The sequence below is a fragment of the Saccopteryx leptura genome, chromosome 2 (genome assembly GCF_036850995.1).
Source record: "Saccopteryx leptura isolate mSacLep1 chromosome 2, mSacLep1_pri_phased_curated, whole genome shotgun sequence".
NCBI classification, from domain to species: Eukaryota; Metazoa; Chordata; class Mammalia; order Chiroptera; family Emballonuridae; genus Saccopteryx; species Saccopteryx leptura.
Window position 1 is genome coordinate 99,353,976 of NC_089504.1, and position 288,358 is coordinate 99,642,333.

At 48.2% G+C, this 288,358-nt stretch overlaps 1 protein-coding gene across 1 annotated transcript; it reads left to right on the forward strand.

Annotated features, from left to right (window-relative positions):
- The first annotated feature begins 16,160 nt into the window (after positions 1 to 16,160).
- On the forward strand, positions 16,161 to 239,417 carry ROR2 (receptor tyrosine kinase like orphan receptor 2). The gene is made up of 9 exons (XM_066368409.1): positions 16,161 to 16,703; positions 183,685 to 183,762; positions 206,953 to 207,240; positions 208,038 to 208,068; positions 225,876 to 226,003; positions 229,749 to 230,063; positions 231,190 to 231,435; positions 234,706 to 234,908; positions 236,888 to 239,417. Exons 1-9 carry the CDS (start codon positions 16,616 to 16,618, stop codon positions 238,331 to 238,333), a joined length of 2,823 nt encoding a protein of 940 aa, XP_066224506.1. The 5' UTR covers positions 16,161 to 16,615; the 3' UTR covers positions 238,334 to 239,417.
- Positions 239,418 to 288,358: the final 48,941 nt, after the last annotated feature.

Below are 288,358 nucleotides of genomic sequence, written 5' to 3' on the forward strand. Positions count from 1 at the left end.
GCCGGGTGCATCCCAGTCGGGTGCATGCGGGAGTCTGACTGCCTCCCCATTTCCAACTTCAGAAAAATACACACACACAAAAAAAATAGCTTGGTACTTGAGCATGGGCCCCAGATAGAGGTTGCCGAGTAGATCCCAGTCTGGGTGCATGTGGGAGTCTGTCTCTCTATTTCCCCTCCTCTCACCTAAAAAAAGAAAAAGAATTTAGACAGGTTATTTCCTCTGGTGTCATTTTATTGTTTTTCTGTCCCCATATTTCCCATAACTGGAGTTATGTCCAACTGTTTGATAAGATTTGTGTTGATGTTTTTTTGCAAGAATGCAATAGAAGCCTGACCAGGCAGTGGCGCAGTAGATAGAGCGTCGGACTGGGATGCGGAAGTATCCAGGTTCGAGACCCCAAGGTCGCCAGCTTGAGCGTGGGCTCATCTGGTTTGAGCAAAAGGCTCACCAGCTTGGACCCAAGGTCGCTGGCTCCAGCAAGGGGTTGCTCAGTCTGCTGAAGGCCCACGGTCAAGGCACATATGAGAAAGCAATCAATGAACAACTAAGAAGTCGCAACTCGCAACAAGAAACTAATGATTGATGTTTCTCATCTCTCTCCATCCCTGTCTGTCTGTCTGTCCCTGTCTATCTCTGCCTCTGTAAAAAAAAAAAAAGAAAAAAAGAATGCAATAGAAGATCCATGTGCTAGTTTTCATGATTTCTTTTTGTGACATGCAACTGGGTGCCACCACCCATATTCAGGCAAGCTTCTCAGCCATTGGTCTTGTGCCTTCTCTCCCTGCCAACACCTGGACACTGTCCCTGTGCCTGATCTGACATGTGTCCCACATTTCCATGCCTCTGTGTGCACTGTGCTCTAGGCATAGGTCATCTTTTTCCTATAGGCATGGTGTGTGTCTAAGACCTGCGTGGGGCAGGACTTGAGACTTGCTTCTGACCAGCAGAATGCAGCACAGGCAAAGAGATGTTACTCCCTTAATTATGATATATTACATACGATAGTAGCCCCATCTAGCTGGCGGATTCCATCTCTTGCTGACTTTGATGGTGCAAACTGCCATGCTGGAGAAGTTTACATGGTAAGGAGGTGAGTGCATCCCCCACCAACAGTCAGTAAGTAATAAGGTCCTCAGTCCAGCAAGCCTCAAGGACCTGAAACTTGCCAAGAACCATGCACCTGAGCCTGGAAGCGGCTCCTTCCTCATTTGAGCCTTCATATGAGATCCCACTCGTGGCTAATGCCTTGATTGTAGCCTCATGAGATTCTGAGCCAGACCACTTGACTAAGCTGTACCTGAACTTCCAACCTAAAGAAATTATGAGGTAATAAATGTGTGCTGTTTTAAGCTAATAAGTTTTGGAGTGATTTTTTACATAACAATAAATGATGAATCCATCCCACATACCTCACTTTTTTATCTCAAGCCTAATTAGTCTTTAAGGACCAACATAAATACCTTAGTATCCTTAAGATCCTATTACTTGGAGTCCCTGCTTATCCTTCAATATCTCACATTCACCAGGACCGTTTCTACTACCTCTCTAACTGGACCATATGTTCATTGTAAGCAGAAGCCATATTGGAAGGCTGTATCTCCTGCATTCTGAAGCATCATGTTGTGAGGTAGGAGGTACTCACCGAGCACTTGTTATTAACAGCAGAAGCAAATATTGTATTCAACAACCCATAGCAGTATACACTCACTATAATCCTGCTTTACCAAATGTTGAGAGCTGTATCAATAGCTGTAATCAAATACATCTATAATAAGGAGAGATATTTGGCCCTGCAAAAGAAAACATTGTTATTTGGGATTTTCTTTTATTTTTATTAAAACAATACAAATGGAGTGAGTTAGTGACAATGATGTGTTCCAGATGTTCTAGATAAGACAATAGAAAATATAAACAAGAGTATTTCCTTATTTTTTCCTGAGGAAAATTCTAATAATAAGTTGAGTCTTTAACCAATTGACCTTTCCCAAATTCACACTTTCTCCCTAACCTTGGCGTGCTGAGCACAGGGAGGACTTGAGAGATCTGTGTGGTGATAAAGGCACTTTCGAGTGCCAATTTCAAGATGGTTTGCAAAGGAAACAGGCAAGAAGCCTCCTGGCCACGTCTGTCATTAAAACACTTGAGACACGCATAGAAGAGAAGGAACAAGATGAGCAAACAACTACTTGGAAGGAAACAGAGACAGTAAAAGGAGCAGTATGTGCCTCCGACTGTTGTCAGCCAGGCACCAACACCTCCACCTGCGTTCACATTGTAAGAAAGCCAGGAACCATAAGTCCCAGAATCCTTTTCTGTGGGTGGTTCGGGCACTGATAGTGTCTGCCCAGGAGAGACACTTGCAAGAGATTAGGAAGACAGATTATTCAGAGATGGCAGTTTTAACAGAACACATGGCCAGGTGTTGAAATCAGAATACTGTCCGAGATGGCTCTACAGAACCAACCGCCACACTTCTACAGAGTGGAGGCTTGTGGGAGCATCCAAAGATTCATGAAAAAAGCAGCAGCTTCCCAGGAATCTTGTGAGAACCACCGAGTCAGGGGACACTTCACTTGCCTTTACTCCCTCCATTTTATTAAACTGTATCTCAATAGCCATGGGAGTCCCTTAGCAGGGGCTTCTCCTTGTGTGGACCTAAGTGTGTATCTTTGAAATGTCTCTGCTTGGCACTTGGTGGGTTCTCTGAACATCAAAACTCAAGTTTTTGTTCATCTCTAGGAATTTTCCTTACATTAGTTATTTCTTTTAATTTTCTCTGTCTGCCTATTGACTTGATTCTCTGCTTCAAAGAATCTATTAGATTTGTTTGACTTCTTTGTATATTTTTAGGTCTCTTAAGTTTTTCCCTCATTTCTAATTTCCCAGATTTTGCCTTATAGACCACAGATAATTCCACCTTCACCTTGTTAAATCAATAATTTGAAACTTCAAATGCAATATTGTCTTAATAGCCATTCATATACATACTTTTATATATGACATATATAATTTAAAAAATTTCTTGCAGCCCTGGCCAGGTAGGTCAGTTGGTTAGAACATCGTCCCAATATGCCAAGGTTGTGGGTTCGATCCCCAGTAAGGGGGCATACAAGAATCAACCAATAAAGGCATAAATAAGTGGAACAACAAATCATTTTCTCTCTTTTTTCTCTTCCTCTCTCTCTCTAAAATCAATCAATAAATATTTAAGAAAAAATTCATGCAATTTTTGCTCTGATTACTCCATTTTAATAGCAACCCATTCCCATTTCATTGGTGCACGTGAATCTATCGTACAATCATGAATGCAGTTCAGATTAGCCTGGGTTATTTCAGGGGGAAAAAAGCCACTTTCTGTTTTCCTGATATTAAGGGTTTCCATTTTATTTCTTTCATTGAGTAATTAGGTACAAATCTACTGTGTAGTTTTAGTGGTTACTTTGGGCCTTATAGTGTCCATTTTTAATTTACCACAATTTACTTATAAATGATATCACACCACTTTACAGATAGTATGAGAGCCTTATAATACTATAGTTCCATTTTTATTCTTTCTTCTATTGTTGTCCTTCTACATATATTATGAACCCAAAAAACTGTTCCAAGTCACATGGTCTTAGAGCCTAGGTGGTCTGATTCATTCTCTTAAACTACGTGCTGAACATGCCCACTAAATAGAACAAGAAAACAAAAGCCCTCTGCTCAGACTTGGGCTTTGATGATCCTCTGGTTAGAAAGGCTTCGCTGGTTCAATGTGAGGTAGGTCCCGGCTAAAGTGTAGCACAGTCAGGAAATTCACATGTTTGAGTGTGGGTTCTGCATGGTTCCAACAGTGTGTGTCCATGTAGACTTCAGAAAGTCCTAACATACCTGCAGGGATAAAATAGGTCGATTTACAGAGTTCCTCGAGACTATTTTTCATATGGAAAATAAAATGTGTGTGTGTGTGTGTGTATTAATTTATTAAACCTTACTTCATTGTAAAGTAGTCCATTTACAACAGGGCAGTGAAAATTGCTATATCTGGCAATTCAGTAAATGTTTGACTTGAGAGTGTATTCAACTTTGAGAAAGGTAGACCTCCTGTTCTATTACTTTGCTGCATTGGTTATATCAGGATTTACCAAAAAGAATTTAGTTTCCATCTCAGGTGAACACTAAATTTATTTCTCTGCTTAAAAAAAAAATTGTATTTTATTATTTCAACAAGTCCTCAATCTTATTGTTTCAACTAGCCCCAATAAATTTTAGTTGTTACTGTTCACTTCTTGTTCCTGTTCATTTAGTTTTTATGTCATGGCATCAGACCCTCAAATAAATACTGACAGGGGCAGGGCTGAAATTCACGGTGTGATACATTGTATAATCTATGCCCCCAAAGAGGTGAATAAATCATGCACTCCTGTGTAGCAGAATAGGAGCTGTTCCCATGTGCCCCAACAAAGGCTCCCTGAGCACATCTGTGGAATGCCACAGACCCGGCTCAGGAGGAGACCACTCGAGGCAGCAGTCCATGACTGGGGCACAGACTCGGAAGGAATGTAGTAGATGTCACTTCAAAAGGCCAGATGGGACCAGGGAGCTGACCAGTCCAGTCATCCTACTGGTGAGGCTGCTGGGCTCTCAGCATGGATCTGAGGACTCTTCTTTCTCCTCCTCACAGTCACAATGCATTAAGCTACATCCCTGCTCCCAGACAAGGTCTTAGAGAAGAGGTGAAGTCTAGAAATGAATGAACGAACAAACAAACAAAAAACCCTTTTGGATCAGCTTATAAGGGGAGTCGAATAAACACTCAATAATAAGTAAAATGTATAGTATTATAGTTAATGATACATGCTAAGAATAAAAATAAAGCAGCTAAGAGAGAGAGGAATGGTCAGCATTGGGAATTGGGTAGTCTGGGAAGGTGCCAGCAAGAAGGTGACACTTGAGTAGAACCTGGAGGAAGGTGAAGAAGTAAGTATGCCATGTGGCCTCTTAGGCACTAGCCCCACCTGATGAGAGAGACTAGGGAAGCCAGTGAGGGAGGAGTGAGGGAGAGGTGTACACGGACCATCATGGGAGCGGGGGGTAGAAGGGGAGCAGAGGGCCAGGTCACACAGCATCTGTGGGCCTCTGGAGAGATGTTCTCTTTCCTACAGATGGGGACAACTGTAGTGAAAGTTAGAGGGAGAGGAGGAAAAGACGTGAGTTGGGTTTTATATGCATTATCCATGCCATGTGAGATGTGAGAGCAGACGCAGCAGGGCAGAAGTAGAAGCAGAGAGAGCAGGTAAGGGCAAAGTATACCAGTTAAGCATTGAAACGACGGAGGCTTGGGCCATGGTAGATGTCATAAAAATTGGTTGTTTTGGGGATATATTCTGAAGATGGAGCCTGCGTGTTCGCTGATGGATTTGATGTGGATGCAGGAGAGAATGAGTCGAGGATAAGCTCAAAGTCTCCGGCCTGAGTAACGGTTACAGAGGTGGAAAGGACTGCGGGAAGGGTAGGCTGAGGGAAAAGTCGGCAGTTGTGTTCTGGGCATTTTTAAGTCGGATATTCCCCTCAAAAATGCAAATGGAAATATTGAGTCTGTCATTGAACAGTAGCGTTGAGGTGTGGGGAGCAGCTGGAGCTGCTCGTAGGAGTGTCATTCTGCAGCTGGCATTGATGGGCAGACTGCAGACCACCCCCAAACGAAGGAGGCATTTCAGCTCTTAGGAGGCAAGGAGATGTGAGGAGACAGAAGAGGGGATGGGAAAGAATAGCCACTACGACCAGAAGAAAACTGGGGGAATGAGATGTTCAGAAAGCCAACCCAAGAAACTGTTTCAAGAATATGAGGGTCAAATGCTAGTTGTAAGGTAATAAGACCAAAACTTATAACTGACCCTTGGGGTTAGAAGCATGGAAATTGTGGAAGATCTTGTTAAGAGCAGCTTTTGTGCAGAGGGAGAGGTAAAATCCCAGTAACAGCGAGTTCAGGTCAATGAAAATGGTGAGTATGGACTTCTGAAAATTTTCTGCTTCATAAAAGCTATGAGGAAACTGGTAAAAATTGTCAGAATGAACTTTCTAAGAACTTTGGAAATTAACCAAAGTCTTGTAGCAATCCAGGGAGCATTTATGCTAGAAAAGCAGCCAAGTCTCAAGAAGAACAGAAAGCTTTGTGGAGCTTTAACTTGCCCTGTTCCCACCTCTTTCTCTCTAGCTTTTCAGAAGACTCAAATCCAGCAGCCTGACAGCCACCATGGAAGGCAGGATGAAAGTGGAGCTTCTTCAGTGCCTTGTCTCAGAGAATTGTCATTATTTGATGTGCCTGCGGGTTCCCTGGAAGACCCCAGTAAAAGGACGTCTTTGTTTGACCTCATTCAGAGCTCACCCACTGAGAACCAAGCCCTTGCTAAGAGGTGTGTGTTAAAAACACTCAGAGGCCAATGTCTAATTTCACAACTGTACAAAGTTGGGGCAAACTATAGGCTAACAAAAAAGTTAAATGGAAAAACTGGACAATGAGATATCCACAAGGGTTTTGAAAAGTCCCAATATACTCTAAGGAATCCAGGAGACTAGGCAGCCACACACACAGGGCTATGCACACAACGCTCAAGAGTGACCCACCTCTCACTTCTGTCCAGTGTTAAGTTCTGTGTCAGCAGGAAGTGAAGGCTAAGGCAGAGTTGTCAACGGCCTAGCTGGGCATTGCAGGGACACCCCAATACGTATACACAGAGCCCTTGGCAAATATTGGGAGACTTCTCATTGATTCCAAGTGTTTAAGGAAGTCTCTGTTTAGTCATTAGCTGACCACCAAGGTAATCAAGCAGAGACTTAGGTAGTGATAAACAGCAAAGAATGTAGTCTGACCTGTGGTGGCACAGTGGATAAAGCGTCGACCTGGACTGCTGAGGTCGCTGGTTCGAAACCCTGGGCTTGTCTGGTCAAGGCACATACGGGAGTTGATGCTTCCTGCTCCTCCCCCCTTCTCTCTTTCTTTCTCTCTCTCCTATAAAATGAATAAATAAAGAAAAAAAACCCCAGCAAAGAATGTAGACAAAACTTGTTCAGAAAACTTGTTAAACACACAAATAACACAAACAAGCAACAATAAGAGCAAACCCTGGGAGAGAAAAATACTTGCTTTCCAGGGTTGCCATATTATATTCTTTAAAGCAAAAAAAATATAAAGCATGCAAAGAAACAAAGTGTGGGCCATACACCAGAAAAAAATAGCCAATACAAACTGTCCCTCGGGAAGCCTAGACATTCAAATCAGCTGCTTTAACTATGTCCAAACAACTAAAGGAAATCATGTCTAAAGAAATAAAGAAAGGGGTCCTGCCTGGGTTCAATTCCCGGCCAGGGTACATAGGAGAAGCGCCCATCTGCTTCTCCACCCCCACCCCCTCCTTCCTCTCTGTCTCTCTCTTCCCCTCCCGCAGCCAAGGCTCCGTTGGAGCAAGGATGGCCCGGGCGCTGGGGATGGCTCCTTGGCCTCTGCCCCAGGCGCTAGAGCGGCTCTGGTCGCGGCAGAGCGATGCCCCAGAGGGGCAGAGCATCGCCCCCTGGTGGGCGTGCCGGGTGGATCCCGGTCGGGCGCATGCGGGAGTCTGTCTGACTGTCTCTCCCCGTTTCCAGCTTCAGAAAAATACAAAAAAAAGAAAAGAAAAAGAAAGGGGTCCTGGCCGGTTGGCTCAGTGGTAGAGCGTTGGCCTGGCGTGCAGGAGTCCCGGGTTCAATTCCCGGCCGGGGCACACAGGAGAAGCGCCCATCTGCTTCTCCACCCCTCCCCCTCTCCTTCTTCTCTGTCTCTCTCTTCCCCTCCCACAGCCGAGGCTCCATTGGAGCAAAGTTGGCCTGGGCGCTGAAGATGGCTCCATGGCCTCTGCCTCAGGCGCTAGAATGGCTCTGGTTGAGACAGAGCGATGCCCCAGGTGGGCAGAGCATCGCCCCCTGGTGGGCGTGCCGGGTGGATTCCGGTTGGGCACATGTGGGAGTCTGTCTGACTGCTTCCCCGTTTCCAACTTCAGAAAAATACAGAAATAAAGAAAAGTATGAGAATGAGATGTTATCAAACAGAGAAGAGCAATGATGAGATATAAACTGCAAAGAAAGTAGGTTCAAAAGAGGACAACAGATAAATTGATGAGAAGGCTCACTGTAGTGCTGTTTACAGATCACTGGTATCTAGGTACTGAGGGCAGGGGAGTGTCTGATGATAAATCATAACACAAGGGAGTGTGGAGGGTAATGAGACTATTCTGTATCCTGATTGTGCTGGTGATTCCAGATATCTATGCATGTCTTCATATTCTTAGAACTGTCCCCCCAAATAATAAGTCACTTTTACTGTATGGTGACTTTCAAATAATATTCAAAAACAAGTGATGATTATGAAAATAATTTTAAAAAATTTGTTTCACAAGAGCTAGAAATAAAATACTAAACCACAGCATGTGAGATGAGAAAGGACTAGCTTGGAGGAAAGTGGAAGTTCCTAGTCTAGTTCAGAAGAACAGGCTACTTATTAACCTCATACATATGCTAACAGATTGATTTTATCTACAGCGTTGAAGACAATCGACTCAGTAAGATATTAAAAATATGCTGCATAAAAGGCACACATTAAATATGGGGGTGGTGAACCAAAAGGACAATTCAAGCAAAACAGAAAGATTGAAAATAAATGAATAGCCCTGAACGGATAGCTCGGTTGGTTGGGGTATTGTCCTGAAGCACAGAGGTTTCTGGTTCGATTCCCCATCAGGGCACATACAGGAACAGATCTATGTTCCTGTTTCTCTCTCTCCCTTCCTCTCTCTCTAAAAAAAAAAAAAAAAAAAAAAACGAATTAAAATATAAAGAAGATAAATGAGTAAAGAAGAATGTACAAGGCATATACTGTATTATAGAAACAAAGCCAGCATAACAATATTAATATCCTACCTATAAGATATAATTTATTTCATTTTATTTATTTATCTTATTTTATTTATGTATGTATTTTAAGTGAGAGGAAGGGAGATAGAGAGACATACTCCTGCATGTGCCCCGACCAGTACCTACCTGGCAATGCCCGTCTGGGGCCAATGCTAGAATCAAACAAGCCATCCTTAGCGCCTGAGGTCAGCACTTAGACCAACTGAGCCACTGGCTGTGACAGGGGAAGAGGGAGAGAAGGCGGAGAGAAGCAGATGGTCATTTCTATTGTATGCCCTGACCAAGTTTTGAACCTGGGCCGACACTATATCCACTTAGCCATCTGGCTAGGGCTTCAATTTCCCCTTTTCATCAAAGCACAGTAATACTGATTAGGGTCCACCCTGATGACCTCATCTTAACTTGATCATCTGAAAAGACTCTATTTCCAAATAAGGTCACATTCACAGGTACTGGGGTTAGGACTTCAAAATCTCTTGGGGGCCACAGTTCAACCCATAACATACATCAAAACCAGTGGGATAAATGTAAAGCAACTCACTGTGGGCCTCAGGCTGCTAGAACTTGACTTGGTGGAACCAGGACAATTTTCTGTGCATTTCCGAGACAGTGCCATGTAGGAGAGGCGCTAGGTGTAGAGCAACATCCTACAAGACTGGTGACTGAGGATCCACAGGGGGTGGGGAGTCTACATTTGCTTTAAGACTAAGAAATAAATTACTTTTAAAAGGAATTTGAAAGATACTATAGGGATGAAATATTAGTGAATAAAAATCTTAGCAACAATAGTATTTCCATCCAATAATCCTAGTGAAGTAACCATAGTGATATAAAGACATCTTGGTTTTATTGATTTCTTTTTTTCCCAGAAAAGAATTAACTATTATTTTTAACTGCCCTGTCAGGAAAAGTATTTTGACCACATGTGTGGTGTAATGGGAGACTTTTTTTGGTCTTTGTCCCTAGTTCCTGGCACAGAGCTCAACCCTTGGAGTGTCTTTGTTACTCCTAACAAGGTGCTCTCAACCATCGCTGTGTTTGTGCTGATGAGGAGACTCTTGGAGGGCCCCATGGTAGCTTAGGGGTGGGGGGTGGTCGCCCAAAGACCAAGCCATGATTAGAGTTGATACTTTTAGCTCCCATCTGCACTGCTGAGTTCAATCACCAATGGCCAATAATTCAATCACCCGTGCTTATGTAATAAAATCTCCATAAAATCCCCTAAGTGAACGGGTTTGGAGAGCTTCCAGGTTGGGGAACACATAGAGGTGCTGGGAGGGTGGTGCTCCCAGAGAAGCCATGATGATGCCACATCCCCTGCCCCCACCTCATACCTCGCCCTGTGCATCTCTTCTTTTTGGCTGTTCCTGAGTTGTATCTTTTATAATAAACTGCTACTAGCAATTAAAGTGTTTTCCTGAGTTCTTCAAGCCATTCTTGAAAACCACTGAACTTGAGGGGAAGACTGTGGGAATCCCTGACTGGCATCTGACGAGAGTGTTTTAGGGAGTGAGTGGGTGCTTAGCCTCTGGCATCTGATGCTAACTCCGGGTAGTTAGTGTCACAATAGAATTAAATCGTGGCATTCCAAGTTGCTGTTTGGAGAACTGGAGAGCTGGTACCGGGAACGGCACCACATATTTGCTGTCGGGGAGGAAAGTAAATCTCAGTGCCACCAAGGAGGTTAAGACTAGAGCTTCAACTAATCTGGGGCTCCTCAAGATGGCCACCTGCCAGGTGCGAGTTAGCTTTGTACAAAACAATGACCCACAAAAGAAAGGTATCATTATCTGTGTCTTTCTGTTGCTCTCATTTCTTGACATAAATATTCAAAATCTAAAATAAAGTGGGTTTTTTTAAAAGTTTTTTGTTTTAATGATTGTGCTCAAGCTTTATGAACATCTAAAGTTCATAGTTATTGGTGAAACTGGGATCTTTATTTTATCATATCTAAATCTAAATTTTTGGAAACAAGAAAGCCTATTTAAGCAGTCTGTAGCCATAAATGGTTTGAGATAAAATATACAAAACCACTGTAGTTTGGATGGATGTGTAATTTCAGGATAAGCCTATAATAAAGTTCATTCAGCCTGACTCGTGATGGCGCAGTGGATTTAACATTGACCTGGAATGCTGAAGTCACTGGTTCAAAACCCCGGGCTTGCCTGGTCAAGGCACATGTGGGAATTGATGCTTCCTGCTCCTCCCTTCCTTTCTCTCTCTCTCTAAAAACAATCAATAGATAAAATCTTCAAAAAAACCAAGTTCATTCAGCCATGTAAGCATGAATCGGAGAAACTGCTAGCACTATTTTTAAAAGATTTGGTACATGTTAGAAAGACTGGACTGATAAATGACAGAATTTACTGTTTGTTCTAAATCGAAGTTCAGTATGTCAGCATTTGTCTGCTTTGCTCCCCCTACACCCTGCCACCCTGCCTCTCCCCTCCTCCCCCTTTATTAGCAAATACTCCACCACCACATCTCAGGCGTTGGGTGGGATACATCAGCACCTTCTTATGGACCTTCAGATCAGTAGGGAAAATAGACTAAATCTAGTCAACCTGCCTATACAGGTAAGATTAGCACTGTGACCTGTGCCCCCAGGCAGGGCTCTAGGCACAGTGTCTACATGGAGCCCTGACCTGTGTGGGATAAAGACAATAGAGGTGTTCCTGCGAGGTGACACATGGAGGAATGAGTGAAGGTCACCCGAGTGAAGGAAATCCAAGGGAGCATGTTCCAAGCGGAAAGAACAGTCTGTGGAAAGCCTTACGTGGAAGGGAGCCTGGTGCTAAGTGCGTGTGGGAGATGGAAGACAAGGATGGCTGCAAAGTAAGAACAAGGACAACACAGTGCAGAACAAGGCTGGCCATTTAGGCCACAGGGATCTTTCTGCAGGGCTCCCTGAGCAGCTTCACAACATGACAGCTCCCATGTAATATTAAATCTCTAACTTAAGGGCACTAGAAAGCCATTGAGCAGCAATGTAGTCGGACCCAGGTTTGAAAGACATCTATATGGAGAGATTAGAGCTGGGTGATGGTGGAAATGGGGAGACACCTTATCAGGGTGTGGGATGATATCACCCTGGGCTAGGGCCATGGCAATGGAGAGAGAGGACATTAGGCAGAAGCATCCAGGAAGTTAAAGCAATAGGACACAGCGATGGAGCAGAAGGAGAAAGGGAGGGGTCACAGACGGGGTTTCTGACTTGTGGAGTTACATGGATGGCAGTGCCTTGAGAGAGGGAATTTAGGGAAAGACTGTGAGGCAGGGTTCATGGTAGATCATGAGTTCAAGTTTGGACAACTTGAGTTTGGGGTGCTACTTGCACATCCAAGTGGAAAGACCATGCAGATGGTTGAACACATAGGTCTGGAGGTCAGGAAACAGTTTGGGATGGAGATATAAATTTTGAAGTTGCCAGACTGATCGGTGGCAGCTAAAGCCGTGAGCTTGGAAGAGGTTTCTCAGTGGGAGGTTGTGACTGAGAGGAGAGGACAGTTGCCCAGGATCACGCCCAGCATAAGTGCCTCGCAGAGGGGCCCGCGGGAGAGAACAGGAGGAACACCTAGAGAAGCGGAGGTGGACCAGGAGCTCTTGGCGTCACAGAGCCAAGAGAAAACGTGTTTCCAGAAAGGAGCGGTCTACAATAAAGTGGTAGAGAGGCTGAGTGGGAGAACAGCAGAGATATCTGAGTCTGGGGGTCCCAGCTGACGGAGGCCAGGCTGCTTGTGTGGATTCAGGCCCAAGCCAGACTGGCAAAGAGTGGAGGGAAAGAATGGAACCATCTTGTTAGACAAATTGGCTTATTTATTTAATTTTACACTTGGGTTTTTTTTTTTTGCATTTTTCCGAAGCTGGAAACGGGGAGGCAGTCAGACTCCCGCATGAGCCCGACCAGGATCCACCCGGCACACCCACCGGGGGAGATGCTCTGCCCCTCTGGGGCGTCGCTCTGTTGCATCCAGAGCCATCCTAGCCCCTGAGGTAAAGGTCACAGAGCCATCCTCAGCGCCCGGACCATCTTTGCTCCAATGGAGCCTCGGCTGCAGGAGGGGAAGAGAGAGACAGAGAGGAAGGAGAGGGGGAGGGGTGGAGAAGCAGATGGGTGCTTCTCCTGTGTGCCCTGGCCAGGAATCGAACCAGGGACTCCTGCACGCCAGGCTGACGCTCTACCACTGAGCCAACTGGCCAGGGCACACTTGGGTTTTTGTACAGCTTGCTGTTAGCAGAGCAGAAGGGTTCCGTTCAGTTGAGGATTTTCCTAACTGAACAACCAAATGAGTGGAGATCCCACTGCACTGGTTCACGAGTGTTCCCCACAAAAGACTGGTGGGGAGAAGTCTGTGAACGGTGTCATCTGCTTTCCAGAGTTTGGTATGCTCAAATATTCCATTCCCACTGATGTTTCTTGGCCTGAGATATTATTTACTGAGACTCAAAAAGCACTACCCTTAAAAGAAAAAAAATTAAATAATTGGACATCATCAAAATGAGAAACTGCTGCATATGAAAGACATTGTTTAAAAAAAATTAAAAGACAAGCCAGACACTGGGGGAAAATATTCTCTGCATCTGTAAGTATATGTATATCTATTTATATATACTGAAATGAGCTTATATCCAGAACACATAAAAGACTCTTAACACTCAAAAATAAAAAGATATGCTACCCAGTTAAAAGATGAACAAAAAGACTGAAATAGACATTTCACAAAAGAAGGCATATGAATGAATGGTGGATAGGCTGCCCCTCAGGTGCCCCAGACCCCTCGGTCTCGAAGCCTTCACACTGGCCCATTACCACACCTGCATTGCTTTCCTAGGTATCTGCATGACTCCCTCCTCAGTCTTCAAAGGGTGCCTGGCTTCTTCCTGCCTCTCTTGCTCATTTTCTGTCCCTCTTGCCATCTGCCTGTCATGAGGATAGCATAGCTGTGTTCTATGTAGGTGGTACAGTAGTCAGCCTCCTGGTATGTATGCCCGTGTAGTTCCATCCCACAAGGAAGAGAGTTGGCCACTAAAACCAACAGGATACTGTGGAAATGACTGTGTCTGACTTCCCAAGCTAAGCTGTAAGACACTGCAGCTTCTGCATGGCTCTCACTCTGGGGGTAGCCAGCTGCCCCTGTTGTGAGGATGTCCAAGGAGCCCTGTAGAAAGGTTCATGTGGCCTCCTGCCCACACCCAACACTAACTTGCCAGGCATGTGAGTGAGCTCCTTGTGAAGATACCTCTGCTCCAGGCAGACCCTGAGCCAGAGAGCTGAAGAGCTAAGCCTCTCCTGACATTTGACCCACAAAAACTACCTACATGAAGTAATAAATGCTTGATGTTTTAGCTGTTTGGTTTGAAGTGATCTGTTATGCAGCAATAGTTAATTGATATAGATGAGAAGGAGTAAGTATCTCCCATCGGCTTAGACCTAAGCCATACTCTGCTAACTACTTAGAACATATTTTGTCCCACTCCCATTTATAAAGATACATGTATCGTGTTTATCCCTCAGCTCTGAACCTGTAGAAGGGGAGCAAGGAGGGGACGAAGGGGGAATAGAGAACAGAGTTATAGATGCCACAACTCTGGAGAAAGAGAAATGCTGAAAAGATAATTTTAAAAGAAATTTTAAAGAATCATGTGTGATATAACCCACATTTCTGACCCCACCCAAGAAACTGTCAGCAAAAATATATGTTGCTGTTTAAACTTTTGGTCAGCTTTGTGGGGAACCCAGTCATAGGAAAATTACACACAGATGAGGGGCAGAAGCGCGATTGCATCATTTCCCCAAGTTCACACCACGGAGAGCTAAGGAGCACAAGTCCGGAGGAAAGGACAAAGCTTTGGCTGATTGACCCGTTTATGAGAGCAAGGCTCCTCGGACCCTTCTCTGACGCCCCTGCCTGGTGACCACTAGATCCAAAATGGAGCAGTCTGGAACTAAGTGCTTCAAGACCAACTTTTAAAGCCTTGCTTCCCCTTAAAGCATCCTGCAGGGCACCTAAAGGAAGAAAAATCCCAGAGATAAACACCTGGTGGTCCTCAAACAACACTGGGAGAGCAGCCCCCATTGGGGGGGGGCAGCAGTGGCCAGGGAGCTGTATGCTGGGTTGCCCCCCCCCCTGCAGTTCCATAATGATTTTACCATCTTCTCCCATCCCCCCCCCCCCCATTCCCCGCTGTTCTGGCCAGTGACTGTCAGTCCCTCAAGGCTGCATTAGGAACAAGAACTGTGTGGGATGTTCCCCCAGATTCGGCAGACCAGCGAGAGGCCTAATTGACTTTAACGGGGGTAACAGAGGGGCTGGCGCAGCCTTGTCTTCAGCAGACCTTGGCGACAGAGCTTTTATTTCCTGCCATGTGTGAGGGAGGCGATGGAGGAGCAACTCCAGGGGCCAGACTCAGGGGCCTTGGGGTCTGGCCCCCAAGGCCTGTGCTCTCCCTCCTTCACCCCATCTAGCAGGAAATGGTGCTTGAGCAAAAACGCCAAGCAAACTGCTTTGTATAGTCAATCAGTGAAGAGATAAATCTCACAAAACAAACAACTGAGACACTGGAGGTTCCAAATCCTTTCTCCAAGAGAGCAAAAACAAAGAAAATTCCTAAGTTGCAAACGGGAGGGTCAGGCCTTCCAATTCCAGACCTTTGCATGTGTTAAGCAAAACCAAGAATAAGCAAGAAAATATGCTATTTGAATTGTGTTCAAAATGTCTTTTACAAGTGAAGCAAATTACTTCTGCATGTTCTGGGGCTCTGCAGAGAACAAATAGTGTTCTGCCTGTAATGGGTAAAATTACACAATTTACCAAAATCTGCGGTGACTTGAGAGAGAGAGAGAGAGAGAGAGAGAGAGAGAGAGGGAGAGAGAATCGCGCTCCCGAGGGCTTCCTCCACTCAGCCCACCCCAGCAGTTTCTGAGCTTTTCGGAGGGACGTGGTGGTCCCTACGGGGCGGCCGCAGCGTGGCCAGGAGGGTCAGGAGAGCGCCGGAGGGACGCGGCCCGTTCTTTTCCGTGAACGTTTCCCTTCTCCAAGCTCTCGCTTCTCTTGTGTCGGTTTCTGGGGCTGGGTGACTCTGATTTGCTCCGGCGGAGGCTGGCGGGGCGCGGTGTCTTCCTGAGTTACTGATTTGTGAGCAGGCCCCTGGGCCCCTCACCCTGAAGGTGGGCGCGGATGGACGCTCTCAAGGCGCCACCTTTGCGGCCTAAAGTCCCGAAGCGCAGGCCTGAGAGCGAGAGCGGGAGGCATATTCCAGGACCCAGAGACGCCCCCGGCCTCGGGCCCCGGCCCCCAGCTTCCCGCGCGCCACGCCCGCCGCAGGCGAGTCCCTCCGGCAGGGGGCGCCTGCCACGGTCTCGCTCTGCCCATCGGGGCGGGTGAGCCGGGGACCCTGCCTCCTGCGCGCCCACGGTCCGCCCCTCGCGTTCGTCCCGGCGGCCGGACGCCTAAGCCCGCGTCCCGGAGTCTCGCTGTCCTCCCGAGCCTGCGTCCGCGACCGCGCCGCGGAGGGAGCTGAGCGGCCCTTACCGGCCGGGAGAGGAGGCGGACCACGCGTTCCTCGAAAGGAACCAGCTTGCGAAGCGCCCGGGAGAAAAGGGCAGCGGACGCGCGGCCGACCCGGGTGGTGGCGCCCGGCCCCCCGCGCCGCGCCGGCCCCACGCCCGGCCCCCACGGCCCGCGGCATGGCCCGGGGCCCGGCGCTGCCGCTGCTGTGCGCCCCGGCCGTCTGGGCGGCCGCCGTGCTCCTGCTCTTCGGACCCCGAATCTCAGGTAGGACCCGTGCGCCGGGGGGCCTGCTGGCTCGAGGCCGTTCCTTTCTCCGCTCCCGGCCCGCGCCCCTCCGTTGGGGCTGCTTCCAATAAAGCGCGCTCGGGGGCTGGCTAAGTGTTTCCAGAGGCCGGCGGGCGCCGCCGCGGGGAGCCCCTGGCCGGGGGTTTCCGAGGTTCGTTAGTGCGAACGCGGTCCGTCGCCGGGTCCTCAGATGTGGTCTGTATTTCATAGGACCTTGACTTGGCCCTCTTACCCGAGGTTACCCCGGCGCCCCTGTCTGCATCGGAGCCCCCGGGGCCCCAAACCCCGCCGCTTGATTGAGCTGGGCTTGGGCTTCCCTTTTGTTGTCCCCTTCCCCTCCCCCATTGCCAGGAGGTGGCCGAAGCGGTGTATCCTGTGCTTGGGGTCCGCGGTCTCTGGGTGGTCTTGGGGCCGTAGAGAGCCTGGCCACCTTCGGGTCTCACCTCGGGATCTGGGATGAGGCGCACGACAAGAGGGACAGATCCGGCTCCCTGGTGGCACTTTTCCTCGAGGGACACCCACTGTCCCCGGGAAGCCCTGCGCGGACTTCTTGTCTTGGGCTCCGCGGCGCGTAGGACCTGCCTGGAGGTTCACAGGTGGCCTGGGGGTACCTGCCTGGGGTACCGGCGGGGGCGGCGCTCGCCCACCCGGTCCAGATGCGTGGGGCACCTGGGCCTGTGCGCCGCGCGACCGGATTCGGGGCATCCTGCCGGGTGGGGGAGGGCGCGGTGCCTCCAGGCCGGAGGTTTGCAGGCTGAGGTTAGACTCTCCTAAAATGTGAGCCTCTCTCTCTTACACATAAGTGGGTTTAAGTGTCGCCCACCCCACAGATTGTGCTCCCCCGCCCCCACATTCCTGCAGGCAGGTGAGAATGAGGGCATCCGCGCGGGAAGGGGCTCAAGCTCTTCCCGCGTCCTGCTGCCACCTGCGCGCTCCAGGGTCCCAACCTCCGACTCAGGAGTGCTGGGCCACCGTTCCTGGGAGCATCTGGGTTTAAGCAGATGCTGATTCCTTGACTTGGGAATGGGGTCTAACGTTGCTGCCCCTTAAAGCATCAACCGCCTAGGGCGGGCGGCTAAATGGTGAGTAAATTGGTACCTTTTAAGTCAGTCCGGGGGACTAGGACAACATCCCTGCGGATTTCTGCTTCCCTCCACCTGCAAGAACCTTTTTTCCTTTAGAGCCAAGGGGCTCATTTGCTGCAATGTTGGCCGGGTGGGTGGGGGGGACAAACTCCGGGCTCCACGTGCGGCTGCGTAGCGTGGGTATGGTGGCCACTTGGGGGTTAGTGTCGGAAGTGCGACAGGGGCGGTTTTAGTTGCATTTTCAGGATGAGGGTGCGGGCGCGGAGCTGGTGGTGGGCTAGGTGGGAAAGGGTAGTGATGCGTTTGTTGCCTACGTCAACATTGTAACGAGAACAGGCAACTGGCTCGCATTCCCGTCGGGGTAGTTAAGCATTGTCGTCGGCATTTCCAGTCGAGTTTAAGAAATCCCTGAGAAACAAAGCAATCCTGTGTCGTTTTCGTTAAATTTTGAACCCTGTGTGGAGGTGATTTTATTTTTCCAGTAAAATAACAGTAATCTTTTCAGGGGAAGGAGCAGGGAAGCTGTTTATAATTCTCTCCCTTCTGGAATTAGCTGAAAATTCAAAGAATATGATTACATTCAAAATATGAATCGGTTTTACAATTTCAGGACACTCGGTGTTTGGCATCTTTTCTGTGGTGACGAGGAATCTCTGTAATTTGAGCGTGTTTTATACACAATATGTAAATTACTGTGTAAAAGCACAAAGGTTATTTTAAAAGGATCTATAAGTTCCTCTCCCTTTCTATACGAGGCTGTTCCCTAAGGAGACAAGTGCCCTGCCTGCTTAGGTAGGACAGACTGGGAATGGGGGCCAGGGGGCCAGTCTCCCCTCATTTTGACAGTGCAGTGTTTACTTCTGGCCGGGATCCCTGGAGTGATGGTTGTAATAAATATAGCGATTCATTTGGAAGTAAACGAAAACATCTTGCATAAGAAGACTTTGTGGAAAAATAAAAGTTTTTATGTATGTAGGAAGGCAACATGTTTTTCTTATTATGAGTGTGTACTAAGCAAAGAAGCAGCACACATTGGAAATGTTTCAGTATTTAAGAGTGAGAGCGAGTTTAACCCTCGCGTCTACTTGATAAAGAATGCCATCCTGAGGCTCTGAACCCTATTGACCTTGTGTGATATCCGGTGTTAGGCTATATACCACTGAGCCCTGGTGACTACTGCGGGGGTTTACTAGTCCGTGAGGCTGAACGTCGTATTAGTACAGTGCATCACTGTTAAAACACTGCCACGAATTCTGCTTAATATTTTGCATGCGAAAAAGCAACATCAGTTCCAAAGTGTTGTTTACCAGGGATACTTTTTGGTGACAGTAATCTGTGGCTTTAGGAGGCAATGTGAAGTTGAACTTCTCTATTTTTATTGGTAAACCTTCTTCCTATTGTTTGGTCAAAGTACAGCTGTAACTGGTACTGGTATGTTATTGTTTGTTAGGGTGTGACTTGCCTTGGTTTTTACCCTCAGAGACATTTAAACCTGGCCGAGTCAGAATTTTACCATGCCCTTTGCCCCCCACCCCAAATCTTTTCCCTGAGATCAATGGGATGGAAATGCAGGAGTAGGGGAACAGCCTGTTTGACAAGTAGGGAAGATTAATCCTTTACAGGGGGATTTCTAAAGCCAGGTTTCAGCTGGAGAAGTGGCGCTCCTTTAAAATGCATTCCTTGGGAGGCCAGGATGTGGAAAATTATCATTATCATTGGAATGGAACTGGGTGTGAAAGGCTGGGCCTCCCCGATCTGCAGAGCCCCCACCAGCCTGATTAAGTACAGGAAATTTGTCTGCTCTAATGCTGTGCCCTGGGAGAGCTCTAATTATACTAATTCCCAGTTCTACTCAGGGAAAAGAAAGTGGGCTGCTAAGTGTTCCCCCTACCCAAGGTTTATAACCATCTTCTCATGCCAGAGGCCTTTTGGTTGGTTATCTGGTCCATTTACTGGGAACCTGGAGGGGGACCTGTGCCCCAGCCCCAATCCTGAGGTCACCACCTGGAGATGGGCTGGACTGCAAAGTTTGGGGATTACCCTGCTGTGCCCCATGGGGAGGTAGGGGGTGTCGTTGCAGGCTGTGAGTCTTACTGGTAAAGAAAGTTGTCATTAAGATACTTCCTTGTTGGGGACCCTGCGGTGACCTCCATGTGGACCCCATGAATATCATACATGAAAGATTTCAAAGTAGGGGTTGCAGTTTACGCTTTGCAGAGGACACATTCACTGCTGGTCAAGTCCCATTTTGTGTGGCCAGTAAAAATTTCATGAAAGGACCATTGGGCTGAAAGGACCAATTCTGGAAACATCACTTCTCAGTGACCCTTTGGGCTCTCTAGTTCTGTGCTGTTGGACTGTGGCACTGTAACAGAAGTGTTAGTTCAGGGGGCAGTGAGCGCTTCTTGAGTTTTGAAGTAAAGATCTAAGCAAAACAAGGAGCTCGGCCCATTAATTATGGCTGCACAGGTTGGGTTTGTACCGCCTCCTCCTCCTAGTGCAATGTATTTGGTTTGGTCGAGGAGTTTGCCAAATTGGAAATAAGGGTGGGATGGCTCTGCTGAATGTGCAGTTGTCATAAAATATGTCTGGATGTGATCTGCTTAAACTCATATTTTAGCAGAGTGGCCAAGGAATGGTTTAACAATGTTGGAAGTTTTCAGAAAGCTTTTCAAAAAGAGATTAATTGTATTGGTGTGTTAGCATCATTGTTGGGATTTCTGACCTTTTCTCCTTTTTTTCTTTCTTGCTTTCTTTTTTGTAAGTTTTATCTCTGAAAAAACCAAAAAATTTCAAAGCCAAAGGGAAGGAAATAATTACAGAAAAATTTAGCCTAATTAGAATAAGTGGCTTAAGTTCCAGTGGGAGGTGGTATGTGTATGTCTCTAATTGTCATTGGAATGAGCTTCAGTAAGCACCCTGTCACTTTTGAGATGTTATCTGTGGAGAATGTAGCTGCTTCTTCAAGTCCCCTGGGAGTGGGGGAGGGTTTTCCCTAACTCTCAAATGCCTCTACATAATGGTTTCCACACCCTGTCCTCCTGGAGGGTCAATTAACCAACAAAGAACATATAGCTGTTTAGAGTAAAGTTGATTTTTTTAAGAGAGAAAGAAAGGGGGTCAGGGGACACACACACACACACACACACACACACACACACACACACACACACACCAATCTGTTCCTGTATGTGCCCTGACCGGGAAACAGCCGGCAACCTCTGTGCATTGGGACAACGCCAACTGAACTATCCGGCCAGGGCCCAGAGCAGTTTAGAAAAGTGGAAAATTAAGCACTACAGTAATTCTATAGGAAGAGACGGTGATGAGGTGCGTTCTTGTCTTAAAGTAGTGTGAGAGGTGGACGGGGAAAAGGAGTGGAGGGACTGGCTGGTTGTGCATCGCCTTTTAATTAATTAATTATTTTTTTGCAAAGAGAAACTCAGAAAGGAGAAATCAAGGAGTAACATAGGTTACTCAGATCTTTATTATAATATATGCATAAAATAGACCCTTTTAACCATTTCTAATTGCACAACTCAGTGACATTAAATATATCCACAGTGTCTGCCACCATCACTACCCTCCACCTCCACAACTTTTTTCTTCTCCCCAAAGGGAAACTCTGTCCCCATTACACATGAATTCTCAGTGCCTCTCCCCCAGCCCCTAGCACCCTCCCCTCTTCTCCTTTCTGTTTGTGTGAGCTTGAGCACTCTGGGTACCTCATATAAGTGGAATCACACTGTATTTGTCCTTTTTAAAAAATTTTTTTTACTTATTTATGCATTTTAGAGAGGAGAGAGAGAGAGGAGAGAGAGAGAGAGAGAAAGAGAGAAATGGGGGAGGACTAGGAAGCTTCAACTCCCATATGTGCCTTGACCAGACAAGTACAGGGTTTTGAACCAGCGACCTCAGTGTTCCAGGTCGATGCCTTTATCCACTGCGCCAGCACAGGTCAGACCACACTGTATTTGTTCTTTCATGCCTGGCTTCTCTCACTTAGCATAGTGTTCTCAAGATTCATCCATGCCATAGCATGTCAGTACTTAATTTTTGTAAGGCCAAATAATATTCCATTGTGTACACACACACACACACACACACACACACACACACACGCTAGCACGCACACACGTACCATATATATAGCACATTTTGTTTTTCCACCTATTAGCAGACATTTGGGTTGTTTCCAAGGTGTCTGAGTCCTGCTTTCAATTCTTTTGGATGTATTCAATTCATAGAAGTGGAATTGCTGAGTTATATGGTAGTTCTATTTTTAATTTCTTAAGGAATCACCAGACTGCCAACACTTGTGATTTTCTATTTTAGTGGTAATAGTCATAATGAGTGTGAAGTAGTATCTTTTAGTGATTGATGTTGAGTATCTTTTCATGTCATCTGTATATACTATTTAATGGCCAATTGAGTGTGTGTATATATGAGACAGACTCCTGCATGTGCCCTGATCGGGATCCACCTGGCAAACCCCGTCTGGGGCTGATGCTGGAATCAGCGGAGCTATCCTCAGCGCCCAGGGTGTACACTTAAACCAATTGAGCCTCTGGTTGCGGAAGGGGAAGAGGAAGAGAAGGGAGAGAGGGAAGGGAAGAGAATCAAATGGTGGTTTCTATTGTGTGCCCTGATGGGATTGAATGCAGAATGTCCACATGCTGGCCGGCACTCTGTCCACTGAGCCTACCAGTCAGAGCCCTTTGCCCATTTTTAAATCAGATTTTTTTGAATGAGTTATAAGACATATATATTCTGGATATTAACTCTTTATCAGACATGATTTACACATATTTTCTCCCATCCTATGGGGTTGATAATGCCCTTTGATGCAAATGCAAAATTTTAAATTTTAATGAATCCAATTAATCTGTTTTCTTGTTTTATCTGTGCTTTTGGTGTCATCCAAGAAATAATTACTGAGTCCAAAGTCATGAAGTTTTCCCCAGGTCTTCTTCTAAAAGTTTTGTAGTTTTGGCTCTTGTGTTTAGTTCCTTAATGCATTTCGAGTTAATTTTGTACATGGTCTTAGGTAAGGGTTCAGCTTTATTCTTTTGCATGTGGGGATCCAGTTTACCCAGCACCCTTTGTTGAAAAGACTCTCCTTTCTTCATTGAATGGTTTCGGCACCTTTGTCATTTGCTGCGTATGTAGGTTTTATTCCATTGGTCTGTGTGTCCATCTTTATGCCACTCTTTTTTTTTTTTTTTTTTGGTATTTTTCTGAAGTGAGAAGAGGGGAGGCAGAGAGACAGACTCCTGCATGCGCCCGACCTGGATCCACCTAACATGCCCACCAGGGGGCGATGCTCTGCCCATCTGGGCCATGCTCTGTTGCAACTGGAGCCATTCTAGTGCCTGAGGCGGAGGCCATGGAGCCATCCTCAGAGCCTGGGCCAACTTTGCTCCAATGGAGCCTTGACTGCGGAAGGGGAAGAGAGAGATAGAGAGAAAGGAGATGGGGAAGGGTGGAGAAGTGGATGGGTGCTTCTCCTGTGTGTCCTGGCTGGGAATCAAACCTAGGACTTCCACACACCAGGCTGACGCTGTACCACTGAGCCAACTGGCCAGCCAGGGCCTATGCCACTCTTTTGATAACTGTAGCTTTGCTGTTTGTTTTGAAATCAGAAGTGTGAATCCTCCAACTTGTTCTTTATTTTTTAGGTTGTTTTGGCTATTTGGGAGCCCTTGAAATTCTATATGAATTTTAGAAGGATATTCTGAATCTGCTAAAAATGTCATTGGGATATTGCTAAGGCTTGCACTGAATCTTTAGATGGCTTAGGGTAGTATGGACATCTTAACACATCTGCTAGTCTGCAAACATGGGATAGCTGTCCATTATTTAGATCTTTAATTTATCTGAGCAATATTTTGTAGTTTTTAGTGTACAAGTCTCTCACCCACTTGATTTGATGTGTTCCTGAGTATACAGTATTTTTTCTTTTGATGCTATTGTGAGTTATAACATTTTCTCAATTTTCTTTTTGGATTGTTATTTGTTAATGTGTGGAAATGCAACTGATTTTCGCCAGTTGATTTCGTATAATGCAGGATTTGCTGACTTCATTTATTTAACTCAAAAGAGAATATTTGTGGGTTATATTTAAGATCACGTCCTCTGTTAACAGAGATAATTTCACATCTTTCTTCCCAATTTTGGATGTCTCTTATTTCTTGTTGTATTCTTTGCCTAATTGCTTTGTCTGGAACTTCCAGTGTTTAGTAGAAATGGTGAAAGCAGACATCCTTGTTTTGTTCCTGATCTTAGAGGTAAAGCCTTCTGTGTTTCTCCATTGAGTATCACGTTATCTGTGGGCTTGTCATCTACGGCCTTTATTATATGAGGGTCGTTTCTTTCTATTCTTAGTTTACTCTTATATATATACTTTTTTGTATAGTTTTGACTTTTGGAACATGCATATGTCCTACATATTTAAAAATAAAATGAAGTCGTTAAAGACTGTGGGAAACTAAAACTGAATGCAAACAAGTAAATAAATCCAAATATATTGCAAACGAATCATGTACCTACCCTGATGGGGGAAAAAATCCTACTTCCAGTAAACTGGACCCAGTACTTTGACTGAAGAGCCTCAGTTGGGACTAAAAACAACACACCTAATGACAAATCTTGCCCCGTTAGTAGGTTTGTTTCTTACTGGGGTATGGGTGTAACAATTCTGAAACTGTTCCTTGAATGTGGGATTGTGCAAATGAGAGACGTGATGATAGTGTTGGAGCCAGGGTTTCCCCGTGGAGGCGGGAGACGCAAATACGGAACGAGGGAAAGCGATAAAGAGCCCCGGGGGTCTGGATTGAAATTGGAAAGATTGGTATAACTCATGATTTCATATATTCATATTCACACACATATAAAATAGTATGTTGCCTGACCTGCGGTGGCGCAATGGGTAAAAGCGTTGACCTGGAACACTGAGGTTGCTGGTTCAAAACCCCGGGCTTGCCTGGTCAAGGCACGTATGGGAGTTGATGCTTCCTGCTCCTTCCCCCTTCTCTTTCTCGGCCTCTCTCTCTGTCCCCTCTCTCTAAAATGAATAAAATAGTATGTTAAGATTATAATTAAGAACTTGTGAAATACTTTTTGTACACATAAAAGTTATTTCCTAGCACCTCATTATGAACGAGCATTCTTTGTACCCAGAGCTTGGCTACTAAATACTGTACACAGTAAAGGAGCTAGCACGCCTTGGAGAAATGACCGATGATGGGCTCAGGACCCGAAAAAATACAAGATGAGCCAGGAGCATGCTCTTGTGATAGAATGTAAGTGGTCAAAAATAACGGGAGCATATTCAATATAGAAATGCCAACTTGGGGGAGTTCCAGTGTTTAAGCTTGGACAATTTTTATTATTATTTTTTTTATTATTATTATTATTATTTGTATTTTTCTGAAGCTGGAAACGGGGAGAGACAGTCAGACAGACTCCCGCATGCGCCCGACCAAGATCCACCCGGCACGCCCACCAGGGGCGATGCTCTGCCCACCAGGGGGCGATGCTCTGCCCCTCTGGGGCGTCGCTTTGTTGCGACCAGAGCCACTCTAGTGCCTGGGGCAGAGGCCAAGGAGCCATCCCCAGCGCCCGGGCTATCTTTGCTCCAATGGAGCCTCGGCTGCGGGAGGGGAAGAGAGAGACAGAGAAGAAGGAGAGGGTGAGGGGTGGAGAAGCAGATGGGCGCTTCTCCTGTGTGCCCTGGCTGGGAATCGAACCCGGGACTTCTGCACGCCAGTCCAACGCTCTACCACTGGACAAACCGGCCAGGGCGCAGCTTGGGACAATTTAAGTATCAGATAAATAAGAACAAGCCTGGATTATACGTGGAACAGAATAGAAATTTATGATTCAAAATTGGTAATAAGTAGATAAGTAATTAAATACATGTAATTCATTGTTCAGGGTTGGTGCAACAAAGTACTACTAAGTGGCTGACTTAAAACAATAGGAATTGGTTCTCTCCCAGTTCTGGAGGCTGGGAAGTCCAAAGTCAAGGTGTTAGCAGTGCATTCCCCTCCAGAGCCCTTGAGGGAGAGTCCCTCTTTTGCCTCTTCAGTTCCTGGTGGCTCCTGCCGACCCTGGGCTTGTGGCAGCGTCCCTCCCGTCTCCACTCCTTCCCATGGCTGTCCCCTCTGTGTGTCTCTGTGTGTTCCTTCCAGCTCTTACAAACACAGCAGCTGTTGGAGTGAGGCCCATTTTAAAGTCAGGATAATTTCATCTCCAGATCCCTAATTCATTACTTCTGCAACGACTATTTCCAGATAAGGTAATGTTTGAAGTTCTGGGTGGGTATAAATCTTGGGGGACCTCACCTAACCCATGGCATCACATCAGTAGATGGAAATGAGGGCTATGAAGCACTTTCTTCTTATAGCAAACTGCCAACTAATAAATGTAAAATGGATTGGAAAAATCACATTTGCAACAATAGTTGTACAGATTGATGCGGGCAAGAATCCTCAATGAGCCTGACCTGTGGTGGCGCAGTGGATGAAACATTGACCTTGAACGCTGAGGTCTCCGGTTCGAAACCCTGGGCTTGCCAGGTCAAGGCACATATGAGAGTTGATGCTTCCTGCTCCTCTCCTTCTTTCTCTCTCTCTCCTCTCTAAAATGAATAAATAATATCTTTAAAAAAATCATCAATGAATTCTGAATCTAATTATATGGGGTCATGTTGGATGGGGAGCAGGAAATGTTTATTGCTCACAGAATTTCCCCACAGAGACCTTATTTGCAAGGGCACACTCTGACTGTAGACCAGAGAAACCAGAAATCACCCTAACTGGTTGACCAAGGCTCATACCGCCAGTGTGACAGATGGACACGGTTTTTCTAAGAAGGACATCACTTAGGTTTCATTCCAGCATGGTGGTATGTGTGTGCAGAGCCAGAATCTGATGGTGACACAAACCAGCAAGCCAGGAGGAGGGGCATTTTATGGAACAGCTGGCCGTAGTGAAGGATAAACAGCCGAGGAATGGGCCACCGGACAGGACAGCCACATGCACAGTGAGATTCCAGGTGGACCTGTGTCGGAATGGGGACATGCTGAGGTGTCATCGGAACCTCTGATGAAACTGTGTGCGGACGTGTTACACAAAAGTGTTGTCAAAGTTGAGGCTTCTAAATTTGGATTGTATGGAGGTTCTGTTGGAGCACGTCTTGCTCTAAGGAAGTGTATGCTGGCTGTTCAGGGACAAAAGGCATAATGTCTGCCATCTCCTCTTTGCTGGTTCAGAATAAAAACCCAGTGTGGGCACGGAGAGAGAATGATAAAGTATATGGAGTGAAATGTGAAAAACTAGTGAATTTGGGTGAAGAGTGTGGGGGGAGGTTGTATGCATGAATCTTGCAGTTTTTATGTAAATTTGAAATTATTTAAAAATACAGAACTTGGCCCTGTCTGGTTGGCTCAGTGGTAGAGTGTTGGCCTGGTGTTTGGATGTCCCAGGTTCAATTCCTGGTCATGGCACACAGGAGAAGTGACCATTTGCTTCTTCCCCCTTTCCCTTCCCCCTTCTCTCTTTCACTCTCTCTCACTCTCTGTCACTCTCTCACTCTCTCTTTGTCTTTGCTTCCTGCAGCCATGGCTTGATTGGTTTGAGCAGATTGGCCTAGACGCTGAGGATGGCCAAAAAATAGCTCGGTTGTGAGCATGGCCCCAGGTGGTAAGAGCATTGACCCCACATGGAGGTTGCTGGGTGGATCCCGATCAGGGAACATGTGGGAATCTGTCTCTCCCTCTCCCTTCCTCTCACTTGGAAAAAAAGAAGAAAATAAACGAATAAATAAAGAACTGAAAATGTTCAGTGATACAAGTATATGACTGTAGCCAGTGGAATCAATAATAGAGCTTATCAAGTCCTCTTAGGAAATAAGATTCAAATGGTTACAATCTTATTGGAAGTTGTTTCAGACCTCACGCAGGCACGGGGAGGTGTCTTCGAGGCCGGAGAGTTTTATGGACAGGACTGAATGAAGATCGCCAAGTCTCAGTTTAGTGTCTGAACTAAACTGTCAGAACTTCTAACGTGTTTTCCCTTAGCTTTTCATGATAGGAAACTTCCAACAGGAGTAAAGTTAGATGAGGACTATGAACCCCTTCATGTGTTTTGCCTAGCTGTAACAGTCACCATGTCCTGTTAATTTTGTTTCATGCCCTCTGGCCCACACTTCATGAGTCCTACACAGCCTTATTATTCTTTTTTTTTAACCTGGAAAAACTTTAGCATGAGTGGTAAGAACTGTTTCCCCCATAATCGCAATGCTGTCATCGCAAGCATCACAGACAAACGTTATGTGATTCCAGGCCCTGCTGGGCTTGCCTAGCTCTCTGGGAAATGGCCTTTCATACTGGGTTTGTTCACAGCAGTGGGAACAGGCCAGGTGCACCCATCAACACTGGTTTTTCCATCAAATGGCCTTCAGCCAGACTGGGGGCACCCGCTGGGCCTGTGGCTCTGCATCCCAGCAGGTGGGGGTGCTGCTTCTCTGCCTTCCCAGGGCTGCGGGTGGGGCTGGTCCTCGGTGCAGAAGCCCAGAGACCTTCCCTACCTTGTAAGAGGCGGAGGTGGCAGGCACGGCACAGAGAGGGTCCCATCAGGTTTATGTAATCCAGCCCTTCCTGGTCTCTTCATCTGGACCCCTCTTTCTGGGTGTGCCCTGCAGCCTCTGCCACCCCCGGGAGCAGTGCCCTGCTGCGGCCTGTGTGAAGCGGGCCATTCTCCGCCATGCTCAGGGCCCTGAGCTTGTTAAAACCGAAGGACATAAGGTGGTGTGGGGAGTGTGGCGCTGTGGCCTGCAAGTCACCTCCCTGAGGGCAGTTGGACATTGCCTGTTAAAGGTTACAACGAATTTAGAGACCTGTTGATGCCACCTGAGGGGGATTTCAAAGAGAGGTTGTGGGTGGGGAGAAAATCAGTTTGCAGAAGGGTATGTGCTGCACGTGATTGATCTAAACAACCTCCTCTCATTTCTGTGGAGAGACCTAAAGCAAAATACGGGATGTACTTAAAAGGATGTTGAGTGGAAATATGATTGGAGCTGTCTTTTAAAATATACGGTGTTACAAACTCATGGATAAAGAGAATAAACTGATGGTTGCCAAAGAGGAGGGGGTGGGTAAATGGGTGAAAGAGGGGAAGGAGACTACGAAATATAAACTTTTAGTTATAAAATAAGTCACAAGGACGCAGAGGTCCCCAAACTTTTTACACAGGGGGCCAGTTCACTGTCCTCAGACCGTTGGAGGGCCGCCACATACAGTGCTCCTCTCACTGACCACCAATGAAAGAGGTGCCCCTTCCGGGAGTGCGGTGGGGGGCCGGATAAATGGCCTCAGGGGGCCACATGCGGCCCACGGGCCGTAGTTTGGGGACGCCTGAGTAAGGTATAGGGATTACAGTCAATAATATCATAGTGGCCTGACCTGTGGTGGCACAGTGGATAAAACGTGGACCTGGAATACTGAGGTCAACTGCTTGAAATCCTGGGCTTGCCTGGTCAAGGCACATATGGGAGTTGATGCTTCCTGCTCATTCCCTCTTCGCTTTCTCTCTCTCCTCTCTCTCTAAAAATGAATAAATAAAATCTTAAAAAAAATAATATCATAGTAACTGGGGTGTCAGATGGATACTCGACTTACTGTGGTGATCACTTTGAAAGGATGTAAATGCTGAATCACTGTTATATACCGGAAACTAACACAATATTATATGTCAACTATAATTTAAAAGTTACAAAATGGAAGGTAGAGGAAGATGGTCAAAAGGTACAAACTTCCAGTTATCAGTTAAGTATGAGGGCTACAGAGTACAATATGATGATTGTTGTTTACATTGCTTGTATAGTATAGTTACATAGGGACGTTGTTCAGAGTAACTTCTAAGAGTTTTCATCACAAGGGGAATCTTCTTTTTTGATTTTTCTTTTCATTATTTCTGTGGTAATCATTTCACAATATATGTAACTCAGCCCTGGCCGGCTAGCTCGGTTGGTTAGAGCATCATCCCGAAGTGCAGAGGTTACTGGTTCGATTCCCGGTTGGGGCACATAAAGAAACGGCTCGATGTTCCTGTCTCTCTCTCTCTCCTCTCTCACTGGAATCAATAAATTAAAAAAAAATTAACAATATATGTAATTCAAACCATTATGTGGTACACCTTAAATTTACACAGTGGTATATGTCAATTATGTCCAATAAAACTAGAAAATAATTTTAAAACACTGAAATTACAGTTTCAAGTTTTTATGGCTATAAGATGGAGGTTCATTGTTCTTACTTAATGACTTTCTATGAAGAGACTATTCTATTGATATAGGTTGAATTATGTTTCTCCTTCAAAAAGGATATATTGGAGGCCTAACTCCTAGTAGTTCATTTCAGAATGTGACCTTTTTTGGAAAGATGGTCTTTATTGACCAATCAAGTTGTAGTGAGGTCTTTAGGGTGGGCCCTAATCCAGTATGACTGGTATCCTTCTAAAACGGGGAAATTCAGACACAGACACGCACAGAGAGGATAGATGTGAAGCCACAGGGAGGCCATATGCAAGCCTAGGAGGGAGGTCTCAGGAGAAACCAGCCCTGCCCACATCTTGATCTCTGACATCCAGCCTTCAGAGCAGAGGCATGTTGAGTGTCTGTTGTTTAAGCTGCCCTGGCTGCGGTGCTTTGCTAAGGCAGCCCCAGTTGACTCATATACATGTCGACCCTTATGTGTGTGCTAATCTGGTACTGTTTTCTATTGCTTTTCTTTTTGGAGTATCTGCAAAGGAATTTATGTGATAGAAAGGCCCCACTGCTAACCAATACCCTTTCCTTCTGAGCCCTCTGAACCTTGTTGTGTTGGCTAAGTGGCTTGGCCCAGGGCTGGTTAGTGTTGGGGAGTCAGGCACAGACTCACCAGGCCCAGTACCAGCTCTGTGTGTGCCCATGGTCTGACGTGGGCAAGTGAATCTTTCTGGAGAGTTTGGCATCAGGGGGCAAGTCTTTTTTCCTTCGGGAGAGCTTGTGGGCCAGTGCTTCTCTGGATAGTGCTGCGGCCTGCCCCGGCTGGCCTCCAGGCACATCTGTGCCCACTGGACCCCTGTCCAGGCCTGTATTCCAGGGGTCATTGGTCAGCTACCCACCTCTTCTCTCCACCCTCTTCCAGCTAATTGCCTGGCTCTCAAGAAGGGACTTGAGGCCTTGATGAGTGGCCTCCCAGAGGTCAGAGCAAGTGAGGTGGTCCCTCAGAGGCTCCCTGATGAGCCCCAAGATGCTGGGTGCCCATCCAGGCCCCTACCCAGGCCGTTGTTTCCTTCAGGGAAACTTGGGTAACAAAAAAAAACAAAACAAAACAACCTCAAGGAAAACAGACATCTTTGGAAGCTGGGATTGTGAGGCTGTCAGCCTGTTGATTTATCCTGTCTGGGGCCTTTGAAGTAGGAAGCCTTGAAGGCTGGCCCAGTGGGGAGGCCCTGAGAGTCCTGGGTTGGCTCTCAGGGTCCTGGGTGCACAGGGTCTTGGGGGTCTGGTAAGGGACGGAGCTCTGGAAGTGCATTTTTTTGTTCTTTGGATCAATGGCACTTCTTTCGCTTTTTTTTTTTTTTTTTTTTTTTGACAGAGACCGAGAGAGAGTCAGAGAGAGGGATAGACAGGATCGGAGAGAGATGAGAAGCATTAATCATTAGTTTTTCGTTGCAACACCTTAGTTGTTCATTGATTGCTTTTTCATATGTGCCTTGACCGCGGGCCTTCAGCTGACTAAGTAACTAACCCCTTGCTCGTGCCAGCGACTTTGGGTCCAAGCTGGTGAGCTTTTTGCTCAAACCAGATGAGGCCACCCGTGACCTCGGGGTCTCGAACCAGGGTCTTCCGCATCCCAGTCCGACACTCTACCCACTGCACCACCACCTGGTCAGGCCGCTTCTACCTTGTTACAAAGCACAGGGTAGCCTTTCAGCAGTGGAAAGTTCCCAGGGACAGAATAAAGTCACTCACTTGGCACTGACCCCAAGTTTTCCAATGGGGGCCCCTAGCTAGCCACTCAGGAGCTTTCGTGAAGGCTGTGGGGCAGTGGCACGGGTGCCTAGCAAGCTACTTATGAGGCCACTGGTGTAAGCACCTTTGGGTGGTGGAGAGTGGGGTGTGTGGGGGGTTATGCAGAGGGGAGAGTTAGAAATGGTCATATACATGGGTGTCACTCAGCGTGCACCCTGGTGGCTGACGAGCTTCTGACTGTGGATGTTTGGATCCCAATGAGATGCATGATGCTGAATGTCAGCAGATGGTTGTTGGTGCCAATTCAGTGCCAACAGGAATCCCCAATTTGGGGTGTGGTTAAAAGTAAACTTTATTCAGTGCAAACAGCTCAAATATGAAGCAGCACAGCTGTGGGGCAGCCCTGGAGCCAGGCTCCTCTTTGGAGACATAGCTCTGCTCTGCTCTACCTGCTTGGTGTTTCAGCTCCAGCCAGGGCAACACAACAGTCAGTCTGTTGTGGACAGAAGAAGTGTACTCTCTTAGTCTAAGCGGAGTTTGTATAGACAGAAATCCTGCCCCTGGTCCCTGATTGGTTCATTCGTAGCCAAATGAGGACTTCCAAATCTCGTAATCTTGATTGGTCTAAAAAGCACTGCCCTGATTGGTCAGAATGGAGCTGCTGTGATTGGTTGGTGAAGATGCTGGTGGGGGGGGGGGGTAAAGCTATGCAGCTTTGATTGGGCAAGGAAAGCCTCCACCCTATTGGTTAAAATACAGTTTCAGGAACTCCTTTATAAGGGCTGGCTCCTGTGGCAGGAACAGGGTGCAGGTGAGTACAGGGCGGCAGGCGGTTACAGTGCAGGATTCACCCTGAAGTGTGGTTTGCAAGAGGTCTTGTGTAGAAATGGCTGCTGGGCTCTGTTTAAAAGATTTCAGCTCAGTTAGCCATCAGGAGTTTCTCTAATTGGTATCTTCTTTCTCAGGGTCCAGAGCTACAACCTTCTGATTGTATCAATAATGGTGCAGCACATAGTTGTTTCATAGGTAAGATCCAGCTTTTTTGAGGGATACCATTTTTTCTTTCATTATTTGTAAAATTCAGTATGTCATTATAATTTTATTTTGGAAAAAGGAAAACCCATTGTTTCACAAGGCAAATCCAGACATAATTACCTCTAATTAGTGAGGTGTTTTCAGAGTTCAAATAAGGTTCACTTTTTTTCTTTTTTTGCTATGCTAAAACTGTGGGCCCATTTCTTTCTTTCTTCCTTCCTTTTCTTTCCTTCCCTCCTTCTCTCCTCCCTCCCTCCCTCCCTCCCTTGCTTCCTTCCTCCTCTTCCTCCTCCTCCTTCTGTTTTTAATAATTAAAAGAAACCCAAGATAGTCCAATATTTTTTTTAAGTGTACTAGCCACATATTTCTGTGGGGTCTAGAATCCAGGCTGATAGAAAACAAAACAAATGAAAAGGAAAGCCAAGTGTGGGTATAAGTTGATCTGTTTAGGATTAAATTTTTAAAAATACTCTTTATAAATTGCTTTTTCCCAGCCATAGATTAGGGCCTGCCATGAATTTTGGGTGTGTGTGTTAGGTTGTAGGGTGTGTGTCTTCATGAGTTGAGGGAGCTTTGTCTTGGGCCTAATTATCTTTTTATCATGGCAAGTATTTTTTTTTTAATCACTATGTGAAAACCCCCACAAAACAATACATTATTTTCTCTTTTTTTTGTAGGCAAATAGTTTTAAGAGGCTGCTCCTGGCATTGGGTGTGATCAAAGAGACTTCATTTAGTTTTCTCTGTAATGTTGTAATTTTAATTAAATTTATTTAAAAAAAATTTTTATGTTTGTATTTTTTTTCTGAAGTGAGAAGCAGGGAGGCAGAGAGACAGACTCCCACATGCGCCCAAATAGGATCCACCCGGCATGCCCACCAGGGGGCGATGCTCTGCCCATCTGGGGTGTTGCTCCTTTGCAACTGTGGAGTCATTCCAGCACCTGAGGTGGAGGCCATGGAGCCATCTTCAACGCCCGGGCCAGCTTTGCTCCAGTGGAGCCTTGACTGCGGGAGGAGAAGAGAGAGATAGAGAGGAAGGAGAGGGGGAGGGGTGGAGAAGCAGACGGGCACTTCTGCTGTGTGCCCTGGCCGAGAATTGAACCCGGGACTTCTACATGATGGGCCGATGCTCTACCGCTGAGACAACCGGCCAGGGCCCCGATTTGTTTTTTTAAGTGAAAGGAGGAGAGGCAGAGAGAGAGACTCCTGTATGTGCCCCCATTGGAATCCCCCCAGCATGGGGGCCATGCTGCCCATCTGGGGCCTTGTTCTGTTGCTTGGCAACCGGGCCGATTTTAGTGCCTGAGGCAACTGAGACAGAGGCCACAGAGCCATTCTCAGTACCCAGGGCCAACTTGCTTGAACCAATTGAGCCATGGCTGCAGGAGGAGGCGGGGGGGGGGGTAGAGAAGGAAGGAGAGGGAAGGTGGTGGAGAAGCAGATAGTTGTTTCTCCTGTATGCCCTGACTGGGAATTGAACCCTGGACATCACATCCCAGGCTGATGCTCTACTAATGAGCCAACTGGCTAGGGCCATGTTTTAATTTTTTATCAGGCTAATGCATTTATTACTTGATTCAGTAAAAATCAAGAAAACAAAACAAACCCAGGAAACCCAGTAACATGCAATGGTTTGACTAAAGCAACACTGAGGAGTGTAAAATGAAAAGCACCTCTTACTTCTTTCCTCCCTCTGAGCCGTGCCTCCCTCCAGAGATCCCCAGGTAACCTGGCTGCAGGCTCTATGCTTCATGGGGACATTTTCTAGGCACATATGCTTTTGTCTATAGCTCCTTTATTTGTTTATTTTTTAAAAGTTATAGTAAAAATCACATGACATAAAATTAACCATTTTAAAGCACACAATTCAGTGGCATTTCATAGATTCACAATGTTGTGCAACCAATTCTGTCTATATTCAGAACATTTCATCATTACCCCCTACATTAGCACTCACTCCCCCTCTCCCTCCCCCAGCCTCAACAACCATTAATCTTTCTGTCTCTGGATTTGCCTATTCTGGGAATTTCATGTAAATAGAACCATATATACAGTAAGTGGCTTTTGTATCTGTCTTCTTTCACTGAGCATAATGTTTCCAGGGCTCACCTATGTTATAGCACCCTTATTTTATTTTTAAATACAATGAGATTATATCGTAGTACTGAACTGAGGTTTGCTGTTTCACATAGAATAGTTCCTATACATCTTTCCATATTAGTGCATGCCAGGTACTCCATTTTTTAAATCTTTACTAATGTCTGTCATCTGGATGTATATAAATTATTTCGCTGATCTCCAATGGGTGGATACTTCTGATATATTTTTTTGAGAGAGACAGAGACAGGAAGGGAGGGAGATGAGAAGCACCAACTTGTAGTTGCTTCACTTTACTTGTTCATTGATTGTTTTTCATATGTGCCTTGTCGGAGTGGGGAGCCTCAAGCCGAATCAGTGACCCTTGCTCAAGCCAGCGACCTTCGGGCTCATTTCGATGATCTTGTGCTCAAGCCAATGATCTCGCACTCAAGGTGGTGAACCTGCACTTAAGCCAAGGACCTCGGGATTTCAAACCTGGGACCTCAGCATCCCAGGTTGACGCTCTCTCCACTGTGCCACTGCCGGTCAGGCTGAATACTGCTTCTGATTTTAGCTACTGACATATAACAGTGCTGTAGTGAACATCTGTGGACACATTGTTTTCTTTGTGCTTGTATAAGTATCTGTGGAGTTAGTTCCCAGAAGTGAATTAAAAAAATTTTTTTTATAGATTCCGTAAAATTGTTCTTCCAGAAAGTGGCAGCAATTTATGCTTCCCACAAGGGTGTTTGAGCTTTTCTGCATTTTCTAAGCCCTGACCAACAATGGAAATTGTTAGACATTTTAGTCTTAATAAGTCTTCAGAAATGTCATGTTAGTTCTCTGCATTGACATTACTTAAGTTGGCCATGAGGCTGAATGTCTTCATAACTCATTTTTGTTTCTTTTTTTCTGGGAAATAGCTGTTTGCTTTCTCTACTTATTTTTTATGAGTTGTTTATAATTTTTTTTAAAACCAATTTCTAAGCATGTTTAACTCTATTCCAGATAATATGCATATATTTTCCTCAAGTTGTCCTTTAAGTTTGTTTATGATATTTGTTTTCATGCAGAGAGGTTTCTGGAGTCAAACTAAATTGCTTTTGTTTTTTGTATTTTGAGCTTTTCCATTTAAAGATTATTTTAAAAAATATCCTTTAGGGGGGTTATGACTTACTTTTATGGTTAAATATTTCACATGAAATTTAAATTCAACTTTATTCACCTCAGAGAAATTAAATCTTTTATTGACTAATTCATTCCTTCGCTCTCTCTTTCTTTCTTTCGCCTTTCTTTCCTTCCTTTCCTTTTTTTCCTTCCCTTTCCCTCTCTCCTTCCCTCCGCTCCTTCCCTCCCTCCCTCCCTCCCTCCCTCCCTCCCAAAAATATTTTCTCTTCTTTTCCAAGTGAGGAGAGGGGAGATAGAATCACAGACTCCTGCGTGCACCCTGACTGGGATCTACCCAGCAACCCCCGTCTGGGACTGATGTTCTTCCCATCTTGGGACATGCTTGCAACCAAGTTCTTTTTAGCATCTGAGGCTGAGGCTCCAACAGAGCCACCTTTAGCACCTGGCTGATGCTCTCGAACCAACAGAGCCATGGCTAGGGGAGGAAGAGAGAGAGAGAGAGAGAGAAAAGGGGAGTGAGAGGGGCGGTCACTTCTGTGTGCCCTGACTGGAATTGAACCCGAGACATCCACGCGCCAGGGTGATGCTCTACCATGCAGCCAACTGGCCAGGGCCATGAAGCATTTCCCATGGGACTGCACAGTTGCTGGGACTGGCTCCAGGGGTGCCTCGCCCACACGCTGCACTGTTGCTCCCTGGGTACATGCAGCAGGGTTGTGGGCTTTGTGGGGTTATTGTGTAGTGTTTAAGGCACTGCCGGACTGTTTCGCCCACAGCGGCACACTCCTCCATCCTGACTAGAGGCGTGTGAGGGTCCGACTGCTCAGTGTCCTTTTGAGTATTTTTGTTAATTTTTGATAACGGCCTTTGTAATGTGTGTGACTGGTCTCTGGCTGCGGGTTTGATCTGTGCGTCCCTCTGGACTAGTGATGTTGATTGAGCACGTTCTCATGTGCTTTTTGGCTGCCCCTGTGTCTGCTTTGGAGACATGTCTGCTCATGTCCTTTGCCCACTGTTTACGGGGGCTAATTTTGGGGTAGGCTCACCATGTCGAGGTTGGCAAAGGAGGAACTGGTGACACAGACAGGCTGAGGAGCCTTCGAGCAAGCACAGGGTCCTGTGCCGTGTCCGCTCCCTACCGCCCCCTGCCTGCGCTTCCCTTGCCCTGCACGCCGCTGCCGGCTGCTTCCGCCTCACCTTTGACGTCAGTATACAGTATAGAAGACTGGCATCAAGTATAACTTCCCATGCAGAAGGTCTACCACATGCAGTTGTTCTTAAAGTTTTCATTTGAAATCCACATTTAAACCCCTGTGTTAGAGGCAGATATTCTATGGTATGCTGAGGTTATTCTTCACCCATGTGGTCCTGCAGCCTGAGGGACCCCTAGGGTATGTCCATAGCCTTTCTGCGGGCCCTTTTGTGGGAAAGGGTCAGCACGTCTGCTCTCCCCTTCTTGAGGCTGGCCACATGCCACCTGGGACATGAACAGGACAGGAGCCTAGTGTCTGCTCTCGGATGCTGTGGGTCCACCCCCTTCGCTGTGGGTCCAGGGCATTGGCAGAGACCCTGGCAGGGAGTCAGATATCTGATGCTGACTATGTCTGCACGGTCTGGCTGATTTCAATATCAGCTGATTTTCTATTTATAAAGTCTGGATATCTAAAACCTGGATCTGTCATTTTGATAGATTGGCAAGGCTCCTGACTGTCTAGGGCCACAGTACAGTCATTGAATTAGGGTCCCTTCACATCACTCCTGGTGCCCTTACAGGGCCCTACTTCCTGTTTGTGCACAGCTTGGTACTCTCTGAATGCACCATCTACCTGGCCTACGGACAGTGCGTTCACTTTTCTGCTTCCCCACCTAGGGCAGAGCTCTTCCCGGCCTCTGCTGGCATGTCCTTGAGCATCTGGCAGAGCACCTGAGTCCTCCCTGAAACAGCAGGTGTGGGAAGAGGCGCTGAGTGAAGAAGATGCCAGCCTTCTCCCCTGGCCTCTGCCCTTTCTCCTCTCTCCATACTTTTAGTGCAGGAGGGAGGAGCACGTGGTTTATTCTTAAATACAAACAAGGGCCCGATGTCAGAAGAAATTAACATCCTGGTTCCAGAGTTTTCGAATCAGGCAGTATATGCTCTGTCAATATTGTGATCTTACTAATAACACTGTACAGTCTTTTTCAACTCCTTACCAGCTCTTCAAAAGAGGAGAAATAGCTCTTAAATATTAATATTGGGGATTGAATTGGATTTATGGGGCAGGGGTCCTTCCATCCCTCCCTTGCAGATACTAGGGGGTCCGGTGGCATCAGCTGGGTAGATGTATAGGTACGGATCTGAGCTGCTCAGAGCAGCCCCATCCAGCCTGTGCAAAATGTTTCAGAAAATGCGGGTTCGGTAAACATTGGAGCTGTTGGTTCTTCTCTCCCTTGAACCTGCTCTGGTAGTGCAGGCGGGTGCCCGCCCCGAGGGGTGCAGAAAGACCTTCCCCGTGGGGTCCTAGGAAGCAGAACCCAAGATGGGTGGGCCTCCCCCCCCCCCCCCCCCCACACACACACACTGGCAGGCTTAAAAACCTCAGGGCACTGGTACAAGCAGCTGAAATGAGAATTTTTATTGCCAACTGTCAAAAAAGAACAAGTTCCTCCAGGGACTTACAAGTCTGCCCGTCTTGTAGCAGCCCAGGTGCATGTTTGGTAAGAAGAAGAAGAAAAAATTAAATGAGGCCATGAAACATGTGAAGTGATCCTCTGAGATCTTTGAATAATGTTCATGCTAGACGCTAGACGGGAGCTGGAGGTGGAGGAGTAATACCTGGGAGGCCATTAATCAAGGGTTCATTGCTCCGATGGTCCTGCACCCACAGGCAGGGAGGGATTTCTGGGTTCTATGGAGCTGTTATTTTTATGAGCTGGCCTTTGCTTTAATATGAATTGGTTTTGGTTGCTTTAATATGAATTGGAACGGGATGAACTGGGTATTTAGAGAAAGAACAGAGTATAAGGAAGTAAGTAGACTCGTGTTCGAATCCAAGCCCATCAGGCTGGGCAGCAAGGTGGTGGAGTCCTGGTGGCGCGAACACCAGCTGTTACAGCGAGGGGTCTGGTGTGAATGTGTCCAGGGAGTCCTCGTTTAAGAGCAGAGTGTTGTCTTGGAGATGAAAGAAGTTCGTTCATGACGCAGTATTAGTCCTAAGAAATTGTCCAGTGAAATCGGGAAGCTGAACTATGTACGTTAAGAAATCCTGGGCAGCCTGGAAAACCAGGTCTTAGGGGACATGAGCTGCGTAGGGAGGGAGGTAGCTGTGAAGGGGTGGGGGGACGGACCGTCGGACGGACTGGACGAGGGAAGACTTGCATGTGGGGGGGGGGGGTGACTGCTGAAGTCAGCCATATTTACTTCAGTCACCTGCAATGAAGCATTTTGCTACAGAGTAGCAAGTCTCTTAGATTGAACACATTACATACACAAAACTTCTCCAGTACTCCGCCTGGTTTTACTTCAACAGCAGAACTGAGATACAGTGTATCAGCCAGAAACTTCCCGGTTAGTGTGTACAGTTCACTTTCTTAGGCATCCACAAACCCCTGCAACCGTCACCACCACTTTCTTATTTTTTATTTTTATTTTTTGTATTTTTCTGAAGCTGGAAACGGGGAGAGACAGTCAGACAGACTCCCGCATACGCCCGACCGGGATCCACCCGGCACATCCACCAGGGGGCGATGCTCTGCCCACCAGGGGGCGATACTCTGCCCCTCCAGGGCATTGCTCTTTTGCGACCAGAGCCACTCTAGCGCCTGGGGCAGAGGCCAAGGAGCCATCCCCAGCGCCCGGGCCATCTTTGCTCCAATGGAGCCTTGGCTGCGGGAGGGAAAGAGAGAGACAGAGAGTAAGGAGAGGGGAAGGGGTGGAGAAGCAGATGGGCGCTTCTCCTGTGTGCCCTGGCCGGGAATCGAACCTGGGACTTCTGCACGCCTGACCGACGCTCTACCGCTGAGCCAACTGGCCAGGGCCACTTTCTTTTTTAAAAAAATATTTATTTATTTATTTAATTGAATTTAAAGTGGTTAACGTAATTATACAGGTGTCAGGTGCCCAATTCTACAACGCATCTCTGTACACCATGTTTTGAACATTTTCCACTTATAGAGATGACAGTCTCGAGTTCCAGCTTTCAAACGTTTGTCTTAAAAGGACTTCTCCTGGAAAGCAGTGTAAGGTTTCTCCACCTTATTTTAAACCATCCTGAATGTGTTCGCGGTCAGGAACCCTATGTGTGGAGGATTTATGTGTGTTTTGGTGTGGGGTCAGATCCTTGAAATTGGTCATGTGGAAGGACTTGGCCAGTGGCCAGCCCTGGGCACTGGGCTTCTGAAGGGAGCATTAAGAAAGGGACAGTAGGTTATGGGGAAGCAGGTTTCCTTTTGATACAACAGTGACCTTTCTAGTTATAATGTTCCCTAAACAAGTTCTGTGCAGTGTCCAGTTAACGGGCGAGCTTAAGCAGAGTGGGGCAGGGGCAGCACTGGCGTGTGGGCAGGTGCGGCTCCCTGCTGGCCTGTCTGGCTTCAGCTCACCTGTCCGGGCACTATGCCGAACACCACACAGTAGCGGTGTCCTCAGCAGCTTCAGCCTGCCAGGGTGGCTTCTTCTGCTCCAGACGCCACCATGTGTTTCTGGCTGACCCTGGTTCCAGAAGGTGCCAGCTTCAGGGCTCTCTGATCCTTGTCTGGGGTCCCATAGGCCAAGAATGGTATGCCCATTCTCAGGGCCTGTGTCCCATGTGGCCTTGGGGCGCTGGCTCCCCCGTTGAACCCTAAGCTGCTTGAAGACAGGACTGCCATTGTCACTGCTGCACCCCAACCCAGTCTGGTGCACACAGACCCCAGAGGTTCTCAATCAGTGTGGGAAAGGGTGGCTGGACTTACTTTGTAAGCAGGTGTGTGTGTGTGACTGCATGTATGTGTGCGTGCAGAAATGCACTTGCACACATATAGATATGCTGTATTTGTATATAACTGAAGGGGAATAGTTCTATTAGCTTGAATGAGCAATATGAATTTACTACTTCTGTAGGGCAGAAATGGCACACAGTGAGTGAAAGAAGCTAGTCTGAGAAGCTGGCAGACTGACCCCAACCATATGACATTCTGGAAAAGGCAAAACTTTGAAGGCAGTGGAAACACCAGTGGTGTCCTGGCTGGGTCCCCAGTTGGTTGAAGCATTAACCTAATATACCGAGGTCATGGTTCTATCTCAAGTCAGGGCACATATAAGAATAAACCAGTGAATGCATGAATAAGTGGAACAACAAATTGATGCTTCTCTTTCTAGCTCTCCCTTCCCCTCTCTCTAAAATCAATCAATTAAAAAACCAAACCAAAACAAAAAAAACACCCTGCCAGTGGTTGTCAGGGTTTGGGGAGGAGGGATTTTTAGTGCAGTGAAGCCACTCTGTTTGATACTATAGTGGCAAGTACATGACTGACACATTTGTTACAGCCCATAGAACTTTATAACACAAACAAGCAACCCTAAGGTGACTCTGGACTTCAGGTAATAACAATGTATTGCTATTGATTTATCAGTGTAACAAATTGTTGGGCAAACAAGTATGTAAGGATTGCTTGCCTTGTACTTCGCCTGATTGGTGCATGAGCACAGGGCAGCACCATGTGTGTATAGTCTATGTAAGGCTGTGGGTGCTTGCCCTCAGGGCAGCAGATTGCAAATTGTGGATTGCCTGTCGCCATTGGGAGGGGCTATTTGTTGCTATTGTTTGCAGGAGAGGAGGTTTCCCATGCCCTCCCTCGTCCTGGGTCTGTTTGGCTTAGGAGTGCAGAAAGAGAGGGAAGCAGTTTGCCCTGCCTGCTTGCTTGTACGCCATTGGGAGACTCTAACAGACGGAATGGACCACCATCCTCTGGCTCTGGTTCCTTTACTGTCTGACCGAATCCAATGGGAACCTGCATTGCCACAACCACCGGCCTTACACAGATGTATCACACCAGTGCCAGATGTTAATGGTAGGAGAAGCTGTTGAGGAGGTGTGGTGGGAGCGGGTCCATGGGAAACTCCGCTCTTTTTCTGCTCAATTTTTCTGTAAATCTGAACAGCTCTAAAGGTCATCTATTAGTTTTTAAAAAAGATTGAATTGCAGCAATTTTATATGCTTCAGCCTTCTGTTAAATTTTTAAAATATGATTCACATACCATAAAAGTCTCCGTTTTAAAGTGTACAGTTCGGTGGCATTTCAGTGCATTCACAAAGTTGAGCATTCATCATTACAGTCAACTCAGGAACGTTTTCATAACCTCAGAAAGAAACCCTGACCCTTGGGCCTTGTAAACAACCGTAGCTTTTTGTCTCTGGGTTTACATGTTCTAATGCTGGTCCAGGCTTTGCGTGGACACACATTTTCATTTCCTTGAAGTGAAAATCTACCTATCTACCTTGGAGTGGAATTGGGGTGGAGCACAGTGTTTAATATTTTTAGAGCCCTCCAGACTGTTTTGCTGTGTTTGCATCATTTTACATCTCACCCCACCAGCAGCAAGCAGGTGAGGGTTCTGTCTGTCCTCACCAACACTTGTCTTAATTGCCTGCCTTTTGATAGACTGTTATTTATTTATTTATTATTATTATTTTTTTAAGTGAGAAGAGGGGAGATAGAGACTCCTCCTGCATGTTCCCCAACTGGGATCTACCCGGCAACCCCGTCTGGGGCTGATGCTGTAAATCGACCAGCTATGTTTTAGTGCCTTGAGCTAACTATTTTTAGTGGCTGAGGTTGACTGCACTGGAACCAGCTGAGCTATCCTCAGCCCCTGAAGCCGATGCTCGGACCAACTGAGCCAGTGGCAGAGAGAGGGGAAGAGAGGGAGAGAGGGGGAGAGGGAGGGAAGGGAAGGGAAACATGGCCGTGTCTCCTGTGTGCCCTGACTGAGAATCAAAACCGGGATGTCCCTATGCCTGGCTGACGTTCTGTCCACTGAGCCAGCTGGCTGGCTAGGGTTTGACTCCTTTTTCTGTGACACTCATTACACTTTGCCATGAAAACTCTTTTCTGGTCATTTCTTACCATATATCTTTACTGCTTCCCCTGAGTACCTGGGTTTGGGATTCTTTTTCCTGAATTGATTTTTCGATAGTGGTGGCCAAAGAGTTTAGAACTGAGAAACCTTCAGCCCCGTGGAGGGCAGTGGTCATGTGAAACACAGTGGAGATCCCAGTTGAAGGGGGAATTGGGAGTCGGTGGCATACAGATGGCTGAGCCCAGGGGCTGCTCCTAAACCCCCTGAGGGAGTGGGAGGGAGGCTAGCAGGAGGGATGCGAGTGGGAGGGATGCAGTGAGGTCAGGAGGCGATTCATGGCGCTGGAGGGAGGGTTAAACAACACTTGATTAAACACAGGAATTAACTCTGAAGACACCAGAAGGAGTAAAAGGAAAGAATTAGGGAGGAGCACTGTGCCTCCTGGTTTCATCTATTCCCTGAGACGGGAGGCAGCGGACACTCTCCGTCCGAGGATGGAGAACTTTGCTTGAGTGCTTGTGACATCTGTTCCTTGTCAAGAGCTCAGAGGGTCTTTCCACCGTGTTGGCTAACTGCAGCTTTCCTCCTCCTTTGCCTATGTCTCAGGTGGAAGCGTCGTTCATTGTCATTTCTATAATAAGTTTCCACACCCTAAAAGAGTGTTGCTAAGTTTCTTCTATTTCTTATTTATCTCCCCCTCCCCCCAGTTACAGAATACCTGGTGTTAGGACATGAGCAAGCCCCCCCCCCCCCCCCCCCCAGCAACTGGCATCAGTTTGGAGGCTTTGCTCAGGTTCTGAATTATCTGAAGGACACAAGACTGCAATGGAAACAGATGGGATAGGCTGGCTTGTGGGTAGAACGCCTGCCTCCCACTTGAAAATTTTGTAATTTTTAAGGGACAAATTTTGGATTTGAAGTCCAGCAGACATTGGCTGTTGGGTGGAAGAGGGGTCCTAAGGGTGGAGTGAGGGGTGGGAATAGCCCTGCAGGAGGGAGGTGCCCAGTTGAGGCTCCGGAGAGGGGTGGGGGCGGGGCTGATGGAGCTGGTTGTTGATGAGCATTCTCAGGCAGGACATTGCTCCGGTGCGGGACTGAAGAGTTCACCAATGGGAAGTCACGGAAACTTCCGGTGAACAGAACAGGCTAACAGGACTTGAAATCCATGTGAGATTGTTCATGACTTCCGAGTTTCCTGTTTCATCCCAGAGGTACGGACCAAGACCCTAGAAGAATTCCAGGTGCCAAAACGATTAGTGACCGAGGGAACTAATTTCCCTGATTTGGTCAGGTCCATACTGGCTTCTGGGAGGAGACTCGCCCGTCCTCCTCTCTTGTCGTCTCCTGAGGGCAGCGAGGGTAGCCAGGAGGTGAGGCTGCTGGGCTTCCTGAAGCCCTTCGTAAAACTCTGCATTCTTGGAGCCTCTGCTGACAGATGCTGTGGTGTGATAGAGAGAGAGAGAGAGATGTTAAGAATAATCAACACTTCGTTCTAGAATGTAAACTAGCAGCAGGCCCTTTGCACCCCTCCACCCCCAGCTCACTTAAGAGAAAGGGAACGGAAAGTCCACTGAGCTCCTTCTGCTGGGCACAGAGGAGACGGAGTCCGGTCACCTGGCCCTGTGTGCAGGTCATCTGTTGGGGGCTGCCTGTGGCAGTCATAGGCTGCAGTGGACTTCACGGCCCTGTGAACTGAGGACTGCTGTGCCTCGGGGTGGCACCAGCTGGTTGCTGAGCCCGGTGTTGCGACTTCAGCTCCTGGACACCAGGTGCGGGAGCCTGTGGCCACAGCCGCTGTGTTCAGCGTGGCAGTCCCTTTTGTGAGAAGTCTGCTGGCCTGGAGGCAGTCCTGATGTCCGGAGCTCTTAGAGGAGTGCAGGTGTTCTGACATGGACAGTGGAACCACCTGTGAATATAAAAGGTGGCAAATTGTCCAGAAACCAGTGAAAAGAAACAGAACGATTAAGTAAGCCCTGTGTGTGTTTGCCTGCCTCTATGAGCCCCCCCACCCCACCCCAGCCCCCGCCGCCATCCTTGCCACCAGTGTTCAGGTGTCCTGGAGCAGCTGAAGCTCCGACCTCAGCCACAATGAGTGGACTGAGGTCCACTCTCATGTCGTGGCAATCATGTTCTTTTTGCCAGTGATTGGTCTGGAGAGAATCTATATCCGTTTTCTGGCCAATGAGAAGTGAGGGGAGGAGGCGCTTCTTTTCCAGGAATAAAAAGTGTGATCCTTGGACCACACTTGCCGTCTGTGACCCTGAGGTGACCAGCTGGAAGAAGACAGAAAGCTCATTGCTAAGCATGATAGGATGGACATGAAGAACCTTAGGGCCTCAGTGATGTCACTAGACCCTCTACAGACCTCTTCCTAAGTAAAGACCCCTGTAGTTAGAATTTTTCTGTCATATCGAGAGCCCAAAATATCCTGTTAGACAGGAATAGAATTGTATTGTACGGGCATCACTCAGGAGTTTACTCTCATTCTAGTGACTGATTTATTTGCTGAGCAAAATTGGACTGCACTTGAATGCAGGCTTAAATTCTCTGCAGAACCTTCGCTGTGTTGTCATCTTATGTTTGGCAGGAAAAATAAAGTTGTTAAGTGACAAGTTGACCTAATGAACTGAAATGAGGGTAAGTTTGTGCCTGACTTCTTAGTGTGAGACCTTGAAGCTGACCTGATTTTGCAGAGCTCCGAGCCTGTGGTGCCCCTTTCGAGGCTGGCTGCGCTGGATGCCCGCCCCGACGGTGGATCCTGGCCGAGCGAGCAGCCGAGGGGGCACCTGGGCCCGCTCAGCAGTCAGACCGCTAGTCAATTTTGTTGAGCAGCAGGCCAAGTACTTCATTTTAGTATGACGTGTTCCCGGTAGGAGCTCTCCAGAGGCGCTGTGTAATCTTATTCTGTGAAAGCTTTTTTATTGGGGGGGGGGGGGTAACATTTAAAAAAACTGTGATTACATTTATACATAAAATTCATCATTTCAACCATTTTTAAGCATACAGTTCAGTAGCACTGAGTATATGCACACTGGTGTGCAACCATCCCCGTGATCCATCTCAAAACCTTTTCTTCTTCCTAAACTGAAACTCGAACCCATTCAAGACCAATGCCCCATTATCCCCACCGCCAGCTCCTGACACCCACTGTTCTACCTTCTGCTGCTGGGACTGTTCTAGGCACCTCCTATGTGAAAATTTTATGAAAATCAGATGTTTAAAAAAAAGTTTTTTTTGGTGAGAGGAGGGGAGATAGTGAGGCCAACACTTGCATGTACATTGACCGGGATCCACTTGGCAACCACCATCTAGGGTTGATGTTCGAGTACTGAGCTATTTTTTGCTCCTGAGGCTGTCAGGCTCTTACAGAGCTATCCTCAGCACCTGGGGCCACACTTGAACCAATTGAGCCGCTGGCTGCAGGATGGGAAGAGAGAGAGAGAAAGGGGGGTAATGGAGAAGCAGATGGTTTCTTCTCTTGTCTGCCCTGACCGGGAATCAAACCCAGGATGTCCATACGCCAGGACGCTTTATCCACTGAGCCACCAGCCAGGGCTGGAAATCAGATTTTTAAACTCTCGAGACTGCTGAACGCACAGACAGGCTGGGACAGAGGGGGAGTTGGGAATAGCTTGGAAAAGAAATCCACTCGATTTTAAGTGGTCACTGGCTGTAGGGCTGGTACCTTGCCCCGGGGGTGAGGAGGCACAGAGATGACTACTGCTGCCAGCCGGGTGGAGGAGCCCAGGCCCAGAGGTTCCGAGACAGAATGTTGGCGAGGAAAAGCAATTAGCAAACCATTTTAATTTTCTCATCCAAAAGAAATTCTATAGGTTGTTTTTGGCAAAGTGGTGTATTGCATTAGGCCTTGTGGACTCTGCTGCTCTGTAAATCAAAGAGTTTGGGGTCATTGTGGTTTCTTTTAAAAATTCCTCTTGCTGGCTTGGTGCCAACAGCAGGCGGATTCGCCATGATGCACTAATTTGGGGTGATGGAAGGGAAACGTTTCCCTCCTGGTCAGCAGACTCCAACTGTCCAAGGTGTCAGCTTTATGGGTTTTCATAATGAAATTATAAGGGGGTTGCATTTCTTCTAGGAATTTGAGTCATTTTTGTTAATTGGCACCTTCCACTTATAATCTCACTGCAGTTTCTTTTGGCTCTATTGAGTGTTATAAAACTTAGTTGAGCCCTGGTCGGATAGCCCGGTTGGTTAGAGCGTTGTCTGGAAACACAGAGGTTGCTGGTTTGATCCCTGGTCAGGGCACATACAGGAACTGATTGATGTTCTTCTCTATCTTTCCCCTTTCCTCTCTTTCTAAAATCAATATATTAAAAAAAAAAAATTCTTGCCCTGGCCAGATAGCTTGGTTGGTTGGAGCATTGTCCCAAGGTGCAGAGATTGTTGGTTTGATCCCCGGTCAGGACACATACAGGAACAGATCAGTGTTCCTGTCTCTATTGCTTTCTCCCTTTCTTTCTTTAAAATACATAAAATAAACATTAAAAAAATCTTAACCGACCTTCTTTTTGGTCAATCTCTTAAATATGACATTAATTTTATTTGTTTTATCAAATAGTCCATTTGAAGGGACAGTGGAAAGATATTGAGTTTATTTCAAGCATCTTTTGTTGGGACTGATACGGTTTTTACTTCCCAGTGGTAATAGCATGCTCTGGATTCCCATGCAAACACCTTCCCAATAGGGTGAGTTCCAGTTCCAACCTGCTTCACGGGTTGTCCGTCCTCTTGGGGATTATAAGAATTAATAGTTACAAAGTTCTTAGGACCAGGGATTGGCTTGCAGGAAGTGTTTGATTAGTGTTTGTTCTAAAGCCTGTGTGTTCCTGGCTAAAAAGTCATTAAAACTTGTATTTTCCCCAGCTAAATATTCTTTTATAATTATTATTACTCTTACTATTATTATTATTTAGTGAGTAGATGGGGAGGCAGAGACAGACTCCTGCATGTGTCCCTACAGGGTCCATCTGGCAAACTCACTAGGGGGCGATGCTCTTCCCATCTGGAGCCCTTGCTCCTTTGCAACTGGAGTCATTTGGTAGTAGTGCCTGGGGTGCATACCATGGAGCCATCCTCATTCAGCACCTGGGGCCAACTCACTTCAATTGAGCCATGGCTGCAGGAGGGGAGAAGAAGAGAGAGAAAGAGAGCAAAGTGAGAGGGGGAAGGGTGGTGAAGCAGATGGGTGCTTCTCCTGTGTTCCCTGACTGGGAATCGAACCTGGGACATCCACACGCCAGGCCAATGCTCTACCACAGAGCAAACTGGCCAGGGTCCCAGCTAAATATTCTGTTTAAACAAAATGCCACCTATGCTCCCATAATTGGAAGATGTTGGATAGAGGTTCTCCATAGATCAGTTATGGCTACAGATCTGGTGCTGTGTTGGGCAGATAAAATATATTATGCTCACTTTGTTAAAGATGGCGCTGCCCACGTGGAAGCCCGTTGCCCAGGTGATTGCTTGGGATGGGCGTGATTATGTTAATATGTGTTGGGGGGAGAGCTTTCACACCAAAAGGTTTTAAAAGTAAGAGAGATCACCTTGTTCCGGGGGGAGGAGTGATTATGTTCTAGGAGGAGCCCATGCTGGAGGAGAGCAGAGAAAGGCCACATGGAGGAGAGGAGAAGTAGCCAAGATGGTGGAGTGCTGAGGGAGAAGCCAGTTTGTCCAGAGTTTGTGCTGAGAGAAGGAGATGGGGAACAGAGGTGAATAAGGCTGGTGAGGTAGAAACCTTTGATCCTAGGAAACTCGGATAAGTCAGTGGCTTTGGGAGCCCTGAATGGAAAGGGAAGTGTTTTCCCACTGTGTATTTTTTTTTTTTTGTATTTTTCTGAAGCTGGAAATGGGGAGAGACGGTCAGACAGACTCCCGCATGCGCCCGACAGGGATCCACCCGGCACGCCCACCACGGCAACGCTCTGCCCACCAGGGGGCAATGCTCTGCCCCTCCGGGGCGTCGCTCTGCTGTGACCAGAGCCACTCTAGCGCCTGGGGCAGAGGCCAAGGAGCCATCCCCAGCGCCCGGGCCATCTTTGCTCCAATGGAGCCTTGGCTGCGGGAGGGGAAGAGAGAGACAGAGAGGAAGGAGGGGGGGGGGTGGAGAAGCAAATGGGCACTTCTCCTATGTGCCCTGGCTGGGAATCGAACCCAGGTCCCCCACACACCAGGCCGACGCTCTACCGCTGAGCCAACCGGCCAGGGCCCACTGTGTATTTTTTACCTGCCAGGTGCAAGCTAGGATTAAAGCAAATGACCCACCAGTTCTTGGCTCCGTTGTTTCATTACCGTCTGTCTGAATCCTATGCGAACCTGCATGGGCCAGGCTGCTGTGATGGTGGCCGTGCCTACTGGCTTTACATGCTGGGTGTGCCTTGGGGCTTTAAGGATTGCATCTCCAAAAGTAAGCTTGCCTTCAGCCTCCCTTGGGGTCTTCCAGCCTGTCCTGCAAGGCATGGAGTATCCTCTGCATTCCCGTCGTGGCCAAGACAGAAGCTAGGGAGTTATTCCCGGCTCCTCCTCAATTGATGACACAACGATGTCCATTTCAGTTACAGATTGACTTTGGATCCCCTCCTCCCTCCAATTTGTCCCCTGACCAACATTCCTGCTGTGGGGCCCAGTTAAATCTGCTCAGCACCCTTGGGTTTACCCCATCGTGTCTGACAGGCTCCTTGCAATGGGCAGAGGCATTCGAGGCTGCCTTTCACAAGAGCCTTGAGGACACTCGAGCTGCTGCAGAATTCGGATGTGGCTTCCAGAAGCAGTGAGAGTGACACAGGCCCCTTTGTCATATCCTCTCTTCCTGGCCACCTCAGATGAAAAGCGGTGCCCGGGAGCCTTTAGGACGGAGGCTGGCTTGTGTCCGGAAGGGCCCTGCTGGGGGCTTGCATCTGCTTTCTCCAGCCCTGTGACCTCCTCACTCTCGCCCCCACCTCACTGAGTCATCAGTCTCACATCTGGATGAAGCCTGCTTCAGGCATAATTGATCAGAAGACTCCCATTTCTGGGAAAATGATGAAACCCAGGGTGAAAAACAGACGTCTCTGAGGAGAAGGAAACAAAGGCCGCGGCCCATGGATGCTGCGGTGGACTTAGAAGTCCCTTCACTAAGTTGAGAGCTGCACCTTCAGGGACATACCTTGGCTTGTGTCTGTGATGATGAGCGGCTCCATTCCTGGTCTTCTGACCTGGAGAGGGGACAAGAGTGCCCTGTTCCAGGAACCCGACCCATTCCCCATTGTGTCCAAATGCCCAGAAAGCCCTTAATAACTAACTCATCTTGGCTTAAAAAAAAAAAAGATTAAAAAAATTTTCAATATTGTATTTTCGATATAAAATTTTCAATTGTGACAAATTATACGTAATGTGAAGTTGACCATGTTAGCCATCCAGTTCAAGCAGTCGAACAGTTAGACATTGCAGTGGCATCAGGTACGCTCACACTGTTGTGCAACCATTGCCACCATCCATCAACAGAACCTGGGCATCTCTCCAAACTGAAGCTCTGTCCCAGTTGAACACTGACACCCCTTCACTCCCCTTCCAGCCCCTGGTACCCCCTTCTATTTTGTCTCTATGAATTTGACTCCTCCGGGAACCTCATATAAATGGAATCATGCAGTATTTTTCCTTTTGTAATTGTCTTATTTCACTTGACGCGATGTGTTCAAGGTTCGTCCGTGTTCTAGTATGTATCAGGATTTCCTTCCTTCTCGAGGTTGAATAATACTCTGCTGTGTGTATAGACTTCATTTTCTTTATCCATTCATTAGTCCTTGGCCACTTGGGTGGCTCTCACCCCTTGGCTACGACTGTGAATAGTGCTCCTGTGAATGTAGTTGTGCAGATACCTTTCTGAGACCCTGCTTCCATTTCTTTTGCTGTTGATTTCTTTTTGGTACCCAGAGGTGGAATTGCTTTTTCAGACCTTGAGTTGTCATGGTGGAGTTTTTCAGCGAGGCCTTTGCAGGCTCCAGGGAAGTCTTTTTCCATCACAAACCCCAGATGTTTGCCTGAGTACCAGACTCTCTCATTCCCCTGACTCTGAACCCCTGCCCTGCCCCCACCGGAGCCTGAGGGTGGGCTGGAGCCTGGATCCTGCGCTGTGGCTGGAGGACTCTGAAGAGCCTCTGCTGGTAGGAGGCTCAGGATTCCTTTGTCTCCATTCCTGGTTCCACTGAGAAGAGTTCCCTGGGTGTATTCGGAGATGATGACTTCCACTTCAGGAAGGGAGGCTGTCCGTTCAGGCATTACCGTGGGATGCCCTGCGTGGTGTGCTGGCCAAGGGGGCCCTTTGTATAGCCATTCAGAGCATGGTTTTCTTACAAAGATGGCTTAATGGATTCAGTTTTGTTTCCTTCTATTTTTAGATCATCCTTTCTAGCCTATTATTATTATTATTATTATTATTATTATTTTGGTTTTTCTTTCTGAAAAATTCCACTTCCTTCCAGGGTTAACATGGTGTGATCCCAAAAGAACTCGGGTCAGTCAGCCACCCGAATGCCCCCCATACCTCAGAGTGCAGGACACCCCCACCATTGCTGCCTTTTTAAATAGATTTTGAACCAGTTCTTTGCATCCATTTGTGTTTGGAAAAGACTCGTCCCACGTGTGTCAGTGTGACACTAGCTCTGTCCTAGCCCGTGGTGCCAGGCGGGACCGGGCGCTGTGTGCATGCTAGCCCCTGAGAATGGGGAGCCTGGTCCTCTTTGAGGGGTTTGTAAGTAAGTGGCTTCCTGTCTGAGACAGGAAAGGTTTCTCACTCACAGGGATTTCAGCTGCTGCTGCGGCTCAGCCTGCCAGTGTGTCTCCCTTTGATTTAAAAAAATAGATGAGCTCCACGAGGCGCTGTGAGTGGGGATGGGTTTTCAGTTTTGTAAAATGAACAGAGTTCTGTGGATGGCGGGTGTCGTGATGGTCATACAACAGTGTGAATGTGCTTCATGCCACTGAACTTACACTGAGAAATGGTTAAGATGGTGAATTTTATTTTATGTGCTCATGACAATTTAAAAGATCTGAAAAAAAAGGAAAAAAGAAAACAAAAACAAAAAAAGTGGCCTGCAGACCTGAATGTGCTGGGCTGGATGGGTGGAAGCTGTGTGACTGGAGCCTGGACATGCTGTCAGCAGTGTTCTTTCTGCGTGTCTCAGACTCTCAGGGAACCGCTGCACACCTGTGGTGTTCTAAAGTGCAGTATCAGGAAAAGAAGACATGACAGTTGGTTGAGTTCATTTAGTAATGCAGAGACCGTATAACCATGACTTCAAGGGGGGAAAAAACAAATTAAATGAACAAAACCAAGAGGGTTTTCCAGCTCCACCAAGGACGGGCCTGTGCACGGTGGGAGGTACTCTCGGGAAGTCCTGCCTCCCTGCCTCCGTGGCTGCCAGGCACAGGAGGCCGCCTGGGGTTGAGGTGAGGCGGTCCTTTGGCGTAAACTGTACAGCACATGTGTGATGGAGTCTTGGCAGTCGGGTGGCAGCCTGCCACCAAAGGGAGGTGGGAAGGCTCTCAGGGTTTGGTAGGAGCACAGGCTGCTGAGCCCCGTCCCCAGGACTCCTTCCCCCCAAACTCGCAGACTCTTAGAAGTCGCTCTGCACAGACCTTGTTCTGTTTTTCAGGGAAGAATTTCCCTTATAAAACTGTAAGTTTGTCATTGCAAACATTCCAGGTCTGCACCCAGGATGAGCTACTGGGATGTCAGCCTGCCCTCCCTGGGGAGAGCCGCCTGCAGCAGGGTGGGTGGGGAGACACATGGGCTCCCTTGAACCCGGGGCGGGGCAGGAGGTTGCCCTCCCACCACACCCCTCCCAGCAGAGGTCACTGCCAGGACAGCAGGCTTTTCAGGGACAACTGCTGCCTCTCAGAGTTTTTGTGTGGTTTAAAAACCCTCCCCTGAATTTGACTCTATTATGCCTGCTCAGCAGTTATTACTGTTTTTTTTTTTTTTTTAAGAATCCTCTTCAAATGAGCAGTGTTTTGCCTCCGTTAATAATAGTTTCTCAAAACCAACAATTCAGAGTTGCACAGAAATCTAGTCTGTAATTTTCTATGTTTTCTTTAATGTGCAATCTTCTACTGGAATTTAGAATTTCCCAGGAACGGTTCTACTCTTGGTTCTTAAAATAAATAAATAAATAAAAAAGAGCATGCCAGTCAGCCCCCTTTCCTCATTCTTGGACTTTCTTTCCGATTTTTTTTTACATTTGCCTTTATTTCTCTTTTCTCTACTGGAAGGTGTATGGTTTTGCCATGTCCCTCCTCCTCCACTCATCTATGACATGGAGCAAGGGCTGTGGTCTTTTAAAAAAAGACATGTTGGCTCTGACTGGGTTGCTCAGTGGATAGAGCATCGGCTGGTACATGGATGTCCCGGGTTCGATCCCCGGTTAGGGCACACAGGAGAAGTGACCATCTACTTCCCCTTCTTCTTCCCCTCCTCTCCCTCTTCCCCTCCTGCAGCCATGGGCTCATTGTTTTGAGTGTTGGACCCCGTCACTGAGGATAGCTCAGTTGATTTGAGCATCAACCCCAGACTGGGGTTGCCAGGTAGATCCCTGTTGGGGTGCATGCTAGAGTCTGTCTCACTGTCTCCCTTCCTCTCATTTAAAAAAGAAAAAAGCTTGCCTGGTCAAGGCACATATGGGAGTTGATGCTTCCAGCTCCTCCCCCTTCTCTCTCTCTGTCTCTCTCCTCTCTCTCTCCTCTCTAAAATGAATAAATAAAATAAAAAATATATATTAAAAAAGAAAAAAAAGAGAAAAAAGAAAACGTTTGGGGGTGAGTATGTCTGTGCAAGTGTGTGTGTGCATGTGCACATTTGTGTACATGTACACGTGTTGAGCAGCTGTGAGCCCGGCACAGTTCCAGGCAGCAGGCATATTGAAGGGGATAAGTAATGAGCAATTTGATTTTTTTCTTTTTTGGAACTCTGCCTTGTTACCATGGACTCAGCAGTCCTCAAGCCACAGATGGCATCAGAAATTTGGAGCTGTCAAGGCCATTGGGTGAGCATGATGAGCCAAGGGTATCTGAATTTGGAGACTGGACATTGTCACGGTAGAAGGGCCTTAAAGTGTGTCTGGTTGTCCATCCTTATGCCTTCCTGTAGGGTGGGTGGCCACTCCCTGAGTGCCCTGGTGTCCTAGGGCAACCTCAGGTGGCTGGCACAGTGCCTGTTCCTCTGCCTCAGTCTCACCACTGGGAAGTGGAAGGGGTTGAGACTTTTCTCCAGGGGGAGGGCATGTCTCTTCTTTGGCCCGAGTCTTGCTACTCCCTTCCTGAAGGTGGCCTGGAGGAAAAGGGTGCCCTACCCCCGGCTGAAGCTGCCTGATGAGTCAGTCTTTGACCCGCGTGACTCCTGGGCGTCCTAGGGCCACGTGATGACAGAGTGAAGTTGGGAGAGCTCAGCTCTCGGGTTCCAATCTGGGGCATCTCCTCACTCCTCTATCCCGGTGCTCAGTCTGGTTCAGGGTGTACGTGAGGCTCAGTCTGACAATATGGGGTCGTGATGGTTGGCCTTGTGTATGGTTTACCTTGTTTTTGTTCCTTGAAATGTAAATACAAGCCATTCTGCTTTAAAATATTTCAGCCATCAACTGATCGTGTTTTGAGGAAACAAATGGATTTTGTTTGCAGAATGTAGCAGTGTCTCTTTACGTACATAAAACAAGCGTGGGCGTTTTATTGCCGTAGACTTCCTAGCCGGCCTCAGTCCCAGGTATTTTTATGAGCTCCTAGGAAGCCTGCTTTGGAAACTGGCTGAACATATCATTGGCCCTGTTGTCTGCAGAGCTGCTAGACTTGTGGTGGTGCTCAGGATGACCCAGCTAACCGGGGCTGGGCAGTGTGCTGCCTGCTGGAACATTGAGAATGTGGGGAAAACCCACTTCTGGGGAGGGAGCAGATTTTCTGGCTTCAGGGAGAAAAATGGTCATATTTGCGGAGAATACGTAAGTTGAGGTTGTTTGTTCTCCCGTTGTCTGCCTTTGAAATAGCCCACGGAAGAGGTGGGGGAGGTGGATCTGGGTTCACTTCTGACTGGACAAGGGAAAGTGTGGACCGACCTGTTGGAGCACAGCCGCCCCCCCATTTGTTTTGGGGGGCCTGTGCTGCAGAAGTGAGAGTGTAAGCAGCGGTGGGAAGAGCAGGGCCTGCCCCCTCCCACAGCGTTTGAGGCGCAGGGGAGGCCTGCAGGGCCTGTCAGACCTGCCCAGCCTCCGCGTGGCCCCTCCTTCCCAGCAGGCTAGAGGGAGGCCCGTTACCGCTCCTTCAACGCTGTAGCACAATGTCCCATTGCTGTCTTGAAGTGGCAGTTTTCCTTTCCCTTGAATTCTCTCTCTTTTTAAGATTTTATTTATTGATGTTAGAAAGAGGAGAGAGAGAGAGTAAAAGGCAGCGGGAAGCATCAACTAGTAGTTGCTTCTCGGATGTGCCTTGACCAGGCAAGCCTGGAGCTTTGAACCAGCGACATCAGCGTTCCAGGTTGACGTTTTACCCACTGCGCCACCACAGCTCAGCTTCCTTGAATTCTCTCTTTAGAGGGAGATTATTCTGTCTTTTGTTATTTTGAATATATGTTTTTTTCTTGATTTTAAAATTGTGGTAAAAATACACATACCATAACACCGGCCATAACCACTTCTGAGTGTTGTTTGGTGGCATTACGTACATTCACATTGTCTTGTGACCATCACCGTCTTCCATCTCCAGAACAGTTTTCTTCTTGCAAATCTGAAACCCCGTCCCCAGTAAACACTAACCACGCCCCTGCCAGCCCCCAGCACCCACCCTTCCACTCTCTGTCTCTGAGAGTCTGGTGACTCTAGGTCCCTCATGTGAGTGGAACCACACGGTATTTGTTCTTTTGTGACTGCCTTACTTCACTCAGCATCATGTCCTCAAGGATCATTGTTTTGGACCGTGTTAGGATTACCTTTCCAATTACATGGTTTTTAAATGGTCGTTTGGCCATGCATATAAAATGTTCATAACATTAATTCCACCCTGACGAACAGGTTCATATTAAAATGAGTTTGACCGTGTTATTTATTTATTTTTTTTAATTAATGAAGTGAAACCATCCAATTATTTATTTTTATTTTTTTTCTTTACAGGGACAGAGAGAGAGAGTCAGAGAGAGGGATAATAAGGACAGACAGGAATGGAGAGAGATGAGAAGCATCAATCATCAGTTTTTCGTTGCGACACCTTAGTTGCTCATTGATTGCTTTCTCATATGTGCCTTGACCGCGGGCCTTCAGCAGACTGAGTAACCCCTTGCTTGAGCCAGAGACCTTGGGTCTAAGCTGGTGAGCATTTTTTTTAATTTTTATTTTGCTCAAGCCAGATGAGCCCGCGCTCAAGCTGGCGACCTCAGGGTCTCGAACCTGGGTCCTCGGCATCCCAGTCCAACGCTCTATCCACTGCGCCACCGCCTGGTCAGGCTTGACCGTGTTATTTTATTGTCACCATGCGTGGGGTGTGAGGGCAGCCCCAGCCATGGGGTCTGGGGTGGGGTGGAATTCGGGCCTGGGCCACACCAGCTAGGAAGTCCCAGTCTGTGAGCACCAGTAGACGCTTGCCATCCGGAAGCGTTTTGGGAGACCCACTTTGAGCAGGGGCGGCAGGGAGGTCTGGCTGGGGCAAAGAAGGCGGGCCCTGCAGAGATGCTCCAGGCCAGGACCTGGGTTTTCTGGAGGAGAAGAAAGAGAAGGCCCCCAAGAGGGACGGGAAGTTTACTTCATGCACTTTTGCTAAGTAAGAATAAACTTCGAGCATTTTGCTTTGGATTAAAAGTGAGATATTTCTCCCATGTGGGAAAGAATTAGATAAAGAAAACCAGTAAGAAAACCTTCAAAATAATTGCTTCTGACCTTTTCCTCTCCGTTTTTGCGGGAGTCCTAATATCTTAGTTATTTTCAGACTGTGTGGGGACGTCAGTCCACCACATTGAGGCTGTGCTAGGGCCTTGAGCTGGCTGGCGCCCTTGTAAGTTATTTCGGCTCCCAGAGCTGGAGCCTCAGTTTCTGCAACTGCAAAATGGGCCTGACAACTCCATTGTGTGAGTCAAAGAGATGGGCCTGTTGAGTGAGTTGAGGAAGAAACTGTGCACACAGCCTTTCAGAAGTGCCTCTGTCAGTCTCAGCCTGAAGCTCTAGCCCTGCCCAGTGAAGTCCGGCACGGGTACTGTAGGCCTGTTTGCACAGGAGCGGTGGAAGAATAAACAAAGCTGCTCCTATGCCTGGGGTTTAGAGCCACCAGAACACCTTCGTATTTGACCTCTGTGGAAGGATATCGTCTTTTACTGTATCGGCCAACATCTGCAATTACAGGGCCTGTTCTCCTGTTGGAGAACCTAGGGCATAGTTCCAGATATTGTGTATGTGTGTGTGTGTGTGAACAGTCTGGTACCTGATTAAATATGGTGCTTTTTAATTCTAAGAGTGTTCCTTTTTAGTTACTCTTTAATTAATAACGGATTCCCTCCTTAAAAAAAGATGTATGTTCCTGAAAGGTTTTTTTTTTCCAACAGGAGGGGACTCAGGTGACTCTGTTTTCAGAGAATCAAAGTACAAAGTCGGTATAATTGGAGTGACAATTTGGGGACTGAGATGGAAGCTGGTGAGAGGGACGCCCACCCTCCCTGGACCCTCCAAGGCAGTCCTCAGGAGCCCACAGGCTTCCTTCGTCTGTCTCTTTCTTTTGTTTCAGCTTCCTTGGGCTGCTTTGGAAAGGTTTTCTGCAAGAAGCCAGCATCTCAATTCTGCAAACTCTCCATCGCCGGTTATTTAACAATTAGGGTGCACAGGAGCTGGTCTCTTCTGGGCTAGTCCCCTCCACGGACCCCAAGCCTTACCCGTGGGTCCTGAGGGCACAATGGGCCTCATTTTGCAAAGCTATGGTGCCTCCCTTGTCCAGGGTGACTGCAGCCTGTGTAGAGCTGGGAGGCCCCAGGGTAGGGGGGCAGCCACAGTGCAGGACAGTGCTCAGGGCAGGGTTGTGGGACTCTGTTGCCCTGCACATTGCCTTCTCTCCCCCACCCCACCCCACCCCACCCCACCCCCCACTCCACCCCCATCCCCATCCCCACTCCCACCCCACCCCTACCTCCACCCCTCCCAGCTCTGGGTGTGATCTGTGTCTCAGTTTTCCCTCCCTTCTTTAAACCAGTTTTCTCCCGAGAGCCATTGGGTTCCATGCTGGGATGCTGCAGGTCTCCAGGTCCCTACAGATTAATGTTTTACTAAATTATCAAGGTTGCAGTCATAGATTACAGGTAGGTTTTATGCTTTTATCAGCCCAATTCTCTTACTCTTGGTTTCCTGGTATGTGTGTGAGGTGTGACTGTGTGTGTGTGTGTGTAGTTTCCTGGTGTGTGAATATGTTGGGATTGAGGTGTCGGTGGGTAAAGGCAGAGTTTGGGGACTTTGGGGAGCCTGGTCTCAGGTGGCTCCCTCCTCTTCGCTCCCTTCAACTTTCCAGGCCCCTCCGCTCCTAAGCAGACCTGGTTGCCAGGTGGCTTCAATTCACTGGCTGACACTCCTGAGCACAGGACAGGGAGGCCGAGTTGGCCCTCAGGCACGTGGACGGAGGGGGAAAGAGGCCCAGTTTGAGGTCCCACAGGCAGTCAACGCCAGGCCCTGCTCTTCCTGCTCCGGGACGGCCGCAAGCCCTCTGGCTGAGGCTTCCGCGGCTGTAGCCCCTCTCTAGGCTGTCTGCACATGTGGCCGCTTCTCTGCCTCATTAAACCCGTGCAGTTTTCCTTCCCGCCATGGCCTGTGCTGCCACTCGCCCTGGTGGGATTTACCACCTGGGCCTTGCCCTTAGGCCAGATTTTGGGGTGTGAGTGCCTGGCCTCCTGAGTGAGGCCTGCTAGTGCAGCTCAGGAAGCTCCGGGCAGCTGGGTGTCCTGGAGACACAGAGGGTGACAGGGCTGCTGCCCTGCAGGGGCATCTTGGACAGAGCAGAATGACCAGGGCCATGGCCAGGGAAGGTGCCTAGCACATGGCGTTTCCGGGTCCAAGGCCTTCCCTGGCCTCCTGGAAGCCTTGGGCTGGGGCAGAGTGCCTGGGACGCAAGCAGGTCCTTTCACGTGTGGCTCTGCACAACCTCCTTCCTCCGTCCTGGGTCTTCACTGTTGTGAAGACCAGAGCTGCACCTGACAGGGTGTTCACTCAGCCTGCAAATGAGTGGCCTATAAAGTCCTGTAAGAATCCCGTGAGTTTGGGGCACCTGGCCGATTGTCCTCTTGGCCAGTAGGTCCCTGGCCTAGACCCCTTGGTGCAGGGAGCCCTGCAATGTGTGTGGCACTCACATGGGCACGTGAGCTTGTCATTCTATAACAGCAGTTATGCATGTAAACCACAGTTGGGTCAAGTTGGCATGAACCGCAGTGTGGGCTCTGTGGCCCCTCTTGGGGTTGGGATCTTGGCTCTTCTGCTGTGCTTTGGGGCAGGCCGTGTAATATCCAGGTCGTTTAATATCCCAGTGTCCTCATTGTGGGGGTGTGACAGGGGTGGGCACAGTGCTGGCCACCTGGTGCTTCCCGGAGGGCTGATGTCATTACTGTGGATGTTTAAGAAAGCCACAGGTCACTTCCTCTGAGGGGAGGTTGGAATGGACCATTTGCAGAGAAGTACTGGACACAGGTACTTAACTAGATGTGTGTTGCCATTGGGGACTTCCTTTCCAGAGGTAGTCACCATGATGGTGAGGCCTGGGCTGGGTTGTGGGGGCGTTTGTCCAAGGGTCTGGGGCCCAGCCCTGGGGAGGTCTGGACCAAACCTGCATGATATCTGTGTGGCCTGGGCATCAAGCTCCCTCTGTCTTCAGGCATCTTCAATCTGGCCCTTGGTGGCTTCCTCTGTAACCAGGAATACCCACGTGGGACCTGGTGACACTCTCAGAAGCAGGTCTGTCTTCGGAGGGGTGGCCCCAGCGTGGATCCTTCACACCGCTTCCTAGCCAGGAGGCCCGGTTCCCTCCCACTCTGTGCAGACCAGTGGGAATGTCTGCCTGGTTCTCCACGCCAGGTTTGAGGCCATCATGTTGACCTCAAACAAGAGATTGTATTTGGATTTCCTTTGAAAATTAAGTAGTACAGTGTTAAGTGCTAATGGTAAGCTTGACTTTCAAGGCAGCTGGGATTGCAAGCTCCCCCTCTGCTTCCTTTTGGGGTCTTTATTCTGATCAGAATACCCTGCTGGTCTGGGGGGGCCCAGCACCCTCATGATGTCCAGTTTGTACCCAGCTCCCAGTACTAACCCTGACCGACAAGGAAAAGGGGCTTCCCTGGGGCACAAGCGCATTCTTCTCTCTCCAGATGATCTGTGTCACCCCAGGAGCCTCTGAGGAGGGGATGGAGGCGGAGCTGCCATCGGCATTTGCTGGGGCCGGGCCAAGCAGAAAGCGGCCTGTCAGGCGAGATTAAAGAGCCCAGTGTTGGAAAAGAACAGGCCTTTATGTTGGTGGTAAAATGATTAGGAAGTAATAAGAAAAACGCAGGTTTGGACAGAACATTGTTTTGTTTAATCGGCTCTAAGCCCCCACGAAACATAAAGGACCCTTGGAAGTCGTTTAAAAAGGGATTACAACATACACGTGAACGTTTTTTTCTACCTAGTTTAGGGGTTTCAATTTTAGAGGGGAAGGGGCCAGACAGGTCACTATTTCTGGTTCAAGCCCTCATTCCAGCGAGGCAGTTTCTGAAATGGAAACTGGAAGGCGGAGGGTGAGGGAGAAACAGGTTGGCCTAAGCAAGAGCAGACGCCTGGTGACTCGAAGTTCTGTCCGCTGCTCAGAATCCAGATGGGTGCCCGTGCTTCCCAGAAGCTGAGGGGAGGAACCTGGAATCTGATCATCTTGCGAGGGGAAGCGGAGATCTGAGGAGAGGGAACTTGGTTGGCTTTTCAGTGGTGTTTTTGAAGATATACTTGGTGGGGACAGAATTGTGGGAAAGCAGGGGAAGGGGGGTCCAAGGCTGCGTCTAGAAGATTCTGCCAGGGACAGAGTCGGTTGCTGGGACGGCATGGGCGAGGCCTGACAGGTCTCCTGCTGCAGCGATTTCTCAGAGATGACAAGACACAAGCTGCGTGGATCTCCCTTCTTAGAGGGAGGCAGAGAGACTGATTTTGAGAAACTTTCCCAGTAATGAGTCCTAATTTTTCTCGGATCCCATGGTTTTTATTATTGCTTGTGGCACTAAATTTTGACATTTGTCAAAACTGGTGTCTGTCACATTTACTCGGTAGTTTGCACCTGTGGTTCCTCCGTGTCTTTTCATGGCTTGATTGCTCGTTTCTTGTTAGCGCTGAATACTATTCCATTGCCTGGTGTACAGAAGTTTATCTGCTCACCTACTGGAGGACATCTCAGTTGCATGTTTTGACAATTGTGAATAAAAGCTGTTATAATCATCCTCATGCAGGTTTTTGTGTCAGCATAAATTTTCAGTTCATTTGTTAAATACCAAGGATCACGATGGCTGGATTATTGGATGAGACTGTGTTTAGTGTTGTAGGAAACTGCCAAACTGTCTTCCAGAGTGGCTGCACCATTGTGTGTTCCCACCAGCAGTGCTTGAGAGTTCCTCTGGCTCCACTTTCTTGCCGGCATTTGGTGCTGTCAGTGTTCTGGATTGGAAGGGCTTTCAGTGAGGAAATAACCGAGTATCCTGCATGGACCGGAAAGGACAGAATTCTCCTCAATACCCAAGAATTAACAATGAAAATGCCCAGGAACATCTAATGTTTAAAACTCGGGTTCTGGGCCTATTTGGGACATGTAGTTCTCTGAGAATCTTAAAAGTTTTGTGTTTTTCTGTTCAGTGGTAACCTAAACTTGTTTAGTGAACAGTTGCACATATTATGATGTTGGGGGGATCAGGTGAGTCCGAGGCATATCATGAAATGAAAGGTAGGAAATGAGGGACAGAGACACCAGAATGTCTGGGTGAAGAACTTTCCCAGTAGGGTGAATGGCCAGTGCAAAGGCCCTGTGGCTGTAGCAAGCTTACAATGTTTATGGAGCAGAGCCAGAGTTGTCCGGCCTTGCCGTCCACAGTGGTGTAGATATTATTCTGTATGCACTGGGAAGCTTTTGGAAGTGTTTGAGCAGAGGAATGCTGTGATCTGGTTTTGGGTTATAACACACCCTGCCCATGGTCAAAAACCAGGCGTCAGCCTCAGGGCCAGACCGGTCTGCATCCTTCTGCAGGTGGTGGGCAGAATGCTAAGGTGCTCCCAAGCGTCCTCATTGCCCAGGTCCAAGTCTGGGATGGGTTTACCGTCTGTCATTGTGTTCTATGATATTATGTGACACAGTTGCCTTTTTCTTTTCTTTTTTCATCAAGTGAGAGGAAGGGAGGTAGAGAGACAGACTCCCGCATGCAGCCCAACCGGGATCCACCCAGCAACCTCTGTTGGGCTGATGTTCTGCTCATCTGGGGCTGCTTTTTTGCACCTGAGGTGAGGCCACAGAGCTATCCTCAGCGTCCAGGGCCAACTTGCTCATTCGATGGCTGCTGGAAGGGAAGAGAGAGAGAGAGAATGGGGAGGACAGGAGGAGGGGTGGAGAAGCAGACAGTCACATCTCTTGTGTGCCCTGACTGGGAATCGAACCCAGGACTTCCACAGGCCAGGCTGACGCTCTATTGCTGAGCTATCTGGCCAAGGCCCGCAGTTGACTTTTAGAGAGGGGGATTATCCAGCTGGCCTGGCCTTGTCACATGAGATGCACCTGGGTTTAGAGGTGAGAGACAGGATTGCAGGAGTCTGATTGTGAGAAGGATTTGCTCCGTGTTGCTGGCTTTGAAGGTGGAGGGGGCCGTGTGGTAAGGAAGGGGTGTGGCTTCTAGAAGTTGAGAACAGCCCGCCTGCTGCTGACAGCCAGTGAGAGAATGAGGCCCTTAGTCCTGCAGATAGATGCAAAGGACCCAGTTCAGGCGACCACCCAAGTGAGTCCAGAGCCACTAGAAGGGAACACAGCCAGCCGCACAGATGACTTCATGTTAGCCCTCTGAGACCCTGACCAGAGAACTTGTCGTGCTGTGCCCGGGCTTCTGTTCTCCAGCACTATAACCTAGTCATGAGTGTTGTTTTAAACCTTTAAATTTGTGGACATTTGTCATGCAGCAGGGGAAATATACTAAGCACGGATACCTTTGAACACTTGAAAACACAGATGCAAAATAGCCTGTTAGAATTTAACAAATAAGACCTGGCAATATGATAAAAGAATTATGATAAAAGATGTTTATCCTAAGAATTCCAGGATGACTAAACATAAAAAAAGCTACATTAATAGCCTGACCTGTGATGGTACAGTGGATAGAGCAGGGGTCCCCAAACTACGGCCCACGGGCCACATGCGGCCTCCCGAGGCAATTTATCCGCCCCCACCGCACTTCTGGAAGGGGCACCTCTTTCATTGGTGGTCAGTGAGAGGAGCATAGTTCCCATTGAAATACTGGTCAGTTTGTTGATTTAAATTTACTTGTTCTTTATTTTAAATATTGTATTTGTTCCCGTTTTGTTTTTTTACTTTAAAATAAGATATGTGCAGTGTACGTAGGGATTTGTTCATAGTTTTTTTTATAGTCCGGCCCTCCAACGGTCTGAGGGACAGTGAACTGGCCCCCTGTGTAAAAAGTTTGGGGACCCCTGGGATAGAGCATCCACTTGGAATACTGAGGTCGCCAGTTTGAACCCCCCGGTTGCCTGGTCAAGACACACACGGAAAGCAACTAGGAGCTGATGCTTTCTGCACCCTTCTCTCCTATCCTCTCTTTCTCTTCCCCCTCTATAAAATTTACAGTAATTTTTTTTATTTTTTTACAGAGACAGAGAGAGTCAGAAAGAGGGATAGACAGGGACAGACAGACAGGAACGGAGAGATGAGAAGCATCAATTATTAGTTCTTCGTTTGCATTGTGACACCTTAGTTGTTCACTGATTGCTTTCTCATATGTGCCTTGACCACAGGCGTTCAGCAGACCGAGTAACCCCTTGCTTGAGCCAGCGACCTTGGGCTCAAGCTGGTGAGCTTTTGCTCAAACCAGATGAGCCTGTGCTCAAGCTGGTGACCTCGGGGTCTTGAACCTGGGTCCTCGGCATCCCAGACTGACACTCTATCCACTGCGCCACTGCCTGGTCAGGCCCCCCTCTATAAAATTAATAAGTAAAATCTTAAAAAAAAAATCTACATTAACAGATTAGAAGGAAAAAATAATATTAGGATGCTATAAAAGCTTGTGCTAAATTTTAGAATTCTTTGCTGTGAAAAAAATTAGTAAAATAGCCTTAGATAATGCAATAAAAGGAATCTTCTGAAAACATGCAGTGAATATTACACTTCAAGTATAAACCATTGGAAAGTCAGGGAAAAGATATTAATGCCTACTGTCGTCGTTACTGGACAGTGCCATTCTGGAAGTCCTACCGACACAGTAATTTGAAATGATGAGAGGAAGCTGTCATTGTTTGTAGGTTATATGCATGTTGCTCTGGGAAATTCAGGAGACTCAGCCGACAGTTCTCAGACTACAGAGAGTAATGAGCATGGTGGTTGGATGTGCGTAACACAGGCATAGCTCAGAGATTCTGTAAGTTCACAGATATTTTGGTTTCCCAGTGCGTATCAAGGTTATATTTACACTATATTCTAGCCTACTAAAGTGTGCAATAGCATTAATAAGCAGCGGTGGGAATCAAATAATTTAACAACTGGTTTTCTGCTCTAATGACCATTTTAAGTATATAAAAAAGGGATATACTAAAAGGTAGTTTATTATTTCATGCATTTAATACTTAAATAAGAATAGTAAAAGAGGTACACAAAACTAGATTATGTTATACAAAAAGTTTTAAAATATTAATGAAAAAATATTAAATAACACTTGACAAAAAATAATAAAACTATTATTTAGGATATTTCCATATTCTTGATTGGCATCCTCACTTGCAATATATTTTTTTTTTGTGTTTTTTTTTTGCATTTTTCTGAAGCTGCAAACAGGAAGAGACAGTCAGACAGACTCCCGCATGTGCCCGACCGGGATCCACCCGGCACGCCCACCATGGGGCAACGCTCTGCCCACCAGGGGGCGATGCTCTGCCCATCCTGGGCGTCGCCATGTTGCGACCATCCTGGGTGTCGCCATGTTGCGACCAGAGCCACTCTAGCACCTGAGGCAGAGGCCACAGAGCCATCCCCAGTGCCCGGGCCATCTTTGCTCCAATGGAGCCTTGGCTGCGGGACAGGAAGAGAGAGACAGAGAGGAAGGCACGGCGGAGGGGTGGAGAAGCAAATGGGCGCTTCTCCTATGGGCCCTGGCCGGGAATTGAACCCGGGTCCTCCGCACGCTAGGCCGACGCTCTACCACTGAGCCAACCGGCCAGGGCCTCACTTGCAATATTTTTAACCTATGGACAGAATGAACATTACTACGGGTGCTTAGAATATGCTGTTGCACTGATGAACTGATTACAAGTGCCATTTTAACAACTGGTTTGCTGAACTCAACCAAAAATTAGGTATTGGTTCTTCCAAACTGGTGCAAACCAACTGAATCCCACCACTGGCATTAAGTCTAAAAGAACAATATGCACTCATTGATTGACCCTTGTATTGTGCCCTGACTGGGGATCGGACCCACAACCTTGGCATATGGGAACGATGTTCTAACCAACTGAGTTATCCGGCCAGGGCTATAATTAAAAAATACTTTATTGCTGAAAAATCCTAACTGTAATCTGAGCCTTCAGCAAGTCGTCGTTGTTGCTGGTTGAGGGTCTTGTCTCAGTGTTCATGGCTGCTGACTGATCAGGGTGGTGGTTGCTGAAGTCTGGGGAGTGGGGCTGTGGCAGTTTCTTAAAATAAGAACCATGAAGTTCAGTGCATCAATGGGCTCTTCCTCTCAGGGACGGTTTCTCCATAGCACAGGATGTTGTGGGATAGCCTCTGGCCCACAGCTGAACCTTCAGAATTGGAGTTAGTCCTCTCAAATTCTGCCCTGCTTTACCAACTAAGTTTATATCACCTTCTAAAACCTTTGTTGTCACTGCAGCAGTCTACACGGCACCTTCACAAGGAGTCGGCTCCACCTCAGGGAACCACTTTCTCTGCTCACCCATGTGACACAACTCGTCATTCCTTACCACGTTATCACAGACTGCAGCGAGTCCGCCACAACTCCAGGCTCCGCTGCTCATTCTGCATAGTTCTCTTGCTGTTTCCACCACACCTGCAGTTCCTCCCTTTACTGAAGCCTCGAACCTCTCAGTCATCCAGGCAACTTCTTCCAAACTCCTGTTAATGTTGATATTTGACCTCTTCCCATGAATCACAGACATTCTTATGTAGAAGGGTGAATTCTTTCCAGAAAGTTTTCAATTTACTTTGTCCTGACCTGTGAGAGGAATCACTACCTATGACAGTGATGGCCTTACAAAATGTATTTCTTAAATAACAGTTGAACTGACTGCTTGATCCAGGGGCTGCAGAATGGACGTGGTGTTAGCAGGCGTGACAATGACATTAATCTCCTTGTCCATCTCCACTGGGCTCTCAGGTGACCAGGTGCATTGTCAGTGACCACAAATGTCTAAAAGAAACTTTTTTTTTTTTTCCCCTGAGCAGTGGGTCTCAACAGTGGGCTTAAGATATTTAGCACACTATGCTTTAACGATGGGCTGTCATCCAGGCTTTGCTCCATTTCTAGGGTACAAGCAGAGAGGATGTAGCATGATTCTTAAGGGTCCTTGGATTTTGGGAATGATCACTGAGCATTGGCTTCAACTTAAAGTCACCGGTTGCATTAGCCCCTAACAAGACAGTCAGCCTGTCCTTTGAAGCTTTGAGGCCAGGCACTGACTTCTCTCTGGCTGTGATACTTGTAGGTGGCAACTTCTTCCAATAGAAGGCTGTTTCATCTGTACTGAAAATTTGTTGTTGAGTGTAAGTCACCTTCACGAATGATCTCATGAGTCATTCTGGGTAACTTGCTGCAGCTTCTACATCAGCACCTGCTTCTTCAGCTTGCACTTTTATGTTAGAGAGACGGCTTCTCTGCCAACTTCCAACCTTTCTTCTGCAGTTTCCTCACCTCTCTCTGCCTCCATGGAATTGAAGTCAGGGCCTTGCTCTGGATTAGACTTGGTTTAAAGGAATGTTGTAGCCGGTGTGATCTGAAACTTTCTTCCTGTCAGCAATGAGGCTGTTTCGCTTTCTTATCCTTTGTGTGTTTACTGGAGTAGCACTTTTCATTGCCTTCAAGAACTTGTCCTTTGCCTTCACAGCCTGGCTGACTGTCTGGTGCAAGAGGCCTAGCTTTCAGCCTTTCTTGGCTTTCAACATGCCTTCCTCACTGAGCTTCATCATTTCTAGCTTTTGATGTAAAGTGAAAGACGTGCAACCGTTCCTCTGACTTGAACACGTAGAGGCATCTTAGGGTTATTTATTGGCCTGATTTCAATATTGGTGTGTGTCTCAGGGAGTAGAGGGGCCGCGGAGAGGTAGAGAGACGGAACAGCCTGCTGGTAGAATGGTCACAACACACGTTTACTAAGTTTGCTGACTTACATGGGCATGGTTTGTGGTGCCCCTCCCAAACAGTTACAATAGTGACATAAGAGATTACTGATCACAGATCACCCTAACACATATAATGATAATGAAAAGTTTGAAACATTGCAAATGCTGTTGGGGAAATGCTATAGATGTGCTTGACGCAGGGTTGCCACAAACATATCATGTGTAAAAAGCATAATGTTTGTGAAGTTCAATAAAGTGAAATGCAATAAAATGAGGTGTGCCTGTGTGGAAAACCTGTCAGCCCCTTGATGCATCAGGTACGACCTATAGAACAAAAGCAACATCCATAAAGCACCTTGAAATAAGTCTGGTAAAACAAATATGCAACATCCATGAGAAGAGAACTGTAAACTTCACTCACATGCCCCAAAAGAAAACCCAAATAAAAGGAGAGCCACGTGATTACCTAGGAAAACTCGGTTTTGTTCAAATGCCCGTTTTTTGCTCAATAATTATAAATTCAGTGCAATATTAATCAGAACCTCAAACAGCTTTTCATCAGATTCAAAGAGCTGATTCTAACTTTTATGTAAGTGGGGAGGTTATCTTAGTCAACATCACAACAGTCTAAGGTTCTGATAATTTGAATTGCGTGGTGTTGTCATAGGAATAGACAACCACTACAAACTGAATGGTGTCCCCACCAAATGCTTACGTGGAGTGGAGTCCTCACTCCAGTTACCTTAGAATCTGATGGGGTCCTCAAAGAAGGAATTAAGTTAAAGTGAGGTCATTAAGGTGGGCCCTAACCCAGTATGACTGGTGTCATTATAAGGAGAAGACGTTTGGACACAGACACAGAGAGGCAGGACCGTGTGAGGACATGGGGAAAATGGCCGTCTGCAAGCCGAGGACAGAGGCCTCCGGAGAAGCCCGCCCTGCCTGCATCTCGATCTCGGACACCCAGCCTCCAGGCTGAGAGAGAATGCATGTCTGCTGTTCAGGCCGCCTCGTCTGCGTGTGCTTCGTGATGGCAACACTGGGAAGCTAATACAGCAACCAAGTCAGAAAACAGAAGAATTCAGAAATGAAGCCTTTGTTCTTTGTGAACACTTAATAGAATAAAGATGTTGGCTGTTTGGGTGTTCATTTGGGAATAAATAGGTCTGTGCTCACCATTCACAAAAATAAAGTTCAGACAAAATGTTGATCTAAGAGTTTAAAGGAGCGTGTGTAAGAGGTTAAGTTTATAGTCTTGGTATGGAAGGCGTCTTAGGGAGAACAAAAGCTGTGTGGGAGAAGATTTCTTGCTTTCTTTCTGTAAGACATTATCATTCCACAGTGAAGATATCTTTGAGTGATGTCTTCTCTCTCTCTCTCTTTTTTTTTCCCTGAGAAAATCTTCCGCTCTGAAATTCATGGTCTCTTGTTTTGGAGGAAGGAGGCCAGGCTGAGGGAGGGGTTGCTGACTCTGGAGAGCTGGTGGAGGTTTCCCCCTGAGCTGGGAGGGGTGAGGCGCCCTGTTCCAGGACCACTAACAACAGCATGTTTTGGCCAGGTCATATTCATGGACAACCAGTGTCAGTGTTTCCTTGCAAGCCATCACTAAAAAAAAAAAAGAAGAAAAAAGAAAAAAATATTTTGACTTGCTTTAAAAAAAAAATTATTTGTGTTTTGTATTTTTCTGAAGTGAGAAGCGGAGAGGCAGAGAGACAGACTCCCGCATGCACCTGACCGGGATCCACCCAGCACGCCCACCAGGATGCGATGCTCTGCGCATCTGGGCCGTTGCTCAGTGGCAACTGGAGCCATTCTAGTGCCTGAGGTGGAGGCCATGAAGTTATCCTCAGCTCCCGGGCCAACTTTGCTCCAATGGAGCCTTGGCTGTGGGAGGGGAAGAGAGAGACAGAGAGGAAGGAGAGGGGGAGGGGTGGAGAAGCAGATGGGCGCTTCTCCTGTGTGCCGTGGCCGGGAATCAAACCCGAGATTTCCACACGCCGGGCTGATGCTCTACTGCTGAGCTAGCTGGCCAGGGCTCTTTCTTAAAATTTTTGTTTGCTAATTTTAGAGAGAGGAAGGGAGAGAGAGAAGAACACACAGAAATGGATTCCTTTCTGCATGTACCCTGACTGGGGATCGAACTGCAACCTCTTCGTATCAGGACAAGGCTCCAACCAACCGAGCTGTCTGGCCAGGGCGCAAACCACCATTTTCACCCATATGTGCCAGGCATAGCATAGTGATATTTAACCCAGAACATGCAGGAGAAATGGCTCTTTGGGTGGGTGGGTGGGGCTTTTTCTGTTGGAAGAGCCATGGAATGATATTAAATGAACTCAATGTGTATGGACCTCGGTTTTCAAACATTTGTTTTGTGCTTTTTAGCCCTTTGAAGCCCAACTGTGTTCCGGAAGTTATAGTTACAAGGTCCAGAGCTCTGGATCCAGGTGACAGTGAGCTACAGGGCCCCCGGCGATGGCTTGGGAAGTCTGGACGTCTGGGCTTTGCTCCTGTGGGGTGTTGGGACACCTGCTGGTTCTCACCGCAGGTCAGAGGGACTCTGGAAGGGGTGGTGGGAAATACCCCTGGGCTTCTGCTGTCCGTCAGGACCTGCGCCTGGCTTCCTGGGAAGTGCCCAGAGGCTGGGATTCGCGTTTCCCTGCTTGGGGCTGGGGACGGCTCCCTGAGGAGCGGTCTCTGTGCACAGGCGTGTCCTTGCCTCTCCTTCTCCTGTGGGCACCTCCAGGTGTGGCCTCTCTGGCTCCGGATTGTCTCTTCAGGCTTTCCTTCCAGGAGGTTGAGGAAAAGAGATTTCTTCCGTTTTCTAAGAAAAGAGCAATGGAGAGAAGGCTGACAGACCCACAGTGGGCTTTTCCTGCTGGCTGGGCTGACGTTATGGACACCCTGTCCCCACGGGGTATGCCTGACCACCAGGCAGTGGGGGAGCAGGGAGGCCTGTCTGACTGGCCTTCTCTGTGGCCTGGGGCTGCGCATGCCCCCACCCCACCCCGTACCCCTGCAACTCACATCCAGTGTCCCTGGGCCCAAATCAGAACTGTTTTGGAGCCTGTCCTAGACAAGGGGATTTCCCCTGTAGGTCAGCCATAAACACTCTATTTCTCACTCCGAGGGCCCCTTAAAGAGGTGAGGTGCACCAGTGTGAGCTTTAAAGTGGATTGATCATTTTTCAGACCTCAAGAAATTTCCGAGTCAGCCTTCCTGAAAACCAGGTCGTTTGACTCAGTTTTAGGGCATCGGTGTGTCCCATGCTGAGTTGTTCATTGTGACTGGTGTTTATAGTAAGCTGGTGTTCTGGTCCATCTGGTCCTCTGTGCATGGTTAGGAAGCATCTCAGAGGGGTGGGGGACCTGTCCAAATCCCCAGAGGGTGGGCCAGTGGGGCTAGAGCTTAGGCCTCCTGACCCAGAGACCCCCAAGCACCTCAGGTGCATTTCAGGACCTTTATTCTCAGTCCCTGTGGGGTGACGTTCATGACTTCGATTGGAGACGGGTCTCCATAGGTGTCCACCTGTGCGTTTCTGTAAGGGCGTGGTGTTGGCCGTGCTGGGCAGCCTCCGGTCTGCGGGCGGGCTCTGGCTTCGGACGTGGACTGTCTTGCTGCAGGGGCAGCAGGTTTAGTGCTGGCCAGGCACAGGGGAACAAGCCCCCAGTGTCTCTGTAATTACACAACTTTCCTTCCTAACAGAGGAATCCTGTGAGTGCCTGTTTTTCCCAGGAGCTGTTCTGGTCCAGTTAGAAAGCAAAGACAAACAGAGCCATACGTGTTTAAAAGAACCCCACCAAGCCACTTGGTGGGCCGCCTACGGGTGAGAAATGGTCTTGGTGGGCACCCCACCGCTCTCTCTTGGTGCCAGAAACCAGAGTGTCCTTGGTGGCCCGAAGGCCCCTTCTCTCCTACGTGAGTGAAGTGCAACCCAGGTCACCGTTGCTCCTCTCTGGGCTACTCCTGGTTCCTCCTGACTTATCTGTGCTGGGCTCCCCTGTCTCCAGTGACACACCTGGACACATATTTGGTCCTCCTGTCATTGCTGAGCGGAGGCCTCCAAGGGCACAGTGGTCCAGGGTGCTTGGGCAGCATGGGAGAAATGTCTGCTCCTGTGTACCCCATCCCAACCCCACCACACTTCTGCGTAGTCGAAGAGGTGAAGGCAAGAGTCAGCTTTAAGAGTGTCCTTCATTAGCTGGCGAGAGCTGGGAGAACCAGCGCTGCAGGGCCTATCAGAGGAGGGTGTCCACGTCCGGGGAGGTGCTGATGGTGACTGCCGGCGTCTGTGTGTACTGCGCCCATTGATGCGGTACTGCTTCCTTCCCCGGTCAGTGTGGTTCACGGTTCATCGTTTGTACCTTTAAATCTGTGTGAACACCCATGCTCCCCTCCGTGTACATAAATGGAACTCAGAAACATAAACAGGCAAATTTCAATACAAAAAAAAAATTAAATAAACAGGCACCTTTGTCTGGAGAAAACCTTCCAAACACGAAAGGGGAAACACAAATGAAGATCTCAAGAAGACTTTTGTCCTCGTCAGGTTTGCAAAAATGCGTTGGTCTGACAATTCCAAGTGTTGACAGATAGCGAAGTCTGTGGGGGGTAGACATAATTGGAGCGGTGCCCATTGCTCTGCCCAGGTTCTCAGGTGACTGAGCCCTGTCTGGGATAGCTGGATCCTACCTCTCTGCCTCATGGTCCCACTTCCAGCGCAGCTCAGTGAAGCCCTCCTACAGGGCAGGAGGAGGTCACAGTGCGTGTTCATATGTAAATGATGGCACAGGGGTTGAGTGGAGTCACAGGTTCCAACGTGAAGGCTCTCACAAGAGAGCTGGAACAGGAGCCAGTCAGGAGGCACTGATGACTTGATCCTCTGTGTCGGGGGTCCCCAAACTTTTTACACAGGGGGCCAGTTCACTGTCCCTCAGACCATTGGAGGGCCGGACTACAAAAAAAAGTATGAACAAATCCCTATGCACACTGCATATATCTTATTTTAAAGTAAAAAAAACGGGGACAAATACAATATTTAAAATAAAGAACAAGTAAATTTAAATCAACAAACTGACCAGTATTTCAATGGTAACTATGGGCCTGCTTTTGGCTAATGAGATGGTCAATGTCCGGTTCCATATTTGTCACTGCTAGCCGTAACAAGTGATATGACGTGCTTCCGGAGCCGTGACATGTGCGTCCCGCGTCACCGAAAGTAGTACTGTATGTGAGTGACACCGCGCTTTGCGGCGCCACCACATACAGTGCTCCTCTCACTGACCACCAATGAAAGAGGGGCCCCTTCCAGAAGTGCGGTGGGGGCCGGATAAATGGCCTCAGGGTGCCGCACTTTGGGGACCCCTGCTCTATGTGAAGGTGAAGTCCTTGGAAGGCAATCTCACAGGTTGCTTTGGGATCAACACCTATGAGGTAAAAGTGTCCAGCTGGGTGTGGGAATACACACTCAGGAGAGCCGGGGACCTTTGGAGGGGAGTGAACAAGGAATAGGGCTCCCACCTCGGCTGTTGTGCTGTTCGTTCACTTTTTGGGCGTATGTCTGAAATGCCAATACCCAATTAAAGTATCTCCAAACCTGAAAAGCAGATGGACCCTTAAAACCACTGACTAACTGCCTGACCTCTGGTGGCTCAGTGGATAAAACATTGACCTGGAACGCTGAGGTTACTGGTTCAAATCCCTGGGCTTGCCTGGTCAAGGCACATATAGGAAGCAGCTACTATAAGTTGATGCTCCTGTTCTCTCTCTCTCTCTCCCTCCCCCCCCCCCTTTAAAAAATTAATAAAATAAAAAAAATAAAAAAAACAACAACCACTGACTAACTGGATCTTTTAGAAATGGAAGTCTAAAAGATTTCCTTCTGACTCACGTGCCGTTGGGCCAGGACTGGAGGTGTCGCCCGAAGCAGAAGCCCACCTGGCCGCCTCGCCTCGCCTCGCCTCGGAGGGGCTGCTCTTTCCGGAGCCAGGAAGTTAAAAAGCTGCCTTGCTCAGGATTCTTGAAGAGGTTCAATTTGCCGGCAGTCTTGGATAAAAGGAAAGCAGGCTGTCCCGGCCCTGTCAGGGGGCCCCCCCATCCTGGGTCGGTATTTTTATCTGCACCAGCTCTTCTCCTGCGGGGCTTTCAGATGGTAAGTGATGGGTTCCTGACCCTGGGTGCGAGGAAAGATAACCCCAGCAGGTAATATTATCTTTCCCTTTCATCTGCTGAGCTCTTCGCTGCAGGACAAACACCCCCGGGCGCTGGGTCTGTGTGCTCGCCAGAAGCCTGCAATTATGCCCTTTGCGCCCCGCGGGCCCCCCCCCCCCCCCAGCTGGAAAATCGATTTCTTAAGGAGAAAAGAAGAGAAACCTCATCCTGGGAAGGAATTTGGTTTGTGTTTCCAGAGAAGCTGGGGGCCGTCAGGGATCACTTCCTAACTCTCCCGAAGCCCCAGGAGGGGGTGGGGGGCAGTCCACCCCCTCCCGGAGCCCAAGGAAGGCTTTGTTTCAGAGCAAGGGGTAGGGGGCAGCTAGCTGTTGCAGGTCCTGGCCCCACGGCCCAGATACCACAGTGCAGACGGTCTGTGGTGTAGATGGAGCCCTCGGTGTAGACAGAGACTCCATCCACATTGCCCGTCCAGCCCCAGTCACAGTGCAGACAGTCTGTGGTGTAGATGGAGCCCTCGGTGTAGACAGAGACTCCATCCACATTGCCCGTCCAGCCCCAGTCACAGTGCAGACAGTCTGTGGTGTAGATGGAGCCCTCGGTGTAGACAGAGACTCCATCCACATTGCCCGTCCAGCCCCAGTCACAGTGCAGACAGTCTGTGGTGTAGATGGAGCCCTCGGTGTAGACAGAGACTCCATCCACATTGCCCGTCCAGCCCCAGTCAGCTGGACTCGCCGTGTGCCCTCCATACTGGGGAGGGAGAAGGATGCATGTGAAGGAACTGGAGGGAGAAGCAGGAGCCCACCGGCCCTGCCACCCCAACAGTAATTGTCCACCGGGCACCTCCGTCCTCTCCCCTCCTCTCTGGGTTCATCATGCCATTTGTAAACCACGTCCTATGTGTCCCCAAAAGATAAAAGCTCCTTTACAAAGGCACTGCCTGCTGTTATCACATTGGGAACAGTGAACAATAATTTCATAATAGAAGATACACGGTCAGTGTTTTATTTCATAGTTATTTTATTTTTTTATCGTGCAACCAGGGCTGAAGCGTACAGCCCAGGCATTGCAATTGGTGATCAACTTAAACCCATTCAAGTAAATGAAATTTAGATAATAGAGAGAAATCACAGCCTGGCGCCGTGGGGCGAGCTTTGGAGTTTTCCTAATGTTTCTTTTTGTGGTGACATTTCAGGGAGTCCCCAGATTCTGTCGGATCCTAGCTACTCCCTGGCATTTGTCCCTCTCCTTTAATGACCCCCCCGCACTCCTCTGCAACAATGTAGGCGCGGGTGGGGTCCTGCAGCCCTCCCCTGCCGTCCCAGGGAGAGATTGAGAGGTCATGGAACCAGTGTAAGGGAGACAGGACCTTTTGGGTGCACTGAGGATTCAGCTTTAGGAAAAGCAGCATCTTTGGAGACTGGTTTACTCCTGATGAAGAGGTCCAGGAACAGTACTCCTGCGCCCCCCGCCCCCTCTGCAGAGGCAGTTTGTTTTGTAACTTCCCTTCCTTTGACCTTTGACCTTTGCTCACTCTTTCCTTTGTTCTCTGGCCAGCTGCAGACCACGCTGCCATTTGGAAACCAGGCTGTCTTGGGGGGCCTGATTAACAAATGGGAGAGAGCTGGGACCCAGCAGCCCAGACCCTTCCACGACGTGGGGAGAGGTGGATGAGATGAGAGCGGCTAGTTCTCTGCGTGGCTCTGGGACTGCTGGGTCCGGGCTCCTGAGCTCAGAGGTGGTGGCTTTTCAGTAGAAACCTCTGTGAGCTTTGCCTGGTGACTCGGAAAATGCTGAGTTAGGGCAATAAAATGTTTCCTCCTCCACTGATTAATCACCTTCTCTGCACAGGAAGTCGATGACTTAATTTAGAAAATATGGTTTCACAGAGTTGGTCCAGAGGCTGTTTGGACTTAATTCAGTACTTGTTGGTATCTATCCAGATTATATCCTGAAATTTATTAAAAAAAAAAAAGAGGTTCAAAAGTTTTGCCAAACTGGAAAAGGAAGCGAGCTCAGTGGACGGAAGGAGCAGCCACAGACATGCCTGGCAGCGTGAACTGAGGCCCGATGAGTGTCCAGTGCTGTCTGAGGAGGGAGAGGGCGAGGAGAAGCCCTTCGGCATCAGTATGTTGTAGTATTAAGAACTGTCAGAAAACGAGCATGGAGAACGGAGAATATGGAGTTTCTGTACCTCGAGGGCCTGATTGCAAACAAAGTATTCAAGGATAAGTGGCGAGTGAAGCAATCCTCTCTGTGGGTCAGTTAGGTAGACCCTGCTGGGATCCCCCTGGCTCAGGATTCCTGGGGGGCTGTGTGTCCCAGGGGGGTTCCTGCCAGCACGTTGCTGGAGGTGAACTCCCAACTCTCCAAACTGGTCCTGTGCAGGCCTTGACTGAGTCTGCTTGGGTTGATTCCAGCACACGTGGTCCCGGGTGCAGGAGAGGTGGGCTTTGTGGGTGGGAGCAAATGGAGCTGAGCAGGATTGACAGGGGGCCCGGGTGGTGGGAGGAAGGAGAAGAGAGGGGTCAGGACTGGCTTTCCCTGCGGAGATCCTTTTGCTGACTGACTCCTCCAACTTCCTTTTCGTTCAGTGGCACATTGGTTCCAGCTACCGGCTTGGGTGGTGACTGTTTTTTCTCTGGTTTTCCCTCCTGTGGCTTTTGCAGTGACTGTGACTCCCTCTTCCCAAGACTCCTCTGTGCCTTGGTGAGAACCATGTGGGTGTGGAACCCCTGAGCTTTAGTCCCAGCTGGAAGTCTTTGTATTGTTCCCGTGAACCCACGTGGCCTGGTTTTAACTCTTGCTTATGACCTTCACTACTGAGGCTGATAGCACAGTGATGCTCACCCCGCCCCATATTTCACCTAATGAGAACATTGATTCATGCCTGTCAGCAGAGGCGGATTTAATGGCGGGCGCACCGGGTGCATGCCCGCCCTGGACCCCGACTTCTGAAGGGCCCCACAAAACCCCAACTTTACACTTTTTTCTAATGTAAGGGGCCCAATATTTTCTTCTGCACCCAGAGCCTCAACTGACCTTAATCTGCCTCTGTGTATCAGTGTTTGGAAGAAAGACAATATGAAAAGGGAAAACAAATTATTTGTGATTATGCCACTTGAGATAAGTCACTCTTAAAATTTTGAAGGATTTACTTATATTTTCATCTGTGGTCCTATGGCTATGCTTTTTATCATACTAGAAAGCCCGGTGGTCATACGAAATGACCGCTGTTCTAGATATTATAGATTGTAATTAAAATGATTTGTGCAAAGGTGTCTGCTAATTCAAACTGAATTACCCAGGGCAGGCGGCTAGGACGCCCCTCAATTGTTTCCCATGGACGCAAAAGCAAACGAACTATTAATGGATCGAATGCTATCCATATACTGTTTGCTATTTGGATGCTGATTAGTCAATAATTTATTCAAGAGTGGTGGATAATTCTCAATTAGTGGAACTACAATGTTTCCGTACTTGCAACATTGAGAAAGTCCTTTCTTGCCACGGTCAAATCGATTAGTTTCTAATTTGAAGTTTAAGGACTGACAGTGTTCACATTTAATATTCATGTCACCAGAGGAATGCTCAAAAATGAAAGTTTCTCCGTTTGAAACTGTTTTAATCCTTTTTGCGTTTCGGTCTAATTTTGCATCGCAGATTTTGCTATATCACAGGATTTTGTGGTATATAGGTACTTTTATATATTTATTATTTTAATTATTTTTGCAGCAAAGTAAGTGTGGGAAAGGTTAATAACAGTGTGGGAGAGGTTAATAAGAGTGTGGGCAGGATTTATCAAGCCTTAAAAAATATATAAACATAAAATAAATATAAGGTCGCTACTTCGTGGCTTTTCGCCTGTCGTGGGGGTTCTGGAACCCAACCCCGGCGATAGACGAGGGACCGCTGTAGACATTTCTTGTTGCCTACATAGTCTTTTCTCCACCATCATTTTTAATGGTTGCCTGTTATCTAGTCAAGTATGATTTCCAACAGATTAAACACTCTGAAATTCTAGTCATGTAAAGTTTTCTTGTTTTTCCAAATTATATTTGTGAAGTTCAGAATTTACTGGGGGGGGGGACCCAGACCTGTGGTGGCGTAGTGGATAGTAGATAATGACCTGGGACGCTGAGCTCCCAGGTTCGAAACCCCAATGTTGCCAACTTAAGTGTGGGCTCATCCAGCTTGTTGGGTTTCTGGCTTGAGTGTAGGATCATCGAAATGATCCCATACTGGCTTGAGCCCAAGGTCACTGGCTTGAGCAAGGGGTCACTGGCTCAACCTGAGGCGCGCCCCCCCCCCCCCCCCCAGTCAAGACACATATGAGAAGCAATGAACAACTTAAGTGGCATAACTATGAGTTGATGCTTCTCATCTCTCTTCCTTTTTGTCTGTCTGTCTCATTTGCTCGCTTAAAAAAAAAGATTACTGGAAAACTGCAAGTATGGGACACAGAACTTTTTCCCTTAACCATTTAAAAATAAGTAGCTGACAGAGTGCCTCATTACCACAAATACTTTAGTGTGTATTCACAACAAACAACGATATTTGTGTCCACATCCTACAACCAGAATCTGGAAATTTAGGTTGATATGTGACTACTTCCAGGCCCCACACACAGGACAGTTTGACCAGTGGTCCCAGGAATCTCCTTTTGTGAGAAGGCTCCCATCCAGGATCACTGGCCCCGCTTGGACCCAGGTCTCTTTGATCCTCGTAGGCCTGTCCTTGACCTTTGTCACCTTGACGCTTGTGACAGGAACAGCCAGTTTTGTAGAACGTCCCACTGTTTGGGTTTATCAAGTCTGGCATATTTGGCAAGGCCAGCGTAGATGTGATGTTGTGTATATCTTTCTTCTTGCCTCCTGTTGGATGGTGTGTGGGTTCAGTCTGTCCCTCCATGATGAGGTACATTGACTGGGTTCATCCGCTGAAGTGAGTCAGTGTTTGGTATTTGGTGGGGGATGCTTCCAAACCATCCCATTCCTCGTCAGATTCCCTGTGTTCGTGTGTTTACTTCTGTCACTATGGAATCAGGACTCCTGTGTTATTCAGGGGGTTTCATCCTGCCCTCGGGGCTCATGACTGTCATTGTCTATTGCTATTGTGTCTCCAAACACAAACGCTTTTCAATATATTTCTGTGTTTTGAGTGCGCTAGGGTTGCTACAACAAAGCGCCACAGGCTGGGTAGCCTAGTCTCTTGCAGTTCTGGAGGCTGAAGTCCGACTCAAGGTGCCACCAGGATTGATTTCTCCTAAGACTTCTCTCCCCGGCTTGTGGATGGTAGTCTCCTCCCTGTGTCCTCATACGGTTGTCTGTGTGTATTTCTGTGCCCAGATTTCCTCTCTTTCATAAGGACATAGGTCATATTGGATTTGAGTCCACCCTAATGACCTCATTTTAACTTCATCACCTCTGTAAAGGCCCCATATCCAAATAAGGTCACATTCTGAGGTTCTGGGTGTTAGGGCTTCAGCATATGGATTTTCAAGGGATACCATGCAGCTTGTAACAATTACTGACCAGGCCTTTTTGGTACTGTCTCTCTGCCTGGCAGGGCAGGGGTTAGAACAGAAGTCTCTCCATGGGTCCTAAGCTAGTAGGGCTCTCTTTCTGCTTAGAGAGTCTGCAGGGCCCGGCTTCGGCACTCCCCAGGCCTTTTCTAGGGTCTGTTTCTTGGTGGGCATACCTGCTGTTGGAGGGCTCACAAGGTTCCGGGAGGAATGGAGGGGCCTTGCCCAAGGCCCAGCTTATCTCCTGCCAGGCTCCCTGCGGTCCTGCTCTGTGTCAATTCATGACTCTCCACCAGAAGAGGTCAAGGATTTGTGGATATTTTTTTCTTTCAAGTTTTAAAACTTTTTATTTGTTCAAAACCTTGGGCTTGCCTGGTCAAGGCACATATGGGAGTTGATGCTTCCTGCTCCTCCCCCTCTTCTCTCTCTCTCTCTCTCTCTCTCTCTCTCTCTTTCTCTAAAATGATTAAATAAATAAAAAGAAAGACTTTGGCCCTGGCCGGTTGGCTCAGTGGTAGAGCGTCGGCCTGGCGTGCGGAAGTCCAGGGTTTCGATTCCCGGCCAGGGCACACAGGAGAGGCGCCCATCTGCTTCTCCACCCCTCCCCCTCTCCTTCCTCTCTGTCTCTTCCCCTCCCACAGCCAGCCGAGGCTCCATTGGAGCAAAGATGGCCCGGGTGCTGGGGATGGCTCCATAGCCTCTGCCTCAGGCGCTAGAGTGGCTCTGGTTGCGACAGAGTGACGCCCCAGATAGGCAGAGCATCGCCCCCTGGTGGGCGTGCCGGGTGGATCCCGGTCAGGCGCATGTGGGAGTCTGTCTGACTGCCTCCCGTTTCCAGCTTCAGAAAAATACAAAAACAAAAACAAAAAAAAAAACACCTTTTTATTTGTATATTAAAAAATTGTGCATCCCAATAATTAAAAGGATTTTGTTCGGATTTAGCTGCATTTTATAGCCTGAGGGACATGCTGGACCAGCTTGGTTTTCATTCTAGATTTTCACTGTTGTTCCACCAGCTTCTTCCTTCACCAATAGGCAGGTTCTTTTCCAGGCAGCCAGCCAGCCAGCCAATCAGGCCGATGGAAAAGGCAGGTATGGCCTCGGGGGTTCGTTCTCCGATGCAAGAAGGGGCTGCAGGGTCTTTTAAACCAATGTCAGCCCTTGGCATCTGACAAAGTCAGGCAGGTAAAAGCAGTAAAACACAAAGGCAGGGCTTGTGGGGCGCGCAGTGCACAGAATGCTGACACTTCCTTACCGCGCACCTGCTGGCTTCTCCTGTTCCTTGTTCCTTCTGAAGGCCTTTCCTCTTGTGTTTCTCTCTTCAATTTTGACTCACCGTATTTCTTAGTCTCAGCCCTGTCAGGGTCGTCAGATGCGGTGACTGAGGCAGGGGGGCGAGGTGTACCGAGGAAGGTCGCATCAGGGCCGCCTCCGAGTCCAGGGTCTGTGGATATGTCAAGAAAGCTGGAGTTGTCTTCCCTGGGAGGCGGGTGGTTCGCTGGGGGACAGGGTGGACGGCAGGCCTCACCTTTCTTTTCTAACTTTTGAACTGCATTCCATATGTGTAGCTATTGTTACCTAGTCAGAAAATATTGATAGATAACATTTATTTTTGGGGGAGAAAAACGTAGAGAGGTCAAGAAGGACAGTGTTTCCTCTAAGGCAGTGTTTTCCAACCTTTTTTGTGCCATGCCCCACCTTAACCTTTCTAAAATTTTTATGTCCCCCCCTATTTAACATACATAATTTTTAACATTAAAAAATTGATTTGTTCACTTAATAAACATAAATGATAGGTTCTAGGAAGAAATCACTATGAAATTGTTAACAAAACACAGTAAGTAAAATTTCAAAACATATAATGAAAAACAGAAATTTAAATTCCAAATAATTTTAATACAGATTTTTCTATATTAATTTATTATTTTAATTTAGTGTGATCCTTGTACTTGATGCTTGCTGCACAGAGATTTTATATTAGGTTCCAATTTGGTTAGCTTTAGTCTCAAGTCTCCACGTTGTGTTATATCCAGCTGATTTCTTTTTTTTTTACCAGTAAATCATTTACAGCACTAAATCCACATTCAGCTAAAAATGAAGATGGAAACGGTAGCAATAGTTTTCTTGCACATTTGGTTGAATTTGGGTATTTGATTTCTGTTTCCTCACAAAGCCATGCCATCGCTCCTTTGATATTAAATAAAGCTTTAACTGACTCATCATTTTGCAATTCTGCGAGTTCTTCTTGATACTGCATATTTGATATATCAGACAAATCCACTAACATTGGCTGCATCATCCATGTTGGGAAATCAATTTGTTTTAAATCAGAAAATCTTTCTTTTAAATCAGCCGATAAAATATTCAAATGATTGACAATAACAAGTAAAGCGGTATCAGTTACTTCACATTTTTGGAGCCAATGAAACTGTTTAAAGTTTTTGTTGTTAATATGTTTCTGACATAACTCAATATTGGTAATGAAACCAAATATCTTTGCTTTTGCATCGACAAGAGTTTTATTTGTTCCTTGAAGTTACTTATTTAATATATTTAGTTTTTCAAAGATATTGGCTAAATAACTCACAAATGCTTTACCATCTATTGTTAACAGATACTTCATTTCAGGTTTGTCGCTTAAAAAATCACTAAAAGTACCAAACAGTTCCATAAATCTTTTCAAACAGTTTCCTTTAGATAGCCATCTGACTTCAGTATGAAGTAAAAGTCTCACATGGTCTTCATTTTGTTCTTCACAAAGTAGCTTGAAAAGACGCTCACATTTGGCACTAGCTTTAATAGCATTAACACACTTTATTACTGTATGTAATACTTCATTCAGAACAGGCGAGATGTTTTTAGCTACCAAGTTTTCCCTATGAATAACATAATGCACAAGAATCATTTCTGGATTGGCATCTTTCATCAATTTTAAGCAGCCATTTTTCTTGCCCATCATATTGGGAGCACCAAATGCAGCACAAGATGTTATATTTTTCATTGGTATATCATTGACATCTAAGTAGTTTTTTAGCTTATTATATATATCTTTGGAGGTAGTGGTGCTTTCTAATCTTTTACAGAACAACATTTCTTCAGCAAAATGTCCTTTATCAATATATCTTACGTAAGTTATCAACACTGCCTCACTGTCTCTCAAAGTTGATTCATCCATTTGCAAGGAGAGTTTTCTTGTTTTCAGCTTTTCAATAAGTTGTTTTTCAATATCCTCACTCATTTCGTCTATTCTTCTGCTAACAGTATTGTCACTGAGTGGCATAGCTTTTACATCTTTGTCATCTTTTTCAAGAACCATTTTAAGAAATGCTGATATTGACGGTTTTATTAAATTCTCTCCTATAGTGTGATATTCTCCAGTTTTAGCGATGAATAAAGAAATTTGATAACTAGACTCAAGAACACGATTATTAGTTGAAGTATGAGCAGTAAATAGAGACTTTAATGTTCTTTTTTCAAAAAATTTTCTTTAAAGTTTTAAAGTAACTCAAATCTGAATTAATATGAGCACTATGTTTCGCCTTCAAATGCGCCTCAAGACGACCTCGTTTCATTGATTCGTTGGTCAAGCATTGCTGGCATAAAAGACAAAAAGGAATCCGCTCATCGTGAACAGCGGGTATGAACCCAAATTTTAAATATTCTTCAGAATATTGATGAGTTTTTTTCTTGCTTGCACCACTCATTTTACTATGGGCTATAAGAAATAAAAATAAGATCAATTAAAAACTAATATTAAAATATGTGTTAAAATATATTCAATGTGACATAGAGTAAATGTATACTAAAAATTCATATTTATTTAAATGTATATAACACATTTACTACACTACCACCGCAAATCAAAAGGTATCTATATTTTTTCCACTTGACAAAATTTTCTGGAAAGTTATGCTTCTAAAATTAAAATTGTCGTGCATGCACTATTATGCCCCAATAATATTTATAAAATATTAGTGCTTTCTAGCCCCGATGCAAGAAGTACTTAATAAAGAGTTTAATATTGATAAAAATAAAATCAAATACTTACCAATTATATCTATACAATATATATATGTATATTTATTAAATCAACGAGCTTTTACAACAGTTTTGACTGACACTTATTTCAAATTAACACCAACTGAATGATGTGAAACACTACAGAAATTGTGATGGGCCAATTAGGTGAGAATAACTGCGTTGTTTAGCGAGTTTTTAAAACATCCGGGGTTCCCCGCGGCAGACGGCATGCTCCGCGGTGAACCCAGGACGAAGTTTACTTGATGACGCCAATCACCCAGTTGATATTTTGGTCTCGTCAAACGAAATTATACTTAATAATTATTTACCGCAATTATTTAAGAATTGCATTTTTTGTTAAATTTGGCACCGATATCTAGCATTGCATTTAAATGGCCCGGGGCGAAAGAGTTAAAGTCGTGTAGAGTCCATTTTCAAATTGCCCCCCTTAACTATCGAATTGCCCCCCTGTGGGGCGTGGGCCCCACGTTGGGAAACACCGCTCTAAGGTGTCCTTTGTCCTTAGATTTAGGAGGATGCTGTCCCCTTCTCCACTGCTCCGTGGGGTGGGGTGACCCAGGAAGCTGGGATTCTGTCTCCTGCCCTGTGAAGAGAGCCCGGGGCTGGTGCTGGTGATGTGAACGAATGGATGCCACCCAGGAAGAGGGCCTTTTTCTGTGTTTTGTTACTCTCCATGGCCTTTCCTTTTGATTGGACTCTTTAAAAATACTGGAGGTGGTTTTTTTTTTTTTTTTTTTTTTAAGAGACAGAGAGTCGGAGAGAGGGATAGACAGGGACAGACAGACAGGAGCGGAGAGATGAGAAGCATCAATTATTAGTTCTTTGTTGCGCGTTGCAACACCTTAGTTGTTCACTGATTGCTTTCTCATATGTGCCTTGGCTGTGGGCAGACTGAGTAACCCCCTGCTTGAGCCAATGACTTTGGGTCCAAGCTGGTGAGCTTTTGCTCAAGCCAGATGAGCCAACGCTCAAGCTGGCGACCTTGGGGTCTTGAACCTGGGACCTCTGCATCCCAGTCTGATGCTCTATCCACTCTGCCACCGCCTGGTCAGGCTGGAGGTTTTTTAAAAAATTTATTTATTAAGATTTTATTTATTCATTTTAGAGAGAAGAGAGAAAGAAAGAGAGACAGAGACAGAGAGAAAGGGGGAGGAGCAGGAAGCATCAACTCCTGTATGTGCCTTGACCAGGCAAGCCCAGGGTTTCGAACTGGCAACCTCAGTATTCCAGGTCTACACTTTTTTTTTCTTTCCATTTTTCCGAAGCTGGAAACGGGGAGGCAGTAAGACAAACTCCCGCATGCGCCCGACCGGGATCCACCCGGCATGCCCACAGGGGGCAATGCTTTGCCCCTCTGGGGCGTCGCTCTGTGGCGTCCAGAACCATTCTAGTGCCTGAGGCAGAGGCCACAGAGCCATCCCCAGCGCCCGGGCCATCTTTGCTCCAATGGAGCCTCACTGCGGGAGGGGAAGAGAGAGACAGAGAGGAAGGAGAGGGGGAGGGGTGGAGAAGCAAATGGGCACTTCTCCTGTGTGCCCTGGCCAGGAATTGAACCCTGGACTCCTGCACGCCAGGCCTACGCTCTACCGCTGAGCCAACCAGCCAGGGCCCCAGGTCTACACTTGATCCACTGCGCCATCACAGGTCAGGCTGGAGGTTTTTCACAATGTTTTTTTTTTTTTCTCTTTCTGGAGGGTTCAGGAAATATGGTTGGCTTATAATTTGGGTCTCTAGGGACCTTCTCACAATGTGCATCTTAGAAAATAATGGGTAGACACCATTTGGTTTAGGCCTTTGGTGGCTTTGAAAAGAGGCTAATTTTCATCAATCATCCTACCCCCCCAAAGGTGGGGGTGGGGGTGAGGGTCAAGCCCAACAGAGTGCTGACCGTGAACTGTGAAGCGTCCAGGACTGCTGACCGTGAGTTAGCACAGATTCCCATCCTCAGGGAACTCACATTTTATAGAATGAGCCCCCCTCAGTAAAAAAATCACGCAGTTTGGTACATGCTGAGGACCTAAGAAAGGATTATATGCTTCTGCCAGGTGAGGCCGGGAGGGCATTGTGGAGAGGACTGGGCCTCAGGAGCCGATTGAGGGGTGAGCCATCTTCACAAGAGGAGAGAGAGGAGGAGACCTTAGACCCGGGGTGGGCATCGTGGTCTTACTACTGAGGTGAGATTCATTCACTCGTACTGTCTCCACTTCCCCTACCCTCACCAGTCTGTAGAATAAGCGGGCTTAATTAACAGGCACAATTAAAGTGCTACTGTGGTATTTTTCTAGCACCAAAGGGGTTTTTCAGGTACTATAAATATTCTGTTTGTTGGAGGAAGCTGGAGTTGGTCCTGGGCCCTGTGAAGTTCTGAACACTGTGGAAATCTAGTTAAGCTGGAGGCTTAAACAAATTAAGGGGTCCCCCTCTTAGAGCCTTTCTCTGTTAGCCTCCTTTTGATGAGAAAATAATTGATTATCTTTGGGGATAATAATACCTTGAGTTATTTATAGCTCTTCTCTCTGGGGAACTCTGGAATAGTTTGCAAATGCAATCTAATTATAATGCTCACAACCTCCAACTGTGATAGGAAACAAGTATTATTACCCCTTAGACCCCATCCCCCTTAGGCATAAGCCTAAACCTGGGAGGTGAAGCGACTTGCCTAAGTATAATTTAGGCTTCAATAGACATAACAAGGAACTCTGCTGTGTAACCAACTCCAGCTGTAAAATTATTTAATAACATAATTGATGATTCTTCAGAATTATTAGAAACTGAAAAAGAATTGGCTTTTAGGAGTGAATGTAATAATGTCTATCTGACAACACTTAATATGTTTCTAGAAATTTGTGCACATCTAGACAGTAATTTTTCCTTTACAGGTCTTCCTTTTCTTTCCCTGAATGCCATAGTCTTTGTCTGACCTTCTTGATCCTTTTCTGGTCAATCGCCCAAGGAGCTCATTCTATGTCTTTCTGTCTTCTGTTAGTCTAGGCTGGGTACATGACTTAGGGATGGCACATGCCCCGTGCCAGGTGTCCCTGGGACTTTCTGATATCTCCTTCTCTCAGGACGTGTGGATGAAACCTTGAGTGTGTGGTGGTGAGTGAGGTTGGAAGGGGAGTGGAGGGAGGCATAGGGAGAGGAGACAGGAATGGTCTAAGAAATGGTATGTAAATGGTACATTTTCTAAGTTCTACACACACATGCTGGGTATCATTCCCGAGTGATAGTTTGGCTGGGTATCATTCTCAGTGAAGGTTGTTTTCTCTGGAATGTCATCCAACAGTTGCCTAGCGCCTTTGCTACCTTCTAAGAAATCCACTGCCTCTTGGGGCTTCCTTCCCTCCCCCTCCCTCCCTCCTTCCCTACCTCCTTCCCTTCTTCCCTCTCTTCCTTTTTAGTGAGAGAGGAAGGGAGAGAGAGACAGGAACATCTATCTGTTCCTGTATGTGCCCTGAGTGGGAATTGAACTGACAACCTCTGGGCTTCCGGATTATGCTCTAACCCAGTGATCCCCAACCTTTTTTGGGCCACGGACTGGTTTAATGTCAGAAAATATTTTCACGGACCGGCCTTTAGGGTGGGACGGATAAATGTATCACGTGACCAAGACAAGGGTCAAGAGTGAGTCTTAGACGGATGTAACAGAGGGAATCTGGTCATTTAAAAAAAATAAAACATCATTCAGACTTCAATATAAATAAAACGGAAATAATGTAAGTTATTTATTCTTTCTCTGCAGACCGGTACCAAATGGCCCACAGACCAGTACCAGTCCGTGGCCCGGGGGTTGAGGACCACTGCTCTAACCAACAGAGCAATCTGGCAAGGGAAAGAGCCCCTCCCCTCCCCTCCCCTCCCCTCCCCTCCCCTCCCCCTCCCCTCCCCTGTCCTCCCCTGTCCTCCTTTTCCTTTTCTTTTTCTTTTTCTTTCCCTTTTCTTTCTTCTTCTTTCCCCACCCTGTTGTCTGGATCTGTGTATATGTATATGTAATTTGGCTAATCCCTTCAGCCTCATTTCTTTTCTGGTGACTTGCTTTAGTTGGGACAGATACAGGGATCTTCTGTTTATCCTTGGTACTCAGAAATTTCATCATGATATAGTATTGGCACACGTCTTGGTATATTGTTTTGAGGGTGGGTTTGGTTTTACTATGTTTAATATGAGTCTTTCAGTTTGAGAATGTTCTTTGTATCCTTTTTTAGATAATGCCTCCCATTTATTCTGTTTTGTTTTTTGGAAAGTCCCCTTTTCCTTTCTGCTCTTGCTGTGACATTTCAAGTTTTATCTTTCAACTTTGAATTATACTTTTACTTTGGCATCATATTTTAATTTTCAGTAGTTCCTTATTCTCTAATCAATCCTTTTTTTTTATTACACCTGGATTATTTTCTAAAGAATCTGATACTCTCTGCAATGTCTCCAAAGGTTTAATTTAATTTTTTTCTTTTGCAAGTATCTTAGGTTCTTCTGGAGTCATTTGTTTTCTTTCTTTTTTTTAAATTTTGTTTATTGAATTTAGAAAGAGAGGAAGGAAGAGAAGGAGAGACAGGAACATTGCTCTGCTCCTGTATGTGCCCTGACTGGGGATGGAATCTGCAACCTCTGAGGATCGGGACGGTGCTCTGAGCACCAAGCTACCGGCCTGGAGTCATTTGTTTTCTATCTTGGCACCTCTTTTTCATTTTGGGTACTTTTTGAGATGTCTGGTGGTTCTTGTTTGATTGTTGATTGTATCAATAGCACAGAGCTTGTGAGGCCCATTTGCCGGAGTGGATGAGTGGACTGACTTTAGCTCCTTTGTGGGCGGGCACTTTATAAGATCTACAAATCTGTTCCAGGGGTATTCCATTTCATTTTACTTGTGGATGAAATCCACACTCTCTTTTTGCCCCCCTGCAGGGGTCAGGGGTTAGAGAAAGGTAATCAGTTGGATTCCACAGTGCCAGGCCTGTTCCCAGCTCAGATGGGAAAGGGTGGTGGGCATGGTTGGGAAGGGAATGGGCAGTTGGGATTCCTGCGCATGCATCTCTATATTTGCAGCCCCACTGTTTCCACCCTGCCTTGCCCTCGGTGGAACCTGGTATTTCTGAGTGCTGCATCTTCCTGCGCCTAAGCTAGCCTTGCAAACCCCTTAATGCTGTTTTGTCCTTCAGTTAAATATCTGAAGTCCCTGAGACTGGAGCTTCTCCCGTCTATTGTACCTTGTGTCTGTGGTTTGCTTTCTACTACACGCTGGTGGGACTTGTCTCCTGTGACCTTTCTCTTGTTCTCTCTGTGATTATGGGCTTAAACCTTATTTCTTTCGTGTTGTTTTGTGGGGCTCTTAGAAAGAGAAAAAGAGAAAAACATGGTAAATCAGCATCTTTTCACTACTGGATATAATAATTTGAGAAGCACTGTAATAGGCCCTTTTCTATTTTATGCTGGCTCTTAAAATAAGAAAATCAACCAGTTACTTTGCTAAGGGGCACTTGGAAATTCTTTTTTCTTTTTTTGTTTGTTTTTTTAAGTGAGAGGAGAGGAGATAGAGAGACAGACTCCCACAAGCAACTCAACTGGGGTCCACCCAGCAACTCCCTTCTGGGGCTGAATCTTGGACCAACCAGGCTATCCTTAGTGCCTCAGGGCAGTGCTTGGACCAATGAAGCCACTGGCTGTGAGAGGAGAAGAGGGAGAGAAGGGGGAGAGGGGGATGAAGAGAAGCAGATGGTCACTTCTCATGTGTGCCCTGACTGGGGATTGAACCTGAGATGTCCATATGCCAGGCTGACGCTCTATCCACTGAGCAAACCAGCCATGACCAGAAAATGTTTTAAAGGCATTTACATCTCTGCCCCTTTGTCAAGTGGCTTGAGAGTGCTACTGTGACTTCTATATTGTGTCCTTGTTGCCAGGTGTTTGTTACTTATGATCGAGTCGAATTCTTGTTCGTTTAAAAAAATTGGTATTAACAAAAATGTGGAAGCACCTTAAGACTGTCTTTAGGTGTTTCGCTGACAGCCTTGCATGCTGCCATAGAGTAGGGGACTGCTTACCCTCTGCAGATGGGACCAAGAATTGGGTGCGCTCTTGTAAAGTTAGTGAGACATAATAAGACAACACAATAAATTCAGCATTGCATTCAGCTTGCATAAATGTCCATGATCTCACCAGTCTTCAGTTGAAGGTCAGATCTTTTAGTGACAGTCACCTGATAGGCGTTCCTACTTGTCTTTAGTGCATGAACCACATCTAAGGTTTTCAATGTGGGGTTTTTTTTTTTTAAAGGAATGAAAATGGAAAGAAGCTTGTGAAGCAAGCAGTGGTCCGATGTTTGTAGCAGCAGTCCGATGTTTGTAATATTTTCTTAGGCATTTACAGTTTTGTCCCCTACACCTCATTCTTTTTTTTACCCCAAGTGAGAATGAGGGGAGATAGAGACAGATTCCCACATGCGCCCTGACAGGGACGAACCTGGCAATCCCTGTCTGGGGCTGATGCCTGCCCATCTGGGGCCGTGCTCACAACTGAGCTATTTTTAGTGCCTGAGGCGGAGGCACCACAGAGCCATCCTCAGCGCCCAGGGCTGATGCACTTGAACCAATCAAGCCATGGCTGCAGGAGGAGAAGAGTTGTGGGGAGGGAGAAGTGGAGAAGAAGATGATCGTTTCTCCTGTGTGCCCTGACTGGAAATCAAACCTGGGATATCTACACAACAGACCAGTGCTCTACCCCTGAGCAAGCTGGCCAGGGCTCCTACACCTTCTAGCAGTTTTTTTTTATTGCATTGGGTCTTTTCAAAGCCAACTTAGTTTTTCTAGAAAGAATTCTTTTCATCTCATATTTCCTTCTAAATGTTGCATATTTAGCTAATTAATGATATAATTTAATTACTTGAGCAAGTGCAACTGTCACAAACCAGTTTGGGAACAGAAGTGGTTGAGTGCCGGCTTGAGCGTGCCTTGCTCACTCATGCTGTGACTGTCAGGGTGTTCACAGGGCCGCAGTTGTCTCCCATACCCAGACAGGTACATGAGTTGACATTGGCAAAGAGCCTTTGCTGGAATGATTCTCCTATGAAATAGGTTGAGTTTTCCACCATGGGATGGAAATGAGGGATCTTCTCTCTTCCCCAAGTGTGAACCCAATTTTAACTGCCCGTGTGGGTCATTTCTGGGATTGGAGGTTTGTCAGCCCCTTTCTGAGGGGCTGCTGTCATGACTCTGTGTCCTGACCTGATTTTCTGTGGATAGACACTGAATTACAGGCTATAAGTCTGTTGAAACAAAAGAAGCCCACATCGCCCAGCCAGCTAGGCCGACCACCATGCAGAAAACCCTTTAATGTGTGCTCACTGGACATGCTCTCCTTTGAAAATTCAACTCCGAGGAGATGTGAAAGTTAATTTGCCAAAGGTCATTTACAGGCTGGATTATCAGGAGAAAAAACTTCCCAGAAGGCATCCCTTTATGGAAGAAATTGGAAGTAGAGTGAGGCATTGGGCTCTGGGATTCAGATGTTTGGTGCTGGACAACTTACAGTGAGTGAGTGTCAACTGGGCAACACTTACTGCTGGGCTGGGGACAGCGTGCTGCTGGAGAGGTAGTTAGTGTGTGCGCCTGCCCAGGGGCTCCATGTGGTCCCTTGGGTGGCCTCACAGTGCTCTGGCTGGAGGAGACAGCGGCTGACAAGGGGCATGTGGACCCGCCGCATTCAGCAGTAGTAAATACGTTGATATGCAGTTTAGAAAAGTGGGAAATGATGGGTGCGAGGAGGTGATCACAGCCGACCTGGTGCTGCTCCACCCAGGGAGGGAGCCAGACCCACAGTGCCCGTGGCTATCACACCTGGAGGGAAGTATGGAAATGAGGACAACACGAAAGAGCTGAGTCTTCGTGAACTTTAAGGATTTTCTAGGAGCCTGACCTGTGGTGGCACAGTGGATAAAGTGTCACCCTGGAACGCTGAGATCGCTGGTTCGAAACCCCAGGCTTGCCTGGTCAAGGCACATACAGGAAACAACTACACATGCTGCTTTGGGGACTCGTTAAAAAATTGCAGAACTAGGCTGGGAAATTCTGTCGCATCCACCATATTCCCTGGACTTAGCACCCTCCGACTAACACTTGTTTTTGTCCTTACAAAATTTTTTGAAGGGCAAAAAGTTCAAAATTGAAGAAGATATCAAACAAGCACTGGTTCAATTTTTCGCATCAAAAGATAAAACATTTTTCAAAAATGGGATATACAAATTGCCCTCATGCTGGCAAGAAATCATTAATAATAATGGCAATTATATTATTTAATAAAGTTTATTGACGGTAAGAAAAATTTGTATTTTGTTTTATTCCAAAAACGGACAGAACTTTCCGGTAGACCGTATACAAACATAGATAAATAAATAAAACAGAAGGTAAAGAACAGCAGCTTCCCTTGCGCGATGCAGTTTTTTATAATTAAGATGGCAAAAAGCACCAACGGTGCCACATTGTGAGGTTGTAGCTCCAAACGCGTTTATATGAGGGACCTGGGTCACAAACCCCCCACGCTCCGTAGAGTCAGTTTAACGTACCAAATGTCTCTTTTATGGGTTTTTCAGAAAGAGAAAGAAGAAAAAGGAGATAAAGTTGAATAAATAATGTAAACTTGTTTAGAATTATGGAGAAAATGAAGTTTCTCCATAGATGTGTATTGGTTCTCCGTTTCTGTGCCATGAAACACTCCACAGCTTAGATCACCTATTATTGTGCCACCCAGTTCTGTGGGTCAGCGGTGTTCCTATCAGGGTCTCTCACATGGCCGTGCACAGTTGGCCAGGGCTGCAGCTCCATCCGAACGTGAGACTAGGCTGGACACACAGATGGCGTGATGACACTGCTGGTGGTTGACGCTGACTGCTAGCTCAGCACTCGGCACGTGGGGGCTGCCACCCGAGAATCCATATGTGGCCTATGCAAGGGGTTGCCTTCTCACAGCCTGGCAGTTGGGTCCCAAGAAAGACTCTCCAAAGAAAGGGAGTTCTGAGGGCATAATGTGGAATCTAGCCAGGGGTGGGCTTCATTCAGAACTGGTGCAGGGTCACTTCCTTATATTCTGTTTGTCAAAGCAACCCCAGGGCCCACTGTGCATCTGCAGGGTGGGAAAATAGGATCCAACTCTTTTTTCTTTTCCAAGTGAAAGGAGGAGAGACAAACAGACTCCCATATGTGTCCCGATCGGGATCCACCTGGCAACCTCATTGGGGGCCGATGCTCTTCCCATCTGGGACAATGCTCGCACCTGAGCTATTTTTAGCACCTGAGGTGGAGACTCCATGGAGCCATCCTCAGTGCCCAGAGCTGATGCACTTGAACCAATCGAGCCATGGCAGCGGTAGAGGAAGAACGGAGGGGAAGGGGTGTGGTGGAGCAGCAAATGTCTGCTCTGACCAGGAATTGAACCCAGGACATCTACACGCCAGGTCAACACTCTACTGCTGAACCAACCAGCCAGGGGTTAGACTCCAACTCTTGACGGGGACCATCTTGGTCATCTTGCAGAAGAGCGTGTGAAATTGCAGCCTTCTTTAGAAAAGAGAACCCACAACAAGACTAAAATCAAATTTGGATATGAAATCCTCTTAAAATAGGTATCTACACATTTGAATGTTTTAAGTCATGAACACGTTTCCCTCATCTGCTGGCTGATTGATTCATTCATCTGACAAACTTGAACAAGTGCATGCTGTGTGATGCCTCATAGCCAAAATATGACAAGATGGAAGAACCATAAAGAGAGTAAAGGACACAGATAATGGTTTAGAGCAGGCGTCCCCAAACTACGGCCCGCGGGCCGCAATGCGGCCCCCTGAGGCCATTTATCCAGTCCCCACTGCACTTCTGGAAGGGGCACCTCTTTCATTGGTGGTCAGTGAGAGGACCACTGTATTTGGCAGCCCTCCAATGGTCTGAGGGACAGTGAACTGGCCCCCTGTGTAAAAAGTTTGGAGACCCCTGGTAGAGAAAGACAAATACAGGGTGACATATCTACTAGACTGCCTCTGGACACATAGAGGGAGCCCAGTGCATAAACAGAGAAAGTGAGACCCTGCAGAGGAGAGACATGGGGGAGAGAGGGGCACGTGACAGGTTTCACAGGACAGACCACGGCCAAGTCATACTTTTTCTCCTCAGAGGACAGTGGCAGACTCTCCCCCTGGGGGCCGGGTTAGAACAGCCAGGGTTTCTGTGGTCAGGAGAGTCTTTAAACTGGGATGTTTGTGCCTCTGGGGAAGGTGCTGCTTTAAAGAGTAATTTGAGCTGTAGAACAATACTGTTTTGTTTTGTTTTTTTAATTTATGTGAAGTAGGGGGTGATAGAAGAGACTACTGCATGCACCCCAGCCAACCAGGATCCACTGCAGGTTTGCTGGTGACGGATGCTGGTAGTTTTCCTTCATTCAAAAATGACACCTTCCTTTCGTATGGATGTGTTTGGTGAGTGGGCATAGAATTTTGGGTGGATAGTTTGTTCCTCTGAGTGCTTTAATATTCTCTCCCATATCTTCTGACCTCCACTGTTTTTACTGGGAAATCTGTCGCTATCACAATGATTTTTCCTATTTATAGAATTTGTTTTCCTCTGATTGCTGGTAAGATTTTTGTTTTTCTTTGTCATTATCTTTAGTTTGTTAGCAATTTGTTTGTTGTATGTTTGGGTGTAGATTTCTTTAGGTTTATCTTCTTAGGGTTTCTGGAGTTTTTTTATGTGGTGGGTTTATATTTTTGCCACACTTAGGAAGTCCATGTCTTCACTTATTTTCCCCTCTTCTTCTGGAACTTTGATGATGTCAGAGCACTTAATTTTGTCCCACAGGTCTATAAGGGTCCATTGGTTTGTCAGTATTTGTTCAGATTCTATAACGTTTACCGACACCTCTGTGCTCTCTGTACTCTTCTCTATCTCATTCTATGATGTTTCCCCCCCTCATGTATTGTTTTCATTCTAAAGTGTTTTTTTTTGTATTTTTCTGAAGCTGGAAACGGGGAGAGACAGTCAGACAGACTCCTGCATGCGCCCGACCGGGATCCACCCGGCACGCCCACCAGGGGGCGATGCTCTGCCCCTCCGGGGCGTTGCTCTGTTGCGACCAGAGCCACTCTAGCACCTGGGGCAGAGGCCAAGGAGCCATTCCCAGCGCCCGGGCCATCTTTGCTCCAATGGAGCCTCGGCTGCGGGAGGGGAAGAGAGAGACAGAGAGGAAGGAGAGGGGGAGGGGTGGAGAAGCAGATGGGCGCGTCTCCTGTGTGCCTTGGCCGGGAATCGAACCCGGGACTTCCGCACGCCAGGCCGACGCTCTACCACTGAGCCAACCCGCCAGGGCCTTATTCTAAAGTTTTTAAGTTTTCTTATTTATAACTTCAATAAAAAAAATTACATTTTTCTGGCCCTGGCCGGTTGGCTCAGCGGTAGAGCGTCGGCCTGGCGTGCGGGGGACCCGGGTTCGATTCCCGGCCAGGGCGCATAGGAGAGGCGCCCATTTGCTTCTCCACCCCCACCCCCTCCTTCCTCTCTGTCTCTCTCTTCCCCTCCCGCAGCCAAGGCTCCATTGGAGCAAGGATGGCCCGGGCGCTGGGGATGGCTCCTTGGCCTCTGCCCCAGGCGCTAGAGTGGCTCTGGTCGGGGCAGAGCATCGCCCCCTGGTGGGCAGAGCATCGCCCCTGGTGGGCGTGCCGGGTGGATCCCGGTCGGGCGCATGCGGGAGTCTGTCTGACTGTCTCTCCCCGTTTCCAGCTTCAGAAAAATACAAAAAAAAAAAAAAAAAAAAAAAAAAATTACATTTTTCTGTTGGTTTCCAACGTGTTTACCCTCACTTGTTGGAGCATTTTTATAGTCGTTGTAATTAAAGTCTATGTCACATAATTTCAACATCTGTGTCCTCTTGTTTTTAATGTCTGCTAATTGTTTTGAGATTTTTCCCAGTTCTCTGAATGTTGAGCTATTTTGTATTGCATCACGGAGGTTTAAAGTATAGTTTGGCTATGAGACCAAGTGGTGTTTAACCCTTATGGGGACTGGTGATAATTGTTTTAGCAGTTGGTTGGTCCAAGTTCCCAGCAGCCTTCTGGATTTGCGCTTCCAACGTCTTTCTGCTTTTCAAAGCCTCTGTAGCACGACTGGGTCTGTCCCGCGTGGGACCCGGGTGGCCTTCTGCTTTTCAGTTCTGTTCTCAACATCTGTTTAGGGTCAGATCCACACATGCACAGCTCATGGGTGGTCTCAAGAGTTTATAAACAACGTTAAGGGATCACTTTTCTGAATTTCTCCTTCCCCATGACCTCCCTGTACTTCCTGGTTTCCCGAAGCTCTGTTTTCAGAGTTTTGGCACAAAACTTGGGCTTCAGTTACCTGCCGCTCACTCCCCTGGGCTGTGCCTGTGTCCAGAATGGAGCACTTGGAGGACAGAAAGAGAAAAAGGCAACATGTTTCCCTGCCACTCGGGACCCCGGCTTCTCCGACTGCAGGGTTAGGTTCTTTTCAGCGTTGTGTGTTCCCGCAGCCACCTGTTGCCACCTCTCGCTCCACGTCCATGGGGACTGGGATATAAAGGATGAAGAAAATGGTAAATAAAAGAACTAGGTGATTCCCGTGCTCTTCTAGAACGGAAAGACGCATTTACTGTTATACCCTTCAAGTAGGGCTTGAAGGCTCTTCCTGAGGCTCTTTTGTGCTCATGGCCACATGTGAGTTCTGGGAGGTGCCAGTTCAGATCTGGGGTTGCTGCTGAGGGCCTGGGAGCTGCTCCTGCATCCGTTCAGTGAGAGGGAGAAGCAGGTTGTCCTTACTCCATCCTGTCCAAAACCACGATACTTCAGGTGTTTTGATTATGATCGTTAACTTGTATCTTGGATCTATTTTCTATTTTCTTTTAAAGCACAAGTAAAGCCCCATTTTGAGGGGGATTTGCACATTTCAGGTTGTTTCAAGACTCTATCCATTTCTTTTTCTTTTTTTATTTTTTTGAGCAAAAACATCCACATGCACTGTTTTATCAGTTGCTTCTCATTCTCTCCCACTGATCTTCTGGGGATGGTGGAAATGTCCACTTCTGTGTCTGGTAACTACTAAGCCTCATGCAACTATTAAGCATTTGAAACGTGGCTGGTGGGACAAAGCAAATTTTAAATTTTAATTTTTAATTAATTTAAATGTCAGTGGCCCCGTCAGTCTGGTCAGTCCCTTATTGTACAATGCAGCTTTGAAACATGCTGCTGGCAAGCTTGGGGTCGGGTTCAAGGGAAAGAATGTCTGTTTCTTCCTTCGCTAGTTCACGTGACAGCGTTTTGCTGTGACTCCACTCTTGTAACACAACACCTCACTGGGGTGTTTTGACTTAGGTAATTCAGGAAGTGGCTGGGTTTTTTTTTTGTTTTTTTTTTCCACGTGCTGCTAAATTTGGATGGCGTTCCATGTTAGAGGCACATTCTCTGGTGCAGTTTAACGAAAACACTTTTCATTACACTTTGGGGGTGGGGCCCAATTGAACATCACTGGTGGCTCTGATTAAATGTTCCCCTTCTTTGACAAGTCACCTTAGACAGGTTGACATAGGGCTGAAGAAGCCAACGTTTTTTCACTGTACTCCGACCCGTGTTTTCAACTGGAAACCAAAACAGAACTTAGTCCTCACTCTCATCATTGCTTGTTTAAATTAAACTCGGGTCTTGGGTCCATATTTTGAAATACATATTATCATGCCGGTGTCTAATATTTTAAGAACGAACAAAGGACTAATCTGCAAACAGCTGTCTTTATTTATTTATTTTTTACATTTTACTTATTGATTGATTTTAGAGACAGAGAAAGAGAGAGAATCAATTTGTTGTTCCAGTTATTTATGCATTCATTGGTTGATTTTTTTTTTTTTAAATTAAGAGGTGGGGATGCAGAGAGACAGGGGATGCATGTGCCCCAACCGGGATCTACCTGGCAACCCCTGCCTGCAGCTATTGCTCTGTTGTGTGGCAACCAAGCTATTTTAACACCTGAGGTGAGGCCACGGAGCCATCCTCAGTGCCTGGCACCAACTTGCTTGAACCATTTGAGCCATGGCTGGGGGAGGAAAAGAGAGAGACAGAGAGAAGAGGGAGGGAGAGAGGTGGAGAAGCAGATGGTTGCTTCTCCTGTGTGCGTTGACCAGGAATTGAATTCGGGACTTCCACATGCCAGGCCGACGCCATACTGCTGAGCCAACCAGCCAGGGCCTCATTGGTTGATTCTTATATGTGCCTTGACTGGGGATCGAACCTGCAACTTTTGTGTATGGGGATGACAAGCTAACCAACTAAGTAAGCCACAGGGCCAAAAGCTGTCTTTTCTCAGTGCTTAGAATTAGATACTTATGAAATTGCTTTTGGATGCTTTGTGTTCTTTTAAAAATGAGATGGCACCTCTACCTGCTCTGATTTTACTCCTGCAGAGTCATCCTTTTGATACCCTAATTTGTAAGGAGGCGGGAAGTTAATGTGATTAGAGTCACAGCCCCCCCCAAATTAAAAAAGGAAACTTCACAACCGAGTCATTTGATTCCTCAAGTCTCCAGTGTAGGGGACCGTATGCGTAGGCTGAGGTGTCACTTAGAGGTGTCACTGTCGATTCGAGGGAGAGCCTGCTAGTTGGAAGTGTGCCCATTGCTTATTTACCTGGAGCGGTGGGCGGGCGTAGGAGCCGTGAGTGCCTGCTTGTGGTTTTCCTTTGTTGTCCTCTGAAAGAATGGGCGGAGAGACTTTAAGCCTTTTATTGCCCTATAGAATTACTGTATGAAAACTATACTGAAAAAAAAAAAAAAGATTTTAGCTTTAGCTCTTGGGAGATTTTTGTAAGTCACAGAGAGCTGAACTGAAGACTTCGCTGTTGGGGGAGGAGTATTCTGCAGAGCACAAACATGGGTGAAGGAAAATACGGTGGTCATTTAAATCTCCCTTTAGAGAAGGTCTGCCAGTCAAAGCCGCGCGGACTTGGTCTTCACGAACCATCCATCGCCCTCCCTTCTGAGCAGACAAAGGGCAGATAGAACAGGCCTGTGACATCTGCAGAAGTGAAGTATGCGGTGCGTTTGGATTTACCACGACCTGATTTAACTGTCATTTTTCTCTTTGTGCTCGGTGATAGTGAAAGCGATCTCTCTCTGAAATCAGTTTCTGGCACGAGCACGCCCGGAGAGCATCCTGGCCGCGCCAGCTCCTTTGGCACACCCTCATGGCCGCCAGAGACAGTGGAGTCTCGGGGCTTCTGCTCAGAACGGGAGCTGCGTGAGAGTAACCACTTTAGAAAGGATATGCAGAGCTTTTATTTATTTTTTATCTTTATTATTAAAAAAACTTTTTTTTAGGTTTTATTTATTCAGTTTTAGAGAGAGAAAGAGAGAGAGAAGGGGAGAGGAACAGGAAGCATCAACTCCTATATGTGCCTTGACCAGGCAAGCCCAGGGTTTTGAACTGGCGACTTCAGCATTTCCAGGTCGACGCTTTATCCACTGTGCCACCATAGGTCAGGCTATAGAGCTTTAATTTTTAATTATTTATGTTTGATTGATTGATTTTAGAGAGAAAGGACGAGGGGTTAGAGAGAGAGAGAGAGAGAGAGGGGAGAGAAACATTGATTTATTCTGCTTATTTATGCGCTCATTGGTTGATTCTTGTATGTGCCCTGATTGGGGATTGAACCGTAGCCTCAGTGTATCGGAATGATGTTCTATCCCACTGAGCCACCCGGCCAGGGCCCAGACCCTCTTGATTCCTGTGACTTTCACAGTCCAGGCTGCGTGCCTTCCACACGTTTTCATCTATGGCAGCGGTTCCCCACAAACTTTGGCACAAGCGTTGTAACATGCCTAAGTTGTAATTATGATTCTACAACAAGGCGGTAACATTCCTCCCCTTTGCAACGTGTGCGCTGACATTGCTTCTGTATTCCCCACCCTGTCTCCTTGCCATATCCGTGGGCCAGGTTCTCGGCTCCCGGGAGAGGCGGGCTGGATCGGGTTCCCAGAGCAAGTTTGTTGGCTCAAGAGTGCAACATTGGTTTTTCTCCATTGCAAGAAGCAGGCCTTGTTCTGGCCCAAACCGCTGACAAGTGTGTTAGGAACAGGAGGACCCCTTCCCCAGGGCACTGTCTGGTAATCTAACACAAGCCCTGGGCCTTAAGGGTGAGTTTTAAGTTCTAGGGAACACAAAAAAGGGAATTGGTCTGCACACAAGGGTAAGGATGGAGTCCTTGCCCACTGAAGTGGGTCCAGGGCTTCCTGTCCCAGACTGAACTTGCCTCTGCCTCTCCCTGAGGCCGCCTTATTTTCCACTCTGCTTCTGCTTCCTTGCTTTTTGGTCTAGCTTTTATGTCCCCCGAGCCTGTCTCCTTTCTTTCTCATTTCCAGGGTCTACAAACTAGTCATGTTATTGATATACTTTTGTTGGGGTATAATTCATATACAAGTGCAACTCACTTCTTACTGGGTACAAGTCAGTAACTTTTAATATAGTCCCATAGCTGTGCAGCCATCTCCATAATTAATTAAATTTTTTTTTTTTTTTTTTTAACAGGGACAGAGAGAGTCAGAGAGAGGGACAGACAGATAGGAACGGAGAGAGATGAGAAGCATCAATCATCAGTTTTTCCATTGGGACACCTTAATTGTTCATTGATTGCTTTCTCATATGTGCCTTGACCGCAGGCCTTCAGCAGACCGAGTAACCCCTTGCTTGAGCCAGCGACTTTGGGTCCAAGCTGGTGAGCTTTTTTTCTTTTTCTGCTCAAACCAGATGAGCCTGCGCTCAAATTGGCGACCTCGGGGTCTCGAACCTGGGTCCTCTGCATCCCAGTCCAACGCTCTATCCACTGCGCCACCGCCTGGTCAGGCTCCATAATTAATTTTAAAATGTTTTTCATCACCTCAAAAAGAAACCCATTCCTTTTAGCCATCCTTCCACCCCTGTCTCCCCATCCTCCACAGCCCAATGGTCTGCTACTCTACATTGTCTCCATGGATTTGCCTATTCTAGACATTTCATATAAATGGAATCATACAATATATAGTCTTTATGTATGGCTTTTATTTTTCCACTTTGCATAATGTTTTCAGGGTTCATCCATGGTTGTATCAAGTATCAGAACTTCAGTTCCTTTCCCTCCCTTTTTTTCCAAGTAAGAGGAGGGAAGATAGACAGACTCCCCACATGTGCCCCAACTGGGATCCACCCAGCAACCCCTGTCTGGGGCTGATACTTTGCCTATCTGGGGCCATGCTCGCAACCAAGCTATTTTTAGCACCTGAGGTGGAGGCGGAGGCTGCACAGAGCCATCCTCAGTGCCCAGGGCTGATGCGCTCACAGCAATCTAGCCACTGGCTGCAAAAGGGCAAGAGACAGAGAGAGAAAGGGGAGGGGTGGAGAAGCAGATGGTCACTTCTTCTGTGTGCTCTGACTGGGAATTGAACCTGGGATATCCACATACTGGGCCAACACTCTACCACAGAGCCAACCAGCCAGGGCTGGGCCTCAATTTGTTTTTTTGTTTTTTGTTTTGTATTTTTCCAAAGGGAGAAGCCGGGGTGGGGGGTTGGTAGACAGACAGACTCCTGCATGCACCCGACATAGTTCCTCCCGGCATGCCCACCAGGAGTTGATGTTCGGCCCCTCTGGGGCGTTGTTCCACTACAATTGGAGCCATTCTAGTGCCTGAGGCGGAGGCCATGGAGCCATCCTCAGTGCCCAGGCCAACTTTGCTCCAATGGAGCCCTGCCTGCTGGAGGGGAAGAGAGAGATAGAGAGAAAGGAGAGGGGGAGGGATGGAGAAGCAGATGGGTGCTTCTCCTGTGTGCCCTGGCCAGGAATTGAACCTGGGACTTCTACATGCCAGGCCGACGCTCTACCACTGAGCCAACTGGCCAGGGCCTGAATTCCTTTCAATGGCTGAATAATATTCTGTTATATGGACAGATCACCTTTTGTTTATTTATCAGTGTGCAGACATTTGGTTTGTTTCCAGTTTTTGGCTGTTGTGAACAATGATGTGATGGCCAGTCCGGGGCATACAAGCATTTGGTCTGTAACAGTGTTCTTTCCATATTCTAGATACAAGTCCCTAATCAAATATAGAATTAGCACATTTTTCTGTCATTTTGTGTTCTCTTTTCACTTTCTTTTATCCATTTACTTCCAGTCTGGATTTGCCTTTTTTTCCCTTTTCTTTTAAGAGAGAGAAAGTGGGGTAGGGGGCCAGTGGGAAGCATCAACTTGTAGAAGTTACTTCTTGTATGTGCCTTATCCGGGCAAGCCTGGGGGCTCCCCTCCCCTCCCCATCCCTCCCCCTCCCCTCCCCTCCTCTCCCCTCCCCTCCCCCCCCCCCCCCCCCCCCCCCCGCACATGTGCCCAGCCTGGGGTGTCAAACTGGCTCCTTTGACTTTCTTGATGATGTCCTTTGAAGCACAGAAGTTTTTAATATTGATGATGTCAACTTTATATAGCTCTTTTTCTTTTGGTGTTCTATTTTAGAAACTGTGGTCTAACTCTGGGTCATTTACACCCCCGTGTTTTCCACCCACAGTTTCTTCTAAGCTTTTTTATAGCTTTCACTCTTACATTTAGGCCTGTGATATATTTTGATTGAATTTGTGTACTTTGTGAGGAAGTGGTTCACCTTAACTCTTGCATGTGGGTGTCCAGTTGAGCTGTCTTGGCAGCCTGGGCAAAAATCAGTTCACGGTAACCGTGAGGGTTTATTCTTGGGCCTTGAATTCTACTCCACTGATCTCTGTGTCTGTCCTGTGCCATGACCACACCGTCTCAGTTACTGGGAAGTGTGAGGTCTCCAACATTGTTGCTCCGTTTCAAGATTGTTTTTAGCTATGTGGGGTCCCTTGCATTTTCACATAAATTTTAGGAGAAGCCGATCAATTTCTGGGGAAAAAAACAGTTGAGATTTTGGTAGGGGTTGTGTTCAAGCTATAGAAAAATCTGGGGAGTATTGCCACCTTACTATTGTCTCCATTCCAGGTGCATGGGACCCTTTTCCGGTTACTTAACTCATTGGTGATTTCATTTAACAATGTTTTTAAGTTTTGAACTTTTTTGGAATGAAATTTATTGCTAAATAGTCTTTTTATACAAATGTAAATAGAATTGTTTTCCTTTTTTAAAATTTTTTTTTTTTTAATTTTATTTATTCATTTTAGAGAGGAGAGAGGGAGAGAGAGGAGGGGGGGAGCTGGAAGCATCAACTCCCATATGTGCCTTGACCAGGCAAGCCCAGGGTTTTGAACCGGTGACCTCAGCATTTCCAGGTCGATCCTTTATCCACTGCACCACCACAGGTCAGGCAATAGAATTGTTTTCTTAATTTCACTTTCAGATTGTTTATTGTTCATGTATGGGAATATAATTGCTCTTTGTATATTCGTTTTTGTTTTGATATTTTATATATTGAACACCCTCACACTCACAGATGGACTAACTATCTCTCTTCTCAAAACAGCTGTTCTTCCCGATTCCTCTTCCCCCGACGAGCTGGCGACAGCCCTGGTACGATGGCCTCTTCCACCATCAAGGGCTCTCTGAGGGCTGCCCAGCCCCGCCTCCTGCATACTTCTGTGGGAACCCCGCAGCGCCCTCTCACAGGGGACCCCGCAGCGCCCTCTCACAGGGGACCCCGCAGCACCCTCTCACAGGGGACCCCGCTGCACCCTGTCACAGGGGACCCCGCAGCGCCCTCTCACAGGGGACCCCGCAGCGCCCTCTCACAGGGGACCCCGCAGCACCCTGTCACAGGGGACCCCGCTGCACCCTGTCACAGGGGACCCCGCAGCGCCCTCTCACAGGGGACCCCGCAGCGCCCTCTCACAGGGGACTCCCACAGCACCCTCTCACAGGGGACCCCGCAGCGCCCTCTCACAGGGGACCCCGCAGCGCCCTCTCACAGGGGACCCCGCAGCACCCTCTCACAGGGGACTCCCACAGCACGCTCTCACAGGGGACCCCGCTGCACCCTCTCACAGGGGACCCCGCAGCACCCTCTCACAGGGGACTCCCACAGCACCCTCTCACAGGGGACCCCGCAGCACCCTCTCACAGGGGACCCCGCTGCACCCTGTCACAGGGGACCCCGTTGCACCCTGTCACAGGGGACCCCGCAGCGCCCTCTCACAGGGGACCCCGCAGTGCCCTCTCACAGGGGACCCCGCTGCACCCTGTCACAGGGGACCCCGCAGCACCCTCTCACAGGGGACCCCGCAGCACCTTCTCACAGGGGACCCCGCTGCACCCTGTCACAGGGGACCCCGTTGCACCCTGTCACAGGGGACCCCGCAGCGCCCTCTCACAGGGGACCCCGCTGCGCCCTCTCACAGGGGACTCCCACAGCACCCTCTCACAGGGGACCCCGCAGCGCCCACTCACAGGGGACCCCGCAGCGCCATCTCACAGGGGACCCCGCTGCACCCTGTCACAGGGGACCCCGCAGCACCCTCTTACAGGGGACCCCGCTGCACCCCCCGCAGCGCCCTCTCACAGGGGACCCCGCTGCGCCCTCTCACAGGGGACCCCGCAGCGCCCTCTCACAGGGGACCCCGCTGCGCCCTCTCACAGGGGACCCCCACAGCGCCCTCTCACAGGGGACCCCGCTGCGCCCTCTCACAGGGGACCCCGCAGCGCCCTCTCACAGGGGACCCCGCTGCGCCCTCTCACAGGGGACCCCGCAGCGCCCTCTCACAGGGGACCCCGCTGCGCCCTCTCACAGGGGACCCCGCAGCGCCCTCTCACAGGGGACCCCACAGCGCCCTGTCACAGGGGACCCCGCAGCGCCCTGTCACAGGGGACCCCTCTGCGCCCTCTCACAGGGGACCCCGCTGCACCCTGTCACAGGGGACCCCGCAGCGCCCTCTCACAGGGGACCCCCGCAGCGCCCTCTCACAGGGGACCCCGCTGTGACATCTCATAGGGGACCCCGCTGCGCCCTCTCACAGGGGACCCCGCTGCGCCCTGTCACAGGGGACCCCGCAGCACGCTCTCACAGGGGACCCCGCTGCACGCTCTCACAGGGGAGGAAGGTGGGCTTGGTCCCTTGCCCTTCCTTCTCCCAGAGGTTGAGGGTCTGTGTAAGTTGGTCAGGGGTTCCTGATGGGAAGGGCTCGTGACCCTGAGCCTTTCCTGAGGGGGCTCCTATTCCCCTCAGAGCCTTCCCGAAGGCACCCCGACTGGAATCTGCTCTTCTCCCAGAGGAAGGCCTGCTTGGCAGCTGTCACTCACGTGGCCAGCACCCAGAGCCTGCAGGGCCCCACGCCCTCTGAGTGGGCCGGGGCTGGGTCTTCCTTGTGTGGTCTCCTTCACGAGACTCCCGCCAGCTGGGGCTGCTCCCGTCTGTTGTTGCTCAAACATGTGCCTGTTCTTTTCCTGCTTTCTCAGGAACTCTCGTCTAGAACACTCTGGAACACACCCTTGCCTTCATCACGGTGTCTCTTGGGTGTGCGGGAGAAAGACTTCCCAGAGCTGGGTCTGGTCAGCTCACCTGGGGCAGGCTCAGTGCTACATCTCCTCGCGAGTCACCAGAGTGCTTATCGACTGACCTGGTCTGGCGGGCCCTGCATGTGCCTGGACCCTGGCCCACAGGCTTCTGGGCCTCCTGCCCCTGTGGCCTTCCTGGCTTCCATCTTTCAGCTTGCCTCAGCAGTGACTCTGGAAGGCAGACTTTGTCCTGTGTACTGTGTGCCATGGTTGTGTGTTTAGGTGCTGGACACTGGGACCTTGCATACTGGCCCTGATGCCTCACTGGCTGTGTGACCTTGGGCAAGTTACTTGACCTCTCTGTGCTCACTTTGCTTCTTGGTATGGCGCAGGTGCTGGCACTGGCCACAAAGGGTCATTGTGAGGGTTAACACACCGCTGCGTGACAGTGCTTAGGATGCATGACACGTGCAGCCACTGAGGACAGGCTTGTGAGCAGAAGAATTACTAAGTGAACTCAAACTTGCTCTTATTTTTAAAAATGTAAGTAGATTTATTTCTAAGAGTTTTAGGGTCACAGATAACTTGGGTGGAGGGCACCGATTTCCCCTCTACCCTCTGCCAGCACAGGTACTACCCCCTGTCATCAGCATCCCACCATCGTGGTACACTGTTTACAGTTGTGATCACCCAGAGTCCATAGTTGGCATTAGGGTTCGTTCTCAGTGTTGTACATCCTGTGGGTTTAGACACACGTGGGATGACATATATACACCGTTACAGTGTCATACTGAGAAGTTCTACTGCCCTAAAGTTCCTCCCTGCCTCACCTGTTCACCACCCTCCTGCTCCTAATCCCCTGGCGACCACTGACCTGTATAGGGTCTCCATAGGTCTGCCTTTTCCAGAATGCCACACAGCTGGAGTCATACAGCAAGTAACCTTTTCAGACTGGCTTCTTCTACTCAGTAACATGCACGTAGGTTTCCTCTATGTCTTCATGGCTGGACAGATCTTTTTTTTTTTATCACTGAATAACGTACCACGGTCTGGATGAACCTCTTACATTTTAAACCAACACTTTGTGTCTCTGAATAAGAGCCGCCCCGAGTGGCAGTGGTGCTCACCCTTCAGCCTGGAGGCTTGACCCCATACAGCTCTTCCCCCAGAGCGCTGGGTCCGTAGGTCTGGGGGCCGGGGCTGAGACTGTATTGCTGAGGATTTCTTGGGCCTGTAGCAGGCTACTAGGCATGTTGGGAACCATGGCTCGGTGGTGTGTGTGTGTGTGTGTGTGCACTTGTACGTGTGCATTGCATACATGCACGTGTGCATACATGTGCACATATAGGTACATGTGTATGTGAGTGCATCTTTCCGTTGCCTGGGTGGGTTGCTGCTGGTTACCACCTTCCCCAGGTCAGTGCTGGACTGGGACAGGAGCCCAGGCTGGGGACTGCAGGAGCGCAGGTGCTCCCCTGCAGGCCAGGTGCCATTGTTTGCAGTTCCGGTAGCAGGAGTAGGGCCAGATTCCTAGTGGGACCTGTGTTCGTTTGCATTGACTGGGCAGCCTGGCTCAGTGCCCAGCTTCCTCCTCAGTGCGGAGGACCTGGGGGCACAGTCTCCCCCTCCTACCCGTTCACCCCTTTATTTTCTCATTTTCATTCAACAGGATTTATGCTTGATTAAGTTACTCTCTTTTATCGTAATTAAAGGAAAATGTGGTTGGAGAGCACTCCAGACGCCACACAATGGAAACCAGATTGCTGAGCCAGCTGGGAAGATAGGAGGCCGTGGCCCAGGTCTGTCGCCCACAGGTTGGGCTGCCCAAGTTGCTGTGCCCACAGCGACAGCCTACATGCCGTGAGGACATGTGTGCAGGGCCACCTCCTACAGCCCGTCCAGTGGGGTCTGTGAGCCCCTTTGTGTGACCTCCGTGGGTTCCGAGAAGAGCTTGCTTCTAGTGCGCCTGGTCCCTCGCAGCTTGGTGACACTGTGTAAAGGTCCTGGTGCCGCCCCACTGGTCACAAAGCCCTCGCTCCCGCTGGGGCCTCTGTGACCTTGACTCAGCGAGGTCAAGGCTGCTGGGGGGTGATCTCGATGGAGAAGGGATGACGGAGGGTGGTGTTTGTAAAATGACCTCTGCTGCGTGCGTGGGTGTTGGGACTATTGAGTGAGAAAGTTCTGACGTCCCAGGGCTGCTGAGTCCATGGGCAGGGGGTGAGGAGATGATGAGGAGGGGCGCCGGTCACCAGTGGACGGCATTGTCTGCTCAGTTCTCCTTCTGCCACACCACAAAAGACGGAGGGGCCATTTCTGGGGTGGGTAGGAGATGAGGTCTGGAGCCCCTCGGGTGAGGTCAGACCCCCACTCAGTATCATAGTGAGCCTGGGCCAGTGACTTTGGCAGAAAATGCGTGAATCTGTGGCTCTGTCTACTGTGGATAATGAACATGACAGCCATTGCGTGGAGCTGTGTGGGGCCGAGGCCGCACAGGGAAAGCAGTGGGACTGTCACTGCTGTTAGGGGGTGTCCGTTCTAGGAAGGAAGCCTCAGTCAGCTTGGCTGCCAGCACAGGCACACAGGCTGGGAGGCTCGGACAAGGTGTATTCTTTCACGATCCTGCAGGCTAGAAGTGTGAGGTCACCGTGTGGGCAGGGTCAGTTTCTCCTGGGGCCTCTCTCCTTGGGTTGTAGGTGGCCATCTTCCCACTTTGTCCTCACATGATTGTGCCTCTGTTTGTAAACCAAGACTGCCCCCCTGGACTCTGAGGAGACCTGCGTCAGTGTCCAGGGTGGGGGATGCAGGGAAAGAGGGAAGGGTGTCGGGTTTGTCTGCTGGGTCAGTTGATACTCCCCGAGCCCTGCATGTGCTCTGTCCTGAGGCAGCTCATGGTTTGGGGGTTTGTCCGGAGTCCTGTCCAGGTCCTCACTTGTCACCTGGCTGCAGGAGACTCATGGAGGTGCAGTCACAGCTTCTGTGGGGACGGCTTATTCCAGCACTGTGGGAGTTGACCTCCTTCCTCCACCCCCATGTTCCAGCCTTGGACATCAGGAGCTCTGCGACTGTGGCCTGGGGCCCGGCAGAGATGGGGGGTAGGCTGAGTGCCGTGCCCCGGGGCAGAGGGCCTCTGGTGGAGTCCTGCTGCACACCACACCCGGGAGGCTCTCAGTGGCCTTGTCCAGAAGCACCAGTGGCAGGAAAGGTCCAAGGGTTTTTTGAGCCTGCTACTCTCCTGTAACATGCAGGAACAGGGTTGATTGTAAGATAAATGTTTAGCGATCTAGTAAGAGCTTCCTGGACTCACAGAAATCTGACACAACACTTCGAGAATAACGGGCCCATGTAAAGGAGGGCCTGGCTGAAAGACTTTTAGGAGGAATTGAGGTAGATTTTATGCTCTCAAGTGTGGAACCGTAACTTGACGTGAGAATAATGCCATCCTCCAGAAAACATTGTTTTATCAACTTTAGAAATACCCGTTGTGATTATAACCTGTTGATAGTGTGTTTTCATTTATATCTTCTCAAATATCTGAGGCAGCTCAACTGATTATGCTTTTTAAAAATAAAATAGTTTCCTGTTGTCATATCCAACCCAAATGGTTGGTGGCATGCTACAGCATGATGCTATTCAGTTTGAGACCCTGGGTTTACCAAGTGTCTGCCTCTCAGCTGCATCCTCGGAGGCATAGGGAACCCGGTGTGGCGAGACTGAGAAGCGCTCACTCCTGTCACAGGACTTTGGCTCCTTCAAAAAGGACATTTGGGTCTGACCAGGTGGTGGCGCAGTGGATAGACCGTCGGACTGGGATGTGGAGGACCCAGGTTTAAACCCTGAGGTCGCCGGCTTGAGTGCGGCTCATCTGGTTTGAGCAAGGCTCACCAGCTTGGACCCAAGATCACTGTATTGAGTAAGGGATCCCTCGGTCTGCTGTAGTCCCCAGGTCAAGGCACATGTGAGAAAGCAATCAGTGAACAACTAAGGTGTCACAATGAAAAATGGATGCTTCTCATCTCTCTCTCTCTTCCTGTCTGTCCCTCTCTCTGTTTCTGTCACAAAAAAGAAAGGACATTTGGTCTTTTTTTTTTTTTTTTTTTACAGAGACAGAGAGTCAGAGAGAGGGATAGATAGGAAGAGACAGGAACGGAGAGAGATGAGAAGCATCAATCATCAGTTTTTCGTTGCAACACCTTAGTTGTTCATTGATTGCTTTCTCATATGTGCCTTGACCGTGGGCCTTCAGCAGACCAAGTAACCCCTTGCTCAAGCCAGGGACCTTGGGTCCGAGCTGGTGAGCTTTGCTCAAACCAGATGAGCCCGTGCTCAAGCTGGCGACCTTAGGGTCTCGAACTTGGGTCCTCTGCATCCCAGTTTGACACTCTATCCACTGCGCCACCACCTGGTCAGGCAAGGACATTTGGTTTTGATGTCTTAATTTAAGTTATTGGGAAGTAAAATGGAGCCAAGTCACATTCACAGAAGATTAGGGTGAAATGCAATTATTGCTTATTACTCTTCAGTGAAGTCTACCAGTGAGTAATGACTGCACACAGAATGGGTGGTAACAGCATACGTGTGACAAGGTGAGTACAGGCTGTAATTATGTACTGGGCAGATTGGCCACATCACACAGACTGCTGACTTCAAGGCCTGAGAATCTGACCCAGGTCTTTCCAGGCCATTCCTGGCCACAGGCAAGGTGGACGCAAGGGCGGGGAGGGCTAGCCCATACCCTGCCTCCAGCAGCGCTCACCAGCCATGAAGTATGCCAGCTGCCTGGCCCATTGGGTGGGTCAGTGCCATATTCTGTGGCCTCCCGGGGTGCCCAGCGAGACTGAGTACTAGTGACCTGCTCTCCACTTACCCAGTGGGCCAGGCAGCTGGTACATTTCTTCACCCAGTCCTGGTCATTGCTGGTAAGGTCCAGCCCTGGAGAGACCCAGCGGGCGGTGGTCTCTGTGCACAGCTGGAGGATATCCCACTGGGTGGAGTGGTCAAACCCTGTTTAGTCGTGACCAGTGATCAGTACCCCCATCTGTGTCTCTCACTGTTTGGCAAACTCACTACCTTGCTGGGGAAGAGGAGGCTCATCCTCCCACACTCCACAGTGATTGTTGTTGTTTTTTTTTTAAGATTTTTTTTTTTTTTGTATTTTTCTGAAGTTGGAAACAGGGAGGCAGTCAGACAGAATCCCACATGCGCCCGACCGGGATCCACCCGGCATGCCCACCAGGGGTGATGCTCTGCCCATCTGGGCAGTTGCTCTGTTGCATCCAGAGCCATTCTAGCGCCTGACGCAGAGGCCACAGAACCATCCTCAGCGCCCGGGCCATCTTTGCTCCAATGGAGCCTTGGCTGCGGGAGGGGAAGAGAGAGACAGAGAGGAAGGAGAAAGGGAGGGGTGGAGAAGCAGATGGGTGCTTCTCCTGTGTGCCCTGGCCGGGAATCGAACCCGGGACTCCTGCACGCCAGGCCGACACTCTACCACTGAGCCAACTGGCCAGGGCCTTTTAAAAGATTTTTATTTATTTATTTGAGAGAGGAGAGAGAGAAGGGAGACAGAAGAGGGGAGGAGCAGAAAGTATTAACTCCCATATGTGCCTTGACTGGGTTAGCCCAGGGTTTTGAACCGGCAACCTCAGCTTTCCAGGTTGATGCTTTATCCACTGCGCCACCACAGGTCAGGCACAGTGATTGTTTTTATCTGTTCACTCAACCCACGTTTCTCCAGGGCTCTCATGAAATTCACGTTCAAGAGAGAGCAAGAAAGACGATGATGCCTGACCTGTGGTGGCGCAGTGGATAAAGCGTCAACCTGGAAATGCTGAGGTTGCCGGTTCAAAACCCTGGGCTTACCTGGTCAAGGCACATATGGGAGTTGATGCTTTCTGCTCCTCCCCCTTCTCTCTCTCTCTCTCTCTCTCTCCCTCCCCCCCCTCTCTATAATGAATAAATAAAATCTTAAATAAAATCTTTAAAAAAAAATAAAAAAAAGAAAGGCGATGAGCATGTGACCAGGCGTTGGGTAGTGTTAAATGGCAGGTGCCAGTACAACAGGGTGTTGGGGGTGGGTGACTGAGGCCTGCTTCACGTAGATGGTGAGAAACTCCTTCTCCCTTCACCTCTTCAGACATTCTTGCCTCTTAAATCACACAGAAGAAAGGACACTTGTAAGGGAAATGCCTGGAGTTCTTGGTCTCCGATCCTACTAGCATTCCCTTCTTATCAGATCAGGAAAGATTAGATCCCCCCTCCGCCCCCTGAAGGCAGTTCCTCTCCCCCCCCCCCCCCGCCTCCCCCCCAAGGCAGTTCCTCTGCTCACTCTGAGTCCCGTTCCTTTCCAGCTTCTTCCCGTACCTCTTCTTGCATTGAGTTCACTTATTTATACCCTTGCTCTTTGAACTGAACTCTTTGTGGCTCTTTTTAGATATGCTCAGATTTCCTGCATTTGGGGATAAAATTCTGCCCGTACACCTATTGAGGGAAATTGAAGGCGGTCCTCCTCCACACCTGGGAGGGGAAGATGCTTTCCTTCCTGTTGCACGGGGCGCAGGCCTGTTGTAGTTATGTCCACTGTCATTTTGTAATATTTAGTTTTTATCTTTCAGTTACAGTTGACATTCAGTATTATTGTATATTAGCTTTGGGTGTCCCATTAGTGGTTAGAGATTTATATCATATAATTTGCAAAGTGATCTCCGGGTATGTCTAGTTTCCCCTGGCACCATGTATAGTTATGACAATATTATTGACCAGATTCGATTCCTGTAGTGTACTCCACATCGTAATGGATGTGCTAGGTTGTAGTACCAGTTTCTACTTCTTAATCCCTTCACTTTTTTCACTTAGTCTCTTAAACGCCCTCCCATCTAGCTGACCTCAGTTTGCCCTCTGTATCTATGAGTCTGTTTCTGTTTTGTTTGTTTATATCAGTGATGGGCAATCTTTTGAGCTTGGTGTGTCAAAATTCGCCAAAAAACCGAGCATAATTCGGGTGGTGTGTCACTTCGAGGAAAAAAACCCATAATTTATTGATATTTATAGTTTAAATAACAAAAATGTATAATTGTAATATATAACTATTTAAGAAACCAAAAACTAATTATTTAACTTACCTGCTTAGTGACTTCTTTGTATATCTGTCAGTCGGTTTCTTTTGTTGGTCTTGATAGTATTTAACTTGTGTGGGGTGCCGTGAACTAAGATAAGTGAGGGGGACTGGGATTCTTTAACTAACCTGCCTATTAGTGACTTTCTTGTTGCTGAATTTCATTGGCTAAATCTTCAATTGAAGGTTGATATTTTGTACATTTCAAGCCCAAGCAAGCGCTACTAATTTCATCTGTCAATCTGTTTCTTTTGTTGGTTTTGATATTATTTAACACTGAGAATAAGGTCTCACAAAAGGATGTAGAGGGAAAAAATTGTGAGTAAAGCCATTGCTATATTTTTCAGGGTGCTAAAAGTGTCTGGTAATCGGTTCCAGGCACTCCAAATTTCCTGTTTGTAGTGGCACTCCTCTTGATTCTCCAAGCGGCAGCTTTCCAGATTCTTAAGCTTTGACCTCAAGTCGACAAACACCTGAGCCCAGATGCTGTCTTGAAATTCTGCAGGTTGCATCTTACGTAAATTAAGATGGCTGCCGCTATTTCTAATGGCGGGAAACGGCACCCACAGCACAGGCCCTCGCCACTCCCAGCCTTCCCCTCACTTATCTCAGTAATGATGGTCAATTAGAAATCCACGACACCCCAGAACAGTAGATTGGATGATGGTTGCTGTGGTTATGTGGTTGCTGGTAATGGCGAGCATAGGGCCCCCAGAGATGTGTCCCCATGGCATTCCACAGCATTCCGCTCCGCCGGCCGGAAGTGAGGTCAAAGATCCCCTAACGGCCTAACCGGGAGTCCCAGAACTAGACGCTCTGTGCTGGAGTTCTGTTGTTTTGGCCTACAGACCTCTGGCACAGAGTGTCTCCACTAAGCAAATGTTTTATCTTCGGCTACTGCACCTGGCTATGCAGGAGCCAAGGATAAAATGTCCTCGGTATGCGGCCCCATACTTCTCTGGTATGTGGCCGCATGCGGCCGCGTGTCATCGAAAATGGCTACACGTGTCATAGGTTCGCCATCACGGGTTTATATTGTACTTTAGACTCCACGTATAAATGCAGTCATAATGGTGTCTGTCTTTCTCTGTGACTTATTTCACTCAGCATAATACCCTCTAGGTCCATCCAAATGGTCACAGATGGTAAGATTTCATTCTTTTTTATGGCTGAGTTATATACCATTGTATATACGAACCACATCTTCTTTACCCAATTGTCTATTGATGGACACCTGGGTTGCTTCCATATTTTGACTATTGTAAGTAATGCTGCAATGAACATAAGCATGCATAGATCTTTTTGAATTAGTGTTTTGGATTTCTTTGGATAAATACCCAGAAGTGGGATTGTTGGGTCATAAGGTAGATCTATTTTTAAGTTTTTGAGAAACCTCCATACTGTTTTCCATAGTGGCTGCACCAGTCTGCTGCATTCCCTCCAACAATGTACAAAGGTTCTCTTTTCTCCATACCCTTGCCAATACATGTTGATTAATTGATGATACCATTCTGACGGGTGTGAGGTGATACCTCATTGTGGTTATAATTTGCACTTCTCTGATGATTAGCGATGTTGAGCATCTTTTCATGTTTATCGGCCACATGCATATCCTTTTTAGAAAAAAGGTCTATTCAGGTCCTCTACCCATTTTTTAATTGATTGTCTTTTTAGTATTATGTTGTATGAGTTTCTTATATATTTTGGACATTAACCCCTCATTAGATATCTCATTGGTGAATATATTCTCCCATTCAGTGGGTTATCCTTTCTTTTGGTTGATGGCTTTCTTTGCAGTGCAAAAACTTTTTAGTTTGATGTAGTCCAGTTTTTTTTTTTTTTCATTTGTTTGCCCCTCTCAAGGAGACATATCCAAATAACATTACTAAGAGTGATGTCAGAGAGTCTACTGCCTATGTTTTCTTTTAGGAATTTCATGGTTTCGAGTCTTACATTTAAGCCTTCAATTCATTTTGAGCTTTTTCTTATATGGTATAAGAAGGTGGTCTGTTGTATCCAGTATTATGAAAGGTGAAACTAGTCTCAAGGACACTTGGAAGTTGTGAAGTGCCAAATGAGCTTATTTGATACAATAACTTTTCTCTAAGATAGTGTAAATAAGACAAATAATAGGTATACTCTTCTTAAAGTGATGAAGTCATTTTTAACTGCAGTTGGTTCATTTTTCTGTGTATAGAAAATGCAAGGAATTCAGTTGAACATCTAAGAACTAATAAGGGTTATAGTGAGTTGGCTGAATTAAGAATCTACATAGAAACACCAATGTCATTTTTATATACCTGCACAACAACAACAACAAAACCCCACAACAACACTGAGAACAAGTAATGGGGAAAAATCCTGTTGACAATAGCAACAAAACCAGTCAGATATCCAGGAATAACACAGTGAGGACGAGCATCGGCTCTGTGACTTCGCTGAAGGATGTAAAGGACGTTTGCAATAACAGGAGAGGGAAACCCCAGTGTTGGACGGGAAAGCAATATTATCGGGATATCAGGGCTCCTGAAATTAACATGCAAATTCAATGTGGTTCCATTTAGTACCCCAGTGAGTTATTTTATGGAATCTGGCTTTCTGTTTCCAAAGTCCGTGTAAAATTGAAAATTAGCAAGAAGAGCCAGGATAATTTTGTAAAAGAAAAACTGATGGTATTTATGCTTTACCGGCTATCAAAATTTGGGTTTTTTTTGGTAATTAAATAGAGAACTAGATCAAAATAATAGAATATATAATCTAGTAACAAATCCATGGGATATATAGGAATTTATGAAATGATAAATGCATCTTTTCAAATGAGTGGGAAAATAATGAAGTTTTTAATAAAGAGTGTTAGAATAATAGAATGTCTTTGGGAGAATATCATAATACACATCTGCTGTATACCAGTCACCAGAAAATAAATAGATATGAGAATTTGTTTATGATGTTGTAAATCAACAAAAACCCTGTAGAAATGGTTGATACATCTTAATTGGGCTCTGTTGGGCAAAGGATATTTAAAAAGGAATTTATTGGGGAGGGGCACAAAGAAAACAAGATAGAAGGTGACAGAGGACAATCTGACTTTGGGTGATGGGTATGCAACATAATTGAACGACAAGATAACCTGGACTTGTTATCTTTGAATATATGTATCCTGATTTATTGATGTCACCCCATTAAAAAAATAAAATTATTAAAAAAATAAAATAAAATAAAAAGGAATTTATAGAAGGAATATACAAATAGCCAGTAAAATTAGGGAAAAAAAATACTTATCCTTAGTAATGCAATAGTTTCTTTTTGCTGCTGTAACAAATCCCAAAAACTTAATTGCTTAAAACAACACACACTTATTCTCAAACAGTCCTGGAGCACAGTGATCCAGATTGGGTTGTGAGGTTGTGCTCCCTCTGGAGGCTCCAGGAAGAATGCATTCCTGTGCCTTGGCCAGCTTCTGGGGCGTTCACATTCCTTGGCTCATGTCCCCTCCCTCAACTTCAAAGCCAGCAGCAGACTATCTTCTTGTCTCTCCCTTTGCTTCATGGTCACATTGACCTCTCTACCCATATCTCTCTTATGAGAACCCTAGTGAGGACTGGACCCACTTGATGATCTGGGAGCATTTCCCCATCTCAAGGTCCTTAACTTAATCACATCTGCAAAGTCCTTCTTGGCATGGAAGGTAGCATACGCCTGGGTGCTGGGAATCAGGACGTGGATGTCCTTGGTGGGCTATTTTACCATGCTGGTATTAGGAAACAAAACGAGTTGTGATTTCAGCCATCGTTTTGGCAAGATCTGAGGAGTTTGTTCAGGCTGGTGTGGGGTAGGGAAATAGGCATCTTCCTAAACTGTGGAGTGCAGACTGGTGCATCTATTTTGGAGGGCAGTGAGCCATTTTCTCTTAAAATCAACAGTGCATTGACCTGGTGATTTCATGTCTTTGGCTCGTGTTCCAGACTCTCTGAGCAAGGGGCACAGGGGGGGGATGAGGGTATTCATGGCAGGGCTGTTTGTGAGAGAGATAAGGAACATTAACTGTCCCTCATTTTGGAAATAATTAAAAAATGAAAACCCCATCACTATGGCATCTTCATACTTGGGGACACTGCATCATGCATCCCCAGTGAATGAGATAAAAAAAAACGAGATGGCTCTGACTTCAAAGATCACATCTCAGTAGACAAAAGCCATTGCAAGATTGCATATGTGTGCCAGCTATTTAGGGGAAAAAGGCACACTCAGAACAACTGGAAGCAAAAATGATGAAGTATGAACTGGTTGTGTCTGGAGGTGGGGGACAGAGGTGAGTCTAAGTGGAACCCGGCTTTGTCTAAGCGCAGGACCCGGAGCGGCAGAGTATTCACGTACCACGCTGGAAAAGCAAGGTCATTCTGGGTGAGCATCAGGAGACTGGGCTCTTGAGGAAGGTGACCTTGGTTCTTACGCACCAGGTTCCATATGAACTGTGCTTTTGGCAGCTTGGGGGCCTTCATTCACAGTCCTTTGTTGTGAGCCTCCGGGAAAGCAAGCACCAGTCCACACCAGGGGAGGAAGAGCTGAGCCTGGGAGCACTGTGACCTCATGGTCTCCGCCTGTGGTGGGATTCAGCCAGTTCACACTGGTTCGGCAAAACTGATATCTAATCTTTTGTTGAGTTCGCTGAACCAGGTGTTAAAATGGCACTTGAAACCAGCGTTCTCTCTAAGGTGGGCACCCGGGCAGTCGCCCAATGTGGAAATCACAATTTACATTCCTTACTCTTTTTTACATTCATCTGTGCAACAGCGTATTCTAAGCACCCATAGTCATGTTCATTCCATCCATAGGTGAAAAAAAGTTGCGAGGATGCCAATCAAGAAGCAATATGGAAATATCTTAAATAACAGTTTTATTATGTCACATATTCTTTAATACTTTTTCATTAATATTTTAAAACTTTTTCTTGTAACATAATCTAGTTTTATGTACCTCTTTTATTGTTCTAAGTATTAAATACATGAAATAATAATCTACCTTTTGGTATATTGTTTTTTTTATACTTAAAATGGTCATTAAGCCCTGGATGGTTGGCTCAGTGGTAGAGCGTCGGCCTGGCGTGCAGAGGTCCCGGATTCGATTCCTGGCCAGGGCACACTGGAGAAGCGCCCATTTGCTTCTCCACCCTTCCCCCTCTCCTTCCTCTCTGTCTCTCTCTTCCCCTCCCACAGCTGAGGCTCCATTGGAACAAAGATGGCCCGGGCGCTGGGGATGGCTCCTTGGCCTCTGCCCCAGGCGCTAGAGCGGCTCTGGTCACGACAGAGCGACGCCCCGGAGGGGCAGAGCATCGCCCCCTGGTGGGCATGCCGGGTGGATCCTGGTCGGGCGCATGCGGGAGTCTGACTATCTCTCCCTGTTTCAAGCTTCAGAAAAAAAAAGGTCATTAAGGCAGAGAGCCGGTTAAGTTATCTGAATCCCACCACTGGCCACACCCATCTGGCTTCTTGATGGGGTGTTCATGGTGTCACAGTTTGTTTCTACCTTTTGGGCCCCTTGGGTATGGTGTCTCGGTCTCTTTTCCCAGCCTCAATCCTCAGGGCTGAGGTCCCGACAAGCCTGGGAATACAGTGGCTGCAGTCAGGATTTGGAGCAGTGTTTGTGGGCACAGTTCCTGTGATGTTCCTGAAATCACAAAAGCATGATAAGGGGGGGGGGGGTCCTGCAGTGAGGTTGACCAAGGTGATCGCTGACCTGCTGTCAGATTCAGAATGACACAGTTTGAATGTGGACCCTCTACTGGGCTTGCGGCCAGTGGTGGCTGTGGGCCTGAACTCTCACTTCTCGCTGGCTGTGTTAAGAATCCTGATTTTCCTAGAGAAGGATACTTGAACAGGGAAGTATTATTGCATCCTGTGTCGTTCCTTCATATGTCCTTTGAAGATTATTATAAAAAGCTCCGATGGCAGGCCAACATGAGTCCAGTCTGACATTATGGTTTTGAAATAATAATGCATCAAGCAGCCTGGTGACGGGCCATTAGCAGATGGCCCTGAGCAGAGGCCCCGACATCCTTCTCCCCTCTCTGAAAAACCCACCGCATACAAGTACGATGTACCTCCCCGACTGGTGTGATCTCCATCGACACCTCCCCTAGATCCTGACCTTCGAGGGGCTCTCGGGAAAGAATCCTCCACCTGGTAATTAAACAGTGGCGTTTTCCTCAGCTGATGAGTACCACGTGCATCCATTCTGGAAAAAGAAACCAAGGTGTGGAATCAAACTGGCACTTTTTCTTGTCTTATTTTTCTTGAAACGCATCCGTCCCTTCAGTATGAGAAGACTCAAGTGCCATTGCGTTTGTGCCCCAGGTGATAAAACCTCTTCAAGTCCCTGCTTGCTCTGAAAGCTTCCACGATACAAACGACTTCTCCTTGAAAAGGCTCATCTGTTTCACGTTTGGAGGCAGTTCTGACACGGCGGGGTGGGGATGCTAGCCCGGGAGCCTGCTGAAGCCAGAGCCTGTGTGCCTCCCATCCTGGAGAGCGAGGCTGTGTGCCCCCTTCCAGACCAAAGACAGGCTTGTGTCCAGCTGGTGGGACCTGAGCTCCCGGGAGCGCAGTGTTCGGTGGCAGCAGAGACGTGGGGGCTGCCTTTCTGCCCCAGAGGTGTGCCTCGGATGGCAGGAGCAGGGCTCACCGTGGGCCGGAGGCGGGGGTTTTCTCTCTGGTCTCCCACCCCAACCTCTGGTACATCTGATGCAGAAACGAGGAATGCTGCCCCGGGCAGAGGGGGGATTTAGCAGATGGTTGGGTCTTCTCTGTTCAGACTTACCTTTGACACCATCTCCTCTGGCGCCCTTGGGGCCTCCCTGCGTGGAGGAGCTGTGGACCAGATTCACAGGTTGAAGCCCTTCACCCAGTGGGATGGTATTTGGAGGTGGGGCCTGTGGAGGTCATTAGGGTGAGATAAGGGTATGAGGGTGGGTCCCCATGATGAGATCAGGGCCCCTGTAAGGAGAGGAGGAGACACCACCAGGGGACTGCAAGAAAGCGTTTGTTTGCAAGCCAGGAACCAGGAACTGAATCTGTTGGCATCTTGACCTTGGACTTTTGCCTCCAGGACTGTGAGGAATCAGTGTCTTTTTTTTTTTTTTTTTACATTTTATTTTATTATTATTATTTATTTTTACAGGAACAGAGAGAGAGTCAGAGAGAGGGATAGATAGGGACAGACAGGAACGGAGAGAGATGAGAAGCATCAATCACCAGTTTTTTGTTGCGACACCGTAGTTGTTCATTGATTGCTTTATCATATGTGCCTTGACCGGGGGGTGGTGGGGGTGGGGGGGGCTACAGCAGACTTGAGTGACCTCTTGCTCTAACCAGCGACCTTGGGTCCAAGCTGGTGAGCTTTTTGCTCAAGCCAGATGAGCCCGCGCTCAAGCTGGCAACCTCCGGGTCTCGAACCTGGGTCCTCCGCATCCCAGTCCCATGCTCTATCCACTGTGCCACTGCCTGGTCAGGCTCAGTGTCTATTGTTTAAGCTGTCCAGTCTGTGGTGTGTGGTGATGGCAGCCTGAGATGGAGATTAGGTTTGGCAGCCCTTTCTGGGGACACTTCTGGGTTTCTTTGTGGCATGTGGGAGGCATGCCTTCCACTTAGGAGTGCCAGGCGTACAAGAGCAGGTGACAGATAGGTAAGTACTTAGCAACAGATGGTAAGTACTTAGCAACAGAAAGGACCTTCTGGAGCTCAGAGGAGCCCTGCCTGCTGTCGTTAACACAGGCCTTGGCCTGAATGAGAGGGCCTTGCAGGGAGGGAGGGTGGCCTCCCCTAGGGGTCAGCTGGGGCCCTTGACTTGGAGTTTGTCCAGGTGGGGAGTCAGTGCTCTCTCTTCCAGTGCCCAGCCGGCCCCCGCCGTGTGCAGGGCTGGCACATGTGCCCACCTTGAATCCCATGTACATCCTCCGAGTGGGGACTGGGTGCTGTGCTGGGCTCATGGGGCTGATGGGAGTGGCCGCCCATCCTGGACACTGTAGCCCCGTGTACTTTTGGACATACTGTCCTCTGAGTTTCCAAAAAATTCACTCATCTGCCAGTCTGGCTCTGTGCCACAAATCTCCACACGGTGCTCTGGCAGTCTGGTCTGTGATGCCTTTCCGAAGCCTGGCTTTATTTATGCACAGTTCTGTTCCTGAAGTTATTGATATTTGGACTTCGTGTTTCCCAGGGAAGGCTTCTCATCTTCCTTAGATGGCAAAGGACACCTGCAGCCCAGCGGCCTTCCAGGGGTATTCTCCGTGGCTCTAGGTTCTAAGTAGTGCCAGCCGCTGAGGGGGCAGAAGAAGACTAGATAGAGAGCCCAAGCCCCCTGGGGTAGAACACATCATCTCACGTTCAGTAGTGAGGTTTCACCTGAGATGTTCTCTATGGAGACGGTTCTCCTGTAGAAAGAAAATCTGCCTCCATCAGCTCTGGCTGCGGTGACAGAGTCCTCCAGACCAGGCTGCTTCAACGACAGGCGTCTGTTTCTCATGGCTCCGGGGCTGGCGTCGGAGATCCATTTACCAGTGTGGCCATGCTCTGATGAGGACCCCCTCCTCTGTGCTTGCAGACGGCTCACACGGTGGCCTATTGGACCAGGTCCCCTTGTCCTCACATAGCTTGTGTCACCTCCTCATAGGACCCATTTCCAAACATAGTCACGTTGGGGGTCACAGCTTCAACAGATGGACTTGGAGTGGGGGACAACACAGTTCAGTTCATGGCAGAATCCAAGCCTGTTATACGGCCTATTCAGTTTTAAGGGAGGAGCCTGAGGCTTACATTGATCAGGCTTGTCCAGATGTGACCAGCAGACCCCGGGCTAGGACCCTGCCTTCTGCCACACTGGTGAGGCCATTGCTCTAACTGCCCAGCTTGGAGTTCTCCGAGACAGTGTCCCTCAGTGGGCCCCTCTTCTTGTATTGAGGACATGTCTGACCATGCCAGTTCACCGTGGTCATTCTTCTGCCCGCCGTGTTTGGGGCTGCTTGTGGGGGTGCTTACCTCCATGTCTGTATGTATTGGCACTGATCAAGGTGTGTGCCTAAAATGGGTGACTTACATTGTGTGTAAATTATGCCCCACTACAGCCCATCCTTGAATAATGTTGTTTTGTTCACTATTGCTTTGTTGTAACACTGAGAAAGAAAAGTCTATTCCCGGCCAGGACCACTGTCTGGTGAGTGCCCATTTTCCCCAGGTCTGTGTGGGTTTGTACCTGGGACTCTGGTTCCCTCCCACATCCCGGAGATGTGCATGGGAGGTTGACTGGCATGTTTCCATCATGCCAGGCTGAGTATGTGTGTGTGTGTCTGGCCCTGCAGTGAAGGGCATCCTTCCAGGGTGGGTCCTGTCTGTGCCCTGAGCTGCCAGGAAAGAGGCTTCCACCACCCACAGCCTGGCTGGAATCAGCAGGTTGGAGAAGAATGGTCTTGTGTGTTATTCTTCTTTCTTCTATGTATATATAACTCACATCTATTTCACTGTTGACTATTGGAAGCTTTTTGAGTCTTTATTTTGAAGTTGGCCGTGTTTTGTGACCAAAAACACGCCCTAGGAGCTTAAGTCTCGTTTATATCAATTAGCCTGTGGTCAAATTGGTTTCTGCGTTGTTTCTCTTAAAGTTGCAGTTTCCAAAAACCTATTGATGATGTTAAGGGGAGGGGGGCTTTCTGTATAGTTGATGAGGAGTCATTCTGTGGTGTGCCTATTGTGGGATGGGTGTACGTTCATTGGACTCGACCCCAGAAAAGTGGCAGGTTGAATTCCTGTATGTCGGTCAAGTGCATTTTGAGAAGTTAAATGGTGCTGAGAAGAAAGATGATTTTCCAGGACAGATGTTTCCAGTGCCCTTCTGCAGGTTCAACACCCTTTTGAGCAGAGCTTGGCCAGAGCTCCTCGAATTTGGAGGGAGGCGTGACCTTGCCATAGCCCTGGGGGAGACTGTGTGAAGTCAGGGCCTAGCTCCCACAAAATGAGCTCTGACTCTGGGCCACCCAGGCTGAATACCAGGGGAGGAATGCTGGGAGGATGGGGCCCAGAGCCCTGTGTGGCCCGGTGCAGGGCCATTTTCAAGCAAGTGCCCCTTGTCCTGCTTGCGCAGCCTGAGGGCTGAGGGGCAGCTGCCTAGCCTGGAGGAAGGGCAGAAAACCAGGAACCGTCCATACACACGCAGACCAGGGCACTCTCTTCTGGTTCCGATTGTATTCATACACTGGAACTGTGTCATGAACCTATTTGCTGTCTTGCAATATTTTGCAAACCTCTAAGTGGTTGTTTTTAATCAGGACCCATGTGTGGAAAATACAAGCATTGTTTCACCCTCCTCTTCCTCCAGCCCTGACCCACAGGTGACAGCTGAGTTTATAGAAGGGAATTGTTAACCGCGGCCTTGTTTGCCCCAATGAATTCGTCCCGGTTCTGGTGGGTCCTGGTGGAAAGTAGGTGTTCCTGAGCCTCCAGAGGAACCTGCTGTGTTGCAGACAGCTGAAAAGACCTGGAGTATGACCGCGCCGTGCACAGCGATGGTAGGGAGGTGAGGGCGGCGGGCCTGGGCGGGAACAAGCGCCTGTCTGTGGAGGGAGCGGCCCTGGAGACCCCCGCGCCCCGGGCTGGACCCGACAACAGTGCTGCTTTGTGCTCCTGCGCTCAGGCTGCCGGCCCGAAGCTGGGAGCTGGGAGTCTCGCCACCAGGCAGCAGTTTAAATCAAAATAATCACTTTAAGAAACGGCAGGGAGCTGAGCCGGAGAACCATTCCTGGGCCCTGGAGCACGCGCTGATTTATGCTGCTGGCCGGCGGCGGCTTGCTCAAAGTGCGCCCCAGTCACGGCGACCGCCCTTCCCCCACACCGGGTGAAAGCACATTCCAGAAAGGGGTTTCGGAAGGTCGTTAGTGCCGGCAAGTGGCTGTTGAAAGGACCCAGGTCTGCAGGGAAGTGAGCTGGGGCGGGATGCGTGGGCGGTGCGAGGGCGGAGAGGGAGGGATGTGTGGGCAGAGGCGGGGTGCGTGGGCAGCACCAGGGTGGGCGGGATGGGTAGGCAGCAGGAGGACAGGCCAACAGGCCGGAGAGTGTGCTGGGACCTCTCCTTCGTCTGAGCTGAGATTTTTAGGTACCTGTGCCGTGCTCTCTGACTGAACAATTGAATTAGCTTTTGGAGAGCTCCTTCTTCAAAGAGGAGCAGGGGCAGTGCCAGCTACGGGGTTGAAGGGCCACAAACAGGTCGAGACCGTCACAGTGAGGGAGGCTCTGCCAGCTTGTCCCCGCATTCATGTTGGGTTCTGGGCGATGCTACACGGCTTCTATTCAAGGGTGGCGAGGCAGTCCCAGTTTCTCCCAGTCAGCAGGAATGGGTTTGGGTTTGGATGTGGGTTTCCTCCCCATGCAGGCAGGTGGGCCAGGTGAGGAGTGTGTACCTGGATGGGGTGGTCAGGATGCTTACGCCTGTGCCCTGGGCCTCCCTGGTCTCCCCCTCTGATCCTTGGTCCCTTCAGATCAGAGCATCTGCCCTGCTGCCCTCAGGTGGGTGGGTCAGATCCTGCCCCTTCCCCGAGGCAGTTCTGTTGGCAGACAGGGCAACCTCCCGAGATGCCTAGTGGACTCTATCAGGTATCTGGGAGGGGGAATGTCCGGAGCAGAGCAGGAGGAGAGCTGGGAGATAGCAGGGTTCCAGGCCTTATTTCATGTAGTAGGGTTGTGCCGAGAGAAGGGCATGGCCACGTGGCTCTGTGGGCACAGGGTTCTTCCCCTGGGGGAGCGAGCTCCTGGGGTGGGCAGAGTCCTGAGGGTAGTCCATTTTATCCCAGGAAAATAGGGAATTGAAGTAACAATGTTTCTCCACCCAGTCTGCACTCTTTCAGGGGTTGCGAACCATCAGAATGCATTCTGTGGGGATAAAGAATTTTCTGAAACAGCCTGACCTGTGGTGGCGCAGTGGGTAAAGCGTCAACCTGGAACGCTGAGGTCACTGATTCAAAACCCCGGGCTTGCCTGGTCAAGGCACAAAAGAGGAGCAACTACTAGAAGTTGTTGTTCTCTACTCTTCCAGTCTTCTCTCTTTCTTCTCTGTCTAAAATCAATAAATTAAAAAAAGAAAAAAAAGAAATTTCTGAAACACTTAATACATTTCGGATGAACTGGGTGTTATGAGCGGGCCGTGTGGGCCTTTGGCCCGCTCCTTCAGCAGAGCCTCTCCCCAGGGGCTGCTGTGTGCCCGGCCCGGCCATGGGAGAGTCTTCCCTGCAGAGGCCCCAGCCAGCTCTGTTCGTTCTGAAATTCCCTGGGTGGCTTGGTGCTCCCTCCAGGCCTGGCACTCTTGCGCTCATGGACGCGCACCCAGATGGGGCTGCCTTTTTCCTGTTCCCATCCTAGGAGGGTCTCTTCAACTCATCTTCCCCTAGCAGGTACTTGTGAGGGTAAAAGGGAATTCAGGAAGCCCTTTCCGAGGGGTGGGCAGGTTCCTGAGGTGACTGTGCCAGCGGGGTGGGTGGGCACCTCCATCCCAGGTACAGGATGGAGCAGACCAGGAGAGGATGCTGCCTGATGCACTCAGGTACCAGGATCCTGGGACACCTCAGTGACATCAGCACCTTCTCTATCCGCCCCCCCCCCTTCTGTGAGCTGAGTAGCTCAGGAGACCCGCAGACTGAACAGGTGGGGCCTGGGGCTAGGCCTGGGTCCTCGCTTTGGGATGAAAATGTTGACATGTCCAGAACTGACCGTTTGGGCAGAGCAGCCTGTATCTCTTCATTTGTCTCAGATTCAGGGAAGCTGCAGACAATGAGAAGTGGGCTGGCTGTGTTTCCCTTGGGTGGCTAGGAAGGGACGGTAGAGGTGGCGGCCTTGTGTGGGTTCCCTGGGCTGGAGAAGCTCTGGTATAGGGTAAGGAGCAGGCACCTGCGTGCCAGGCTGTGGGCAGGCTCCTTAGTGTTCTCAACTGTACTTGGATGATGGTGGAGACGTAGATATTAAAGAGGGTAACAAAGGCTAGGCTCTGGTGAACTGGACGGCTGTGTCGGCCATTTCTCATATACATAGCAGGAATAATACATTGCTCACAAAAATTAGGGGATCAGGGAACATGGAGTTATTCCAGAACGTTCAACCTTTTGTATAGTGCATTTTCACCAACAAAATAAAAGTTGGTTTTGCATCTCATTTGCATAATTGAATAACTTTCTTTGACTTGTCATTTGCTTTTCTGATGTTCTTATTTAGTAAAAAAATCAAGTGCTTCTTTTTTTTTATCGCTTCATATTCATTTTGAAATATCTGCTAATTTTTGTGAACAGGGTAGTTAGTAACTTCTTCGATACTCCAGGTGGTCAGGATCAGGAGTGTGTTTGAGGAATGGGGAAGAAAGGAGACTAAGAAATCTGTCCCAATGCCAACTGTCCATCTTGTGAAAATACTTTTGACAGTCTCCCTTCTTCATGTTTTTCCTTGCTTTTCTTTCCTTCCTTCCTTCCTTCCCCTTCGTTCAGCCCTGCTGAGCAGGTGCAGGCTGTGCTGGCCGCAAGGAGAAGCGCACGGTGAGGCCTGCCCTGGCTGGACCTGGCCGCCCAGAGATGCCTCCAGACGGCTGCTGCCAGGTCACACGCACAAGTTCAAGAAGAAGTGGCCGGATTGGGAGGGAGACCATCGGGGCCTTTCCTGGGGTGGGAGGTGCAGGTCCCATGCACAGCAGGGGCTAGACAGGAGCCCAGAAGCCAGTGGCCTGGAATGCCATTCTAGCAACTGAGCATCAACTCTGAGAACAGCGGAGCAGCTTGGAGACTGGAGGCTGGAGAAGCCGCCAACTGGGACCCACCCATCGCTGCCTAGTGCCAGCGTCTGCATGGAAATAGACACATGCAGACCTCCCTATGGATACATGCTGGCACCTGTTCACAGATTGCAGGGTAGCTAGATTTACAGTATTGTCACTTTGCACAAACCAGTGAAAGCAGTCTTTTAAAATCAACCCTGGGAGAGCGTTCAGCCTCTGTGGTCCTGGCGGGCACTGCAGACAGCAGATGCTCAGGTGTTCCCAGGTTGGCGCCCACGCTGTGTCGGAGGCCTGTGGAGTTTGTGAATGTCTGCTTAGTGGAATAGTGTCTGAAAGTATCAATGCCTTAAAAAGAAATGTAGCTTAAAGACAGGCTAGCTTTAAGGTTCAGAAGTTCTTGGCCAGGTTCCCGAAAATGCTGACTTGTCCATGGGTCCACCAGGATGGAGGGGTTGGAGCCATTACCCGGGAGGGAAAACCCACAGGTCCTGGTTGTCTTGTCCTCTCTGTACAGTGAGGAGAAAGGGCAGTACTATGCTCTAGGCCTGTCATGTGACAGGCTCTTGAACCCGGGTGGGAGCTTGGACTCAGAGGGTACCCACCTTGGCTGCATTGTATCTTGGGGTTTTTTCAGTTGTGTTCTATTTAAAGAGCTGTTCCCACTTGTCTTTCGTAGTTGGGCATTAGGTCTTCTCAATAATAGTGACAACAAGTTATCACACAGCCATGATGTTTTCATATGTGCTAAATGTAGCAACATGTGTGCAGCTAACTAGTTTGGGAAATGAGTCCTGGAGGACTGGGAGCCTCCTCAGGTTCTGTGTCTGAGGACCCAGATGGAAACACAGGCTCCCACGATCTCGGCTGGGAAGGCGCATGGCTGCGCTGGCTGGTGTCAAAGCTGAAAAGAACATGCTAGATGTTTCTTTTGTCTCAAGGATGAGGGCTTTTCTATGAATAGGGGCCTCTGTGCGGCAGTTGGGTGAGGATGAGTCTAGGCCATGCAGTTAGAAGTGTTGGTTCTTGTCATGGGTCTGCCATTCAGAAACCTAATTCTGGGCTTCCTTGTCACAAGAGAAGGTTGAGAAATGAAAGAGGAGGGCAGTAATGTCACTGGTTGTCGTGGCATGTGAATGAGGTCGAGCATGGAGCTGATAGTATTTACACTGATTGTCACATTCTCTTTGTGTCCAGAAGGCACACATGCAAGTATCACTGTATGGTACCTTCATACTCCCACACCCCCAGTCACCCAGGCCTGCCCTCCTGCCTCCCAGGACAACAGGACCCACTTGAGTCTATGTAAGCAGGCCGATACCTTGGTGGCTCTCAGGTGTGACAGGCAGCCTCCTTCCAGAGCACTGTCCCTGCAGAAGAAGCCTGGGGAGCCTCAGGGAGGGCAGGCAGCCGGGCGACTGGGCTCTGAGCAGCAGTGTGCATGCTGCCCGTCACCAAGGGGAGCCCATGCATGAGCAGCAGTGTGCACGCTGCCCGTCCCCAAGGGGAGCCCGTGCGTGAGCAGCAGTGTGCACGCTGCCCGTCCCCAAGGGGAGCCCGTGCGTGAGCAGCAGTGTGCACGCTGCCCGTCCCCAAGGGGAGCTCGTGCGTGAGCAGCAGTGTGCACGCTGCCCGTCCCCAAGGGGAGCCCGTGCGTGAGCAGCAGTGTGCACGCTGCCCGTCCCCAAGGGGAGCCCGTGCGTGAGCAGCAGTGTGCACGCTGCCCGTCACCAAGGGGAGCCCATGCGTGAGCAGCAGAGAGAAACGTGCTTGCAGTCGCAAAACATCGTGAGTACGTGAAAGCATTGACTGGACACTTAACATGGTGGGTTTTACGTTATGTGAATTACATCTTGATAAAAAAATATGGTGAAGAAAAAATAAGAAACGTGCTCATGAAAACATAGGAATGTGGTCCGGTGTTGCATCCAAAAATAAAAGGTTGTGGAGAATGGGAGTTTTCTGTAAACATAGCTTTATCTCCAGGTGGTGTTGTGGCATCCACTGGCACAAGAGGTTTCTGCTCTAGTACACCGCCCCTCCACAGACACGTATGCACGCACGCACACACGCACACACGCACACACGCACGCACACGCTCCACTCTGGCCACACCAGCAGTCTGGGCTGTGAGAGTAACTGTCAGTGTTCACCCAGCACTTCTCAGCTCCCCCCACGCGTCCTCGTTGTCGTGGAACCACCGTGAGCGCCTGGTCTCATCACCCCTTGTCTGCCTGCCTTGTCGACCGTGCGGCGTGTGGCAGGGCAGAGGGCCTGTGCCCCTTAGAGCGCGGGCTCTCAGGCCTGTGTTTTGCTGCCCTTCTGACTCTCTGCCCAGGATGGGTGATTAGGTTTCCTTGCTACCAAAGGGAATTATCCGCCTTCTCCTTAGTGTTTACAAAGAAACCTCTCTAGCTCCTGCTGAAGCAGACTGACCCTGCACGCCACTGTAAAACGATTTTCTTGTTCTTTGTGCTTTCCTATTTAAAACTCCAGCGTGGAGCATTTGCTGTTATGAATGCTGGGTTTCACGAACACTCATAACATCTGTAACGGGTTCCAGAGCATAAACACACAGGGCCTGCTTTGCCAGTTTAAAAGGGCCTGGTAAGACAGATCCCATTTTTTGACTGTGGGGTCTCTGTCCCCAGGAACCTGGGCCCTCCTCTCCTAAGTGGGTAGAGCAGGTCCTGGGCTGCAGCTGACCTGCTCAGAAATGGAGGATTTTTGAATGCCAGGTTCTAAATCAGAGTGGAAGCCCCTAGGCTTTGATCTCTGAGTGTTTTGGGGTCTCGTTTTATGGAGAGGTGATTTATGATGAAGGAGACAAGGTCGAGGGCTGCCCTGTAGGAGGGATATAGGTGGTGGTTCTGGAATGTTCCAGGTGAGAGGAGTGGGGATGCAATGGTCAAAGCCTTGCCCATTTCCGGGAGGCACAGGGACAGAAGTGCCTTTCCAGGTTCCAGGTGGGCTTGGAGGAGAGGCCTTGCTTGCACATACATTCTGCACAACAGGGTCTCCTGACCAGTGGGAGGAGGCACGTAAGGTGGGTCGCGTACAGCTCTGGGCAGGCTCGTCCCTGGCGCATTCTCGCTGGACCTTCAGGGTTTGGGTAGCTTACTCTGTCCCAAAATGGCCTCATACTGCCTGGTTTAGTTAACCGTCACAAGCTCTCAGCTGGGATTGAACTTTTCAAAGGGACACTATCTTTCTCCTTAGTGAGTTGTGGTGGACACACTTTTTGGGGGTCCAGAGGGAGAATTATACCCTCAGGTTTGCCCAGGTCAAGAAATACACTGGTCCCTTGCCAGTTTGCTCAGTTGATAGAGGATCGGCCCAGCGTGCGGATGTCCCTGGTTCGATCCCTGGTCAGGGCACAAAAGAGAAGCAACCATCTGCTTCTCTCTCACTCCCTCTCCCCCTTCTCTCTCTCTTTGCTTCCCGCAGCCCGCTCGATTGGTTTGAGCATTGGCCCCAGGCGCTGAGGATAGCTAGGTTGATTTGCGCAGCGGTCCAAGACGGGCGGGGGGTGTGGGGTGGGTGGTGGTGTTTTCTGGGCCTGGGTCCCAGTTGGGGCGCATGCAGGAGGAGTCTGTCTCTGTATCTCTCCTCCTCTTACTTAAAAAAAAAAGAAGAAATACGCTGGACAAGTTAACTGCCTAATAAATTATAAATCCCAAGACAAACCCCCTAGACAAAGCAGGAAAAAGTCCAAGTCAGCTTGCAAACAGGAAGCCAGTGGGAATTGTGGGTGATTTCTCCCCCCCCCCTAAGATATTTGTATTAATGTGGCAGTTTAACCTGGAGAGCTGTCATTTGAGTTTTTGTTTTTGCTTTACGTGTTCCAGGGAGGATGTCTGAGAAAGTGGCACTTTGATGTACCTCTGTTCTTCTTTTCCTTTAGTCTGTAGTTTAAAATCAAGGTATGGGAAAAAAATAAGTGGAATCTACAACGGTGCAAAAATAATGTTTTTTTTTTTCCTACTTGCCAAATTTGCGTTAATCTATCTTAAGAGCCCTGGGCCTTAGGAAATTTTCCTTTGCACAATTGGAATTTTTCTTCTTCTTCTTTTAAAATACCTAAGCATCTTGCAAACGAGACAACTGGGAAATGAAAACTTTATGAGAAACCTTTGAGAATAACTGCCGGCTCTTTACCTGGCGCCGCCCCAAACCCTGAGTCCCTTGCCTTTGGAGAGTGTTTGTAAACACTCGGGTGGGGGACGAATAGAACAGCCAGGTTTCCCCCCTCCCCCTCTGAAACAGTCAAGTCCCAGCTTATAATAATAGTAGGTGATTTTTTTTATTGTTACAATTTTTGGTTTTGTTATAACTGGATGTGACCTCATTACATGGTTTTCTTGTGTTAAGACCAGAAAACCCACCCTGCAGGACAGAAATTCTTAAGGAAAGATTTAATAATATATACAACTTAAAAAATATATGAAGTGAGATTTTTAAATAGTTTTCCGTGAATACACATTCCTTAAAAAGTTATTATTTTCCTTCTGATGGTTCTCAAATCCCAAACTTAAAAATGGTTGTAACTTCCATCCTTTCTTCCGCTGGGATAAAGCAAACATACTTTATCCCATTGGCTGGAGTTGTAGACAAAAATCACCCCCACTTTGAAGGTTGTGGCTAGTCCAGTGCATTAGAGCAGGGGATGTGGGACTAGGCGCAGGGGGTGAGGGGGGTCCCCACCGGGGGCTGGGCTGCAAAGCTGGAACCCTGACCCTCAGACGTTGATCTTCTCTCTCCTGGAACTCGGGATCCTGCAGCACGTGGCATCTCATGTGGTGATTCAGGGTCCCCAGGGCAGTGTTTTGGGGGACAGGAAGCAGAGACGGCCAGCTCATGAGACCCGGGCCCTGGAGTGACACGGCATCCCTCCTGCCTTACTCCCCTGGTCTGGGCAGTGGTGGAGCCCGCCCAGACCCAAGAGCGGGCAGGAGAGGACCCAGGCTCCACCCCGTCGTCAGTGCATCCTGCTTCCCCACCCGGACCTGTGTTTCTCCTCTCAGGTCATCCCCGTAAATGCTGACACGTAGGCCCACATGCCCCGACTTCAGTTCATCGGTTCAGGGCATGGCCTAGGAATGGGAATTTTTAAGAAACTGTAGTTCTAAAGCACTGCCAAGGTCAAGAGCCACTACTGACTGAATAGAAGTAGGTGTTTGGTATGTAAGTTGCACATAGTAAATCCGTGCTGAGTATGGTGGGTTTTCCTGAGGCGGTGGCCTGGGCAGGGCACAGACTGGCAGGGAGCTGGCCCTAAGGCCATGGGTGCCACCAGGGGCAGCAGAGGGGCTTTGGTTCAGAGACCTCGCTCCAGGCCTCTGTGGGAGTGTCCCGGCCCTGTGCACGCATACCGAGCGAGCCACGCGCATGGTTCAGTCTTTGTCATGATGACACGGGCTGGGAAGACCACGGCTCCCGGAAGTTCCAGACTCTCCGTGAGGTTGGCAGCGTATGAGCGAAGGGTCACTGGCTCAGTTTGAGCCCCCCGGTGAAGGCTCATATGAGACACAGTCAATGAACAGCTAAAGTGTCCCAACTACGTTTTGATGTCTCATCTCTCTCCCTTCCTGTCTGTCTCTTTCTCCCCCTCCCCACCTTCTCTGGGTGGGTGGGGGTGGGGGGGAAGCCAGTGGAGTTGGAGTGATTTCAGAAAAGACCAGGCCATGTGTTGAGTCCATTTGGTTCATGAGGCACACTGGACTTTTATTAGCAGTGGCTCTCTCGGAACCGGCTGGCTGGTGACGGATGCTTGGAGGTGAAGAGGGCGACAGAGCCCAGCCCTGTTGGCCCCCCTGACCTCCCATTTCTGGTGCTTCCAGCAGGAGGGCAGCGTGAAGCTCAGAGCGGCCGTGTCGGGGGTCCCGTGGTTTCAGCTCTGTGCAGCCTCGGGCCCCTGCCCCGAGCGTGCGTTCCTGTGCCTGACGGAAAAGCAGTCATTTCTTGGCTGAGGGCTTGGTCAGGTTGTGCTGTGGCCTCGCTGGAGCAGAGCCTGCACCCTCCGGCTTTACTGACCGTGTCTGCCTGGAGCCTCGCCAGAGTCAGCGCTGCCCACATGGAACTGGGAGGTAACCCTATGGGCTGAGTCTTGGGAGCCACCTTCCTTCATGTCACTGTCCACTGCCTAATGACCGTGAGGTCTTTCACTTGGACCCATGCCTCCTGAGAGGGCTGTAAATATCTGGTTCTGTTTTGTCTTTTGTTTGGGGATTTGTGTTTGGATAGATGGGTCCATCACCCTGTGTGGTGTTCTCATTTGGGCCAGGACATACATCTCACCGTCGTTTCCTTAGTGTGGCTTTGGGAGGACAGCCCTGCTGACTGTGCAGGGGACATTGTGTCCCCCAGCATTCCACCTGCGAGGGTTGGAGGGAGGGTAGATGCCAGGTCCAGTGCAGGATTCACGTGTGTTTAGTGGCTCAATGAAAAAATAAGCCTGTTGTTGCTGTGATGTGGGCCTAGTGTCCTTGCCCACCTGCCCTGCTCCCTTCTGGGTGACAGCAGGGTTTGGGAGCGAGTCCATATGCACCCGTTTTTCTGCTCATGTTTTTCAAGTCTAGAAGTGCTAGGGGACTTCTCCCCGGGAGAGCGGTGTGCAGCCAGGCCCGAGGGCTGGCACTGAAGCCTCTTCTCTGGGATCCCTGCTCACCACACCTGGAGTTCTTTCTCCACAGGGACTCAGGGCTGTAGGAGGCATCCGTCCCCTCCAGGATGGGGATTGAATTTTGTTTTCTCTGTTGTTTGACGATGACTTGGGGAATGGATCAGTCAGGGCTCAGCAGGAGACACAGAACCAGTAGGAGACGGGCATGTATGATGCAGCTCATCCCAAGGAACTGGCTCCTGGTGCATCTGGGAAACTGAGCAGGCGTGGCCCACCTGGAGCTCCTTCCTCTGCAGGAAGCCTGCTCCCTGCTCTGAGGCCACTCACTCTGCAGCCAGGCCCCCAGACCTGCCCGGTGGTGGATTTAATCACATGGACAACATAGACCCTCATCTTTGATTGAATGGCTGGGCTTTGGCCAGCCATGTGGACCCAGCCCTCCCAGGGAGGTGGCTATTGCCATCTCAATGCTGACCATATTTTTTGCTCCATAAGACACACCTTTTTTTCCCCCAAAAGTGAAGGGGAAAGTGCCTGTGCGTCTTATGAAGCGAATGTTCATTTCTTTTAGCTGCTGCGGGTTCCCGGAACTAGAATAATATTTGAACATTAAAGTCTCTTCTTATTTGTTAATAACAGTGCTAATTGTTGTTAATACTGCTGTTGAGTTTACAGTGTTGAAATATTATTGTGGTATATTTTATTAAATATTTTAACACAACATTTGGTTCAGAATATTTTTTTTCTTATTTCCCTCCTTAAAACCCTAGGTGCATCTTACGAAGCAAAAAATATGGTAATTTAACATCTCATTGATGTTGTAAACAAATAATCAGTGTTTTCTTTTGTAGCTGATTACTATGTTTAAATTTTAAAGTAAAAAATATACCTATGTCTCTCTAAAGAAGGCTGTCCCCATGTGCCCCCTGAATGACATGGAAAAACAGCTCACCGTGTCCTGGGCACTATGAGTGCCTCTCTGTTTCTTACCACAGTTCTGCAAGGTCAGCCTTGCTGTGACCTCTCACGGAAGTCTGATGACCTGGTAGTCTGTTCTCAAGTCCAAACAAGGCAGGACACCCTTACTGAGCCTAGTATACAGCGTCTGTGATCTAGGAACCCCTGGTTTGGATTCTTGACTCGGGCATTATCGGTTAGCACTTGGTGTCCACATAGAGCAGGAGTCCCCAACCCCCGGGCCGCGGACCGGTACCAGTCCATGGGCCATTTGGTACCGGTCTGCAGAGAAAGAATAAATAACTTACATTACTTCTTTTTATTTATATTGAAATCTGAACAATGTTTTATTTTTTCAAAATGACCAGATTCCCTCTGTTACATCCGTCTAAGACGCACTCTTGATGCCTGTCTCGGTCACGTGATACATTTATCCGTCCTACCCTAAAGGCCGGTCCGTGAAAATATTTTCTGACATTAAACCAGTCCGCGGCCTGGGGGTTGGGGATACTGACATAGAGTATAAGCCTCAGGGGACAGGAGATGGTCATCTCTTCTGGCAGTGAGTGGCGTGGCTGCTTTCTGCTCTGTGCACAGGTGCCTCTGAGATACAGCCACACAAAATCCTGCTATTTGTCAAACTAAACTCTGTCCATCTCCTAGGGAACAGGATGACTTCCTGTTCCCATCAAGCTTATGTTGCAAAGGTAATAATATGAATTTTGTAAAAATCTTAAATCATAAACAGTGTGTAATGTTAGTTCTCACCTTCCCTTATCTCAAAGACCGAATGTTGTTGCTGGTGACCATAGGGTGTCTTTCTAATTTTCTTTTTCTGTATACATAGTAGAACACTTTTTGCTCTAGAAAGCAGTCATAATAACTTTTTTTGGAACTTATTTTTTCCTCTTACGGTGGCAGTGTAAACATCAATCGCTGGCTGGTCCGGATGTGCACTTTTTTCTTACGTTTTTTAGTGTCTGCAGAGTAAACGGGGAGCTCTGTTCCCAAGGCTGCTTCCCTTGCCCCACGTTTCTGCCTCCGCAGTGGGTCATGTGAAGTCAGCTGTGTGTCTTCTCAAACCAGCCCGTGGGCGCTGTGCTCATATGTGACTTAGTTACGCTGTCCGAAAGGCCAGTGGGATTCAGTAGGATAAGGAAGGAAAACTCAAGTTGAATGCTGTGAAAATACAGAATGAGGAAAACTTGTTAAAACAGTTGCAGTTGGCCCTGGCTGGTTGGCTTAGTGGGAAGAGTGTCAACCCGGTGTATGGACATCCTGGGTTTGACCCCAGTCAGGGCACACATGAGAAGCAACCATCTGCTTCTCCCCCTCCTTCTACCCCTTCTCTTTCTCTTCCTCTCCCACAGCCATGGCTGGATTGGTTTGAACATCAGCCCTGGGTGCTGAGGATGGTTCGGTGGGTTCAAGTGTCAGCCTCAGGAGCTAAAGATAGCTTGGTTGATTCAAGCATTGGCCCTAGATGGGTGTTTGTTGGGGTGCATGCAGGAGTCTCTCTCTCTATCTTCCCTCCTCTAACCTAAAAAACAAAAGAAAACCAAACAAAAACAGTTGCAGTTGAATTATATCTGTCACAAAGAACATTGATTAGAGTTTTGCATCCAAGTTCATAGGTATATGTAAACATGTCACTTAAGAAAACCAAGCCAGGAAGTAGATGATTCATTATCATAGAGGTGATTTGTGAAGACATGAACTTAAACAAATCAGTAGACTGATTAATGATGGTCTATCTGTGTGCTTTGGGTCAAAATCAAGTATTTATAGTAGGTGTGCGTTATTTTTGTCATTTGCCCTCTTCTCGTGCTGGGCTTCCATTAGCCACGCTGGTAAGGACTGTCCGTTGACCTGCAGTCCAGTGCCCATTGTACCTTCACCACTCCCCGCTCTGATTATTTGAAATGTTCTTTCCCGTGGCTCCAGGGATGCGATGTATCCACCGCTGACGCCCGAGCTCGCTGCCTGTTGTGTGATTGCACGTGCAAGTGTGGCCCTGCACTCTCGGCACCGAGGGCTAATTCATCTGTCCACTTGGGATGCGAGTCAGGGAGGTGGGACAGTGGGATGGTGGCTAGTTCGTGTCTGTCTAAGCCGCGCCTTGAGGTCATTTGAAAATGGAATTCTCCCTCATTCCCAGCTCTGTTTACTTTCTGATGTCTGCTATCATTTAGAGGTTATGAGTAGGGAGATTACAAGATGCCCAGAAGGCTTTTAAGAAAATTAATCACATATCTCTCATTAAAAAACAAAAACAAGGCCCCCTGGCCGGTTGGCTCAGAGGTAGAGTGTCGGCCTGGCGTGCGGAGTCCCGGGTTTGATTCCCGGCCAGGGCACACAGGAGAAGCGTCCATTTGCTTCTCCACCCCTCCCCCTCTCCTTCCTCTCTGACTCTCTTTCCCCTCCCGCAGCCAAGGCTCCACTGGAGCAGAGTTTGCCCGGGCGCTGAGGATGGCTCTGTGGCCTCTGCCTCAGTCACTAGAATGGCTCTGATTGCGGCAGAGCGATCCCCCAAGATGGGCAGAGCATCACCCCCTGGTGGGCATGCCGGGTGGATCCCGGTCGGGCGCATGCGGGAGTCTGTCTGACTACCTCCCCGTTTCCAGCTTCAGAAAAATACAAAAAAACAAAAACAAACAACAACAACAACAACAACAGCACATAGGCAACTAGAAATAGAAGGATAACTTTTTACAATCTACACCAAACTAAAAACAAACATTAATGGTGTAATCTAGAAGTTCCCAATTAAAAAAGCCTTACGTGACGTGACGTGACGTGACATCAAGGCCAATTAAAAAAGGCTGACGTGAAGTTGTTCTGCAAGACTTGCGGACATAAAGAGACATGAAGCCGAAGCCAGGGGAGCTTTCATGGATTGTACTAGATGTTGTTATTATTTTATGAGACATTGGACCTTAAAATCCCGAGTGAACAGACCAACTGCTTTTAGAATTAATTTTGAATTTATTGCTCGATTTGTATAAAATACATTAGGAATGTTTTCAGACGTATCACTAGTAATCAGGAGCTGCACAGAGGGGAAAAGTCCACTGCAAAAAGCAAGACCAGGTGCACCCCATCCCCCACCGGTGCACAGGGGTAGGTCCTGTTGAAGTAACCTAAAACTTTACCAAAGGGTATCTGAGCCTGTTAGAGGGATGACATTTTAAAGAAGGACAATAATACTGGGGAACAAAATTTTTGTTGCATCCACAAAAACACTTGTTCTTACCTAATTCGAGTGTGCTGATCTCAAATCTGACATTAGTTTTTCTCTGTAAGCTACAGGTTTTTTTGCAATTCAAGATTTTAGGTTTTCATCTTACTGTAAAATTTTCAACATTTAGTTTAACATAAGGAAGTAGAATGTCTTCTTGGGTATCATCTTTGTGAAATATAATAATTTATATAATGCAGTAAATACACTAATACACTAAAAGATATGATTGCATCAGAATTTGTCTACAATTTCAAAATAGAACATATTAAAACACTTATTCTAACCATAAAATTTGCGCAAAACTTATTTAAATTCTGTTCGGGCAAAAATTTGCGCTTGTAGCTCTTGCGTTTGTGTACTTGCTGAGAACAATCTCATTTGATGCTCCAGCAGTAGTCTGCTCATCACTAACAGCTCCAAGATTTTCGGGAAACTTATCAAGGTGACTGTTCAGGAAGTGAATCTTAACGCTCAGGTTACATCCAATGTCGCGGAAAGCCTTTGAACCAGAAGTTCATAGTTTTCTGCTTTTTTGTTGCCAAGGAAGTTCTTTGTAACTGCCACAAAAGACTGCCATGCTGCTTTCTCCTCCTTATTCATCTTCCTGGCAAATTCTTCGTCATGTATGAGGGTTCGAATTTGAGGTCCATTGAATACACCTGCTTTTATCTTCTTGAAAGACAAGGCAGGAAAAGCAGATATAATATGTTGAAAGCATTCACTTTCTCTATTCAAAGCCTGAACAAACTGCTTCATGAAGCCAAGTTTGATGTGAAGTGGGGGAAAAATGATCCTGTCTCGATTAACTACAGGTTCATTCACAATATTTTGCATCTCTACTTCCAGAGCTTCACGTTTCGGCCACTCCTTCTGTGTCCAGTGTTTCTCCCGAGCTCGGTTTTCCCATAGACACAGAAAGCAAGGATACTTCGTGAAACTTCTCTGTTGTCTTAGCAGGAATTTACCATTTTAAGATCCACAGAAATGATCCAGTTATGCTCCTCATACTTCAGAAAGTCAAGGACAGTTTTTATGTCATTATAATCTTCTCGCAGATGAGTTGAATAACCAATTGGAACCCTGCATAAACATTACCGTTGTGTAGGAGAACACATTTCAGACTCCGTTTAGAGCTGTCAAGAAATAGCCGCCATTCTGTTGGGCTGTAAGTGGTAACACCTAGCTGGCTGAGAAGACTACTGATATCATAACAGTAAACAAAGTGTTTGTCTTCGGGGAAAAAAAAAGTCCACAAAACTTGGTTCACTCTTCCTGAAATGGGATACTTTAGCTGACGGGTGAAGTACATTCTTTTCTTGAAGCCTGGAGGCTAATAACTCAGCTGCTTTCTTTGATAGGCCCAAATCTCTTACTAAGTCATTCAATTCGGGTTGGCTAAACTGCTGAGGGGTTAATGACTGCTTGGCATCAGAAGAAGACCCTTCAGATTCTACAACCATTCCTCATGCATCTTATCAAAATATACTTGATCACCATGTTCACTTTCTTCTACCTTAGAAGAAATAAAACCATTGAAAACTGGAACCAGGATTGTCTCAGTGTGGGATAGGTCGTATTGCTGAAGGAATATTAGGATAGCGATCATATGCTGTTTTTTTCTTGCAGATGCCCTTTGTATGGCTCAGACAGAAATAACAGTCACTGCTGTGGTCCTTAGGTTCACACCAAACCATGGTAATACCTTTAAAAGGCATTCCTTTGCATTTTCCTTTTGTCCAGCCATGAAGCATTTTCTCACAATTATGACATACAATATTAGGAGCCCAATTCTTGTCCTGATTGCCAAGGGGAACTTGAAAATAGGCAATATATGCACGTGTCACAAATGATGAAATATTACGCCTTTGACATTGAAGTGTGTAACAGCCACATATATAACAGAAGGTGTCAGGACTGTTCTTACATTTATGCCTACTCGAAGAAGCCATGATTCAATCTTAAAACAAAATAAGAGGGTGTTTTTATCAGATAATAATTTTTTACATTTAAAAACAACTACAATTATGTAAAAGTGATGTTTCTAAAACATTAATTGCCTTGTTATGTTCAATCCAAGAGTCGTTGCCCTTTAACTGCAATTTAAAAACCAATGCATGCTATTAACTGTAACAAAAAGAAATTAAAATTGCATAAAAACTAGAGCATGCACCAAAAAACGGATTTCGGATTTGGAATCAGCGATGCAGAAATATATAGAAACAGTTCTAAAACCTCATGCAACAGAAAATGGAAAAAAAAAAATTTGTTCCCCAGTGAATGTATTCATGTTCTGAGGACTAAATGTTTCAAAGACGTCAGTTCTGTCGAGTGTAGCGGACTCTAAAATAACCTCAGTGCACACTCTGGCAGGGCTTTTGGGCAGTGCTGGATGCCATGGCCCTCTGGCCTATTTGGAAGAATAAAGAATTGGGTAAATGGCTGAGAAACATTTTAGTATGAAAAGTGGTAAAAGGAGATCTTGACTATGTTCTAAAATAAAAGTTGCAAAGGCTAAACCAATGTGGTACTGCCCCAAATGTTGACTAGTAATAGCTTAGGCAAAGGACACTAGTAAGTTCACAGAAGAAAATTCTAATGGACGGCACAGAAATCAAAGTAGTCTTAGGCAAAATCCAGAAATAGAAATTAATTTTAAGGACGGTATAATGCTCTTTGGTTATCTAATAGCAGATTTAAAATATTATTATCTCATTCACAGCTGGTAGATGTGTAAGTTGGGCCATTTTTTTTTTTTTTTACTCCACTTCTAGGAATCTGAGAATATGAAGAGAGAAAGATTTATAGGCAGGAATATTGTCATAGCTTTATTTGGTACAGTCAATAGTGGGAAACAGCCTGAGTGTTTAGCAAGAGCATAGTTAAGTAAACTTGGTAAGGTACATAGAAAAGTGTTTTATAGACACTTAAAAAATTACATTTTTAAAGAATAATGATACAGCAACATCTTCATGTATTATCTATAAGGACATGGGAATCTTACAATATCATATTCACCCGTCTATTTATTGAGGGCATTCTGCATGCCCACTGTGCACCAGGTGGTGCCCTCAAGTCCTGGAGCTTTTTGAACTACATATAACAAAAAGTTCTCTTCCTTATAGAACATAGTCCAGGGAAGAAAGTAGTAGTAGTATAATATTACTAATAATGCAAGAATAGAAAGGTCGAGTTACAATATGACTCTAACCTTGTAACAAAAAGCATTGTGTCTGCATGCAGAGGATATAATCAGAAAGAAAGGCACCAAAATTTTAATACTGGTTTTGTCTGAGTCACAGTATGACAGGTGATTTTTTGTTGTTGTTGTTTGTTCTGTATGCTTTTCAATACTTTCCAGATTTTCTAAAGAAGCTCACTTACATTTTAGTAATCAGAACAGAGTTGAGAAAGGAACTCCCATAAACTCCCATAAACTCCAAAAACATGACTTCACCTGTAAGCATGGTAATTGTTGATTTCTTTTCTTTTTTTTCTTCTTTTTTTCCAAGTGAGAGAAGGGGAGATAGAGGAACAGAGTGCTGCATGTGCCCCCGACCGGGATCCTCCTGGCAACCCCGTCCCCCTGCCCCCGTCTGGGGCTGATGCTCTGCCCATCTGGGCCATGCTCGCAGCTGAGCTATTTTTAGTGCCTGAGGTGGACGCTCCATGAAGCCATCCTCAGTGCCTGGGGCTGATGTGCTCGTATGAATCAAGCCATGATTGCAGGAGGGGAAGAGAGGCTGGAGGAGGGGTGGAAAAGCAGATGGGCACTTCTCCTGTGTGCCCTGACCAGGAATCAAACCTGGAACATCCACATGCTGGGTGGAAACTCTGTCACTGAGCTAACTGGCCAGGGCCAATTGTTGATTTTTGCATTTACAAAATATCATTTCTTAACCCATGGGTTACCAATTTCTGTCCAACAAATCCTCCTGTACAATTGCTAGGCCTTGGAATTTAACCATGACATGCTAGATTTTATTTTCTAGGAACACTTTGGTTATAATGCAAATAGAAGTGTCTGTATATCAAGATTAAAAATACCACAAAACAAGAAACAGGGCCTGGAGTGTGTCTGGGGATGTAGAGAGGTACAGAAATAAAGTAAAAATGTAAGTCCGTGTGGACCCTCTATTCTACACTCCATGCATTTTGTCCTGGGAGATGAAATGGCGTGTCCCCCTGTTTCATAGAAGGCTGGGTAGTGTCCAGGTTGTGACCAGCTAGTATGTGGCTGAGCTGGGATTTGAACCCTGGGAGCAACACCTTAGAACACCTACAGCAATGACTTCAGCACTTCCTCCCAGAGAAGCAGTAGTTCCCCAGCTGCTTGGGGCCAGAACAAGCCTAGGCACCTTCCCGATTCCCACCAACCTAGTGGCTTGTGAGGGAGAGGCCCTGAAAGGTCCTGCCCCTCTGCCTATGGCGGGTGGGGGACTTCACTGACCCATACAGCCAGTCATTGGGGTACGGGCAAAGGCAAGACTTCTCTTTCTTTTCCTTGCTAAAAACCTGGAGCGTGTGTCCCAGGCAGCAGTTTGTGGCCCTGGAGAGCATCTGAGGATTCCCTCTGTGGCTTTGCTAAATTAAATTGGAGCTTGTCTTCGCACCATCGCTTTCAGAGCTGACTCACAGCCCTGTGATTTATAAAAACGGGACGTGAGGTTGGCGCCCGTTTTGGTGGGCTTCCTAAAAGATGGGAGTTGGGGTGTTTTCCTCGAAGTGCCAGTGCCCCCCCCACCCTCATTCCAGGTCCCAGGTCCCAGGTCTCAGGCCAGATGTTCCTGTGGAAATTTTTCTAAGTAGTTTGGGCAGGGGCAGCCCTCCAGGACCCCCCACCCAGTGCAGGATCTCAGTGTGTTCCCGTGAAGACAGAGCTCCCTGCCTCCCGTTGTCACCCAGCGTGCCCAGAGGCTGTTTCCTGTGAGAAGGGCCTGCTGGCTGTCCAGGGTGGGGGTGTGGCTTGTCATCCAGGGGCAGGGCTTATTTCAGGCTTCTGTTCGTTGTGGACTTGTTGCCAGGGGTAGAAACACGTGTGCGTTTTGCTCATTGTCCCCTGTATCTGAAAGACACATGTTATTTGTCACTGGCTTCCAGTGGGTCACCAAGAAACATTCAGGGTCAGGGGGTCAGCCGTGTGGCCTGTCTTGACTTGGGGCCCATGACTGAAGCCCAGAGCTCCCTGGTCTCTTCACCTCCTGGAGCCCGAGGACTGGGGGCACCAGGAAAGTGTGGTCAGCGCTGGTCCCTGGGCTCAGGGTCCTTGCTTTGGCAGAGAAGAGTGGCTGGCGAGCAGCCTTGTGAAGACTCTTCCCTCCTGCCAAGCAGGCTGCTTCCTAATTGCAAACACATGGCTAGTTCCAGACTAGGGACGGACTCCATCCCCTGCCTGGTAACAGCACATGTGCATGTATGTGTGCGTGTGCGTGTGCGTGTCTCCATCCCCGATGCCCTGTTTCTCATCAGGGAAACTGGGGACCCACCTATGAGGGGGTAGCTGCCTCAGTTCAGGGGGCCCCAGATGTGCCCGCCCAGACATTTCCAGTGTAGGTTGCTGCACCCTGGGACCGCGTCGTTCCCGTTGGCCTCTGTGTCCTGTGGCAGTTTGGGGAATGACTGTTGTAAGTAGACTTCATGAATGTGCTGTGTCCCTCAGAGGAACGCCTGGCACGTGGCTCACATACCTCCCTGTGCAGGCTGCCCTGGCCTGAGGCCTCGCATGAAGTGGGGGGGCCCTGGGTCAGGGGGCTGTGTGCAGTGCCTGGTGGTCCCGTTGTGGACCTGACATCCTGGTCTGCAAGAGGTCAGTTTTGGTCTCTTCCCTGCAGAGTGCATGCAGGGGAGTGTGTGAGAGAGCCTGGTGAGTGAGTGTGTGTGACCACACTCTGCTGACTGAGGCTCTCTGAGCATGTGATGGAGGTGGGCAAGGTGGGCGGAGGGAGTGGCAGCCGGGGAGCCTCGGGACGGGATTCAGGAGACTGAGGGGCTCCTATGCTGGAAGCTCTGGGGGTGCTGTGTGCCCGGCTCTCCCTGAGAACCAGAGGTGGATTAAGGTCGGTTGAGGCCCTGGGCGCAGAAGAAAATATTGGGTCCCTTAAAAAAAAGAGAGAGGCAGGGAAAATAAAAATACATGCTAACCATATATATATATATATATATATATATATATATATATATATATATATATATTTGTTTGTTTTGTATTTTTTCTGAAATGAGAAGCAGGGAAGCAGAAAGACAGACTCCCACATGCACCCGACCGGGATCCACCCAACAAACCCACTAGGGGGCGATGCTCAGCCCATCTGTGGCTTGCTCCCTTGCAACTGAGGTGAGGCCATGGTGCCATCCTCAGCGCTCGGGGCCAACTTTGCTCCAGTGAAGTGTTGGCTGCGGGAGGGGAAGAGAGAGAGATAGAGAGAAAGGAGAGGGGGAAAGGGTGGAGAAGGCGGCGCTTCTCCTGTGTGCCCTGACTGGAAATCGAACCGGGGACTTCAATATGCTGGGCCAACACTCTACTACTGAACCAACTGGCCAGGGCTAACCATATTTTTAAAGAAATAAAAAATATTATGTACTATTAATGTTAAAATTGCACATATGAAACCAAATTGGTGTCATTAGAAAAAAGTGTGAAGTTGGGGTTTTCCGGGGCTCTTCAGAAGTCGGGGCCCAGGGCACACGCCTGGTGTGCCTGCCGTTAAATCGCCTCTGCTGAGGACCTAACCCAACTAAATGTCATCTGGTCCACACTGCCACCCTGCCAGGGGTGGGGGCGCTTTCTACTTGCCCTCGCGTTTTGATTACGGAAGGGTTTAAGTATGTAAGAATGCTGAAAGCAGCTGTATAAACTCTCCGCCTGGATTTGGCCATCCTTAATGGTAAGCCATGTTTTTGTTCTTTTTCCTTCTCCCCTTCCCCACACTTTATAAAATTGTTTGCTGAACAGTTTGAGAATAAGTTGTTGACATCATGATGTTTCTCCCCACCCAATACTTGAGCCCCCATGTGGAGGAGAGACCGTTTCATGAGGTGACCTCCCTGCACCCTTGTGCTCGGTCCATCTAGATCCGAGCCGGAACACAGACTGCTTCCCAGTCTTCCTCTACCCCCGCAGAGATGGTCCGACCCCTTCTCTGCGGAGTCACACCCCAGCGCCCTGCCTATCCTGCTCTGTCCTACAGAACCCAGGCGCCAGGATGCACCTCGTGTGTGAATTCCCTTACAATGACTTGGTCTCCTTAATCTAGAACAGTACCTCCGCCTCCCCTGCACCCTTACACTTATCTCCGTGACATCAGGGATGTGGAGGACACAGGCCGCTTGCTGCGGAATGTTGCATGTTCTCAGTCTGTGGGTTCCCTCCCCCCCAGGGGTGTTTGCTGCTTCCTCTACCCCTTGGGCTTGTTCTTACGCGGGAAACTTGACCATTGGGGCCTGAGCACCGGACAGGTATGGCTGTACACTTCCTGCTTGTCGCATGTGGCATGCAGGTGGTTCTGCAGTAAACGACGTGACCCCTTGTCGTGACAGCCCGCCTCACTTCCGCCGCATGCGCGGTGTGCCCCCACCTGCAACCATGGAACGGCCTGTGCGGTGCCACTGGGTGGTCCCGTGTGGACACTTTGCATACACCCTGTTCCTTAAACAGTTATTCTGTGGCAGGCTGGTAATTTCTGCTGCAGTTAGTCATTTTTGTTTTTCCTGATAGATTCAGTCGCTGGAGCGCTTTGGGCTGTTGCCCATGGCCTCGACCCACCCTGCTAGTGTGTGCTAGCTCGTGCTTCCTGGCACAGCGAGGCACCCCTGCCTCAGACCAGCTGTCGCCGTTTCTCGAGGCCCTGGTGTGCGGAGACTGTGGTCGTGCTGTGTGCTCGGCCACTGGGCACTGCTTTCCTGGCCCTCTCTGTGGCCAGCCTGGGGAACATGTTTTTTAAAAAATCATGAGGCCATAAGCTCCTGGAAGGGCCTCTGTTGTTCTGTAGTGAGTTTGAACACTGCCTTCCGCGCCGTCACTTCTCTGTCCGTGTCCACTTTTCACTCTGTGTCAGCTGAGAACCAGTTGTACGTTACAGACCCAGGGCGTAGAAAGCCTGGAAAAATAAGGACCTGAGTCCCAGGCTCAGGGACCACTCGGCATTATGGTTTTCAACCAATTTCTAATCTTGTTTCCTTAGAGGGACGTACAGTTCCGAGAGAAGAGCCTCCCCACCCTAAATTCATTAGGGGTCGCAGCTAGAAAGAGTTTGTCTAATTGTACTTTATCATTTCTCATGAGTTCAGTGTATGAAAGATACACTTGGAACTATGGCCCCCACCCCAGTGAGTTAGAGCTATGGGAAGGTCGTTGCCCCGCGGCCTTTGGGACATCACATAAGCTCTTAAGAGTGGTGCTCTGGCCCTTCCCCAGGACCTCCTCCTTAAACCCCCATTTCTGTTTCTTTGAGCTCCGCACACCTTCGGTGTCATGGAAGCTGCACGGACCGTGAGCCGTGTTGAGTCTCACCTCCTGACCCAGTGCCCTGTGGACCGGGCTGGGCCAGCTGACCCTGGAGCACCTCAAGAGCAGGTGCCCTCACCAGTGACCTGAGAACATGCAAGTGGACAGCTGCTGGACAGGACCTAGGCGTGCGGGTCTCATCTGTTCCCGGATGCATGGGCAGGTGCCTGCTGTCTCCTTGGACAAGATGGCTGTCCCTGTCTGCCGTGTGACCTCCGAGGGTTTGACCCAGCTTCCCCTTAACCTGTCAGGTTTCTCCTCTGCCTCTGTGTGGCCCACGGCCTGTAAGACTGTTGGTAGCCTGTGGACTGGAGGTCATGGCTTTGTAGACAGTTTAAGTATTTCACCTTTGCACAGTGATTCACGTTGGCAAAGCATTGAACGTGACCTGGGTATTTTTGGTCACTGTCTTGTTCCTTTTTGAAGAGTCAGTGATCGGGCCTCTGTGTTTTCCCTGCAGGCAGCTGACATTTCTGGATCTGGCAGGGCCAGGCGTAGGTCCCGTTGACCCAGCTGTCCAGGGTTCAGCGCCTAGGCCTTGCCTATCGTGACGACTCTCTCGTCTGCCGCCCACACCTGAGAGCTGCTGGGACCCTCTGCCGTCCTGTCCTGGCTTGGTCGGGGCCGCCCACCTGCCCTGGTGAAATGAGACAGTGGGATTAGGACGTGGCTCTGATGGGACACGTGTGATCTCTGATGACAGCAGACGTGCCCTGCCCTGAGGGATGGTGGTGATAGGTTCCGTGAACATCCACATTGAGCGCAGCCTTCGGTTTTGGTGTTTGGGGGTTGTGGGAAAAGTAGAAGCTCCGGCTTTACTCACCAGGAACATCCAGTCCATTTCATGCGATTCTTTGTTTCATAAAGTGTTCATTTTCCCCCTGTTACTTTTACAGTGGACCTGTTTCCCAGCCATGCCATAGGCTAGGTTTGAGTTAAGCCACAGGGTATAGTTTTCCTTTGTTAGAACTTGGGTGAAAGTCAGCTCACGTCACTCCCTCATAGGGTCTCACGGGCACCCAGAGGCGGGTGCCCAGCAGAGGGCCCGCTGCAGCCTCGCCCGCCCTCATTGTGCCTGGGGACTGCAGCTTGAAGAGCGTTGAGCAAAGGGAACTTTGTCTTCATATTCCTGGGACCAGGATCCATCTGCCTGCTGTCTTGCAGACAAGGCTCTGAGAGCTTATGTCCGTGCTTGGGGAAGTGGTGGAGGGTGACCCGGGCTCGTCTGTGGTCGTGGGTTTCCAGTGGAGGTGGTGACCTGAGCCCAGAAATGAGGGTCTTCTGCAGAGATGCCATCTATGTCCTACAGTAAGTATCCGAGCCAAGCTGATGCTCGAGGGAGAGGGAGGCTGTGTCTGAGGGGGCAGGGCGAGGCAGCGTACCAGCCTCCCGCTGTGGGGGACTGCAGATGAGGGTCATGGCAGACCTGCGGAGTCCCCGAGAGAGCAGGCCGCGGCGATGAGGGGAGCGCTGAAAGCAGAGTGGTGAGCAGTGAGGGGGGGGGTTCTTAGCGTATACAAGGTGGGGTGAGTGCTCGGCGTGTACCGTGTGGGTCAGCTTGGGCTGCCGCAGCCAAGTGCAACGGCCTGGATGGCTTCAACAATGGACATCCCGTGTCTCAGTTCTGGCGGACATGTCTGCGATCATAGTGATGTCGGGGTTGGGGTTCTTTGAGGCCACTGTCCTTGGCTTGCAGGTGGCTGTCTTCTCCCTGTGTCTCCACACCGTCTTACCTCTGTGGGTGTCTGTCTGCAAGTTTCCCCTATGTATAAGGACACCGCCCACACTGGATTAGGGCCACCTTAATGACCTCTCTGTACAGGGCCCTCTCCAAACAAGGCCACATTCTGAGATGTTAGTGGTTAGGGCTTCAGTACTCACATGAGTTCTGGGGGACACAACCCCGACCCAAAGGGAGACGTTGCAACACTCCAGCCCGGGCGCCCTCAGGTGGGCGGTGTCAGCAGCCACGGTGGCCAGGTGTGTGCTGCAGGATGGAGGCGGCCTTGCCCAGGCTGCTCTACCCAGCGGAAGCAAGAGCTCAGAGGACAGGATCCGAGGAGTGGATGGGTCATACCATGGTCACCATTTCCGTTGCCCAGCGTGGTTCGTCTGCATGCAGCACTCTGGTCTGTTCTGTCCTTCCAGCCCCAGGCCACAGTCCCAGGGCTGTGAGTTCACTAGTCTGTGTGGGCCTCCCGTTGATCTTTCTCGGGTGCCCTAGAGATGACCTACGTGGAACTCAGATCTGTGGCCACAAAGAGAGGCCAACGCTATCACTGCTGGGGCTCTGGGTGGCCAGCTCACTGCCCCAGTTGCTAGTTGGTATCCCCAAGCTGTCTCAGTCCTCTGGGCCACTCTTAACAAAGTACCGCAACTGAGCGGCTCATCAACACACATTCATCTCACAGCTCTGGGGGCCGAAGTCCAAGTGCAGGGTTCTGGTGCCAGCACGGCCAGGTCTGGGGGGCGTTCTCTGCCCGGTTGCAGGCCGCCTTCTTCTCACCATGTCCTCACAGGTGGAACTCTGGGGTCTCTTTTATAAGGGCACTAATCTCATTTATTGTGTTAGGAGGTCATGGGGCCCACCCTCATGACCTCCTAACACCATCACATTGTTTAGGTTTCAATATATGAAGTTTGAGGGGGCACAAACATCAGTCCACAGCTCAAGTCCACTGGAGCCTTGCTAAGTGCCCCTAAGTTCTGCCTTGTTCTTTCTCTTTCCTCTTCTAGCAAAGGGGTAGACTTCTCCGTAACCAACGCAGGCTGTTGTTCCAGTTCTTTCTGCAGAGAGCCATGGGGGCTCCTTTGTGACAGATTCTTCCTTCCTCTCCAGCAGAAGAAGCTCTGTTAGGAATGATTCAGGTTTCAGCACACCTGGTGTGCAGGTAGCTCGCGGTGGCTCAGTGGGGGGGGGGCATGGCAGTGCCACGTGGAAGGGGACTCGTGGGGACACGTGGCCGTTTGTTCTGGTTAAAGATATTCCAAGAAGGATACTGGCGCCCTGGGAGTGTTGTGAGAGAGAAGCTGAGTCTTTCCGCTCGACTTGCGTGGAAGAAAGTTAGTGGCGCCCGTCGAAGAATAGAAATCTGTCGTCTTAGAATTTACTAATTTACAGTTATGTGACACAGATTTGAATAATTAGGGGGTTTGATCATTGGACATGTGAGACCTATACAGATGTTGGTCGATGTTCTTGGAGAGAAGTCAAACTCTGAGGCTGTTTGCTAGTCATGACTCTTTAAAAGTTGCCACAAGCTGGATTGATTTAGTTTGGCAGAAACTGCAAAAACAAACATGGAGTTTAGAAAAGCAAAGGCTCATGTGATCACAGCTCTGGCCCCGGAGAAGAGGAAATGCTTCATAAATTGCACCGTGGACCAGCGCCCAAGCCTCCCTCTCCCCCACCTGATAATTTTAAGATCGCCTGGAACGGCTCTAAACAAAAGCGAGACCCTGACACAGCCCGGCCCCTCCCCCGCCTCTGCTTTCTCTCCCCACTTCCCATTAACAACCTACTGGGTCTGTGGTTTCTTTCAGCTTTTACTCCCTAAGTAAATCTTCACCGTGGTAGTTAAACCTGGCCTTGACTTTTCTTCCGTTCCCATGGATACCAGATGGCCACAGGACTGCCTGGATCTGGAGGAGCGTGGATCCGAGGGGGGCCCCTTTTTGGGGTCGGGCTGGCACCTACCAGGTGTAAAAATGTGGGGTGATGGTTTTCAGGGCGTGAGCCTCCTCTGGCTCCTCGAGTTAGACCGTCTTTCCTCGGGTAAGCCCATACACTTCCGAGGCCCAGGAAACACTGTTTCTGACCTGACCTCACTCAGCCACAGGGCTGTCGTGGCCCCGCAGGTCTGGGTGGCCACCGTGACCTCTGAACACCATGGAGGGCTTGTGGCACACCAGGAGCCAGGGACAGATTTGAGGCGAGGTGGCAGTTACACACCCACCGAGGTCTGTGCCCTCCTTCCCCAGATCGACCTCAGAAGTGAAGTTGGACAAGACTGAGGCAGCGGGCTGGCCAGCACGGAGGTTCCAGGATGTGCTGCCTGTGGTGTGCGAGGCACTGCCCACCGCCTGTGGGCAGGAGGGGCGCCAGGGAGACAGGCCACACAGAGGAGCCAGAGCCGGGGGACTCCCTTCCACAGTTCTTTATCCCTCCTTCAGAGATGCCCCGTGGCTCCCACGAAATACGAAATACAAAAGCATTTGTGTCCAGTGAAAACGCTGTTGCATTTTTAAGATAATGTCATCCTAGAATGATACTGTTTGCTTGTGAATAGTTCCGAGTACTTTCAAATCCCACCTCTGTGTCCTTTCTCTGTGAAGTTGGGCTCAGGAGGAGTGACAGATGGTAGAGGAAGGTCACTGTCGTGCCCTCCGCCCTTTGCTTCCTTATCTCATGTTGCAGTTCTCCACGGACTGTCATGTCGTTGCCCTTGAAATACACAGAACCCACCAATTTCGGAGAGTGGAGACAAAAACAACTAAAGAAAGAAGTGGAGGGATTGTGGGTAGAGGCAGTGGCGACGACAACCGTGATGTGAGGGTGTGATGGAGTGATGCAGCGTTGGGTGTGGGGAAGAAATGGGAGGTGGCACCGAAGGCCTGTCTGGGAAGGGGCTTCTGCTTGGAAACCGGGGCCGAGGAAACACAAGGGTCCCTGTCTCGTGGCAAGATAGAGTTTGGGTGGGCCAAGACCGGCAGGGCGGTCGGGTGGCTACTCTGGAGGGGGGTAAGCCATGCCGGAGTGGGGTTCAGCCTCTGCAGGGGGTGGTTGGGGCAGGGGCTTTCATTGACATGGGATGGGCTGCTCCTTGGAGGGTTTCAAACAAGGACGCGAAAGGATGGGGGGGGGGCTCATCTTTGGAAGAGACCCCTCTGGCTGTGTGCAAGCAGATGGGCTATGTTGGCTGAGTGTGGAAGCAGGGACCCAGATGGAGGCCACGGTGGTGGGCAGGAGGGAAGGGGAGAAGGAGCTGCTTTTGGGACCTGTCCTGGGGGTAGAATTGACCCGGACTAACTGGCTGCCAGGAGTTAGGGGAGGACAGAGCACGATGGTGCTGGTGTGGGTCTGGGGCAGCTGGCTCAAAGGCGGGTGTTTTGCCACTTCCTGAGAAGGGTTTTCTAAGCGGGCTCAGCGACTGCTACGGAGCGGTCTCACCTCAGCTGGCTGTGACCGCGTGCATCCTCAGAGAGTGGCCGCGGGGAGCCAATGAAGACCTTCTCCTTCTGTTGACAGTCCTTACTTTTGTGTGGCTGCTGTTGGGTTTTTGAAACGTGCCCATCTTCCTGACGCCTGGGTGCCGCCTTAAGGAGGTGATGGTGTCCTCTGACCCATTAGAAAGGGCCACCAGGGCTTCTTCGCGTTGCCAGTCGGTTCTTTTTCTGGTTTCTTTGCCATCCCATCAAGCACTTGTGGTTTGCAGGTACCTTCCGAGAAGACCATCAGCATCTCAAAAGACTGACGGTGAAGGTGCTGTCACATTTTCAGTCAAGAATACACCTTGATAGCCAGCAGGCAGTTTCCAAGCTAAGAACAGTATTTACACAGTTTATTTGAGGATTAGTGAAAATCCTGTAATTCTCTCTGAGCCTGTCAGAAGCCACGGGAGCTTGATTTAATGCGTCAATCTTGAGCGAAATGCACTCATTTTACCTGTAAATATTTAATGTTCTCTTTTAAGCACCTTTTTTTTCTGACCTCTGTCTTCTAATTGCCTCCAAGTTTATTTTTCAAACCATGTGATAACTTTTATTATGAATGAACATGTCTGTGGTTTCTTTAATGTTGAGAGGGAGCTGCACCGCTCTGTAATAACGGCTCATCAGAGAAAGATCACGTTGTGTCCGCCATGAATTTATAATCGGGCATGTTGAGAGATGTAGCTCATTTTAAAATCTAATGCATATTAGTTATTATGGAAAAGGGGACTTGACATTCTTGGATTTCCTCCTTGAAACAAAATCTGTATAACGATGAACTTTTTCTTAAACATCACATTACATAAGTAGACTGTCGCAATTTTACTAGAAGACTTGCATTGCTTGTATTTGCTAATCCTGGCCTAGAACGGTCACCATTTTCCTGCACCCTGTTTTTGAGCAGATGGTCAGAGGGAACTTCTGGGTGGCAAACACTTGACTGGACACTTTGAACGACTGAGTGATGTGGAGAACAGTCACCGGCAGGTTGAGGAGGAAAGAGGGCCCAGCGAGGGTAGTTAGTTCAGACCAGCAGGGCCTGGGCTGTTGTTGTGTGTGTCTTTCTTTTTTTTTTTTTTTTGTATTTTTCTGAAGCTGGAAATGGGGAGAGACAGTCAGACAGACTCCCGCATGCGCCCGACCGGGATCCACCCGGGGCGTCGCTCTGCCCACCAGGGGGCGATGCTCTGCCCCTCCGGGGCATCGCTCTGCCGCCTGGGGCAGAGGCCAAGGAGCCATCCCCAGCACCCGGGCCATCTTTGCTCCAATGGAGCCTTGGCTGCGGGAGGGGAAGAGAGAGACAGAGAGGAAGGAGGGGGGGTGGAGAAGCAAATGGGCGCCTCTCCTATGTGCCCTGGCCGGGAATCGAACCCGGGTCCCCCGCACACCAGGCCAACGCTCTACCGCTGAGCCAACCGGCTAGGGCCGTGTGTGTCTTTTTTTAAGTAGAGGAGGGGAGATAGAGAGACAGACTCCTGCATGTGCCCCGACCAGGATCCACCTAGCAACCCAGTCTGGGGCTGATACTCGAATCAATTGAGCCACTGGCTGCGATAAGGGAAGAGAGAGAAGAGGAGAGGGAAGGGAAGAGAAGCAGATGGTTGTTGCTTCTCCTGTGTGCCCTGACTGGGGATTGAACCCGGGATGTCCTCACGCCAGGCCTACGCTCTATCCGCTGAGGCAGCCCACCAGGACCAGGATATGTTTTACTTTGTTTTTCCTCCCCTTGAACTTTTTCTTCCTGACAAGAACACCTTATTTTGCCGTTTCTTCTCCATTGGGAGAGAAAATGCCCCACAAGTTCAGGATTATCACCGAGCATTCATGGTGCCCAGCAGGTCCTCAGCTCTCTTGTCCTCCCGTCCACATTTTCGCAGTGGACCCGACCACTTCCGGTGTCTCAGGGGGCCCCCTTTTAACTTTCACTTGAGGAAGCCTCACCTTCCTGGGCCGTGAACACTCTCCCCTGAGCTCAGCAGGGCTGAGGAGGGACGTCGTCCGTCCATGTGCAGGGGAAGTCACAAAAGCCTATTCCGAGAATTTTCTAGAGTGGGCCCTGACTTTGTACTGATCGCACAGTGCAGCCCAGGGGATGGGGCCCGGTGGAATCTTCTAGAGAGCGTTTGTCTGGCTGGGCTCCTGGGTGGGAGGAGTCGGGTTTTTGCGGCTGGACATTTCTGACTTCCCCTCGGCAGGCGGTTGCTTAAGGACCGAGGAAGCAGGCCCCACAGTGTGGGCCTGTTTACAGCCCACAAAGACCCTTTCTCACATCATAATTTCCCCTCTGTCCATTTACTTGGCTCCTTCGAGCGTGTGGGTTCTGAGTGGCGTTCCACAGACGGCAGAACCCACCCTAACCCAGACGTGCCAGCCCCAAACAATCCGGTTACTGTTTAAACAACCGGTGTAAATAATGAGCCCCCTCCATTACCGAGCGTATAAATACGTTTAGACAAGGACGAGTTCTGTGGAGTGAAAGTTTAGGTTACGCGAAAACATCAACAGCTGTGATTTGTAGGTCCTGGTCGAGAGCGGGGTGTGGGTGATGTCAAAGGGAGAAAGCTGACGCTTCGTTTATGTAGGGCTTTGTCATTGTGCCAGGAGGCCCGCCTTGTAACAGTTCCCCCTCTGGGAATTAGTCTTCAGAGGGCAGCACCTGCCAGGAGGAACTTACTTTTGCCCCGAGTCGGCTTGGTCAGGTGACCGGTGCACCCGGGCACTCTGGCAGGACTGGTTCAGGCATGGCCGTTAACTGCAGTTGGTGAGCTGCTCTTTCCTAGTACTGAAAAAAATGTCGGAACGTAAACCACAAAGGCACGTGATTGAGGTGAATCCAGCAGTGAGTAGACAGGGGGACAGTGAGTAAGAACCATGTCGGCCCCCCCGGGAGCGAGCCTCACTCTCTGCTCCTGCTCGAGGTGCAGAAGATTGGTCTGCAGGTCCCCACCGCCTGGGCGGGGTTCTCTTGGTAAAAGGGTGGAGTCAGGGCTCCCTTTTTAAATTTTTGAGCCAAGGCAGGAACTACCCAAAGAGCTATAAAATTAAGCAGCTTTCTTTACAAGGAAAAGGGGCGAGGCAGAGAGTCACTGGGGTGTGAGGGATTACCGGGTTTTCTCCTTACCGACGGCACGGGTCATGCATGCCCGGCTCCCATCCAAGGCCTGCTGGAGAGGGTCCCGGGGTGGGAGAAGGCTGAACACGCATGTGTGCCCAGTCGCTGGAGGTGCTAATCCTGCTGTATGTTTGGAAATAACATGGGTGTCGGTTTTCATAGTCACTGCAAATTGAATTCTCGCGAATTAGTTCTAGACCTCCCGTGATGTCCCCTTCCCTCCAGCACCCGGGCTGAGGGTGTGTTTGTGTTGAGATTATCTACCTGGGAAACCGTGCAGAGCAGGTGACCTCAGCCCGCTGTGTGCCAGCTCTGCTCCTTTCTCCCAGTCTCTACTTCCGGAGACGCTCAGGACGGGTTCCCCGTGCACACACCCAGCAGGGCAGGGTTGTGTGGTCGCAGTGGGCAGGAAGGCTCAGGTGGACACAGCTGCGGGGCAGCAGAGCACAGCGCAGGCTGCCCATGTGTGTGAGGACTCCCCCGCCGCGAGGCCCTGTGTTAAAATGTGCCCGGAGTTTGTTTTAATCGGGTTTGGTAAACACACGGACCTGGAAATGATTGCTAGGAAGAAAGAAGTTCTTATCTTCCCGGAGCCCTAAACACGAGAGGCAGGGCGCACAGGCCCCACGAGAGGGCACCGGGTCAGGCAGCAGGCTGGGAGAGCATGGGCAGGAGCAGGAGCCTTTCCGTAGTTTCCACGGGGAGCAGTGGGCCGGGCAGGGGGAGCAGGTCAGGGCTGGGCTACCCTGCTTGTCTGGAACCCGGCCCTGGTGAGGTGGGCAGTGGGGTGAGGGCGTGATAGCCTTGTTGATTTGCATATTGGCTCCTCCCCGCCGGGTGGGGATGCAGCAGCCTCTCCAGCCTCAGCGGGCCACACATGTCAAGATGTCAGAAATGCAGAAAATAAGAAGGAGTGATTAATAGAGCCCCTCCTCAGGGAGGCTTCAGCCGGAGAGGGCTGGAGGGAGGACCCGCTTTCTGGCCAGCTTTCCTCGGCAGGCTGAACAGACTCCCCAAGTCACACCCAGGACAAGGCCATCCCACCGCGGTCCCTGTGTGTAGGGGCGCCCGAGGGCCAGCACTTCCGCCATGCCCCATGGGAGGGGCAGCCAGCCTGGAGGTCTGGTCGGGGAGCGAACACTCCATGGTGCGGGGTTAGTGTGGTTCAAGGTGCACAGGTGTGGGCACGCGGCCACTCAGAGTTCCACACCATGGCCACTGCCCGCCAGCATCCCAGTCCTTCCCCTCTCCCGTCCAGAGTCTCTCAGGCAAAAGGGCCAAGCATCCTTGTGCTGGTCACTGTGGTTGAACTCTTACCAGCCCCTCAGTCCTGGATGTGACACTGAGCAGTGCCCTCCTGCCTGGATGAGCACCAAGTGACACGCAGTACCGGCATCAGCACCACTGGCCCCAGCCTTCCCCCAGGAGCTCTCAGTCGCATTTACACACACACACACACACACACACACACACACACACACACATTTTTTTATGAGAAAGAGAGACAGGGTGGGGGGAAACGTTGATTTGTTCCACTTATTTACGCAGTCATTGGTTGGTTCTTACTGGGGATTGAACTTGCAACCATGGTGTTTGGGATCGATGCTCTAACCAACAGAGCTACCTGGCCAGGACCCTAAGTCAGCATTTTGTGTGTCCTAGAAATATTGTTTTTTGAGGAGATATCCCCTTCATTCAGTCTGTTAACTGTTAATTGCCAAATCATAAGATGTAATGCCAGTGGCCGAGGCCAGACAGGTTCACATCAGATTGGGGCAGAGGGTAGAGGAACTGCGGAGGCGGAAAGCATTGCGCCATTCCTGTTTAATAGATTCTCATGATAGAGGACAAGCAAAGAGGCAGGGGAAACCCTTCGCAGGACAGCAGGTGCATGAATAGCAAAACGGCCCCTCACAGTGGCAGACAAGAAATTTGCAATCCGCCCTGAGGGAAAGCACCAGTAACCTCCCTTAGACTATACACCTGTGGCTCTGCCACAGGCTCACACACTAATCATGCAAAGTGCAAGCAAGCAAGCCTAATACAGCTGTTTTCTCAACATAAGATATTTGAACTACGTTGTAATGGTGCTTGTAGCAACAAAACACGGTGGAAAGGAGAGAACCTTCAGCCCCAGGTTCCTGAGCTGCTGCTGGCGTGCACGGGGCAGAACTCTGGCTGTGTCCAGGATGCTTCTGGAGGAAAGTGTGAAAGGATGCTCACTGGGCTGTAGCGGTTCCCAGATTATTTGGAATGAAAATGTGGTCCAAGAACAAGGCAAGGGGTAGATATGCTCAGAGCAATAGTTCTAAGACTATCTTAAAATATATGGGTGTGTATATATTATCATAAAAATTGACTTTATGTACATTTTTGGGATTAATTTATCTATTAGACTTATTTGGTTGTTTGTTTGTTTGTTTATTGAGAGAAGCAGCAAGGGAAAGACAGGAACGTGAAGCTGCTCCTGTATGTGGACTGACCGGGGAATTGAACCTGCAAACTTGGTGCTCCAGGACGATGCTCCAGCTGATCAAGCCATCTGGCCAGGGCTTAATTTCTTTTTTTGTAAAAATTTAAAATTTATTTATTTATTTTTTAGAAAGACAGCGGAAAGGAGAGAGGGGGGAGGAGGAAGGGAAGCATTCATTTGTTGTCCCACTCAGTTGTGCATTCCTTTGCTGCTTCCCATGTTTGCCCTGACCAAACCCCCACAACCTTATCGTTTGGGGACAACGCTTCTAACAGACTGAGCTAACCGGCTAGCGCAGATTTGGCTATCTTAATTGGATCACAGAAAGGTGTTACCATACTGGTTATCAGAGTTCAGTTACTTTACAAGTATGTGGTAATGCTATGAAGAAAAAACGAGCTAAATTATTATGAGAAAGACAAAAACTATGAGAAGAATTTCAAACCACAGATTGGCAGCAGAATGCTTTGTGTGTGTGCCAGCTTGACGGAAGCTGGAAGAGATGTTTGGGTGGGTTGCAGCAGCTCTCTGTACCTGTCTGTGCACCACCTTACCTTTTACACCAGCACCATTCTGGAAAGATAAACCCTCTGGGCCTGTTTTATTTATTTTTTCCTCTTCTTGAACTCGAAGTGTCAAAATGCCCCCTCTCCACACTAGAATCTGGCTTTGTGTGGAAGGTGGCCTGAGGTGTCAGCCTGGAGGACCTGGCTCTTCTGCCATTTCCTTCCCAGGCCACGCGTCCCAGCCTGACAGGCTGTGGAACACAGTACTCCGTCCTGCCCGGAAATGTGCTTCCTAACTCACTTTCCACTGTGCAGATCATTTCTGTGCTATTTGTTTTCTTTAAGACTCTTGACTTCCTCTGCCTGACCAGGTAGTGGCGCAGTAGATATAGTGTTGACCTGGGGTGCTGAGGACCTAGGTTTGAAACCCTGAGGCCCCCAGCTTGAGCACAGGGTCGCTGGCATGAGCATGGGATCATAAGCTTGAACCCAAGGAGTCACTGGCTCGGCTGGACACCCCCCCCCCCCCCACCACCACCAAGGCACATATGAGAAAGCAATCAATGAACAGCTAAGGTACGGAATCGAGATGGTGCTTCTCATCTCTTTATTTGCCTCTCTCTCACTTAAAAAAAAAATCTTGAATTCCTATCACTATTAATTGTTCTTTCAAGGAAAACTGGGGATTCTAAGTGGACCTCAGAAATTTGTAGCCCAGTGGGGCCACAGAGGTCATTTACTGTCCCCTGTCCCAGTCCCAAGAAGAAGCTAAAGGGCACACTGTGGAGAGTTGGGGCTGTTCTGCTTCTGACAGGACTGTGGTCTCACCTGAGGCTACTTCTTGTTGACTTTTTAAAAAAGAACCATGGAGGAATGAGCAACTTCTGGGAACAGTGGGCTGCCATGAAGCTCAGGATCAGCCTGGCAGCCCTCGGCCTTCCTCACCATCCATCCAGCAGACCTCTCTTTACCCCCCTGCCCTGCCTCCTGCCTCTGGCATTCTCACCTTCAGCCTCGCCCTCCTGGTTCCCCACATGTCTGCTGCTCCCCAGACCCTGGAGGGGGTCCCCTGTGCCCCACCCAGCAGTCTCCCCAGGTTCTCACCCTCAGCCTTCCCCCTGCAGAGGACCAGCTGTCTTCTGGGCTCTTCTGTGGCCGGTGAGTGCTTTGTGTGGACAGCGGGAGAGTGGGGTGAGTTGGTGGCCACGCCCGATGCAGGCAGATATGTGGAGGGCCAGCTCTGATGTTGTGCGTGCTGGGAAGGAGGACCTCGCTTAGGTTGTGTTCTTTTCTTTTTAGTCTTATACCCTCTTTGTACCTAGAGTAACGACTAAAAGCAGACTGTCAATTGTTCCAGGATTGATAGCCAGGAGAAGATGACAGCATCACTCAGCAGGGCTGTGAGGCCCAGGGGGCCATCTAGGGCCACTGCAGGGTCCTTTGTCCCCACCACACACTGTTAGCACTGAGCTGCTGTTCTCCTTGAAAGGTGCTATATTCCTTTGCAGTAACAAAGTGCCACAGACTGGAGGCTCACAGTCCTGGAGGCTGAAATTCCAAGATCAGGGTGTGGGCGGGCCTGGTTTCTTCTGAGGCCTCTCTCCTTGCTGTGCTGTGCAGATGGGTGTCTTCTCCCTCTGTCCTGGCATTGTTGTCCCTTTGTGTGTGTGTCTGTGTCCTTATCTCCTCTTCTTTTTATTTTTTATTTATTCATTTTAGAGCAGAGAGGGAGAGAGAGAGAGAGAGAGAGAGAGAGAGAGAGAGAGAGAGAGAGAGAGGAGAGACAGAGAGACGAGGGGAGGAGCTGGAAGCATCAACTCCCATATGTGCCTTGACCAGGCAAGCCCAGGGTTTCGAACCAGCAACCTCAGCATTTCCAGGTGGACGCTTTATCCACTGCGCCACCACAGGTCAGGCCTTATCTCCTCTTCTTATAAGGACTCTAGTCATAGGGGAGTAGGGCCACCCTAGTGACCTCATTTTACCTAATTTACTATCTCTGATTACAGTCACATTCTGAGGCCCTGAGGGTTAGGATTTCAACATGTAGATTCTGAGGGGCAAAACCCAGCCCGTAGCAGATGCCAGCCTGAGAAAGCAGAGGAGTGGAGCTCATTCTGTCTGCGTGGCGGACGGAGCCCTGGTTGGTGGTGGAGGTCCGTGCTGGGCTGCTTCTCCCCGTTCTGTTGTCCCGTCACTAGCACATGTGAGAGGGCTCTGGCGGGGGGCAGGGGGATCCTCCTCCTGCTGCAAAGCGGCCAGGGCGTGGGGGGTTTCATACAGCTCCAGCCCACCGGTTTTCTCCTCGGGGCCCCATACCCCCTCGCAGGAGAAGAGGGGTCATTGCTATTCCCATTGTGTGGCCCACATGGCAAACAGTACTTGCTGGTCAGGCAGCTCCTGGACTACCTGGGCATGCCCAGTCCGGCTGTGCCCTCCTTCACCTCTCAAGCCAGAGCTGTAAGCAGGGACGGTGTGGTTGGTCCCTGCTGGCCAGGCTCCCTCTGTGACACAGGCCACAGGGTTCACAGCTCTGTGCCCAGTGGACTGTGTGGCAGGCTTCTGTGGGGGGCACCTGGGCAGCCCCCTATGTTAACACCCTGTGTGAGGTGGAATTGACCATCTGCAGGCTGCAGGATGTCACGGGTATTGGCTTCCACCTCCTGTGCGGCCCCGCCCTGCAGCCCTGTGCGGAGTCACCACCGCTCAGTAAGCACATGGGGCCTGGAACTGGGCAGGCCTCTGCTTGTAGCCACCAGAGCGCAGAGGCAGGAGGGTTGCTGGGCTTGGCTGGTGTGCTGGCTCCTCCTGTGGATCCCTGTGACTGTCCATCACAGCGGAGTGAGACCTGTGAAAACATCTGCTTAAGCACAATGCAAAACCACACCTGTCAATCCAGCAGGCCCTTCAGGTTTTGACAGCAGGCATTTGCTGGCTGCTTCTCACATGTGCGATGGATACGCTTGTACATTCACGCTTCAGGGTGCGCTTGGTTTCCACCGCGAGTTAAGAGTTGTGAACGCTTTCCCAAACACTCTTGAACTTCAGGAAATTATTCTGCCTGTTTGTTCCAGAGTCGCCAGGCAGCGCAGGCTCAGCCCAGAGCAGCGGCAACCTGGTATGGCTGGGGTGGGGGTGGTCACCCCTCCCCTGTGTTGCACTTGGTCATTTCAAAGATCGGAACCAGTTATCTTGGTGGCTGAGTGTTGTCGGGAGTTAATAGTGGCTGGAGTTGCCTGACCTGTGGTGGCGCAGTGAATCAAGTGTTGACCTGGAATGCTGAGGTCACCAGTTTGAAACCCTGGCCTTGCCTGGTCAAGGCACATATGGGTGTTGATGCTTCCTGCTCCTCCCCTTTCTCTCTCTCTCTTTCCTCACAAAATAAATAAATAAATCATAATAAAAAAAATAGCGGCTGGCGTTGTAGCTCTTGATGTGTACCATCCGTTTTACTAAATGACCACAAAGTATGTGTCTGAGAGAGGCATACATTCTCAGTCACAGCTGTCCTCACACAGTTACTGGGGTGGGAGTGCGGCAAAGCCGATGCCCAGTGATGTCATTCCTATCCCAGCAAAGGTGACTGTTGTCCAGAGGGACGCCAGAGCGGGTCTGTGGGGTCCGATGCCTTGGGACACCCACGGTAGTGAGGGCGCCCAGTGCAGTCGCCTGCCTGGGCTGCCCGTCAGCCCCAGAAACCCACTGAGAGGTGTTGCCATGTGTTGGTGAGTTGCTGAAAGTGAATCCTGTGATGAGTGCTAGCTGCTGGGGTTTGGTTTTGGCCCAGGATCTTCCCCTCAGTGCAGTGCAGACAGCCGTGAGGCAGACCTGGCTCCTGCCTCCCATAGCTCTCCCTCCGCCCCTCTCCTCCTCTCCCGCCCCTCCCCTACCCCTGCAGCGCGGTGGTGGTGGTGCTCCCCGCTGCCACTGGAGTCACCCGGGCAGCTCGGCAGGTCTCAGTGTAGCCCAACACAGGATTTGCAATCCCCTGTGACTCCAAGCATCCCTGGGGCTGAGAACCAGCTCTCCCTAGCCGTGGTGGCCTCTAACTGTGGGGGAGACTGTTCCATGTGTGTTGCTAATGAGGAAGTTCAGATCGAAATGTGAGCCAGCTCCACACCTGGGCAGGTGGCCTTCCTGACACCTGACACACATGACTGACTTACCAGCGAGGTGCCCAGATGTTCTGAGAAGCTGTTCACACACAAAACCACTTTCCACATCTTCTGGGAAGAAAACAGAAGCTGTCTCCTTTGTCAGTAGCTCTTCAGCGAACTTGATGAGGGTCCTCCTGCATTCCCTTCACGCACCAGCCAGGATGTTTTGTTTTGGGTGATGCTGGCTGGGGCCGCCCTGAGCAGCAGCCTGCAGGAGCTCCGTCTGCCCATGATGTTGCCTGTCCCATGTAAGGGATGCTAGGAAGAATTGTGTGTCCCTCCCCACATGGTATGGCCATTTGGGCCACCACCATTTCCTCGTTGTGTGTCTCATTTCCACGCATTGTCCCTAACCACTCTGGATAGTGTACGGCCCCGTGTTCTGTTCTCACGGTTTCCCTCTCATGTAGGAAACAGGTGTTTGCACGTTTGGGTGTTCAGGCTGCTGCCAGGTCAGGCCTCGAGCTCAGTGCAGAGGGTAATGTCCTGAAGAAGTGATCGGGAGCGAGTCAGTGGCCTGACTGCATGTGCTGGATGTGAGTGGAAATAATCTGGTTTGTTAAAGGAAATTACTTTTTACATGTTTTTGGCCCTGGTTGGTTTGCTCAGTGGATAGAGCGTTGGCCCAGTGTGTAGACATCCTGGGTTCAATCCCTAGTCAGGGCATACAAGAGACACGACCATTTGTTTCTCTCCATCTCCCTCTCCCCCTTCTCTCCCTCTCCCCCTCCTGCAGCCAGTGGGCTAAGGTGGTTCAGGCATTAGCCTGGGTGCTGAGGATAGCTCAGCTGATTTGAGCACCGGCCCCAAATGGGGGTTGCCGGGTGGATCCCAGTCAGGGTATAAGCAGGAGTCTATCTCCCCTCCTCTCACTTAAAAAAAAATGTTTTTGTGGCTTAATGTGTATTTCCCTTACACTTTATCCGTGGGTGGTTTTGTTGCCATCTGAACAGTCCCAGTAGAAGTTGGAAGTGGGGATCTTCTGTGAGGATATACAGCTCCCGGGTCCCAGGCCTGACCTCTGAGCGTAGCCGTTTCTGTACCAGGTCCAGTTGGTGGGCCTGACCTTGTGAGCACTTGCTTATCCCCTTGACCTCAGTTTACTCACTGGAAGCATGGGTATAATAATGACTGCTTCACAGGGTCCTTGAAAGGAGTCGAGGTACGGTTTGTAAAATTCTTAGCCCGGTCCCCCAGCACAGGAGAAACAGGCCACGAGGGGGAAGCGTGGTGGTTGTGGATGGAGGGAGCAGGACACAGCGGGGCTGTTGGTGGGAAAAGCAGGTTGAATCGGGAAGCTTGAAGAAGTGGAGGGAGCAGGACACAGCGGGGCTGGTGGTGGGAAAAGCAGGTTGAATCGGGAAGCTTGAAGAAGTGGAGGGAGCAGGACACAGCGGGGCTGGTGGTGGGAAAAGCAGGTTGAATCGGGAAGCTTGAAGAAGTTCAGCGGTTCCCACGCTCTGCTCTTCTCACCTTGCAGCGTCGCTGGTTCCGGACGCTGTAACCGAGGAGGGCTTGCTGGTGTGCGTCAGCCATGCGCAGTGCACTTCCAGTGAGCTCCGGGCTCCGCTGGTCCAAAGCCGGAGCAAGGGCTCCCAGACCCTCGAACACGAGGAATCCTCACAGAGCCTCACAACCCTGGCATTTCTTACCACGGACTAGTGCATGAGTTGCTGTTTATTTTTGAGAGCAGCACCGTTGTATTTTTCTTCCTAAATCAAATGTTCAGCTTCATGTTTCGAGCTGTTTCTTGTTTGCGCCCTGACCAAATAATGTAGCATGGTAACATTCTAACTGGCACGAACAGGTTCGGGACAACAGGCCCTTGGTGGCAAAGGGCTCGGCTGGTGCCAGCAGGAGCGTGGGAGGACCAGGATGCCCTCCAGGGGGCACGGCGTTCATCCATGTGCGCTCTAATCAGCCCGGCTTGTTAGGGAATGATCAGTCGCCTTCTCATAGTTTTCAGGTGTCTCATCGACACCCACTTCCGCTCCAGGTCTAGTGTGGGAAGTGTCCTTTTCCATCTTCTCCACACCTGTTTTTGTTAATAAACCCTTCACGAGCCTTCTACACTCACCAATCACGTAGCCGCTGGTTCTATCTTATGCAGTTGCACTTTTTAATACCAAACTGAAGCGGAACTTTATTCTGAATTCCAGTGGAGTCTCCTCTTCTTCACTGTCTCTACTGTGGGAGAGGGGTGCTCCTCTGTCTTGCTCATGTGTCTGCCTTCCCCTTCGTTACGTGCCAGGAAGAACGCCAGCTGAGGGACGTAGGGACATTTTGTCCTTCAGGGTCATGGTGCTGATGATGGGATGCCTTTCCCACTGAAAGCTGACACTTTGAGTGGACTTCTTTCTTCATTTGACCCTGGTGTCCGTGGGGCACTTCCTGTTGAGGTGTTGTGAAAGGTGTGTGTGGGTGTGTGCACACGTGTCTGTGTGTGCGTGCACATCCATGGGCTCGCCAGTGCTTCCCTCCCTGATGCCAGACCCAGAGATGTTGCCGTTTCTTCCTTTGCTGCCCCTGTGCTTGGCAGCGCCTGCATTTTGGGTTTTCAGTTCTCAGGCCGAGTGTGTGCCTATTGAGCCGGGAGGTGCAGCTTCTCCAGGCCCTCTGCCCTGGGTGACAAGGGACAGTATCATTCTAGCAGAGCAAAGGAGGGCAGTCACTCAGTTAGATGGAAGTTGAGGGGCAGTTGGAAGAGGACAGGCCTCAGGGGAGTTCCAGCTCTGGGCCAACCACAAGGGGACTGTCTCTATTATTTTATTATTATTATTATTAAAAAAATTTTTTCTCAAGTGAGAGGAGGGGAGATAGAGAGACAGACACTCGCATGTGCTCTGACTGGGATCCATCCGGCAACCCCCGTTGGGGTGATGCTCTGCCTATCTGGGGCCATGCTTGCTACCGAGGCTCCACGGAGCCATCCTCAGTGCCCAGGGCCAGTGAGCAGGGGTGTGGGGGGGGGAGAAGCTGATGGTCACTTCTTCTGTGTGACCTGACCGGGAATCGAACCTGAGAGTTATGCATGCCAGACCGACGCTCTACCACTGAGCCGACCGGCCAGGGCTCAAGGGGCTGTCTTTAGAGCCTTACTTGTGTACCTGGGCCCCAGGTGGGGGTATTATACTGGATGGTGTTGGGGTGTTTTTTTGGGGGGAGGTTGCTCACCTTCCCCAAACTCATTACCTGGGAAGTGGGTGGATAAACACCAAGGGATCCCATGGCTCTTGTTGGCCGGAGGTGGGTGTCCAGAGGACTGTGTATGACTGTGTGGGAGATACTGAGGCACAGAGGGAGTTCTGAGAGGAGGCAAGAGCAGTCCTGTGGCTTTTGAGACCAGAGCTGGTTCATGGGGCGTAGTCTTCAAACACTCAGTGTTGGAATATTCACAGGAAATGCTTTGGATAATAAGTAAGCACTCCTTGGCTAGGAGGAGGAGGATTAAGGGCACATGTCTTATTTCTGTAGAGCAGCTTGGTATAAGCTCTTAAATCATAAAGAAAAGAAAAGGGATTTTTTTTTTCCTGAGGGAAAAGCAATAACAGAGAGGGCTGGATAGCATAAATGAAGCTTTTGAGCGATCTAGTTAATTAAAATAGAAGAAAACAAAAAAGTCAGCTACTAAAGAAATTTAATGGCTGTTTTCATTCCCACTTCTCGTCCCCAGAGCTCTGGACTGTGACCTGCTCTTAATCTGTGCCTGCAGTTTCATCCCTAAAGGGTCGCTCCTGTTGGCTTTTCCAGGCCGTTCCTCCCCTTGACGTGGACATGGTGTTAGTCTTGGCATCTGTTTCGGGGGAATATTTTAAACAGGGCTGTGGCCGTTCGGAGCTCCTCGCTGCCTACAAGTCAGGGCACATGGAAGAACGGCCTGTTTGCGTAAATCATGAGTCTCTTTGGAAACGTGGCCGTGAACTTGACTGTGGCGTAGAAACTGAGTGTGAAAGCAGCAGCCAGGGAAGGGTTTGCAGTTGGAGTTGTGGTCCAGAGAGTCTGAGCTGGAAGCCCTGGCCCCTTTACCTCTCTGTCCGTTTCCTCACCCAACCTGGGTTTCTGTCTCGCTGGCCTTCCATTTTGTGTTTGCATTTTTATTACAGTGACAAACCACTAGAACAGTGGTTCTCAACCTTTCTAATGCCATGACCCTGCAATACAGTTCCTCATGTTGCGGTGACCCCAAACCAAAAAATAATTTTGGTGGCTACTTCATAACCGTAATTTTGCTACAGTTATGATTCGGAATGTAAATACCTGATATGCATTATGTATTTTCCGATGGCTTTAGGCGACCCCTGTGTTTTGGTCGTTCGACCCCTGCCGGGGTCGCGACCCACAGGTTGAGAACCGCTGCACTAGAAGGTGAGGCAACAAAGTGCTTCCCATCCTTGTTTAAGGGAACATGTTTCCTTCAGTGGTTCAAGTGCCTGGACAACTGGGGTCTCTCTCCAGCCAAGGAAGGGGGGTCCTTCTTTTCCTATAATTCTAGTTAGGGTACCAAGAGGGGGCTGGCCCGCGGGGAGCCTACAACCCTCTGATGACCATGTCTGCCATGCGGTCCTACTCTGAGAAGCAAGATCATTCAGAAGAGACATGTGCAGACACGACGGAGTCACGGAGTGGAAGAGCAGAACCCTGAGCGCTGGTCCTGCACCACCCTTCCCTCTGCTTTGAGATCCCGGCTGCCTGCACTCCTGGTGCCGGTCCCAGCGGTCATGGGGTCATCCTCAGAGGAAGTAGCCATCGCCCTGGCTCTGAGGATCCTTACCGTGATCTATGGCCCTGGCTGGCATCAGGGGTGCCTCCCACCTGAGTTGGAAGAGGAGGAAGAATTAGAAACAGGGGCAGATAGAGAAAAAGACTTAAGTATTTATTGACTTCATGTAAGGATTGTAAAGCGTGATCAGAGAAGCTCTGTGTGAACCTCATAGGACCATCACAGTGAGCCGGGGAGCGAGGTCTCCTCATTGCCCTTTTGTATTCATGGGAGACAGATGCCAAGACGCCATTTCTCTTGCCCCTGATTCAAAGCCAACGGGTGGCAGAGGCAGGGTGTGCGTGGGCGTCTGTCTAGCCGTCATGGTTGGGCTTTTTCAGCACACCGTCCGGGGCTCCGTTTCTGGGTCTAAAATTGGGAGAAGGATGATCAAGGAGTCAGTGGAGGGACGAGAATACATCTGAATTTTATTTTAGCTCTTAGGCCTGTTGACTCAGAACTTAGAACATGCAGGAAAATGGAAGACAGAATGGATCAGGTGGTTTCTCAACCTCACTCCATAGACACTTGGGTCCTGACCATCCCCCCCTTTTTTTTAAGTGAGAGGAAGGGACCCCAACCGGGTCCACCTGGCAACCCTTGTCTGGGGCCGATGCTCGGGTCAACCGAGTCACTGGCTGGGGGAGGGAAAGAGAGAGAAAAGGGAGAGGGAGGCAGAGAGAAGTAGATGGTCACCTCTCATGTGTGTCCTGACTGGGGATCAAACCTGGGATGTTGGCATGCTGGGCCGACCCTATACCCACTGAGCCAACAGGCCAGGTCCTGGTGCCTGATAAATCTTTGCACTGGGTGCTTCGGGCATTGAAGATGCATAGCAGCATCCCGCCCTCCAGCCACTAGATGCCAAGGGCGCCCACCCCAGCCTGGCAATCAGAGATGTTTCTAGTCCTTGTCAGATGTCTCCTGTGGGACAGAGCTCCTCCCACCCCAGACCATTCATAGTAAAGACACCCTCTGGGAGGCTAGAAACAGAGGAGGGTCCATAACAATGTCCTTTGCCCACATACATGCAAGTGCCCCCCCCAAAAAAAGACAATTACAAAAGTAAAGTGAAAAAGGGGGAGAATAGCAGAGGAAGGGGGAGAGATCGTTTTAGCTTGGTTGTTCTGTTGGAAAGTTCTTCACACGCAGTAGGTTTCCAGAAGGGTATTTTGTTCATGGAAGTTGCCTGCAGGTGAGCAAGGAGAAGATTGCCCTTGGCTGGTGGCCTCCCTCTCTCTCCGTTCCCTCCTCTGATGCCCACCCAGCCCCACTCAGATACGTGTGGGCAGGAGCAGCAGCAGCTCCTGAGTGCTGTGCTGGGAAAGAGGGTGTGAGAAAGTGGAGCACACAGTGCTGGAGGACTCAGCAGGGGCATCTCATGCTCCTGTTTCCAGGGACAAGGAAGGAGAGCCAGGGACACCAGCCCCCATCCGCGTACAGGGACGCCATCCCCCCTCTGTGTACAGGGACGTCAGTAGCCCCTGTTGTTGTTTCCATCAGGTTACATTTCCCTCCAAACCCAACTGCTAAAGATTGCTGAAGGCCTGAGGCCACCAGGCTGGATCTGCAGGGAGCTCCTGAGTCAGGGGAGCATGCATGTGCACGTTTTCTGGGTGTCCCTGTGTGTATGCATTTTTGTGTGCTTTTGTGGTAATGACGGAGAGAGAGGTTCCCAGGTGCCATTTAGTTATTAAGGCTAATACTGAGAGGAGAGTCCCAGTGCAGCCTCGGGACACAGAAAAGGCAAGTCAGGCCTGTGGTGGTTACCCGTGACATTAATTCCATGATTGATTAGTTTAGGGCTTCTGGCAGTGAGATAAACAAAAGCCTCAAAGAAAAGCCTCAAACGATCATGATGTATTAGTTTGAGAGTCTCCATTAGGTAAAACACTGTATTGAAAATGTCCTTTTTTATAGGGCATAGGAAATGAGTTGTGTCTGGTGATAGGATTGCTTACTTAATTCTTCTAATAAATTCTTTGCTTTCCAAGGAGACAGTATAGAGTTTCCTCAGAAAGTTAAAGTTGGAACTGCCTTATGATCCAGTGATTCTGCTTCTGGGAATTCACCCTAAGAACCCGGAAACACTAATTTGAAAGAATATATGTGCCCCTGTATTCATTGACCTGCTATGCACAATAGCAGCCCAAGTGTCCATCAGTAGACAAAAGGATGAAAAACTTGTACATCTACACAATGGAATACTACTTGGCTATACAAAAGAAGGAAATCATACTTTTTGTGACAGCAATGATTGGACCTGGAGAGTATTATGCTAAATGAAATAAGCCAGTCAGAGAAAGACAAATACCATATGATTTTACTCATGTGGAAATTAGTGAACAAAATAAAAAAATAGAAACAGACTCATAAATACAGAGAATAGACTAACAATCATCACGGGGATGGGGGGTTGGGCAGCTAGGTGGAAAAGGTGAAGGGATTAAGCAAACAAGAAAACAAAAATAAAATACCCTCATAGACACAGACAATAGTAAGATGATCACCAGAGGGAAAGAGGCTGGAGAGAGGTAGGAGAGGGTGAAAGGGGATACTTTCACCTTTCATGGTGATGGAAGGAGACTTGACGTGGGATGGTGAACACACAGTACCATATACAGGCGGTGTGTTATAGAATTGTACACTTGAAACCTGTACAATCTTATTAACCAGTGTCACCCCCAATAAAGTCAATAAAAATAAAAAAAATGTCCCAACCTTACTTTCAGGAATAAATTCAAGTTGATCATAAAAAATAAATAAATAAGAGAAGCTTAGAAAAGACAAAGACATAAATTTACAGGGAAAAAATGATATCATAAAAAATAAATAAATAAGAGAAGCTTAGAAAAGACAAAGACATAAATTTACAGGGAAAAAATGATAGTTGGCAATTACATTCATTTTTATGATAACTACTAACCCCGATTTATATTGCTTTAATGGTATGTTCAATAATAATGCTACAATACTATAACTATAAAATACGAGTAACTTGTGTTGATGTTGCAAAATTCTTGCTCTTCATTTTGAAGAAATGAGACATTATCTCATGGTACCCATTGTGTAAAGATGATGGATGGTACAGTATAATGACTGTGTCTTGAGAACAAACTGATAGTTGCCAGAGTATTAGGGGGTGAGAGAATGGGTGGAAAAGGGTAAGAGGATTAGGAAGTACAAATTTCCAGTTATAATATTAGTTATGGGATGTAATGTACGGCACAGGGAATAAAGCCAGCAGTATTATAGTAACTATGTATGGTGACAGGTAGGTACTAGACTTAATCAGGAGGAGAATCACTGTAAAATTTTTTTATTTAAATTTTTAAAATTGATTTTAGAGAGAGGAAGGGATGTGTGTGTGTGTGTGGGGGGGTAAGTTTGTTGTCTCACTTATTTATGCATTCATTGGTTGACTCTTGAATGTAACCTGACTGGGATTGAGCCCACACGACCTAGGCATATTGGGATGATGCTCTAAGTCTAAGCAACTGAGTTATCTGGCCAGGGCACTATATAAAATTAAAAAAAAATATTTTTCAGTGTTTATAATCAGGGTTCCTATTATCTTGTTGTTGTTTTTTTAAAAAAAAATCTAATTCAGATTAATACAAACTTTTAAAATCTAATTCAGATTAATACAAAATTTTAATAGTAAACACTTTGCTTTGATATATTGCTCTTCCCTCTTCTTTTCATTATTAGTGTTATACAGATTACATCTTTATACATTTTAAGTCCATCAGCACAGTTTTATGAGTATAGTTCTGTGCAGTCTTAAAACAAAGAGGAGAGGAAAGAGTTACCAACAACACTGTGCTTATGTCATCTTTCCTAGCACTGTGTAGTTGGCCTTGTAGGTACTCCTCTGTTCTTTGTGTGACTTAGAACTCCTGTTCAGTGAACTCCTATTTCCTCTTGTCTTATCTGCAAGTGGCCTAACTTCGTCTTTGTTTTTAAATCAGAGTTTACTGGCTATAGAATTCTTAGTTGAGTGTCTTTTTTTCTTTTTTTTCCCCAACACTTTTAATATGTCACCCCACTGGGTTTCTGATGAGAGCTGGCTCTTAATCTGATGGGGGGGATTCCTTGTCTGGATGGGTGACTTCTCCTGCTGCTTTCCAGATTCTGTCTTTTGTTGTTCAACCGTTAATGATGTAACTAGTTGTGGGATCTTAGGATTTTACCCTGCCTTGCATGCCTTGAGTTACTTAAGTGTGTAATTCAATACTTTCTGTCAAATTTGGTATGTTTGTAGTCGTTCCTCCCAGTGTTTCTCTGCACCTTTCTCTTCTCCTTCTGCACTCCCATTGTGTGTGTGTGTCCCCCACACATCCCTCTTAAGCTCTGTTAGATTTCTTCATTCGTTTTATTTTCTTCCCTTCAGACTGGATACTCTCTATTCCAGTAGAGGTATTAAATTGTCTTCCAGTTCACTGACTTTTTGTTCTGCCAACTCATATCTGCTGTCGAGCCCCCCTAGTGAGTTTCAGTCATTGTATTTCCAACTGTAGAATTTCTGTTTGATTCTTGCAACTTCTACCATTTCATTAATAGTCTCTATTAGGTGATATATAGTTGTTGTAGTTCCCCTTAATTTTTACGTATTTTTTTTTTTAGTTCTTTAAATATATATATAGTAGTTTTGGCCCCTTCAGGCATACTGTCTGTTGGGAGGTATTCCTCCCCCACCCTGGTCCTTCCCTGTGTATGTGACATACTTTCCTGTTTCCTTGCATATCTTTGTAATTCTTTGTGGAAGACTGGACTTTTCAGACAATAATATTTTCACAGCTCTAGTAGCAAATCCTTCTTCCCTTCAGAGTTTGTTGTTGCTGCTGTGGCTTTTCTTGTTTTGTCTTCATCTTGGTTTTTGGTGCTGTTTCCTCGATGCTGTTTGTTTAGTGGCTTCCTTCACTAGTTCTGTGGGTCTGCATTCCCTGTCATGTGTGTTTGCCACAATTTTTTTTAACTTCTTTTAATTTCATTATTTTTAAAACCACTTTAGGAATGATTGGCATTCATTCACAAAGCATGACAGCTTGATATGTTTGGAGACAAATGTCTGTGAAACCGTCACCAGTCTATACTACACACATTCCCTTAGCATGTTTCCTCCTTCCCTTTTTATGTATTGTTGTTGTTATATTGTGTTTGTAATAAGAACACTTCACATAAGGTCCTATACATTTGTAAGACTGGATTCCTAGGGGTCCTGAGTCAGTAGAAGTGTGTGGTTAGCCAGGAGAGTTCCTTCTGGACCTTGACCGCGGGGTCACGGTGAGGAGGCATGCCGCGGAACTCCACCCTTACCTGTCACTTCCTGTGTATGCCAGAAATAAGGGACTGGTGACATCTCCTTGCCCAGGTCTTTCTTGGCTGTGTGCATAGCCCTTTGTGTGAGCAGAGCCTCTTTGACTCCGGCAGTTCATCAGAACTTTTTTTCTTTCTTTTTTAAAATAGGTGTTTAGGAGATTATTTGTTTGTTCGTTTATTTTACTGATTTTAGATAAGGAAAGAAGTGGGCAGGAAACAGACAGCAACACCTGTTCTTGAATGTGCCCTGACTGGGGGTTGAACTGGCAAACTCTGCACTTTGGGATGATGCTCTAACCAACTGAGCTATGCGGCCAGGGCACATCAGAGCTTTTGAAGTCCCCTGTGGTCCTCTTGTTCTCCCCAATACCCTTTTACGTTTTGGGCTGGGCTCCTGACGTTGTATTCACAGCATCAGGCAGCCGAGGTGCGGCCAGCAGTTTGCTGCTGTTTTGAGCCCCAGAATCAGGCTCCACCTGCCCCCCTTTTCACCACACACCCCAGCCAGCTCTGAGTCAGATCCAGGGATGTCCCAGGCTGCTACAAGTCTAGACAAAGTATTGACTGTGTGCCGGGACTTTTAGTAGAGCTTCAAGGCGTCAGACCTGCCGGCCGTCTGCAGGGGAGAGGCTGGGCGATAGCTGTAGCCGTGTTCGCGCGGCCCCAACCCGCTGGCTGACGGAGGTCCAGTCCTTTCTCTCGGGTGGGTGCTTCTTCAGTTTGTTCTGTGGCTCTGGTTAGTTTGCCGAGGTCAGACACGGTGGGCTTTTGTTGCTTTGCCTTTATTTCTGTTGCTTTGGAGGGAGCACGTCCACTGAGATCCTCGGGCCACCGGTCGGCAGGTGGGCTGCTCAGTGCGCCGCCTGTGAGTCCGGCCTCTTCCCTTCGAATGCACACTGCGAGGCACCGCTGTGAGGTATGTGCCACAGGGCGGGCGTTTCATGGTTGAGTGGCACGTGGGACAGTTTTACAGTAGAGTGGCAAAACTCATCTGCATGTTGGAAAGGGCATGTTGTCAGAAAGTCCGTGGAACATGGGCCTGGGCAGAGCTCCCGGGGCCTTGCAGGGAACCTCAGATCCGAGTCACTTGTTGGGTCACTAGTGTTTGGAGAAGCAGGAGTCAGGCCTGCAGCAGGTCCCGAGGGAGCAGAGTTTGACTCGGGGCCTGAACCATGCCGCCGTTGTCTGCCTCTGGGAAGAGGAGCTGCGGGAGGCGGCGAGGAGGCTGTGGTGCAGTGGGTCCCATCCACGCCTGGAGCAGGCACAAGCCCTGCCCTGTCCTTCCAGCTGTGCGCTGGGTTGAGAACGTCCCCTAAGGCAGGACACTCTCAGGGCTGGCGTATTATTCTTCACATGGTTGTGGATGCCTCATGCGTGCCGGGTTCCAGGGGCTGCACACATGGCCGTCACCCAGAGCTGCCATCACGAAATGAGAAAGACACAGAGCTCAGGGGAGGAGCCGCAGGGACAGGGCAGGCTGCGTGTAGGGCCCGCGGTGTTTTTAGAAGGATGCCCATTGCTTATGAGCTACCATGGGAGCAGGGACCTGCAGGACCTAGGGGCAAGCTACAGGGAAGTCTGGGGGAGAGTCCCCCGGGCCGAGCGGAGGGTGAGTGCAGACTGCGAGGGAGAGGGGGCTGCAGTTGTTGCTGAGGGTGTTTGGGGGGAGGAGGCCTTGAGGCTTGGTCCGCAGGGGGCTTGTGCATGTGTGTGGAGATGGGGGGAGCTGGTTGCTCCTTTGAGGAGGTGGAAGTCACTGGAAGGTGTTGGGCACAGAAATATCCGTTCATTCGCTCATTCACCAAACCAACAGCTGCGCGACAGAGCTTCAGGTGTTGGGATAGAACGTGAAAGTGACAGACTCCTGCTCCCGGGAAGAGGAGACAGAAAAATAAGTGAACACATCATCTGCAGGACTGTGTGCATTATGGGATGGGAATGTTCGCACAGTGGGCAGAGTCAGGCCATGCTCAGGAGGTAGCGTTGTTGAAGAGATCCGAACAGAAGATGTGTGGTCAGCTTCATGCACGTGCACCGCTAGGCCAGGCTGGTGGCCTTTCTCCTGCTCTTCCTGGGCTGTCACCAGGACCTGACCTGTATTCTGGGTCTTTCACTGCGGATGGCCGTGCCTGTTTTGGAACTTGATGTTCACGAGTCATACGGTATAGGCTTTTTTGGTGTCTGGCTTCTCTACTCAGCCCTATACTTTTGAGATTCACCCCTGCCGTCTGTTGCAAGGGACAGTGTTTGAAGCTGCTTTTAGGTGTTCAGGGTGACTGCTGCGTGGAGGCTCTGGGACTGCGTGTGAGCAGGGAGCGGTTAGCAGCCTGGACACCAAAACATTGTGGAGACCGAGCAGCAGGCAGCGCTTGGTGGATTGGATGTGAGATGAGAGGTGAGAGGGGGAGCAGTTGTAGGTGACCAGAAGCTGCGGCCTTCACCCTTGGAAGAGGAAGGGGCTATGAGGAGGGAGGGATGACAGCAGGGGAGCCGCGGTGGAGGAAAGCGGGGTGTTCGTTGGTGTAGTAGAGGTGCTGTGCCCATCAGAGGCACAAGCGGACAGGTGAGCATGTCCTCGGATTCCGAGTCTAGTATTCTCTGAGGAGATCTGCCTGCACAGGTATGTGTGGGAGTTGTGGCCATTTTACCGTGTCATTTATGGCTGGGTCCTCTAGGGCAGTGGTCCCCAACCGACCAGTACCGGTCCGTGGGCCATTTGATACCGGTCTGCAGAGAAAGAATAAATAACTTAAAAATCAAGAGAACTTAATTGGAATTTTCACCTCGGAGTGGAGTTGAAAATGCTATAGCCCAAGTGGCTGTTTACTGCTTTTCATTAGCAGTTGCTCACATCTTGGTGTGGGGGGAGAGAAGAAACTGGCTGTCTTAAAAAGTGGCTGTCGTCCTGGCCGGTTGGCTCAGCGGTAGAGCGTCGGCCTGGCGGGCGGGGGACCCGGGTTCGATTCCCGGCCAGGGCACACAGGAGAAGCGCCCATCTGCTTCTCCACCCCCCCCCCTTCCTCTCTGTCTCTCTCTTCCCCTCCCGCAGCCAAGGCTCCATTGGAGCAAAGATGGGCCGGGCGCTGGGGATGGCTCCTTGGCCTCTGCCCCAGGCGCTAGAGTGGCTCTGGTCTTGGCAGAGCGACGCCCTGGAGGGGCAGAGCGTCGCCCCTGGTGGGCGTGCCGGGTGGATCCCGGTTGGGCGCATGTGAGAGTCTGTCTGACTGTCTCTCCCTGTTTCCAGCTTCAGAAAAATACAAAAAAAAAAAAAAAGTGGCTGTCTACAAAGCTTGTGTAGGGCGCATGTTCACCATGGAGATGTTCTGTTTAACAATTGGGTCACATGCATCTGGCGTAGGAACTTTAGTTTCTACCATAAATGACATCAATAAATGTTTGTTATTTAAAAAAAAAGAATAAATAACTTACATTATTTCCGTTTTATTTATATTGAAGTCTGAACGATGTTTTATTTTTAAAAAATGACCAGATTCCCTCTGTTACATCCATCTAAGACTCACTCTTGACGCTTGTCTCGGTCAGGTGAATACAGTTATCTGTCCCACCCTAAAGGCCGGTCCGTGAAAATATTTTCTGACATTAAACCGGTCCGTGGCCCAAAAAAGGTTGGGGACCATTGCTCTAGGGGACGAGCACAGAAAGGGAGGGGAAGCTTTTGCAGGCCTAGCTGAGGAGCATGCCAGCGTCCAGAGGACCAGAAATGAGGACACTCTGAGAGACCCACAGACCTGGAAACTCAAGTGAAGAGGTTGGGAGGACGATGTGGTCACATGAGAAGCCACTGTTAAGTGTTGACAGTGTCATTACCATAAATGGTCAGACAGACTGCCCCACACCACGGCTCCCTCTACACCTGTCATGCCGGGCACCAGAGGTGAGGGGGACGAGGGGAAGGGTGACAGTGCTGTAAATATCAGGAGAGAAAGGAATGCCGGCCTTAGGGAAGGGCCTGGCTATGTGCCGTCGCTGCTGCCAGAAACCTTGGAGGGTGAAGCTCGGGGGACAGCAGTGTCCCAGTGGTGTCTGTTGGAGGGTGGCCATAGGGGACACCTTCGGGAGAAGCAGGTAGGGTCCTAGAGTCATTAGCAAGCTGCCACAGGTCCCTGCAGCACACGGGCAGCCCTGCCCATAGCTCCTCTGTCTTCAGTTCCAGGCTCTCCCTGGCCTTGTCAGTCTGAACCACGGGGTTGCAGAAGTGGCTTTCAAGACTGCATTAATTATACAGATGCTTTGAAGAGAAAAAACACTGCCTGTTATGGGTTGAATCGTGTCTCCCCTGAAGAGATATTTGGTACCTCCTAGTGTGACCTTATTTGGAGACAGTATCTTCACAGAAATAAGTTAAAACTGAGCTACTAGATCAGACCCTATTTATTCCAGTGTGACTGGTGTCCTTATAAGAAGAGGCGGTTAGGACACAGACACACACAGAGGGAGGACCATGTGGCCATCTGCATGTCCAGGACAGAGGCCTCAGGGGACACCGGCCCTGTGGACAGCGTGATCTTGGACCTCCAGCCCCTGGAACTGCTGTTCAGGCTGCCCATGGCCTTTGTCACAGACACCCTAGCGAACTCATGCAGAAACTACCGTTGAAACGTGTCTGTCACTACCTTTGCTTATATAATAATAGACATTTACCCCCAGTTGTTTCCATGCAGTCCAGGTGACCACTGCTGACAAATTTGCATCCAGATGTGCCAGTTGGTCGTCCCCCTCTGGGGCTGAGAGCAGCCCTGCAAACCTCCCGGTCCCCTTCCCCCAGATGTCAGCCACTGTGCCCGGACTCCCCCTGCCACCCGGGCTCCTGGGCTGCAGCATGTGCGGCGAGGGCCTTTCAAACTCTCCCCTTAAAGCAAATAAAGGTAGCTTCCATCATTGCCATGGGACACACACAGTTTCATTCTTTTTCTAATAAGGGTTGGTTATATATTTTTTAAAGATAGCTTTTTCTTCCTTAGCTTTAATTTAAAACCTTCCAGAGGTGCCCAGTGAATGAGAATAGCCCATAGTCAGGAGCCTCCTGGGAAACCAGACGGAAATAATAAGTGGGGAGTGCTTACTCAGCATTTCTGTTTGCTCTTTTCCTGCCGGTTTTGTGGCAGTGACAAGTGGGCACATTGGAGAAAGCAGCCCCGGAGGTTGGGTCACAGCGAGGGGGTGCTGGGTCTCGTTTTCCCAGCCACATCTGTTGGGGGTTGGGGCGCGACACCCCCTTGGCTCGGCCAGGGTCTTCCCTGCAGCCACAGGGGGTGTAGGTGCTGGGAAAGGGTGGTCAGTGGGACAGCCTCGCTGTCCCTTCCACCGAATATCCCCGTGGCCCTGATGCTGGCAGGTGACAGAGGTCAGTCAGACTGGAGCGCAGACTCCCTGGGGGGGGGGGTATCTTTGCTGTAGAAGTAGAGTCAAGGCAATGGTGACTTTGGTGGGCGACACTGGCCATCCCATTCTCAGGTGACTCCCTGGGGGGGGGTATCTTTGCTGTAGAAGTAGAGTCAAGGCAGTGGTGACTTTGGTGGGCGACACTGGCCATCCCATTCTCAGGTGATTGGGTTTCACTGCAGATTTCCAGAGCAAGGCCAGCCCTTTAAGGCATGTGGAACCAGAGGCTAACATTTCCTCAATTCAACATTAGAAATAATGACATAAAAAATGATAGCCTGTTAAAACTACTGCTGATGAGGGGCTGGCAGCTCACCTGGAGTGCCGTGTGGTTTCCTACCTGGCCGCCGAGATGATCCGTGCAACGTTGTAATAAGCCGTTCCCAGGAACCGTCCTGAGTCTCCTTACAACTGACGGACATTCTCTGGCCCGCAGCCCAGGCTCACGGACTCATTCGTTAGGACTCCCTACTGCGCTCCTTTTCCAATTATGAACTTTTTGCTCGTAAGGGTCGCGTTTCCAGAATCATGGGTGGTTTGGGTTTGACGTGCTGCTCAGCTAAGTGGTTGTTCTGGAACACATGGCCGGCGTTCCCCATGGCAAGTGTACCTGCGCCTGAGTTCTCACGCCGCGGGCACACGGGGAGTCCGAGCTTGCCTTGGAGCCGGCGGGCAGCTGCACGCGCCCCCCAGGCTGCGCTCTTCTCTGTGCCCTGGCTCTGTCCTGTCCTCGAAGTCACAGCCAGATTCCCAAGCAGCAAGCGTTGGTGAACAGAATGCCCTCACTAATTAGGAAGAGACTGCTCTGAGGTTGCTCAGATATGCTGGAGACGCATCTCATTAACCCACAAGTGTACCGACCCAGAGCAGCAGGTCAAGGTTCACCGAGGAATAGTCTGAATAACAAAAACATGTTATTTAAATGGAAACAAATCAAAACCACCGTGGACGCAAATCCAAGGGCATGGGTTGAACTTTGTTAGTAAATTCTTGCTTAACAGTGTCTCTTCTCTAAATGAGAGAGCTAATATTCTAATACTAGAGAAATAGCCTGGAAACCAGAACAGACCCACATGCTACTTTGCAGATGTAAATTTCTCTTATCTTATGGATGCCATAAATCAAGATGTTGCATTTAAGGCCCATGTTTTGAGAAGGCCTGCCGAAGATTTTGTGCGATGCATGGTTTCTGATTATTCTGAATATGCATGTATTAGGGTGGGGCATGTGCCCTGTGTGAAACCCTGGCTGTTAACAAGCCTGTCCATGTCTGCTAGAAATCCCTGCACCAGGTGGTCTGCAGACAACCATGGTGCATCCCTGAATAGACGGGACACTGGCCAGCGCTGCCAAGCAGACACCCTACGTTCCAGGTAACCCCGTGACGGTAAATGTGCAACTCAGCTCCAAATCCAGCCTTCTCCAGAGGGATCTAATGTCTGCGTGTTCACCGGTGTGCTGGCGAGTGCCCTGTATCCAGTCCAGGCCTCTGGGTCCTGTCCTGCTCCAGCGGTGGGCGCTCCTGCCTGGCTGGGGGCTGTTGTCTGGGATTGCGCTGTGAAGAATGAGGGGAGTTTGGAGAGAGACTCCAAACTCTCTTCACTACAGCTCTTCTCTGCCTGTGAGCATGAACCAGGTGATCGAATGTGTGGCTTTTCAATAAACTTTGGACTTTAGAATAGTGTCCGATTTACAGAAAAATTGCAAAGATACCTAGAGAGTTCCTGCACACTTCGTACGCCATTTCCCCTAGTGTTAAACCTGACATGGATTAGTTTGGTGCGTGTGACACAGCAGATGTGCTAGGATTGATGAAACTAGCACATCTACAGTGTGTCCGTAAAGTCATGGTGCACTTTGAACCGGTCACAGGAAAGCAACAAAAGACGATAGAAATGTGAAATCTGCACCAAATAAAAGGAAAACTCTCTCAGTTTCATACCTATCCAGTGCAGTTCGATGTGTGCTCACGCACAGATTTTTAGGGCTCCTTAGGTAGCTATCCCGTATAGCCTCTACAGACTCGTCACTGACTGATGGCCTACCAGAACGGGGTTTCTCCACCAAACTGCCAGTTTCCTTCAACTGCTTATCCCACCAAGTAATGTTATTTCTATGTGGTGGCGCTTCATTATAAATGCGCTGATATTTATATTGCACTTTGGTCACGGATTCGAATTTAGCGAGCCACAGAACACACTGAACTTTCCTCTGTACTGTCCACATCTCGACTGGCATGGCCGTGGGCTGCTCCGCTGTATACACGGTGTTCTGTCATCATCTGCGCATGCGCACATGCTGCTACATCATCCTACAGAAACTGGGAGGGTTTTCCTTTTATTTGGTGCAGATTTCACATTTCTGTCGTCTTTTGTTGCTTTCCTGTGACCGGTCCAAAGTGCACCATGACTTTACGGACACATTGTAGTTTCAGTTAAGAAACTAGACTTCTTAACTGAAAACCAAACTGTTCATGTTTCCTTAGGCTTTACCTAATACCTTTTTTCTGCCCCAAGACCCCATTCGAGTTACCATGTGGCGAGGCATTAAAGTGTGATTTTAATGTGGCTCAAACTATATATTGGATGAATCATTGCATTGCAACCAGCTATTCTTAAATGTTTGTTTCATCTTAAATGTTCTCTTTTCTGTAAACGTAAAAAAAAATACAAGGAGGAGCTAATAAATCACCCCTGTCTGACTGATGCTACCAGAGGTTTGAGTTTTTCAGTAGCTTTACATTGTCTCCCTGTGTGTGTATTCTTACAGGGAAAACCACCCATGTCCGGTGGAGAGAAGTCAGATTACCATACATTGGACACGCTTTCTTGTTTTTTAGAGAGTGAGAAAGGGACAGACAGACAGGAAGGGAGAGAGATGAGAAGCATCAACTCATAGTTGTGACACTTTAGTTGTTCATTGATTGCTTTCTCATATGTGCCTTGACCTGGGGGCTCCAGCCGAGCCAGTGACCTCTTGCTCAAGCCAGCGACCTTAGGCTTCAAGCCAGCAAACTTTGAACCTAAGCCAGCGACCTTGGAGTTTTGAAGCTGGGTCCTCAGCGTCCCCAGCTGATGCTCTATCCATTGCACCACTGCCTGGTCAGGCTAAATTGATGGACACATGTCATACGACATTAGGAACATACCTTTTAGGATTTTACCAAAATGAAGAAGAAAGGAGTGTCCTCATTTTCAGAGGAAAATAATGAAGTCCTGAGGGCTTGGGACAGATGAATCTCTTCTCAGGATCTTTTTTCTCTTTGGATACCAGCACCAGTTAGACCCAAAGCTCTGTGGTTGGCCAAATGGGGGACGCTACAGCCCCTTAGATCAGTCACCAACCTAACCAGGTTGGCAGTGAGTGGCCAGGCAGGTCGCGGGGTTAGGAAGGTGAAAAGAGGTCTTTTGGCCAGCCCCAGCGACAAGCAGAAGAACATGTTAGTCTGGGAGAAGGAAGATGGCACCAGTCCCAGTGCTGCGTCCACTGTCCACTGGGGTGGCCCTGCACTGACGGAACCCTTCCCTAACCCTCCATGCTCTCTCTGCAGCGGGAATGCAGACGTGGGGCAGTCTGTCCACTGTCCACTGGGGTGGCCCTGCACTGACGGAACCCTTCCCTAACCCCCCATGCTCTCTCTGCAGCGGGAATGCAGATGTGGGGCAGTCTGTCCACTGTCCACTGGGGTGGCCCTGCACTGACGGAACCCTTCCCTAACCCTCCATGCTCTCTCTGCCGCGGGAATGCAGACGTGGGGCAGTCTGTCCACCAAGTGAGCTCTGGGTCAGTAAACCCGGGCGCCCTGGCTTTTTCACAGCTCACTTTCTCTCTGACATCCTTTAATCATCTCTGCGTCTCACGTTCTTCCTCCCGTCCCATTCTGCTGGGGAGCAAGACCACCCCCTGTGTGTGGGACGGCCGTGAGGTGAGCTGGGGCTGCCCTGAGTGGGTGCTTACCCAGCACAGGCTGCTTCCAGCAAGGCTTCATTTTCTTTTTTGTGACTACCAACACGACATCGAAAAGATCTAATCATGAAACTGATTTTTGCTCAAAAGGTCACATAGTATATGATTTCATATATAAAATATCTACAATAGATAAACCTATAGAGATAGAAAGCTGATTAGTGGTTACAGGGCCCGGGAAAGGCAGGACCAGGGGGCTGGTAATGGAAACAAGGTTTCTTTGGAGTGTGATGAAATATTCCAGAATTACACAGTGGAGATGATTGCACAATCTTTTGGATACACTAAAAACCGCTGTATTATAGACTTTAAAATGGTGAATTTTATAGCATGTGGATTATGTCATTTAAGATTTTGAGGCTTGGTCCTGGGCGGTTGGCTCAGTGGATAGAGTGGCGGCTTGGCATGTGGAAGTCCCGGGATCTGTCCGCCGTCAGGGCACACAGGAGAAGCGACCATCTGCTTCTCCACCCCTCCCCCTCCCTTTTCTCTCCCTCTTCTCCTCCTGCAGCCAGTGGCTCGGCTGGTTCTAGTGTTGGCCCCGAACAAGGGTGCCATCAGGGCATATGAGGAACTCTGTCTATCTCCCCTCCTTTCACTTAAAAGAAAAAAAATTAAAAAGTGAAATTTTGATGATTGTTAATTGTAGAGATGTTTAAAAATAAAAGAGATTTAAATGACCTGTATAATTCCTGCTAACTAATGGTAATGTTTTAATGCCTGTGTGGAGGTTTTTATTGTTTTGTGTTTATTTTCTTCTTTGGGTTTTGTTTCTAGCCCTTCCCAAGGGTCGGGAGAAACCCTGTTGGGGTCTGCTGCAGCACGGGCCCTTTTCTCACACGCCCGTTCCCCAGGTTCACATAGACCCCCCCCCCACCTTGTGCTTATAACTTTCAGGAGGTGCCCTTTCAGTGAGGGCACCCATTTTGTGCCTAAACCTTGTGTAGCATAGGAGAAGGACACTTTTTAAATTTCCAGATGGAAAGGGCGTTCTTGTTTCTCAGTCAGGAAGCAGCACCAGGGCCTGGTTTTGTTGGAACACAAGCTGTCCGTTCTAAGGACTGTGGCCGTGAGACACCCTGGCTTTCCTCCCGGTTGACTTGTGAGGGAAATGTCCTCGTCCTTCAGCCGCTTTCACCTCTCACTCCCAAAGCTCGGGGGGCGTGGCGGGAACCTGCTTTGATATCAGCTGCGTGGGTGACTTGAAACTTGACCCGTTTTTCCAAGTATGTAGAGGACTTTTATTTATTTATTTATTTTGCTCAAATACCCAACTATATAGATGTTGCCTGGGATAATGCCTGAAGCTGAAACAAACAAAAAGTCAGTTCCCGACGTACATTCTGACCAGCACAACGTATTCAGAGGGAGTCTCGCCATGGGTACCGTCCTCAGTGACTCTGCATGTCAGGCGGGGAAGACCCCCTGGCTCCCGCCACACGAGCAGTATGGTTTCACGCCCCCACTCCATGCGCGTGAAAATACGCATGCTGCCCGTCCCAGGCCACCTTGGGAGAGCTGGGGCTCCTTTCCACGGTGGGATTGGGCTAATGGCGCTTATTTTTCTTCAGGGTGTATATTTATTTGACTGCTTCACGCCATTTGTCAATTTCTAAGCAGTTAATAATTTCTATGCCTCTTTCAGATGTGTGTATATAGTACAAGTGTGTTTGATTTCCTGTGGTCTCTCTACATTTAAACAGCGCTGAGTGATGGCATGTGTGACGTGCCAATTTAAAATTTCAAACCCAAACTGGGGTCTTTCATTCTTTAGCAAAAGCCCATCGACTGCCTTGTGTAGATAGATAGCGTCTGCCTGTCTCCGTCCCGTGGCAGCCCGGGGTTCTACCGAGGTTTTCGTGCGTGGACTATTCGCCTCCCTGCGGACGCCGACCGACTCAGGAGAAGGAGCTCATTGCCACAGGGGAGCTGTACGGATCGGGCTGGGGGGCGGATTTAGGGAACGAAGATGTCATTTCCGAGTGGTGAATCACGAACGTTTTATGAAAGATGGCACGGGAGGGTGGCTTCTGACATGTGGGCCGGTTTGGACTGGAAGCAGTAAGAATGAGGAACCTTGCACAGCTGGATGGGAGAGCCAGGGGCCGTTCAGAAACTGTCTCCCCGGTGGGCTCTGGATGCTGAGGCTGAGTTATAAAGGTGCAGCAGGCCCACGTGTCCCCTCCTGTGGCCCATGAGCGAGGATCCAGCGGTCTGGACAGCCGTGGGTTAGACACCTGAGCCCTGGAGTGCGAAGCAGCCACTCTGTATTGAGCTAAACAATTTGTAAAAGCTCGTCTGACTGATTCCATCTGAGAACTGCCTGTGGTTCCTTTTCAGACCTCAGCTTTTTCAAGTGAGGTCTCATCCTAAGAGGGGTCTGAAATATCTGGGTAGTCTGTTCTTGTCTCTCTTTTAGGAGAGACGAGTGGGGTGAGCCAATATTCAATTATAAGCCATCTTTGGTAGTTTAAAAAAAAATTATGATAAATATATCACATAACATAGAATTTACCATTTTAACTATTTTTAACTGTGCAATTCAGTGGTATTATGTCCATTCACACTGTTGTGCAACCATCACCACCAGAACTTTTCCATCTTGCAAAACTGAAAATGTGCCCATGAAACACGAACTCCCCAGCCCCCCTCCGCCAGCCCCTGGCACCCTATTACTCCCTTTCTGCGTGAGTTTGACTTCTCTGGGTTCCTCATATATGTGGAACCGTATTTGCCTTTTGTCACTGGCTTATTGCACTCAGCACGATGTCCCCTGGGTTCGTCATGTTGTAGCCTGTGTCAGGATTTCCTCCCGTTGTGTGTGTCCTACTCTTCAATAGGTTGTGATGCAATAAACCTAGACCCGTCCAAGAGATGTGTTGTCAGAGCCGCCCCTCCCAATGGGGACCCAGTCAAACCCAAGGTCTCGGGTGAAGCCTGAAACTAAAAGCAAAAGAGAAAGGGACTGGGTTGGAAGACAGAGAAGGATCGGTGAGGCCCGAGTGGCTTCTAGGGCATCGTTCACATCTGCTTGTTTTCCCCACCATTGCCCCCACTCTGGATTTGGGGATAGGGGTCCATGGCTTTATGGTATATTCCTAGTTAATCAGAACAGATCTGTTTCTGTCCTCAGTATTGATGAGTTGGGGGGAGGGGTGGGTGCTCCCACTAACACACAGCCTCGGGGGGGTAGGGTAAAAATTACTGTAAAGATGAGAACTTCCGCCCTTCCAGTTGTGGGTAGATCGTCCTTGGCCACTGGCTGCATATGTGTCTGGGGCCAGGAGGAGAGTGAGTGGCTTAAGAAATTGTTTCAATTCTGAATGAATTCAGAATGACTAGGGGCCTGTGTCTAGAGGGCGCCCTGCTGACACTGGCTACAGAGTGCTGTATTTTGCCAGCCTGTGTTTTAACCTCTCGCCCTCTTTGCCTGAGGTGATGTTAGGGGCTTCAGTCACAGCCGACTGCAGCTGCCCCTGCTGCCCGCTGTGGCCAAGCTCTGGCTGAGTGTGAGACCCGCTCTTGCTACTGTGTTGAATCCGATGCTACAAAAGACCTAGAAGTTACCAGCATGCCTTCTGCCCCTAGGTTTTCCAGAAACAGAGCAGTTCAGCTAGGACGTGACTGTGTTTGCGTGATATTAAAGTGAAGGCCCCTGAGGTGAACCTGCATTAACATGTGTGCTGTGCTCCCTTGTTTAGGAGATTCAGAGGTTCCTGATCCGAATGACCCTTTGGGACAGCTGGATGGACATGACAGCCCCATTCCAACCCTGAAAGGTAAACTGGGAAGTGCTCTTTTAATGCACGTCTTGGGCGGTGTTTTCAGAGAGACTCACTGTGGTTTGTTATTTCTATTCAAGGCTTGGCTTGCCGGCACTCATGGCCGGGGTGCCCTATGCCTGGCACACCTCCATTAATGGGCTTGGTGGTATGCCTACCTCCATAGCTGTCTTGATATATTTGTGAGGGTGGCGAGGGTTGATTAGAGGTGACAGGGCAAGGGTAGGCAGGTGGCCACGAGAGGGCGGAAGGGAGGGAGGGAGGGGCCATAGGGATGGGTGGTCTATAGTCCTCTCTGCTAGGTGCCGTATGAGGCCCCAGGCATGTTGGTGATCAAAACACGTGTGATCTCTGCTTGCGAAATTTAAGGGACTGTGGAGTTGATGTTATAAGGGAAAACTCAAGTCATGCAACTAGGAACTGTGGTGAGGAGCCCAAGGAAGAGATGAGGTCGCGGTGACCTTGAAGGAAAGGAAGGAGCATTCTGGTTTGGGGACAAGATGGTGCACTGAGATTTGCTAAGAGATGATGGGAGGGGATGTGTCCCTGGCCAAGGCAGGGCCTACAGAGCCTTGGGGCCAGGAGGACTCGGTGTCTAGGGGTCGCTGAGAGAGGTGGGGGCTGTGGGCATGGCTGAGGTTTGAGAGGTCGACAGGTGTAAGCTGTGTGGCTCAGTACTGCGGCTATCAACCATGTGCATGTCTTCAAATTTAGGTCAGTTGCAGTTAAATAAAATGGAGGATCTAGTTCCTCAGTTCTACTTGTCACATTTCAGGTGACGGGCAGCACGGACCTAGAACATTTTGTCATCACTGGAAGGTCCACCAGGCAGCTCTGGAATGGGCATGAAGAGCTTGTTATAACGATGACAGGAGAAAGTTCTCCTTCATCACCAGCGCCTTTCCCCTTAGAAGGGTCCTGGCCTGGGAGGGGTGTAGCCTGATTTACACCCTAGAGCAGTGGTCCCCAACCTTTTCTGGACCACGGACCAGTTTAATGTCAGAAAATATTTTCATGGACCAGCCTTTAAGGTGGGACGGATAAATGCACAAAATAAAATTATGCGACCGTCGTAAAAACTATGGTATTTTTAAATATAATTGTCAAACTTATGAGACAAGCGTCAAGAGTGAGTTTTAGACGGATGTAACAGAGGGAATCCGGTCATTTAAAAAAAAATAAAACATCATTCAGACTTAAATATAAATAAAATGAAAATAATGTAAGTTATTTATTCTTTCTCTGCGGACCGGTACCAAATGGCCCACGGACCAGTACCGGTCCGCGGCCCAGGGGTTGGGGACCACTGCCCTAGAGGATGATGGTGGGGAAGTAGAGGGGCCGTTAGGAGGGGAGTGGACCAGGTGAAGAGAAGTGGACAGACCTCAGCGATGGTTGAAAGTGTAATCTCTGGTCATTCGGTAGACTCTCCCCGCCCCAGTAGAGTGTGGAACCTACTTGTGGGCCTGGGCTGGGGTGACAGGGCAGGGAGGAGCCGGGACGGGTGGGAGCAGCGCCCCCACTACCACTGTTTCTTACCCGAGTGCTCACAGCTGTGCTCGCAGCTCCGGGAAGAGAGCATCTGCTGCTCTGGGGGCAGAAATGGCCGTGGGCTGACCGTTCATGGACATGCTGTTCTCATCTGGCCACAAGCTGCACACACTGACAAGTCTGAGTCCATGCCTCAGGTGGCTGTGCACTGCCTTTGTGATATCCGACCAGTGCTCTCCAACGCCCTCCGCTTAGTTGGGATTTGATTGGCCCCTGACTGTTTCGTTAACCGACATGTGAGTGTGTAGGTCTCGCCTGAGCAGTTCTACAGGGAGTGTCAGGCAGCGTTCAGAAGCCTGGACTTCTCCAAGGCACAGAAACATCACTGTGGAGGATACCTGGTCTGGACGCTCCGCGTGCCTGTGTGTGTGTACACGCACACTCGTAGAAGGGCGGTATGCTAGGTCCTGGGGCTATGTTCTTTCATTGATCGTCGTTTCACTATAACTGATGAAACACCACAGGAACACACTCTTGTTTCTATCAGTCAGCTTATGATAAAATTTGTTTCGTTATACATGGTTTTGCTTAGAGGCACAGACTTATCGAGGACATTATGTGAGGCTGATAGTATGAAAGGCAGCAGAGAGCCTGGCCTCATCCCCATGGTGGCAGCACGGGGCAGTGTGGTCCGGTGAGTGCAGCAGTGTGAGCATGGGTTGGCCAGAAAACAGACCTAGATTGGATGGTGGCTCCACCTTCCTGCTGTGGCGGGGGCACTGCTCTGGGCCAAATGTCACCCCGGCCATCGGAGGGGCAGCACTCACCCAGGAAGCAGTGGCTGGACGCTGATGCCATTTGTTGCCATTACAGTCATGATTGTTGTCTGTGTGTCCATCACTTTCCGGGCGTGGATTCCTCAGCAGCCCTCGCAACAGGATTCTAGCGAGCAGCCCTAAGGGAGTCTCCGGAGACCCAGGGACCCCATGCTTTCCTGTGCAGCCCAGTTCTCTGGTCCCCAGTTTTGTCTTCTTGTACAAAAGGGCTCCTCCTGCTTCCCCACTGCCTCCTCATTCCCTCAGTGACAGCGGAGCTGGCTTGGTGGCACCCGGCTCATTATCCTGTGCACTTTGCTGCTTAGAGTGCTTCTGCGGGTGTTGCTGCCTGACTGCGTTGTCTTACATTGCATATAAAATGGAATACTGGCTGAATGCATGGTATGAGTTATTTCTTTCATCCAGTTACCAATTAGGGTGCCTACACGTCTGTAAGATTGTGGGCAGGTGAGGCCACTGCCTTAGCTGAGCAGAATAGGATCTGAGAACTACTTACAAGTGTGAAAACATTGGTGGTCAGAGGCACCGTATTGAGCGCTGACCATGTCACTGGTGGTTGGTATTGAGAGGGAGATCCCAGAGTGAAAAGCCTGCCTAGAAGACCAGCTGTTCATGAAGGGCTCTGTGACTCAGAGCCGACGCGTCCGATCGGGATTCCCGTACGCCACAGTGCTGCTGTCATCAGGACGCGGCTTCTGTGTTTCTTACTACATGAGATACATTTTCTTATCATAATTATACACAAAAATTAGGGAATATTTTTTTTCAGTCTATTTTTTTAATTAAATTTAATGCAGTGACATTGATAAATCAGGGTACATATGTTGAGAGAAAACATCTCCAGATTATTTTGACATTTGATTATGCTGCATACCCCTCACCCAAAGTCAAATTGTCTCCGACACCTTCTATCTGGTTTTCTTTGTGCCCCTACCCTCCTCCAACCCCTCTCTCCTTCCCACCCCCTCCCTCCTCCCCCCACCCCCATTACCATCATATTCTTGTCCGTGTCTCGGAGTCTCATTTTTATGTCCTATCTATGTATGGATTCATATAGTTCTTAGTTTTTTCTGATTTACTTATTTCATTCAGTATAATGTTATCAAGGACCATCCATGTTATTGTAAATGATCCGATGTCATCATTTCGTATGGCTGAGTAGTATTCCATAGTATATATGTACCAAAGCTTTTTAGATGAGATCGGGCGCGTTCAGGGTAGTATGGCCGTAGACGCCTTGTACCAAAGATTTTTGATCCACTCATCCTCTGATGGACACTTGGGCTGTTTCCAGATCTTCACTATTGTGAACAATGCTGCCACAAACACGGGGGTGCATCTCTTCTTTTCAAACAGTGCTATGGTGTTCTTGGGGTATATTCCTAAAAGTGGTATAGCTGGGTCAAAAGGCAGTTCCATTTTTAATTTCTTGAGGAATCTCCATACAGTTTTCCACAGTGGCTGCACCAGTCTGCATTCCCACCAGCAGTGCGGGAGGGTTCCCTTTTCTCCACATCCTCGCCAGCACTTATTCTGTGTTGTTTTGTTGATGAGCGCCATTCTGACTGGTGTGAGGTGATATCTCATTGTGGTTTTAATTTGCAAAAAATTAGGGAATATTTTATAGCTTCGTATTCATTTTGAGATATCCCCTAATTTTTGTAAGCAGTATATTACAAAAAAAAGTGTACATTTTGCCTTGGAACCGTTTGCTCCGTTGTTCCAAGGCTACACTTTAAGTGCACATGTCCCACATCTCAGGCTTGTAGCATCGGTACTGTGGAGTGTTTGTGGACGGTGGTTGTTTCTGAGAGGCCAGGTGGTGCTGCCCCACCTGCAGCCCCAAAGCAGACCCCGCATGCAGCCCCTCCAGCCCGAGGGGAGAGTTGCTTAGCATTCATGCTGAAACCAGGAGAGTTCCCGCCTGCCCCCATGGACGAGGGAGGGCACCTGGCAGTTAGTTATAGGTGATCTCAAGAGCATTTTGAGTGAGGGGCGGGAACTGGTCCCCACTCCCCAGGCTGTGCACTGATGTTTTCGACCTGCTGTGCTGTGGGGCTGAACTAAAATTTCCTTGGACAGAGAAAACAAAGCAATCAGCAGAAGTCACTGTGTTGGCATGGAAACCGAGCCCGGCTTCTGTTTGCTGAGTGTCGGTTCCCCATTCATGTAGGATGTGTGGATTGATTAGCATATATGTTGGGTGCATCTCTGGTTTATTATGGAACTTTTGGTGTGTGTGTGCGTGTATGTGTGTGTGTGAGAGAGATGATTTCCTGGTTTAGTGTAGAGTGAGAGTCTCTACAGCCGACGGAGTAAAATTGAAACCAGCAACCTAAATTGCAGACAGAGCATTAATTCTGTGACTGGGAGCATGGGCCCAGCTGTGAGTCTGGGCCTCGGCAACTCTCCTGCAAGTGTCCCCTGGCCCCATTGACACCTGGGAGAGTATGCAGGCCTGAAATGTTTCCCTGTTTCCTGTGGACAGAGCTCACGTGGGGTTCCCGGTTCTCAGTCTGTGCCCCTCCGGAGGTGAAGGCCATTGGTTGAGCAACACTGACCTCCTGCTGGCTGCAAATTTGCACGGCCCATTGGGTTCTTCAGAATGTGGACAGATTGAATGGTGTTGGGAGAAAGCCCCAACACACAGAAGAGAGGTTTAAAAACGTGCATAATAGTGTGCACACGGCTGAGCTTGGGGACGGGGGCCTTGGGCACGTGCAAGTGAGTGCACCTGGGAGAGGGGGTGCTCCCGGCTGATCACCCCCTTCTAGCCTTCCTGTGTATCTCAGCTTCTTCCCAGGGGTCCTCCCTCTTTCTCCCTGGGTAGCTTCTGTTCCAATAGCTGGAATGGAGTCACGGCAACTGGGGACCACTGTTATCAGGCCGGTGTCCTCGATTTCTGTCCTTCCTACTGAAGTGACAGAGAAGGCAGGGATTCTTCTTCTTCAGCGTGCTGAGTTTAAACATGATACTGCCACAGGCTCATTCACATGTGCCTGCCTTATGGCTACCCGTGTGTGTGTGTGTGTGTGTGTGTGTGTTCACGTCCCTGTCCCTTTGTGAGGATGTGAGTGTCACCCTGTGTGTAGGAAGCTGTCTCCTGCCTTATTCATCCTCCCGCATTAGTTTCTGAGAGCTGTCACAACAAAGCACCACGACTAGGTGCCTCCAGCAACGGGAACTCACTCTGTCTCAGCCTCGGAGGCTGGAAGACCCAGTCAGGGTGTCGGCAGGGTCGGTTCCTTCAGGAGGCCGCGAGGGGGAAGCACCGTCTGCCTCCCTCCTTCTGTTGCTGGCTGTTCCTACAGTTCTGTGGCTGTGACAGCATCACTCCACTCTCCGTCTCTGTTGTCCCCTGCCCTCTTCTGTGTGTCTGTGTCCAAATGTCCCTTTTAATGAGGACACCAGCCATTGGAGTAGTGACTTTAACTTGATGGCATCTGCAGTGACCTTGTTTCCAAATAAGGCCCCATTCACAGGTTCCAGGGATCAGAACTCCTACGCACTTGCTGGGGGACACAGTGCCCTGCCCAGCACCTGCTCCAGGTGTGCACACACTCCTAGGTGCCTCTCCCGTCTCCCAGGGCCTTTCCTTCTGTTTCCCCCGTTTTTCTCATTTTCTCTGATGCCTGTCCTTTTATTTTATTTTATTTTTTTCTTTTTTCATTTTTCTGAAGCTTGGAAACAGGGAGAGACAGTCAGACAGACTCCCGCATGCGCCCGACCGGGATCCACCCAGCACGCCCACCAGGGGCGACGCTCTGCCCACCAGGGGGCGATGCTCTGCCCATCCTGGGCGTCTCCATGTTGCGACCAAAGCCACTCTAGCGCCTGAGGCAGAGGCCACAGAGCCATCCCCAGCGCCCGCGCCATCTTTGCTCCAATGGAGCCTTGGCTGTGGGAGGGGAAGAGAGAGACAGAGAGGAAAGTGCGACGGAGGGGTGGAGAAGCAAATGGGCGCTTCTCCTGTGTGCCCTGGCCGGGAATCGAACCCGGGTCCTCCGCACGCTAGGCCGACGCTCTACCGCTGAGCCAACCGGCCAGGGCTTTAATTTCACACCCTCTTCTCCTGCCCCTGCTGCCCTCCTGCTAAGCAGCCCCCCTCGCTTTGGATGCGACTTGTCCTGTGGTGACCACCAGACAGCTCAGTGGGGGGTGTCGGGGGGGCCCTCTCCAATGCTACCCCCCATCTACTGGTTTATGGATCCGTAAATAGCCCCTGGGAAGAGCAGCTTCGTGTCCCCACCACCCCATGGCCCTAGTCACCTGTCCTTCCAGGTAGGTTGTCTGTTTTGTTTCCCACCAATTAAAACCCTGTGACCTCTGACCCCGCATAGATAAGGCTCCCCTTATCTCCTTTCCAGATCCTCAAACACCCAGGTAGTCTAACCACATTGGCAAATACATGGAATATGTGGCGGTCAGATGGGATAAGAAATAAGAAACCACTGAGCCCCAATCTGACTGCAAGGTAGGCATGGTGTCCCCCAGAACAGGTCCTCGTGTTCCCTCTGCTCTTAGCATGTCTTCCTCTGGATTCAGCTCCACTGTCCAGCTGTGGGGCAAGCAGAGGGTGGATCTGGGCAGCGGGAGGCAAAACTCATCGGTGTCAGCTGCTACCCTTACCTTGCTGTGAGGAAGGGGAGCCCTCCTGGGTAATCGGAAGGGGATACTTCTGTTCTTGCCGACACCGAGGAGTGCTGATGGCACCCTCATGAGCGAGTGCTCTGTCGCTGGCCTTGGCTCCTCCCGGCCTGTGCAGTCCTGTCTGCAGAGGTGTGGGGCTTGCTCAAGGAAGCCTTGGTAAGCTAGGCAAGGGCTTAGCAGTGGTTAGTGTTGTAAAGTACCGTACCCTCAAATGTTGTAAAGTACCGTACCTCACTTCCACGGGTTTACATAGAGACACCAAGTCCAGATGAATTTTGAAGGGTTTTATTAAAAGGTGGAGATTTATTAATATACCAGCCACATATGACTGACATGGGGCATTGCAGACCCAACTTGTGCAGCCCCAAATGTATCTCAGAGGCTGGTTATATATCCTTTGACCACATATAGGTTGGGGGAGCATGACAGCATGACACAATCATTAACAAGATTATAACATTTGTCTAGGGGATTTAAAAACGTTTAAAACTTTCAAGGTAACATAATCAAAGACATTCACAAATCTTTTAGTGTCTATCTCTTCTTCTTTTCCTAGAGGTACATGTTAATCTCAGATTCCAGGAAGGGAGGGAGTTAAAATCAGTGTGGGGTGGTATGTAAATTATGTCTCTTATAGAAAGGGAAAGGAAGTTCTTTAGATAACCTTAATCCTTTCAGAGAACTAAAATCAAATAACCCAGTCCTCCTTGTAAGTCAGGAGATATCTATATCCTTTTCCCTCCATTTTCCAAAGAAAAGACAGGACAGAAAGCCTGACTTTTCCTCTTTAAAATGGCGTTGCCAATACTAAGTTTTACAGTTCTCTGGCACCTTACTATATATAATACATTCCCCACTGGTTTTATATCCTGAGTCAAATCCTTGACCATATTAATGAGGTGCATGAGGCAATCCTTAATTTTTATAAATTTTCTTAATTATTCAGAAATAATTGGCTTTTATAAAAATTTATTTTCTTCCTTTCTCTGTCAAGAGTATTTCCATACCCTATCCCATGGGTAGTCAACCTTTTTATACCTACCGCCCACTTTTGTATCTCTTAGTAGCAAAATTTTCTAATCGCCCACCGGTTCCTCAGTAATGGTGATTTATAAAGTAGGGAAGTGGCCCTGGCCGATTGGCTCAGCGGTAGAGCGTCGGCCTGGTGTGCGGGGGACCCGGGTTCGATTCCCAGCCAGGGCACATAGGAGAAGCGCCCATTTGCTTCTCCACCCCCCCCTCCTTCCTCTCTGTCTCTCTCTTCCCCTCCCACAGCCAAGGCTCCATTGGAGCAAAGATGGCCCGGGCGCTGGGGATGGCTCCTTGGCCTCTGCCCCAGGTGCTAGAGTGGCTCTGGTCGTGGCAGGGCGATGCCCCGGAGGGGCAGAGCATCGCCCCCTGGTGGGCAGAGCATCACCCCTGGTGGGCATGCCGGGTGGATCCCGGTCGGGCGCATGCGGGAGTCTGTCTGACTGTCTCTTCCCGTTTCCAGCTTCAAAAAAAAGAAATAAATAAAAATAAAGTAGGGAAGTAACTTTACTTTATAAAATTTATAAAGCAGAGTTACAGTAAGTTAAAGCAAATAATAATAATTACTTACCAAGTACTTTATGTTAGATTTTTGCTGTTTGGCAGAATAAATCTTTATAAAACAATTTACTATAGTTAAATCTACTTTTTATTTATACTATGGTTGCTCCACTACTGCCCACTATGAAAGCCTAAATGCCCACTAGTGGGCGGTAGGGACTGGGTTGACTACCACTGCCCTATACCTTTGTTTACTAAAATTATACAACTTTTTTTTTTTTTCTGAAGCTGGAAACGGGAGGCAGTCAGACAGACTCCCGCATGCGCCTGACTGGGATCCACCCGGCATGCCCACCAGGGGGCGGTGCTCTGCCCATCTGGGGCATTGCTCTTTTGCAACCAGAGCCACTCTAGCACTTGAGGCAGAGGCCATAGAGCCATCCTCAACACCTGGGCCAACTTTGCTCCAATGGAGCCTTGGCTGGGGGAGGGGAAGAGAGAGACAGAGAGGAAGGAGAGGGGGAGGGGTGGAGAAGCAGATGGGTGTTTCTCTTGTGTGCCCTGGCCGGGAATCGAACCCGAGACTCCTGCACGCCAGGCCGACGCTCTACCACTGAGCCAACTGGCCAGGGCCTCTACAACTTTTTTTTAGTTAGAATTCTTAAAAAATCTTAACCTTTAGTGACAACCAAGCTGGCTTTCTTTTTACCCCAGTTTCCCTTCTTCCTCAAAGTCTGATTAAAAGGGAGTCCTTAGTGAGTTTCTTTATGCATTAGCCATACGTAGATCAACCAGCTTCTGGTTTGTGGCTGGAGTAGAGCATGCCGTCCTCCTCAGGGTTAACTTACAAGGGCTGGTTGGGTCAGTCTCCACTGTCCACGAGGATGTCTCTGCTGGGACTGCAGGTTTCAGCCGGCTATGGTGGACCCAGGTGGGCATGCCTTTTACCTTGGCAGCAGTGGGAGTGGTCAGGATCACAGTGTGTACACCTGTCCATGTGGGAGTCAGTCCTTGAGTGATGTATTTCTTTACCGGACTGAGTCCCCAGGGTGAAAAGGAATGTACCGGGTCTCCTGGCAGTGCTGGAAGTGTCTCTTGGACAGTCTTTTGAACAGTCTGAGTAATTTACAGACCCTGCAAGTACTTAAGGAAGGAGTGGTTATGTTTCCTTTATGATTTGATTTATGCATTCTATTTGCCCTGAACCTTTGGGGCCTGTGGGCACAATGTAACTTCAAATTAGATTCTAATTAATATTGGGTTCCCTTCCTGATAGCTGTGAGATTTTGGACACAAATGCAGGCCCAACACTAGAATAGGCAAGCTAAATCTGGAAAGAATTCTACACAGCAACTTCCTAACAACTGTTGCTGTGGCCCTACTCCCAGTAGGAAAAGCTTCTATTTATCTGTTAATTATTTCATTAAGGTCTGTTTCTAAATGTTTACCTGGGAAAGTTCCTCTTTCTCTGTTTCTTTTCATAATTTCCTTACTTTGCTTAATATTTACTTGGACATAAACTAAACACTCAGATATGCCTTCTGTAATAGCTTCTAATTCTGGCCCTTTTAATTATTCCTTTCCTGCTGGCAAAACCTTTTTCTAATTGGTTGCTAATAAACCTTTAGTAACAAGGGTTTTAGTGGAGTTTCTAAAAATCCCACTGGTTTTAGATAGTATCTTCATACTTATTTGAATTCCTATATTCCTATGTTCTGATTCTGAGGCAGACTGGAAAAATATAAACTAAACAACAAAATTAAAATGGCCAGTGCTAACAGATACTATAACAAGTGTCCTAATACAATGAAGTGATTAAAGCCAATTAGATTATTAAATAAAGTCTTAACTAATACAACAGGATCTAAAATAAAATTCTTACAGTCTTAAATGTCCTTAACATGTTAATGTAATTTCAGCAAGTCCATGTTGACACGCTATTACTGCTTCATTTATTTGTAAATGTAACCCAACCCCACTCCAGTCTGAGAACTGTCCCAAGGAGCAGGAGTCACACATATTCAGGAAAAGTCCACAGGGCACTGGAGTTGTGGTCACACTTTCACACTTTGCAGTTAGAGTTCAGGTCCTAATGACCACTGCTTCTAGTTGGCAATGATTCAGGTAGATTGGAAAAGCTGTCGGCTGCATGTATGGAGATGGAGCTTTTGTTTTCTTTAAATTGGAGAGATGAACCTAGGGGGCCTTTCCTTGGAGCTCTGCAACCATGCGTAATGAAGAGAACCTTGGGATACAATATGCTGGGTGGCAGAGGTAAATTTGTCTAAATTAGGAGCAGGTCCCAGACTAAAATAGGCATGGGGCATTGAGACAAGAGGAATAAAGGAGACACTATACATTAAACAATGCAGCAGAAAATAGGACTATCAGTACCCACAACAGAGATCTTTGAGGGATAAATAAAACCCGAATACTTAGGCAAGGCATACTAAGTGGCCCTCATGTCCATAAGAAACAAGATCAGTTTACCTGCTACTTGGAAGAAATACCCTAGGCTCGTCCATAGTGTCGTGAGATGGGGCCAATGGCCATGGGCACCTTTAGCCTTCAGTGCCAAGTCCCAGCATGCTGGGCAAGGTCAGGTCACAGGTAGCTGGAGCAGGGCTAGAAGAGACTGACCCCTCCCTTCAATGAGCAAGGGGGCAGCTTACCTTCCAGTGTCCCTTTTTCCCACAACAAAGGTATGTCCTTGGTGGGGGGGGGGGGCGAGAAGCCTGGCAGGCCTTAGCTCAATGACTTCTTTTCCATTCTTGAAGCAGGGTCCTGATGGAGTCCTATGAAGCCCCTTCGGAGCATCGGAGCCTTTAAGGGTGTATGCCAAGAGCTGGTATTTTACCTAATCTCTTTTTGGCTCTATTTGCCTTTTCTGTTCCTCCTTTGGTCATTATAGACCTTAAAAGCTATGCTCAGAAGATCTCGCTGAGGGGCTTGAGGGTTCTTACCTGCTTATATGAACTTTTTTCCATATATCTTGAACTGATTGGAGAAAGACAAAAACAGCGTTATTGGCTGGTTCAAATAAAAGAGGGTAGAAGTTTGCAGGAAAAAACAGGTTTGGTGTCTCCTTTAGGATTCCTGAGTCTCTCCGCTGCTGAATAACGCAGTACATTAGCATTCGAAATGTTAGGCTAATCAATAGTAATATTTGTCTCTCTGGGTTTTGGTGATCTAACACTGAACAATACTGATTCAAAAATGATAAAAAACCAAACATTACATAAAAAGACATTGTTAACAATCATTACATATTCCCTAAATATCCAAACCAAGATTTCAACATCACAGGGCTATGAAACAGCAAATAAAAAGGAGAATTAACAAAAATGACTTTGAAATAACATATACAATTTTAATATAGAAAATATTTTTCTCATAATTTTCACACTCCAGTGGGGGACACCAAGCCATTAATCCCAACCCATGGAGGGCCTACACGACCCCTATGTCCTAGGGAGGGGAAGGGGAGAGGCAGCCGGAGGGCCTGTCCCTGATAATCCCATCCCCGATAATCCTGTTACTCATGATTCCATCACTCATTCTGGAGTTGCAATTTATTTCAAGGAACTGATAACTAGCAGGGTCCACAACCATGGTTTGTTAATTTCTAAACCTTTTTACCTGGCCCTGTTTCCTTTTCTTTTTCTAAGATTGTTCTAAAGCAAAGTTCTAATCTTTAATGCTATTCCTACCCTGTATTTTCCAAAGGGGGAAAACTTCTTCTGGTCAGTAGGTGTTTATCTGAATATCTGAAATTAGTTTCTATTCTATTCTTTCTCCAGTCACCTCACCCTTAGTATTTTCTGTCACCTTCCTCTAGCGCCCTTCCCCTGCTGCTCCACCCACAGCACATCCCAGCCCTGCTTTCTTTCTCACCCAAGCCGCTTATGTGCCAGCCCTTCCCCCCAGAGGCTGGAGAAACACTTCCCTTGGCTGCTTGTAACACGGGACATTTATTTTTCTAATGCCCTTTTTTTTTGCAATATGCACAATGATTCTTTCCTAGCAGAGTTCTATTTTTTCTCAAATCTTTTTCTTTCCCTCTTTTTATATTTTGTTCTCTTGGAGGCCCCTTGCCTTTAAAAGAAGCTGTTTCTTGAAGTGCTGTTACTGCCACTTTAGTTATTTTTTTATCCTGTTTCAGACTCAAGTCTGGCCTGACTAGGAAGACGTGGAACCCTCTCTGTATCTAGCATGCTTTTAGCCACTGTGGCAGATTCATTGTTAAATTTAGCCATTGATCAATGTATGGAAACTGATCGGGGTGGCCTGGATCCTCAGTTACGATGTTCCAAACTGCCCTTACTAGCCGGAGATTAAAAGTCCCAGCCAATGGCCATCTAACCCCGAAGGCGGGCCATTCTGATTCAGAGAGAGTGCAAAGCCTTCTTTTGGACCATTTAATTCTATACCCACTGTTGTCTCCATAAGCTTCTTGAAAGTGCTTCAGGAGACAACCTAAAGGGGTCCTCTGTGTAATGGCCCCTCCTCCCATATTTAATAGCTAGGGCCACCAATTTACAAAATTGAAACTGTCCTGGAAAATTCAGGAATTAGCACACCAATAAAAGCAAAATAGCCTGACTTGTGGTGGCACAGTGGGATAAAGTGTCGACCTGGAACACTGAGGGTTGCTGGTTTGAAACCTTGGGCTTGCCTGGTCAAGGCACATATGGGAGTTGATGCTTCCTGCTCCTCCCCTTCTCTCTCTCTCTCTCTCTCTCTCAAAATCAATCAATAAAATATTTTTTTAAAAAAGCAAAAAAGATAAGACAAACAATAACTAGCACTCAGAATAAAGGATGTTTGACCATAGGGGTATTAATTATTACATAAGACAAGGGGAAGGAGCCAACAGAAGAGAATAATTTCTTCAAGGCAGAAGTCTGACAGAGTGCTCTGAAGCTATAGGTCTTGGATCCAAGAAAGATATGTAACGAAGAGAATCTACAGCACAGACAATTGACTAGTTAAGATTGCATTCTAGTTTTAAGCCAGAAACCTCCAATTTTGACACAAGAATTTAAACCAGGCTTTAAAATAAGACACATTTAAACATTAAACAAAGACTTCACATACACAAATTACAAATCAAGAAATTTAAATGAGTGTGCTTTACTTATTCCAATGAAAATTATCCCAGAGATTTTCCTGACAGAGACAAAACAGATTACTTCACACAGCTCAATAGACAAAGGAAGGGGTTCTCCCTAGTGGCCTCCCAGGTGCATAGCACCAGAGATTTCCACTTACATATCAATCACTCGGGTTTTAAACAGAAACATTAAAAGCAAAGAACGAGATCTGACAAACACAAACATGTCTCTGGAAGTCAAAGGCAAGATCAATCAACCTGGTTAATTCAGTCTCCACTGATGCAGTGCGATGTGAGACTGATTAATCTTGGCCTATTCAATTCCCATCATGCCTTCCTAGAGCACAAACGAAGAAGATGTGTCTGGAAGTCCAAGGCGAGATTGATTAACCTGGCTAACTCAGTCTCCACTGATGCAGTGCGATGTGAGACTGATTAGTCGTGGCCAATTCAATCCCCATTATGCCTTCCTAGAGCACAAATGACATCCCCACTAATGTCTTTTACTGAGAGCACAACTAAATGCCTCTGGAAGTTCGGGGCTAGCTCAGTCCCCTCTAATTGTCTTCCTAGAACGTGAACAGATGTACAAACAAAAATAGACATCTTTGGAAGCCCGAGGCAGAACTGATCAACCTGGTTGACTCAGTTCCCACTAGTTGTCTTCCTAGAGTATGAATAAATGTGCAAACACAAATGGACATCTTTTCCGGAGTGCAACCAGACGTCTCCCAGCAGAGCTCATGGTGGGGACCTAAAATCTCTCCACTGACATCTCGGTCTTGGAGAGCCGACTGCGAGAGTGTGACCGCATCTGGTCCTCTATGCAATGGTCCAAATTGACCAGTCCCAAACAGAAAAGCTATAACTCAGAACAAAAGAAAAGCTAGAATTCAGTAAAGCAAAAGCGTTGCTTTATCGACCTCCTTGATTTCTCTGCCAAATCGTACAAATTGTTGAATTTGGGAACCGGGATTGTCTACCGAAGAACTGTCCAAACCCACAGGAAAACAGGGAGCCCTGAAAACATCTCAGATGGTGCCTCTCTTTGAGATTCCAGTGGGGTCAGGCAGCCCTCCGGAGAGACCAGCTGATTTGGGGTGTCTCTACCCGTGACGCTGAACACCGTATCCCGGACGAGCCCCCAAATGTTGCAAAGTACCGTACCCCTAAATGTTGTAAAGTACCATACCTCACTTCCACGGGTTTATGAAGAGACACCAAGTCCAGATGAATTTTGAAGGGTTTTATTAAAGGAGGAAATTTATTAATATGCTGGCTGCATATGACTGACATGGGCATTGCAGACCTGTAAAGCCAGTAGGCATGGTCACCATCACAGCTGCCTGGCCCATGCAGGTTCGCATTAGATTCGGACAAATGGTAATGAAACAACAGAGCCAAGAACTGGTGGGCCATTACCTTTAATCCTAGCTTGCACCCAGTAGGCAAGTAAAAACACACACTGGGCTCCAAAACCCACTCATTCAGTGCTCACAAAGCTACTGACTTATCCGAGTTTTCTAGAATCAAAGGTATTCACCTCTGTTCCTCATCTCCTTCTTTCTACCTGCACAAACTCTGCTCAAACTGACTTCTCCTTCAGCACTCCGCCATCTTGGCTTCTTCACCTCTCCTCCATGTGGCCTTTTTCTGCTCTGCTTTCTCTACTCTCTTCTCTAATGCTAATCATTCTTCCCCCAGAACAATGTGATCTCTCTTCCTTTTAAAACCTTTTGGCGCAAAAGCTCTCCCCCACCACATATAACATAATCACGCCCATCCCAAGCAAGAAGGGCAATTAATATTATAACCTGGGTGATGGGCTTCCACCTGGGCAGTGTTATCTTTAACAAAGTGAGCATAATATATTTTATCTGCCCAACAAGACTGAAATCGTGCAACCCCAAATATATCTCAGAGGCTGGTTATATACCCTTTGACTACATACAGGTTGGGAGGGCATGACAGCATGACACAATCATTAACACAATTATAACATTTGTCTAGGGGATTTAAAAAAATGTTAAAACTTTCAAGGTAACACAATGGTGATGTCATTTTACATATCAAAATACATTCATAAACCTTTTATTTATTTATTTTTATTTTTTAAATGTCTTCTGGTAGATCTTTTTTTTCTTTTTAGATTTTGTGTATTCATTTTTTTGAGAGAGGAGACAGAGAGAGAGAGAAGGAGGGGAGGAGCAGAAAGCATCAACTCCCATATGTGCGTTGACCAGGCAAGCCTGGGGTTTTGAACCTGCGACCTCAGCGTTCCAGGTTGACACTTTTACCCACTGTGCCACCACAGGTCAGGCCATTCATATATCTTTTAGTGTCTATCTCTCTTCCTTTGCCAAGAGGTACATGTTAATCTCAGGATTCCAGGAAGGGAGGGAGGGAGCTAAAATCAGTGTAGGGTGGTATGTAAATTTTGTCTCTTATAGAAAGGGAAAGGAAGCTCTTCAGATAACCTTAGTTCTTTCAGAGAACTAAAACCAAATGACCCAGTTCTCCTTGTAAGTCAGGAGACTTTCGTATCCTTCTCCCTCCATTTTCCAAAGAAAGGACAGGACAGAAAGCCTGACTTTTCCTCTTTAAAATGGCGTTGCCAATACTAAGTTTTACAGTTCTCTGGCACCTTACCACAGTTAGTACAAGCCCTATGGTTTTTTTCTTTGATTTGAAGGAGAGAGAGAGTTCAAAGGGAGATGGCGGTTAGTGGAGAGAAGCATCAACTCATTGTTCCACTCAGTTCCATTTAGTTGTGTACTCATTGTTTGCTTCTCATATGTGCCCCGACCGGGGATCAAACCTGCAACCTAGGCATGCCGGGATGATGCTTTATCCACTGAACCACCCGGCCAGGATCAAACCCCATGTCAGCACCTAGGGGAAATGACCCTGAGAGGTGAAATGGCCCGCAGTGAATGAATCCCCAAGGGAGAGAGCAGTATGCTGTGTCACCTCTGGGGACTTTCCGTCTTTCATTTTGGCCTCCAGTGAATTAATGACGGTCAAAAATGATGAACCAAACTAACTTGGACACCCTCCCTCTTAAATTACATGCAAGAGCTCACTCAGGCATTAGCTAAACATGTATGGGTGTCGATGAACTTGTCAGAGGGGCGGAGAGCAGCCTGGGAGCAGGAAGGAAATGGGACTGTCACGGGCCGGACACGGGGCAGAAGCCATGTGAGGTGGTCCTGCTCTGCTGGCAGCCTTAGAGAATGGCCCATGTGTCCTGGAAAAAAGTCTACCTGAGGCAAAGAGCTAGACTGCAGGTGTCATGCAGTTTTGCTAGGGGCGTGCAGCAGTGACCGGTGGTATCACCAGGTGACCATAGAGCAGATGTGGACGCACCTTTGGGAGCTGGGGAAGAGGGGTGGCAATAAGACACGGGCACCTCAGCATAGCTGATGCGGGCCAGGGGCACCTGCACGTGTGTCAGGTCCTCCAGCACCCGAGGCTGGACCAGCGCCCAGACCCCGGAGGCTCCCCTCAACCCAGGAACAGGACGATCCTGAGTGAGATGTCATGGGGAAAAAATACACTCAAGTTTCACTGGGAATTGGGTTGGGACAAAAATCAAGTTTGGTTTTAGGAAAATGAAGGCATGCATATTTCTTGTGCCCTAATACAAGGCCTGTGACATATCAGCCCTGCTACTGAACCTGTGCTGCTGAACTCAGCTGCTTTGGAGCTTTGGGTTTTGATGTTGATCCAGGAGGCACCCCAGGGGGGCTGGAGAAGAAGGGGGCCCTGGCTGAGCCTCTGCAGAAAGCTGGGACGCCTGGGGGCTGCTGTCCACTTCTCCCGCCCGCCCGGGGGTGCCTCAGCCCTGACTCCAAGTGGGAAACGTGTTTTCCCCACGAGAACTCAGACTTGGGCCTGCACGTGCCCCGGAGTTCGCCTGGGAACTTGGCAGTGCCTGTCGCTGGGACCCAGTGCTCAAGGGGTTCCCACAGGAAAGCCGGCCGGATGGGGACAAATTACAGGGCACACTTGGAGAGGCCCGCGGTGGGTGGTGAGTGAGCAAACCGTGAAGTCAGAAGGATTAGAAGCAAGGAAGAAGTGGATTTGAGAAGGAGCCAGAGACCCTGTGGACAGTTACAGTCGATGACATGGGAAACTCAATACAGAGGCTAACTCGTAGACAGTGCGTAGCTGAAGATAATAATTAAAAAAAAAAAAGTAGGACTCATAAATGTAGGCAGAGGACACGAGGAATCATGTATGGAAGTTCAGAGTGGGTTTGGAGTGAGATTCCAAAGGAGCAGTGACGGGGAGAGGCGAGACAGTGCATCCTGAGGGTTTGGTAGAGGATTTTATGAAAGGCGCAAATTCTCAGAGGTTGGGAATGTCACCAAGGCCCCGAGGAGGCGAAAATGAAAATAAATTCACAGCAGTATTTGGAAATGGCAAACAGAAAGGGGAAACATGAAAAGTAGCCCTGTTGGGCAGATAAAATGTATTATGCTCACTTTGTTAAAGATTACGCTGCCCACGAGGAGGCCGTCGCCCAGGTGATATTAATGTGTGTCTCTGTGGGCAGATAGAATCCTTGTAGCCTGGGGCTTGGTTTTGGGATTAAGCCTTTCCCACCCCTTTTGATGTGGGGCGGTACAATCCAATCATGCCTCAGAAGTGACTTTGTATTAGAGACTTCCATATTTTGTATATTGGATTAGAGGTTGTGAAGTTACAATATAAAATGGGGGTAGACTACATGAGGGCTGGTGCTCTTGGTTCCTGGGATTAGCATTAGAGAGCAGAGAAAGGCCACGTGGAGGAGGCCAGGAGAAGCAGCCAAGATGGCGGAGTGCTGAGTGAGATGCCAGTTTGTGGCTCCATTGTTTCTTTACCGACTGTCCGAATCCAATGCGAACCTGCATGGGCCGGGCTGCTCTGATGGTGGCTCTGGCCATGGATACTGGCTTTACAAGCCCTCTTAAAAAAAGAAAGGTCAGGTTACTTGGAAAAGAGCAACAGGCAGGACTTAACAGTAAATGCAAGAACTGGAGGACGAGAATGGGACCGCCAGCCTAGCCTCCTGCACCAGGTAAGCTCTTACACACGAGGGTAAAAGTAACAAGTGCTTTTAGACCAAGACTGAGTGGTTCAGCCTCAGCGCTTGACCCGGGGAGGTGGGTGTCCTTTGGGAGGAGCTCAGCTGCACCAGGAGGGAGGCATCAGACACAAGCGGTGTTGACAGGAAAGGACTTGGCAGACAGGTCAGCAAATCTGAATGGCTCTGTTAGTAACAATCATCAATAGTGATGACCACAGGGGCTTAAAAATGAAGTGTAACTTCACCTTGGGAAGCAGGAACTCAAAGCCTCTTACCCTATCTTGACCTAAAGCATTGTGTATGATGGGCAGATAAAATATATTATGCTCCCTTTGTTAAAGATGGCGCTGCTCACATGGAAGCCTGTCGCCCAGGTGATATTAATGTGTGTTGGGGGCGGGCTGTGGGCAGGCAGGATCCTTGTAGCCTGGGGCTTGGTTTTAGGACTAAGCCTTTCCTACCCTTTTTGATGTGGGGTGGTACAATCCCATCATGTCTCAGATAAGTGACTTTGTATTAGTGACTTCCCTATTTTGTATATTGGATTAAAGGTTTAGATTTCTACAATATAAAATGGGGGCAGAACAGGAGCTTGTTCTCGTGGTTCCTGAGATTATCATTAGAGGAGAGAGCAGAGAGGAGAGAAAGGCCACGTGGAGGAGGCCAGGAGAAGCAGCCAAGATGGCGGAGTGTTGAGTGAGAAGCCAGTTTGTGCAGAGTTTGTGCAGGGAGAAGGAAGGAGATGGGGAACATAGGTGAATTAAGTCTGGTGAGCTAGAAGCCTTTGATTCTAGGAAACTCGGATAAGTCAGTAGCTTTGTGAGCACTGAATGAGTGGGTTTTGGAGCCCAGTGTGTGTTTTACTTGCCCGCCGGGTGCAAGCTAGGATTAAAGATGATGGCCCACCAGTTTTTGGCTCCGTTGTTTCATTACCGACTGTCCGAATCCAATGCGAACCTGCATGGGCCAGGCAGCTGTGATAGTGGCCGTGCCTACTGGCTTTACAGCACATGTCTGCTGGGAAGCCATGGTGTGTCATGTGTACAGATGAGAATTATAACTGTACTGTACTTAACACCAAGGGAAGAGGTCGTTGTGACTTTAATATGTCATTTGCTATTTTATATTTCCTAGTGTACATTTCATGTTATGCAGATCTTAATGAAACATCTGAATATTATGCAGCTTGAAAGTACTTCACATGCATTTCTCTGATTAAGGTGGGCTCTGGCCAGAACACAATAAAACAATGCATTTGTGATACTCTGGGTCTGGTACAGCCGAGACCGTATCAGAGTCACCCCTCAGACTGTCCAGTCAGAGTTGATGCTGTGTTCAGAGACACGGGGTCTCGTGCAGGCACCTCCGGCGTGCAGGTCTTCCCAAGTTGATCTGGTGCAGTGGAGTTGGTGAAGAGTGTTCACCCTGAATGTGACTGTTGGGCGGATAAAATGTATTATGCTCACTTTGTTAAAGATAACACGAGGAGGCAGTCGCCCAGGTGATATTAATGTGTGTTGGAGATCGTTGTAACCTGGGGCTTGGTTTTGGGATTAAGCCTTTCCCACCCTTTTTGCTGTAGGGCGGTACAATCCAATCATGCCTCAGAGAAGTGACTTTGTATTAGAGACTACCCTATTTTGTATATTGGATTAAAGGTTGTGAAGCTACACTATAAAATAGGGGTAGAACGGGAACTTGCCGCTGGGTTCCTGAGGTTAGCATGAGAGAGCGGAGAGAGTAGAGCCAGCAGCTAAAGGAGGCCACGTGGAGGAGGCCAGGAGAAGCAGCCAAGATGGCGGAGTGCTGAGTGAGATGCCAGTTTGTGTAGAGTTTGTATCTGGGATAAGGATGCAGATGGGGAACCGAGGAGAAGAAGGCTGGTGAGCTAGAAACCTTTGATTCTAGGAAACTCGGATAAGTCAGTGGCTTTGTGAGCCCTGAGTGTGACTGGGTTTTGGAGCCCAGTGTGTATTTTTACTTGCCCGCCGGGTGCAAGGTAGGATTAAAGGCTATGGCCCATCAGTTTTTGGCTCCGCTGTTTCTTTACCGACTGTCCGAATCCAATGCGAACCTGCATGGGCCAGGCGGCTGTGATAGTGGCCCCGGCCGTGCCTGCTGGCTTTACAGTGACCCTGCTTGATTGAGAAGGGAGGAGTGTCATTGACATTTCAGCTACCGTCCAGCTTGGGGTCATCCATCAGAATTCTCCTCGACACGTTAACTCAGTGCTTCGAGAAAAGGGTTGGCTGGGAAGGAATCAAGGTAGAGCCTGATATTATTTATTAACAATAATAGTCGTAAATAATAATCAGTATGAATTAGGGACACCTCTTCAGACACCTCTCCAATCTCCTTTTGGAAAGGAAAACCCATTTCATCTTGTAACCCACAGTCTCCCCCATCAGTTACCTCCACCCACCCAGTGTGAAGGGCGAGCCATCACTCATCCTGTGAAACTTGCCCCAGGGCTCACTAGAAATCCTGCAATGTTCTATCCAGTTGTATCAGTCATAGCAGAGATATGCCATCTTTCAGTCTTTTAACTTAAAAAAAAAAAAAAAAGAATTAAGGACCAACCGGAATGTGTTTTATAATCATTTTCAGATTGAGCTGTTATCTCAGTTTGTCTGAAGTGAGTTCATCTCCTGATGATTGATTGTCTTGTCTGTCTAGCCTTGTTTATAGGTTGTGGAATTTTATCAGGAGTGTTTATCTTAAGAGAGAGTACCTCCCCAGCCCTGGACCCATCTCACAAAGGCTCGTGTGCACGCGCGCACACACACACACACACACACACACAGCGCCCGGGGCAGCATTTCCCGCCCTGCTCCCTCTGTATTCCGGGTCCTTCCCTGTAGGATGTGAGCCTTGGATGGCTCCTTCCTGCCTCTGACCCAGGGGCAGTGGGGCAGAGACATCAGCCCTGCTCAGACTTGTCATTCTCGTGCTCCTTAGGCCAGTGATGAGCTTGTATGTGAGGATGTCCTGTGGTGTGCCAGTGGGGGGGGGCGGGGGGCTTGCTGAGCATGAATTCATATCATAACTTACTGAGGTTAGATTTTGAGTCTGAAAAGAGGAGTATAGGAGATCCTCATTCTTTGTGGATTGATTTCACGTTAGTGAGTTCGCCCACTCCCTAAAGTGAACTTGTAACTGCAGATCTGTACTCACGCACTTTTAATGGTCATTCACAGACGTGCCCAGAGCAAGGAAAACGCTGAACTGCCCACCACACGCATCCCCAGCTAAGGTTAAAGGAGGCAACACTCCACTTGTTGCGGCTCATACCCAAACAAGTGTCCTTTTCATGGTCTGTGGCCCCACGATTTCACTTTTTAAAGTGCCCCTGGTGATGGTGCTGACGTGCTGTCTGGTGTTCCTGAGTGTAAAGCCGGTAGCCAAGGCCACCATCACAGCCACCTGGCCCATGCAGGTTTGCATTAGATTCGGACAGACAGTAATGAAATAATGGAGCCAAGAACTGTGGGCCATCATCTTTAATCCCAGCTCACACCCTGCGGGTAAGCAAAAACACACACTGGGCTCCAAAACCCACTCATTCGAGTTTCCTAGAATTAAAGGTTTCTAGCTCACCAGACTTATTCACCTCTGTTCCCCATCTCCTTCCCTTTCCCTGCACAAACTCTGCACACACTGGTTTCTCTCTTAGCACTCCACCATCTTGGCTACTTCTCCTGGCTTCCTCCGCGTGGCCTCTCTCTCTCTCCTCTCTAATGCTAATCTCAGGAACCGAGAGAGAGCCAGCTCCCGGTCTGCCCCACTTTATAGTATAGATTCAAAACCTTTAATCCAATATACAAATAAGGAAGTCTCTGATACAAAGTCACTCATCTGAGTCATAATGGGATTCCTTATGAGAATGCACCACCTTACATCAAAAAAGGTGGGAAAGGCTTAGTTCTAAAACCAAGCCCCAAGCTACAAGGATCCTGCCTGCCCACAGCCCGCCCCCAACACACATTGATATAATCATGCCCATCCCAAGCAAGAAGGGCAGTTAATATTACCTGGGTGACGGGCTTCCACTTGGGCAGCACCATCTTTAACAAAGTGAGCATAATATATTTTATCTGCTCAACACTGAGTGAGGCGGCTGAGGCGTCCCTTGCGGAGAAAGCATGTGAGCTAGATGAGCTTCCTTCGAGGGTGGCCGTGAACTCAATGTTAGTGAGTCAACAGTCTGTATTAAATAAGGTGTCTTCAAACAGAAATGGACGTGAAACAAGGTTATGTATTGTTCAGTTGATGGAAGTGCTGTGACCACAAGTGTGGTCACAGCAGTGATGCTGTATTCCTTAATTCAGGGTTTGCAGGAACATTCGAGAGCGCAGTCACCGCCGGTAATGAGACCGGACAGTCCGTGTGTGGGAGAAATCAATGCCACCCCTGGCAGCTCCCAGAAAGAGCCCGAGTGGCCCTTCCTCCGGCCCTCACTGAGGTTTGCTCTTTTGTGATGCTCTTCTCGGCAGGTTACTTTCTGAACTTCCTGGAGCCAGTGAACAATATCACCATCGTCCAAGGCCAGACGGCAATTCTGCACTGCAAGGTGGCCGGCAACCCACCGCCCAGCGTGCGGTGGCTGAAGAACGACGCTCCCGTCGTGCAGGAGCCCCGGCGTGTCATCATCCGGAAGACGGAGTACGGCTCTCGGCTGCGAATCCAAGACCTGGACACGACAGACACCGGCTACTACCAGTGCGTGGCCACCAATGGGATGAAGACCATTACCGCCACTGGCGTCCTGTTCGTGCGGCTCGGTGAGTGGGGACCGTCTGGGCCAGTCATTGTGCAGCTAGGAGCTTCACAGCCACCGAGTGGGAGATTGATTTGCAGTTTGAAACTGAGCACACACCCACCTGCAGAGAGGGAATCAATAAAGCTGTTTCCCGGGGCCTTCCCGTGGTGCGCGAGGCCCGGCCTGACCTGCTCCGCATTCACTAGTAAGAAAAGGGAACAGACATGGATGGAGGTTACACTGAATGCAGAACATAATCCCAGGCACAAAGTGAGTTGCGGGACTTAGCAGGCAGGTCATGTGTCACAAAGTCACCCTGCGGGGAGGCTGCCACACACAGCCTGGGGGCCCCCGCGGGCTCAGCGCCGGCCAGCCCCACCGACACCGGGCTCAGCCGAGGGGGAGGTGAGAGCCAGTGCAATGGCAGTTCTGTACTCTTGTGCTTATTCAGTGGCTGGAATGAATGTGTCCCCCTTTCATCCCCGTGGTGAGAAGGTCCTTGCAATGCCTCAGCCTGTCACATAAACGTCATGCCTCTCTGTCACTGATTAGTAAAATAGATCTTGTGAATCAAGGTTAGATGAGGAGAAAGGGAAAGACAGTAAAAAGTCCAAAAATATGTCCAGATGTTTCTGCATAAAGAGAAAGTGCCTCCCCCCTCCCATGGGGCTTGCGGTCTCCCAGTCCCTGGCACAGCACCCAGAGCTGAGGGCAGAGCCGAGGACGGTTTTCCACAAAGGGGTGTCCTGGGCTGGAGTGGGGAAAAAGGTTGATTCCAAGTCATGAAGTATTAATAACATGTTCTTTTATCCTTTTTAGGGCCAACACACAGTCCAAATCATAATTTTCAGTAAGTATCTCTTTTCCTCAAATCATTTTCTCATTCTCTGAAGGTTTCCGTTATGTAAGAACCCAGATTTTCAATCCAACACACACACATGTCTTTGCTGAATTTGCTGGAAGCTGGCCGGACTTCACACAAAGATGGCAGTGCATTTGCTGTGGGCTGGAAAACTATTCTATTTCCAGTTAGCGTTGGGAAAAATGTTGTGAAAGTAGACATTGGAGGTTCCTTACATCTGCCATGACCCTCCAGGCACCTGGAAGAGTAGCCGCAAGCAGACCAGCGTGTGCTGGTCCAAACACATTTGGAACCAGGGAGGGAGTTCTCCCTGAAATGCCAGCGCCATCCACAGCCAGAGGCAGGGTCTCAGGCCCGCTTCAGTTGAGAGCAGACGGAGGCACAGAGCCTGTCTCAGGGTCTTCCCTGGGCCGTGAACTCGGGCCTGTTTCCCTGTGCACTGTGGGAAGGTTCCCTCCAGACCTCCCATAGAGTGCCTAGAGTAACCCTCAGCGCCTGTGTTTGGGTGGCAGTGGCGGCTAGATTCCTCTTCCTACACAGACATACCCAAGGACCGCAGCTTCACTGCCAGCATTCTAGAGGACACAGATGCTGTGCTGGCTTGCTGAGCTGTCTTCACACGTCTCTGTCCCTTGGTGCCTCATAAACACTGCCCCTGGGGCACGAGAGGGGAGGCCGGGCCCTGAACACACAGCAGGCGCCTCTGTACAGGCAGATTTGGGAAACGGTCTGTGTTTGGCAATAGTGCTGAAGTGTTTCTGTTTAATAGTCACTCCAGCGTATGAGGAGGAGAGAAGCCGCATAAAGGGAACATCTATGAGGCTTCATTTTTTTAAATTATTATTTATTTTTAAGGAGAGGCAGGGAGGCAGAAAGACAGACTCCCTCCCACATGTACCTGGACTGGGATCCACCCGGCAAGCCCACTAGGGGGCGTTGCTCCATTGCTCAGCAACAGAGCCATTTTTTTTAGCACATGAGCCAGAGACCATGGAGCCATCCCCAGCAGCAGGGGCCAACCTGCTCCAATGGAGCCATGGCTGCCGGAGGAGAGAGAGAGAGAGAGAGAGAGAGAAGGGGAGGGAGAGGGCTGGAGAAGCAGAAGAGTACTTTTATGTGCCCTGACCAGAATCAAATCTGAGACATCCACAGGCCTGGCCAATGCTCTACCACTAAGCCAACTGCCTAGAGTACTATGAGGCTTTAGAAATGGTGTAAATAATTTCATATGAATTACTCTTTTCTTAATATTTATATCATAATTTATATGATTTAAATATACAAGCATATGCAATATATTTGAATGAAATTTACATATAATTACTATAATGTAATTTATTGAATATATAAATATCAAATACATGTACATAACAAAAACTTGTATAAAAATGTAACTTTTTACACTTATTTTCTTCTCATTTTTAATTATGGATTAAATCAACACATTTGTGCAGATAGTTAGGGCACTTCTGGTAAAGTGGTACTTCACCCCCTCCCATCCCTGCAGCCTGTACCCCATGGTCCCTCGTCATGTGGATGTGCCAGAGCGGGCCTTTCTCAGCTTTGGGTCCTGTATGTGCCTAGAGAGATGCAGCATCTCACTTTTCTCCTTAAATGACATTATACTTGACTTGTTTAATTAACCATGTCAGTACCCTTTTTTTTTTTTTTACAAAGACAGCGAGTCAGAGAGAGGGACAGATAGAGACAGGCAGGAACGGAGAGAGATGAGAAGCATCAATCATCAGTTTTTCGTTGCGACACCTTAGTTGTTCATTGATTGCTTTCTCATATGTGCCTTGACCACGGGCCTTCAGCAAACCGAGTAACCCCTTGCTCGAGCCAGCGACCTTGGGTCCAAGCTGGTGAGCTTTGCTCAAACCAGATAAGCCCGCACTCAAGCTGGCGACCTCGGGGTCTCGAACCTGGGTCCTCTGCATCCCAGTCCGAAGCTCTATCCACTGCGCCACCGCCTGGTCAGGCACCGTGTCAGTACCTTTTAAATTCCCCTGTGTGTCTTTCTCTCTGACCATGGAACGCATGGCTCTTCCTGTTGTACCCATGTCCTCAGGGGCCTGCCTGCTGTGTCTCGGGGCTGGTGGACAGTTTCTAGGGGGAGCCTGGAGATGGAGCCGGGAAGGGCACGCGTGGGTGTGCGTGGCACACTTCCTGTTTCTCCTTGTCTCTGACTTGGCTCTGCTCCTCCAAAGGGAGGGAACTGCTGTGGCGGCCCCTCCCTTCCCCGTCGCCCCTGAGGCTGCTGGGTACATGTTTCCTGACACTACGCCTTCTCTTTGTCAGCTGTCTTCACAGTCCTTGCCTGTTGTCCTTATACTATTTCTTAATGAATTTTAACAGTGATTTGTCTCACTTCTTGATAACATAGAAATTTAAATTTTCTGCCCTTTGTCAGTTATGGGTTTCCATGTGTTTTATTATAGAATACTCTTAACTTCCTTAACAAACTCCAGAGATATTTTTATTGGAATTGCTGTGAATTTTTAGATGCATTTTATATGAAAATGTTATTATTTAAGTGAACTGCCAAGGACCACTTTCTCCATGCTTTAAGATATCCTTTTTTCCTAACATTTACTGTGAAAATCTTCAAACATGGAAGAGTAGAAAGAATTTTATAGTGAACATCCAATACGTACGCCTACCAATCGGACCCTACCATTTACTTTAATTACACAGTGCTACCTTTATTGCTTCCCTTCACATCCATCTCCACCCACCAATGTGCCTGATTTAAAAAAATTTTTTTATTCATTTTTTAGAGAGTGGAGAAAGAGAGAGAGAGAGAAGGGGGGAGGAGCAGGAAGCATCAACTCCCTTATGTGCCTTGACCAGGCAAGCCCAGGGTTTCAAACTGGCAACCTCAGCGGTCCAGGTGGATGCTTTATCCACTGTGCCATCATAGGCCAGGCCGGATTTTCTTGATTTGTTTCACAAATTGCAGATATTCATACATTCATCATGAGATGTTTTTCAGCATGTAAATCCTTGACAAGAGTTCAGTATCTGCACATTCTTGTTTTTGTTTTTAGTTAACTCACATACAGTGAAATGCACAAATCTTAAGCATTCCACTAATAGGGTCCAACACGCAAACACCTCTGCCGCCCCAGCCCCTACCAGGCACAGAACATTCCTCTCACTCTCAGAAGTTGCATCAGGCGACTTCCTCCTCCATTCTCCTCCTCCCCTAGGCAACCACTGTTCTGATTTGTCCTACCGTGGGCTAGTTTTACATGTTTTAGAACTTCGTGGAAATGAAACCCTACAGAACGGAGACCCTGAATCCTTACTTGGCATTGTCTTCAAGACTCATCCCTCTTGTATGTGTGTTGGGAGGTCCCTGCCTTTTTTGTGACCGACTAGTGTTCCATCGTATGACTGTGCCTGTCGGTGTTCCCCTCTGCTGGTGAGCTCCTGAGCAGACTGTATCTTCTCATTGATATGAATCAGCTGTGATGATTTCTCAGCCAAATCTGTGGCGTGTGGACTTATATTTTGATTTTTGCTAGGTAAACACCTGGGAGTAGAATTGCTCTTTTATAGGGTGTGTGTATACTGAGCTTTGTACGAAGTACCACCTTCTCCAGAGGTGGCTGCACCCCTTTGCCCTCCCACTGGCAAGTAGAGTCCTGGTCACCGTGCACAGTCTCCAGCATTTGGTCTGGTTGATCTTTTTTTTTTTTTTTTTTTTTTTTAACAGAGTCAGAGAGAGAGTCAGAGAGAGGGATAGACAGACAGGGACGGAGAGATGAGAAGCATCAATCATTAGTTTTTCATTGCGCGTTGCAACACTTTAATTGTTCATTGATTGCTTTCTCATATGTGCCTTGACCGTGGGCCTTCAGCAGACCGTGTCGGGCCGTGCTGGGGGCCCACCCCTTGCTCGAGCCAGTGACCTTGGGTCCAAGCTGGTGAGCCTTGCTCAAACCAGATGAGCCCGCGCTCAAGCTGGTGACCTCAGGGTCTCGATACTGGGTCTTCCGCATCCCAGTCCGACGCTCTATCCACTGCGCCACCGCCCAGTCAGGCGGGTTGATCTTTTTAATTGGAACCATTCTGGCATGTATTGTCCATGAAATACTTATGCTTTGTGAACTTCATTGTAGGTAAATTTTGGTTCAGGTGATCTTTATGTTAGCTAATGTCTTGAAAAAGTACTTTTGGTTAGTCATTTTAAATTTTCAAACAAATGCATTTAAAATGATAAAGTTTTGGAAACGGCCATCTTCTAGTAACTTGCCAGAATGACCAACACAAAGGGAAAGAGTTGGGGCACCTGTCCTACGTTCACGAGGCCTTTTAGGAAACATGGAGTTGTTCTTTGGGACACAAACGTGAATCTGCCAGACAGGTGATATTGTAGACGACAAGGGAATGGGCACTGTTCAAGAAGGAATGCCCCGCAAGTGTTCCCACGGCAAAACTGGAAGAGTCGACAGCGTCACCCAGCATGTGGTGGGCACTGTCGTGAACAAACAAGGGCAGAGTTCTTGCCAGGAGAATTAATGTGCATATTGAGTGCATTAAGCACTCTGAGTGCCGAGTTAGCTTCCTGAAACATGTGAAGGGAAGTGATCAGGAAGAGAAGGAAGCCAAAGGGAAGGCGCCTGGGTTCCACTGAAGCGCCAGCCTGCTCCGCCCAGAGGTGGACTTAGAACCGATGGAAAGGGGCCCGAGCTGCTGGAACCCGTTTCCTGTGAATCCAGAGCATGACATGTGTAAAAAAAAGACCCCACTGTATTGATAAAACTCTCTCTCTTAATTGAGTAGAAATGTGGTGCCCCTTATCCTCAATATATGTGTGTATATGTGTGCATTGCTCACAAATATTAGGGGATATTTCAAAATTAATATGAAGCAATAAAAAAAGAAGCATTTGATTTTTTTTTTTGTTAAACAAGAACATTAGAAAAGCAAACGACAAGTCAAAGAAAGTTGTTCGATTATGCAAATGAGATGCAAAACCAACTTATTTCATTGATGAAAATGCACTATACAAAAGGCTAAAAGTACTGGGGTATCTGCACATTGCCGATCCTCTAATTTTTGTGAGCAGTGTGTGTGTGTGTGTGTGTGTGTGTGTAATAAAAGTATAAAAGTTTCTTCTGAGTACCATTTTGGCTCCATCTTCCCCTCCCCCAGCCTCCACCCCTGGCCCCAGGCACATAGGCTATTATTTTCTCTGATTTTTGTTGCATTATTAGCAGTAAATTTGCAATGTTTGTTACTTTTGATAGTTTAAGGTTTTCTTTGTGACCAATTAGATATGGTCAATTTTTTTTTAATATGTCCTTATTGTTTGAACAAAATACACATTTTCTGGTGATGACCACACAAATCTAGATTTATATTTAGATCACCTATGTTAAGTATGTTGTTAAAAATATCTTTTTTTTTTTTTGGTCCACATGGGCTGAAACTATGAAAGTCATCCATACCCATTCTGGATTTGCCCATCTCTTATCAGTTTTCTATTTTTTAAATGTGTGGAGGTTCTTAAATACCTACAGGTTTGAGGGTGTACAGATTTTGTTTTGTTTTCTTTTAGTCCCTATTAACGCTTTCTCCCTTGAGTTTAGTTTGTTAGATAACATTGTTGCACCAACTGTCTCTTTATTTGCATTTGCTACAAAGCTCTACTATTCCTGTCCCACTTTTTCCCCTAGCCCTTTTGTGTTCTGTCTTAACATAGGTCTCTGCTACATAGCATTCAAGTACATTTTTTTGGAGGTTGGTGAGAAGGGTTTTCCAATCTGGAAGTTCATGTTAATACACGCAGTTGTGCTCCCTTTAACAGACACACGGCATTCCATGGCGTGAGTCAGCCCAGCTCGCACTGGCCGCGTGCCTGCTGAGGGAAGTGGTGGTTTTCACGGATGCAGACCATCTTACGTGAACGTCTGCTACGTCTGCGCGTCTCTGTGGGCGAGAGTCCTCCAGTGATAGAGGCCGGGGACTAGAATTGCAGGCCTGCACCTCCTACCTCGACCAGGCTGTCCTCCCAAGGGGCCCGGGGCTTCCTGGGTCCCCAGCAGAGTGCAGGTTGTCATCTAGCATATGATATTATCAGAACTTCAGATTTTGCCACTGTCTTGGGTGTCCAATAGTGATTTATGGTAATTTCACCATAGATTAGGCCAGTGAATGGTGGAGTTGAACATAACGTTTGTTGGTTGAATAGCTACCGAATTGCGCGCTCGTGTACATTTTACCCCCTTGATTGAGGATTTCATACCTGCAAATTCTGTTACTCACTAAAATTTCTTTGGAACCCCAAAATTGATACTCAGGGTGCTTTCATGGTCGCTTACGGACACATGCAGAGTAGTCTCCCAAGGCACATGTGAGCTTGTGTCTTTTCGGAGGTCTACTTATATTTCTTGCTTCCTGGTGCTGATGTGTGTAACGGCCCTGAGCACGGTGCTGACGCACCGTCTGCTGTCCGTCCATAGCGCGAAGGAGTCTGTGACGTGCCTCACGTATGTGTTAGATGAGGCAGGCGTCACAGGGCTGCTGGCTGGGAGCTCACTGGTAATATCACACAAACAGAAGCGCACGTAAAACCAGGTTGCGTATCGATCGATTCATGAAAATGATTTGACCTCTCGTAGCAAGCTTTCTCTGTTTTTCTACTAGGAGCAACGGCTTAGTATTTGCGAATTTGATGGTTATAATGACTTCATAGACAATAACCAGAGTACTGTATTTTGTTCATATTTCATTAGGCTATTTGTCTTTTCCATATTGATCTGCAAGAGTTTTAAAATGTATTCTAGCCCTGGCCGGTTGGCTCAGCGGTAGAGCGTCGGCCTAGCGTGCGGAGGACCCGGGTTCGATTCCCGGCCAGGGCACACAGGAGAAGCGCCCATTTGCTTCTCCACCCCTCCGCCGCGCTTTCCTCTCTGTCTCTCTCTTCCCCTCCCGCAGCCAAGGCTCCATTGGAGCAAACATGGCCCGGGCGCTGGGGATGGCTCCTCGGCCTCTGCCCCAGGCGCTAGAGTGGCTCTGGTCGCAATATGGCGACGCCCAGGATGGGCAGAGCATCACCCCCTGGTGGGCAGAGCGCCGCCCCATGGTGGGCGTGCCGGGTGGATCCCGGTCGGGCGCATGCGGGAGTCTGTCTGACTGTCTCTCCCTGTTTCCAGCTTCAGAAAAAAAAAAAAAAAAAAATGAAAAAAAAAAAATGTATTCTAGATATAATTTCTATATAGTTTTTACTCCATCTGTAACTGATTTTATGCTGGTTATAACTGGGGTGCTGTAATATTTTTCCATCTCAATGGCCTAATGCCTTGGGTACCATCTAATGAATAACCACATTTGTCATCAATAAACTTACTGTGACCTCTGTCCTGTGTGAAATTTCCATACATGCAGATCTGCTTCTAGGCACTCTATTCTCATCCAGTAGCTTCTGTACCTGGAATAAGGCCACAATATTCTGACAGTCTAGCTTTATAATGTATCTTGCTATATACAGGGTGGGGCAAAATAGGCTTAAAGTTGTTTGTATGGAGGATAATACAATAATTAAGAAATAATAATACAAGAATAAACTTAATGTGCATATCACAACGGTAAGCCTAACTTTTGCCTACCCTGAATACAGAAATAGTCTCACTTACTACAGTGGGCTGAATTCTTTCTCCCCCGAATTCATAGTTTGAAGCTTAATCTCCCCCTGCTTCCACCCCCTATTGGGCTGCATTAGAGATAGGGCCTTTAACAGGGTTATTGGGTTAAATGAGGTCGATCCTAAGGGTGGAGCCATGATCTGGCAGGACTAATGTCCTTATAAGATGAGGAAACTTCAGAGATCTCTCTCTCTCTCTCTCTCTCTCTCTCTCTCTCTCTCTCTCTGTCACACGAGGCGCCCATCTGAGAGCTAGGAACCGAACACATAGATAAGCACTTTGATATTGACATTTTCAGCTTCCAGAACTGTGAGAAATCAGTGTTTGTTGTTTAAGTCAATGTTTTCCAACTGTTGGTCTGCCAGAAATTTCATGCTGTCCAGCAACAGAGTCAGCTACCCTTATATTGTATGAAGATTACAGACTCAGTGATTTTAGTTGAATTCGCTTATGCTCAGGGTGATTTCTGCCTTAGTGGTCCCCAAAATAATTCTCCTACAATATTTTCACCTGTCCTCAAGTGTAGAAAGGTTGAAAACCACTGGTTTAAGTCACTCCATCTCATATTTGTTTGGCAGCCTGAGCTGACTAGTACCTCTGCCTGGTTACTGTATCATTTTTCTAAATTATCTTGACTGTTGTCTTTGACTCTTCCATATGAATTTTATCAGTTTGTGTTTTCAGTGGAATTCCCTAGAAGTTTGATTTTTGCATTTACTTTTGCAGATACAGGGTGGTGGTGTAGTTTTTCTCTTTTCTTTTCCTTTCCTTTCCTTTTTTTTTTTTTTTTATTAACTGAGAAATGGAGAGGATGAGAGACAGACTCCTGCATGCGCCCCAACCAGGATCCACCTGGCAAACCCACCAAGGGGCAATGCTCTGACCATCTGGTGCTGTTGCTCTGTTGCTCAGCAACCAAACTATTTTAGCACCTGAGGCAGAGGCCATGGAGCTACCCTCAGCGCCCAGGGCCAACTTGCTCGAACCATTCTAGCCATGGCTGCAGGAGGGGGAGAGAGAGAGAGAGAGAGAGAGAGAGAGAGAAGGGGGTGGGTAGAGAAGCAGATTGTTGTTTCTCCTGTGTGCCCTGACCAGGAATCAAACCTGGGACTTCCATACACCAGGTGGATGCTCTACTGCTGAGCCAACTGGCCAGGGCATTTTTCTCCTTTTGATATCACTATTATGCTGCCTTAACCGAGTCCCTGTTATTAAGTAACTTAACAGTTCTAGACTGAACTCCACGTGGTTAGGATGAGTTCATCTTTCAGTAGCTCCACTGATCTACCTTTGGGTTGGCAGGTGACTTTTGAGCCCTACCTTGTACCCTGAGGCACTAGCCCTTTGGCAGTTGTCTCTGGGCGACCACTGTGTTTTCTCCCCATTGACTGTGATTGTGTTTCAGTAGAGTAACCTCCATCTCCTTTGTGACGTCTCTGGAAGTTACCCAGAACAAAGGCAGAAAGGGAAAATCGATTGGCTTAAACCAGAATCATTCACAAGTTCTCTGCTTTTGTCAACTGAACATCACCAGCTTACTCTGTTCTGGGATTGCTGTCTGGGGCCCTTTCCTGAGAAAATGCACAGCAGTCAGAGGTCTCATTGTTGGTCCTGTGGTGTATCCTGCCCCTGCAAATGGGTAGTTGCCCTGTGAGTCGTAACATAGCCTTGGCTGATCCTGTGTACAGCGTCTCAACGTTGGGACATGCCACTATTGGTTCTGAAATTCGAACAGGAGGGGTCGCAGGTGATTCACCCCTTCCAAGCTCGTCACTCTCCTTCCTCATTGCTGCCCTCACACATCCACTCATGGGGACACCAGCAGTGTGGTGGACATCAGTTTGTGTGTGTTGAGGGAGGTGAGGGAAGGAAATCCTTGCAGGTTAAGGGAGTCACTTCTGTTCTTTTCTTAACACCCATTTGCAGGGGGTAGGGTGAGGGGGTAAATGGAGCATGAAAGTTTTAAGAACAGGCTGTTTCCCTGCAAATGTAGGTTCAGAGACAGGGTTATTACTGCTTATGCGGGTAGTGTTTTGGGAATGCAAGGGGATTAATGCGAGGCTGTGTGTCTCCTGTATCATATACGGATTTCATTTCTATCTGCTCTTCTAAAAAGTGGTTCATTTTCAGTTACCCCTACGAACGCTGAAAGGGTACCCTACTGGCATGGAAGTGGGCTGTGGGTGGGTGGTCAGCACAGGCGGGGTGTGCTCCCTGAAGCCTGAGCTTCGGACTTCCCTGCTGCCTGTGGTGCTGGGCCAACGTCATGGCCCACAGGTGTGAGCGCACATAAGGTGCTTCAACAAATGAGTATCTGAAGGACGTACATCGCCCTTTTGGACAATTAAAAATTATTAATTATTGGCTTCTAGAAAATCACCTTCCTTAGGCTGAGTCCTGAGTCCTCTTACTTTTTTTTTACTTTACAAATGGTAGGTAATTCCTGAACTTCAGCCATTCTCCACCCGTGTGTTCATGACCCCGGAATCTCCACTTTCAGGTCTGGTGGCTCCCCCTCCGTCCAGGCCCCCAGAGCAGCTGCACCATGGCTGTCTCCAGACCGATGACTCAGAGGCACTTGCATGTCTAAACAGAACGTAGCTGGCTTCCACCTCACGCTCCTTCCATGGCTATTTTGGGGGGGAGCATGTCATAAATCCAGTTCAAACTTTACCCTAATTACAGGAAAATAGCACTATAAAAAAAATGAAACTGCCAACTGACAAGCCAGTAATTAAAAATGACTCAGGAGAAACCATGCTGCCTCACTCTCAGTAAGTAAACTCAGACAAGTGGCCGACATGTAGCATTTGATGTTTTTTTTTGTTGTTTTTTGTTGTTGTTTTTTAAGTTAGTGAGAGAAGGGGAGGCAGAGGGACAGACACCCCTATGTACCCTAACTGGGGTCCACTGGGTAAGCCCACTAGGAGGTGATGCTCTGCCCGTCTGGGGCCCTTGCTCCGTCACTGTGGGAGTCATTATTTAGCACCTGAGGCGAAGGCCTTGGGGCCATCCTCAGTGCCCGGGGCCAACTTGCTCCAATCAAGCCATGGCTGCAGGAGGGGAAGAGAGAGAGAGAGAGAGAGAGAAGTGAGAGGGGGAGGGGTGGAGAAGCAGATGGGTGCTTCTCCTGTGTGCCCTGACTAGGAATCAAACCCAGGACATCCACACACTGGGGTGGCACTCTACCACTGAGCCAACCTGCCAAGGCCAGCATTTGATGTTAAAGCCTTTAAACCAGTGGTAGTCAACCTGGTCCGTACCGCCCACTAGTGGGTGTTCCAGCTTTCATGATGGGCGGTAGTGGAGCAACCAAAGTATAAATAAAAGATAGATTTAACTATAGTAAGTTGTTTTATAAAGATTTATTCTGCCAAACTTAGCGGAAATCCGACATAAAGTACTTGGTAAGTAATTATTATTGTATGCTTTAACTTGCTATAACTCTGCTTTATAAATTTTATAAAGTAAAGTAACTTCCCTACTTTATAAATCACCATTACTGTGGAACCAGTGGGTGGTTAGAAAATTTTATTACTAACAGAGATACAAAAGTGGGCGGTGGGTATAAAAAGGTTGACTACCCCTGCTTTAAACCATCAACCAACCTAATCAAATTGAGTTGGAAGGAGGAGGGAGGCGAACCTAATTCTTTTCCCTCAGACTTTTTGTTATGGTAAGTTCTATTTTTCTGGAAAATGTAACAACTTTCTTTTCAATACCACAATACAGAACTTGAATAAAAAGTAGAAGCCATCAGTTTAAAGTTGTGTGAGACAGGCAGTACGTGACTAAGCAGGCAATTGTCATGAAGCGATTGGAGAATAGACACGTTCTTCTTAACACATTATTGACCGCTCATGGGTTAACTCATGTTTTAATGCCCAAACAAACGTTGACCGCTTATGATTTAACTCGTATTTGCACTTACATCAGCTATTTCAATTTTTGAAACTCAGGATAATATAGGATTATTGTAAATGTGACTCTTCGCCCTGAGGGTTGAAGTTTGAAAAACAGCACACTGTTCTACATTCTCATGCGGACTCCTTTCCTTCCCACTCCTCCAGGTGTGAGACCGCAAAATCGAAGGCACGGTAAACAAAAACAATCACAGTGTCGAGCCGTCTAAACCTGGACTATCTTCTAACCGCTCGCAGTTTGAACATACATATCAAGGATATTGTAAAATCTTTCTTCATTGTGTTCAATCCAACTAGAACATGTAAAGCAGGGGCCTTCAAACTATGGTCGGAGGGCCGCGTGCAGCCCCCTGAAGCCATTTATCCGGCTCCTGCCGCACTTCCGGATGTTAGCCATTCTAATGTCTCGTGTCATGATGATTCCTGGTAGTTTCCTCCATCACTAAAAACGGGACCATCTCTCCAGGCTTCACTTTTGTGAAGTAGTTGTTAGGCCTTTTGTACAGTTTTACTGTGTTGTTTATCTTCTTGTTAAGTTTTAGGAAGTCTTTATATAGTCTATATACAATTCCTTTGTCAGATATATAAAATGTTCTCTCCCAGACTCTGATTTGTCCTTTTATTCTCTCTCTCTCTCTCTCTCTCTCTCTCTCTCTCTATCGCTTATAGTGAGAGGAGGGGAGATAGAGAGACTCCTGCATGTGCCCTGACGGGGATTCACACAGCAACCCCTGTCTGGGGTCAATACTTGAGTACTGAGCTTATTTTTAGCACCTGTGGCTGATACATTCAGACCAATCAAGCTATCCTCAGTGCCTGGGCCAAGCTCAAACCAGCTAAGCCACTGGCTGTGGGAGGGGAAGCAGGAGAGAGGGGGAGTGGTGGTGGGGGAAGCAGATGGGCGCTTCTCCTGTGTGCCCTGACTGGGAATCAAAACTCAGGATGTCCATATACCAGGCCAACACTCTAGCCACTGAGCCACCAGCCAGGACCCCTTTTATTCTCTTAATACTGTCTTTTGATGAGCAGGAAACTTAATTTTGATAAATCTAATGTAACATTTTTTTTTCTTTTATGCATCATGTTTAAGAAATCTTTGTTTTTGTTTACCATAAAGATATCCTCCTATGTTTTCTCCTGTGCACGTTAGAATTTTAGCATTTATATTTAGTTCTGTGATCCATCTCAAAAGCAATTTTTTTGTTTTTCCTTTCATGATGTGAGTTGTGGGTATACGTTCATTTTATTTTGTACAGATACCCAGTTTTTCTTTTCTTTTCTTTTTTTTTTTTGTATTTTTCTGAAGTTGGAAACAGGGAGGCAGTCAGACAGACTCCCGCATGCACCCGACTGGGATCCACCTGGCACGCCCACCAGGGGGCGATGCTCTGCCCATCTGGGGTGTTGCTCTGTTGTGACAAGAGCCACTCTAACGCCTGAGGCAGAGGCCATGGAGCCATCCTCAGCGCATGGGCCAACTTTGCTCCAATGGAGCCTTGGCTGCTGGAGGGGAAGAGAGAGACAGAGAGAAAGGAGAGGGGGAGGGGTGGAGAAGCAGATGGGCGCTTCTCCTGTGTGCCCCGGCCAGGAATCGAACCCAGGACTCCTGCACGCCAGGCCAACACTCTACCACTGAGCCAACTGGCCAGGGCTCCAGATACCCAGTTTTTTAAGCACCATTTTTGAGAAGATGGTCCTGTTCTCATTGAATGCTTTAGTGCCTTTTTGAAAATCAGTTGACCATATATGAGGGTCTATTTAGGGATTTTCTACCATGTCCTTTTGATTTGTTCTTATACTTCCACTACCTCATCATCTGAATAACTGTAACACTATAGTAAGTCTTACAATCAGGTGATCTAAATTCTCTATCGTTGTTCTCTTTCATGATTGTTTTGGCTATACTAGTACCTTTGTATTTGCATATAAATTCTAGAATCAGTTTGATCATTTCCACGAAAGTGCCTACTGGGATATTTTTTAACTTTTAATTTTGAAATAACTTGAAACACAGAAAAGTTACAAAAATAGTAATAAGTAGCCTTATATGCTCTGTACCCAGGTTTACAAGTTTTTATCATTTTACCATATTTGATTTAGCATTTCCTCAATGCATATTTGTAATTATATATTTTTTCAACCATTTGAGAATATATTGCATTCATTACATAGAGATCAATGGTATTTCCTTACAGAACTGTAGCTTCAAATTTAGAGTATATGTCTGTGAATTACCAGTTGTCCTCCAACTTTTCTTTTCTTTTTTCTTTAAGTGAGAGGGAGGGGAGAAGCGAGACAGACTCCTTCCCACACTCCATCCAGGATCCACCTGGAAACCCCTGTCTGTGGCCAATGCTTGAATCAGCTGAGCTATCCTTAGTGCCTGGGGCATGCTTGAACCAATTGAGCCATTGGCTTTGGGCAGGGAAGAGGGAGAGAAGGGGAGAAGGGGGAGAGGGAGAGGGAAAGAAGCAGATGGTCACTTCTGTTTGCGCGGACCGGGATTTGAACCCAGGATGTCCATACGCCAGGCTGACACTCTATCCACTGAGCCACCAGCCAGGGCCTTCCCTTTGATTCTTTTACAGTTTCCATCTCTCCACGTCTTCATTATACTTTCTTTTGTGTGTTGTTTTCCATACTTGCAGTTCCTAAAGCCCTGATCTGCTAAGTCTGACATCTGGGTCATCTTTGGGTTGGTTTATTTTGACCAGGGTTATAGTTGATTTTTTTTCTCTGTCTGGTAATTTTTTTATTGTATAGTGGACATTGTGGTTTGGACTCTAGATTTTGTTAACTTACTCTGAAGGATGTTTTGCTACAGCAGCCTATTAGGTTACTGTCAGTTCTACTGAAACTTTGGAGTTTCCCTTCAGGCTTTTTAAAGTGATTTATTTGTTTACTCTCTCTACGTACCCCCCACCCCACCCCACTCCACCCAATCTGAGATATAGCTTCCTTTGCTTCACTCCAGCAGGCACTCATTTATTACAGGCAGACCCTTTCATAAGTACAACAACTATGAAATAGTTTTACCCACTTTTAACAGAAACCATGGGGGAGTGGTGGAACGTTAATTTCCTACACAACATGTAACTAACATTTGAATTTTGACACTGATTACTTTTCAACCTCATAGGAACCTTACTTTTCTTTAAATGCCATTCAACATTTATACCCATGAATTTTCTAAGCTTTTCTTGGAACTGATTTTTATTTCCAACATGTACAAATTGGGGAGATGATCGATGATGAGTCCACCGCTTCTCAGCCCTTGTGAAGAAAAGAAGCATTTTCTATCACATCGTTGATGACTCTTTCCCGTCAATCTCTTCCTCCTCCTTTCTCATTACTTTTTTTCCCCATTAATATAGTTTTCTTTCTTTTTCTTTAAATCTCTCTCCCCTCTTTGACCACGAACTTGGTGGTGTGTAAGTTTCTTTGTCATCTCTGCCTTTAGACCTTGGATCAGTGCCTCACAGCCCTAGGAATGTAGGCGATTTCCAAAATTGAACTTCCTAACACTGATGCTCTGAACTTGGTGAGTGTGTGTCTCACTTGCAGGGATTTATAGATGGTGCTTCTGCCCCAGCGTTTCTTTGGTCTCTTGAGTGTCTGCTTTTACCAATTGTCTTCAGCTCTGTCACTCTTCAGAGCTCCCAAACTGTGCCAGGTAAAGATAAAACATAATTCAGTTTGAAAATATGAGGTAATTCCCCACTTGTTTTCTGAAAATTCAGTAACCTGAAGGACATCATTTTCCAACAACTTCCGTGTGATTTGGACATTTTCCAAAGTTCAGATTGTCAGCCCGCAGAGACGAGTGAGGTGCAGCTGAGAGCTGGCCATGGGCCCCTTCTCAGCCTGCCTTCCCGCCCCCACCCCCGCATTGCTGTCTCCGTGCTGGGTGCCTGCTCAGCGGCTAGGGAGAAGCCCACACCAGAAGGAGTCCACGGCAAGACAAGAGGTGTTGCATTCCTTGCCTCTTAAAGCACAGAAAATAAATTGTCCCTCTTGTTGGGACACCGCAAGGGACTGACTGAATGAAATCTCATTCCCTAGACCTGGGTGGCATTCCACAGAGCACACACCTGTCAGTGATTTTCCTGGGAGAGTAGGCATGTGTCCCGGACTCACCCACACACAGATGTAGCACACACACACTGGGGCAGAGTTGACCTGCACTTGTGTGGTGTGTGTGGCAAGCGTAGGCATTGTTTTTGATTGAATCATCAGTTGACTCCAGTTCACAGAGTGAAAGGGGTGGGTTGGGAGTGTGTTGTTAGTGCTTGTGCTTGCCCGTTTAAATGACGTTTAAGGAATCCTGGACCCCAAGAGTCATGGCTGGCCAACTGGAGAGAAAGGGCCTCCGGCTCTTGCTGATGCCACAATCTCCTTGCTTAGATTATTTTTTGGCTCCAGATAATTTTCTTTGAAAGAGGAATTTTATTCAGGGGCGTGAGGGTGGCCGAGGAGGAAGAGTCGGCCGGCGGCGGCTGGTGAGAGGGTGTTCCGCATTCCCTGGTCTCCTCTGCTCCGAGCATCCAGGCTTCCCACCTGGGGCAGAGCCAGGGCGGGCTTTGTAAGTCCATTTGGTTACGTTGGACACAACACAGGTTCCATTGGAGGGTAGTTGAAATCGGTGTGGGGTGCAGGGACATGTCAAATGTTGTCATGCTTATGGGCAGGTTGCAAATTTGCTTGAAAGCAAGCGACTTAATTACAGGCCTGAGCACCTGTCCAGAGCTTGGCCCGGAGCCTCAGGCCCCCTTTCCATTCCTCCCCAGCAGACAGCAGCCCTTTATCTCGGTGGTGGCCCACGTTTGCTGGCTCCTTGCAGCATTCTGAGGGTGCCTTTAAAAGGCGTCTGTGTACTTAGAGTGACTGATCTCATCTGCTGAAGGCAGGACCCATGGGTTCCTCAGAAAGGAATTTAACGAGGCTTGTGTGGGCCACTCCCTGCAGGCCCTTGGAAGGCCAGGCTACAGGGCCAGAGGATGAGTGTGCTCTTGTGAGCCTCTCTTTCTGTCCCCCATATTTACACACCTGGTCTGTGCTATCTACATAGCAGTGACAAGGTGACACGTCTGTGGTATAATAAGCACCTCCGCTGCTGAAATTTCTGTGAGAGCCAAACTTTTGGAATCCCCTCTTGCTTTTCTCCATCTCAAAGGTTTCTGCCCTAGAATTTAAAAGTAGAACTGTTTCTGGGTATCATCGTTTTCATAAAAGCCTTGCTTGCAAAACAATGGAAGTGTGTAGAGGCATGCAAAAGCGTGTCTGGTGTAGGTTACGGGTTTGATGGAACATGTGAACGTTAAACATTCTGTGTGTATTTGTACATGAACATGAACATGTCCCCTCTCATAAACATGAACATATCCCCTCTCATAATCCTTCATTCACACTCACTTCCCTCCTGGTTCCGTTCCTCCTTAAGGAAGCTGGATTTTAAAAAAGTTAGTAGACTATATATTTAGAGAAATTTTAGTTTTACAGAAAAATGCACATAAAGTACAGAGAGTTCTTATATTGCCCACCACCTCCTCTGCGGGTGCAGTTCCCACTGGTAACATCTTGCATTTGTTACAGTTGATAACTGATACGGATGCATTATTAGTAACTAAAGTCTGCAGTATACATTCACTGATGTATACTTGGGGATGCATATTCCCTCTTGGTGTTCTATGTTCTGTGGGTTTGGGCAAATGGATAACGATGTATACACCATTAGAGTGCCGTACAGACTGGTTTCACTGCCCTAAAAATTCCCCGTGTTCTGCCTGCTCTTCCCTGGCAACCACTGACCTCTTTGCCATCTCGGTAGCCTCGTCTCTTCCAGAATGTGATGTGGTTGGAATCGTAGTAGGGAGCCTTTCCAGATTGGCTTCTTTCACCTAGCGATAGGCATTTCAAGTTTTGCCATGTCATTTCTTTTTATCGCTGAATAATATTCCACTGTCTGGATGGTCCACAGTTGATTACCCACTCACCTACAGAAGGGCACCCTGGTGGCTTCCAGGTGGTAGCAATTATGGAGAAAGCTGCTCTAAACATCCTTGTGCAGGTTTTTGCATGGACAAGAGATCTCCATGCGTTTGGATAAATACCAAGCAAGAAGATGGCTAGATTCATAAAGTGCTGGATTTGAAAAAAAAAAATTCACCGGGGGGGTACTGGACACCTTCCGGCGTGCTTACAGACTGTGTTTCCCCAGAGATGACGACCATGAGGATGGGTTCTGCCAGCCTTACCGGGGGATCGCTTGTGCGCGCTTCATCGGAAACCGAACCATCTATGTGGACTCCCTACAGATGCAGGGAGAGATTGAGAACCGAATCACAGGTAGGAGCACGGGCTTCGCTTGCATGACTGAGCCGGTGTGCATGCCCGTCCCCGTGCGGACGGCCTGCTGGAGTGTTCGTCAAGTCCTACCCTGAACGGTGGGTCCCTAATCCTTGTCTCTTACAGTAGAAAGAGACCTTCTTTTAAAAGCAGTTACAGTGGCCACCATGGTTTACCCTAAAATGTTCCTCCCATTTGTATGTTTAAATTAGCAAGTGCAGGTTGTTGAGAATATTCTTCTAACACGCAGAGCTAGGCCAGCGTGCGGTTCCAAGACCCTGAGATGTCGTGTCCTTACTGCCTCGCAGTGTCTCCCTTCACAGGCCGGCCACCCTGGTGCCGGCTGCCCAGCCCTGCAACACCCACTGTGCCTGCCATCTTTGTTCTGCCTTTCACGACCCTGTGCCATCTTGGAGTTGTGCTGGGTTAGAAGGTACACGGGCCTGACTTCAGCTGTTTGGGAGAGAGGTTGCTGGCCATGGGCCATGCGCGAGACTGCAGTGAGCTCTGACTGTGTCGGCCCTCGGCTCCCGGGAACACTCGGAAGTGAGAGAGAAATGGAGCTGCCCATTCTCTATCTCACTGAGGGTACCGTCTCTGGTTGGTGTTAGCCTTCAACGCACCGACTTGTACACGGTGATGTAAAGGTCTTCTTGGGGGGGGGGGGTCTTTTGAGAAGTGAGAAAAGGAATTAGATGACAGCTCTGCAAAGCCCGCCTCCTCCTGTCCCTGCTCTCCCCACGAGGACACAGAACGCACCTGTCTCTCCAGATGCTCTAAGAAACCAGGACAGTCTTATGAAGAAGACAGGTGTCCCAGTTTAACTGGGTTCTCTGCACAGGATATTTGATCTCGGCTGCCCTCAGGAGTCACCAGCTGACCCCCAGGGCTGGGCTCCCCAGCAGAGTCTGGCACAGTTGACCCTGTGAGGGGCAGGTATGAAGTGCCCAGGCAGGAGCGCACATAGGTGTCATTGGAATGTCCTTCTGCATTGAGGTCAACTCTGGCCTTGCCTTTTTTTTCACCCTTAGTCTGTAGGGTCTAAGATAATGGTCATGGAGAGTCTGCCTGGCCCATAGTTTTAGAGCCCCCTGAGGACAGGGCCAGGTGTCCAGTGAGAGGTGGAGGGGCAGTAGTGGGCCCTGGAGAATCCAGGAAGGCGCCATCTTGGTCCAATGATGACAATGTTTTGAAAATGTTGCTATCTCTCATTGGAAAAGCATTTTATGGCATTTAAAGCAGAATTTCTCAAACCTTTTGACTACAACACGCAGTAAAAGGTATACTTTGCATCGTGACTCGGTATACGCATACAGTACATGTATTTCATAGACTGGAAATGTGTTATAGGAAGCAATATTCACCCTTAACTGAGAACAGTGCGTTCAGATGGTCTCTTCTGTTTTAATTTGTTAAAGGAAAAAGTTGGCTGCACTCTTAATACGAACCAAACACTCTGACATCCTCTGTTCTGTTCTAATTCTTTTTTTTAAATGCTAGCCACGGACTCCAGAATTCATTTTACAATCCACTAATTAGCAAACACGACTGATTCAAGGCCCAAGATTGTCCCTCAGTTGTTTCTTCAGGAATTGTTTAAAGAAATAAACAACTCAAATAGCTAATCAGACCGATTTTATAGCAGCTTTTAGATAAAGTTTAGAATGAGAATTCTCTAAATTTGTGGATTTTGGAAAACATAAATTTGTGCTGTGGGTTGACAGTGGCTTAGAGACAACATTCACTGTGAGGCTCAGTTCGGAGAGCGTGGTGTGGTGGTCAGAAGTGGGTCCCAGGACTCCGGGAGCTGCCCAGGGAGTGGGCTCCAAGAACCTTTACAACAGGGGTCCCCAAACTTTTTACACAGGGGGCCAGTTCACTGTCCCTCAGACCGTTGGAGGGCCAGACTATAAAAAAAGCTATGAACAAATCCCTATGCACACTGCACATATCTTATTTTAAAGTAAAAAAACAAAACGGGAACAAATACAATATTTAAAATAAAGAACAAGTAAATTTAAATCAACAAACTGACCAGTATTTCAATGGGAACTATGGGCCTGCTTTTGGCTAATGAGATGGTCAATGTGCTCCTCTCACTGACCCCTTCTGGAAGGGCGGCGGGGGCCGGATAAATGGCCTCAGAGGGCCGCATGCGGCCTGCAGGCTGTAGTTTAGGGACCCCTGCTTTAGAGTGACGTGCAGGGTGTGGATGAATGTGAGGACATGAGTTGTTGGACATCCTTGCCACCTAGAACTATACTTTCAGAAAGAAGCCATCACTTGATATGTCTGAGTGGAGGGGAGGAAGAGAAATCCTAAAGGGTCAGCTGTGACATTCTGTCAATGGATTACCCCAAAAGAAATGCCAGGCTTGGCTTTCTTAGGCATTTCTCCCCTGCCTGGGAGTCAAGGCCAGCATTCACAGCAGCCCTCCTGGTAAGTTACCAACTCCACAAGGATGGGCTTGAATTGGAGTCACACCGGGTTTTTGCCAACCTGTGTTCCTCCGTTTTAATGCTAGCCAGAAGTGACCTGGAGGACTAAGGCCAATGTGCCCCGCACACCGCAGCATACTTGGCACAAGATGCCAGGTGCAGTGCATGGACACAGCTGGTACCACCCTCGGGACCATTCTTTTCACTTGCTGTTTTAGAGGCTTCATATGGGCTTTCATTCCCCAGTGCGGGGTCTCAACAAATCACTTGACACATAAAAACAGAGGACCAGGAAAGGGCTGAGTGACCAACTTTTCTATAGCTAGTAACTGGCAGGGTTGGAACTGGGCTCCCATGCCGCTCTCTAACCTGGAGCCTGCGGTGGCACCTGCTGGGTCTCCGGGGCGCCAGCAGCGCCACTTGGTGGCCAAACAGGGCACTGCACTAAAGTCGTGGGTGGAGCTGGGGCATCCCAGGGACTAAATTCCAACCTCTCTGCAGGGTGTGTAGACAAAGGGTCCCACCTTTCTCTAGCTGTCCAAGATCAAATCCTTATAAGTAGGGCGTTCATAGGTCAAAGTGGGTGAGCCTTCTGGCTGATGCCTTCCTTTGAGCCCCAAATGGGACAGCCTTCCCTCCAGCCCCGTTTCAACCTGTCCGATGTCAAGCTCTTACTCTGGGCTGGCTCGTTCCCAGACACTCCATCCTGAGATGTCTTGCTGCCAAAAAGCAAACCTACCGACCCTGGCTTCTCCGCTTCTCCCCTCGCCCTGGCCTCTCCCACCCGCAAGCCCGCCTCTCCTCACTCTCCAGCTGTTCCTCAGCTCTCCACCCAGCACCATAGGTGCCCCTTTCCTCTGCCACTGCCACCTGCCTCCTCGCCCCTGCAGAGGCCCGCTCCCCAGGCTGCTGTGACCTGCCTGCAGGCCAGGGACCTCGGGACAGCAACCTGGTCCTGTGCCTCCTCTGCAGCCTCTGCCGTGGAGGCTGCCCAGCCCGCGGCTTCCCCCACTGCCCTGAGCTTGCAGAGCCCCTGGTTGAGGGCAGGGCCCCAGGAAGTGGCTTTTGGGTCTGAAATGGGAATCTCCACACCATGGAAGAAGCATCTAGCTGGATGAGATCTTGGTCTTAGTTTTCTTTCTTTTTTTGTTCAACTTTTGATGTTTGTAAGTGTAGCCTAGAACCTTCTATGTCCGCTCCCTGGGGCCCTGCTCAAGTGAGAGCAGAGGAGAGTGAGGATGGGGGGACTGGAGGCACTGGTGGGCAGGACGGGGGCCCACCACCTGAACGGGTCTCGCCCCCCGCAGCGGCCTTCACCATGATCGGCACATCCACACACCTGTCGGACCAGTGCTCGCAGTTCGCCATCCCGTCCTTCTGCCACTTCGTGTTCCCGCTGTGTGACGCGCGGTCCCGGGCGCCCAAGCCACGTGAGCTGTGCCGCGACGAGTGCGAGGTGCTGGAGAGCGACCTGTGCCGCCAGGAGTACACCATCGCGCGCTCCAACCCGCTCATCCTCATGCGGCTGCAGCTGCCCAAGTGCGAGGTGCTGCCCATGCCCGACAGCCCGGATGCCGCCAACTGCATGCGCATCGGCATCCCGGCCGAGCGCCTGGGCCGCTGTGAGTCCCTGCGCGCTCCCGCCCCGCCCGCGCCTGCCGAGGGCCCCTCCGATCCCGGAACGGGGGCCCACAACCCAGGGCCTCTATTCCAGTAGGTTTAAGAGCAGGGGTAGCAGTCATAGCTCCAGGTCACACCCTGCTGGCCCCTGCCTGTCTTTGGGACACAAGTAAGTCACTCCCCCTCTCTGAGCCTCACTCAGACTTCATTCTGTAAGATGCAGTAATCTGTCTGCCCGCCTGCTGGCCGTAAAACACTATTAAGGACATCAGGGGAACAGTGAAGCTTCCAAACCCTCCTGTGACCCACGAGCACTTGTCCTCACCGAGCAGGGCAGCCTTCAGCCCTCCTCCAGGGCACCAGGGAAAGGGCTGCATTCATTCCCTAGGCCGGGGGTTCCGGAGTGCGGCTCCAGGATCCTGGTCACCTGCACGCTGCCCTCCTCCAGTCCTGGCTGCAGAGTTTGCTCCATGTGACCTTGAATGAGTTGCTTAAATATAATTTCCTCATGTTATATGAGAATACTAACTACTAACCTTGGTAGTTAGAATGAAGATTCAATGAGTTAATAGTCATTAAAGTTCTTAACTCAGTGTCCAAACACTCTGTGATCATTGCTCAGCACATGCACACCCCAGGGCTGGCTCAGAGAGCACTGGGGTCCCCTCCCGGGAGGTGGAGTGGCACACGTGTGCTCCCTGGGTGGTGGGGTGTCAGAGGGGGGGCAGGGCCGGGCAGTCTCTCCCTTCCTGCACAGTTTGGTTTTGCTTCCAGAGCAAGCGGAAGTGAGATTGCAGTTGAGATCCTCGTTCTGGAGTGTGGGCGCCTGGGGAGTCCCAACAGTGGTGTCCGCATCATGGAATAACTTCTGACAAGTTGTCTTCCCCATATATGTCCCTGATGCGCCCCTAATTTAATTAGTGACTTTGGGACTTTATTAAATCATTATTTTTAATGCTGCTTTTCTTAGAAGTCATATAAAGCCCTCTGGTTTTTTGGAAAGTCCAGTGTGAATACATGCAGGGAAAGTGGTTTGTTCTTTCTAGAAGAGCTGAGAAGGGTGCTCTCTGTACCCGAGGAGGGCTGCGTGCTCTTAATTCAGGCTCCCTAACACGTCTCCTATCTTAGACCACCAGTGCTACAATGGCTCGGGCACGGATTACAGAGGGACGGCAAGCACCACCAAGTCGGGACATCAGTGTCAGCCGTGGGCTCTGCAGCACCCCCACAGCCACCACCTGACCAGCGCGGACTTCCCTGAGCTTGGAGGGGGGCATGCCTACTGCCGGAACCCCGGAGGGCAGATGGAAGGCCCCTGGTGCTTCACGAAGAATAAAAACGTACCCATGGAACTGTGCGACATACCCTCTTGTAGTATGTATTCTCTCTGCCTCATTTTTTTCTAAAGTGTTGACTATTGAGCACGCTTCGTGATGATGTGGCACCATGTGGCTAGGCTGGTGGCTCTGGGCGCCGCCCCCATTCCACCACCATAAGCATTTGTTTTAAATTAAACTGTTGCTGGTTATACAAGTAATATCTGGTCATTCTAGAATGTTTTAAATTATAGAAACGTCTAAAGAATCATGTACAAATTACTCCTAATTTCTTCACTCTGTTTGCATTTGGGGGTCCCTCTGTCAGCTCTTTTCCTGTGCATGGTCCTAGGTTATTCTCCGTTAACACTGTCATATAACATTTCCTGGTATTAACACATGTGTGCCCATCATACCAGTGACGGCAGCTCCTCAGCCGTGTCTGCAGTTGGGGGGCCCCCTCCACTCTGCTCAGCTTTCCCTCATAGACTCAACAGAATAAGGGAAAAATAGAACTTAAATTTCTTAACCATTTCCCTGCAATCTCTCTGTTAAATTATGAACAAGAGCTGAGCTTGTCATTAATGGTCTCAAACGTCACAAACGCTGTCATCCTGTATTCCAGTGTTTGTGTGGCAGCAGCTCCCGCTGGCCTGGACAGCTGAGACTGGTAACCTGGGGTCAGGGGCTGGTGGGACATTACTAGAAGATTGCTAGAGAGAGGTAATGGGTGACACACATCCAGTCTCACCATTCAGCTGGAGCCTGTCCTGGCAGCCGGCGTGAGACCGGCGTGCCTACCCTGCCGGTGATGGGGGTACAAACCTGTGCTCATTACCTTCTCCGGGTCCTAAACTGGGCACTCCCATTCACTGAGCAGTTCTTCAAGAATGTGGGTCCATGGCGGGAGTAAGTGTTAAGAAGGATATTGTCAGTAGTTCAATTACAGGATAGCTCCTCTATGGAATGCTCCAGTGGTTTGAAACACTTCCTGCAAGGAAGGATGATCATGATGTCCCGTTAGGGGAAAGAAGCAAGGTGTAGATCATGAGCTGTGTTACAGCGCCTCTCCCTTTCCCCTTTCCACCATCCCCTCCCTCCCCTTCTCTTTCTTTTTTTCTTTTTACAAAAAACAAAATGAGTGAAAGCTCTGAGTGTGCTCGCACATGCACACAGAGCACCTATGTATCCCTGGTGACGTTTGGGGAAGGTCCACTCAAAACTTGTGATTTCCCGCCCTGGTTGTTTGGCTCAGTGGTAGAGCGTCGGCCTGGCGTGCAGAAGTCCCGGGTTCAATTCCCGGCCAGGGCACACAGGAGAAGCGCCCATCTGCTTCTCCACCCCTCCCCCTCTCCTTCCTCTCTGTCTCTCTCTTCCCCTCCCGCAGCCGAGGCTCCACTGGAGCAAAGATGGCCCGGGCGCTGGGGATGGCTCCTTGGCCTCTGCCCCAGGCGCTAGAGTGGCTCTGGTCGCAACAGAGCAACGCCCCGGAGGGGCAGAGCATCGCCCCCTAGTGGGCAGAATGTCGCCCCCTGGTGGGCGTGCCGGGTGGATCCCAGTCGGGTGCATGCGGGAGTCTGTCTGTCTCTCCCCGTTTCCAGCTTCAGAAAAATACAAAAACAAAAAAAAACAAACAAAAAAAACTTGTGATTTCCCATGAACTACAGAAATGTTAAAATGTAAAACATTTTTATAATGATCAGTTATTACTTTTGTAGTTAAAACTAAATCAAAACATAAAATATGTGTGTTGTTGGACCTGGCAGTTGTGGAAATCTTGTATTGTGGGAGTATTTGTGCTTAGAAGGCAGAAGTGCAAAGGTGTTCACTGCGGAGTCACTTTTAACAGCTGAATGAGAAGCAGACTGACTGTGATGGGGGCCGGCCGACCCCATGGGGCTGTGTGCCGCTGCTGAGGGGCCCGAGAGCTGCCTGAGACAGATTTGTTCTGCCCGAAACCAGACGCAGGGAAATGCAGATTGGTGTGACTCCGTTTAAAATGAATTCTGTTCAAACTGCTTTTTAAAAAAACCATACTTTAAAAAACCATACTTTTAAAAAAACTGCCACGTCTAAGTGTCAAAATAGTTGAATATTGGTTATTTCATGTTCAAATTAACTCAGGCAAACAGTAAGCTACTGTCAGTGACATAACCTTTGGTAAAATGGGCTGTTAGGAAATGAAAAACATGTTCTGTTCATGATTTTTAAAAGGTAGTGATAAAATAAATGGTTGTACAGTGTTTGGACGGTGCTCACACCCATGCTCTTGGCCTGAGGGGTGTGGATTTTCCTCCCACTCCTAATAATGAGAATTGACAGTCTCCACTGCCCCCAGAGGCTTCTAGAAGCTCTATCTCCATGTGGGCAGGAGAGTTCTGTGTGTGGTGCCAGGAGACTAGGCTGGGTTGGGGACAATGTTTAGTTTTTACTGAGGTGGCGATAGTGTCCATGTTCAGAGAACCCAGTGACCAGAAATCACCTGTCTGCTTTCAGATGGAGAGCCCATCACCCAGTGGTCATTGGGGCACCCAGATCCCATGTGATTATTCATAGGCTGGGGAGAAAACTGCTGGGCATCTGGGGTGGGAGGTTGCCCCTTTAGGAAGATGGTTCTGCCTTCTGGCAAGAAGACCCCACCTCTGCTTCAGGTGTGGGCACTGCCACCTGGTGCACCACTCTAGATGTCCTATAGGGGGAGAGAGAGCGCTGTCCTGCCTTGGAACACGGAAGCTGGGCCTGGAAGCCACACACTGTTTGCACCCCTGTCCCACCAAGGTCCTTCCAGATTTCCCGGGCTCCTGCTGCGTGCTGTACAGGGTCAAACTCACCTGTACCATGGCACTTGTAAACCAAATGCTCATTTAGTCATTATCCTGAAAGAATACGTTAATCTACAAAAATGTGGACCATCCTAAAATACATTACGAAGAGCAAGGTCATTTCTAATGCCAGCACCAAGTCCCTTTCACAGAGGACGGAGGTCAGGCGTGTTTTGTCAGGTTTGGCGAAGGTGAAATTGGGCAGAGCATCGGTACGCGGGGCTGTCCAGGCACCAGGGAGGAGGAGCGAGGATGCTCAGGGCCCGGGGAGACCTTCAGAGTCCATTGGTCTCGGTGCTCTGTAGCCCGTTGTGTTTCCATGGGGGCAGTCCTGGATTGGGTCTCACGGTTACCGCGGGATGCACACTTTGGGGTACGTCACCTGTTTCTCCTGGGGTGGGTGTATAATGTTGTCTCTTTGTGCTGAGATACTGTCGTTGGAGGCGGGAGTGGGCTGGTGGAGAACTTGGGGTTCTGAAGACTCAGCGAGGTCTTGCTGTCCCCAGGCCCCCAGGACGGCAGCCGGATGGGGATCCTGTACATCCTGGTCCCGAGCATCGCCATACCGCTGGTCATCGCCTGCCTCTTCTTCTTGGTCTGCATGTGCCGGAACAAGCAGAAGGCCTCAGCCTCCGCACCCCCGCGCCGGCAGCTGATGGCTTCCCCTAGCCAGGACGTGGAGATGCCCCTCATCGGCCAGCACAAGCAGGTCTCCCAGCTTACCTCTGCCCGCCACCGTGGCCTTCTTATTTCACTGTAGCACAACACACTACTCTTTGAAACTTCCATTCATTTCATTGTTTCTCCTCTCAAACTTGTCAGCACATTTGTGTCCTTAGAAAATACACAGTAGGCATGTTTAGAAGTCGATGTCCCAGTGGTAGCTTCTCCCTCTCTGTCTGCGATGCATCAGCTGTGTTCACAGAGGCACCAGGAAGGGGCTCAGGTTGTCCCCACCACTTACATTCAGTATGGCATTTTTTTCTATTTCCAAGTGAGTGGAGGGGAGATAGACAGACTCCTGCATGCACACCAACTGGTAGCCACCTGGCAACCCCCATCTAGGCCAGTGCTCTGCCCATCGTGGGTCATGTTTGCAACTGAGCTATTATTAGTGCCTGAGAGTGGTTCCACAGAGCCATCCTCAGCACCCACAGCCAATGTGCTTGAACCAATCAAGCCATGGCTGCAGGAGAAGAAGAGAGAGAGAGAAAGGAGTGTGGGGGAAGCAGATGGTTGCTTCTCCTGTGTGCCCTGACCAGGAACCTAACCTGGGACATCCACACTCTGGGTTGACGCTCTACTACTGAGCCAAACAGCCAGGACCCAATATGGCACTTTCAAGGAAAGTGGGGTTGGTTTTGCTTTGTTTTGTTTTCCAGGGAAGACCAGAGCCAATAGTCTTGCAGAGGAAGTAAAGGGCAGGCTACCCCCCCCCCCCCATAGGCACTGTCAGGATGGTGACACCTGAAATGCAGCAAGGAAAAGTCTGTCACAACCACTCAGCCATGTGAAGGGACAGTCGCCTTGCTTATGAGCCTCGGAGGGAAGGTCATTCCCTTGCAGGCTTTGAAGGGGAAGAGCAAACTCCTTTAGCTCTATCTCCAGGTGTCACTCAGTGTTTGGCAGGGGTGGGTGGCTGGATGGCAAGCCCCGTGGGGTCAGGGAAGCTCCCAGAAGGATGGGGGCCAGACACACAGAAGGGATGAGAACTGTAAAAGCTGAGTGGTGCAAGTTTGCATCAATTTCACCACAGGGTACTCCCATCACAGAGCATCTGATTGAGACTCTGGCCAGTTGGCTCAGTGGTACAGTGTCAGCCCAGCATGTGGAAGTCCCAGGTTCGATTCCTGGTTAGGGCACACAGGAGAAGCGACCATTTGCTTCTGCACCCCTCCCTCTTCTCTCTCTCTCTCTTCTCCTCCTGCAGCCATGGCTCGCTTGGTTCGAGCACATTGGCCCCAGCCACTGAAGATGGCTCCATGGAGGCTCAACCTTAGGCGCTACAAATAGCTTGGTTGCAAGCATGGTCCAAGATGGGGGTTGCAGGGCGGACCCTAGTCAGGGTGCATGCGGAAGTCTGTCTATCTCCCCTCCTCTCACTTAAATAAGAAAAAAGAAAAGAAAGCATCTAATTGAGAATCTAATCAAGAAGCAGCCAGACAGGACAGCTGAGAAGCATCAGGAGAACAGCTGGTCTGGGTTCTAAGAATGACAGAAAACATAAGACACATCCCTTGGGTTTGAGAGAAATAGACACGGGTCTCACTGTGCCAGGCAGTGGTGGCTAGACTTCCTCCGTGAACACAGTGGGGAGTAGGAGAGGCCCTGGGGGGGACACAGCTGGGACAGCGCAGGGATCACTGGGACAGCTGGAGCTCCGTGTGGCTGGGTGTGTGTGTGTGAATTAGGTGTGCACACACATTACCATGGTATCTCAGCTGTACTTGGGACATAATTTGCAGCCTGGTTGGGACCTGTTGGAGGTTTCAGGCAGCCTCTTGATGGCAGGGTATGTTTAAGAGCAGAGTGATGTGTGGGACAGGCTGAGCCCCGGGCAGGGGGATAGCAGGTCCCCTGCAAGGCTGTGGGGACAGCCGGCACTAGAACTGGCCCCTGGGGACTGCCCTGTTCCTCCCTCTGGAATTGCAGTGGCAGGAATCTTTCACGGGGTCTTTTCTCTTGCAGGCCAAACTCAAGGAGATCAGCTTGTCCACAGTGAGGTTCATGGAGGAACTTGGGGAGGATCGCTTTGGGAAGGTCTACAAAGGCCACCTGTTCGGCCCTGCCCCAGGGGAGCCAACCCAGGCCGTGGCCATCAAAACGCTGAAGGACAAGGCGGAGGGGCCCCTACGGGAGGAGTTCCGGCACGAGGCCATGCTGCGGGCGCGGCTGCAGCACCCCAACATTGTCTGCCTGCTGGGCGTGGTGACCAAAGACCAGCCCCTGAGCATGATCTTCAGCTACTGCCCGCACGGCGACCTGCATGAGTTCCTGGTCATGCGCTCCCCGCACTCCGACGTGGGCAGCACGGACGACGACCGCACGGTGAAGTCGGCCCTGGAGCCCCCCGACTTCGTGCACGTGGTGGCGCAGATCGCGTCCGGCATGGAGTACCTGTCCAGCCACCACGTGGTCCACAAGGACCTGGCCACCCGCAACGTGCTGGTGTACGACAAGCTGAGCGTGAAGATCTCCGACCTGGGGCTGTTCCGCGAGGTGTACTCGGCCGACTACTACAAGCTGATGGGGAGCGCGCTGCTGCCCATTCGCTGGATGTCCCCCGAGGCCATCATGTATGGCAAGTTCTCCGTGGACTCGGACATCTGGTCCTACGGGGTGGTCCTCTGGGAGGTGTTCAGCTACGGCCTGCAGCCCTACTGCGGGCACTCCAACCAGGACGTGGTGGAGATGGTGCGCAGCCGGCAGGTGCTGCCCTGCCCCGACGACTGCCCCGCCTGGGTGTACGCCCTGATGATCGAGTGCTGGAACGAGTTCCCCAGCCGGCGGCCTCGCTTCAAGGACATCCACAGCCGGCTCCGGGCCTGGGGCAGCCTGTCCGCCTACAACAGCTCGGCGCAGACCTCGGGCGCCAGCAACGCCACGCAGACCAGCTCCCTGAGCACCAGCCCGGTCAGCAACGTCAGCAACGCCCGCTATGGGGGCCCCAAGCCCAAGGCCCAGCCCTTCCCGCAGCCGCAGTTCATCCCCATGAAGGGCCAGATCCGACCCCTGGTGCCCCCTCCACAACTCTACATCCCTGTCAATGGCTACCAGCCTGTGCCAGCCTACGGGGCCTACTTGCCCAACTTTTACCCTGTCCAGATCCCCATGCAGATGGCACCCCAGCAGGTGCCTGCCCAGATGGTCCCCAAGCCGGGCTCCCACCACAGTGGCAGCGGCTCCACCAGCACCGGGTATGTCACCACCGCGCCCTCCAACACGTCGGTGGCCGACAGGGCAGCCCTGCTCTCCGAGGGCACGGAGGACATGCAGAACACCCCTGAAGACGCGGCCCAGAGTCCCGTGCAGGAGGCGGAGGAGGAGGAGGACGGCTCCGTCCCCGAGACCGAGCTGCTGGGTGACAATGACACCGTGCAGATGGATGAGACAGAGGTCCAGCTGGAAGCCTGAGGGGTGTGGGGTTGAGGGGCACTAGTGGGAGACTTCGCCCGCCTTGAGACGTGAGCCCCAGGCCTCGGGGGCTGGTTTGCTGCCTCACCGTGGGGCACGCACTCCTCAGCGGTCCTTTCTGCGGAGCTGCTGCTGTGGCCAGCGTTCACTCGTTCAGCCAGTGGCACCTGACCAATGGCAGGCCCCAGCGTCGCCGGCATTTTCCCGGAGGAGGATGGGTGGCCAGCACTGCCTGTGCTCTGAAGGAGAATGGGTGGGTGTTCCCGCTGTGTTGCGTATGGATCCAATATTGCAGAACTTTGGGACAGCAGGCCTGCTCAAGGCAGCAAGGTGGAACCTGGGCTTCACGACTCCCAGCGACTGGCTGTTGGCTGCGGATGGAGGAGTGGCCTTTCTCTCTGTCGCCCCCTTCAGCTGGCAAAGACCAGTAGGGACAGGATGCTGCCACCTGCCAGGGTCTGGCGAGAAGGGGCTTCTGAAATGGGAGTCTCGTTTTAAAATGTGCCTTAAAGCCACACAGTTTTGTATTTTTTGTGAATGGATGGTTGATTTACCCTCCGAGTGTATTCTGCCCACTTTTCTGGCATTGGAGGGAAGTCTTTCTGGGGTTTGGGATGTTGTAAGGAAGCGATATTGTACAGAGCACAGTACTGTTTGTCTTCTTGGCGTCATGTACAGACCTGAAGTGTAATTTATATGTTTTCTTTTTGTATGCCATTTTCATTGAAGTATTTTGAGCTTAAAATAATGTCTTTAGTAATTTAACTGTTTACCTGACCCACCTGGGATGCCGCCTGATTGTATTTCAGTTGCTTATGTTGGTACCAACAAAAGATTGGTCCGTTCATTTCAGAGCTCCCGTGAGAGATGGCCCAGGGCACAGTGAGTGTTCCCACCTGTAACCACACAGGGGGCGTATCCAAGCGCAAGCATGTGGGTCTCTGTCCATCACGAAGGTGTCAGGCGTGGGCGGTGCGGGATGAGGCAGGCGCCCCACGTGACCATGTGGGCGGAGCCCTTTGCAGCCTACAGGGCTGGTCCAGAATCGTGACCTAATATGACTGTGGATGTATGTTTGTCAATAAAAGATGGAAACAAGCCCATTGCTTCCTCTGTAAGGTCTCGGGGTGGGGTAGGGTGTGTGTGTGTGAATTAATTGCTGATGATGTAAAGTTGGTCTTTGGTTTTAAACCTCTCTCCTCCTGAGGCCCCAGGACCTCATTTTAGACCTGAAGATTGGTACTGACCATGGCTCTGGCACAGTGCTGAGAGTTGAGGCCAAGAGGGGAATGGGCTTCCCTTCACCCCCCACCCGCCCGCCCAGGGCTGCCTGCACCGCCTGCCGTGGGGCCAGCGGAGCTAGAGTACACCTTTGCCACGGTTACCTGGAGGGTCAGTGGCTGTGTGGTTTCCAGTGAGGGGAGGGGCACTGTAACAGCCGTGACCTGGATGAGGCCTGGGGACACTTCCACCAGCCAGCAAAGGTCCCAGCTGCCCCAGGGCCTGGCCTGCCCCCAACATGAACTGGAGGTTTTCCATGGATGCTGCGGTGGGTCTCCAGCCCAAGGGCCAGGCTGGGCTGGCGTAGGGATTTGCTTCCCGAGTGTGGGCAGTGGGTCTGTGGCCAGTAGCAGCGCTGTCTTCCCTGCTCCCAGGCCTACTGGGTGGGGTCGAGAAAGTGTACTTCTGACAGGTGCCCAGAGGGTGACGACGCTGTGGTCAAGGCACCCGCTGAGAGCCAGTGGGTGCAGAATCAATTTGTCTCTGTCTAGCATCTCGGGCCATCCTGAGCTTCCCATCTCTTTGGTACCCCCCCCCCCCCCCACCACCACCACTTTGATTAGCATGATGCTGCTCAGGATAGAGCACCCTGCACAGGTGATGAAATGAACCCTCCCTCCGATTACACCCTGAAACCAGGACTGACTCCTCCCTGCCAGGCGGAGAGAGGCCGCATGATGGAGTGAGGACTGGGAGCCCCAGCCCCAGCAGGCGAGTGTGGTCCCCCTGTGTACGGGAAGGATTCAGGGTTGAGCAGAGCGACTTCTCACTTTCACTGGCATAAAAGAGGAACTTTATCACTAACGGGGTTCACCTGATGGTTTCACTGTTGAGTTAGACTTGAGATGGCCGGCCCCCTGCAGGCCTGGCCACTCCGCTCTGGACAGATGCCCACCCCAGGCTGCTGACAGCAGAGCCGGCAGCGCAGATTCTGCAGAAACAGGACGGGGTGGTGTGTGGGCGGAACAGGGAGGTTTGAATTTGAGGGATTTCTCCCTCCCCCCCCAGCTCAATGCAGCATGTGTATGTTACCACTCTTCTAATTGTAGGGTCTCGATGCTTCTGGAGGGAGCTTGAGCTATTAAAGCAGGTACGTTGAACAAAAGTGACTGAGTTGGGACATTCCAGCACAGCCCAGGGTGAGAGCTAGTGTGGACAACTTGGATGCATAGCATTCGTGTGGCCTCAGGTGTCTGTGCCCGTCCCTGTTCAGCCCACAGGGAGGTTTGCCAGCTACTGAGCAGCTCATTTCTGGGTAATTAGTTATAGTCTAGCCCTATGAAGCCTCGTGCATGCCCTCATATTTCCTGGTAAACAACACTTGTTGAGACAGTTTGTTGGAGCCATGGCCAACTTTCGGGACTGATTTTAAGGCTGTTTGACTAAACGACAGTATGACAGCTTCCTACTAAAGCAGGAGGGATCTCTTGTCGTCTCAGCAGGGAAACACTGGAAATGGGCTCGCTTGGGACTTCCTTCAACATTGAGATCTGTGTTTGTTCTTGGACAACATGATTCTATAACTATGTTTGAAACAAATCTTACCCAGATGTTGGTTCTAGGTGAGTTTCTTATGAGGACATTTAAAATCTTTTTTTTTTTTTTGAGATGAACATTTATGAAGGTTGTGTCAAGTACTTCAGAGTACTTACTGTCTTGAAACCTGGCCACCGCAAGCCAATGTGGCCTTTCCAAGGTCGGTCCTGCTGTCCCGTCACCCCACTCTTTTCTCCTTATCGTCAGTCCCCAAGGTGGCTGAGACTGTTTCCTGGCCTGGGACTTGGTGAGTGCTTGGTGATTGGCTCCTAGCAGGGTAAAGCTTTATTTATATTGGAAAGGCCTGGACTGAGGCCCGTGGACACCTGCACAGAGGACATGAGCCTCACCGTCAGGTGTTCAGACTGCAGGCAGCAGCATGCTAGCAGTGTTGTATCTCTATCCTCGTTTCTTTGCATTTGTGTGCTTACTGGACATCTAGCACGCTCCTGTAGTTCACAGACACCGTGGGAAGTCCCTCTCTCTCCCCTCTCTGCTCAGTGCCCTTCACCCTCCCCTCCCCGTACCGCTGCCACCAGCATCTCATGGGTCTTCCCAGCTGATTAATGCACATGGAAGTCCGTGTACCTATGTGTTCGCATATTTCGCCCATGCTTACCTCAGTGGTCACCTGCACAGATTGTTCTCTGTCTTGCTTGCTCGTGTAATCGTGTGTCCGGGAACCTCTGTCTGTCGGTGAGGGGAGCTTGTCTGCAGGAGGAGTTCCTAGGCATGGCCCTGCTGGCGAATGAAGGCATGAGCTGTAAGGTGGCAGGTGGCACTGTGGTGCCCCCAGTGTGGGGGCACGGTGCAGGCGGTGGCAGGAGAAAGCTGTGCAGGGTGGGTTTGGGGAACTTGACTCAGCCCTACTCCATGTTTTTTAAAAGACAGAGCATGTTAACATTTTAACCTAGTAGTAGTGTTTTTTTTTTCACACTTTGTCCTGTTCATTCCCTTTTCCAGTCCGAAGTGTTAAGGGTTTTAATGAAAACATTGGCCAGAGACACAGAGATTTAAAACATCCCCTGGGTGTTGGGAGGCTTTGAGAGCTTATGCAGGTACCCAGAGGAGGGACAGAGCCAATGACTGCTTCCTTGGAACTCCAGAAGGTCACTGCAACACCCCCACTCCAGGATGGGCCCTGCGACACCCTGCCCGGGGTAATGAGGCCCTCTGGGCCATGCCCCTCTGTGCCCATCAAGGAGCTGAGCGCAGTGAACTGTGGAGCCCACTTTAGTGACCTTGCTTGGGTCTCCATGGGACGTGGGAAGGGAGAGGGTGTCTGGAAAGGACAAAGAATTCAGGGGAGACAGGCAGCCTGCCCTCCCCGTGCCTCAGCCCCCCGCCCCCCCGGTCAGACATGCACGTCTTGCTCTGAAGAACCTGACGGTGGCAACACCCAGGATTCCCAGGGCTGGCTCTCCATTCCCAGAGCCTTGTCTATCAGGCACTTTTTATATTTTATTATCTGTTTAATATGGCTGTCTAAGGTTTTAATAATTGTCACTTTCTTAAACTGCATTTAAAAAAAAGTTTATTTATTTTAACAAGAGAGGAAAGGAGGGAGAGTGAGGGGAGACAGAAACTTTGATCTGCTCCTCTATGTGCTCTGACCTGGAATCGAACCGGCAACCTCTGTGTACCAGACAGTGCTCTAAGCAAGGGGGCTCTCCAGCCAGGGCTTAGACTGTATTTTAGGTTTTGTCTCCTCTCTGTGGGCTCTTCGCCAGGGACGGCCCCCCACACCTGGCTGTTACTGTGCCAGTCTCTTAGGGCTGCACCCTTGTACTTCTCCCCGGGGTTTCCACAGCATTTCTAATAGGGAGTCAGCCCTGAGCCCCCGAAAAGCACTTCCTTCTTTTTCAGGTGGATATCTCAGGACAGTCTTCATCTCCCTGGGTCACCTTAAGGAACACCGAGCCGCCACTTTCTAGACAGCTGAATTGTGCTCTCCTTGACTTCCAGAAACTCTAGCCATTCTCAGCATGCAACTCAGTGATTTTTAGTAAGTTTGCAGAGTGTGTGGCTTTCTCGCCAGCCTAATTTCAGAACATTTTCATCTCCTCACGCGGATTCCTCCAGGCCCATCGGCCTCTGGAAGGCCAGCTCTGTTTCCTGCCTCCGTGGTCATGCCCGTTGTGGACATTTCTTAGAAGTGGGATTCTGCAATACATAGTAGCATCTTTCACTTGGCAGAATGTGTTGAAGTCCATCCATGCGGCAGCATGTGTCAAGTTCATCGTATTGCCGACTAGTATGCCATTATGTGGATGAACCACGGTTTGTTTATCCCTTTATCCCCAAATGGACATTTGGATTCATCCAGTTCTGAGCGACTGTGATGAAAATGCTATGAACATGTGCGTCTGTTCACTGTAGACATGATTTCATTGCTCTCGGGCAGATTGCTAAGACTGGTATTTCTGGGTGGTAGGGTGCATCACTGATCTTTTAAAGGAACTTCCAAACTGTTTTCTAAAGTGGTGGCACCATGTCACCTTCCCACCAGCAGTGGATGAGGCCTCCAGTTTCTCCCCACCCTCACCAGCGCTTGTCCTGATTGTTTTGTTTTAACTAGAGACATCCACTTATAAGAATATCAAAAGAAAACAGGACTTAGATGAAATGATTGAGGTTGCAGCCAAATTCTATGACTTGTTTAATAATTCCCATCAAATAACCTTTACTTGTTTGTTCAGGGAGTCTTTCAGCAAATAGTTCTTAAATGTGTCCTGTTGGGTGTATTCATTGATGAACGGGATAGGAAACGTCTCCCCATGTTCTCAGGAGGAAGGTTACTAAACAAGAAACATTGTTGCCCTGGCCAGATAGGTTGGTTGGTTAGAGTATCATCCCAAAGCACATAGGTTGTAGGTTTAATCCCTGGTCAGGGCATAAATATAAATATATATATTAAATATATATATATATTTAAATGAAATATTGTAATAACAGGCTGCAGGATTTGCTGAGTGATGATGCCTTGGTCAGAGCCCAACTGTGGCAACTGACAAGCGTCACCCAGGTGCCATTAGGGCAAGATCCTGCATTTGCAGGTGACAAAGGACAGAAACTGCCTCCTCTGTCATGGGCACGCTGAAGGGGGCTTGTGATAACAGGTGGTTGGAGTCTTTCCTGGAAGGCTCTGCCTCCACAGGAGGTTCCCAGCCTTTCTGGGTCTCAGAACAGGTTGGCAAGGCCCGACCCCGGAGTCCACCACCCCAGGACCTGCCTGCGGATGTGGGTGGGGAGAATCACACTCCTTTCCACTAGCCTCTAACTGAAATGTAGCGTTTCCTTGTATTATAAACGTAGGCAAAATCCCACCAAAGCTGTCCTCTTCCCACTCGTGGCTGGTCAGCAGTAAAATCTGGTCCTCTTCATGTCACATAGCAAGTGTGGCAGTTGCTTTGAATGTTTTGTTTTGCTCACCGCCACGCCAGCCATTCACCCCTTATCGGGCCTGCTGCGAGATCTTCTTGCTGCACTGATGCAGAAGTGTCACGGGAGAAGGCCCAAGCTCGAGGGGGCTTCCCCCTCCTCGTTCTCATCATGCTTGCAAGACAGAATTCAGGTGGGAGACAGGCTGCAGTGTTAGAGCAAACAGTGGTTTAAGAAAAGCTACACACTTGGCACAAGGCACAAGCAGGCAACTCAGCTAGTCTGAGCGCCCAGTCTGGTGGGGTCTTAGGAGTTATGTACTCTTAGCTTCAAGGCTGTTTCCGTGTTACCAGGGCTAGTAGACAGGGTTTCAAGCCTCCCCTATCTGATAGTGGGACCAGCGTACAGAGTTTCAAGGCAGTCTGGATATCTGGTGATTTTATTTGGGTAGGTCTTAAGACGGCTGACTCCTGCCTTCAGTGGGTGAGATAAACCCCCTTTTCTCTCCTTTCCCCTTTTCCTGCCCTGGTAACTGTCTATCCTACCTAACAGAGGCACATATATTACATCCTTATTTTGATTTTTTAAGTATATCTTGATTATTTCAATTAGATGTTATTGAACGTCATTTGTTATCGATGTCATTTGAGTGTTATTTTCTGCACTAACACCATATAGTCTTGAGAGGGGCTCCAAGTGCACAGGGCTCTGTCGCTGCTGCAGACAGGTTCAGAGAAGACAGTGCCTCTTCCGAGACCACTGTGCCCAGCAGAGCACCCTGCTCCTTCCTGATACGCCCCCCTCCTCGTCTGCCCCCACACTGTCTGCAGGCTCGGCCCCCTGAGACCACTGACCAGCGCCTGCCTTCCTCACCCACCCCGGCTTCTCCAGCTGCTTTGGTCCAGGCACGACGGAGGGATGGGTGAGGTGCTGTGACAACAACCTCCTTCCTCTCTCGTTTTGTTTCAGAAGGGCACATCAGAAGACAGGGCAACATGGAGGAGTAGCTACAACATCTCCTGGGCAGAGCATGAGCACAAACCAGTTTTATGTGTTTTCAAAGTAAATACTCATCTCCTGGCTTCCTCACATCTACGGTGTGCACAGGTCTTGCGACATCAGAGACATTCTCTCTGTGCCTGACGGCCCTAGAAGCAAGGAGGAGATGGCTCCCAGAGTCTCCTGCTGCAAGGCCTGTGTATTCCCAGAGAGAGGGGTGCTTTTTTCTGTCTTTTTTTTTTTCAGGTAATTGTTCTTCAATTTATAATTATTATCCAATAAGGGTAAAATTCTGGTTAGAATAACTTTCAGTATGGATTTCATGAGCATGAAATAAGTTTCCCGTCTCTTCTCTATAGAACACTGGTTGCATGTTTATGCAGCACAGCAGGCCCTACACTCATGGTACAAGCTGTGTACTCTCTTAAGGAATTTCAGGCCCTGGCTCGTTGGCTCAGTGGTAGAGTGTCAGCCTGGTGTATGGATGTTCTGGGTTCGATTCTCTGTCAGGGCACACAGGAGAAGCACCCATCTGCTTCTCCACCCCTCCCTGTTCCCTCTCTCTCTCTCTCACTTCCCTTCCCACAGCCATGGCTCAATTGGTTAGAGGGAGTTGGCCTCAGGCACTAAGGATGGCTCCATGGGCTCCATCTCAGGCACTAAAGTAGCTCAGTTGCTGAGCAACGGAGCAGCGGCCCCAAATGGGCAGAGCATTGCCCCCCTAGTGGGCTTGCCAGGTGGATCCCAGTCTGGTTGCATGCAGGAATCGGTCTTTCTGCCTCCCCTCCTCTCACTAAACTAAAAATAAATAAATAAATAAATAAATAAATAAATAAATAGAATTTCATTAACTTGATTATACCTTGCGACACTTTTTTTTTGCTAAAGTAACCCAGCATAAAAACATAATATGTGCAAGGAAACTGGAGTGCTTATTAGAAAAACTTTTTTTTTGATACATTCAGAATGTATTACATACGGGTTCGTGGGTAAAACACTCTGTTACAAATGCCTACAAGCAATCCTGCCGAATGGAGCACAGAAATCAATGAGATTCTCTCTAAACCAGGGGTCGGGGACCTTTTTGGCTGAGAGAGCCATGAACGCCACATATTTTAAAATGTAATTCCATGAGAGCCATACAATGACCCGTGTACATTACGCATTATCCAATACAAATTTGGTGTTGTCCCGGAGGACAGCTGTGATTGGCTCCAGCCACCCGCAACCATGCACATGAGTGGTAGGAAATGAATAGATTGTAATACATGGAATGTTTTATATTTTAATGTTATTATTATTTTTTATTAAAGATTTGTCTGCGAGCCAGATGCAGCCATCAAAAGAGCCACATCTGGCTCACGAGCCATAGGTTCCCGACCCCTGCTCTAAACTAATCCTTGGGAAAAGCATTGGATGAATTCGGTGAAGAGTGAATGCAGATGGAAGCCCACTGTGTGCCCCTGCAGGGTCGCATAGAGAAGCAGCCAATGGGAGCGGCAGTAAAGCCCATCTCTATGGTCCACCATATTCAGTTCTCTGGAGAGGCACAGCAGAGTGAGAGGGGAGCCCCAGTGGGAGTGGGAAGCTTAGGGAATCCGGCCTTTAGTTACCTAATGTGCCTCTAAAAACTCCCACGACCAAGAATCACCTAAAAGTCTATCTGCAAAGCCCCTTACCTGGTAGCCAGTGGTGGATTCTTCACCATCTTAAACTGGGAACCCACACCAGCAGGCATAGCAGTGTGGGCAGTTCATGAATGCAAGGGAGAACACAAGAGTGGGTCATCAATCTCACTGTTTAAAAAAATGCATCCCTCTCAACAGCATGAATTTCCAGGCCATGGGGTTAGTGATCTCAGGGTCAAGGAGAATGGGAGAGAGAAACTGCTGGTGAATATCGATTTTTATGAGGACAAGAAGGCAGTCTGACCCCCACCTGATTTGCTGTGCAGGCAGAAACCCTGTGCCCTTGATGGGCTGGAGCTGGGAGCTAAGTCCTCAGGCCTGGGGGTGACCTCAGCCTCTTCAGTCCCTGCCAGAGTGATGCAATTCTGAGAAGTGCCACTAGAGGCCACTAGAAAATAAATTCTAATTAACTCACTGAGATCTTTGTGTGTCTCTCTCCTGAAAAATAATTTTAGTTCACAGCCAGAAAAAAGGCTTCAAGCACCAATTTAAAGGGGGTGGGGTGGGGAGCATAAATATAAATAAATATAAATCAACAGAAAAGTGTGTGTCCCAGGAGCCCCTCGAGAGAGAGCCACAGATGGTGGGTTGGTCCCCACTGCAAAATGGGTTCACAGGGTAGGGGAGATAAAAGAGATCTTCTCCCTCTTTTATTCACTGCTGCATCCCCAGCATAGAGTGGGTGGAGGCCGGGTGACATCTAAGCTGGGGCTTTTCTGGGCAGGGTCTTTAAATCAGGACCCAGGACTGATTCAGCAGGGACAGCAAAGTGAAGACGAGGCCACGCCCCCCGAGATGACCAGTATGGTCCTCCGGAAGATGCTGAAGGACTGCTCTGCTCAATCAAGTGTCCAGACAGGCTGCTGTGAGGACCCAGATGTTTATCTCACTCCTACTTTGTGTAAGAAGTTACCTCAGGGTGTGTCCCAGAAAGCGGGGGGAGGGAAGCAAGAGGAAGGACGAAGCAGGACCCAGGAAAAGTAACCAGAGGCTTCTCCAAGTCCTTCCCAAACTTTCCAGCGCAGAGTAGCTGCTGTTTCCCTCCCCCCCCTTCCTCTCCCTCCCTCCCTCCTCCCCACCTGCCTTGAGTCTCTAAGAGACTTAACACCATGTGCGTGCACATGCACGCACCCCAACAAGTATGGTTCTTTGCTTTTCTTTCTGAAAACCGTCATGGTGAATTTCTGGTAGGTGAATGTCTCTTCCTCTAGGTTTATTGAGTAGTAAGCTGTTTCCAAATGTTCGCTATTATAATGTTGCTGTGAACATTCCTGCACACAAAACTGACCTGCCACCGTGCCAGGTATAAAGATTCCCGGCTGCCCTTGTCACCGTCTTGTTGAGTCAGCATGTTCAGCCTGCACCCCTTTCTCTCTGTGTCCACTTTGGGGCCGCCACAGCCATTCGCTAGCAGTCCTCTCACCCGCACGGATGGCCTTCCCACCATGTCTATGCCCGCAGAGGGAAGCGGGGGAGCAAAGTGTCCCGTCTCACTAGGAACCCCTCTCTTCTGGACTTGAAGCACAGCCAAGTAATAAATCTGCCACACACAAGGCTTTGTGGCCAGAGACCTAGGCCATGGTCTGCATAAATTCAAACTCACATTGCATTGTTTAAAATAAACCTAGGATAAATGCCATGAGATTAAAGCATTGAGATTTTCAAGGTGACCTCCGCACGCCAAGAAAAGACCTGTGCATTAGCCTTCAGCCTGATCTGAAACTAGAGAGCCAACATGGCTCCGGGACAAACTGGGGGGCATGCTGAGTGCCGGCATTCCATCCGAGACGACCCCTTCAGTGACTCGCGTCCACACACAGCCAGAAGTGTGCGCGGCACTCCTCCGCCAGGTTCTCAGCCCAGTCCTCCCTGCTCAGGAGGGTGAAGACTGATTAAAAGCAAGAAGCAAAAGAAGAGGTTAGCCGTGACTGCTGACGACAGTGGGATTGGAGGCCAAAAGTACTCAGAGCTGTTTACACACCATGGTAGACAAATACACAAAGCGACAGCTCCCGGGAATAAACGGCCGTAGTGGGAAAGGCATACGCACCCTCAGAAACTGAAGGAGCAAGTCCGAGGGCTAACGACAGACTGGGAACGCGGTTCCCTGGGCAGACCGGTTAGTCTTTCCTGGGGCACATTTCAGTAATCAATCACGGAGCTGACAGCCGCATCAACCGTAATAAAATCCCCAAAGCAGAGATGTCATGGGCTCTCTTCCCTGACCACAATCCCGGAGCTAAAGATGGCGTCATCTCCCGACATCAAAGGTGATTAGGTACTATCATCCTTGATAGCTTACCCAGGGAGAAAGTCAGGGTCCCTGAGGCCGGGAATGCCACTGTGCACGACAGCCACCCACAGCTGGGCACTAAGTCCTGCCCACGATGGGCTCCCCGCCCGCGTGCCACTGTCATTTCACTGTTGATTGGCACTGCCACGACAAGGAAGCGGTGACGTTTTCAAACAACTATGCCTGGGAAGGTCTTGCCTTGTTTTTTCTTTTTTTCTTTTTCTCTGTTTACATTTTAGTGATTGCAAGACCTCGTGATAGTGAAACCACAAGTGAGTTGGACTTGGCTCTCCCATCTTGGTTTTCTTTTTGGCCCAACCCAGGACTCTTGAGAAATTTTGTGTTTTTTTTACAGAGAGAGAGAGAGAGTCAGAGAGAGGGATAGATAGGGGCAGACAGACAGGAACGCAGAGAGATGAGAAGCATCAATCATCAGTTTTTCATTGTAACACCTTAGTTGTTCATTGATTGCTTTCTCATATGTGCCTTGACCGCGGGCCTTCAGCAGACCGAGTAACCCCTTGCTCGAGCCAGCGACCTTGGGTCCAAGCTGGTGAGCTTTTGCTCAAACCAGATGAGCCCATGCTCAAGCTGGCAACCTCGGGGTCTCGAACCTGGGTCCTTCTGCATCCCATCCGATGCTCTATCCACTGCACCACTGCCTGGTCAGGAGAGACAATTTTTTTTTTACAGAAACAAGATAGCAGGTCATTGGTAGAGGCGTGTGACTCAGGAGAACGTGAGATGGGGGTGTCAGCCTTGGGAAATCTGAGTGCCCCCACCACCACCAAAGGAAGGATCATTCCCAAGAGCTAGAGTAACATCACCCGGCCACACTGACATCTACCTGAGAAAGCCCATACATGCTGTTTACCTCTGTTCAGTAACAAAGATGAACAGACACACTTCATGTGTTGGCTGTTGTGAACCATCTTGATAAAACTGCTCACAGGTCATCGTTCACCACACCCTTTAATTTCTTGTTTCTTGTAGGGGAGGAAACTAAACTACACTTAGGTGAAATCAGCCATTTCTTTACGATTTTTCTCTCTCTCTTTCTTTCCTCCTCCCACCATGGGTCTGGCCCTGGATCAAAGACTTGGTATCTACCCCATTTTCACTAGGAGATGGAGGAACTTGGGGTGAGACTGCTGAGCTAAAAGAAAGACTTGTAGAGTTGTGTTACCTAACTGCACTCTCAGCAGAAGCCCCACTCTGCAGCTGGGGAAACTGAGGCCTAGAGGACTCTTGCCACCCAATGTAGTTTAGTAGGAAGCAGGCATCTGAACCAGGGCTGGGACATGTGCTGGGAAGTAGGAACAGGAGTCCAGTGGCCAGGCCTGGGGCTCAACACTTGGAGTGGCTCCTGGCCATTCCCACCACCCCGGGGGTGGGGGTGGGGGGAAGGAGACTTAAGGAGACGGTGGGAGAGAGTCTGCCGGGGGCTGTGAACCACCACTGGGGGTTCAGGGACTCCTCCTGGCCATGAGTGCGGGCCTCTGGGAGGGGCATGGGGTCCTAGGGCAAGGTGACCGCTCCGTCTCCTTGTGCCACCCCCACCCCCTTCCCCACCCCCTGTGGCCACAGAGCTTCCTGGGATGTGAATGAAGCAGGAAGAGCCCAAGTCTGGCCAGAGGGGGTGCCTGGCTGCTTGGCTGGTCCCTGTGGCCCCATGAAGCAGGAAGAGCCCAAGTCTGGCCAGAGGGGGTGCCTGGCTGCTTGGCTGGTCCCTGTGGCCCCCAGAGCAGGGCCTGCACAGGGCAAGTCCCCAGGAACGAACCCTGCCCCCTGAGGTCCCTGGATCCAGAGATTTTGGGCCATTTATTTTCTCTCCATCAATGATACAATGTTAATTTAATTGGAAACACACACACCAGGAACAATGGAATTTTGGAAGCTTATTATTATTATCTTTTGCCTTTTAAAATACTGTAAAAATCACTTTTTAAATACCAAGTTGAAAGCTTTTTGTTGAAATGGGTACATAACATGCTGTTAGTTATATATTACATCACTTATTATTCTTTATAATTTCGCATTCTTACGCCCCATGTCATAGAGTTCCCATTCTATTACATAGACTGGAACAACATTCTGGAGCGCAAGAATAAATCTTGTAGGAAGTTTAAGTTAGACAGCAGAACTAGCAAACTACAATGCGATGGGGCGGGAGGCGGGAGGCGAGCAGGGAAAGTTAAACAGCCCACCAGAGGGTTGCTGAAAACCTTAGATAAAATTCTCCCAAATATCAAAAACATCAGGTATTTAAATCCCTATTTTCTCCCCATTGAAAAAAAATCCTATCTTAAAAACACTCAGGTTTAAATCTATTTTTACCAGTTTAACTGCTCTGACTTTTAGCTAATGCTCTCTCTGGGAGAATGGTTTTCAAAAGATAGCTACCTGAGTGGCGAAACCAGAGACATCTATAAAATGAAAATGGTCGATGAAGAAATTGGCAAGAGTACCCCTTGCTGAAGAAACCGTGAATATTTGTGCGCATGTTCTGTTTTCTGAACAGGAATGGAGGCGAATAAAATACAGCAGCAGGCACTGCCGCGCATCCTGGAGCCCAGAACGGGCTTCCTGTGGGGCCTCAGGGACATCTGTCGAGGGTTCTCCTGATGTCGGGCACCGGGGCTCTGGCTGACAGGACACTTGGGCCACAAGACACATTCCTGCCCTGGGGGGCATGGGGCTGGGCATCTCCACCTGCCGGAGGGCAGAATTAAGATAAGGCTGTGTGCCGTTAGGTCTGGGAGCAAGTTAGAGAGGCCCTTTCAAATCCTAGGGTGTCGCAGTCACTTCGGAAAACTATTTGACAGTTTCTTATAAAGTTGAACACACTCCTACCATGTTGATTTAAAAGTTCTGCTCCCTAGATATTTGCCCAGAAGGAATAAAGACATATATCTACCCACAGAGTGGTGCAGGAATGTCCATCGTAGCTTTATTTTTAGTGTTCGACTGTGGGAAACCATCCAAATGTCCATTGACGGGTAAGAGGAACCAATCACACAATGGAACTGTCCTCAGTGCATTGTGTAGAAATAACACACACACACACACACACACACACACACACACACACACACACACACACCATGGATGCGTCTCAAAAGCATGTGCCGAGCAAGAGACCAAGCAGAAGAGGGCGTGTGCGGCCTGAGTGTGCGGCCTGAGTGTGCAGGAAGTCCTGCAGCAGGAGGGCCGTCCTGCCGTGCCACAGCTGGGGAGGGCGCTGGGGACTTTTCTGAGCGAGGGAAGTAAGTCCTTTAGCTTGAACATGGCAAAAGTTACAGGAGGAGAACAGTTGTCAGAATTCACCAAATTAGACACTTTACATCATACTTAGTGAAAGTAATGCTTTTAAGAAAAATACCAAGAACCCTGCTAATGTTTTTTTTTTAAAAAAATTTAGGTGAGAGGAGGGGAGATAGTGAGATAGACTCCTGTATGCACCCTGACTGGGATCCAACCAGCAACCCCATCTGGGGCCCATGCTATAGTACCTGGCTATTTTTAGTGCCTAGGGCTGATGTCCTCCAATGGAGGCATCCTTAGCACCTGGGGTCACCCTCGAACCAATCAAGCCACTGACTGTGGGAGGGGAAGAGGGAGAGAAGGGGTAGTGGGAGGGAGGAGAAGCAGATGGTTGCTTGTCATGTGTGCCCTGACCAGGATTCAAACCCAGGACATGCATATGGTGGGCTGACATTCTACCATTGAACCAACCATCCAGGGCCTGACTGCAACTTAAAATGATCTCTATGCAGTTGTGTGAATGAAAAGACAATTTCTTCTTCAAGCTTGGAAGGAGGAGTGAGGATCAGGCCGGTCGCTGGACATGTGAGGTGACCCTAGACTCAACCAACATGTTGTTGCAATTTTGTGAGAGACCCTGAACCCAGTCCACCCCAGATTCGTGAGTAAAACAGGTCGGTGTGGTGGTTATAACTGCTGTCTGGGGTAGGCTGTCGGACAGCATGGCAGAACGAAGGTAGCCAGAGGAGATGTTCGGCTTTGGCACGGAAGGGCTTGCTGTCGTGGCGAGCCGGGGTTTGAGTGGCCTGTTCCACCCCTGGACCCAGGAGACCCTCCACTACTCCTTCCTCCCCAACTCTGGTTCTGAGCCCCCTCTGTGCGGGGTCTGCCCGGCTGCAGAGCCACACCAGGTGCCCCTGGGGTCCCGCTCTGGACCCTTCCTGCCACTGTGGAGGTGACTGCACAGGTGCGGCATGGGGATGAAACAGCGACCGTATTATTGCACTAACGTCTGTGTGCCGGACACTTTGAAAGAACAAACTCAAAGCATCAGAGTTTGGAGTAAGAACAGGTTTATTGATGGAAAAGGCGCCACCCGAGAAGAAGGGAGAACTAATGGGGCCTCAGGTCCATCTTGCTGGCTGGACCAGGCCACGGGGCTTTAAGGGTCAGCGGGAATGGGTATAGGAAGCGCAGGTGGGGCAAGTTTCAAATGTAGGAACTTGGAACTTGGCAGTTTACGGCAACAGGAGGTTAGCACCAGATCTTCCTGGACAACAGAGCCTTGGCTCCTGCAAGAGTTCTGGTGCTCAAGTTCCTGTCATGTCCTGGTCCTGTGGTTCCGTGGTGGGGGGAGGAGGCAGAACTTTGGTTTCAGGTGCAGTTGGGGGCCCAGGTGCCCTCCCCTGCATGTGCCTTGCAGCCTGACCCTCCATCCTGTTCTGCATTCCCGGAAAACGACTCAGCACCTCGTCTCACAGGAAAGGACCGTTTTGAGCTGGTTCTGTGGTTACACCTGGGGAGAGTGGAGCTGGTGGATCAGCCGTTTCTCCCTGCCTGCAGACAGAGTCTCCCGAGGCCCCGAGCTCACACACCTCCGTCGACAGTCCCAACCAGTGGTGCACACGGAACTGGCAGTGCCACCCCAGTTGCTCGCTCTCTTATACTTGCTGTCCCTCGGTGCCTGTCTCCCCACTTGCCTCCCACTCTGTGTTCTAGGAAACCCAGTGTGGAGAGCTGCCTGTTGGATATTCAGCAAAGGTGTCGACCAAATCCATTGGCTATTCAGCCATGGATAGAGTTCAAGGGAACAAGTTCACCTTGACATACACATACTGGAGCCTTCAGCACGTACATGGAAATCGAATCCATGACTCTGGAGAAGATATCACCAAGGGAGCTGAATGTACATTTAAAAAAAGAAGAGGCTCGAGCGCAGCCATGGAACACTCGGCTGACTCAGGCTCGTGGAGGAGTGGGGGCTGCGAGTGTAAGGAGCTGAGGGTGGCGTGGGCGCTCAGGCCTTCTCTCCGTGTGGGCTTCGGGACGGGCGGCCACCACAGGTCTTGACAAGAGAGGCGGAGGGCTCAAGCGCAGATTGGAAGGGAAGCATGAAGAGAGACTAATGGGCGTAGGTGATCCTTTAAAATGCCTCCTTGTCCCTGGAGACAAGAAGTTCAGTGCCCTCTGATCCTCTTTTTCCTTTTGGTAGTCTGCTGTTCCTGTCTGTATTCTTCTAAGATACTTTTCTGTACTCTTCCACACCCTCAATGATGTCAGGATCCATCTAGCAAAGTGTCTTGGTTGCCACGGCTGCCGTAACCCCGTACCAGACTGGGCACCTTCAACAGCAACTATTGCCCCGGAGTTCTGGAGGCGACAGGTCTGAGATCAGGGAGTTGGTAGGGTTGGTTCTGTCCAAGGACCAGAGCGGAAGGATCTGTCCCTGGCCTCTCCCCTTGGCTTGCAGACAGCCATCTTCTCCTTGTGTCTTCCCACCAGCTCCCCTCTACTTGGGCCTGTCCGTGTGTCCAAATTTCCATTTCTTATGAGGACACCAGTCATATTAGAGTAGGGAGTCCACCAACTCCCCTGTGACCTCATCTTAATTCCATTTGCAAAAAAAACCCGTATCTCCAAATAAGGCCTCGTTCCAAGGCTCAGGGAGTTGGGACTTTAACGTACACATTTGGAGCAGGCACAATTCACAGTAACACTAAGCATGTGTCCTTTAAAAATAGTATTAGAAAAAAAATAGTATTAGTATTGGTGCCACTCGGGACAGAATGAGTGCTGTGAGCTGCAGGTCTGACTCTGCACCCAGATGGGGGGTTGTTCCTGTTTGCTTAAATATCTCTTGTCCATATTTCCTTTTTCTTTTAAAATTACTTTTTTTTTTTGGTCACAGGTTCCTTTTCCTTGAGTCTGCCCCCCAAGTCTCTTCTCTTCACAGTTTTCCTTTCTGCTCCGTATTCTTGCTTTATGTTCTGAAATATCCATTGTACTTGATCGTCTGTAGAAGATCTGAACAAAGACGATCCTATTTTCCCATTCACGCATCGAATCTTAAATATCATGCATTTACTTCTGAAAATTCGTTTTATGCTTTCTGGTGGAACTCCGTGAGCGTTCTTCCTGGTGTGTGGGTGACGTCCCCGTCTGTCTCTTCAGTTCTGTCTGCCCGAGTGACAGGCACGGGGAGACCTGTCTGCGCCTGGGCCTCCTCCCTCTGCCGGGCGGGACTCCTGTAATGGGTCTCTACTTTCTTCCTTCCCCCTCCTGTCTCATTACTCAGCACAGCACCTGGTCAGGAAAAGCTGTGAAGAGTCTCTTAAGCAACCATAACCTGTATGAGGTGACAGGCACACAGGTGTCTTGATCTCATTGGGTGACAGTCAATAAACTGTGGAAACAGGGAGGAACCACTTGCATGTCCCCCTTCTTCTCAGAAGGAGGAGCAGCCCTCTCCCTACAACAGAGATGGAAGCAGGGCCGTTCTTCGGACCCCTCCGTCCCTGCCCAGCTGGGTGACCAACCCCAGGCAGATCCCCGTGGGGTTGCAATTGCTTAGATGTGACCCCTCCCAGACTGGTGTGCTGGTCTTCCCTGGCTGAGCTCTTGGTGGACTCCTGATTTTGTCTCTAGATCGCAAGGCAAGGCAAGACCCCTCTGCTGCTGGTTCTTTTTTTTTCTTCTTAAACTTCTCCTAGGTTTATTTATTTATTTATTTTTTTATGGCAGAGACAGAGAGAGTCAGAGAGAGGGACAGACAGACAGGAAGGGAGAGAGATGAGAAACATCAATTCTTCATTGCGGTTCCTTAGTTGTTCATTGACTGATCTCCCGTATGCGCCTTGATGGGGGGGCGGGGGGGGGGCTACAGCAGACCAAGTGACTCCCTGCTCGAGCCAGCGACCCTGGGCTCAAGCTGGTGAGCCCTGCCCAAACCAGATGAGCCCACACTCAAGCTGGCGACCTCGGGGCCTCGAACCTGGGTCCTCCACATCCCAGTTCAACGCTCCGCCCACTGCACCACTGCCTGGTCAGGCTGCTGCTGGTTCTTATGCAGCCATCGCGCCCAGTACTTGCTTTCTCCTCTGCGGGCCCTGATCTTACCTGGGGCCTCACATTCCACCAGCTCCTGGCTCTGCTGTGTCTCACTCCAGAGAAAGTGAGAGAAAGAAATCAGAGCTCAACCCATCAGCTTTCCTGAACCCTGTTTTCCACATTGTTGACTGTCTCCCCAACATCCATTGCCCACCCCCCAACCTCTCCTTCCCAACATCCTGAGTTTCAGTTTGAGAATCCATGAGGGTCTGGAGCAGCTGGCTCTGTCCTTGGCTTCGGGATTGGAACACTGACCTGGGCTGAGTATTCACTGTGGAATCAGTTCAGGGATGGGCGTGTGTCCTAAGCTGGATCAATCAGCATATGGGCTTGCCAGAAATGCCTGGACAAAGAGTATCCCTCTCATCCTTCTTTCTGGGTATGGTCAACAAAATGTGGAGCCCTAGCAGCTGCCAGCAAAAAATGTTGAGCTCACCACAGAAGCCACTTTAGTTTGAATCAACAGTGTGAAGACAGAGCTAAAAGACCCAAAGAAAGAGGTTCTTGGTGACATTGTTAAGCCCAGAGCCATCTTTGAATGTCCAGCCTCATATATTTTCCTCCGGATATGTCCATCTGAATGGCCTACTGGCTCACCACACTCTATGCGGAGCCGTCATCATTTCACCTAGGACTTGTTCTCCTCTTGGTCTCCTGTCTCACTGCGTCCTGCCACGGGCTCAAGGCATTGCCTTTGGTTCCTGCTTCTCTGCCTTTCTCCAGGTCTTATTCACTCAGTCAGTCATATTTCTTCTGCTCTGAATCTGCCCACATTCTCAGTCCTGCTCCCTTTGTGCAGGCCCTTGACACTCTTACCAAAATGACACCAGCAGCTTTCAAACTTGTGTCCTGATCTTCCCAGGTCTTCTAATTCACTCTCTCCATGGTGGCCAGATGAACTTCAGCTGTGCATTGCCCATGTCCCCTTTGTGCTTATGGCCCTTCACGGTTTGCTAGCTGAGACTCTGGGTGAGTTAGGTGGGAACAGAGCCTCTCTATTTTCCAGCAGAAGGGGCGGTACCCTGACTGGACCCCAGATTCCCTGGTTGGACAGCTGGCTTTCTCAGACAACTCCCAGATGCAGGTTCCTCCCTTGGATGGAAGCCCATCGCATGTGTCCCACAGGGTGCCCTTGCTCCCTGTGTCTCCATGAGCCAGTGGAAGGATGAGGGACCAGGGTCTTCTCACCTCTTTCTGATCCCTATCTTATATATCTTCCCATCTTGTATCTTGCACTTTACAAGAACACACTGCACTGTTTTAACATGGAGAAAGAAAGACATCCCGTAGCAGCGTCATTTTGCTCTGGTGATGTGAACCCCAATATGTATGAATGAATGGTAGCTCATTTAAAATTTAATTTGCATTCTCTGATTACTAGGCAGGGTGACCACCTTTTTGTATATATATTGTATATATATATTTTTAAGTGCGCGCATGCACGGGAGGGAGAGAGAGAGAGAGAGAGAGAGAGAGAGAGAGAGAGAGAAGGGAGAGAGATGAGAAGCATCAATTCTTCGTTGTGACGCTTTAGTTGTCCATTGATTGCTTCTCATATGTGCCTTGACCGGAGGGCTCCAGCTGAGCCAGTGACCTCTTGCTCAAGCCAGCGACCTTGGGCTCAAGCCAGCAACCATAGAATAATATCTATGATCCCACGCTCAAGCCAACAACCTGCAATCAAGCTGGCGACCTCGGGGTTTTGAACCTGGGTCTTCAGTATCCCAGGCCGACACTCTATTCACTGCGCCACCTCCTGGTCAGGCCCTTTTTATATTTCTTGACCATCTGGTTTTCTTTTCTATGAGTTAAGTCATCTTATTTTTGGCCTGTTTCTGTTGAGTGTTATTTTTTCATTTTTTAAAAATTGTTCTATAGAAGTTCTTTACATATTCTTAATGTTAATCCTTAGTTGGCCAGATGAATTAAAAATATTTTTTCTAATATGTTGTTTAACTTTTTTTTTTAAATTTTTATTTTTTTATTTATTTTTTACAGAGACAGAGAGTGAGTCAGAGAGAGGGATAGACAGGGACAGACAGACAGGAACGGAGAGAGATGAGAAGCATCAATCATTAGTTTTTCATTGCGTGTTGCAACACCTTAGTTGTTCATTGATTGATTTCTCATATGTGCCTTGACCACAGGCCTTCAGCAGACCGAGTAACCCCTTGCTAGAGCCAGTGACCTTGGGTCCAAGCTGGTGAGCTTTTGCTCAAACCAGATAAGCCCGCGCTCAAGCTGGCGACCTCGGGGTCTTGAACCCAGGTCTTCTGCATCCCAGTCCAAAGCTCGATCCACAGCGCCACCGCCTGGTCAGGCTATATTGCTTAACTTTTAACCAGTGTTTTTAATATAAAAAAGTCATCAGCTTGTAAAAATCCTTTTTCCATTGACCTGAGAGAGAGAGAAAGAGAGAGAAGCATCAACTCATTGTTTTACTTAGTTGTTTCATTTAGGGGTGTGCTCATTGATTGATTCTCCTATGTGCCAGGTCGATTATTTATCCACCAAGCCACCCAGCTAGGGCTGAGTTGATCACCTTTTATCTTATTCAACAATTCCTTCCTTATCCAGATGTCCCAAAGCTGCCTATATTTTTCTTCCAAAAATTTCACATTTAGATCTTTAATCCATTTAGAATAAATTTGTGTGTGTAGTGAGACAGAAAAATAAATGTGTCAATTTTTCTATAGGATAGCCACTTGTCCAGTTCTTGCCTAATGAAACACAGTGTGGTGTGTACAGATAACATACATATATGTGCAGAACACAGGAAGAGGTCTGTTTCTCAACTATTGATATTTTCTCCCGTGGTTGATTCGCTAAACACATTTAAAAAACAAATGCTTATTTAAAATTAATAGAAGTATACATTTAAGATTTCATTTGTATGTGTGTTTGTTTAAGATTTTATTTATTGATTTTACAGAGAGAAGAGAGAGAGAAGAAGGTGGAGTGAGAAGCATCAACTCATAGATGCTTCTCTTTAGTTGTTTATTGATAGCTTGTCGTATGTGCCTCAAGCCCAGGGTTTCAAACCAATGACCTCAGAGTTCCAGGTCAAAGCTTTGTCCACTGTGCTACCACAGGCCAGGCATCCATTGTTGTGTTTTATGCTGCCTGTGTATGCAAATGCACTATGGTAGGCTGAGAAATTACGTTCTTGTATCGCAATCAGTTAATCTTAATGTCTCAATCTGATGCATCTGGGGAGTAGAGCTTAAACGGGACTGTCATCTTTCTGTTGCACCTCTGAGTTACTAAGCCTGTGCGACTAGTGCTGTTTTCTTGTGCTTCTACAGTGATCTCAGAAGGCATTAGGACTCCCAGCAGTAACCCTCCTAGGCAATCTGTCAGCAAGTAGATTGATTGATAAGCAGTTTAATTTCATGTGCAATATGAGATTTTTTTCTTTAATATGTAAGTTATAGTAATTTAAGTCTTAAGGAATTTTGTAATGTCTCCTGTTATTTTCCTTCTTTTTTTCCTTCCTTCCTCCCTCCCTCCCTCCCTCCCTCCCTGCATCCCTCCCTCACTTCCTTCCCTTTCGAACTCCCTAGCATTTCTAGCATAGTCATGAAACCTGGCACTGCAGAGGCCTGGATTGTTGACCAGTGCACCAGTCTTCAGAATGTCCATGGGGAATTACTGTGGTGAAATAACAGCACATCCTAGGTTGGTTTCTGAAATAATGTGAACTTGAGAACTAATTGCTGTTTTTTCTTTTTCTACTTTATACAGTGTGTCCGTAAAGTCATGGTGCACTTTAGACCGGTCACAGGAAAGCAACAAAAGATGATAGAAATGTGAAATCCGCACCAAATAAAAGGAAAACCCTCCCAGTTTCTGTAGGATGATGTGGCAGCATGTGTGCATGCGCAGATGATGACGTAACACCGTGTATACGGCGGAGCAGCCCACGGCCATACCAGTCGAGATGTGGACGGTACAGAGAAAAGTTCAGTGTGTTCTGTGGCTCGCTAAATTAGAATCCGTGACCAAAGTGCAATGTGAATATTGGCGCGTTTATAACGAAGCGCCACCACATAGGAATAACATTACTCGGTGGGATAAGCAGTTGAAGGAAACCAGCAGTTTGGTGGAGAAACCCCGTTCTGGTAGGCCATCAAGTCAGTGACGAGTCTGTAGAGGCTATACGGGATAGCTACCTAAGGAGCCCTAAAAAATCTGTGTGTGAGCCCACATCAAACTGCACACTGAATAAATATGAAACTGGGAGAGTTTTCCTTTTATTTGGTGCAGATTTCACATTTCTATCATCTTTTGTTGCTTTCCTGTGACCAGTCAAGAGTGCACCATGACTTTACGGACACACTATACATTTTGGGAATTAAATGTGATGATGACTGTGGTATATAGCCCCTAAGCACCCACCCCCCAATTACCCCTCCTGTGTCCACACCTCTGTATAAGCCCTTCCCTTTGAGCGTGCGCCGAACAGGACCTCTGTCATGTGTAGTATGAGACTCTGTTGCTTGAGCCTGTTCTCGTCTCTCTCTCTTCGGCTAGTTTTGAAGAAGCAAGCTTCCAGGAATCCTACAGTTGCAAAGGAACAAACACTGAGAGAGCCCGAGGGAGCCCCCCCTCCCAGTGAAGCCTCTGATGAGAACTCAGTCCCAGTCCTCAGCAGCCTGTGAGGACCCAGGCCCAGTCCTGTTGGCATCCTGTAAGAACCCAGTCCCAGTCTCAGTCCTGATGGCAGCCGATGAGGACCCAGTCCCAGTCCTGCTGATGGTTGGTAAGGACCCAGGCCCAGTCTGACGGCAGTCTATGCGAACCCAGCCTGATGACGGTCCATGAGGACCCAGTCCCGAGGACGGTCTATGAGGATCCGGTCCCAATGACGGTCCATGAGGACCCGGTCCCGAGGACGGCCCATGAGGACCCGGTCCCAAGGACGGCCCATGAGGACCCGGTCCCGAGGACGGTCCATGAGGATCCAGTCCCAATGTCGGTCCATGAGGACCCAGTCCCGAGGACAGTCCATGAGGACCCAGGCCCAGTCTGACGACAGTCTATGAGGATCCAGTCTCGATGACAATCTATGAGGTCCCAGTCCCAAGGACAGTCTGAGGACCCGGTCCCGATGACGGCCCATGAGGATCCGGTCCCAATGACGGTCCATGAGGGCCCGGTCCCGAGGACGGTCCATGAGGACCCGGTCCCGATGACGGCCCATGAGGAACTGGTCCCGAGGACGGCCCATGAGGACCCGGTCCCGAGGACGGCCCATGAGGATCCGGTCCCGAGGACGGCCCATGAGGATCCGGTCCCAATGTCGGTCCATGAGGACCCGGTCCCGAGGACGGTCCATGAGGATCCAGTCCCAGTCTGACGACAGTCTATGAGGATCCAGTCTCGATACAATCTATGAGGTCCCAGTCCCGAGGACGGTCCATGAGGATCCAGTCCCGAGGACAGTCCATGAGGACCCAGGCCCAGTCTGACGACAGTCTATGAGGATCCAGTCTCGATGACAATCTATGAGGTCCCAGTCCCAAGGACAGTCCGAGGACCCAGTCCCGATGGCTGCCTGTGAGACTCTAGGCAAAGACCCAGCTGAGAGAGACGCTGAGACTAAGTGTATGTCGTCTCAAGCGGCTGTGCAGTGACTTGGGGATTGTTGTGTCGCCACAGAAAACTAACCTGTTATCTTACAGGTGATTCTGAAAGTCACGTCTCTGGCTGAGGCAATCGGTTGGAACATTCCAACCGATTCTACCGGGTTTGTGTTTTCCCAGATAAGCGGTGTGAGAATGTTTAGATTGACTCTCTCCCAGGGCCCATTCCACGAACTGGGCGGTGCACGTGGAGCTGACCCCCAGCTTTCTCCTCATCCCTGCCTGTGTTTTGCGTTCTCTCAGTGTCAGAGCCTGGGCTGACAGCTCAGGACAGAGGGGCCAGGCCTTTCTAGCTCACTGCTGGGCCCAGCCCCCAGCGCAGCCTGGCGCACGGGTGGCTCGGTAACTGTCTGTTGAACAAACGGGTAAATGAACACATATTGGTACCATCTTTTTCTTATTGTTGCTGTAAGTCTCTGCCTCAAGCTTTGTGGCAAGTGTTTCATATACGTCACCTTCCCGAGGCATTAAAATAGCTTGTAACACAAGTGGTGTGTCAACCTCGTTTCACAAGTGGGGTAGCTGAGTCTCTGCAAGTTTAGTGATCGGCCAAGGTCAGACGGAGATTGAGTGGCGTGCAGGCCAGGCCTGTTCCATTGAAAACATATTTAGAAACACACAAATACACATACACACATATGCTTGTATATATTTCTATCTATCTATCATCTATCTATCTATCTATCTATCTATCTATCTATCTATCTATCTAAACATACACATTTTTTTTTTTTTTCATTTTTCTGAAGCTGGAAACAAGGAGAGACAGTCAGACAGACTCCCGCATGCGCCCGACCGGGATCCACCCGGCACGCCCACCAGGGGCGATGCTCTGCCCACCAGGGGGCGATGCTCTGCCCATCCTGGGTGTCGCCATGTTGCGACCAGAGCCACTCTAGCGCCTGAGGCAGAGGCCACAGAGCCATCCCCAGCGCCCGGGCCATCTTTGCTCCAATGGAGCCTTGGCTGCGGGAGGGGAAGAGAGAGACAGAGAGGAAAGCGCGGCGGAGGGGTGGAGAAGCAAATGGGCGCTTCTCCTGTGTGCCCTGGCCGGGAATCGAACCCGGGTCCTCCGCACGCTAGGCCAACATACACATTTTTAATGAAAAGACTTAAGTTCTGTTTCATCTCCACTGATCACTTCCTACTAAGGGGATTGGGGCTCTGGAGCGTCTGGCTTGGGTTTGCATTTCCGTCTCCTGTCTGTCGCCTGTGACTGCCCTCTTGGGCTGTAGATGGCGCTGGAGGACTTGCCACTGGTTTTCTCTGCTCCTTAGACATTTCTGTATCTACTCCCGGCATCCTTAGCTCACAGAGAACTTATTTTCTCACAATTAATACGGAAAGGTGGTCCCGTGAGGGCCAATTCATCCTCCGTAAGTTACTGAGTGTGAAGAGAAGTGCTGCACTCGCTTACATTCTCACAGCGATTCAGAAACTTCCAGGTTAATCACTGGGAGGGACATAGGCTTCTTACAGATCTGCTGTTTTCCTGGTGAACAAAGGTAACCAGGGCAGGAATTCACCTTACAGATGCTTGCTCTGTGACTTTAACTGACTTGCTTCCCCTTACCAATTTCATCACATCCTTAGCAGGAAGGTGCTGTTATTGTGCCTCTCACAAAGGGGGAGTGGACAGAGCCAGAAAGGAGACATACTCTAAGGGAAGGCAGGGAGCAGGTGGCTCTTGGTTTAGATTCCCACAAGGTCTGGAAGGGCCGCGTCTCCACATCAAGCACAGAAAAGGTAGAAGGGGGCAAAGACCTCCTTGGAGAACTTTTGTTGTTGTTGCATTTTCCCTTTGTAGTGTCAACAAGCACAAGCCACAAAGCTACAGAGGAACAAAGAAGAACCTCATTTTGGAGAATGCAATCTAAGGGACCACGGCACAGAGACCCCCACCCAATGGTCAGATTCCTCCTATTGTGGGAGGAAGGTGAGTGGGGAGCAGTGGGGCAACAGGGAGGTGGGTATGGGAGCCTTTGGGGGCCACATGGTAGTGGGATGGGTAGGGGGAGATGAGATGGGAAGGGTGGCCCAGAGCTCCCTCACTGTTATAAATAATTTCTATGACATTTAAAAAAACCAATCCCAGAAAATAGTAGACAAAATGGATTCAAATAGGATAGGGCAACAGGACTTAAAAAGCGAGTTGCTCTGTTTAACATCAAGTCTAGCATAGATGGATTTGAACCCTGGTTTCGATAGAGTTCCATGGCATGGGGTCAGTCTGCAGAGCAGAAGGCCAGAGACAGACCTTTCCTACAAAGCCAAGTGGGGAGCAACAGCTTGTTCAAGTTTATCCAACGCCGTGAGTTTGGGCTGCTGGGAAGGCACATGCCAGCCACGCCCTCTTTTGGCATCATACAGCTGCAATTAGTCAGTCCTAGTGAGTTCAGAAATCTCCCAGGAGATGGAGTCTTTTTTTCCATTAAAATCCATATGCTTGCCAGAGCTAACAGAGGTCATAATAAAACTATGAGACAAGCACTATGAACTAATTACACTAATTTTAGTTGTAATAAAACCACAGGTTTTCATTTGTGTAATGAAGAAATAGAAGAGTGTGATGATTAACTTGTTAGGTGTGAAGCAGAAGACCTCTGAGCCCAAAGCCTTCGTCCAGTCTACGGGCCTGATGTGCTTTCCAACAGTTTCTAGTTGTCATAGAAGACCATGGATTCCTCATCACTTCGCTATCAAAACGCCTCAGTGATGTTGTTGTTAAACCCCTTTTCAGCTGATCAACTTCTCCAGGACATCTTTCACCCTCCCGGATTCTGCCAGTGCTTCTCTAGATCTGGTTTGTTAGCTTGCACTCCTTCCTCTGGGAGCCAATCCTGGTGTTTCTGTCTCAGTAACGCATGATGGGTACCAGCATCCACCCCTTCACCCAGCAGTTGAAGAAGAGGGTTCTGTCACCAGTATTTAGTGTATATTTAGAAAGTGTTCAATCAATATTGATAGATGAAAACCTAAGACAACCTTAATAATGTAGCCCAAAGGGTAAAGAGACCTCATTTTCTTACACCTAAGTCAGAAGAAATTTTTTCCTATATGCTTATGTATGAGTATAAAGTCAAGAGTGGTATGGCAGAAATACAGTAGAATCTTTAAAACCCTTTATTCAGTGGTGTTTCTGGAAGCACACGGAAATTTAGAGACTATTTTTAAACTGCTCTTCAAATATCTTGGAGGTGTATACTTCATAATGAGCCCGGTGACCTCCAGCTGTTGCGCATGCAGCACACACACAGGGACTACAGTCGCTGGCGCCTGCAGTCAGTCAGCAAGCAGAGGCGGGGGGATGAGTGACAGAGGGAGCTGTGGGGTCTGAGGGACAGCAAGAGTTAGAACAGCAGTCTGGAGTTAGAACTGGGCTCCCCAGAAGGAGCAGGACTTACCCAGACGGAGATAGCCAGCTTGGGGCTTTGGGCTAGCTCAGGCAAAGATTCCAGGAGGGCAAAGGTGACAGAGAACCTGAAGTGAGATGAGCATGGCCAAGGTGTCGCACCCGGGACGACAAATCTGAGGAAGGAGACAGAGAGAGAGAGACTCGGAGGGCTGGAGAACCAGAGCCAGGATCTAGGCATTACCCTCAGCATTGGTAAGAGTCACGGAGCCTATTTAAACACAGGAATGACCTGGTCACATGTGTGCCAAGAGGAGTCAAGGGGTCTGCAGGGTTAAAGGACAAAATCTGATGGAGTAAATCTGAAGATCTAATTGGTTTTATGTTGCGATTCACGAGTCAGGCAGCATCCTGTCTAGCAACCAGAAGGGTGCTCCTAGGGGCTGTACCAAATAAAGGCTGCTATAAGCAGACCAGTGCGGTAAGGAAATTATTAGCCAAAGAAAAGAAAGGATTATTTTTAGGCCAGGTCATGTTCTGGGGGTTGTGGGGAAGAATGGCTGCGGTTTTATCCTGCAAATTACTACTACTATGGGTTAAGAAATTCCAGGTTGGTTGGTTTAAATTTCCATCCTGGAGACAGGCTGAAATGGCAGTTAGGTCAGTTATTAAGCTTTGGTTTGATGACATGACTTAGCAAAAATGACTTCATTTTGGCGTGTTGTTTCTTTTTTTAACAGCAGTGATCATCGTCGCCATGGGAACACCCGGGGAAGCACCACTGCCACTTCTCAGGCCTACCTTGGCTCAGACTCACCCATGACTTACTTGCTTTACGTCATTGTCTTTGTCTAGAACTTGAATTCAGAGAAAAAAGATTTTTGCCTGTCCTTCACCAAGGTGGCGTAACTCCATGTGCTCGTTTGTTGGGGTTGCTGTAACTCAGTGCCACGGATGGCTGGCTCAAACCACAGACATTTATTTGTCACACTCTGGAGGCTGGAAGTCTGAGATTAAGGAGTCGGCTGGGCTGGTTTCTCCTGAGGCCTCCCTCCCGGGCTTGCAGACGGCTGTCTTCTCTATTTGTGTTTCAATTTTCTCTTTTTATGAGGATGCCAGCCCTACTGGGTTAGGGCCCATCCATATGATCTCATTTTCATTTAATTACCTACGTAAAGACCCTGATTCCAAGTTCCGTCACATTTTAAGGTATTAGGGGTTAGGATTTCAATATACAAATTTGAGGGAAGCAGGGCACACTTCAGCTTGTAACACTCCACTGAAGTTCCATGCTTTCCCTGAGATGTTGTGGCAGAAGAATTGTGAAGCCAAGGGGACAATGGTTTTCTCTTGAAACATTGGGAGCTCAGCCAATCAAATGTAATTAAATTTATCAGTAAGTACGCGCCTCTGTACACCGTGTATTCCTGTAGAGCAGTGATTACTTAATCTTTTTTTTATCTCATGGCACATATAAACTAATTACTAAAAATCTGCAACAGATCAAAAAATATATTTTTTGCCAGTCTGAACAAAAATAAAGGTATAATTTTGATTTATTTACACTGGACATCTATTGTTCTGTTGGTTGTCATCTTCTCTCTCTCTCTCTTTTTTTTTTTTGACAATGTAAGGAAAAAGAAGTCAGCCCCCCTGATTAAATAAATAGTCAGGTATTGCATGTTTTAAGAGTTCTTGCAGCACACAAGTGTGCCTGCCACGGCACAGTGGGTGACAATCGATGTTCTAGAGGAAAGCCAGTTGTCACCAGATCTATGTGGTTGAATAACAAAGATGCTTTCCTCCTCCTTCATCCACCACCCCTCCCACTTCAAGTTCTTTTATCCCTTTCCTGTAAGTGAAAAAGGAGAACTCTTTTGGCCATGTTTATATTTTTATCTTTAAACAGAAAAACGTGGAATTAGGCCTTGTAAGGCCAGGCTAGTTACATGTCTATCTGGAATCAAGACTTTCTCTGTCCAGATGTTTCCCCACCTGTGCACTGTCCTGGCATTCTCAGTTTACCTGAACAGACAGTCACAAGAAAAAACAAAGAGGGACTCGTCGACACATATATTTATGATGGTAAGGATGTTGTTACTTAAAAAGGCTCTCAATGATTTTTATTGAATTTAAAAGTCCCACTTTGCTTTCCATACTTCTTCTTTTTTCAATTTTACTGTGATTTATATCATGCTCTCTTGCACAAAAATTACTCTCTGGACCAGAAATTCTTCATTCTGACATCTGTCCAGAATGTTTCTTCTGCAACTTACAGTCATAACTGCTTGTTTTAATGCCGCCAGCCCCTTCTTCCTGCTGTCACATTCTTGCCTAAAAGGCAAGTGAAAAGAAAACATCCCTCCTGGGAGCCCAGGAAATGCAGCAGAATTCTCTATCCAGTGATTTGCTATATTTATGTAACCAATGAAAGGCAAACACAGACATGCACAGCCATAGGGAAACTCCAATTTATTCCATTAAAAGAAACCACTTTGGTCTGCTTTCTCAAGGAAGAGAGTAAGAGAAAGCCAGAGATGACAGAGTCTTTATAAATAGGCATATCCATGCAGTGATGACTTAAGGACTTCCCATTTAAAATCAGTGAGATGACAAAGTCTAGACCAAGTGCCCCAGTTAGCATAGTACATACTTTCAGGAATCCATTGTCCTACCACAAGGGTGGAAGATTTGATAAAACTGAATTTTCTATAATAAGGCAGTGTGGCGTGGTAGAAAAAAGAAATCACTATTGAGGGGAGGCACATTAAGGAAGAACATTACGATTAACATGTTTAGTGTGAGTCAAAAGTTTCTGCTCCTGGGATCTTCTTTAAGAATCCAAGGCTGGCCCTGGCCGGTTGGCTCAGCGGTAGAGCGTCGGCCTGGCGTGCGGGGGACCCGGATTCGATTCCCAGCCAGGGCACATAGGAGAAGCGCCCATTTGCTTCTCCACCCTCCCCCTCCTTCCTCTCTGTCTCTCTCTTCCCCTCCTGCAGCCAAGGCTCCATTGGAGCAAAGATGGCCCGGGCGCTGGGGATGGCTCCTTGGCCTCTGCCCCAGGCACTAGAGTGGCTCTGGTTGCGGCAGAGCGATGCCCCGGAGGGGCAGAGCATCGCCCCCTGGTGGGCAGAGCATCGCCCCTGGTGGGCGTGCCAGGTGGATGGATCCCGGTCGGGCGCATGCGGGAGTCTGTCTGACTGTCTCTCTCCGTTTCCAGCTTCAGAAAAATACCAAAAAAAAAAAAAAAAAAAGAATCCAGGGCTGATGTGTTCACCGAAGATTTGTAAGCACTTCGGTATGAAACCATGGATTATTTACAATTTAGTTACTAACAGTCTACGTGAGTGGGCCATAGAGTCACCTTATAGTTATTGTAACCCCAATGGGAATTATAAGAGAGAATTCAACTAACTTGTTTCAAACGTTCTCTGAAAAGAGCAAAACATAATAGCCAATATAATTTTTAAAAATAAAGAAAAAGATAGAGATTGCTTATCTTTACCAGAAGCAAAACATATTATAAAGCAATGTATATTTCTGGGGAAATGAAGTAGTTGTACATTTCTCTTTTCTTCCCAATACATACAACTAAAATCCCTAGAAATTATATATAAAGTACACATAAGAATACTGTGATTGGCAGAGAGAAGAGAGAAGATTGTTTTAGAAACTTGGGACCCTAGAAAAGGCACAATAGTGAGTTCCCCGGACATTCTTTTTGCCTTGTATATGTCAGACTAGATACTGGAGAGCCAGCAACCTGAAACCTCCAACGTGCGCTTGACAAAAAAAAGTTCCCCCAAACGTCTGCTTCCTCCAGTCTAAGACCAGGAAAGGAACAACTTAGCAAAATAGGAAACTTTCAAACAATAACAACTCCATTCAAACAAAACACCACAGAAAAAAACTGAGGCTACACATCCACACTCACAGCTGGCCAGTGGAGAGCCTTGATTTCCAATCTTGACAGGCCAACAAGATGCCCCAACTTCCCACTAGGGTGGGATCAGAGAAGGCAGAGTGATGACTTGGAACTTTCACTCACACTGGATAGTAACATGCCCTTCTCCTGAACTTGTAGTGTTGGGAGATCCCATGAAGAGGAGGTTGGACGTCCACCCCACTCCAAGTGCACCTTCCTCTTTTAGCCGAGGTGATGTCAGAGGAAGCCTTGTGGAGAATCAGGACATTCACCACCAATTAGCAGTCAAAAGGCCACCCTTCCAACAGTGTCAGTGGCTTTCCAGCCAGGTTTGTATCAGTAAAGGCCCGCTAGGAGCCTGAAATGCTAACCTTGCCCAACAGTTGAGCAGTAACAGGGAAACCCTCCCCTCCCAAAGTCAGTGGACACCAATTGGAGAACCCTGACTTCACCTCATCTGGAATAAGAATGTAATATCCCGAGAGTGGTATCAGAAGAGGCCAGCCAAAACACAGGCTTAAATGAAATGCTTGTGATGTAGAACTGACAAGATCTAAGTCTCAAACACACTTGGCACTTAAGAATCGAGAAGACCTCAGCTTGAATGGAAAAATAATCAAAAAACATCAATGCTGAGGTGACAGAGATGTCCAATTACCTGACAAGAATTTTAAGACAGATATCATAATAATGCTCCAACAAGCAATTATAAAAACTCTTGAATTAAATGGAGAAAATAGAAAGTCCCAGCACAGAAATAAATGAAAAATTTAGAACTACAACATACAATGACCAAAACAAAAATCTCAACAGCAGAATACAGAGGAAAGAGAAAGAATCTTGAAGAAAGAAATGATAGAAATTATCCCATCTCAGTAACAGATAGAAAATAGACTAAAATAACAATGAGCAGAGTTTTATGGACATATGGAATATTAATGAAAGATCTACTATTCATGTCATTTGAATCCAAGAGAAAGAGAAGGCTAGTGAGGCTGAAAATAGATTCAGAGAAATAATGGCTAAAAATATGCATTACTTGGCAAAAAATATAAACCTACAGACTCATGAAGCCCAGTGATCCTCAAACACAATAACTCAAAGAAATTCATCTACTCTAGGACACAGACTTCCAAAAATTAAAGACAAAGAAAAATATTTGAAAGTAGCCAGGGAAAAATAATACATTGTCTACAGGAATAAAACAATTTAAATGACAGAGGATTTCTCGTCAGAAATCATAAAGGCCACAGGATATGGTATAACGTTTTCTTAATGCACTAAAAAACATTTCAGTAAAGACTTCTATATCCAGCAATATATATATATAGCCTTCAGGAACAAAGGTGAAATAAAGATAATCCTGGATGAAGAAAAACCAAGAAAATTTATTGCCAGTCTAAATGCTACCTAAAAATGGCTAAATGAAAAAGGATAAAACAAAGTATCTTGGAACAGCAGGAAGGAAGGGAAAACATGTTAAGAACAAAAATGTGGATCAATGCAATAAACTTTCCTTTTCTGCTTGAGTGCTTTAAATTCTGTTTGATGGGAAGAGCAAAAGTTATATAGTTATCAATGTATATAGAGAAAATATTCAATTTAATAAATATTATTACAAAGAGTAAAGGGGCGTAAAAAGATGTCATTTTTCTTCATCTTGTTTGAACTGGTAAGTATCAACACCAATAGATTTCAATAAATTATGAATATATAATATAATGTTGAGTGCAACACTAAAACGGCAACACAAAGAGACACAGTTAAACTGTATGGATATATTAAAAGTTGAAGTCTTAAAAAAAATCAAGAAACTCAAAGAAGGAAAAGAAAGAAAGAAAGAAAAAGGAAACAGATAATGCAAAAAAAAAAAAAAATTCCAGAAAAATAATATAGCTGATTTAAGGCTTAACATATCTATAATTTAATTAAATGTAAATGTTCTAAATATACCACTTGAAAGACATAGATTGCCAAAGTGGATTAATAAACATGACCTAACTATATGTGGTCTACAAAAAATTATTTCAATATAATATATTCAATATAATGAATACATAGGATGAAAGTAAGAGGATGAAGAAGATCTACCATAAAATATTAATCAAAAGAAAGCTAGTGGCTATATTACGGTCAGATAAAGTGGATTTAAGAGCAAAAAAAATTTCTGGGACTGGAAACAAATATTACATGTGATAAGAAAGTCAATCCACAAAGTAACATCACAAAATTCAAATGTGAATGAATGAAATAAAGGGGCTGCAAAATATGTGTAGCAAAAACAGATGGAACTAAAAGGAGAAAGACACCACATTTAGAGTTGGAGACTCTAACACTCCTCTCTCAGTAGTTGAAAGAAACTAGATATAAAAGAACACAGCACAACAAAACAAATAGGATATAATAAATATTTATGGAACACTCCACTGAACAACAGCAGAATCTACGTTCAGATATTTAAAGAAGGATTACCACCAATTCTAACCAATATCTTCCAGAAAAGAAAAGAAAAACACTTCCATCTCATTTTATGAAGCAAGTACTGCCTGACCTATGGTGGTGCAGTAGATAAAGTGTCAACCTGGAATGCTGATGTTGCTGGTTTGAAACCCTGGGCTCACCTGGTCAAGGCACATATGGGAGTTGATGCTTCCTACTCCTCTCCCTGCCCTGCTCTCTCTCTCCCTCTTTCTCTTTATGCCCGCCTCTCTAAAATGAATAAATAAAAATAAAAAAAGAAAGAACACATTCTTATTTCAAAAACATGAAGCAAATATTATCCTTAAAGGCAAACCAGACTAATAGTACACACACACACACACACACACACACACACACACACACTATAGACCAATATCTTCATGAATATGCAAAAATTGTTAATGAAATATTGGCAAATAAAATTCACTAATATGTAAGAAAGAATTACACACTATGTTCAAGCTATACAAAGCTGTTTCAATATTCAAAAATCAATTAATATAATCCACTATGTTTATAGGTTAAAGCAGAAAAATCATATAATCATATAAAAAAAAGCACTTGGAAAATTCAACACTCATTCATGAAAAAAACTCTCAGAAAATTAGAAGTAAAGGGAAACCTCCTCAACTTGACAAAGAACATGTACAAAAACCGCACAGCTAAAATCATACACAGCAACGAAAGTCTGAATCTTTTCACTCTGTGATCAGGAACGAGATCAGGACGTTCCCTCTCACTGCTGCTGTTCAACGTAGTACTGAAGTTCTAGGCAATGTAATAAGGCAAGAAAGGGAAGTAAAAGTCATACAGACCAGAAGGAAAGCTATACAGCGGCTCCTATCTGCCTATGGCATGATGGTCTGCGTAGAAGGTGACGAAAGAAATACAAACAAGCAAGCAAATAAATAAATAAATGGTCCCCAACCTCCTAAACTAATAAATGAGTTCAGCAGGCTGAAGGGTATAAGGTCTACATACAAAAGGCAGTTTCATTTCTGTATACTAGCAATGAACATGTGGAAAACTGAAATTTTAAATGCTCTTATATTTCTTTATTTTTTAAAAGATTTATTTATTGATATTTTTAGAGAGAAGGCAAGATCGAAGGCATGGGGGAGGAACAGGAAGCACTGACTCATAGCTGTTTCTAGTATGGACCTTGACCGGGCAAGCCTAGGGTTTCTAACCAGTGACCTCAGCATATCCACTGCGCCACCACAGGTCAGGCTGAAATTTGAATACTGTATGATTTGTAATTGTTCAATAAATAATGACATATGGTACTTGGACATCAATCTATGAAAACATGTGTAGGACTTGTATGTTGAAAACTACAAAGTGTCATTGAATATCTAAATAACTGGAGAGATAAGCTGCATTCACAGGAATGGAAGACTCACCGTAGTAAGAATGTTAATTCTCAGGCTCTGGCTGGTATGTTCAGCCAGCTAGAGACTTGTTCTAAGACAATAAGGTTGTGAGTTCGATCCCTGGTCAGGGCACATATGGAAAGCAACCAATGAATGCATAAATAAGTGGGGCAACAAATGAATGCCTCTCTCTCTCTTCCTCTCCCTGTCTCTCTAAAAATCAATCAATTGAAGAACAAAAGAAAAAATACTTTATTCTCCCCAAATTGATAGATGGTTTTGGCATAGTTCCTATAAAACTTCCCAAATGTTTTCACAGGTATAAACAAAATTATTCTAAACTCTATATGGCAAGGCAAAAGAACTAGAGTAAAGGTTGAAACAATTCTGAAAAACAATAGTTAAGCAATCACTTTATCCAATTCAAGACTTACTATTTATCCATAGTGATCAGGACTGTGGTCTAGGAAGAAAGCTAGACCCACAGAGCAGTGGAACAAAATAGTGGAACCAGAAACAGTTCCATGATCATCACCAACTGATTCCTGATAGTTGCAAAAATAATTTGATGGAGGAAGAATATATTCTCAAAGGATAGTGTGGGGCAATTGGATAGTCACAGGCGAAAGATTAAAAAGAACCTCAGGAAAAATTCACTCAAAATTGGTCATAGATTTAAAAATAAAACATAAAGCTTTTAGAAAAAGAAATGTAGGGGAAAAAAATCTTGGAACACTGGGGTTTAATGGAGAGTTTTAGTCATGACGAAAACATGTTCTATAAAAGAAAAAAGTCAATAAATTGGACTTTGTCAAAATTAAAACTCTGATTCTGCAAAAGACTCTGCTAAGAGTGTGGAAAGACAATGGGATAAAACGTTTGCACATCCCATATAAAGGATTTACGTCTAACATAATAAAGAATTGTCAGAAATCAACATAAAAATCCGACTTGGTAACGAATAAGAGGTGTGAAGAGGGCATGTGGAGGGCAGATGAGCACTTGAGGAAGTATTCAGTAGAGTTTGCTTAAATTTGCATTAAGAAAGTACATATTAAGACACTCTTTGACCAGCTGAAATAAAAATTAATCATACTCACAAATTCGGGCAAGGAAGCAGAGAATCTGGACTTCTCCTGCATCGCTGGTGGGGACGTAGATGGCACAGTTGCTCCAGAAAATAGCTTTACATTTTTTTTTTAAAAAAAGAACTAAACATACACTTATTCTACATACTAGCAGTTCCACTCTGAAAGGTTTATCTCAGATCAATTAAAACTTACGTGTGCACCAAAAAGCCAGTAAGTAATTGTTCATCACAGCTGCATTAGTAATAGCCAAAAGGTGGAAAAACCAGGATGTCCCCCAGTGGATGGATGGTAAAGAAAACTGTGGTGCATGGAATGGACTGCTGCTACACACAGCAGCTTGGATGCATCTCAAGGGCATTAGATGGAGCAAAAAGCCAATATTGAAAGGTCACTTACTGCATGATTCCATTTTTATGGCGTTCTTGAAATAACAAAATTACAGAGATGGGAAACGGATCAGTGGTTGCCATGGGTTAGAGATGAGGGGGTGGGAGAGGGGGTGGGAGGGACTGTAAAGGGCTGCATGTTAATTGCAGTTGTAGTTACACAGATTTGCAGCTGGGATAAAATGACGTGGAACTAGAGACACGCACACCAGCAGCGCCGGCCTCTTTGTTGCTCTACGACTGTATGAGGTGTAATCACTGGGCAAGCGGACGAGTCTACGGGCCCTCTTTCCACTATCCTTGCAACTTCTTATGATCTATAATTTTATATTTTTAAGTTCCAAAAATAACAAAGTATAAAGTTACATAAATTAAAGCAGTGTGGTAACGACCAAAATTATCAACAAAATAAGAGTCCCAAAAAATCAAACAAATAAGTGTGGAAATCTGGCACATGTTAACACTTAGTGTGGCATTTCAAATAAATGTGAAAAATGTGGATTATTTAATTCAGAAAACTGGCAATCCAAAACAAAACACTCAGATCTCTAACCAAGTTATAAAGAAATTCCAGAAGATTCAAAAATAAAAACCCTACTTATAGTGCCAGAAAATAGATAATTTTTATAATATTCAAGTAGAAAGAGTCTTTCTAAGTATAATGTGGAGTTCACAAGCTTAAAGAAAGATATTTAGAAATAATACACTTTTATTCATTAAGCTATACCACAAATAAAATGACAAGACCTATGACAAATTTAGAGAATATACTTGGGACACAATAATGAATAATACATAAAATGCTCCTAGTAATGAGAAAAAGAATATGTAATAGAAAAACAGACCAAGGAAATAAACAGAGGAAAAAAGTCAAAATGCTAATCAACCTCTGAAAAAGAGCTCAGTCTTGCTAATCAGTAATAAACAAATAAACACATTAATGAGATGTCACAAAATATTTGTCACATTGACAATAATGTATGACCATTCATTATATATGTCCCAAGGATGTGAAGAAATGGGCACTCAGAGAAGTTTCATGGGTACTGTCACTATTTGGGTTATAATTTGCCAATAGCTATAAAAATGTAGATATGATGACTCTTGGATCCAGCAGCTTAAATTGTATAAGTTTATCTCCTAGAATTGTTTGGGTAAGATTGTCAATATTTATGAAGAGAAAGTTACTGAGAGCATTGTTTGTAACTGTTCAAAATTAAAACCATTTTAGTGTCTTTTGCTTAATAGTTTATTGGTTAAATAAAATGTGATAGATCCATATCCTGGACTGCTGAGCAGATTTAAAAAATGTGAAGTAGAACTATAGATACAGCAGACCCTGGAGCAACACGGGTCTTACTTGTGTGGGTCCACCTCCGGGTGGATTTTTCTCATTAAATACAGTAAAGGTGTTTTTTCCCATCCTTATGAGTCTCTTAATTACATTTTCTTTTTTCTAGTTTACTTCATTATGAAAATACAATATACATTACCTATAAGATACAAAATATGCATTAACTGATTGTTAATGTTATCTCAAAGTATTCTGGTCCATAGTAGCTAGCTATTAGTATAACCGGCCCTCCAAACTTCCAACTCCCAACTGTGGAATGGAGAGACTATTTTCAATCTGTAGTTGGTTAGATCTGTGGCTAAGAAACCCGCTGATACAAAAAACTGGCTGTAGTTAAGTTTTGGGGGAGTCAAAAGTTGTATGCAAATTTTCAGTTGCACAACGGGTGAGCACCCCTAAACTGTTCAAGAACCAACAGTAGTACAAATACTTAAAAATGTAGAAGAGTAGAAACTCAAGTGAAACTTAAATTTTAGAGGAGTAACTTAAGCTTCTACTATGCATATTGGCAATTATATATGTATCTATTTATACATATAAATATATAAAATGCATATTTATATACTCATAAGGTATTTATAAATGATGCACAAGAAATTAAAAAAATGTTCTAGAGGAAACTGTGGAATGGGGAATTTGGGAAGGATTATTTCTTTTCTTTGATGTACTTTTAATTTTTGTTAAAGCAATATAGGTATGTTGCTTAAAATGTCAAAATCCATTACAGGGTTTATAATGAAATATGCCTTAGGTAGGGGTTTAAAGGTATTCAGTTAAGGATAATTTGGAAAGGAAAAAAACACCATTAAAGAAATAAAATAGTTGGCCCTGGCCGGTTGGCTCAGCGGTAGAGCGTCGGCCTAGCGTGCGGAGGACCCGGGTTCGATTCCCGGCCAGGGCACACAGGAGAAGCGCCCATTTGCTTCTCCACCCCTCCGCCGCGCTTTCCTCTCTGTCTCTCTCTTCCCCTCCCGCAGCCAAGGCTCCATTGGAGCAAAGATGGCCCGGGCGCTGGGGATGGCTCCTCAGCCTCTGCCCCAGGCGCTAGAGTGGCTCTGGTCGCAATATGGCGACGCCCAGGATGGGCAGAGCATCGCCCCCTGGTGGGCAGAGCGCCGCCCCATGGTGGGCGTGCCGGGTGGATCCCGGTCGGGCGCATGCGGGAGTCTGTCTGACTGTTTCTCCCTGTTTCCAGCTTCAGAAAAATGAAAAAAAAAAAAAAAATAAAAAAAAAAATAAAATAGTTGACAACAAAAAGGAAAGAGAAGAAAACGTATATTTGGCCAATTCAGGAATCCACACGCAGGCAGAGATATGATTAGCTTTCCACTTCCTGGTTCTTAAGAAGACAACACTGTAGAACCTTCACTGATATTTCCAAAGTAATAGGCCATCTGTATTGATTTAAGAGACAACAAGGCCAAGAAACGACAGTGGGCGTGGTCATCTCCCTGGCGTACAAAGGATGTTAGTGGGTCATCCAAATGAAATCAGCGAAAAAGAGCATTCCCTCAGCCGTTCTAATAAATCGTGGTACCCAGGAGCCAGCCCTTGGATGGGGACAGGCCAGTGTAGGATAATGAAGTCACTAAAATTTCTCCTGGACACCAAGGGCTAGCTAGACCCTCCTCCTTGTCTTTCTTGGCCTCACAAACATCCCACACCAAATGGTGGCACGTGGAATGTTTGGTCCCTAAAGCAACATGGTGGGCCCATAAACATCTCCAAGGGTGTGTGCTGCGTCTGACTCAGACTTTCCATGGCAAGCTGTGAAAGGGACATAAAATACACTCATTGCTGAAAGACTCTATTCCCTAAATTCCAGAATTCATGCTTAGTTCAAATTATTAATCTTCATTTCAAATGGTTCTGTGGACTGCCAGGCACGCAGCCTTCCTCTTCGGGGTTTTATGTCTTTCTTTTACATTAACAGGCAGCCGTGTTTGCTTTGTGGAATTCAACTCCACAAAAATATCTTTGCGAACAGATTTCTGTCTTGATAACAATCTGTTGATTAGTTTGGCTGCAGAATGCTGATGAAGTGTGTGAATCCCCGGGCAGGCTTCCAGCAGCTCCGCATCCAGTGTGATTAGATTCTCACAGCATTTTACAACTGTCAGGATGATGCTTTACCATCCTGATACCCAGGCTGGCTTCAGCACAAAAGGGTGTGTGTGTGTGCGCGCGCACGCACGCATGTGTGTGTGTCTTTTGTAGCAGTTCATGTGCTACGTTCATGTGTGATGCCCCCCAGCCCCCAGTTTTTGAATGGGTTCCTAAAGGTACAAGAACGTTCCTTCGGGGGCATGCAGGGCTTGGGTCTGTCCCAAGGTGATAATCATAGGCATAATAAGTATGAGGAGTGGGGAGGAGCAGAGGTTGGAGTTCAACAAAGGCACATCTAATCCTGGGGCTTTGGCTGACACGTTCTGTGATGGAGTTTGTGTCCTGCTGTGTCAAATGGAGTAACAGGGTGTCAGTGGGAGACTCTTAGTCAGGGGCAGAAGAGCAGCACTAATAGGATGTGTGTGTGTACATAGCACAAGAGAGATTCACTGTAAGGAGTTGACTCACGTAATCAGGGCAGCTGACAAGCCCCAGGATCTGTAGGGTGAGTCACAGCCGGAGGCCCAGAAGAGCTGGCGGTTTTTTTCTGGTGGGAAGGCTGCAGGCTCAAGATCCAGAAGGGGCCAGTGGTTCGGATCAAGTCTGAAAGCAGCGAAAACAGCCTGTCCTCGTTTGAAGGCCGTCAGGCAGAAGGAGGTCCTCCTTCTTGGGCGAGGGTCAGACTTTTTTGTTCTATTGAGACCCTCAACTGGATGAATGAGGCCCGTCCACTGCAGGCCATCGGCTTTACTCGGTCCTCTGGGTTCAAATGCTAGTCTTCCCAAACACATTCTCGCAGGAACACTCCGAATCCCATTTGATCGAATAGCTGGCCCCTCTGTGGTCCAATCAAGTTAACACATAAAATTCACCATCAAAGAGACTTTGGAGAATTAGAAGTTAATGCCTGTGAACCGCTTCGGTACAGGGACATGGACACATGTAACCTGGGAGGTTCTTAATAAGTGGTTGCTAAAATAAAAATAAAATGTTTTATATCATTGAATCCTTTGATCCCCATACAAACCCAAGGAGGTGGGAAGGGCAGAGGTGTTCACCTTCTCCCAAAGGGAAGGAAATCAAGGCAGAGTCGGCCGCACTACTTGGCCGTCCCTTTCCGGAACTCACCAATCCTTGTACCTTTGGGGTGGAGTGGGCCAGGTGCCGAGGCGTGCACATAAAGACCAGGGCTGTGAGCGCTGCACGTGTACTCAGCCAAAGGCAGGTGTGACAGTCTTCAGACTCTACAAAAGCCTGGAGGGATCGTGGCGTGCAGCGAGTGGGTAGCTGGAGGCTGTTCAGGGCTCCTCAGCAGACCTTTTGTGAGGAAAGCTGAAGGCCAGTTACCCAAAATGGAAAATCCTCTTCATGCTAAGACTGATTCGGCATCCACATGCGACAAGCAGCTAGGAAGCAGGAAAAACACAGGAACTCTTTAGATTCTGTATCTCAGAGTTTCCAAGAATGCTGCCTACATGGGTTTAGAGTCTCATGACTCATAGAATCTGGGGATTGAAAGGGACTTCAGATTTTATCCAGCGCAAGCACTCATAATCCTATAACCACACAGTACCCGACGTTGTATGTTTTGGGATTTGTAAACATTTTCAGATGTATTAGTCACAAAGGCCTGGACACATATCATGACAGGGGGATGTAAATGACTGGCTCAGAATCTCACAGCTGTTCAGGTAAGAACAGGGGCTCTGATTACTTTCTAGTGTCCACACAAACCCTTGGAGATGGGGGATGCCTACATTATAACAGATGCTGCCTTGCATTGGAATTATTTTCACTCATTTATCATCTGTTGACTGTAAAAGTCTTTATTTGCAATAGTATATATGTGTGTAACCTCTGCTGGTAACTCATAAAATGGGCCTAAAAACCTCTTCCAGAGGACAGCTCTTCACAAACCTGAGCATAACTTTCATATGCCCACATGCCCTCCTCTGTCCTCCTCTTTTCCAGGCCACACCCTCAGTCCCATGTGGCCCCCTCAACCGGTCAGTGACAGAGTAATACCTTTGTCACTGACTAAAACGACCCTTCACTGTCCAGTTGCTTTGCTTGAGACATGCCCCAGTAAGTTCTCTATGAAGTGCTTCCGGCCAACAGCCACGGTGCTCTGGTATGGCCTCAACCTTCAAAGTAGAACAAAGTGGCCCCTAAGCACCAGGCTCTGGAGGAGGGAGAAATGCAAAACATAAGCACCAGGTGCTAATGTGGACAGGGGAAGTTGCCCCGTCTCCACCTCCACTCACTCTTTGGGTTTGGCTCTATCTTCAGTAGTTTCACTATTTTTTGGGTCCTGGTAACCTCTGGACCCTGCACTGACTCTTTTAAATTTGGGCTTCCCTTTATGCTCTGCTTGGTAGGTAGGTTTGGGCATCACCATCATCTCCTTGGATGAGAAGCTTCTGGATGCCTGGAATCCTACAGGCAGTTCCCTGGGGGAGCAGGCACACATGGGGGAGCTATGATCATGTTTTTTCTAGATATGGTAACTTTATAAAATATTCTATGGCCATGTCACCTTTATGGAAGGGCTGTTGAATTTACTGTCAACTAAGCCCACCTGCTAGTATTTCTTCACCTATTCGGCTTTGTATCGTGCTATTATATTTTGGATCCAAGTGCATGACCTGGTGTTTCCTTCCGTTACACTGGCCTCTGTAATGTCTACTTTCCATCCCGCAGTTAAAGTTACTTTTGTGCAATCATCATTAGTGCTCATCTTTCTTCAAAGCTTTTGATCATTCATTAAACTGACTTTCATTTTAAAAGGTTTCCCATAATCCTTTCTTATTTTACATTTCAAAAGTATTATCTTATTTCCCCCTCTTTGTTCCCATTATCATGAGCATATCTATGGTGATGTTTTACTTCTCTAATGCGGGCCCACACACATACACACACACATTTTTCTCCCTTGGGAGATTAAGAGTCAATGTTAAGGGCCTGACTGGTTGGCTCAGTGGTAGAGTGTCGGCCTGGCGTGCAGGAGTCCCGGGTTCAATTCCAGGCCAGGGCACACAGGAGAGGCGCCCATCTGCTTCTCCACCCCTCCCCCTCTCCTTCCTCTTTGTCTCTCTCTTCCCCTCCCACAACTGAGGCTCCATTGGAGCAAAGATGGCCCGGGCGCTGAGGATGGCTCTGTGGCCTCTGCCTCAGGTGGTAGAATGGCTCTGGTTGCAACAGAGCGACGCTCCAGATGGGCAGAGCATCGCCCCCTGGTGAGCATGCTGGGTGGATCCCGGGCGGGCGCATGTGGGAGTCTGTCTGACTGTCTCCCTGTTTCCTACTTCAGAAAAATACAAAAAAAAAAGAGTTAATGTTAAAGAAGAATTGGGGAACTAGCCCTAGTTAAGTTTCACCAGGAGATTCAGCTATTTCAGGAAAATTGTGATGCCCCAACTGAAGACCCATCAAGGCTCACAAATCTCCAAGATACCAGTCCTGGGGGAAATCTCAGGGGAGTAGGAAAGCCCTGGGGGGGAAGGGGGAACCCCTCATGTGAACACGCAACTAAAAATCAAGGAAGGTTGTTTGCAGTCAGTCCATCAAGAAAAGATGTGGATGTGAAAAGGTCTCACTGAATATCAGGGATGCTGACTTGGGATTCAGCAAAGCAGTTATCTCTCAAGTTGCCAAGAAATCCGGTGAAGGAGGCAACGCTGCACAGAGTCTGCCTGAAGCGTGCCCGGGACTCGGGGCTGAGACAGCGGTCCTGCCGCAAAGGCCCTCAGGAAGAGAGTGCTCCCCCAGGACAACGTGCCTGCTGGTTCCTAATGTAAGAGTGAGGCAGATTTAATGGACATTCCAACACTTATTTAAAATATATTTAAATTCCATGTTCACGTTGGAGCATTTTGCTGATATATTTCATCCCTGTTTTTATTATCTTTCAGCATATCAAGAGGCACGTCTCCTGGGTGTCTCCACTGCACATGCAGTGGATCTACGTGGTGTTGTCTGCCTTTATCTGCTGCTGGTTCATTCCTAGACCTCCATTTGGATGCTCAAACCAGTAAACAGTCCTCAGTTCTATATATGTGGCGTTTTCTCCTTTATAGACACACCTACGAGAGAGTCCACGCTCCTCTTGTGCTTTGAGACCATTATTCAGTTAAACAAAGGTGACTCGAACACAAAACACTGTAACAACACCAACACAGTTAGTTGATATGATAACTGAACTGGCTACTAAGTGACTAATGAGCGGTGAGTGTCTACAGAGTGAAGATGCTGGACGAAGATGACTCACGTCATTCACGAGACTGAGCCTGCCACTGCCACATTTCATCACGACACCCAGAGCAGCGCACAAGGTCAAACTTACGAATTGCTAATTTTTGGAATTTTCCATGTAACATTTTGGGACATCAGTTGCTCACAGGTAATTGAAGGCAAACTGTTGACATGGACACTGTGACTAAAGAAAGGCTACTATACCATTTCTGGGTCATTCAGTCTACAAATATGAAATACTTCTAATATTTAGTATACCATCGTATTTGATAACCTATAGTATGTAATGAAGTGTGATATGTGGTGTAATGTCAGGGATGGACAAACTATGACCCATGGGCCAACCACTGATTCTTATAAAATTTTGTTGGGACACAGCCACACTGACTCCTTTACACTGCTCACTGCGGCTTTGGCCCCATGGGGGAGATGAGCCAGGACAATTCAGGTGCATGTCCTGCGGGCCTGAGGTAGTCACTATCTTTCCAATCCATTAATATATAACATAGAACATATGATGTCCTAATATAGATCACACATACTATATGTAAATGTAACATGCAATATATGACAGTATATAATGGTTATATTTGTCTTAATGTTTGGGGATAAGGGATTTAGTGGTTTGTGCAATTAAACCATTAAAGTATGTCTCGAATTCAGGGCATTTTCCGTGTTGGGAAATCTAAAATTGTTTTGTGGGGCTGGTTAGAATACACAGAAACTGTTCTGTCAAAATAATGATTGATGTAGCAGTTAACAAACACAATTCTAGTTGAGGGTTTTTTTTTTATGTTTTCCAAATAAATCGCGAACAGATGGAGTAACTTCTGAGGCTGGCCAGCATCAAGGACAACAGTTCAGATTGGGGTTGAGTGATTGATTCCCAGAGAAAACACACATTGGCACGGAGTCAGTAGATCTGAATTTTGTGGCCCAGACGGAGAAACAGCTTTGGGGTCTCGGGCACTTAAAAGCTAATTTTGAGGGCTACGGTATAAAAATCCAAATGTGTTGAACAGATGTATGGGGAGTATTCATTGTGAGTTTCTCAGACCTATTTTGTTTTCTTTGCTTTGCTCTCTGGCCGCCTTTACTGCAGAGTTCCAGAGTAGGGTGGATATTATGCAGGCTTTATCCTACAGGATGGCACGAGAAATCAGGTAGTTCACTTGGTGGAGAGCCTTCAGTGTCTCCTGAGCCTTTTTTTTCCTGCCCTCTGATTTCAGCAGACAGGTGTACCTTGACTGCTTTCTAAGTAACAACAGAGCCGTTTTGCTCTAAATTATGCAGTTGAGGCAAACCCTTGCTTAACATGCCTGAACTAAAGTACGTAAACTTGGCAGAATTGCTCACCTCTTTCTGTTTGTCAACACAAGGACCTTGCACGGTCTTCTTGGAGCCAAACAAAGCTCATCTGATGCATACGAATATTCACTGAACACACAGGAACTAAATTATGAAGGCATCTGTTATGCCATGAGGGACTGCAAGGCTACGCTGGACACTTCTTATTTATTTGGAACATCTACAAAGAGCCTTTCATTTGATTATGACATGTTTACCTCTGTGAAACACAGATAAAACTGTTACGTTTTGCTAGTATGGAAGTAAGCATGGCCGGCAGTCGGCATGCTCCCAGAGGACTGAGTCAGTAAAGTGGGGGAGCCAGTGAGTTGGTGGTGTCCCCATTCATCCACCTACCCATTTCCCTCGCTCTCTCTTCTCTCCTAGTATAGCCCGGTTCCTTTTAGGGATTTAATTCACAGAGGGTTGGTGATTGGTGACAGTGGCTTTGGTAGCATAGGGGATTTGCCTATTAACAGAGGGACAGTGTTAGGAAGCTTTACCTGGGAAAGACTTCTCTGGGTACCTGAGCTTCTCTGGAAAGAGCAGAACTGTGCCCACTCCACCTTGGTATACCTTAGGGCTTTCCAAAATGCCTCTTGTCAGGTTCTTGCAGCCTGCCCACCGTACATGTGCTCTACATTAAGAGGGCTACACATTAACCTCATCCTAGGCGATGCTCTCTGTGAAATTGTAGGAGTGAAAAGCTAGGAATATCTTTCCAGTGTATCTTTATTTCCCACCACGGGCAGGAGTGCCATGGCTCGAAACCGCTGCATTGTCTACCCTCTGGGAAACGAGCACCTGGGTCTCCAGGAGTTCACCTGAGAGCGAGGGGGAGGGGCCGTGACACGAAGTGATGCAGGGAGCCTGGCTGTGGGTGGGGCGGGCTCTGTCTTGTTAGTGGCGAGCCATGGCAAACAGACAGAGGAGGAGAAGGCTTCTCTAATTACCTTGGACTTTTCACTTTATTACTAATTAATTTTCCTCCTGATCAGGCAGCCCCAGGCTCTTGCTGAGAGAAACGATAAGTATCTGCACTCCCAAAGCTGTGGGCTCTCACACTGTTGGCACCGGCATCACAGAGCTGGCACAGGTCTGGGCATCAGCCTTGCAGATGGGTTCTGGCACAGCCTGTCTACCTTGTGAGGCTCACAATGCTACCGATGTTTCGAAATTCTCTTGAGCTTTGTTGTTCTGCTGTTACCCTGGCATCCCTTGGGGCAGTTTGTCATCTGCTCATTATTCCCAAACACTCATTATGTTCATCTTCCTGTGATGTAAAGGGGGGGGGGTGTTGCTCCACCTGGAGGTGGCTGGGGACGGCAGGTACGTGGAGTCCCGAGTGGTCCAACCTGTTGGCCTGTGGTCTTGCTTTGTTTTCATATGCAGTGGGTGCTGTTTGTTTATTGACTTGGTAGGTTTTAGAAGCTGTTCTTTCTGCAGGTGCTGTTGGCTCCAGCAGCTCAAATGTAGGTCTGGTCTCCCAAAGTTGGCACAAGACCGAGCCAAGGTGAGGGGAATGCTGGGATTGACAGACTTGATTAAGATGGTTCCTAAACACTGGGGCCTACTCTATGTGCAGGTTCATGCAGTCCTAACAACACTCTCAAGAGTGTCCTGGTTTGAACATTGTAGCAGTGGTGTAGTTCAAATACTTTAACAACTGGTTCTCTGTCCTAATGACCTTTATAAGTATAAGAAAAAAAGATATGCTGAAAGGTAGTTCATTATTTCATGCATTTAATACTAAAATAAGAACCATATGGTACTCATTAACAAATCAACACAAAATAAGTGCTGGCGAGGATGTGGAGAAAAGGGAACCCTCCTGCACTGCTGGTGGAAATGCAGACTGGTGCAGCCACTGTGGAAAACAGTATGGAGATTCCTCAAGAAATTAAAAATGGAATTGCCTTTTGACCCAGCTATCCCCCTTTTAGGAATATATCCTAAGAACACCATAGCACTGATTCAAAAGAAGACATGCACCTCCATGTTTATTGCAGCATTGTTTACCATAGCCAAGATCTGGAAACAGCCCAAGTGTCCATCAGTTGACAAGTGGATTAAAAAGCTGTGATACATATACACAATGGAATACTACATGACCGTTAAAAAGAAGGAAATCTAACCTTTTGCAACAACATGGATGGACCTGGAGATCATTATGCTAAGTGAAATAAGCCAGGCAGAAAAAGACAAATATCATATGATCCACTTATATGTGTAATCTAATGAACAAAGTGAACTGAGGAACGGAATAGAGGCAGAGACGGGATCACAGGGAGCAGAGGGACAGCTGTCAGAGGGAAAGGGGATGAGAGAATGAATCAGAGAAGGTGAAGGGATTAGTGAAATTATATATACATAACACATAGATACAGATAATAGAACAGCAAATCCCAAAGGTAAGGGGGGAGGGAGTTATGGGAAGTGGGGTAAAGGGGGCGTAATGGGGGACAAGAGGGTGGGCGTGAGGGAGTTATATTGAGTGGGAAACTTGAATCTATGTTAACACAATAAATTAAAATTAATAAAGAAAAAAGAACAATAAAGGGGTACAGAAAACTAGATTATAATAGTTTAAAAATACTAATGAAAAAATATTAAATAATATCTAACAAAAACAATAAAACTGTTATTGAAGATATTTCCATATTGCTTCTTGTTTGGCATCCTCACTTGCAATTTTTTTCGCCTATGGACAGAATGAATGTGACTATGGGCTCTTGGAATATGCTGTTGCACAGATGAACATTAAAAAAGAGTAAGGGATGTAAATTTGTGATTCCTATATTGGGTGGCTGCCCAGGTACCCACCTCAGAGAGAACTCTGATTACAAGTGTCATTTTAACAACCGGTTCACCGAACTCAACAAAAAATTAGGCATTGGTTCTGCTGAACCTGTGTGAACAGGCTGAATCCCACCACTGCATCATAGTCTATGGTTATCTTACTAGTAGGCAAAATTATGAGTGGGTTTGAGCAGGTGAGTGCCTGCAGAGTGAAACATGAGGGAAATGAAAGACTCCACACTCATTCATAAGAGTATAACTGATCTCTACATTCAGCACTAACTTCCCTCCTGAGATGGGAAAGCTTTGATCTAAAAGACTCTGTGTTCAAAGAGGTGGGTGAAAGGGTTAGATTGCTGAACTACTGACTTCCGGTTGTTTACACAGTACATTAATTCACTTAGTACTCAAAGTATTTTCATCCCTAATTTACCATTAAGAAGAAAGGTTAACAGGTTGTCCCAAAGGTGCACAGTAAACAGAAAGGTGGATGTCTGTCTCAGAGCAAACTCAGGGGTGTCTCTCTCAGAGCACAGGCCTGTCTACGATGCCACACTCACTAGGGAGACAGGTAACACATACAAGCCAGTCTCAACTGAACCTTAAAGGATGGTCACGGGACAAGAAAAACAATCTCTCTTCCCAGTACCCGAGCATTGTGTGAAGAACAGGAGATGGAGGAGGAAAGGAGAAACAGGGACCGACATTTCATCTGAGGTGGCACAGGAGGAAGATGAGGCCAGCTGCCAGGGGTGCGGCCAGGAAGAGAGGGTATGACAAAGGACCCTGGGTCACTCTCACTGCTTCTAGAAGGCACATCCAAATTCTGCAGCAGCTCGAGTGTCCTCGAGGCTCTCGTGAAAGGCAGCCTCGAATGCCTGTGAAGGAGCGGCATCTCCGGCCACCTCAGTACAGCTGTGGAGGCACCTCTGCCCATTGCAAGGAGCCTGTCAGACACGATGGGATAAACCTGAGGGTCCTGAGCAGATTTAACTGGGTCCCACAGCAGGAATATTGGTCAGGGGACAAATTGTGGGGAGGAGGGGATCCAAAGTCTGTCTGGAACTGAAATGGACATCGTTGTATCATCAATTGAAGAGGAGCTGGGAATAACTCCCTAGCTTCTGTCTTGGCCACAACGGGAATGCAGGGGGACACTCCATGGCTTGCAGGGCAGGCTAGAAGACCCCAAGGGAGGCTGAAGGCAAGCTTACTTTTAGAGATGCAGAGAGACCGACATTTCAGAAGAGTCAGGTGAGAGAAGTTAGAAGTGAGTCAGAAGCTGCCTGTTTCTTGTTTTCAGGCCCACACTGCTGGGATGGGACATGGAAGTTATTCTGGTTTTCAACTGGGGATCTTGACAGTG

Excerpts from the sequence above, each read along its gene's own strand:
- ROR2 (XM_066368409.1), top strand. The coding sequence starts at position 16,616 with ATGGCCCGGGGCCCGGCGCTGCCGCTGCTGTGCGCCCCGGCCGTCTGG. Across the intron at positions 16,704-183,684 it reads CTTCGGACCCCGAATCTCAG|GAGATTCAGAGGTTCCTGAT; the intron begins GTAGGACCCGTG and ends TCCCTTGTTTAG. Across the intron at positions 183,763-206,952 it reads CCCCATTCCAACCCTGAAAG|GTTACTTTCTGAACTTCCTG; the intron begins GTAAACTGGGAA and ends TCTTCTCGGCAG.